The sequence below is a fragment of the Falco peregrinus genome, chromosome Z (assembly GCF_023634155.1).
Source record: "Falco peregrinus isolate bFalPer1 chromosome Z, bFalPer1.pri, whole genome shotgun sequence".
Lineage (NCBI taxonomy): Eukaryota > Metazoa > Chordata > Aves > Falconiformes > Falconidae > Falco > Falco peregrinus.
The window spans coordinates 73683704-73952262 of NC_073739.1; the positions used below are offsets into that span (position 1 = coordinate 73683704).

Below are 268559 nucleotides of genomic sequence, written 5' to 3' on the forward strand. Positions count from 1 at the left end.
GATGTGGAGACAGGTGTTTCCTGAGTACTTGGGTCTAAGCACCCAAGTCCCGCTTTTGTTCCTGTTATTGCTGCATCAGGAGGATCTGTCTGAGTGGGATGAGGGCTTAGGTCTGCAAGAAACACCCACAGTTTTCTCTGGCTTCAGGACAGCAAGTCCTGTCTTTGCTTACTCATTATTTGTATAAAGGAAAAGAAGTAATTGTGAATAAACATCTAAAACATTCTTTCAATAGGAAAAGCAAAAACAAAGTGGGTGTGCGTGTGTGTGTGTGTGTGGAAATCTGACATGCGGAACTCCCTGGCTCAACCGAGCACAGAAGTAGAGAAAATATGCAGTAGCACCTCGAGCAGAGAAATACCTTGAAGCTGGCAGTTCACAGACCACGGTGACAGAGATACTGTGCAAGTCAAGGAAAACTTCTGACAAGTCCCAGAGTTTCTCATGTAAGGGTCCATCCATCATTAGCCGCCTTCTGGGTACCGGACAACATACCAAAGGGATTAAACAGCTTAATTGTAGCCGATTCTTATATGGAGATCTGCATTATTTATTTATTTAATGATTTTGCTATTGGGGTCTTCCAGTTACAGACAGGGGAAACTGAGGCACAGAATAGTGAAATGATTTGTTCAAATGTTGCCTGTGGCAGGGCAAAAATTAGAAGGGGGTTTGCCTGAGTCTTCTTACAGCCCTTTATTACTTCTGTGCTGGTTTAATAGAGCAGTTACAGTTTGTTACTTACACATCCCTGACTTTTCTGGGTATAGTAATATAGGAGTACAATCTGTTGCTCATGTTTCCCTAATTTTTCTGGCTGTAAAAGGAGTTATACTACAGGTGAAAGTGCTAGTAAGGCTGATTTGCACACCCTCCTTTTCCTGGAGCCTTTCATATTTGTAGGAAGTTATGTGGTGACCAAAGCCAATGCTTTGGCCAAACATTTTGCAAAGGCATCATCGTTTTGCAGGTTTGTTGCCCTGGTCCCGAGCAGTTCAACAACGAAAACGGATATGGTACAGTGGGCAAGACCTGACCCACTACTTTATCAAAGTCTGTCGTTGTTAATCTCCTCTTTATGAATGGTGGGGAAGTGGCAGCCGTACACGAGGATAAACAGCCATCGCAGCAGAGATGCTTTGAACTGCTCTGCTCCTTTGGGAAAGAGATTTGAGATAAAGCCGATCTGGAAAGCATCAGTGATGGTGCACCGAGAGCCGCCGATCCCTGGGTTCGGACCTCTCCGTCACTTTCTGGCCCGCTCGCCCTGCGGCAGGCACCCCTCCTCTCCCCGGGCCGGGGGACCGGCAGGGGGCCGGGGGGCTTCGATGTCCCCTCACTCCCACCGCACATCTGCTGCGGCCCCGCCACATCTGGCCGCCGCCCCGCCTTGCCCCGCCCCGCCACGGGGCCGCATCTGCCGGCACATCTGGGCGGCCGCGGCCCCTCCCCGCGGGCACATCTGGCGGCCGCGGGGGGCGGCCCTCCGCCGGGGCGGGAGGAGCGGCGGGTCGGCGCAGCCCCGCTGCCGGCCGGGGCGGGCAGAGCCGGCGCGGCGCGCAGGGGAGAGGCGGCCCGATGGGGCGGCCGGCCGGCAGCCTGGCCCCGCTCCGGCTGCTGCTGCTGCTGGCGCTGGGGCACGCCTGGACCTACCGGGAGGAGCCACAGGACGGCGACAGGTGGGTGCCCCCCCGCCGCGGACCCCCGCGCTCCTGTTCCTGTGCGTTTCCCCCACACACCCCCATCCACTGCCGCTGCCTTCTTTTTTCTCCCTTTTTCTAATAACCCGCCCCCCCCCGCCTTGCAGGGAGGTGTGCTCCGAGAACAAAATCGCCACCACCCGGTATCCCTGCCTGAAGCCCACGGGCGAGCTCACCACCTGCTTCAGGTGAGCGCCGCGGCCGCGGGGGCGGGGGGCGGGGGGTTGGCGGCAGCGGGGGGGGGGGGGGGGGCACCAGCCGTCCCGGGAGGGGGTGCGGGGACACATGCGTGTTGGTGGCCGGCGTGCTGTGGCATCTGTTCGCCTCCCCCGTGCCCTGCGCTAAGCCACCCCGGCACGTCTGCCACCCCGCGCACTGGGGAGCGGGTAACTTGGTCACATCCCTCCGGCGTTCGGCATCTCCCTTGGCAAGTCCTGCGGTTGCCCCGGTGAAAGGTTTTAGTAACTCGCTGCAAATGTCACCTCAAAGGCATCGCTGGAGAAGGCGCATGTGGCTTTGCTTGTCGTATCCTGGCCATCGGTCACTGGTAGAGTGAGAGGGGCTTCTGCTTGACCTGGGTGTCTGGGGGTGCGTTGGAGCTATAGCTGCATCAGTTGCGGGGTGATGCCTGAGATCAGCTGGACTCATGTCGCCCGAAAGACATTTACATTTAGGTAGATGAATCATACCCTCAGTATGAGTAACTTCTTCAGCAAGCAGCTCTGGGGGAGACTTCGGCAGAGTCCGATCAAATTAAGTAAAATGAATCAGACCCTGAGTTTTCATTTTTCAGCTGTGTATTTGAGAAACATCTGTTTTTCAGAAGATTTTTTAAAGCTGTTTCAATGATGACAAATGTCTAGAACAGTCAATGGTACATGTGCTTTTGGAGAAATACATACAAAGTATGAGCACACACATATCGTTTTACTGATGTCCCCAGATTAGTCCCATCCCCACAGATGAGACGTCTCATCTGTGAAAACTGCTTCTTCTGAGAGGTTACTTTGTGGAAGTGACTGTGCTCTGCCTGCCTGTGTATGCCTGTGTATGGCAGGGAGCCACTGATGTATACCAAAAATACAATAAAGCACATTAATGCTTGTGAAAAGTTTTCACAGAGATTGTTCATTTCTTCCCTGAGTGGTTTTTTTGGGGCATAATTACCGGAGAGCTGCAGGCACATGGTGCAGCATTGTCCCTTGCTCACATGCTTGGGGCTGATGCGTGCCCTCCAGCAGCCACAGCCACCTGGGAAGCTGTCATGCCACCGCCCAGTTCTCAGCAGCATTATCCTTACAGCCCCTGGGAAGAGCTCTGGGGGGATTGGAGACCACCCTTCCCTGCTTCCCTTACATTCTCTCTCCTCTCCCTGTGAAGGTGAGGCGCAGCCTGCTTATAAGTAGCTCTGCAGCACACAGCAGCACACAGCGCTTTTTGGAGACAGTCTATAGGTTTTGCAGGGAAGGAGAGTACTTGGTTGAACCTGCAGCATTTCTCTGGTTTGGGAGCAGAGCACTAGGGTGAACAAGGTTGTGCTGAGTTACTGGAGGAAAGAGCCAGAGCGTGAGCTGCATAAAGCAGCAGACACATGACCATCCTGCTAGTTACTGCATGTTCCAAAATCGGTCTGAGCAAAGTGGGTCTGCTTTGTATGTAATGGATGAGGACTTCATAGGCTCCACAGGCTGCTGTGGGCCACTGTGCAAAGAAAGCAGGACTCTGTCTAGTTTCCAAGCCCCACTGGTACTTTCTTTCATCCTTGCTGAGGTATTTCTGACCTTTGGGCTCTGGTTGTGCTGTGCCCTCCCTCCCTCCACAGCTCTCCCCCTGCACAATCCCAAGCAGAATTCACCATCCCAAACTAGCACAGACTGTGAAACAATGCAAATTGCTGCATTGCACTCTGAGCTGTTTTGGTTCATGTTTTCAAATCTTTTTTGTATCTATGACTGCTAAGGCTGCCTTGCTTTAACAAAAAAAAGGAAAACTTGGTTTCCATGTAGTCATGTATTTTCAAGGTCTAACCTTTAAGGTTGGGTGAGGAGGGCTCCATCCTCAACCCTGCAAGCTCTCTTTGGTGATGTCCGTATGCACAAGAGCAGGGCAGCATCTCTGAAATGGAGGCGTGTGGCTCAGCAGAGCAGCTCTGCATGGAGGAGATACCTGTGCTGGTGTGCCACTGGTCTTTCCCCTCAGAGGTATGCCATGCTCTGATGTGGACCAGCATCATCGTCCACCCATGATGGTGAACCTTAGAGAAAGGGCAACGTCGCCATTGCTCCTGCTAGCAAAGTGTGCTTCCAGCAGGCACATGGGATTAACCTTGGCAGGACACATTTTAATATAAGATTCTTTAATAACAGATGACAGAAAGTGCAAGTGTTGACTAATCCTGTGGTGTCTCAAGCTGGGTTTCATTTCACAGGACATTCAGGTACTTTAGGATTCAGTTTTCACACCTGGAAAGACAGCGAACATTTTAAAAACTTCAGCTGGACAGAAACTCAGCTGTGGCTTCAGGGAACTTACTCCAGGTTTCTGAGAAATTTGAGTTTGGTATTCTAATATTTATTCTTACAAAATTTCAATTTTTATCTTCCTAGACAGCTTTTTCACATTATTTCATAATTATGAATAATATAGTAATTTATATACATTGCTGAGGTAGTTTAAAAGGGTAGTTAATATCAGCTGTTATTCACTATTAGCATACACACCTAATTTCTTTTCTAGGTCAAAGTACATTTTGTATAGAAATTTAACAAACCTACAGAAAATTTGCCTCATGTTGTAACACGTCAGATGTAAGGCAACATGCACCCTTCAAATTATCTGCTGTGCAATTAGTTAAATAAAAAAAGTACATTTAAAATCAGATGTCAACATTTCGAAGCAGAAGAATTTTTTCCAAAGCATGTGACCAAAAGCAATTTTATCCTTTTATCCCTCCTGCTAGAATTTTTCATGAAAATCAGCATGTTTGCAGAGAAGTTCAATAAAAATAGCATCTTCTAATAAAAAAAAATATTTCTTAAAAAAAAAAAATTAACCAGATTTATTCATGAATAAAGATGAGCCAAATGGAGGGCCAAGCCAAAAGTGGGGCCAAGCGCTGAAAATATATTGACATTTTTCCCTGTGGTCATAGCAACCTTGTACATAATTAGATGTATTTTTCCTTTTTGAATGTGTGCAGTCTGGCCCTTGGCTTAGTTTGATTTGTACTTTTTTAGACATTCTCTATATTTATTTTCATAAGTGTACAGAGGAACAGATGCAAAAAGCAGTGGGAGCTTGTGCAATATCTTTTCAGCGCAAATCTCTTTTAAACTCTTGTATGTAACTGCACAAAGTACCCAGTAGTAATGGCCCCATCATGTAGGTACAGAGAACAAGTTCTTCAGCTTTGTTGATAATGTAATAGTCCAATAAGACTGAATTCATACTGTATGCAAGGTTCATCAAATTAGACGAACTTTGGGCAGCATGAGAATTTGAGGCCCCATTCACGTGTTACTGTCTTCTCCAGCAATTTGAACGTGATGTTAACCTGTTTCACTCTCAGATCAGCTTTTGAACAATCTGCTGCCATGTTAAATTACATGAATGTTGCTGCGGTTTTCTTCAGTGCATTTGTCTGTTATTGTCTGCATGTGACAATTCATCTTAGCAGCAGCTCTTTTCATTAAGGTCCTTCGTTCACTGTCATTTTAAACAGTGCTACCATACATAGTTCCTGTGGTCCAGAAGGAAGAGCAGCATCTGGAATAGGCATCCCTGTGCCTTACCCTGATTATGTAGCTGTGTTCCAGTAAGGGGTTGGTAGGGGTAACGTCACTTCCAAGTTCAGGAGGCTCGCATCTAATCTGCTACAATTTATTAACTGGGGTTGCTCCTTTTTAAAAAAACCAGCAAAACTTGATCACCTAATTATTGTATATTAGGAGAGCTAAGTATTAGTTAGAATTCAGTGAGTGTAGTGAAAATCATTCGGAAAGACAATATACAGACTTAACAGAAACATCTGCTAGTAGGAAGCTGTTTGCCCATCGCCAGTTGTAGGAAGATTCAAGCATGAAACAGATGGGAAAATGTGAATATTTGTATCCCAACTGTGCAAATCTCTTTCTCTACTAGACACTTAAATACTGTTGTAAATTGACTTGAAAGGAATAGTTTTGCTCCTTTTCAGAATTTTTTGATAAAAATAAAGGGCTAAATTAAGGAAACCGGCATGTGTTGGCAGATGAAAATTTAAACCTCAATCTGCATAGCCTGGGAAGGGTGTTTTTTTTCTTTTATTCAGCTGAAATTATTAGTCAGTTCCCTCTTAACTTGCAAATAAAATTGACTAAACTAGTTGATGAAACTGATTTCTTTGAACAAATAGGCTATTGACCTGGTGAGAGTAATTATCCACCCTTCTTTGACATCATGGTGAGCACTCTCTATTTCCTGCATTTTTTGCTGAAAATGAAGTGTGCAAGTTTGTCAAGGAAACATATGATATCCTAAATCTGTGTGTGTAGCGATGGAAGCTGCGACTGCCCCTTCCTTCTGTGGGACCAGGGAGGTAGTAGGAGGTTTAGAATAAGAGTGCTTGGAAGAACAGTCCTAGCTAATGATGGTGAAACCTTTGTAAAGATGAGGCAAATCTTTATATATCTGCAAATAAGCCCCATTTTGTGGAGCTTAAATCTCAGTTTAGCACTTAATCAGTAACTTTTTCTGTAGTATTTCGCAAGCGAAGGTTTTTTAAATAGGATGAATGGTTTCAATGTAGGTTGTCAGCTTCCTCATCTGATAATTAGCAGCTACAAGTATTTTACAGAAGCCCTCCCTTCATTTCAGGTTTTAAATTTTGCTGGGAAAGACTGTGCTACGCTTCATAACAAAAAGACAATTCAGATGTGTTGCAGAAGAGAATGTGTGTATACTTAACACCCTACATAATTCTGATGGTAACCAGAGATTGCATGCCTTAAAAAGCATTTCTTTTTACTGTCTTGAATGTTGATATTGCTGGTGGAGCCTACTATTTTTATAGACTGTATCATTTTGCACGTTTTTAAAACATAAAAGTAATCACAAGTAAGTTGGATTGTACCTGTTTCATAAAGAGCAGCACTTTCGCTAATATGCCCTTGGGGACCACATGCAATTCCTGGTTCCCAGATACTCAAGGCGCATGTTACGGAGCTTTCCAACAGGAAAATAATTGCTGTGCACAATTTTGAAGCTTTCAGCTGGAGTAAGCAAGGATGACATTTTGACATCTTAGAACTGTTCTTTTTAGATATTTTTTTATTGTTGCTGTTATGTTTTCTCTCTGAAGTTTTGCTGACCATTTCAATTATAATAGAATTGAAAGAGTCCCAATTGATGTATTGATATAACAGTAAAACCAAAAAAAAAATCTGATTAGAGCAAGGTACTGCTTAATCTCCAGTTATCTTGCAGGTAAATGCAATCCATGGTGGAATATTGTTGAAAATTTAAGAAAGTGTATGATTTTGAATTTTGTTTTGGTTTTAGAAGACTAAACATACACAACGTCTGTAATTCCCCATCTGCAAGAGTTTCTTTACACTTCAGTAAACGAACAATTCTTCTTTGCACATAGTTCAGTGGTGAAGTGCCACGAGCTGCTAACTGTACATCACTCAGGGTACCATCAGCACCTGAAATATGCCCATGTATACTGTGAGCGCTACTGAAAAGAGCTGCAGCAGCGTCACTTGGTGATTGGATTGAAAATAAGGTGTGTCAGAAATTCTTATTTTACTTATTCTACAAAGAAGCCTGTGAATATGCATATGCTATTGGGGCTTTTGAACTCCGTATCAAACCATCATCATGAAAACAATGTGTTGAGCAGCTCTGCAATGTGAAGGAGTGCTGCTCTGCAAGTCTCACTAGTACTAATTCTATTAATTCATTCACTACTGTGGTGTTTGTGAAGAGATGCAACAACATTCCCCTAGTTAAAAAGCTTTTGTTGTCTGTTTTATACATAAATTTAAAAAAAATCTCCCTGGAAATTGTCACCACATGCAGACTTTTGTACGTACAAATAAATAAGATTCTGCTTCGGTACATTACTTTTTTACAAAACAGTATATGCTACAATGATGGTAAGACATTTTCCCCAGCTTTCCTAGAATTTTTTGCTTTGAAAGCAGCACTTCTGAGCATCATGGTTCTGATTGCAGTCAGTCCTTTGATTCAATTTCCTTTGCTGTGATTGCCAAGGGAACAGATTGCTCCCAGTTACTGAGACACATTGTGAGTATCTGCCTGTTAAGAGTAACACAAGTGCCATGTGTCTTAGGTTTCTGTGCTGTATTTGGGTGGCCTTGACTTTCTGGGTCACTTTGCTGTCTCAGGTGCTGAGGCTCTTAGCTCTTACCGAATTTTGGTGAGGTTAGGGACACTCGAGATCTCAGGAAATGTGGATGCTGCTGGCTGGAGCAAAGCCTCCGGCAGCAAAACATGGTGCCGCTGTGGGTTTACCATGCAGTGTCTCCTCTGTACAGCCAGTTCACTCCAAAATGAACCAATATAATTAATGATCTCTCAGAACACTGCATGATTACTGCGGGTGGTGCACTGAGGTAGGATGTGCTACAATTAAAGGATGAGATCTGGTAAATGGTTGTTCATGTAGTCCAGAAGTTTTTGAAGTTCAGATCAAAGCAGTTTGGAGAATTATAAAAATCACAAACGAAGAGCTTTATGATAAGTGCCCTCCTTGGTGGTTTGATCAATAATGAAATCCAGGTGCATTGTATTACGGTTTTCATCTACAGAATATAGGGTTAAATATGAACTGACTTTCCTGGGCACATCGTCTAGCTCAGAGACTCCAGACAAACAAAATAGTAGCCCCAGGGCCTCCCATGGCTGATACGAAATATGTAATAAAAATAGGCCACCAAAGGGAATATGACTTTTGCAATTATCCTAAGTATTGTATATGCTCCCTAAGGTCAGGCTGCTTTGTCCTTAAAAAAGTGATTGCAGTCTCTCTTGCTAACAGCAGGACATTATTAATACTTGTATTACCGCTCCCATTGTGATAGACACCCATCAAGCTGGGCTGTTCTGTACTGACTGCAGTCCAGATAGGCAAGACAGAAAAAGCTGGAATGGAAGGACAAACATATGGAGCAGCAAGGAAGAGAAAGAAAAAAAAAAAAATCCAACCCCAGGGGCATGGAGCAGGCAGAAAAAAAAAAAGAATTAATATAGACATAAAAAGAGAAAAATCACATCTTGATGGTGGTTTGTGTGACAGATATGTGTATGGTGGAAGGGAGGTAATCACTCCCCAAAGAAGTATAATTTAAATGCTTCCAGGCTTCTATTTAAGTACAACCCAGGGGAAAAAAAACACCAACCAAACATCAGCCAAAACCAAATGAAAACATACACACATGAATCCGGGGGATGATGCCTGTTCTCCCAACTAGACTTGGAGCTAAGCAACAGGAGCTGATGCACCTTCTCTTGACAGCCTGTCCCCTTCTTTCCTTCCTCAGTTTGGAAAATTTCTGTCCTGGTCTGTAAAGCTTGGGTCTGTGTGGGAGCAGGAGGAACACCTCACAGGCAGACATTTAAATTGTTCAGTCTTTGATCAGTTCAGAATGCTTTTGTTCATTGTTATTGCACAGAATTATTGTGAGGTAGTTGAACACAGAATATTTAAACTACACTTGGAAAAATAGTTTGAGCTTGCTAGACGTCCCAGATAAGATGGGATTGCCCATATTCTGCTGTGAAAGCCATTGCCTAGTACAAAGAGCACGAGGGCAACAGGTTTTCTGAGCCTTCTGCTATGCTTGCCTGGTTTTCTGTCCTTGCATGCCTGGGGGAGCACTGTGCGAGATACCTGGTGTGGCCTGTACCGCTGATTTGCAGATGTGCAGAGACACCGTACCTGGGATATACCAGATTTCAGGTTGCACTCACTCTTGTGCAATGCAGGCCATTTGGGGCCCGTGCGATTTTGGGTTTCATTGAGATTGTGCTGAATTGTCACAACTTGAAGTTTAATCTTTTATTTGTGTCTCCACGGCAGTGCCCTGAGTCCTGAGATGACTTTTCTTTCAATGTGTGAGTTGCTGCTGAGGTTCAATACCAATGTCACTTCAGCTGGAGCTGCTGGCAATGGCAGAGGGCTTGCTCTGGGCTATATCAGTGACAAGGAGAATGTCGGCCCTGGAGACCTTCGTGTGTGTGGCTTACGTCTCCTATGGACCCATATGGGGCACTCCAGGATTCCGCTGTTTAAAGTTCGTGCTTAACTAAGAGGCTGAGACTTGTGCCTACCATCCAAATATCCAGAGCTGACTTTGATCTACAGTAAAAAAACTTCTGACACATTCTACTCCAGATTTTTTTTCTCTCTGTGGCCCATTATCTGTTTGCTCAGCTTCAGTTTTCAGACTAATGGTGGCTTCTTTGGTAAACTAACAGTAGCAAATGTCACTGTACTGCTCTACTTTGCCATTTCTTCCAATTATAATTGGAATGTTGTTCCAATTATAAGCAGAAACAATGGAGAGCAGAATCCATACAGTGCTGACTCATTTTCTTCTTGGCCTCAGAAAAGAAAGCAATTTGGTTGCATCTCCTTGAGGGTAGCTCTGTTTAACGGTTGAAGAGAAAAACAATTTCAGTTGCAGACAGTAATCTCAGAGCTTAGTTGTGTTTGGAAAATGCTTCTTGCTTAAAAAGTGTTTTCCATCATGTTGTGTTGATTTCATTGTTGATCCTGGTTCAAAAAATGGAAGTACAAGACTGTAAAGTATTTTGTATACATCCAGCTATTAAAAACATGTACTTCAGGGTTTTTTTTTAAACTTAAGTTCTAACCACATCCATTGTAATTGATGGTCTGTGCTGCAATTTACATAAGGTGAAATACACAGTGATTATATTCACTATATTAATATTAGCAGCCATTCAGTACGAAATGCACATCAAACAATTTTTCTCCCTCCTTTTCAAATGGGCTGGGAGCTAAAACAGTGCATACACAATGTTTTAAGTGGGAAAGAGGCAAAATCAAAGCTATAATCTGAATTTTAAAATTGATTGCTCTTGGAGAATGAATAGGCTTATTATAAGTCAAAGGCAAATTATACTAGGGAGGGTTTGAAGAAATGTAGGACAATAATCATATGGGCTAGCAAGTGTATGACGATAGTCTTGCTATGGAGAAATCAGTGGTGCATAGCTTCTGATGTAAAACAGCAGTGCTCATGATGGCTTCACAGGCTGATTACCCTCCCTTGGGGGGGAAGGGTGACCCCCTAATTCTCCATAGCAAGTCATGTAAGTCCAAGAAGTTAGATGGTACAGTTGGCAAAATGGATGAAGAACATGTAATATTATCACAGTATTTTACAAGTAATGGGTGAATGCTGAAAATTCAGAGATTTGTGAAAACACACCAAAAAAAGTATGCTCAGAATTCCTTTTATGAGATAGAGGAAATAACTTTATTGGATGCATTATTTCGTTGTAAATAACTTCCTGCCCAGAGCTCCAGTGCCTCAGTGGAATGTTAATATCTCTGTGATCACATTCAACACATTTAATATATGTTGTGAATCTGACATCTTGCCTGTTCAACAAGATGTTATTATCATACTCAATTTTCATGATAGAGTTTATTATCATAGCTGCACCAAAAAAGCTATTTCGTTTCCTAAATACTGCTCTCTGGAATTCTGACAAAACCCCTTAGTTTAGAGATTATTGCCTTTGAGAGTTCAAATGAGTTATAACTCAGACAAAAATAGCCAAAGGGAAAATTATTTAATCTTTATAATAGCATCTGTGGGGAGAGGAAAAAAAAAAAAAGTGAAAATGGGGTTGAGGGTCTTTGGTAGATCTTAGTGGTTGAGAAGTGGGGAGTGAGAGACTTGAGGGACCAGGGGTCACCGGGGCTACTGTTTGGTAAACGCTTGATCCTCCTGAGGATGCATGCTTTTAACTGCAGCTTCCAAATGCTGGAGCGAGCAGCAGTGGCAGACAGACAACCTGGCAGTCTAGGCTGACCTCTGCCCGCTTGCTTGGAAATCTGTAGCATGATGAACCCAGACGTGGTTGGGCTGTTGGTCTGCACGATGGCCCAGACAGGCTACGGGCAGGCATTGGCTCAGACTGTGACTCTCGTGGTGCCTCAGGTGCTGGCTTCTCAATATATTACATAGTATGTCGTGTATATGGAAAATAGTATATTTGATTAGGCAGATGTAGAAGAGTTGGTTTGATGTATATTTGGATTTTTCAAGCTCCTTAGGTTGTTTTGTTTTGTTTTATTTTTCCTGAGTAAAGTGTATGTCTACTCCACTGGACTTCCTAATGCCTGGAGGCTACAAATGCATGTCCAGAGAGCAGTTGGTGAAAATGCTTTACATTTCAAAATTGAGAGATGAGGAGCCTATAGCAAACGGGTCATTGATTTCTTTTTTGGAAAAACTCTCATGTCAAGCTTTTGAAATGTTAAAACGAAGAAGCACCAAATGGAATGTGATTAAAAATGGAGAACGTGGGGTACATTTTTATTCTACCTCGTCCTGCTTGCCTCGTAGCTTGTCTAATAGCAAAACAGAAGGTACTAAAACTGTTACTTCTGAGCATGTTTCCCTGCTGCTCCCACCCTTCAGTTCCCCGCATTTCTTTCTTCCAGACAAAACCCAGTAAATTAGGGATGAGGGTGGGAAGCAGGGGACAACCTGACACTTCCCAGTTCTCAGACATTTTGGAGTCTGCTTTGGGAGTCCAGGCTCAGTCAGCTCTCTCTGTATACGGTCAACGGGGAGAAAGGGAAAGAGCTAACCTCCAGGCCAAGCTGACATGTGTTATTTCCCCTTAGTTTTAAAACTTTTTAAAGAGAAATGAAAATTTTGCTGTGGCACACCTTGAGTGAAGAACTTCACCCACAGAAGTTTTATAAAGAGAAACCTGTATTCCTGGCATCTCCTCTCTGGATTCAAGTTAGATTCAAAATCCATTCAAACCTTCTCCTTGTATCTGATCTTAAATTAGGTCCTTTTCCTGCAGAAATTTCTCTGTGTGGCACAGGAGCTCAAGAAGACTACGAGGCATACATGACTGTGTTGGCAGGACTGGTGCCTACTTGATTATTCTTAGAAGCTCACCCACATTCGAGGATGGCTTTTTTGGTCCCCTGCATAAGCACTAAAGATGCTGTATGAAAATATTTGCAGAGGGTTGCATTTCCATAGCCCTGCTGACTTCCCTGGACCTTTACCAAGTGCATCAGTTTGGGAATTATTCTTTATAATTCTTCTTAGCGTTCCATGTAAGAAAGAACGCAAAACGTTTTTTGAAGCAGATTGAATGTGTCTTACCAATGAAGCCAGTTCTCTGCTTGACTTTCCAAGCTGAGTTTATTGGCCAGAGTATTGTTTGTGCTGTTTGTTGTCCTCACATTGACCCGTATTTGAGTTGCAGTTTTATTGAGCGTGCCTGGAAGGGTCCCTGACAGTGCCCCTCCAGATTTACATCAGTGGGAGCACTGTGATCCTGGGAGGCAATGTTGTTTAACCTTAGGATGGGCTTGCCAGGAGTTGAGTTGTAGTTCTAGATCCTGGGCTTAATTTCTGTGCTCCTCAAGGAGCTGTATCATGTTAAATTCTGCCTTCAGTTACCCACTAAGGTTTACTATGGTCGTTATTGGCTTCTTCTCTAGCTATAAAGTGGAGGGAAAAGCCTAATTTATGCCTTACAGGAAAAAGAAATTGATAGCTTATGCTGAAGATGTAGTGCTCCTCTTATAGCCAAGAAGGTCGCTGTAAATCGAATCTTCAAATAACTTGCTGGGCTTTATTTACTTATGGTGGTTTGCTGTCATTCCAGTTCAACAAAATGCTACTGTACAAGATAAGAAAAAATGCGCCTTTTAAAAAATATATTTTTTCATATCCACCAAGAGATAAATTAGATTTTTGTGATGTTTTCTTATGTTGCAAAAATATCCAGAGTATTTCCACAGTGGGAGTAAGCTAATGGTACATCACTGGAACATCTCCAGTGAAAATAGCTGTGGCAGAATGAAAAGAGCAGCAGAAAACAAGTAGTCAGGAGCAAGAATGGCTAATATGTACACATATATTTATTTACACATCCTTGTTTGCAATATGGACTGCTGGGTATTTTTAAGTACCAGGAAAAAGAAACTTCAAACATTTTCATTGACCTTACAGGCATTGCGTTTATAAGTTGTTCCAATGAAAAGAAAAATGTTCCAAGAAATTTTCCTTAAGGACTTGACAAAGATTTAATGTAGGAGAAATATATCTTCAGGATGGAAATAGGAAACTTTCCTATGTTCATATTCTTAACTGCGCATTAGGGCCGAAGATCCTGGCTGTATTCTGTATTGTCCAATTTGTTGCTTTGCTCTGTAGGGCTTCTCTTTTGGAAGAAAGAACCAAACAAATATAGCAGTCCTTTAATTAAATGCCATCATGACCTTTCTTCTTGGAAACACAATAGCCCAGAGGATGAAAAATTACAGAAGTGTTTATGACTGAAATCCAGTCTCAGTTGTGAGAAGATTAACTGTTTCAAAAGATTGAGTATCCTGCCTGCTACGATGGGATACACATAGAAAAAAAGCTGCAAAGCAGCATCAGAGAACTGGAAAAGTCTATGTAAAGTCTTTCTCTCAAGGCACATGATTGGTATTTATGGGAAATGCTTGAGAACTTGAGTTTCAGAAGTGGTCCTAATCAAATGGTAACATCCCTGATTGCCCTGTTAGCTAAATGGGGCTGCTGTGGGGAAGACCTGGACCACGAATCCCTACATCATACCAAGCTACCTGGTGATAATGGCAGAGAGAAGCAGAAGCTTCCAGTGTCAAATGAGTGTTACGCAGCTGGACAGCGAAATCTAAATTAAAAGCTACTTTACTCTTTTGGGTTTTTTTGTTTGTTTGTTCGGTAGGTAGGAAAACTTTAGCTCTTAGGACCATTTATAAAGCATTAAAAAAAAGTCTGATTATGAGGAAGGCTTCTTTAGAGGAGCAGGTTCTTGATGAATACAAAAGTAGATGCTAGCTTCTGTTAGAAATAGTGCTTTATTTTTAAAATGGCTAAACTGCAGACTAAATACTTTCAAGTTTTTCTTTGTTACTGGAGGGAAAATTAAGTTGTTGAGAGTCTTTGAATATACTTTTCCATCTTTTACCTTGTAGCAGGAAGATGATCCCTCTTTGGAAGACTCCCTGAAAGCTTTCATGATATCTTTATGAAGTGTAACTGTTAGTTTCTTGGAGGGAATAACATTTTTTTTTGATCCCTTCTTACTGAAGCCTGAGTTTTACAAGTAAATGCAAGATATTTTTTTATTATTATTTGACAACATGTAAAAATAACAAGACACATACAGCATGGCGGCTTATTTGCCTGCTTTACTTGGACTAAATGCACTATCTTTAAAAGACTTTGAGAGGCACAGGCACCTACTGTTTTTTGTTTGCATTGTTTACAGTAAGCCTTTATTACTTCTGTTTACAAAATCTTTTTTTTATTATTTCCTTTTTAGAAAGTAAATTTTCCACAATATACTTTTCTGTTAAATGCTCCAAGGTAGTTCATAGGCTACAGTTGGATAGTCAGCCATTCCCTTCTTAAAGTCCATGTTTAGAAGGAGGATTAACCACAGAGCCCTTAATTTTTCCTTTTACAGCATATAGCTGAAAATCACAACAAAAGGAATTTATTTATAAACATAGCATCTTAGCTGTTGAAGTTAGGAAGGTTCTGGAAATGTCTTAGCTGTCTGTAATGGCAGAGCGTGAATTATCTTGGAATCAGTTTAGGTTGAGATATGACAGCATGTACACATAAAAATACTACATAAATTACCGTCTCATCCCAGACAGCAAGAATACCTTGTGTTTGTTTTCTTGTGAACAAAAAAGTTAGCTAGAGGCAAAACCTGTTCTGCAGCATCAGTGCAAACTGGATGTAGCACCATTGTCTCTGATTGAGCTTCTCTAGATTTATGCTGCTTTAAGTGATGATGAAAATGAGATTTAGCGCCTGGAATTCAGCTTTTGTGAAACGTCTCCCAGTTCCCTTCAGGATGAAGTAATTTGATTGTATTTTACAAAAATCCATCTAACTCAGAAGTTGTTGCACATGACCAATTAAGTTCTGGGGTTTTAGCACTTTCCTGTCTCACCATTGATTTTTTTACAGTTATTTTTGATTCTGGGTAATATAGGATTATAAAAAAACACAAACTCAACAAACAACAAAACCCAACTTGTTTATTGCATAATTTGTTTATATTGTCAGCAGTTCTTGGCTGCTTGTAAATAAATAAATAAAAGATGTACAGTTCTTTAAAATGTTGGAAATTTTCAGTGGACTGGTGTACCTTCACTAAAAACTATAAGCAGGCCTTTGTTTTTATAGGCCTGTCATGTCAAGATCAGCATAAATTTATTCTCAGCCCCGTGATGCCCTGAGAGACAGATGGTCAAACCATTTGGATGCTTCACTACATCGATTTTGATAGGAGTTAAATGCCTACATATCATCTGAGGACCTGTGCCCAAGTAGAGGGTATATGGAATAAAAGATTAATAAGGATCAATTAATTCCTGTGTGTGGTAGCACTTTGTAACTTAATGACATGAGATTACATTCTCATTTTAGAATATGAGCAAGTCTGTGTTCAGTATCTTTGACAAGGCAATTAGCCTGGTGCTCTGCATTCCCTCACCCTCAGATCACTCTCCCAGTTCTCTGAATTCTCCTGTGTTTATCAGCATCTCTGAACTGCAGAGAGCAGAAAAGACGCTTAATTTTAAGGTTATGTATGCTGCTTCCAAATGCCAATGTAGAACATACTCTCTCTTTTCCCTCGTTAATTATCCAAGAATCTCAGCAATGGTTTTGATTACAGGGCTGCATTTTTTTCCTTCCTAGATGTGTGACTTTTAACTCATGCAGTTCTGTACAGATAGCTGCAAAGTTGCCTCAAAGTTTTATTTTGTATTTGATTGCAAATAGATTAACTTTCTTAAACAGTGCTGCAAGTAAGCAGAGAGATGGAAAACACTTCAGCTTTATCAGGAGTCTGGGGAGAATGTGTAAGTCTGCCAAAGCAGGAACCGGGAATGCCTGGCAGGGAGAAGCCCCACCAACACGAGGGCATGGCAGGATTACACGGTCCTCCTCACAGCTCATCATACTGTGCTGTCTGACATGGTACCATGGGGTGAGCCTGAGAGGAAATTAAAGACATTAATCTGATCACAAATGTAAAGATGCACATATTTTGAATGGAAAATTGGAATTGGAAATGCAGAGGTGCAGGATGAGCATCCTTGAAACCCCCAATCTGCCAAGGTGGTAAAGAGCAAAAAGCTCATTAACTTGAACAAATAAGCTGAAAATGGTGTCTTTTAAACCTGTGGGCTTCTTGCTAGGATTCAGAGAGAAAGTTGAGGCAGGGTTTCCTCTGGGGCATCCAGAACCATGAGGAGTTGCTCTGAAAGGCCCCTCGTTCAGTCATCTGAGAAGAGCCAAGGGGTGTGCATCTTGGTGGAGAAAACTGCATTTTCTGTCCACTTTAGAGATGTCACTCCAGTCAGACTTGCTCCAGTGTTTTCCCAGAGGAATATGTGCATTTGCTGGAATGTTTGTGCTTTCCTAATGCCCTTGCTTGGTGGATCATCTCCTCTGGTACTTAGATGTTTGGGAATGAGAGAAAATAAATAGTGATCAAAACTTGGCAGGAATTGATCCCCAACAGGGATTACCTAAACTCTTTGCTGTTCCGTGTATTATTTAAAGAGGCAGCTTGTCACAGATAAAATAAGTTTATCTGGCCCAGTGGGAGTATTGGGGCAATTGCCTGTATCAGGAGATGATGCTGGAAGTGAGAGGCTCATCAGCTGGCCAAGGCACAGAAGGAAAGGTCTGTTTATGGGACAACCAGGAACTGGAAATGACAAAGGTTAGTGTGGTGCCACGGCATATACAGTGAAGTATTTTCAGTAAGGGTGAGAAAATTTTAATACTACTGTGCAAACCCATGGTGAGACCTCAGCTCAAATAGCCGGTGCATTTCTGGTTGTTAACTTGCAAGGACAAGGAGTCACACCTGGGACAAGGCTTTCAGAAACAGGGACAGCCCATGTGCTGGGAAGAGGGAAGCCATTTAGAGATGGAAAGAAGCAACATCCCTCTTGGAAGGGTACAAGCCAGTCCTGGTTTAAAAGTTATATAGCTATTTGAGTGATGCTAAGTACCAAGCTTTAAGACATTGGTCTTGTTAGGGTGTAGTGCCATATTAATGTGAAAATCAGCTTTTGGATTTGGAACTGGTTTGCACTGGGAATTCTGGACATGGTGATGGGCCTTGCAGGCATTCTATATGCAAGCACCTAACCAGGAGAAGTTGTCTTCCCTCTGTTGCATAGCTCAGATGCTTTCACTAGCTTGCAAAACTGTGTGCAGAGTAATTTTCTTCCTTATGTTTGTCATGTAACCAACTGTCTAGTTGGCTAAGCTGAGCCGGTTCATTCCTAGCTTGTGTGGGAGGTGCTAGTGCCACCCTCACATCTAACAAACCATCACCCCCCAGGCTGTGGTCATGTTTACTCCAGCATGGAGGTGTTTAGGGTCAGCACAGGTGGGCTGTTAGGGACACCAGCTCTACCCCTTACACTCGCAGTAGTGCCTGTGGTTTTACCACTGACGACTTCTGCAGGCTGCAAATCCTCTGTCTCACAAATCACGATCTGGTGCTGTAGCATTGGGTGCTCCTTCCTCTCCAGTGTTTTGGCTGGCCTTCTGGCTTTGTTATTGAAAGTGGTGAACGTGGGAAATCTTATCTCTTGTCTGAATGACTTCCATAGCTGTGCTCAACATCCTGTGATGGTGCTGTCTCTTTATGAATGTCTCCCTTGTCATTGTTAACATGGAACAAATAGCCCTGGAAACAAACAAACCAAGGAAATATAGAAAATATTTGCTATAAAACAGAATTGTGTTTAAATTGAAGGTCTTCCCAAGGAGCTTACTAATACACATTTAGAGCAGAGTGTGCTTTGTCTGGCCCTGAATGTTGACTTTTCCTTCTGAATCCTAGTGGGATAATGTTTTGCGGTTTTTTTAAATGTCCAGCTCTCTTTCATGGACCTAAATGATGGTAAGTCTTTTGTACAGAATAATTCAAAAACTGAAATGGACTTAGAATCTTAATGTGATGACTGTGCACGAATTCTTGAAAAATTAGATTTTTAATTAGTTAACAGTGTTTTATTGTAGTCATTTCTGAAGGTGAAATGTTTGAGTATGCTTTTCTCAGTACCTGACCACAAAACTGAGTGTCAGCCATATAGTATCCCCAGGGATACAGTTTTGGGTAATAGCCCATGATGTTGTTCAAAGAACAGAATTTCTGCCCCTTATGAAGTTGTTCCAAGTGGCAGTTTTGGGATTAAGTGTCTCAAGACACATGTAAAAAGAGAACTTTTTGTATGCATGCTGCCTGCTCAAATCTGATCCAGAGGCTGCTGGTATACAGGTTGGGATATTTCAGCTTTGCTTGCTTTCATTAGGAGAGTGAAGAGGTGGGTTGTCTCGTTTAGGTGACTTTCACAGATGCTTGTTACTGAATAGTAACAGAGCAAAGACTTGACCTGGAGGTTGACTCTCCACTGACCCTTAAAGTTGGAATAACTGAGAAAGCAGCAGTTGCCCCAATGAAAGCTTCAAAAGAGCTGAGGGCTGAGAAATGGGGGGTTGTTTCTTCTAAGAAGACCTGAACCGATGCCAGCAGAAAGCTGATACAGGAGCAACAGGAGAGATATTATCTCCCCAACAGACGTGACTGTGTTCCAGAGGCTGCAAGGTCAGACCCCGGGTTTGCTTAAGGCCACGTGAAAAGACAAAATACATCCTTTCTATACTACTGTAAACAGGGATCTGAAACAGGATAATTAGCATTATTAGAATGAGCTTTCTGCTTCATGGAACTTCTCCGTGTATTTCTCAGCCAAGAAGTACAGGCTTTGAAAAAATTATTTCCAAGTTTAAAATGACCCAACGGCCAGAAAGAGAGAGGCTATGGTTATACGTTCCGCAGTGTGTAAAAATTGCTCAGTCTAGATGATTTTTAATCTAAGCAGGATCTTACTATGGAATGAGGATTTGCAGGATGCAGTCAAAGCAAACACATCCCAGCCATCCCCTTAACTTCCAACCGAATGTTTAGAGCTGTTTTCTCTTGACCTGCTGTATTTAAGGGTCATTACCACAAATACCAAATTTATTGGGGCAGATTCTGCCCTTCTTATTATTTTTGAAGTCCTTGGGACTTGAGTGAAGGACAGCTCAACCATGAGTCATGGTGGTAGACCACCTCCAAAGGCATTGTGATCGTTTAATGGAAAGAAGCCCAAGCTTGCCAAATATTTGAGAGTTACCAACACACTTAGAGCTAGATACAGTCATAAACGGCTCTTTAGAAATAGCTGAAACACGAGCTGGTGACTAACTGCAAGGAGGGCTCCAGAGTACTGGGAGATAATTTCAGAGTAACGCAGCCACATGGGTACTCGATTTAGGCATGTATCACACCATGACAGTTCTGTGACTTTATATCTAAAACAAATAGAAAAACTAGTAAACAATGCCAATGGCTTTTTCCAGATCCTGGAAATTATTCTGTGTCAGTTTAACAACCTGACAAGTCTAAGGCCAGGAGGTAAAATGAGCTAGATGAAAAATTTTACAGAAGGGTAAACCAGTGGACTTTAGCTTGTGGGGGTTTTTTTTGTTTGCACATTTAAAAAAAAAATAAAAATGGGATGCCGGCATGATGAAGTTACTTGCTGTGGGTCAATGTGCTCCGAAATGCAGTGTCGAACTAAACCAAATCCCATGCCTAAAGTCCCTGAGTCTTGACTGGGACTGACCCTGGAGCCTGTGGGGACATGAGCCAGCAGCAGCTGACACCTCAGTGCCACTGAGGAGCCAGGCCACCTTTTCAGATGGATCAGGTGGCTGGAAACACTTCCCACAGTTGTATCCTAGCTCATCCTCCAATTTTACTTTCCCCCCACCGCCCCGCCTTGCATTCTGTTTCCCAGTACAGAAATGCATATGAGAGTCTTGGGTTTTTTGTGGCATCTACCAAAGGAAGCCAGAAATAAGCCAAATATTTTTGCTTTAACTACTTGTTGCACACTGAGAGCAGTTGCTCTGTCTAGTTCAGAATTTGAAAATATAGTTCCAGTTCTAAAGCCAGTAGCTGTTTCTCATGCATCTCATTTTGACAGGGACCTCCAGAGGGGGAACAACTCAGCAAAAATGGGTGGAGACCTCAAGAAACATTAACTTTCTTGGAAAAGTCTGAAATTACCAGATATTATGGGAGAACTGGAAGAACACAAATTAACTCTGATCTCTTGAGAGGTATCAGAAGTAAGGTTTTCTCAGGCAGTGTATGATCGCTCGTATCAACCAACTGAAATGAGAATCCAAACGTAAAATCAGGGCTGGGAAGCTCTTTGTTGAATTTGACAATCCCTGAATCCGTAATTTATACCTGGGTTACAAGGAGATGTGAAACAATATTTTAAGCTGTGACAGCTGTAAGCTTGCTGTAATTTTTAGGAAAAGACAAAGTGAGGAAAGAGCTGTAATTTTTGTGGGATTTAGGATCTCTGTTCCACTCGTCTTGAACATGATCTCAGCGCACGCAGTAGAATGCAATCAGCACAGGAAACCCTGTGCTCTAAATAGAAACTAGGTACATTTTCTTAAATCCCCAAGCAATGCAGGATTTGGAGGGAAAGAGATCACTCTGTTGCTAACTTGTATAAATATTGCTTTTTCCTCCAACAGAGATTTTTTTTACCATCTAGAATTGAGTCCATGTAAAAGATTTTTAGACATTCATATGGCATTTGTTCATGTGTTGAGTTGGTGGTTTGTTTTTTTTTTTTTCTCCAGACTAGGCTGGTATTTTTAATTTCTGTTACGTAGCGCTGTTGAAATAAAGGAAGCACCACAGGGGCCCTGAGGACACAACTGGTGTTTCTTGTTCAGGGGAAGCCAGAGGAGCTGTAAATCCTGTAAGAGGGACGCTGTGAACACAGTAACTTGTCATCTGAGGAAAGCTGTCCCGAGCCTCCCTAAATACAACCTCTGGTCTGGGCATGCAGAGCCCACCCCTCATCCCTACATCCTTCTGCATGTTTCCCATGGGAAGGTGCCATGGGCTGTTAGAGTGCGCAGTGGGGAATGGATGCATCTCGCTGAGGACGCTATTTTTTATTTCTTGGGCAAAAAGTCTAAACCATATCTATGCCTGGTAATAGCGGCCAGCTCCTGCTAGTATCAGTGTCTCCCATCAGCTGGTGTTAGAACTGGCTGGGTGGGGAAGATATGGGTAGGAGGTTGCGTTAAGTGCCGGCAAAGCCTTAACAGTGATCTGTTTTGAGGAACAACAGCGTAATATTAACTATGGGATAGGAACCTAAATTGCTTGCATTTTCACTGACATTTTGCCAGTGGTGTTTTAGAGCTCAGACCACACAAGGAAAATGGTGTTCCAGGATATATTGCCTCCTTAAACAGAGACTCTGAGACTATGACCTAATGTTTATAATTGTAAGAGTTATGGAGAGTCAATTGAAAATGCAAAATTCCCAAGTGATTGCATTTATCACTTGTGTGATTAGCATGCGTGTGGAGTATAAACAGCTGAACAAATCCAAATGGTTGATGCAGTTCATCAAAAGAAAGAAAATGAAAAATATGTCAGATATTGTTGAAAATGTAGGTATGGCATGACTTTAAACTTTGCTTAGAGAGGATGATCAAAGGACTTTTTAATGGGCTTTTCATCATTGCTGGTCCCCATAAATGTCTGGGCAAATAGGGTTTACTTGGAAACTGATAGGAATATTGATAGCATCACTGTACTCAGTGGGATTTTACACAGTCATATGTGAAAGCCTGCATTATGAATTACTCTAGAGAAGGTTTGGGTTTAGTAAAATGCTCCTAAGATGAGCTTTACTTTATAGCATAAATAGTTAATCTGTATCATATATATAATAAACAATATAATACATATATAGTCCTACATATTTCTATCTTTATATATATATATTATTTTTACATATATAAATAAAATCTCTATCATTCCCTAAGGCAGCATTTTATAGCATTGCATTTGTGTGAGTGTAGCAAACATTTCTTTAGGTGAGATTACGGTTTGAAGTCTCCAACATCTTGAAAATTATTGCTTAATTCAGATTTCAGTGCACATAGATGAAATTGTCGTAACTTGGATGACAGAAAGCCAGATATTTAGTGCTAGTCTGTAAAACCTGGAAGACCTGTTTTGTTGTAGATGAAACACAATGATTTCTGCATTCTAGTTGTATCTTATTTTTACATCTTTGTTGGCTCAAGAAAGAACATGATTTTTTTCATAATTTTTTTTTGAGCTTCCTTTCAGAAAGATTTATTCTTTTTAGGTTTTGGCTAAGGTTGAAGTTATGGATTTTTCCCAGCTTACTCCATTTTAATATGCCTCCATCCTGGAGAAAGAATCTGGGAAAGGAGAGGAGAAACCAACAGTGCAATTACAACTGAAACTTGCAGATACATTTCATTGACTTTGTAACAAATTTTGCTTTGTGCTGCTTTACCCCTTCCTGCTTATACATTATTTTTAAGGCATTACTTACATTAATGATAATTTTTTAAAAATATATTTTTGTCTCTTTTTTTTTAAAGTAATAAGTAGGTTCATGTTCTTTTTTTAAAGTGCTTATGTGAAAAAGGATGCTTAGAAATTTGGCTAATTGGTGGTAACTGCTGCCAAATTTATTATCCATACTGCTATAGTATGGGAATGTTTCACAAGCAATGCCTTACTTCTGTATCTTCGTTTGTGTGTGAATGTAAATTCTGCTGATCCAGAAACTACAGAGGTGTCTACAAGGCTTTCACTGGAAACCCAAGCTGGAAGGTGCTTGTCCAGGGGGCAGCTTCGAGACAGATTTATGCAGCTCTCTGTTTGCGTGCAGATGGAGTTTACCGAGGGGTTGGGAACACTGTTTTTATTGGGTTTGTGCTGTTTTTTCTTTTGGCTGACTTTGCCCGTCTTTGTTCACTCAGCCCCGGGAGTGTGCTGTGGTTGGGACCTTGCACTTAATTCACATCAGCAGTTTCAGTAAACACTTAGTAAATAACAGACTGCGCACTTAAAAAAAGATATATTTGAGGATGATTTTTTTTTTTTTTTTAACAGCTTTGACACCTGTATTATCGGCAATTTTTTACATGCTGTATGTCGCATGGCCATAACCCAAGATCAGTCATGCATGGATCTTGGAGAAACAAATACTCGCAGACCAAGGGGACCTTTTCTATCCGCTGTCTTCTGCCATGCATCAGATCTGCCTGTTGGCATTGCTTCAGATAACGTTGTCATAAAACCCAGGGCGATGGGGAACTGAATGTCTCATTGGCACATGGCATGGCAAATTTCTGTGGTCATGGTAGTTTGCAGCATGGGGCACTGCCTTAAAACCACCCTCTCTTCATGCCAGCCAGGTGCCTCAGCTGGGCTTTACGTGGTTTTCTCAGTAAAACCTATTACTCACATTTTCTCTGCTTAGCTTATGCTTTATTCCTCAAAATGGCCCTAACACGCATTTCTTGTAAATGGCCCATAGCCTCACGAGAGCAGCTTGGCTGCTCTGCTGTGGCTTTTGAAATCCTAATGACCATTTAATTGAGTAAATGTGAGATAAGCTGTGAGCTAGAGCTGGTTTCATGGCTCTGCTTACATTTAACGGTGTCACGGTCTTCAAACGATACGTATCCTAAAGTGTTAAACCATCCCACTCATTGATGGCATTAAGCGGTTTTCCATACCCACTGTCTAGCTGCGCATCGGCAGCTCAGCATGAATTGCCCCACAGCTGGGGAAGTCACAAATACCCATGTACGCTCTTTCGTTACACAGCTTAATGAGATTTCCGCCTCTCCTGTGAAACTGGCATGGCCTACAGATGGGTGATAACCACATTATTTTTCTCCTGCCACGACATTCCCATCGTTCTGAGATACTCTCCAAAGAAAAGGCATAGTTATGTGTAATGGACTGTAAAAAATACAAGTTCAAGCAAATGGCAATATTACAGCTTCATATTGTTAAAAACATATTTTAAACAATACAGGAAAGGGATATACTAGAAACCTTTTAAGTGTGTTTCTGTAAGAGCCTCCAGGTAATGTTGAGTCGCTGGTTTGTAATTTCTGTGCTAATGGCAGATGCCCAGCAGGAGATAATTACCTTTCAAGAGTGCCTGGCTTCTTTTTTAGGGATTTAAAGTAACTGGCCAGCAGAGAAGAAACTGTTCCAAAGTTTCATGCTTGGGAAGAGGTTTCCCAAACTGCAAACTTTTATCAGGAACAAATGAGATATTGAATGAGCGTGCAGGCAGCCACTTGAAATCTGGCTAAAGGAAAAAGCTGCTCCAAACAACAAAAGCTACAAGAATGTGTTTTGTCAAAGTCACAATTCATTGAACTAAGATTTCTCAGAGCTGACTGCTCTCCCCTTCTCATAGAGCACAAACACAGAACATATTTTTCCATTTTCAAGCCCTCTAGGTCTGGAGTCTACACAGCCATCAGAGAGAGAGGAGCTTGGTCATGTAGCTGTGATGGGGAATGTAAAAGTTCTCTTGAAAGTTTCTATTCATTTACATCTGCACTGAGATATCAAATTAGACAGAAATAGAGCATCATCCAGGTCACATAAATTGCAAGCAACTTTTATCCTCATATTTGCAAGGAGGTGCGAACAGATCCTTCGGTGGTCACCAGACTGCATTTTACTAGTCTTAACAGAGCACTTTCTACATGATTGCTTACAATGCTGATACAATATCTGGTATTAAACTGTGTATTTTATATAATCTTTTTTCAGTAATGCTGCAAAAACTTTAGTTACCAAAAAAAAACCAACCAACAGACCATCCCAAACCATAGAAAGGGGAATGTCATTAAGCATCAAAATTATGAACTCATTAAAGATGATAAAAAAATCCTGCCCGAGACTGTCATCCTTAAACCATTTTGTGTTTGCCTCTTCTTAAACACACTTTTTCATCTTTGATCAGTAAGAAAGCATAGGCTACTTAACTCCAAAATCACAATCTGAAGTTGCATAATTTCTAAGTATTTTAAAGTGAGGAAATGCTTAGGGTGATTTCCTGTTTCCATAGGATGCTGTGCCCAGAAACAGGCACTCTGCTTGTACTGTGCACATCAACAGGACATCCCCAGCCAGCCCAGCACTGTCCTGGGCTGTAAATAAAGCAGGGCTGAGAACTAGTACAGGTCTAATACATTGTGCACGTTTCAACTGTTAATGCAACACATTTTCTCCAGATTAGAAGCATGCTTTGCTACATGTGAGATTTATGGACTTGTATTTTTTTTTTTAAGGTCAGGGCCCAGTGTTTTTACAGTCTGCATGGTGTTTTGAATATAAGTGTTTACAGGGTGTGTGATTTGATTATTTATTTCTGGCTGAAGCATAGCAGGTGTTTTGTAACACCTGTTTTAGGTTTTGTGGTGGTAAATGACTGCCTGATACATATGTGCAATAGGAAGTACTGTCGTGTCCCAGAGAAGCCAGGACATCCTCTCCTCGGGCATAACCAAGAGTCTGATCTTTTCCTGGCAGTGCTGCATTAATACAGAGTTACATTCTTACTAGATTTTTGTGTGAGCAAGAACTTTGTGGCTTTAAAAATAGCCAGAGGAAATTAAGTAGTCATTAATTCATTTAGAGTAGATTACTATACAAACTGAAAACCAAAGAGGACTCCCCGCACTGAAAATGCTAGCCAGCACTGGGTAAAAAAAATATTTTGTGATTTCTTCAGTCACACTGGAAGCATGCAACATCAACTTTTGGCTGCTGTACTGTTACCCGAAGGCTTGCTAATACCACACAGTTAATTGAGGTACAAATAGATCCATAATCCTCCTGTCAGAAGTGCTGCTTTTGTTAGTCTTTCTTTAGGTAAATTATGTTAGTCTTTCCATTTTTGGATAAGATTATGTCCATTACACAGTCTACTAATACTTTTCCTACAGGAGGCAAATCCTGACACACTGGTGATCTCTTGGGTGTTATTTCCCATGCAAATTCAGATTACATGTTTAAAGACATTTCTAGCCTGTGATGCTGATGATGCTTGGTAAAATGGCACTGCAGCAAGGAATACAGCCCATTCAGTGCCTCCCCTAAGCCAACAGGGATGCCTACGAGCCATTTGCTTACATACTTTTCTCGCCTGTGCTCTGTCTTTGGTCTATGAGTTAATGGATCCAGTATTTTCTGAGATAATTATCTTAAGCTTTGACAATTTGGTTAGCAAAGCAGTTGCACCTGTAAATCCAGAATAAAACCCATATGCTTTCAGCACTCTTGCAATTAGGCAGCAGTACTATGGTTGGCTTATCAGGAACAACAGTGGAATTTTTTCCCTCTTTAGTTGAGGATGAGATTGGCGCTTGATTACTGACCTCTTGGGAGTTCAAAGCTCTAAGGGAGACCTCAGCTATCGCACGTGCTGTGGTTGTTTAGTGTTTCTCAGTGATGGTACATGAATACATTTTCACCCCTGAATTTAACAAGTTCCTCAAGGCTTTATGAGATGCTGAGAGAAAGGCTCAGTACAAAGTTCAGACCAGAACTTTAACTTGTCTGATGGGACAGCACAATGTGCTTGCCTCAGCAGAGTTTTAGTCTCTTTTTTCCTGTTGATTTACCACAGGGCTCTGTGTTTGGTGGTGTTGGTCTGGAGGTTGCAGTCTGCCTTCAGAACAGTGCTGCGGGTGCAACATCCTTGCCGCTGTGGTGTTTTTTGATGTTTCATGCTCAATTAAAAGAAAATGCATCAAAATAACAGTAAATCAATAATTGCCATCAACTAGAGGCTTTGCTTTGGTTATGGTTTAGCACTGGTATTTACACCAAAGGCTTTTATCAGACTTTAGTGGGAGTGAGGACAGCCATCAGAGTGTAATTAAACTCTATTTAGAGGTTTTAATTTGTGCTTTGGTGCTGAGGGAGTCATTCCAAAGCTTAGAATTATAAAGGGGATTTAACACAAAAGATTAAATAAATCCCAGCTACATTTGACAAGCTTTTCACTCTTCAGTAAGTCATATGATCCATAATTATTCTTCAAAAGCCTAATTAGCTCTGTTCCTTATTTAAATCATATCTCTTCCACAAGGCTCTTCTGGTGTGGCTTGATCTGCGTTGCCTTTTTGATGCATGTTTTGCTAATCAGGCTTTTCATCCAGCCAGTTAATCAGCCTTGCCTGCCGCGAAGCCACACTGCCATACTCCCCATTCAGCAAGATGCTTTAGACATCTCATAACCCGGCCTCAGAAAGCTTGTGTGGCCAAGTGCCCCAGGGCAGGCGATACCAGGAGTCAAAGGCCAGCATGATGGAAAGCAGCATGATTTAAACCTGTCTGAAGAAACCTCTGAAGAGGTTTTTGCTGGAGGCTTTCATTCCACCTATGACCTCCTCCACTGGGACAGAGACACCCTTCATCCTCTTTAAACTTTTATTTTCTTCCCTCGAAAAAATACCATTTCTCTTCAGTGTTCATGTCCTCTTTTTCAAGTGGGATTTCTAGCAGGAAAAACTTGGGGTACAATGCTCCAAGGTTAATAAAGTTCCAGTATCATGCTGGGTGCATGCCATTCTACCAAATGCACATGCTTGGCTCAGGAAAAAAATCAAATCTTTTACCTCATCAAAACTTCCTCAGCTGGAGTGCATGAACTTTTCCAAATACTTGAAATTATTAATTGAGATGCCTTCTGAAGTGTAATAGCAAACTTGCATGTTCTTTAAGCGAATATGTAATCTGTTCACATCTAATAGTGCCGGGGAACATTTGTCAAGGTTCATTTGGCTACAGTTATCCCTTGTTTTTCCCCTGTAAAACTCAGTTGCAGAATTTCCAAAGTACTTTCTGTTGAACAATAACAAAGAAATGAAGGAGCTCTCATGCATACTAATTGCTTGCACGTTTTGCCTGAAATTTTTAATGGGTGGCTGTGCTGTACAAATGCTGTTAGCTCTGCATCAAGACCTGGTTTGGAGCTGGAGGCCAGTTCTCTGGGGAAGGGTGTAGCACTGTCGCATTTTCTACAGCTAAATTCCATAAAAAGAGGCTGAAACGTGCCCATCTGGGTGTTTCTTACCCTACTTTAAGCTCAGCTAAGTGACTGCACTGCCTGGTAGCAGAGTTGTGTGAGCACTGATGTGGGTATCAGAGCAGCACTTTGCAAATACATCTCGATTCCACTAAGATTGATTTCACTGACTGGTCATGCCCCACTGATTTTTATTATTGTTTTATTCATTTTTTATTTTATGATGCTCCAAGCAGATAGCAAATAATGTAGTATTGGGGCCAGTCCTGTTTCATATCTTTATCAATGATCTAGACAAGGGGACTCAGTGCCCCCTCACCAGGTTTGCAGATGACCCCCAGCTGGGGGGAGCGTTGATCTGCGGGAGGGCAGGAGGCTCTGCAGGGGGGTCTGGGCAGGCTGGAGCGATGGGCCCAGGCCAGTTGTGTGAGGGTCAACCAGGCTCAGTGCCGGGTCCTGCCCGTGGGTCACACCAGCCCCCGCAGCGCTGCGGGCTGGGGGCAGGGGGCTGGGAACTGCCTGGGGGGAAAGGGCCTGGGGGGGCTGGTCGGCAGCCGGCTGGGCATGAGCCCCCCGTGTGCCCAGGTGGCCAAGGAGGCCAGCAGCACCCTGGCTGGTGCCGGGAACAGCGTGGCCAGCAGGGCCAGGGCAGTGCTGTCCCCCTGCACTGGGCACTGGCGAGGCCGCCCCTCGACTCCTGTGTTCAGGTTGGGCCCCTCACTGCCAGGGGGACGCAGAGGGGCTGCAGCGTGTCCAGAGACGGGCAGGGGGCTGGGGCCGGGGCTGGGGCACAGGGCTGGTGGGGAGCGGCTGGGGGAACTGGGGGGGGGTCAGCCTGGAGAGGAGGAGGCTCGGGGGCACCTTGTGGCTCCCTGCAGCTGCCTGACAGGAGGGTGTGGGCAGGGTGGTCGGTCTCTTCTCCCAGGTGACAAGTGACAGGGCAAGAGGAGACGGCCTCGGTCTGTGCCAGGGAGGTTTAGGTTGGGTGTCGGGAAAAACGTTGTCACTGACAGGGTGGTGGAGCACTGGGACAGGCTGCCTGGGAGGTGGTGGAATCACCATCCCTGAAGTGTTTAAAAAGCACATAGATGTGGGATTAGTGATGGACCTGGCAGTCCTGGGTTAATGGTTGGACCTGATGATCTCAAAGTTTTTTTCCAACCTAAATGATTCTATGATTCTGTATTGGGGCTGATACTGGACAACTTTCTTCCATTTTATTTCATAAGATCACTTGTTGAGGCCAAGTGAGAACCCAAGGGAGGTGTGCAGTCCAGCCCATGCTCACGCAGCGGTGCGGTCTGACTGTCTGCTGATGTGTGGGCTACAGAAGGGAATCAATGAGCTGTGCTTGACAGAGGTGCCAAGTTTTCAGTTCATATTGCACAGGCTGTGCACTAGAGTTTGTGAGATGTCCAACCACGGCTGCTTTTCTGGAGGTTTGTTAGACCCCCAGAGCTGGTGCCAGTGCAGACACAGGGCCTCTGACATCACTGTAGCTCTGTACTAAATCTCTGAGGGTAAGACCAATCCCCATAAGATGGCAGTCACCGTAGTTAGGACCAAGGAAGGCAAAGCTTATTAGTAAAGCCTGGGGCAGAAAGACCCCCTGGCAGCAGTGGTTTGGCAATTCAGAGATGCTGTGTGCATAGGCAGTGTTCTGCTTTGATTGTTTTTCAGGGTATCAACTCCTGATTTTTCTGTACAACTCTCCTGGCTCCCAGGTGATGTAAATTCTGCCAGCGAAAATCTCATTCAGTATACACCAAGTCATTCAGCATTGGAAAGATTCCTTAAAATTATTCTGTGCATAGAGAGATCTCCCAAAAGGTCACAGCAGATGTCAGATGTTCTCCTATGAGCATCTTGACAGTTTCACCCTTCCTTAAAACAGAGGGATACACCACGATATTTTTGCAATCCATAGGAGAGGGAAACTGTTTTGCTACATTTCTGCAATTAATTTTTTTTTTCTGTGAAGGTATGATATGAAATCTGTTATAAATTGAAAAAATAAATTTAGCAATAAGAAAGTTTGAGTCCTGAACCTGAAGCATTCAATGGCACATGGACTCAAATTCTCCTTACTCAGATTGTCTTTGTTGTCCTGTGGATATCCTGTGGATGCTGGGTCTGAAAACAACAAAGTGTATGGCCAGACCTGAAGATGAGCTTTATTATTGATGAATAAAGAGTATCAGCTGATTTATCTGAAGATAACTTGTTACAGGCTTTTCTAACAACAGCTTTAAGCATGCCAAAACTGTGTGCCAAATTTGATTTTTTGGAGGGCTGGTAAAAAAGGGAAAAGAAAAAAATTGTTCAAGGAAACACCCTGTGTTTGTAAAAAGCGACATTACTGCAAAGTGCAACTCTTGTTGTGCCAGGTTCACTTCCCTTGGCACAGATGAGGAGCAATGCCAGTGGCACTGACATTCCCCGTCTGCCTGGTGACCACGGTGCTCCTTCTGGTCTGGGTCACTCTGGCCCTGTGGACCATCCCCTTTGTTCCTCTGCACCCTGGGCTTTCGTTAGTCCCCAGTAATGAGAGTCTCTTATGCAGCCTGAATTAATGCACTCTGAGTCAAGTATGTCCTCCTCACCCCCACCATGCCGCAGCTATTTTATATGTGCCAGGATTATACAATTCAGGTGCATCCCTACAAAGAAGGATGGAGAGGAATAGGGACATAGTCCTATTATACCACTGGAAAAGTGGTGTGAAGAAGGACAGTATGGAGATAAAAGGCAGGAGAATTGGTAGCAGAAAATAGAAATTACCAGCTCAGTTAGAGGCATTCCCATAAGAGGCACTTTGCTCCCTGACACAGCATACCTTTGCAGCTGGAGTTTAGTCCCAAATCCTGGATGAAACTGTTAAGAAACTTGAAGTCTTTCCAAGATTTCGTAGCGGCTTTGTTAATGCACCAAAGCCTTTGTTTGACCTTTTCCTGTAATCCCAAGTGCAGCATTGTTTAATAAAAAATAATAATGTCATTATTTTGTGAATAATTATAATAACAATAATAATTACTACGTGATTTCTTTTTCACAATTATTAAAGCAGCAGTCATTTACCAAAAATAGTTGAAGTGTTTACATAATTGAGACCTTTTAAAAAAGATACTGTCTACCTCATTGTCCTGGTCATTTCAAGTATTGAATAAATCCTGTGCCAGAGAAATCTGTAGGACGTTTGAAGTTGGAGGGGTGGGGGATAAAAGGAGATGTGTCCTCTCAGCTTTGCTGAGGTTAAGATTTTCAAAGGCAAATGAAGTCTGTTAATTTTTGGGGTCTGAAACCCAAACCATGGAAGTCAGGACACAAAGATGTCTCAGTTCCCCAGCCAAACTCTTTGCCCAAGCAGGTGGAGAGCTGGCCAGGTGCTAGAACCCCTGAGGATCAGCTTTCCTCTGTGCTTGGGCACAGATGACAGTTTGATTGCTGGTTGTGTGGGTTCATTTTCCATCAACCATAAGGGCAGTTTAGGGTGCTTTAGGCAGACAGGGACACAGCTCCCTGGGGAGCAATGCTGGCCCTGAGCACAGCATCCAGGGGCTGTGCATTGGGCTGGAGCAAAGCCTGCTGGGGTGCCCCAAAAGTACATGTTTTGTATCTTAAAACATCTGTCCATATGGCAAAAGTAGCTGTTAGACTTCACATCGCAGATGCCACCTCCTTGTGATGCCACCTCCTTATTGCTGGAAGAGGGGAGGGATGCAGGAGGAAAACCATGTGGTGCTTGGACATTTTTAATACTCTTTCCCTAAGCTATTGCTGGAGACAGGGCTGGGATAGATGGACTTTTGTTTTGACATACCTATGGCAGTTTTCTGGTCTTATCATCACTTGTTATTTATGCTGCTCTTGTGTCTATTAATTTCCAGAGTAGTCTTGTTTTACGGTATTTCATCTTTCTGGGCATTTGGAGAACACATGCATGTACTTAGTGAGGTGACAGTCTGATCCAGTTTCCCAGTAATTTGAAAATAAAATATGCCTCTTAAAGAATCATGAAAGATTGGAAGAGCCAAAATGCTACACTTAAAAATAACAAAACACTCTGAAATTCGCTTTCACAGTTTGGATTCACTAATACATTCCTTTTATCCCTCCTAAACTTCTTGGCTTGCTTAAAAGATTCCTATCCAGATTGTCCCTAACAAATTCATCCTACAGATGGGTTGCACAATTAGAACCAATCTTCTTTTCCTTTCTTAGGCTTTCAATGTCATTATCAAATTCTGGATTGATTGTTGTTTTCCAATCTTAATTATCATGTCATTTTAAGTGCACAGAGGGGTTTTAAATGCAATTTGAGCTGGGATCATGCCGAAAGCTGCATCTGGATTCCTGGAGGATGAGAGAAGCTTTGAATCAAACAGCTGGCAAGTTTGCTGGATAGAGAAAGGCCATCACAGTACTCTCAACCTGTGCCGATATCAACAGGAACTCAGCTGCTATGGCAGTTGCTCAGCCTTGTGGTTTCACTGGGAATCTTGTGTTCGAGGCTTAGCTTAACACCTGAGCTGCCGATACCCAGCTGTCCTGTGAAGCAGCTCTGCCTGGGGGAGAAGGGGTGGATTATTTGTTGTTGCTGTTGTTAGTTACTTTGAAGCTGTTGCCTACAGAGAGACTACAGTGGAACCCAAAAGCCAAAAACATCAAGTGCAGCAACCCTGTGCTGTGCAGCATCTCTGTGCCTGCTGCAGGCTTCCTCCCTCTTTACTGTACACTGGTGGGATCCCAGTGTGCTTCTTCAGGGACTGCAGAACCCCAGAGCCACTCTCTTTGCAGAAGTCAAGGTGGTTTCGTCATTCCTTCTATGAGGGTGTGAATGAGCCCCTCTCATCCCAGATCAACGAGGATATTTAAAACCACCAGAGGAGGCTGCAAGCTCTGCTCAGTGCTCATGGATTTCTGAAGACATGTCAAACCTGTGGGGCTCTGCTGGCTTAGGTGGTACCACATCCCTGTGAGCCCAGGTCAACCCTTTTTTTTTACTTCCGTCTCTGTAGCTGTTCTTGACCTGCTTGATGCGACACACAGAAGAGCCTTGCTTGTTGCTAGGAAAAAAGGTTGGCATCATCATGAGTGTCCCATTGGAAATGCCATTTGTTGTTCTGCTTGTACAAATGGGTTTCATCTGCAGTTTCGTGACACAGAGTACTTGGTGGTACTACAAGTTTCTCATGCCTCCCCATCCCCTGGTGCTCATCCCTGCACTGCACTGTCTCAGCTCTGCCTCTGCAGCAGCTTTAGGCTGACACCAAGAACTGGGTCAGGGAACGAATCTTTTGGGCTTGGGGTTTGGGTTTCTTCCCTCTTTATTTTCCTTCAGTTTGTTTTTAAGTCAGAGAGGTCTGTAGTGTGGCTAATGGAGCGGCCTGTGTGTGGGCTGGGGAAACTCCTGCGAGCAGCAGGGCTGCCAGGGAGGTTGTGCCTGCAGTGTCATTGCTGCTGTTTACCCATGGTCATATGTTTGTGCCTTCTAAAAGGATTACGAAATTATTACTTTTTTTAGTATGTTCAAAAGCAAACATGTACTTTCAACCTCACTTGCAAGTGCAGTGTTTTTTGTTTGCAAGCAACCAGAGTGTTGCACCAAAAAATCACTGGCTACAAAAGAGTCCTGGAGTGTTGTGAATTTTCCCCTAAATGTTGCATGTCCATTTCTACCCTCCTTATCCCAGTCCTGACATGAACAGCTTGAGCCAACTGAGTTAATTCCAATTATCAGCATAAATGTGAACATTACCTTTGGGGTAGCAAAGCAACAAGTATATTTTATTGCAGGAGCTTCCAAGGTTACTAACAGGCATTTGGGGAAGACGTGTGTATATACATTTAGCACATTGTATGCTAATGCCAGAAGGCATTCTGGAAGCTCGATGAACTCGCTGCTCTTTGTGTCACTAAACTTAATACCAAGAAGTATTCTCCCTTAAACCCAAATAGCAGAAGTGCATATTTAATTCATTCATTTCTTTAATCAGAAGCATATTTCATTGCAAACTTCTGATTGTCATGCAGAAGCTGAATCTGAAGTACTTCCCAAATTTTAAAAATTGATTTAATACCTAAAAATGAGAAGAAAAATAGCTTGTCTCCAACAATGCTTATTTATAAATACTTTAAAAGTGGAAAAAGAAGAAACAATGTAGTTTTTGTGACCTGAGCCTTTGGCACCCACCCAAACCCGTTTGCATGCTGAGTCCGTCCATTATACAGTTTGTCCAATCTTTCATGTAATCCTACTGTCTCTGGTCTTAATCTTAAAAAAATAGGCCTTTGTTTGGTATTTGACTCTAGAGGATAAAGAATAGGAGACTGTCTGCAGTGCTGTCAAACCTGGGTGGGCATTTTAATGTGCCTTATACATTTTTCTATTGTGTAAGGGCATTTCCCTCCATGTGTGCGAGTCCACTGGGTGTCCATTGTTTATATCCTCCACTGGTGTTATCTCCAAATTCCTCCTCTTCTCCAAGGGAGTAGATTTCTCCACAACAACTTCTCTTCCAGGCTCAGAAAAGCTGTCTTCATGAGGCCACTGGCGAGGCACACAGCTCTGCTTGAGGGCTGCTGGGGGGTGAGTGCTCCTGCAGGGAGGAAGCCTATATTAAGCTTTTTTGGGGAAAAGGGAAAATTGCAGTACCTCAGGAGGGAGGGGGATGCCAGGCTGCTCTGCCAAGAGCAGACTTTGCACACCAGGCTGTGCAACCAGGAACCAAGTCTCTGAATACACTGAAATCCATTTCCACCATGGTTGTAGCCTATAGTTCGAGTTTTGCTGTTTTCTGTAAAGAAGCATTTTGGTTGCAATAGCACTGTGTGTGCAGCTGTTTATTGCCTTTTGTTGATGCAACTGGTGATGTCAAGTCCCAGTCTCTATCTTTGCATCTCTTGGGAGAACAAGACACATTCAGCTGTCAAAATATCACATTCTGGTGGGGAGGGAAGAAAAGGCAACATGTAGTCTTGGATTTGTCAAAACTGTTGTGTCACCTATCCCCTCCATTTTAGCTCACAGTTCAAACAGCCTCCCTCTGTTCCCTGTGGTGCTGAAAAAAATGCAAGACCTTAAATGCTCTGTTATTTTAAGATTAAAATAACAGTAAGCTGGCCCACATTATGCAACTAAGAATTGTACTTTGTAGTCTAGTAAGTTTGTATACCATTAACCTTTTTTTAGCTGGCTACATTCTTCTTGGTTTTGCCAAGTGTCCATAGCTTGAGGCTTATGATCGCTGATTCAGAACTGTGTTGAGAGTGGTATGGAAGTGAAAAAGGGATGGGTTGCTCTGTGGCAGGGTCTGTCCAGAACAGCAAAAGGTATCAGTTGTTGGCATGCCCCTTGTAAATTTATTATAGATGTTTCTTTTCTACATATTGTAATTTCTGTTCTTTTTCCCAATAATGCTATTGTCATTGTGCCAGCTGAAAATCTTTTATACCTGCAGCTGCATCTGGTCCCTGGGTTCAGTCTAGCCGTTGTTTAACCACATCTCTGTCATCTGGCTCTGCAGGGCTAGCTGTAGCCCTATATCCGTGCCTTTTCCAGGGACGCCTGCTACAGGATGATTTGGTTTCTACGAAGCAGTTGATGAAACAAAACAGAACTGCAGTGCAAGCCATTGCCAAAAAGTATGCAAATACTGAGATGCAAACCACAAAAAAGCTAAGCTTTTGCAAGTTGCAACAGTGGAGGCTTGCTGTGTTTCACTCCGGTGAGAGCAGGAGAGGTGATACCAACAAGAGTAGAAGAAACCGCTTGTGTGGACGTGGGCTTCAGTTGTGGGATCTGTGGGAACTGTGATGTTGGGTAAAGATGTTTTTATGTGTTTAACTGGAGCAGGTTCTTTGGTTCCTATACACAGAAATGATCTGTGCCTGTTTGCTGGTGAATCTTCCCTGCTCCTAGGTTAATGTGCACATGATGTGATTACTCAGGGGGCTGAGGCAAGCAGGCTGCAGCTGCTCCACAAAGCCCTGTGCAATGATAATATTTACTTACGTAGCACTTCTGGGACCGCCTGTCTGCCAAGTTGCAATGCCACATCCTAAAGCATCACCTAAAAACACCATAATCATTTAGTTGGGTGATGCTGATGATCCACCAGTTCCAATATGTCATCTTCATGAATAGATGAAGTCATTCTCCTCAATACTCTCCTGTAGATTTTCCCAATTTTCATCTCAGGAAGTCACAGAGCAGGAGGCAATTTCTATATATTTAGTCAAAATAATGGATTTATCTTCTGTGACTTTGTTAAGTTTCCCCTTTGACAAACGAAAACTTTATCATCCCTTGGCAAGTAGCTTCACAGTTCAAATAGCCATTGTGTGGGTAAAAGGTTTATTTTATTTGTACCTGGTTCTTACTAACTTCGTCTGATGCTCCCTGCTTCTTATAATGTGCCAGTGATATAATATTGGATGGTACAGTGTAGTCACGCATTTTGAGGGTTTTCAGTTTGGCAGACACCAATATGTTTTATGGACATTCATTTGGTATAATTTATTCCAGCACAAAAGTTACTCCTATAAAGTCTCTGTTTCTAATCCCTCCTATTTCTTAAATATGATTCCTGGGACAAACTTATCTTAAAAAATATATTTTCCACTAAGTAAAAAGTTTTTCATTTGTAGTCAATTAGGGAAGAAAATACTGAGGAACTTATTTCTATTCAGGAGTTTACTTGTTTGTAGAAGCAGGGAGGAATCATCGCCAGATTTAGCACAGGCAGATCTGCACCTGCAAAGCTTGGGGCCTGTTTCTGCTGGCACAGGGAAGGTTGACCATTGCTGTGACTCTCCAAAACCTCCTTAGCTGCCCACTATGGTATTGTTATGGATTTGTGGCAGATATCCAGGCTCACTCTGACCGCCTTGCATCACTGGTATGGTGCACTTCTTTCCTACAGCTAGTTCTCCAGCCTCACCGGTGTTTTCTGTGTAAGAGCTGTAACCTGTCCTTGATCTCTGAAGTTCCTCACCTGCCTTGGGCTCACATGTGAAAGACTCTAGCATGCCAACAGCCTAGCTTCAGGGCTTGATCATCAGCCCTGGAGCAGTGCTGCCTGTGTGTCACTGCTGGGCCAGCTCTCCACATGGGTCTAACTCTGAAGGCAAGCACCTCCTGGCCAGGCTCTTTTCAAAGACCCCAGAAAACTGTTTCACCACTTGGCTCATGCAACAAACTCATCTTCACCTCCCCTTTACCCAAAATGTGGCCCACTGGTAACCTGCAGGCTGCCTGGTTCTTATCTCCACTGGTTGACCTGACATTGCTGATGCCAAGGAGCAGCTCTTCAGTCATTGTTCCTTAGGCTGGTGTAGCACCATGCTGGGGCAAGCAGGGAACATGGGGGCTTCTGGCCTTTGTCAGCTTCCTGGAGAGGTGGGAACCCAGCAAAGCGGCTGCTGGTTGCTGGGCTGGGTGTGCAATGGCCTCTGCTGGGATGGATGCACATGCAGACTTGGAGAGAGGAGGCGAGCCTGCAGGTGCTATGACCTCCTTGGAGACATGGACTCTGCCACAGGCATTTTCCTTAGGTGACTTACTTACACAGAATGGGGATCATGGGATTTACTGATAAACTGTAAGGAAAGGGAGAGCTGTTGAAATGAAGGCTTCTTATCTCTGCATGATGTGGCATGCAACCCAGGATATAAATTACAGTTTTCACCAAGTACTAATGGAGAGGCTGTTCCTGAAAAGCAAAGGTAAAGCCTGAGAACACAGCCCAAAGCAGTTGTGTGCTTTTTAACCAAACTACCGGTACATGACTCCTCAGATAACTAGTTTGAGTATCTGTAATCTGCGGGTGTCATTTGGGTGGGAGACATGGGAGGCTGAGGAAGGGGCTTATTTCTGGGACATCCCTGGGGTGGCTGTGAGAGGGGACACAGGCTGGATGCTAATGAGTTCAGCAGCTGCTGGGAGTGATGCTGTTTGCCATTGTTAGCATGGATGCTGTGTTATCAGGCCGGGTGTTTTTAAGATGACTGATACCTGCAATGGATGCCAAACTCCTTCAGTCTTTGTGTTGTTTTATTTTTCTAATTTGTCCCTTCTAAGATTTAATCTAGTTCTGCTCTTACAGAGTCTGTCACTTTCTTATGAGTATTTGACGTCGTGGGCATAAACTGCATATTTTTTAAGCATTTGACAGCATCTCTTAAGTTCTGCTAATGCCTAACACTGAGCTTGCCAATGAGTTTTTTATCCCAGTCCCTGTTATCCCGAGTGCCATAGACATGGACTGGTGTGCCAACAGAGAGCTGCAGGGCAAGTCTCAACAAGTGCCCAGATATCAGGGGTCTCTCTCTCATGTGGCCATTCTCTCTTGCAATTATAAAGGATAAATATCCCTCTGCAGATCAGGTTTCCTGAAAGGTTCAGGGACAGGTGTCAGTACACACAGCTGAATAATGTTTTCCCCTAAAGAAGAGTCAGTTTTTATTATTTCTGGAGGTTCAAGCCTATTGCTAGAATATTAATGCTACTAGTTTATCTTTCTTGAGGCAATGTAATATTTTCTTGGCTATGTAACCCATCTTCCTGTGCACCGAACAGATGTTTTCACTGGATTCCTCGCATCTCTGAGGTCTCTTTCCTGGATGTTTTACATTCAGTTAGAATTTATGAATGTGTAGAAGCTCCTTCTGGGATGTACTGCATTTCTTCCCAACAAGTTTCCCAGGGTGCTGGGACATCTGTTGGCTTTCTGGTGTCTCTCAGACCTGTGTGAACATAACTTTCCAGAATGTTTTGTCAGCCGAGGGTCTTGCCACCTTAGGCAGCTGATAATTAACAGGCATTAATTGCTATTAAAAGCCAAGGCAGGTCTTTATCCTACTATTTCACTTCCTTCATGTTGGAAACCACCAGCATTTTAATTTTGTTTCCCTCTGGTTTCGAACTTCTCACCCTATAATAATAATGTAACATAACATAACATAACATAACATAACATAACATAACATAACATAACATAACATAACATAACATAACATAACATAGCATAGCATAGCATAGCATAGCATAACATAACATAACATAACATAAAACATAACACCCAGTAATAACGGTGAATCATTAATTTTTGTGTCATGGTGCATGTGAGATAATGAGGGAGGGTGGTTTGCTGGTCCTTAGTCTTTCAGCTTTTCTGTACCAAGGTCAATGGTTTTTCGCAGGTGTTAAGTGTATTGCCGTCCCTCTGGGTCAGTTTTGGCTTTCTACCCTTTACGTAAAGGTGCAGCTTTTTGAAGATGGGTGTCTGTCATCTGTATTGCAACAGGCCTGACATGCCTGCACTGCCCTGTGAGTAACTGCAAGTACAGCTAATCCATGCCATTCCTCATACGCTTTTCCAACTGAACATACGCAAACAATTTGAGCTGAAACTTCAGCTTGGCAATATTTGGGTAATAGCTCTGCATATGGGATGAAACAGTTTTCCGCTCTGGCATTACCTCATGGGAGAATTCCTTCGGTTCATTCCAGTTTGGCCTCAGAAATACGTTTTGATTTAGTTGGTGAATTTCTAAAAATGAAATTAAGACAACTAGGGCAGTGGTTTAGTCGAACGATTAATGAACACTGGTCCAGCTATAGTGCAGCTTTTTCATTAGCCTAGCTATGGAATAAAAACCAAACCCCATTCATATGTTGTTTTACAGCACATGCCCGAAACTAATTCTTAAACTTAGTCATTTAAAAATAAATGTTAAGCTTATGTGTTTACAATCAAATGTATCTTTTTTAAGTGGGGAGGTTTTGCATATCTTCTCTGTCTTTCTTTTTTCCTCTCCTCTTTCTTTTTTTAGAGGATAGTGTGATGTGTGTTATGGAGGTCATTTATCCACTAACACATAAAGCAAACTTGGCCAAGGGAGGCATGAGCTGCCTGCACTGGCTGCACACAAAGGATGTGCCTTGGTCTCTCCACTAGTCTCCATCTTTTGTCTCACCTTGTTATGCTGTGCTGTCCCCCAGCTATCAGATTGTGAGCTTTAAAGCCATCAGCCTGGGAACTTTTTTCAGACTCAGACTTTGCACTTCAGTTTTCAGAACTTCTCAGCACTCCTAAATCCTAGTTTGGAGTCAGAGATGTGCGTGCTCAGTGTGAGAAGATGGGATGCATCTGTGTCTTGTTCAGGGAAGTGCTGCCTGTGTCTTTAGAATGGAGAATATTTGATTCAGGAGTGGGTCCTTCCATCACATGTGATGATATTGGATCTTGCTTGGCTTAGCTATGTCTGCTGGGTGTCATTAGGCATATTGCTTTGGGCTAAGCCCAAAGGGATTTTGGTATTGCGGTGGCTGACTTCTAGGCACCCGGCTACCTAATGAAGTCCAGATCTCAAAGTCAGACATCCAGACACATCCAGGGAAAACAAAGGCCTGTGAGAGGGAGCACTGTGAAAGCCTGTGAGAAGGGGGGTTGCTGCATGAGCAAATCAGTGGGGATTTATGTTAAGGTGTTGCTCAGTGCAGCAGTGGCTGCTAGGAGTCCTCTCCTGGAACTGGATGCTTAAAGTATTGCAGGCACATTTTTTTTAATAGGAAAGCAGAGACCCTTGTGAGGAGCCCTGCATGACAGTGGGAGGTTTGCCGCCTCTGGTGCTGGGTGTGTGGGTGCTTGGTGATGGCAGGAGGAAGATGCTGGTGCCCTTCTGGTGCATGCGCCAGCAGAAGAGTTAGGAGCCCAGGGGCAAGCAAGAGGGTTGTCAATGTCAGAATTGGTGCTGGACTTGCATGCTCAGTCCTTAAATTTATCACAGCTTCAGGGTGGGGGGAATCGGTTCTTCTCTACAACTGCTTTGCAGAGAACTGGACTGGAGGAAAAAAGCTACACGAAAGCTAGATATCAGCAAATCAACATTCAGATACTTGGCCTGTAAAGCTGTTTTAACGGAACTGTCCATAATGTGCAATACACTCTGTCATTTCACAAGGCTGAAATACCTCTTCAAATAAAAATCAGCCATGCTGGCAAGCGGTCTTCAAAGGTAGCGAAATAATCCCTAAGGGGAGATCTGCTTTTGTGAGGAATTCCCCAGCAGACGGCTGGAAGATCTTAACAAACAAGGCCTTTTAAACAGCCATGTACTTTGAAGCCTGAGTGAGCATTCATTCATTTGGCACAAAAAGCAACAGTGAAGGGGGGGAGCAAGAGGTGGAAAGGCTTAGTCAAGGTGAAAACCAAGTTGGGTCTTTACCCAAAGCCGTTGTGGGTACAAATGAATTGCTTCAGTGGATGTAATAAAAGATATGTTAGCCCACATTTAATAAAAAGCAACAGTGAAAATACAAAGAACTCATTTCAAGCTTCAGTTATCTGATGTTTATTGCACACAGCCCTTTCTACCAAGACGGAGACCCGAGAAGCGTATTGCCCTTTGAAGTGTGGACTGTGTGGCCAATTGCCCATTTGCTGGTTTATGGCTAAATCTGCTTAGTATGGTACACTTTCATCTTTCCAGTGGCAGAGGGCTCTGCAGAGGGGAGAGAGCAGACAGGCTTCTGGATGAACCCCCAAACATGCACTGGGAACAGGACAAACCAGGGAGGTGGGGTGTGGGTAGGAGGGAGGGCATGGGGTGAAGCAGGGGCTGGGCTCAGTGAGATGCAGCTTTCAACAGAAGTGGGATGCTTGGCAGGACTGTGAGAGCCACAGGCTTTGCAGTGAAAAGCGCTGAGCAGAACTATTGTGGAGTGAGTTTCTGTTCCTTTTCAGTAGGAATAGTACAACCTAGTCATCATTTTTGCTTATCCTGCTAATATTTTCAACTCTCATTTGAAAATGTTATCTGCAGTGGTTAGATCATGGTATTTGGAAAAACAAGTTTCTTGACTGTGCATTTCCTGCTAAGACATTAAAGTCTGTGGAAGAATGCCCACTAACATCAACATGCTTTGGACTAGGGCCATAGTCCACTTCCAGGCAGAAATAAGCACTGCATATTTTTTCTATCAAAAGCAATTATTTTACAGATGAACTGTAATAAACTGGCTGAGACGTTTACCTTTGTAATGCCACATAGGAAAAAAACATCCGTGGACTTGAATCACAGTCATGTTTAAATTTTCTTATATAAAACAGTAACATACTTTTAAAGCATATCTTATAAAATATCTTTTCTTATGCTAAAGCATTTTGCACCAGCCTCACATTTGCAAACAAGCCCAAAGAAATTCAAGAAAATGGAATGGATTAAGATAGACTTTTTTCAAAGAATTGTGTTGCAAATGTTCTTAAAATAACATCTTTCTTTCCTCAAAAAGTTGATCGGTGTGCTGTGATATCATTGTGGAGTCATGACTTTGAGAAACAAACTTATTTATATTAATGAAAAATATTTCAGTTGAAAATGCTGTCAAAACAATCTCCAGGAAAGTCATTGTTGTGGACTTGAAAGAATGCTACTTCACATGTGTTTAATTATTGGGGGAAAAAAATGAATCTTGCCTTGCATCACAAAAATCAATCTGCAATAACAGGAAATCCTGAGCCATTTATGTAGAGGTTCCTCTTTCATTGTAACTGGCAATTGGTTCCAGCTTCTAAAACCTGTCTAATTCTCAACAGCTACAATAATACTACCTCAGCCGGACTGTACGCAGTAGTGCTGTGATCATGAGTCTGATTTAAAGTTGTAAATAATAAAAAAAAAATAATCCGAAACACCAACAATGGAAATGACTTGTCAGTACGCAGTGATACTCTGTTACTCTTTGGTCATGAACACAGAGGTCAGTAAAAATAGGAAAATGGCCAAATCCAAGCGCAAGGGGATGATCATTATCCTTCCTTCATCAGCCTGTGCATACCTGCACTTACATGAGTTAAGGAAATAAAAAGTCAGGTCTCAATTGCAGTTATTTAGACCACAGAATCATGGAATCATTTAGGTTGGAAAAAAACCTTGAGATCATCAGGTCCAACCATTAACCCAGGACTGCCAGGTCCATCACTAATCCCACATCTATGTGTTTTTTAAACACTCCAGGGATGGTGATTCCACCACCTCCCAGGCAGCCTGTCCCAGTGCTCCACCACCCTGTCAGTGACAACGTTTTTCCCGACACCCAACCTAAACCTCCCCGGCACAGACCGAGGCCGTCTCCTCTTGCCCTGTCACTTGTCACCTGGGAGAAGAGACCGACCCCCCTGCCCACACCCTCCTGTCAGGCAGCTGCAGGGAGCCACAAGGTGCCCCCGAGCCTCCTCCTCTCCAGGCTGACCCCCCCCAGTTCCCCCAGCCGCTCCCCACCAGCCCTGTGCCCCAGCCCCGGCACCAGCCCCCTGCCCGTCTCTGGACACGCTGCAGCCCCTCTGCGTCCCCCTGGCAGTGAGGGGCCCAACCTGAACACAGGAGTCGAGGGGCGGCCTCGCCAGTGCCCAGTGCAGGGGGACAGCACTGCCCTGGCCCTGCTGGCCACGCTGTTCCCGGCACCAGCCAGGGTGCTGCTGGCCTCCTTGGCCACCTGGGCACACGGGGGGCTCATGCCCAGCCGGCTGCCGACCAGCCCCCCCAGGCCCTTTCCCCCCAGGCAGTTCCCAGCCCCCTGCCCCCAGCCCGCAGCGCTGCGGGGGCTGGTGTGACCCACGGGCAGGGCCCGGCACTGAGCCTGGTTGACCCTCACACAACTGGCCTGGGCCCATCACTCCGGGCTGCAGTCAAGGGACTACACAGCAGCTGCTGCTTTGCAAGGGTCACAGGCAGGGATTTAAACCAAGGCTGTGCAGGGTCTTGCTGCTACTGAGTAGCATCAGCTCCCTTATCAGTGCAGGCCACTGGTGTCTATATGACACCTCATTTGATACTAATATGTGCAGTGCCTATATGACACCGTTACTGTCATCTCTGCAAATCATTTAACTAGGAAGTTATTTCACCAGCTGTTCTGTAGCGCTCAATGTTTCTCCCACATATAATGGAACTGGTCTAACGTTGCTACATGTATCTTGACACAGATGTTTTCAGTCTCATCAGTGGATATACTATGTATTTTTCACATTCTGCTTTCTGTTTCAGTTCCTTGGGTTTCACTTTCTGATCAGTTCTCTATAACGTGGATTTTTATCCTCCTCTAATCCATTTTCCCATCTGTCACACACACACTTAGAGTGCTTGTATAAAAAATACCCACAAAACTAAATTACTGGAATCTTGTCATAGGGTAAAGTTTGCACAGGGAACCAGACCTCTCAAAAAGGACAGTTGGTTGTTGCCGAGACAGTGACAGGACACACCATTGCAGGGATCCTTGCAGTGGCTTTTCAGTGGGATGAGGTAAGCCTCCCCAAACTGCTGTGCTGCTCCGTTCATGCATCCTGCTCGCCACGCTCCACTGCAGGTGTGATCCATTGCTACCAGTTATCTTAAAACTACATATGAAACATCTCCTGCCTGCCTTAAGAATATACAAAAGACTCTCCTTCATCACAATTTCTGCATCTGCAAGAGCAATTTCTACTAGCCATTTGAAGTATCTTTCCTACATTCAGCTTTGACTGCATTGGGGAGCCTCTGGGATGACCAGATTCTCCACCCTGGTATTAATTAGCACCCTGAAGCATACAAGTAGGGTCTATCAGCTGGCCTGTGCACACTGGGGACAGCCGGGACAGCCTGGGGCAATCTGGGCTGCCCGAAATCCCTGCCTGGAGCCTTTCTGCAGCAGATTCAAGTGCTGTGCTGTGAAGCCAGCCAGGAGGTGGATCAGTCCCCAGGTCTCTCTCTGCCCTCTTGCCCCACCATGCAGAAACACACTGGGGAGATCCTGGACCACCCACAAAATTAACAGCTAAGCATCGTTGGTATGCACACAGGCACAGCCCTGATGCTCAGCTGCACCACTACTGCGACTGTAAGGCAAGCTTGAATTTTATCCTTATATCACAATTATAGCTTAAATTCCATAGATCTTACCAGGTCCTTTGCTACTTCTGGATTGAAAAGCAAGTGGCTGCTCTCTTCCAGATCCAAGGCAGAGGTCTACTTTATCACTGCTTGTTTGCTACTTGGTAATTAGAAGAGCAAGCAAGGTAAGCAGCAGGCTCCTTCTGTCACTCCCATTGGTACCTAGATGGGCTCCAGAAGAGGATCATCTCTTACTACTTTATTTTGAGATTAATTATGAAAGATTTACAAACAGTGAGCCGTGTCTGCACTGTTGAGTGCTTTTCCGCAGCCTGTAAAGTTAGTGCTCTGTATCAGCTGCCATTTAGCTGATCTTGAAGGATCATTTTCCAGGCTGACATGACTCACATAAAATTTATCTTTCCTTTGCCTAACCCGGTTCCTCAAACTCAGTGTTTGCTATTAATTTCCTCTGATAATCTTTGTACTGTGTATTTAGAGAAGAATATGATTGTCTCTTCCTGCATGTGGAAGCATTCTCCTTTTGTAGGGATTTTATGAGGAGTAATCTTCTGCTTACAGGGGACATCTTCTCTTCCTACACCTTTCCAAGGAGTTCATAGGCCACTGTCCAAACACTGTCCTACAGCTTCACCATCAGAAACCACCACATCTGCAGCAGGCCAGACTAAGATAACCATCAGCCTGGATTTCTGCCATGGCTGGGCCACTCACAGCAATAACAGAGCTGGTCAGAAGTATGGAGCAGTTTCCAGATGGGAAGGGATTGAACAGCTTGAGGATTTATTTTGGAAAAGAAACAACAGAGGAGTAATAGTGGTCTCTGAAGTCAGGAGGGAATAGTGCGCTGCTTTTCATAATGCAAAATCTAGGTGCATTTTGTTAGATGTCTAATAGAATTATCAGGTGGTAGGTTCATGGATGATCAAGTATACATGGCTTCAGAAGAAAACTTAATTCAGGGAAGAAACATCCATCCTGAGGTCCAGGGCATCTTGAACATAGAGACGCCAGCTCTGCCCTGCCTGCTTTGCTACTTCTATGACTGATGACTGAGGAAAAGAGAGCTTTTGGGACCCAAATTCTGCCTTTTCAAGTAGTGGGTAAAACCGCTGCCATGTAGACTGGAGGCTATGGTTTATTAATAATAGAAGAAAACAGTATAGTGATCGTGACTGTAGGACACCAAGCCCTGTCCCTCCTCAGGGCTGGCTGGGGACTTGTTACAGGATTTGGGGCACTTGGGACTTCTGCTTTTTCGCGGGGGGGGTGGGGGGGTGGGGGGGTGCACGAAGACAACGCCCCTCCCAATATCAGCTAGGTATTTTGGTATTGTCTTACTCAGAAAAGAGGTTGTCCAACATCTGATCAAACCACTGGCTGGTGTGGTTTGAAGAGTTACACTACAGCTATAACAAGATCACAGCAGGGCTTGCCAGATGTCTTTATTCATTATTAAGTTACAGAGCCCCTTTTCTAGTATCCAGATTCTTTGCTTGGTTTATTTCCTTTGTGAGTCACTGCCCTCTGTTCGGAGAGCGAATGCACGCTGCCCTGCAGTGTGCTCGGAGCTAGACGTGGTTAGCTGTACAGTGATGGTGGGATGGCTTGCTGCTGAACTGCACCAGCAGCTGGTGGCACTGAGCTGCTGAATGCCTTTTTAATGCAAATATGCTCATAGGACTACTTAATTTCACATTTCAAATTGAACACATGGTATCTATCCATACTACATAGCATGTCCAAAAGCATGGGGTGGCCTGACCTATTGCCATATGAACTTACCAAAATTAAATTTTTGTTTCATAAACAAGATTGCAAGCTGGGTTGATGTTTTCAGTGCTGTCAATTTATCTAGTTGATGTCCACTATGAGTAACGTTTTTTGTTGATTCACTTTTGCTTGATGCACTGATGCATTGTTCTGCCACGTCTGAAAATCAAACCATAAGTGGGACCGTGGAGAAAAATGGGTGACTGCGGTGCACAAATGAAGCATTGCTAGGTCAAAAATAACCCGTGGAAACAGGACACTGTCATTTACAGCGTATGTAAAAGTAAAGCATAGCAAACTGGCCAGATTGGTGCTGGAGAATGCACGGATGGTTTCTCTGCTGAAATCAGTAGGCGTTCTCATGGATAATTACAGGCGCTGCAAGTAGCAGGAAAACAGAATTAAATGGGTAGTTTGTAGAAAACAAATGCTCACTCTATTCAGGTTATCCTTGCAAATGAAGAATACCCATTTCCAAATGGAAAGATTTGACAATCAAGCATAAATTAATCTCTTAGCCATTGCCAGCAAAGTTACCTGAGGTATTTGGGAGCACTATGAGCCTGGCTGTGGTTGGTAGCAGTTGCACATTCTCAGTGTTTTGGAGAGCAAGACTTGACATTCATCCTTTTGGGAGCAAACCCAAGGGATTTGGGGTTGGTTGTGCACCAAAAGTCAGGAGCAGAAAGTAATTATACCAAAGAGTTCACAAACAAATGTGTTGGAAAACAGGAAATAGCAATACTTGGGGCATGTTTTCCCCTGATTTAAGATATAAAATAAGAATTTAAAAATATTTTGTTCCCCAAAGCATTTCTGTGTAAGAAACTTGGAATGCTTTTCAAATTACCTGGGATTTTTTCTGTTGAAAATGTCATAAGAAATGACACAGTCATAAAAAACAATTGAATTATGATTAATCAGCATTTTCCAGTGCCAGATGGGTCTGCTTGAAGTTTTTGACCTGGCCTGTTCAGGTCAGAGACAAGCCACTTAGCAGGGAGCTCCTGAGAGGTAGTTAAAAATCTGGGATTTCATTTTCAAATGCTGTAATTTGCGTGTGATGATGTGAAGGCAGATTTCATCTGATAAGCCATTCACAATTAATCACTGAACCATTTCAATAGACACACACATACATAGATACATTTGTATGGCACGAGAACGAAATTACTTTAAAAATCAATAGCGCTGAGTTAATTTGTTTCATAATATAACGCAGCATAAATTCTTGCTTCTTTGTGGAGTACAATTACAGCAAATACTTCAAGCAACCCCATCCTCTCAGTTACTGAATGTGAGCCCTCCCATGACATGAGTGAGTGCACAGCGGTCATATTGTGGGCAACAACTGTGTTGGGATCAAGGAAGAGATTAATATGATGGTGAAGGGAGGCTTTGCAAGATGGTAGGAGAGGCTAGTTTGGAATAAAACAAGTTGCATAGCATCACTGTTAACTAGTCGGGGCAGGAGCCCCTAAACACACCCTGCCTGCCCTACGCAGTGTATTCCACGATCTCAGCATCAACAAAGCGCTATTAATAATTTTCCTGGGAGCCTGGAACACACCATTGTTCTACATAATGAAAGGAAAAGTAAATAAAATAACTCTTATTGTAGCTATTTTAAAGTACTTAATCTGTGGAATGCTGCTTTTTAAAAATACTCTGGTTTGGGTTTCTCCCCCAATGTGGACTGACTCCAGCACTTTTATAGTCAGTGCTGTTCAATCAAAAATCTGGTATTGATAATATAGAGGCATTAGGGGTAACCCCTTCCCTGCTGTAATTCCACTGGTAATAATTCAATTATGTCAAGGATAACTGTAGAATTTAACTTTCTGTTTTAATTGTTGCACAGCAAATGAGGCATTAATCAGTCCTGGAACATCCTGCTAGCTTGAGAGCTTTCAGAGTGTGTGTAAGGGTTTTGTACCCCCTTTTTAGTGATAGTACATGTTTGGAAGCAGTTGTGGGTCTGACACTTGTGTCGAGAGCTCTTCAGATGACACAGGGAGAGATATTAAAAATGCACCCCACTGTCTTTGAAAACAGAGATCATACGTGGCATCATTGGCCTGTATCACACTTCTTAGTGTTTGAGGTATATATGAAACTCTGGATGGATGGCAGCTACAGCAGGGCGAGAAAGTAGCATTTTTGGCAGCCGCCAACATGATTGAAACAGTCTGTGTGTTCACCAGAAGTCCAATCCTTTTTTATTTACTATTTTTCCTCTGTTATTTATAAAACATCACAGCAACATAAATATCCTACATTAAAAGCTCATTGCATCCTGTTTAAAATAGTTGTTTTGTTGTGTACAAGTCGTATTTCCTGGATACTTAAAACTGAATTTGTCAGCCAACTTTTCCCAGGGCTTATAGGAAGATTTATGCAGATGAACGTAGATTAATGTACATGCACGTCTCTTAAGCTCCTGTAGTGCTTGAGCCTAGAGAGTAAAGTACCTTTGCCGGTGAATTCCGCAGGGATGCTGCTGTATGGGACTTCTGATTGACATTGCTGAATTTTACAAAATCGAAGTAACTCTGTCATGAATGGTGCAAGAAAGCTGCCGTGGAGCATGTGATATTAAATGGATTACCAAAGCGCCTTCCTGCTGGCTGTGGTGCTCGCCTGCCTACCTCCTGGAAACAAGCACGAGAACATTTTTTTGCAAGGGGAAAAGAACAGTGTGTTTTCAGAGAAGTATCATAATTTGTCCCCTAAGGGTTCATTGAAGAATATTCTTTAGAGCAATTATTTTTCATTGGGATAAGAAAGCCTGTAGGATTTTAGATGTTGTGTGGGTTCTGGAAATGTCCCAGCTAGTGAACAAACTTTCTTTTCTCTTTGTGGTAAAGCTTATTCACAGCGAAGAATTCAGCCTGACAAGAAGTTCAGATCTGGCTTCCATTTTAATAGCCTTCCTCCTCCTCCTCCCCTCCACTCTCCTCCAGCAGACTTTTGTGTTTCTTGCAAAGGTTTTCATTTTACCACAAGCGGAATTCCAAGATGCAGTAACATTGTTCCCTTTATTGGGCTGGTTTTAGTTGTCGCTTAGTTGGTAATGCATGCTGGCACTCCCAGTCCATGCCGTGACTCACCTTGGAAGAATGCCCCGGGTGCAGCTTTACCCCAAGCAGGCAGTGGCTTTCCAGCCTCACCAGGGCAATGCAAGGTGTATTTTTGTCTCTTTCATCCCCTCTACTGCCAGCACTCTGCAGCTTCTCTGGGGCTTGGGGGTCACCTGGAATATCGATACTTTGGCCTTGATTGATAAAGGACAACAGGAGAAAAATACCTCCAGCACTAGAGGGACACCTAACCCTTTGGATCAGAAACTAAGATAATAATGAAGAGGACTGGAGATGGCTTTCATGTTGCATTTACGTGGTAGTGATCCAAACCAAGCTGAAGCAGGCAGGCTGGCAGTGCTGGGAATGCCGAGCACCCCGAGGGTGGGTGGCTGCCCCTGCCTTCCTGCCAGCCCAGGGCTCCCCTTTGCTCTTCCTCAGCAAAGCAGCTGTCGGCTGCCTCCTTCGTTACACAAACACACGATCTCACTGGCGTGTCATCCTCAATTACAGCCGTGCAGCTGAAAGTTTGCATTCATTAATCATCACTGGGGAGGAATGCTGGAGCGGGAGTTGTTGTGCTGTTCCCTCTCTCGTGTCTTTGCTGATACAAGGTCTTCTCACGTTCTGGTATTAAAAACATGATCCCTCTTTATCACTGTCTGCAGACAGGGTACAGCTGCGGCCAGCAGCGCCAGCCATCCAGAGGTGCAAACAGCCTCAGACTTTCACTCAGCCCCATTGCACATTTGTGGGTGCAGGGGACAGCCCCACGAGTGGTGCCACAGGTGGAGCCATGTGTCCTGCCCAGAGCAGTCACGGGTGTCACGGGCAGTGGGACAGGCAAGAGGAAAGCCGAGATGAAGGCTTCAAAGAGAAAAGCGGAGGGTGTTAACACTCAGTGTGTCTCAGAGCATTTGCAATGAAGACACACCTTTGTGTGACTTAATAAAAACAAGCAGAGGGCGAACTCTGCATGGGCCCCCAGAGATGGCTGAGCACCAGCACGTCCCTTCCATGCCATCAGGGCTGGAGACACTCAGCTCCCTGCGAGATCAGGCCCTCCAGTTAGTAAACACACAGAGTAAGGCTTGGGGTTTTTTTCTCCCCTCTAGTGTTTTTACTGCCAAAACCAAACTTTATGTCTAACAGATGTAGCCAGTCTGCAAACTCAGAGTGCCTGCTCATCTCCCAGGCTTGACCTTCGCATGTAGAAAATGGCAGGGAATTCATACTAGCTATTTTAGCCATCTCTGACAGTTTGATTGATTTTTAAGTGCTGCAAAACATGTTTTGCATTTAAAAAAGAGTTCATTAGAATCGCGGGATTTGCTCGGCATTGCGACGATGTGTTTAAAAAGAAAACTAAAGAGAAACCTAAAAGTATAGCTGGCTTTCTGGCTCTGCCAAAGATTCAAGTATGAAATTAAATAATATTCTAACACAGAGACAACTGGTAGGCTTCAAAGCAGGACATTATTTAAATTCACTTTGGAGTAGTGACTGTTTTATTGAGCTTTTAAAGCAAAAAGAAAAACTTAGTCAGCTGTTGCCTTGCAGAACACTCTACCAACATCAGAAATTACTTCCCATGGCTTATGGTTCCTGTATGTCCAACAGCATGAAAAGAAAGGAGATGGAGAGCAATGCCTGTCTGTCCTCTACATGCAAGTTATGAGGAAGAGAGGGAGGAAGAGGCACCCCTTTACCCTCCACAGTGCACCAGGAGGTACTTGGGACCACTGGTCCCACACATGATGGTGGCACAAGAAAGCCCTTTTTGGAGATGGGGGGTGGATGAGGCTATGCCAGGACACCTCTGCCCACAGCCAGTACCCAAGGAGGGGTGTCTGCCCTGGGGAGAAGACTGGGTGGAACATTATATCCTCTCTTATCACCCTCAGTATCCCACCTCCTCCTTGGCCCTCTCCTTCCCCTTCCCTCCTCTTGAGGACAAGATTGAGAAGTTTTTATCTGTACGACCCTTTGCTACTGGGAATGATGGAGGAGGACACGCAAAAATGAAGCAAGAGCTGCAGAAAGGGAAGGCTGGGGAGAGCTGGAGCTCTCCTTCCACCTCTTTGTGGTGCAGCAAAACTTTTTCTAGCCCTTTTTCTCAGGTGATGTCTGGCTGAGGACCTTGGTTTGCATTCACAGTAGTAGTGAGCACTCGCATCTGCACCCAGAATCAGTGGGAACCAGGCTTCAAACAAACACAGAATGATGCAAAACCTCTGAAACTCAGCCTCTTGTGATCACAAGTTGCTCCACAGTAAATGGAGATTTTTATTTTTTTTTTAACTTAATCTCCCTCTGTTTCAACTCCCTACCTGGCAAAGAAAGGAGGAAACTGTTCATTAACTTCACAGAAACTGCCTATTTTTGTGTGTATCTAGAAGGATGTGTACCTAGCTCACTACAGATTAGCTATGTAAAAAGAAAATCCTAGTCATTAGAAAGCAGCTCTTGGACAACTCCATCTTTCATTTCCCACTGGTAAAATCCTGATTCTGGTTGGGTAGTCATGTTTTGTCTCTGTGCTCAATGCAGTGAGTTTAATCCTGTAATCTTTCCTCTTGGCTTCAGTTGCTGATCTCCAATCCGAATCCTATAAAATGCTTTTTGGAAATGTAGGCATGTTGCTGGAAATGAATGCATGCTAGTAAATTTTATTTATCTCTCATAGCAGTAATACTTTTAAAAAATACTCTGTAGCACAGATAAGGATGTGATGCACATGAATCTGTCCTTAGCTGACATGTGGTTTCGAAGTGTTTTCTTAGCCCATCAGTAGGATCACTTCCCGTGTTCCCTTTGCATCTCTTTGTGCTTGTATTAGTCAATAATTTATTGCAAAAGGTGAAGTGTCTTTTCAAAAAATACAAACCCACATATTTCCAGTCAAATGCTACAGAGAAGTCTATAAATACCATGCAGATCATATAACTGAAAAAGTGTATGGATCATTTGAGCTCAGTGAACACATAGTCTGGTCGCTTATGGGGTCTTTCTCACCCATCCACTGTCCTGGACAGGGTGATTTTTTGTCGGCTCTTCCCACATCCTCTCTGAAGCTGTTTTTGTCACGTAGCTCTAGCAGTGAGGCAGCTGCCTGCCCGAGTACCCAGTGGTGACCGGCAGCACTCTTACCTCCCGCTTTCCTTCTGCAAGTCAATCCTGTCTTGTTTATCCTACCCTGTCTGAGCTTTAATTTCGTATCACAGGGTCGATAGCACGTTCTTGCAAAACATTTTCAATGCTGAGAAAAAAACAGGGATGCTCCTCTCCTGGCCATGTGCGGCACTCTCAGTGTGCATCGCATTGCAGTGCGGATGTTACTGTCCCTCCTGCAAGCTGTTAGGGTATCTAAAGATGCCCTACACCCTTGAAAGAAGAGAAATAATAATCACCACTGGGAATTAGAAATGTGCTAGTCATGGCACAGCTGCTACCTGCGGGGTTAGCATTTTTTATCTGTTTTTTCATCTGCATGAAGGACAGCCTCAGAGCAGCCCTGTTTTCTTTGGCTGCCATGCTATCATAGGGCTGTGCTTGTCGCCAGTGTTCTCCCACGATCCAGCCTTGTTCATGTTGTGAGTCCAATGATTTTGTTAAGTGGTTCTCCACCACTGATATTTATGTGGGGCAGAGTATGCTCAGGAGAGGCTTGCCGAGATTTATATCCTGTCATGTAAAGCATGTTTTTGGAAATAATGGCATAATTGACTAAGAAAACAACTCCCTTTTGCAACAAGCCAGCCCGTTGTGATGGTTAGCACAGTAACCAGCAGCCACTGGTGAAATTTTAGCTCTTGAAAAATGACTGCTGTATTTATGATATAGGGAAAGCTTGCCATGTGCCTCCTTTAAATTAGCAGGAGTATGCTGGGGCACAACCAGCACACAGCTAGAGAGTGGTGTCAGTACAGCCATTAGTTCCTCCAAGGTTTGAATGATTTGCTTTTGGGTGATGATTTAAGGATTATTCCTTTATTTTGCTTTCTGAGTGCGATGCTGCTAAAAATACCAGCAGTTTTCTTGGAATTTCCAGCGTGTTGTGTTCTCAAGTGAAAGCTGAAAGCTGCAAATTATTTGGGAAAAACAGCAGGGGCTTGGGTAGCTGAGCTGACTGGGGTCTGGCGTTGGGCAAGCACTGACTGCAGAGGTTTTTCAGGCGCCTTAATGTAAGCATTTGCCACACAAAGTGCTGGTCAGAGAGTGCTGTGAACTGAAGGCGCCACTGCCTCTGTCTCCATTGCACTGCTCAGCAGTGTGTGGTTACAGTCTTGCTGTGCTGTTTTGTTTCCCCAAGTACCAAGACTGGTGACCGTGGGTGTCAGGAGGGAATGGTTATGTTTGAGGGCTAAGACTTCATGCAAGCACCTGCTTTTTTTGCATGCAATGATCTGGAGTATGGGAGCTCCCTGCTGATGTGAGTGCTTTGCAGTGAGCCTCTTCATCATGCCTACCTTGTGAAAACCCATGAGAATTGTGTTGCAGGGCTGTGCAGTAGGATGCTTTACCATGGGAGTACAAGAGTCTCTTGTCTCATGAGTTTTCTTAAGGAGAACAAGGACTTGCCTGTTTTCTTACACATTTATCTATGCCACTGACTTAATGGCCTGTGTTAGCACACACTGCTGCCTCCTTTTGAAAGCTAACTGTCTAACCAGTACTTTGGTTTTGGTCTTGGTATTTTGATGCTGTCTCTTATTCCCTGTTGACATTATGCAGTGGTAGCAAAGACAATTTCCCATAATTTTTTTCAGTTGCATTGCCATCACTGGCTGGTTTTTAGACTTTCTGCCAGCCCTACATTTCCACAGGTGCCATGCCAGAGGTGAATGATGTTTTGGAGGATGCCAGCCCTGGCGTTGATTCACATTGCAGTGGCCAGAATGGATGTTCACAAGCCCCTAGGTGATACCTACTTGCTAAAGCTCTAAAGTCCTCTAAAGGTGCTACATTGAAAGCCCTGGTATAAAGGCTTGTTGCTTGTAGAAGTGCCAGATCCTGCATCTGTCTGTCCATGAGCACATACACAGGCTTATACTGGCCCACTGTAAGCTCCATCTTGCACACTCATTCTCAGCAAATCCAAACCTAGTCCATCGTTCAGCTGGAGTGAAGCACAAGCTGAAGTCCAGTCTTTGCATGGAACATCTGCTGGCAAAACAAGTACTGCAACAGCCTCCTAAATTCATATTTGCTTTCTACCTATAGGTTGAATTCTGGAAAGCAGTGAATCACATTGCACATTTCCTGTTGATGATGAAACAGTAGAAGTCGGCTGGTTTGCAAATGTTCACTTCAAGGTTTTATTCCAGGAAAATCATTTGGGTTGTTCTGTAAACTAACTGAGCTGATCCATAGCCTTTTGTCCAGCTGTGCCAGGGACATGTAACTCAATAAGGGGGGGCCTTTTCCCTTCCCCACACTTCAGAGCACTCTCCAGGTCACGTATGATCCAGGAATGCAGTTGTAATCCTCATTTGGTTAGAGGAGACCATTTAGCTTGCCGGGTGACATCGGAATTACTGCTTCTTTCACAGGAGAGAGATTACGGCCATGTGGGTTTCCTTTCAGATTTGGGTCTTGGTTTCCATTTACAAGCACTTCTTGTAAACAGAGTCTCTCTGCTTCATTTTTGCTAAAAGGCTTCTTGTCATAACACTCGGGATGCTGCTTTATCTTGCCTTCAGACTAGCCCAGGTAGCTGGGCAGGCTGAGAGCAAGCTGCTCGTGCTCGACATTCCCGTTTGCAGCAAGAGCTTTGAAGTAAAGCCGAGAAGAACGTGCAGCCTTGGGCCACCAGTGTCCACCTGACAGCAATTTCTAAGAGGCTAAGATAGCATGGTGGTGGGTGACTTAGTACAAGCTTAGACAAAATGCTGGCAGATGGCAGCACAAGGGCAGCACTGGGGAGGATTTCTGCTGTGCCCACCTCCCATCTGCAGCCTGTGGTGCTCACCCAGAGCCCATCCTCATGAATTTGTCTGAGTCCTGTGTGAATCTCCTTAATCCTCTAGCCTCCACGTCACCCCAAATATTGCAGTTTAGTGTTGCATGAAAAAGTACTTGTTATCTGGTTTATTTAAGTCTGCTGCCTCATCATTTCCTTGGGTTCTCTCTGGATTTTATGAAGTGTGACACAGCACAGCATTGCCCCTTGTCTGCCTCCTCCCCACCATTTCTGAGTTTCAGCCCTTTGTTCCACCTCCCTCTCACTGTCCCTTTTTTCTTTCCAATGAAAAGATCTTGCCTTATTTAGAAGTTTCCCTTGCAGTGCTGTTCCATGCTTTTGAACATTCCTGTCCATTTTCTCCAGACCTTTTACATCTGAAGATTCTTCCTCAGAGTGTGCACGTAGGGGTGTCCGCTGGCAAGCTCTTTAGGAGCTGGGGATGCAATTCACTTTAGGTCTACAGTTGCCTTCAAGGGTTTTGCCCAGAGCTGTAGAACCTGGGAGCCCCTTTCACTTGCCCACAATCTGGTGAGTTACAGACTGGTGAAGCCCATAATGAGTTTGGTGGCTGCAGCAGCGGGAGGGCTGCTGGAGCCTGGGGTTCCCAGGTGATGCTGGGTGCTGGGCATGCAGCAGCATCCAACCAAGGAGCGAGGAAAGGGTACCCAGACTCTGCCCCTCTCTTTGGCACCTCCACACAATGGCCCTCTGTGCTGGCTGGAAGTGGAAATGCTGGCTCCAAACATCTCAGTGGCAGGGCAAACAGGTCACAGCCAGAAGGGAGCAGCTTTGTGGTGTCACCCCAGCCACAGGGCTGCCTTCACTGCTGTCCCGCTTTTGTAAGACAGTGCTATGCATTTCTAGGTCCTTTAGGAATGCTGGAGCAAAGGAAATATGTTAGTGCCTTCTGGGACCCTTGCGCAGCAGGCAGATGTTGAATTTCCATGCAGATCAAGACCTGCTTTTTCAGCTCATCCTGTGTGTACTGCCCTGCTTTCAATTCAACAGGAAACTTAATTGTTGCTTTTATTATTATTACCTCTCCCCTTTTGTGGGAATGACATGCCAGACCTTACTTCCTCACTTTCCTTTCTGTCTGCTGGCCCACAGAGACAAATCCAGGCAGGGTGAGGTGGGGAAGGTGGACGGGACCATCCAGCACATACTCAGCTTGGTGCGGTTGCAGAGCTCTCCCTTCGCATCCAATGCACGTCGGCTAACCCAGGCTCTGTGGATGCAGGGGCAATCTGGATGCAATTCCTCATCTATTTAAATAGCCTAGCTATTTAAAGGCCCTACTGAGTCCAAGACAGGTGGGTCTCTAGGGCACTGTGTATACAGTAAAGTCCAGCACCACAGTGATGGTTTTGTTTTTAACTGCACTGATGATCCCATTGTGTGATATAAGGGGTTTGGCCATCTCTGTGTGTTTTCATGTGAAATGGTGCCATTCTCTTGGCTTACTTCTCTGAACTAGATATGCCTACATCAAAATCTGTTTGCTGAGTGAGGAGCCATTAGTTTTTCCAGAGATGATCCTCACTGTGTTGCTGGCTGATGCATTTGTTCTCTCCTCCTGTGTTTCTAAGTAGCAAAGAATTTATAATTAAATAATGATTTGGGGAGTGGGGGGGAGAAATTGGTAATGGAAAAAATAACTTGAACAAGATTTGATAAAAATGTAGTTTTGATTCAGACTCATGGGTTACAAGCATTTCCTGCAGGCCAGCGGGAATTGGAAGACTGTCTTTGTGGGACTTTGAAATCTTAGACATTTTGAAAGTGAGACAATTTCTGTGCTTCTTACAAAACATCAGACAGCCATCGAGTGGTATCTTAGCAAACAGCTATTTTAGGTAGTACAACCAGCAGAACAAAATCCAACCTTTAGCTTACAGATAGGACAGAGCAAGAGTATCTTTTCTTTTAACCTGCCATTGCTTGGAGTATGTTAATACATTTTTAACGTGAGATTTTGAACCCACAGAGGGATTACTGTGATCTTGTAATGAGCCATGTTGATGAGAGGAGATTAACCCCTATTATTGGGAGTTGATCTAAATCTCGGGTGAAGGCATTAAGCTGAACCAAAAATCTTTTGCCACTGGCAAAGTTTGTGAGTAACTCCCTAACTGGAAAAATGCTTCATCTTGCTTGGATTTAAAACAGACCTGCTCTGAGGAGGGTTGCTTATCAGACCTCTTTTCCCCTCACTGGTTGAATGATGGATCGCAGCCACCGGGTCCAGGGTCCCCCGGTGTGCTGGGAGGAGAGGGATGAGCTGGGTGATGGTGCGTGGGAGCCCCCAGCCCCAGCAGCTGAACCTAAGCCAAGCTGCAGGCTGGCTCTGGAGCTCTTGGTCCGTGCCCCGGGGGAGGCTGTGAGCATCACAGGGTGCTCCTGGCTGAGTGGTGCTGGTGCCCAGCTCTGAGCTTGTGGAGCCCAGCTGGCTGTGCCATCATCATGGGGGTGAGATGGAAGCAGGGGCAAACTGAGGTTCAAAGGCTCAACTGAAGAAACAAAAAAACAAACACCAAGCAATACAATTTAGGCTTCCTCCAAAACACTTGTATTTGGGGGTTTGGAGTCTCCTTTTTGCCTTCAAGAAGCAGTCAGTCGCTTCTGATCTGCATATAGCACTTGTCAGTGAGCAGTTGAAACACTTTGGCCTTCAGGTTCTTATGTTTTTCTTAAGATCAGTTGTTTCCTGAAACAGTGCTGTTGTTAGGTTTCTCCCCGCCGCCAGTGAACTGTTTGTCACCCAAAAAAAAGAAGAAATTCCCTAGCTCAAAGCCTGGGTGTCCTTGAGGCCAGAAGCAGAGTCACAAGGTTTGCTGTGGCTCTTCAGCCTGGAAGATGCACTTGCACATTGGCTGGGTCCAGCCTGGCGCTTCCAGGCTGCCTGTTCGGTCATGCTTAATTGCTAATTAGCTACCTCCAGCTCTTTCTCTGGGAATTATGATAATGAACATAAAGAACTGTTTATTCTAAATGAGACTTCCCAAGGGTAACAGCCTCCTCGGTGGCTGTAGAAATGGAAAGCAAGCCTGAGGAAACACCAGTGTGCTGTGGGTTTTGGCAACAGATGATAAACATTTCTTTGCGGATGGAGCAGAGCATGTCATTTACTGCCTGGCTCTAACAAGAGCGGTCTTGACCATTTTGCTGTTCTTTGCCATCGCCGTTGAAACGCAACAGCTAAATCCCAGTCAGAAACCATGCAGTTGACATTTTTGTAGGTAGCAGCATAAAATTTACTGGACTTTATTGATGGAAAATGAATTAATCATTTTTGTAAGATCTCAGATGTTTTCTTAAATCCCTCATTGCTCATGGGGGGGCACACAAGTCATGCTCATCCTTCTGTAGAGGACAATTGTGGTGGGATCAGGTAGCACTGAGACAGCTGTGGAGATGCGTTCAAAGTCAGGAGATTTCTGTTGGACTCCCTACTAGTTTTGCATTGCAGAGTTAAAAGGTGATGATCTACAGTCACTGAGCTTGCCCCTCAAGCGTAATCATCTGTTATTTTATCAGTCCCAGCAGCATTTACTCCAAAGATCATCCCCTGACAAGAACTGAGCACAGTGGTTACTTTTCTGCAATTTTGGTGACATCCCAGTGGGCAATAAAAGTCCAGTTGTCCCTGTTTTATCCCCAAAGCCATAGAACAAGGGAATATATCAACACAGAGCAATGCCTGGGCAGTGATGGATACAGGCAGCTGTCCCACTGCCAGGCCCACGCTAGCACGTTCAAGACCGGATTGGACATCTTTGAACACTACTGCATGATACTGCGTGTGACCAGTGAATTGAATTAAAATTCAGAGATTCGAGTTCTGTGCCAGCGAGGGCAGTACCTGTGCCATCTGGTAATGACTCTGGCCAGTGCTTGCAGCTTGCTGGCTGTTGGAGATACATCAGGCAAGTTGGGGTCTGTGCTCAGTGGTGGGCACCCTCAGATAATTCCTGAAGGAGGTTAAGTCATGGGCCCTGATACAGGTGTGTGAACTGCACATGGGGCTAGGAAGGATCCAGACCTAGAGACTGGAGTGCCCATTCCCATGATTTTTCACCCCAGCCTGTGTTTTAGGTAGTTGTCCTACCTTAGACATCCATCAGTGCTCCTGGATGGTGCACAGTCCCTGGGATGGCACTGAGCTGCTGCAGCACCCCACGGTTCTGTGCTATGATGCTCTGACAGCATCTTCTGCAGGACCACATCATTAAAAGGTTCTGGCAGATAACGTAGGAGTCAGACATTATATGGAAAAGTACAGGGTGACAAACATCATCTCTGATGGCTTCAAGGAGTGCTGAAAGGGAATTTGGTGGGTTGGAAACAGTGATTAAATAAAGTCACCACTGCACACAACAGTGACCTTGTGAACATGCAAAGGGTTTCATGCTCACAAATTAAGAAAAGCCAGTGTTAACCACACGCCAGCATAATTTTCGCTGGACTTCTGTGGTTCTCTGTTATGATTCAGCATTTAATTACATGATTATAGTCTGTTGGTTTTTTTCCTAGTTCCGTTTCTGGAAGGGTTTTCTGAGAGGTCCAAACGCAATGAACTTTTAGTATTGCAATCTCCCTGGTTTACAAAACAAGCTTAATCCACAGGGAAGGTCAGTAAAGCTACACAGCTGAGGGGGCGGCTGCCCTTGTCTGCAGCTCTGCAAACAGAGCTTCCCTAAGAGCTCCCTGGAGGCTGACCCCCCTCCCTAGGAGCTCTCAGTTCACCATGCTTGGCTGTCAAACCACAGGCGCACGCCCAGCCTCCCACGCAGCTGCATTTGTCGAGGAGGGGGGGATGCACGGGTTGTGTCCTTCGAGGAGGTACCTCTGCAGGGTCTCCATGCCCCGTCGCAGGAGGAGGGCTGCAGGCTGTGGCTGGAGACCGTCACCAGAGCGGGCAAGGAGGCAACCTCCTCCTCTGGGTTTTGGTGCACATTTCCCCATTTCATGTCCTTTGACCTTCTCCCATAGCAGTGAAGCTCTGAAAAAGCTTTAAAAAAAATTGAATAGTCCTTCTGAAAATTGGGACATTGAAGCCCAGTTTTTTTCTACTTGTATTTCTCACATAACCACAGCACCAGAGTTGGGAGCTGCCGCGCCACTGGCAGGCTGAGCTGCTCTGCAGGGGTGTCTGTCCCTCTCTGTTGAATACAGAGGGACCTGTGCTTAGCCAGGCTCTTCACTGTGCACACTGATGGGGTCAATTTGAGACTAAAATCAGCTACTTCACAAAAAATCATGTTTAATTATAAAAAGGGATGTGGTGGCATTGATTATCCCCCACTCACAATGCACTAATGTGGGGAACTCTGTCCTGGTTTGTGTGTCTCTGCCTCCTGCACCCTGCTGTAGCTGTGGCTTGAAAATACATTGGGTCAGGGATTATTCTGGGGGGTTTGTGTAAGGACTCGGGATTCTGGTCCATGCCAGGGACACTTTGGTGTCAGTCTAGTATAAATACTGATATTTTTCTTCTGTGAAAGCTAAAGAGTGGTGTTCATTTGGTGGTGAATCTAAGAAATTATCCGAGAAGTCTAAGAAATCTAAGTAAGGAACTATCGGTTTTCTGGAAGATCTCTTTATGTTGAACTTTGTTTCTATTTGCAGCACTCATACTCTAGTGGTTAACATCATGGAAGTAAAAACATACTATTACTACTACCAGTACTAATTAAGAGTGTGGAAAGGTCCAGAAATCCAAGTCAGAGGAAAACATGTGATACAGCACATTTCTAAATGAAGGTATACTTTTTATTTCAAGGAAAAGCAGGGGGGTTTGTGCTAGCAAATACCATGTGAGTTCTTAGCAGAAGCTGCAAGCTCTACATGCAAGCAGGAGAGCCTGGTAGTGTTTTCAGGTTATGGACAGCCCTGCACATGATGACATTCATTACTGCTGAGTGCCGGTGCTGTGGATTTTGCTGGATCCTTCAAAAAATTAACAGAAATATGGGCTTGGGGTGACCTACTGCCCTGGCACTGAATTGTTTCTCTGTGTCACTGTAACACGGATAGCTTCAGTATCTCCATGTTACTAAAAGCTGCACATTTTTCTTCCGATTGTAATGCAATCTGCAAATTTCATCTGCAATGAAGTACTGTACTTAACATCCTGCCTTGCCTTACCTTACCTTTCATTTGGTTTTTATTTTTGCACTTTAGGAGATTCATCCACAGAAATGTCTGTGTGGGCAACAATAAAAAGACCAAGATAAATTTATTCTGAGTGATTTTCTGCAGTTGTGGTAGATAATAGGTACTGGATTTTGTTGGTATTGTGATTTGTTTAAATAAAAACCATATGCCCGAAGTCAGTGCCTTGGAGATGTCAGACATCTGGCTGTGTTTCCACATTTGGGAATGTAAATGATGCAGATGGTGAGTTTATAATGTGCAGTGTGCCCATCGGGTTGTAATAGTGATGAACAAGCACTTCATTAGGTAGAAAAGGTGCAAAAAATATCCAGACTAAGAGGTGAAATTTCTCGAGGAATGCGCATGACATTGATTTCAGTTTGGAGCTTGCACAAATGGGTTTGGGGGAGTCTGCTTTATGCTGCATGCCAAACCTTTATTCCAAGTATGTTAGAGTGTGCCAGATACAATATAGCACTTTCAAACAACTTTGCAGAATCAGATTGATTTCTTAGGCTGTAAAAATGTTGCATTCTCTTCCTTGGAGTGTTTTGGAAATAAAACCCAATTTGTAAACAGAGAAGGAAAGAAAACCAACTATTTTACTTTATTCTGCATAAAATATTTCCTCCACAAAAGTTTGTGTGGACTGTGCTGTGGGTTCAAAGACAACACAAAAGTATGGCATGTCGATAAGTTGGTGGTAATGTAGAAACAGTCAAATTGATGCAAAATGCATCTTCTGAGAGGGAAGGAGTTATCAGTCCTGCATTGCTAGTCTTGTCTTTGCTGATACTGATTTAGCCTCAGATCTAAATTCAGCATTGTCTCTACAGGTTAACACAGACTGGTGCCTTGGGTATACAACGTTTTTTGGAGGGCATTTCCCAGGGAGACCTAAAACTAATTTGAGGAGAGCCAAGATGACTGTCACCCATAGCCACACCAGCCATGGCATGCCAGTCAGAAAAAATATGCTACTCCCTTATCTTCTAGAGTTTCCTAGCAGTCACTCTATATTATACTCACTTAAATACAACATCAGCTTGCAAATTTCTGTAAGTTCAGCAACACTGATCATAGCATGAAACATATTAGAGGACCATAAGTTAATAGGAAGAAATGACCCAACTTTCCCCATTTTTTTGCTTTAGATGAAGGTGTCGACTCCTGCCTATGACCAGAGTCATGGTTTGTCCTGGGCACTTGATCAGCAATGGCACCTGTCAGCAGTTCCTGCAGGTGATGGGGCCCTGCCCTGCTGCTGGCCAGGGCCACAGCTTTAACTTCGCTGCTGCAAAAAGCCCTTACTGCTGTCACTCATTTTATTTGGAAAATAGATTTTAAGAGCCCAAGGCGCATCACATTAGTTGGCATTTCTTCCATATTTAATCTCAGAGGAAGAGGTTTTTAAAACAGTAGGTGACCAGAGGATGTTGCTGGTGGAGTTGCTGTGGCCAAGGCAGATCAGACCATTGGTTAGCCCCTTGCAGTGCACCTTCAATGTTCATCTCCTTTGTACCTGCATCAGCCTGTCTTCTCTTTGCCTTGCACTGAAGGAAAGAGGTCTTTCCTTTTCAAATGATCTAGCCTGCTCCCCCCAGCACAAGAAAATGCTCCTTGTACCTGTGAGGATGTCCTGGAAGAAAATTGTCTCACAGCCGTGGGTGCTCTGACATGAAAATGCTATTTAGGTGCTGTATAGAGAATAAAACACTAGCAGAGGTGAACATGCATGTTGTAGCAGTCATTTAACCTTCATGTTAACAACGCCAGGTTTGTCAGGTTTATGGTACAGTTCCAGTGAGGGCTGTGCAGGCAGGTTGAGGTCCTTCCATAAGGACACAGCCTTCCCTGTATTTCCTAGGTATCATCAGGCACTACAGTAGTGAGATATTTATAGTGTAATACCTTAAATGTGCTAACGGTAAAGGAAGAACAAGAAACATGGTGCTGAGCACTACCAAGAAAGAACAGCCTGAGCTGTTCAGAAAGGGGTTTTACCCAGACACACCACAATTAGCCTACAAAAAAGTGACATTGCGAGAGAAATGCCAAAAGCCCATGGCAGAGTGATGGGGAGAGATGGGTTCCCACAAGCAAACAAGCACACAGCCAGCAGAAAGTGCATCTTAAAACTGACACCCAGCAGGATGCTTGCCTTCATTGCAGCTCACGGAAATAAGGCAGACAAAGCAAAATCCGATTGCCAGAAGAAAACAAACATTTTCAAGTGGGTTGGAAAGACCCTGCAGTGGCAGATGAAACCACTGAATGCTGTGACTGGGCTGGTGCACAGGACAGTTGTCCAGGATGATCTGCAGGGAGGGGAAACCTGGTGAAATGAGGCAAACTGAGGGTTGTTCGTAAAGAAAACCAGCATCTGACACAAGGAAAAGCTTTGATCCTGTACAGATGAGCTCTTACAGAGTGCCTGCAAAGGCAGGCTGGAAAAGTCTGAAGTGAATAATACTCTATGTACGCCTTTGAGGAGTAATGTTAGCCCTACATATATGTATACAGCCCTATCCGTATATATCCTACACCATCTTCTGGGTAAATCGGTCAGTAACACTGATTCTAATCTCACTCCGGTGTTATGTTGTTGGGTTTTTTGCTTCTAAGCCCAAACTTTGAGCCCATTTGGATGCTTCAAATGCCAGAGTTGCTCCCGTGGTGTCAGCTCTGAATTGCCACCTGTAACTAGAACTGTTTCACCAGCTCAGTGAAGTCATTCCTGCTTTGCATTGGTTTTATGAAGGGGTGTAGTAATATAAATTCAATGTCTGAAAATACAACTCTGTTTCAGTCACCATGCATGATTAAGACAAGGGTAATTGCACAATCCTGCAAGCCAACAGGGAAGAAACAAAATAAAAATCACATCTTTGGCTTTGCACTAATAATACCAAAAGAGCAGCTAGAAGCCTCACTTGCTATATTGCAAAGGCCTTAATAGAACAGTAAAATTAGACAAACTGTAGGAGAAAGACAAGCACCACTGAGGAACAGAACTTCTTTTTAGATTAAGTAGCCCAGAACAAAGCAATGAGCTGAGACAAATCACATGATAATGCAAAAGGTTTAAATGTGCTTTTGTATGGGCCACCTGACTGTCTGTAAAACCACCAGTTACATGTTGCTAATAGCTTCTAGATGTAAAACACCTTAATCCCAAAGTGCTTTACAAATGGACAGAATGAGTATTTTCTCAGGTGTTTGCTCACTGAGGACATGTACCCACTTCTGAAAGACAGCACAGTAGGAGGTTGGGAGCACGGCCCAACATACCCCACAGTTCAAACCACAAGAAGAATACCGGGTCTTCATGAATAATTTCTTTGCAATGGTAAATATTTCCCTCCTATTAAAAAAAAAAAAAAGTAAAATAACATTACACAGTGGGCCAAAAGCCTAAAATCAATATGGTCCATTTCTTTACAAGGAAATAATTATTTCTTGATACCTAAAGTGAGAATAAAGCTTTTCAAGCAATAAAAAGTAAGTTTTTGGGGTGAAGCACGTACCTTCCCGACCAGATATGCTCCAGGCCAAAGTCATATGTCTTAGATTCTCTGATTAAGGGGCTAAACCAGATAAAGCTGTTTTTTTCTTCCTTAGGCAGCATAGTCCTGGCAAGGTCACAGATGCTGACAGTGCAGTTTTCCTTTCTTGAGGAAGATGTGTTTTAGATGATCTAATATTTCTGAAGATGGGTAGGACTGGGTGGTTGGTGGTTGTTTTCCAGCGTCAAGCAGCGGTGTGACAAGTTGTGCAACTTTCCTGCCAGAATTCATCACACTTGAGGCTCCCCATACGTTCATCACAAGTAATCCCCAGCAGCTCAGGACCACTTCTTCACCAGCCACCTGAGGATGAAAAGGTCCAGGTTTGTGTGACCTTCTTCCTCAGCTCTGGTAAATCCTAAAGGTTTTTGCCTTCAGGTCTCCATCCCAGCAGCAGGGGCTGCTCTGCAGTGGGTCCACACTTCCTTTGGCTCATTTCACCCCTTCGCTCTCAGTGTTTCATAGCTGGCCAAAGCATAGTGCCTCTAGGTCCTCTCTCAAGCTGTCCAGACATCATGCCTGGTAGCAGAGACTCATCCCTAGTTTTGGGGCAGCAGGTTAGAGGGGGGATGGGTGTGGAGGAGAGCCTTTCTTTCAGCTGGAGCATGGTTGCAAGTGACAATCGCATACAGTGAAATGGGAGGTGAGCTGACTTGATAGCATTTCAGCATTTTGTAGAAGTCTTGCGTTCAACCTCAGTAGATTATTCAGAGCTAAAACCATCTTCCAGCAGCAGGGTGGGAAGAGAGGAGCAGCAGCCAGTGCCAGCTCCATTAAATTAGGCAATAGGAAATGGTCTCTCTGTGGGGCTAGGGCTGCGGTTTGCTTGGTTAGGGCATGGAGCTGTCAATCCTGCAATTAGTACATGGCTAACGGGCGACTGACACCAAGTTCAAGCTCTGTCTGGCTTCAAAGCTGAGCCCTCTGTGGGACATGGTGCAGTGGGGATATGGAAGGAAGTTTCTGAAAACAGCTTTGCTTCTTATTTTTATAACTGGCCTTGTGCCATCCATTTGCTCACAAATTAAAGAGTGGGATGCACTGGCTTTGGGAAGGCACCACCGGTGTGGTGCACTTCATGCTAAAATCTCCACAGCCCATTCGTCGGCTGGATGGCATTCCTGCTCCTGCCATTTTTAACAGAGGAGCTAACTGCCACATCAAAAAGTTGCTTCTTGAACTTTCCATCATCTGCTGACTGCAGTCTAAGTGGAGCAGCCTCAGCTACGCAGACAGCGCAGATACCGCTGCTGCATCCCAGATACCAAGCCTTCTAGTGACACCATATAAATAACAGCTCGTTCCAGTAATGCTTGTCTGATTAGTGAATTGTTTCAGGATTTACTCCATCCACACTGCCCTGCAACAAATAACCTGCAGATGTGTGGCTCTAAAAATAATCCTTGGCATTGGGGCCATGGTGTAGCTTCACTACATAATTCAACAAACTTTTGGACTGAGTTGTTTTAAAAATGAATCTTTTCTGCACGCTGGAAACAGTTCATGGAGATAGATGCTGTATATAGAGAGTATTTTGCTGTCATCTCTGTGGACAATAAACATGGATCTGACTTGTGAATATGTTATGTTAAGAATTATTTCTTTCCTTGTCCAATTCATTAAGTCTGTATACTTAATAAGCAGTTTCAGCTTTTACAAGGTCTTCTCTGGGATCAATAAAACAAGGGAGAAAGGAGAGAAACATCTGGATCAGTGAAACTCTTTTGAAATAATATCTTTTTTAGTGTCTTTATAGAGATTTCTAAGGGCTTACATTAAGAAGTTAATTCCATTGCTGCTATTGATGTTGAAAATAGAAGCACGATTTTAACTTGGTCTTGTTGCTTAGATAGTGATCAGAGCCAGCCAACTTTTGTTTGAAAATACTGTCAAGACAAATAGTGTTGTTTGTGTTTCATTCAAGATGTACTACTTTTTTTTCAGTTTTTCTCCTTTTAAAATTTTATAGTGAAAATGGAGAGAAGGTAAAGAAGGCAGTGGGAGAGGTCCAAAGTTGTAACTCCATTGCAATTTAGCAAATAAATTTTTTCCTTCTTTTTTTGTTGTTGTTGTTCGGGTTTTGTTTGTTTGTTTGTTTGTTTGTTTGTTTGTTTGTTTCCCATTTCCTTAATATTTTTAAAGAATATCTGCTAGTGATAATTTTTTATTAGGTTACTTACAGTTTTGTACACTTACCAACAAACTGGAGCTAAGATGCTCAGGGGCTGCAGCATACCATATTCAAGAAGAGCCCAAGGGAGCTGTGATTGCTCAGTCTGAAGAAGAGGGAGCTAAGGGGCAAATTTAACTGGTGTCTCCAACTACCTAATGAGGAGTTACAAAGCCAGAACTTCATCAGCGATGCACTGGAAAAGGACATGAGACAAGAGCCATAAGTTGTAGCAGGGGCATTTTAAGTAGGTACAAAGGGGGGAAATGCACAGTGAAGCAGTTAAGCACTGGAGAAAGGTCCCAGAGAAGTGAGGCAATCTCCATCCGTGATGAATTCAAAACTCAGCTGGGCAAGTCTCTGAACACTCTGCTGTCAGGTGCACTTGGTTCAGGTGATTTCCAAAGGTCCCTTGCAACTAAAATTATGACGTGAATCTATTTTTCTAAAATTATGGTGGTTTTTTTTCCTAAGATTTATTTCTGTTCCTTATAGGATGGCTGAAACCTTGACTTGAAAAATTCCCTTGGATACATTGAAGCAGGGTCATGCCCTGGTGACTGTAAGCCAGTACTGAAAGGATAAAAATCCTTAGGCGTAGGTGGCTGTTAAGCACCCTTACATGATTCATAACATATAAAATGAGATTGCTATGCTTTTTGCACTCTCATGAGGTGTGTGCTCTGAAGATAGGAGCCATTTCATACCCCTTGTCTGTAGATGGTATATAAAGAGTGCCCAGGTTCCCATCCATCTGGGACAATTCACATAAACATCCATACACTGTGTCGTGTCCTGTCCTTTCAATACGGGTTTTCCACACCAGAAAGGCAGAGTTTCCAAATGCTGACACCTTCCTCACACTGTCTGTTAGTTTCCATCTCAGTGCTGGAAACCAGAGTGTCACCTGGATGTTGTGGGTAGCCAGCGTAGAGAACGAGGTGCTCAGGACTACCTCTTTTTAAAATTATTTTTCCATGTTATTTAACTTTCCTAAATGCTGATGTCTTTGTGTCTGGCTCTCCCAGTTCTAGACTATTTAAATCAGAAGTGTTAGCCTGGCTGGACTTATTTGCTTGTTTTCTTCCCAGAGTTGAATTTCAAGAACCAACACAAAATATCTGTTGAATATCTGGATTAAATATCTATGTCTGTGTCTAGGGTGTAGATGGATGGTCCAGGCTATAGCTGGGTGGCATGCCCATAGGGAGTGTACAGGAGCAGGGGTACATGTGAAATCCGAAATCCATCAAAACCAGGAAGGGGTTTGCAACAGTTCCAAATGACAAATGTCAGCCAGATTGATTAAGTTTATACTGCCAGACAGCGTCTGAAACTGTTCTTCCAAGAAGTCCAGTTGTAGCACATCCTCAGAGCTGAGCACGTGCTCACCCGTCATCCTGGGTCTTGGTCCAACCTGACGTTCATGGCAAAGCATTTCTGCAGAATCAGGATCAGGCCCTTATGTGGCAGCTCACCCCTAAGGGAACATCGACTGAGCTACTAGCTTGTCTCTGAAGGTTAATTAGGATTTATACCCTGTTTGGAGAACTAGCTTTAGAAATCTGACGTCCTTGCATAGTTCCTATGATGTGTTTTTGTGTGCATGTTTGTGTAAAAGGCGCTTTTTATTGTTTATCAAAAGGAGTTTATTAGACATTGCTTATGCAGCATTTTTGTGATCGTGTTGATGAAAGATGCCATATAAACAGGGCTGGATTGGACTGGATTCAGTAAGTCTTAAGAGCTTGCCAGCAATTTATTGCTATTTGACTCCAGCGACCAAGCACCAGCACAGCAGCCAGTGAGCGAGTGCAGCTCCTTGCAAGGCTGCTCTGGCTCTGCCTGCCGTACTGAAATGGAATTTATTACTCTCTATCTCACATGGATATTTGGTAGGAAATTGGAGCTACAAAATGAAGAGTCATGGAAGTTTATAAAAATCCAAGAGACAGGACAGATGTGCTGTGATTAGTCCTGTACTCTGGCTCACCTTGGGTTAGATAAATAATTGGATGTGTGCCATCAGCAAGACATACTATTTATGGACTTGGAAGGAAATTTGGCTTGCAGTCCTTTAATTGGAAGTCAGAGGTAGTGGAAAAAAAGACTTCTGCTCACTTTTTGTACTTTAAATCTCGAAACAGTGAGTGACTTTAAAACATGGGCTCAATGTTGGATCATTTCAATTAAGATTTAGAGACTATTTGTTCTTAGAAATGACAATATGAGGACGCTTTATACTTTGCCAATTCATTAGACTATGTAGTAAATGCAAACAGTGCTATCTTTGTATAAAATTAATTTTTTTTTTCTTCCCCTCAAATTTCACACCTGTCAAACATTAATTTGATTCTGTAAAGTTCATACCAACTTCACCTGCAAAGCTAAATAAAATCATTTTCTTGGCACAATGCCAGAAAATAAAAGAAATTTGTATGAAAAGAGAGCAAGACAAGGCTGACAGCGTGTGCATAAAGCTGAGTCTAAGCAGATGAGAACAGTCAAAAGTATTTTATTTAATCATTCTGCTATTTTTGACATGCTGTCTAGTGATAAAACACATGAGCATTCCCTTGCATTAAGAACAAAAAAGAAAAAAAGAAAAAAAAAGCCGATGAATAAAAACCCAAGAAAAGGGGAAAGAAAGTACAGCTCAGTACTGAAGGAATCACATATGTGACTTTGAGTATGATGTTTGCATGCATGTAAAATACCCAAGAAATGGGGTTTACAGTGGCAGCAAGGGTAATTAGCTTTTTTTTAAGTTTTGGAATATTTCCCTTCTGAGAGTTTCCTTCTTTGCTTAGAGAACATTCACAGGCAGATTTTTACATTTTTTGAATCAGTATGCTAAGTGAGATGCAAGCACTGATGGTTACTAGTGCCACCAGTTGGTCCATGCTACAGAAAAAGATGCTGGTTAGTCCATGGTTAGTCGACGTGCCTGTAGCACCAAGGCTCTTGTTGGGCTGGGGTCCAACAAGGGTCAGCGTTAGTTCTGGGTCTGTAGCACAGTGTTACAGCTTCCCTGAAAGTGTGCGGCCCTAGTCTGTATGGTTCATGTGGAAATCCCCATATGACCTTTTCCTCTCATTACACATCAGAAGAATCACAGGAAACGTTCCTAAAAGTCTGTATTCTGCCCAGAAGAGACCCAAAAAGCTGAGTTTTAGTTGCCACTTCTTCCTGTGGTGAGCAGAAGCTCATGAGCTCGTTTTTCCTTATGGGCCTGCCTGCAGGGTTTTCATACCAACCTCTTTCTCTGCCTCCCAAGTGTCCTAAAACAGCCCAAAAGCGATGGTCTGCTGGGACCGCTGGTCTGCTGACACAGGGAAGGTGCTGGGGAAGTGGTCTGCCTGCCCAGGCTGTGTTTGAACACCTCATCACATCTCATTTACTTAAACAAAACCACAAGCCTCATCATGGCGAGACTTTGTCCTGAGCTGCGTCCGTAGAGAATGGGGGCACAAGGACTGCTACAAAAAAGGCAGACAGTTTTGGTGGCTAAATTCCCCAGACCTGTGAAGTTTCGCTTTTTGTGCATTCTCCAGCTTCATAACTCAAAGCCCCACCAATACCCACGTGAGATGGAGGGTTTCTTACACCCCTTTAAGTCTTTACTTGCTCTTTTGTAAAGGAATGAGCTTCACACATTCGCAAGTGCCACGCTCTGCAGGGGCTGCAAACCATCGTATCAGTTTGGAAGGTCTCTTCTGAGAAGAAGGAACAGTTCATACTCCAGTGCCATAGAATCCCCTTTGACCGTAAAAAGATGACACAAAACAGTACTTGTAGGAGAGGAAGAGTCAGTTAACAATACATTACAGTAAGGAGCAGCCAAAGAGCAAGTCTGGGATCTTTCAAGAGCATCAGCCAGAGCCTCGCTGGGTAGGCGCTGGCATGGTTCCCCAGAGTCAACAGAGGTATGTGGCTTTTGCCAGGGGAGGATCTGGTCCCTGACTTGTGTTCACGGAAGAAAAGCCCAGGAACTGTGAATCTTATCAAAACCTTCCCATTAGCAATAGCTGGAATGGGATTTCATTTCTGCTATCTATCTTAATAGCTAGTGCTGAGCAAAAGAGCAGATAGCAGTGCTTTTTTTCCCTAAAAGAAAGAAAACTGTTATATGTGGGTAGATTTATTTGACTTAAGTAGCTGACAAGAAATATGGCTTAGACTCCTCAGGCAACACATTAATCACTGAAAATCTGACTTTCAGAAGTTGTCAGAGGTCTGAGTTCCAGCTTTGCTGGTGAAGGGCGGTCTCTGTGGTTGTTTGGGCAAATCCTGCTTTATTCAGTCAGTTAAGAGAAATAAAGAAGCACACACATACAGTACCCATAGGTTCTGCAGCATTGGAAGCCATCACCATACTTGTGCTGTTCACTCCCAGCTGAGACGGTGATGGGAAGACTCAAGATGTCCTTGGACCTTGAGTTACACCCAACGCGAACATAAGTTATCTCTTTACAAAACTGTGAAAAAGGACTAAGTCTGAAAATCATGGCAAAGTGTATGCTGAGCAAGTGTCTGCAAGGAGGCCATCCTCTCTTACTCAAGATTTCGGTATGTATCCCACAGAAAGGCAAACAAAAATAAAGTGCATTGCTTCAGTTTTTCACCATGTTGCCATAAATCTTCTCTCCATGTGAATTACAGTGAAAATGTGCACAGCTACCAAGCTGCTTCCTTAATACACTTTGCACTGCAGATGAGCTTTGTCCGTGCATGCTTGGGCAGACAGACCTGTCCCTCATTTGAATTTTATACAGAATATGAGAAAAACAAGGGTTGAGGGGTTTTTTAAGGTACCTTGTTGGCTCGCTTTTATAGCTGTCTAATTATTTTTTGTAAGTTAATTGCTGTATTTTATATTTGCATTTTTGCTGCACTGTGTGCTTCTCAAAGTCAGGGTGATCAAAAAGAAACACCGGACAGGCACAATAAGGAGCCAGTCTAACAGAGACCCCTTTGTGCAATTAAACACAGCCGTGCCGTGGCCTTTGCTGACTCAGGTGTTCAAAACGTGATACAAGTTCTCCTGAGTTCATGTTATGACATTGTCTGAAGAAATCTGGTTAAAATTTTTTTCAAATCTTTTCCCCATGGGAAATTGGGGTTTTTATTAAATACATTTGCTGATCTGTGTTACCATTACTTTCTACCAGCACCAACCTGGGAGAACAGTGTTGACATATCTAAACCTACATAAAATGTTAAGCAGCTCTTATGCCCCCTATACTGTGACTCTTCTGACATTCGTGGGTTAGAAGCAGCATGTCGGAGAGGAGGGATGTGACCTTCCTGACCACCTATGGAGTTGCTGTGTCTTCCAGTGAAGTGACATCAGGCACCAGCTGAGCTATAGAAACTGTCCGTGCATGTGCTCCTAGTCCCAATAAATGGGAGATAAAGTGCCTGAATTACCTCTGCCTGGATGGAGCCATGCTGGAGGCTGACTGTCTGAACTCCGGCATTGTAGGGATAAAGTAAGTGTAATATGTTACCCTAGGAACTCACTTTCTGACTCAATGTAGGGATTTCTGTGTCTGCTTTGCTCCTAGGAGGAAAATATTTCCCAGAGGAGATGCTTCTGTTTCTACTTTTGACAACTTTAGCAAGACTTTCCTTAACATAATGTGTTCGTCTGAAACCAGTATAAAACCTTTCTCTTTCCCTTCCCTTTGCATTTCCCCTTTGCCTTCCCTTTTTTTCAATCACTAAATGGTGATTAGGTATCAATTAGGTATTTTCTCAACATAATTGTCATGATAGAGTTTTATGCCCCTTTGCTGAAGTTAACCAAAACCTCAACAGCATCTCCATTAAGCGTCTCCAAACCATCCGCTGTCACAACACAAGTTGCTGCCGTGGTACTGCAGACAGATGCAGGTTAATTACCGCTTTAAGTGTTTATCCTGTTATTATTTGCTTTTCCAAAGCATTTCAGCTGCTGTAGGACCCTGGATCACTCTCTCCCCTCTCACACAGAAGTATTTCCCAGGTTCAGCATACCCCAGTCTCCCTGGCACCGCCACCGGCCGCTGTGTCCCAGTGCAGAGCAGGAGGTGGGCTGGGGGTGATGGCAACTCTCCTCCAGGTGGAAACAATTATGGGAAAAAAAAGTGTGGTGCACACTGGATGACTTACTGCTGATAGCTGCCAGATAAGCTAACTTAATAAAGCCGTGGCTTAATTAAGCCACATTCCTTGCATCTTGCCTTTCCTCCCGCATGTCTGGGGCGATGCTATCAAGCAGCTACTGCTTTGCAAGATGAGGCGGGGGGTGCTGTGCTGGCGCAGAGCTGTGTGTCAGGCATGGGGGGCACCTGCAGGTGATGTGGCATGGGGGTGCTCCTGGAAAACTCAGCTTCCCTCTCAGTCTGCAAGGTGATGGGCCTCAAAAGCCTGCAAAAGCGGCAGATCCTCTGCTTGCTTAGTCACACGTGTGTTTATTGGTATAAAAGGTTTGACCTTAAATCCCACCTTCTGACATTCAGTGATTCAGGAGCACTTCAGCCTCCAGAGCAGATGGGAGTAGCTCAACATCTCCCTGCTTCTGCTGCAGCTAAAAAAAAGGGTGACTGCTTTGAGAGAGCCCCTATTGCTATGTTTTTTCTTATAGGTGACACAAAAGCTAGACACTGCAGTGATCCAAGTCATGGTGCCCAAAATGCTTTATGAGTCTGGGTGTGTGCATGTTCCTGAGTGAAGACTGCATGAGAATCAGAAGTTGATAGATTTTTAATACCTGAAGCACCCCATTAAAAGCTATGTAACAGATAAGTTTGCCAGCAGTTTCTCCTTTTGGAAACCAGACTTAAAGTTAACAAATCATTTAATTTCCATGTAGATCTGGATTTTAGTAGTTGAGCACCTTACACATCCGTGTATTAGTTAGCGTTTGGTGCATGTAGAGCTGTGTAGCAACCACCTCGCTGAAAGTTATTCAGTAGCTAAAATTATCAGTGGGGACCCCCTCTTACCTCTCATTATGTATAATGAGATTGCTGCTGTGCAGCGTTGATTAGGCACGTCAGCCTGGAGCTGGATGTCTGAAAATGAGTATTGCTATTGAAATGCCTTTGCTAATGATCAACTCATGTGTCCGTCATTTTGACAGATTTCTCTTTAAGAATGTAAAAAGCTGAAGCATGCAGGTATCCCAGGGTTGCAATGTAATGTTCAGAGAAAAGGGTATTGTCATATTATATTTCCTGTGCATTAACCCTAAAGTAGCAGTTTCCTTGGCAGAAACATGCTGATGGCTGAAGCTTGCTGTTGAGTACAAGCTGTGCTAAACAGAGATCTGTAATCTTGAACTGGGAACCAAATATCATGGGGAACTGGTTTCTGGAGTGTGATCCTGAAAGCAGGGCATCCCTCCTCCAAACCATTTTCTTGTGTGATTTAAAGCTTTCATGTTGTGGAAAAATCTTCAGGTATTTAGAGAAAATACTTCCAGATCTCCTTACCAGTAAACCCCAGAAAAATTCACCAAAAATTGAAAGGAGACTGAAAACAAGGAAATGACTTCTCAGAAACGTGTCACCCCCCTGTGGAACTCATTGCTGCAAGAAGCCGTTGAAGAGATGGATTTCAGCAGGGGCTTGGATGCCTGCCAGGGCAGCGTGATTCACCAGTTGCTTTAACTGGAGCAACCCCCGGCGAGGCTACACGAGGCTGTGCTTGCTTCAGGGTGCCAGGGCAGTATGTGCCAGGGCAGTATTTAATGGCTGTAACAGTGTGTGGTGGGTTCTCAGTGTGTGGCTGTGGGAGCGGGGTTTGATCAGGGCAAGTGGTTTGGCTATCAGGAGAATCCAGGAAGGCAGCTAAACCCACAGTTTAGCCACAAGAAAGGCAACAAGTCCAGTCAAGAGCCATTGCCAACCAAGTTGGGAGGAGAGAGGCAGCTCCTGCAAGTCCAGCAAGCAAGCCCTTACCTAGAAGCAGGCTGTGCCAGTTGAGGTTTACATCTGCTGCTATAAGCCACTCTAAGGGTGGGAGTCCTAAGGGTCCTAAGCCTGAAAATCAAGTGGGAAGTCCCAAGGAGAAGGGTAGAAATTATGAAAGCTTCTGCTGTCTGTTTCTCGTTCGTTCTGGCTGGCACAACCCCACAGGTCAGCACCTCATGGCAGGGATGCCCTCCTCTCCTCTCCCACCTCCCAGCCCTCTCTCAAGCCAGGCTGTATCTTCCCCCAAAGAGCAGCTACAAGCAAGCCATTATCATCCTTCCTTCTTCTGCAGACAGGAGGAGATGAATGTGCACTTGGAAAGCCATCAGTATGGCTTGCAGCATATGAACAGCCTCCCTGATGCACTTTGAACCCATTCCTCCTGCATTTGTTTGTCTTGCAGATAAAACTTCACAGCAGTGTTTGGAGAAAAGTCTAATGAGGGACCACTGTTTGCATAACAAAGCAAGGCTTCCTCTTCAAATGTTCAACCTTCATTAAGCATAATTTATATTCCAGCTAATCTTTGGAAGAGGGTAAAATATGGAGCCAAAGTTTGTTTTTACATAGTTTGGAGTAATGCATTGTTTGTTTTAAGTGGTCAGTTGCAATTGATAGTTGATTTAAATTCGACATAATGATGATTTGTGATGGCTGCGTGTTGTCTAGGGGAGTGTTGTGTCATTGACTGCCATGGCTTTAGCACTCTACTGCGTCAGTTATTGAATTAAAGGATAACACCAAATGGACGGTTTCCCAGTTCTGCAGATATTTCAGCACATCCACAAGGAAAGAAAAACTGTGAATTTGTAAAATAAAGGGTTTGTTTTTTTCCCTCAGACTCATGTAGGCTTGATAAAATAGTGCAGTGAACAGCAGTTTGCTTCTCCTGCACCAGTCCACCAACACGGGACCCTTTTGAAGGTCACTAGGTCCCTGCCGTGAGTAGCTTTCAGGGTGATAAGAGAACCAGCCATTTGTAAAGGTTCCTCAACACTGCTGGGAGTCCTGGTGACGTGAAGTGATTTGCTGCCTAGAAAGCAAACAGGTATAGCTGAATGCCTAAATGCCATTACAGGCCAGTGTGTAAGGCATATTAATTTCTCAGCACTCAGATTTTGTTCATATCATAGGCACAGAAAAAGTATCTGATCTTGTTGAATCTTCGCTGCAGTTTTGCCTCCCTGCCTGTGTGTAAGATACACTCCATTGCTGCAATATATTTCACTTACCACCTTCCAGGTTTATTAAAAGATGAGAAATGACTGGTAACATTTATCTTGTGTGTACTCCTTGCTGAGGCTTATCCTTTTCTGCAAGTTTACATAGTAATGACGGGTGTTTGAGAACACCCTTCACCCTATCATGAAAAGTGTGACCTAAGTTGTATGTATGGACAGCACTGGGGTGTGCTGCATCCTTTCAACTCAAGGGAGTAGGGTTTTCAGAAATCTTGTTGGGATGTTGAGTGGGTCAGCACTGGGGTGCCCAGCCTCAGGCTCCTGAGGCAGCTGGCCATGCTGTCATCTAAAACTCTAAAACGCCTCATGGACTGAGTGGTGGGTTTCCATGTTGCATTCCTTAATGCTGAGATACCTCCAACTGCAAAGCTCAGGATCCTCATCCTTTTTGGTTCATCACACCCATGATCTACCCATGATTCTTTTTAAAGGCAGCACCAACCTTTAGCATATATATTTATTTATTCATTTATTTATTTTATTGTTTTTCAGGAAAAAATGCTGTAAGGGTTATAAGTTTGTTCTCGGACAGTGCATCCCTGAAGGTATGTGATTTCACTGTTGTTACCCCCTCTTTCCCCACGCATTTGTCTTTCCCCATTTACCCTGTTCTCCACACTGCCAGTTTGGAAGAGCATGCTGATATAATCACAGGCTCATCCGTATCTCATGTGTCAGTGGAACTTGTTGGGAAAATAAAAAGATCAGCATCTTCCAAAAGTTTCACTTAGCATGCCAAGCCTTGATCCTTCCCTAAGTACACATGACTGCACAGATCTTGCACCATGACCTGCTGCAAAGGGACACATTCTGCTCTCAGCTACATACATAGGAGCACTCTGTGCACCCAGGAGCACACCCTTCCTGGCTGATGGTTTTCCCCATGTACCCCTTGGGTGTGGCACAGTCAGTTTGGCTTGTAAGTGCACAGAGGGTGGGTGACTATGTGAATTAGTCCTGCCTTTGGTTACGTATTTCACAAAGACATCAGTGAGGGGAAAGTGTCATCAAACAGTGTGTCTCTTCCACCCGCTCTGCTGGTCCTGGGTATGGCTTCATTGTCACCAGGGGCAGAAGGACACAGAGAATTTACTGAGGATAGTTCATGCAGTAGTGAAAAGGGAATAATCCTCTTGGCAGAGGGGAGCTGCCTCTACGCTTTGCAAAAGCCGTAATGGGGTCTAAATGCTCAGAGGCTGCTGCAATGAGATCTCATTTAGGAAAAGGCTGAGCTCTGCCTGCCTTAATTTTGTGGGAGGCCTCTGTTGGGTCTACCCAGACGATGGCTTCACATCAGCAGTAGCAATGTGAGTTCTTCAGTCGCTCCCATCGCTTTTTCCAATTTGGATGAAACTGGCTCTGAAGTTACAGGAGCAGAGGAACTCCCTAGCAGAAGCAAATGGTCAGAGACAGCAAGCCAAAAAACCTTGTTTACTCCAAAAAGCAGGTTAAAAAGTTGGTTTATGGTGACATCCTTCTATTTGATGACATATGGAAAGCCTTCAGTTGACCTGAGAGTGTCCCGTTTGGGCTGGTGATGTTTTGAAAAGAAAAGTGGCAAATTAACATACTGGAGGGAGTCAGCTGATTTTTGAATTACAGCCTCCAGCCGACAGGGATTATAACCCAAACTCTGCTCCTGCTGCTTTTTAAAAAATGTGCATTTTCTTTGCTGCTGGCTAGAAACAGTAGAACACTGGTTGCAAAAGAAAAAGAAGAAAAAGAAAAAAAAATAACCTACATCTTCCTGAGAGATAAATTGTGCATTTGCTACTTCTTTGTGAAGAAACAGCCCACGGTGCCAGCCCGAGCCTCGGGGAGCTGGGTAGGGTTTGAGTGAAATTGATGCTCACAAGGAGTTCCTCATCCCATGGTTTTGCAGTGAGTTTTGTCTTTGTGTCTATGGCATGAGATGACAGCTCCAGTATGAGACAGACACTTGGAGGAGGCAGATGTGCTGTGTTGTACAAGGTGGTTGTGTGCACAGGGGGCAGAAGCCCTGAATCCTTTTGGGGTGGAAAGAAGCCAGGACTCTACAGTCTGGCCTCCAGCTTTACTATGGATTGTAACAATTTTATATGCTATTTGCTAAATGTGATGGATACAGCAACAGAAGTAATAGGAGCAAAAGTAAAATTATAACCATGGCAATATATTATTTTAGGCTTCTAATTTTCATCTCCTGAGGTTTTAGGTGATTATGAAAGCAGCTTTTATTATGTACCCACTGACTTTGCTTCGCTTAACCCTGTCTATTAACTGCATCTCAGTAACCTGAGAGTTTCCGCCACTAATTGAATTTCTCTGCTGACTGTGGCTTCTCTCCCTTTGTATCTCCATTCCCCCTTTTTCAGCTCAATCTATATTTTGCCTTGAACTTCAGAGACCACAGCAATTGCTGTAACATCTGAGACAATCTGGCCACTGGTATGGGGACAAAAAATATGACTCAGAGAAGCACTCATTTCACTTTGTTACAAGACATCACTTGGCTCTTCACACATTGTTTTGGCATAATCTTGACAGAGTAGCTGTATGAAATGCATATCTTGACACAGGCACACAAATGCAATACAGATGTGAGTTCATTACAGCACATCTGCACCTTTTAATCCCGTACTGGCAAGTCAAAGCCATGAGAAGTAGTTCCAGCCCTGTCTTCTCTGTGATTTAGCAATGGCAGCAGGGAGCAGGGTTGGGAGAGGGACAGAGCGTCCCTTGTCCACCCTCAGGAGGACACCAATGTCCTTCTTGGGCAGCTGTTACTTAAAAAGATTCTTTCCCCAAGGCTTTGTGTCTTTGTCCACATCCATCTTTGGTTTCTGTCCTGTTATTTCTCATCTGCCCTTGAAAAGCAACAGAAATCAGTGCAGTCCAGTATGAGTCCATGTCCCCAGCTTCTGCATTTCATTTGCTTTGGACTCACATTCTTGCTCTGGGTTTTGGCTGCAAGGAGCTGGGAGCAAAGATCCTCAGGAAACATTGAGGGGAGTTTGCTTTTTGTGCCTGATTCCCCCCATAACATCTTTCTACTCCACCTGAGCAGTGAAGCAGGTTCTCCTGAATGATCTCCTCCTTCTTTGCTTTGGAGACTCAGCTACAACTAGGTCCTGTCTCGTGGTGTCACCGAGAGTAAAGCAGGGACAGATGTAGTCTGAAACAGCTTCTTTTGGAGAGCACTCTCCCTATCGCTGGTTTGTTACTTGAGTTTCTTGGCTGTGCATTAATCCAGAGCAAAACACTCTGTGCCAGGCAAACACTAATAAGATCTGCTGTTTCCTCACTAAGGCTGTTTCAGAAATTTCCTTAGTACATACAACTTTCCATGCTGCGTTGTCATTCCTGAGTTCACTGAAATATACATAGAGACATTTGTTATTCTGCTTCGGCTTTTTGTATTTTCCTAAAGTCTGGAACAGCCTGCTCCTCGCTGTGTGGCTTTGATTCATCATCAAACCACATTTCTTAGGCTGGGCTGGTGGACAAGGGGCTTGAACGTGGGAGGGCATGTGCATCCCTGGTTCTGCAGAGCACACGGAGGCGGTGCAGCAGCTTTTGCCCAGTCTCATCCCAGTTGTGAGGACTGTTCCTGAGGGACTCATGCTACTGGTGACCAAAGCCCTGGGGATGCGCAGCTCTGTGACATGGGACCTGCCCACAACTGTTGTGTGATTTGAGATGACTGTGTGGGAACCACTAGCAGGGAGATTTCCACCTGCTGGAGCCTTCCCTTGCTTTGTATGAAAGCAAATGAAGCAATAGTCTTGATGGAGTTCTGCTAAGGTGGATGTGAAAACCATGTTTAGAGACTAGCTACATGAAATATGGCAAAACAGAGACAATTAAAAGGAACTGGTGTTGTTTAGTCTAGGGAAAAGGAGGTTGAGGGGAGTTGTGATAATAGTTTTTAGGTATGTGAAAACTTGCTGCAAGGGGGATAGTGAAGCGTTCCTCATGACCAAGAAGAAGAGGATAAAAATAATGGGCTTAAATGGCTCTAAGGGGAGTTTGGATTAGATATGTGTAAAAAGCTTTCTGTCTGCAAGGATATTTAGTCTTGGGAATAGACTGCATGGTGGGGAATTTTCATCCCTGACGGATTTCTAGGTGCGGGTTAGATTAATGTCTATTAGGAAAGGTTTATGCAGAGCTAATCCTGCTTGTAGTAAGAGATGTTTTTTTATGATTTTATTAGGGCACATCTATTCATGGAGGCACAGGGAGGACAGAGCTTGTTTTTCCTCCACTCTGAATAGTCTAGACGTGGCACAGGCCAAATCCAGCATCTGTGTGGGCACACTGGCTAAGGAATAGGCATGGTCACATCAGTGCTGTGCATACTGGCCTGTTCTCCATCTGATTTTATTTCAGTGGAAAATGAAAATTGCAACTGTGCCCAGGAAAAACACCACTAATGCTTTATATCTGGGACTATTTAGTAGGGCCAAATGTAACAGGAGTTTACAGTCCCAGCATCACCTAAAAAGCCTGAACTAGCCCCCAGGCTGTCTATGTTCGAAGGCAAGGGCCAGGTTTTAGTTCCACGCTTGTGCAAGAAGGCTCTGTACTGTTTGACCCTGGTTACTGCTGGGAGTCCTGGCACTGCTGCTCACCACCACAGCACTGTGAGCAGACTTCAAGGCTGAAAGTCAACACAGTTGTGAAGTAAGAAGGAAAGAAAGGATGTCTGCCATTCAAAAGGTGACAAGCACAAGGGAGGAAATGCTTGGCACCATTACAATAGTATTTTTTGGTCTAAGCGGCTCTGGTGTGACATATAGCAACTTCTTAAGTCTCGTTTGGTGCTTTTCTGTACCTTTGCACACTGTCACTTTCACCCCCAGTGCTACACACGTGCTTTATATACTTTGAACAGCCAATGTGGCTTCACTTGCTTTACCATCTATTAGTTCTTTTTAATTATTTGAAAAAACCTTCATACCTAGAGATGTCTGCTAGTTATTAGTATGAGTCAGTAATGATTTTGGCGTTTAATTACTTTATTGTGTGTATATGGAAACACTGTGCATTGCTGGGAATTCAGTTGAAACATTTAGGTTTGGTTTAGATGTGTTTGGTCCGTAGCATGGACGGGATATTTCTGTTGTGGCCCCCTCCAGTACCTAATACACCAGCTGTGTGCAGGATGATGTTCCACTGAAACGATCACAGAAACTGCCACTTGCTTGGCATACAACCCAACCTTCAGGAGGGTTTGCCTAAGCTGGTTTTGAGACTAGGTGCTGCTTCAGCTCCTGTCTTCCCCTGGCGAATGTTCCCTGTGGCACTGCAAAGCCCTTGTATCCACAGCCAGGGGCTGCCCATCTCCCCCAAATCACTGCCACCAGCCTGACACCAGGGGCCAAATCCAGCCCATGGCAGGGCAGGGGTGCAGGTCAGACCCTGTTTTGGTCTGGTGTCCATTCCCTGGCCTTCGGTTTTGCTGCCACATAGCAGTGAAATCAGGAACAGATTTACCCTCCCTCAGGTTTCAGTGACTTCAGTCTTTTGGGACTTCACTGACAAGCTCGGCTAGTGACTTCCCATACCCTAATCTGCACATTGCTATCATTAAAAGTGATGATGGTTTTGTAACAATGTGTTCTTTCCTAGAAGGGTATATCTGGCTGTGAACAATTACTGTGTGATTTTAATTAACTTTTCCTTGTAATATGCCTTCTGCCTGGATTTGGCAGATAGCCTGTTCCATGATAGTCTGCAGAAGTAATGTTGCTATCAGCACATAAAAAATTTGTGAAGGAAACAGCAATTTAATATCTCTTTGAAAAGAATTCTTAAATTCTGCAAACTGGGAAAGTGACCCTTACTCAAAATCCAGGTTTAAGAAATAGTCTAACTACTGTAAAGCTGTGATTAGCAATTACAATTTTACTTACATCTCATGCATGTTTTATTCCTATGTTCCTTCCACCCTTAAAAACAATGTAACTCAACTCTACTAATAGCAGAGATGTGAAATATTTGCTGTCAAAGTTTCATCCAGCTACTGCCACTGGTATTTTTCCTAACCCCGTTTTTCCCTATCTAGACTATGATGTCTGCGCTGAAGCTCCCTGTGAACAGCAGTGCACAGATAACTTTGGGCGAGTCCTATGCACTTGCTATCCTGGGTACCGCTATGACCGGGAGAGGCACAGGAACAGAGAGAAGCCTTATTGCCTGGGTAGGTAGAAGTGTGTGTTGAGCTTATCACTGCTTAATGATGTATCCTGCTTTCTCAGGGACTCCAGGAGTCAGTTTATTTCTGAAACCTTTCTTATTCTCATTACTATTACTAAAAGAAATATGTTTTTTAACTATGTTAAGGATTAATTCCCAGATCTAAGAGATCTAAATCCCCCTGAAATTATTAGGAGGTAGTACATAAAACGAGACATACGCACCCAAACATTTCAAAGTGTTGGGATGATACAATTTTCCCTTTATTAATTCCTCCTGCAGGTTTTGAGCCATATTTGGGGTTTTGGCCTGAGATGAGGGACAGGATTCTAACAGTAACCCTCAAAGTACTATAACCAGGCCTCATTATGAAAATAAATCCTTGGGGTTTGATTCAGATGGCCAGCATCTACTTCAGGAGTCGTCATTTACATGTGGTCCTTGTGTGGCTAGTCCTGCCTTGCCCTGTCCTGGACTGTTTGCTGTGCCAGGGAGCCAGGGTTTGCAGGACTGAGCTTTGCTTGTGAGCTCTTCAAAGCAGAGAAATGGTCAAGCAATACTCACCACTAAAAGGACAGGTATGTTAATAATACTGCCGTTCGCACAGAGCTCCAGCCCGAAGCACTGGAGGTGCTGAAATGACTCATTTACTTAACCACAAAATCTCCTGGTACCTCTAAAGGAAGTCTTTTGTTGTATTTGCGGTCTGAAACCTCTGGCTTCAGAGCATTTTGAACTCTTGCTGCTCTCCAGATATCGACGAGTGTGCCATGAGCAATGGGACGCTGTGCTCTCAGATCTGTGTCAACACCATGGGCAGCTACAGGTGTGAGTGTCACGAAGGCTACACCCGGGAGGAGGATGGAAAGACGTGCACCAAAGGAGATAAAGGTATATGCTAGTGGGGGTTAATGGTCCTGGGCCAAAGGGCCACCTAAAAGGTTGATCTGTCATAAAGAGGAACTGCTCCCTGCACTGCACTTGGAGCTGGGAGTCTGAAGCTGGGGTGTAGCTGATGGTGCTGGAGAGCCCAGGTTGTTCATTGAGCACCTGAGAACCTGTGGAGCAGTCCTGCCACACACTCTTCTCCTACCCATTTCATAAGCTGCACAAACACAGCCGTAAATCAGTAGTCACATCCATAAAGAAACTGCACTAGTACATTGAAGGATGTAGAAAGCATCTTCCCAGAGAGGCACAGTGACTGAACGGTGAAACTTGCCATTACAGCATCAGTTAGACCATTTCTGCTGGATCCACCTGCTAAAAGCCATATTTTCTCCCATACCAACCTGGATTATACTTAGAGCTCAGAAGATGGGGAGGTGGGGAGGAATATTCCAGATGATGACCCTTATAAGCCTTCATTGATGTCATCTGTTAATTTAATTATTTTCAGTAACCTTAATTTGTATATATACACCCACATCTGAGATTAGCAAATGGCCCTGGGTTGGGTGGTTGTGCCTCTGGGCACTTGGAGGGTCAGAAAAGGTGTGCCTGGGAATCTGGCACACTTTTCAAGCATCACTTAAATCAATTGCTAAATTCTGCTGACCTGCAATGAGTCTGTGTGTCTCATGACTGTGGTCAGATTTTTTTCCTTTTTAAAAATGAAAATAAGATGTGATGGGAAGCAGGTAAAAGTGAGGGCTTGTTCTTGCTTTTTACTGTTGTTTTCCAAGTATGTAAGTATGTGTATAAATTCTTTTAAAGTTTTTGATCTCATCCCAGCTATTAAATTACAGCATTTACAGTACTTCAGATTAAATACTGATATGACAATTTAAAAAGAAAAGAAGAAGAGAACAACCTGGGGGGGCGGGGGGGGGGGGGGGGGGGGGGGGGGCAGGGGAACTATTTTGATGAATGGTGACTTACAATAAGTTCATCAATTAATTGCCTGAACACAGTATGATTGGGTGCACCAAATCCCACTGGATGGCAAGAACAATTTGTAATTTTCATTTTCCTCTGAAAATGTGTAACTGGAGCCACTCCATTAACTTTAATTGTTTCTTGTAGATTTCAAATTGGTTGGTTTTTTTCCCTTGTAAGTGTCCGGGGGGGTCATAAAGGAAAGAGATATAAACTATATAATCCCCTTGCAAATAGTTTTTTGGTTAACTTTTCCTCAGGCTAGTTCAAATTTCCTGACAGAGTAATGTCCAAAGCGTTCAGGATAACCAACCATTCAGAATATTCAAGGTTGTGGGAATAATTTTAATATTTGAAAGCACCAATTTTACATTGAATGTACATGGCACATAAAAATGTCAGCTCCAGTAGTTAATCTGGAATTAAATACCCACCATTGCTCATGACATTTCCCAAATCAGCTGTGTGAAGCGGAGAAGGACACTTTCTGCTCTGTGACCCTGTGGTACTCCATGTTGTTACTAATTGCCAGACTTCTGGTGCAAATGAAAGTGGAGTTAGCCATCGCAATTTCACAGAGTATTTCCTTTAAAAAATTTGTATCCGTAACCCATCCCAAGGAAAAGGATTCCGGCCGGCTGTAGCGAGGCACCACCGCGTGGTCAGCCCCAGCCCTGCACTGTCCCACACGGCACCGCATCCACGCCGGAGCGGCTTCCTAACAAACGGATTATTTGCTTTTCTTACTAGCTGGAACACTTAAATTTTATTTTAAAATTTAATGTGAGAAACATGAAAAGGCATGTATCTGTCTCCAGCCCAAAGCATGCTGTACATTTCCCGGGAGATACTATACATGTTTTCATCCTGCCGTGCCTCAAAGCTGCAGTCCAGGCACTTCTTTGCCTCTGTAAGTGGGCTTGACTGAGAGCTTCACATTTGTTAGTGGGCATAAGAACAGGGAGAATTTTTCCCACATCCACGATCATGTTGCATTTGACAGAGACAATACAGTTACCCGTGCAGAAGTAGGCAAATGAAACCTTCTCAGCAGGCTGAGCCCAGATAATACAACACAGATGATCAACTCAACTGTCTCCATGCAAAGACTGCCTGCGGCACAGCTCCCTGCAGAGCTCTCCCCCGCCAGCATCTCCTCCTCTTCCAGCATCAGCAAGACAGTCTTCCAGCACATGCAAAGAAAACACATCACTCCCCCAAGCAGATCTCTTATCGATAGGTGCCACGGGCTCACCAGTGCCTTGCCGAGATGAAAGGACCCCCGGTCAGGACAGCAACATCATGCATGAGCTAGACATCATGCTTTGGAAAACCTTCATAAAATGGGGCTGGTTTAAGCCTTCTCTGAAATAATTTTAGTTTCCTGGAAACAATGGAAGCAGGCTATATAAGTGCCTTGCTCAGCACGGGCCAAACTGACCCTGGTAGGTGACCTCTATTTCTGTACCATGCGTGGGTGGCTCCATCTAATTGCTTCCTGCCCCCTCTGGCCTGTCCTAGGTGGCTTCTGGCTTTATCCATGCTTTATTCTGGCTTTATTTGTAGTTTGGTCCTGATACAGAATCGGATGTGGGTAGAGCAAATGTTTGATGGATGACTCCTTCCCTGGGCAACTCATCACCTCTGTCTGGTATGAGTTAGGGGGATTCCACCTCTCTCCCGGGACACAGTTCATGCTTGCTTATATGACGCTGTTGGACTTCTTCCTCTGACAAGTCAATCCAAATGGATTTGCAGAAATCTCACTGGTATGATGTTTCCCAAACATTAGCTGACACCACTGCCCCCCAGCATTCATCTCCATGGATTGTTACAGCCCTGTTCTATCTATAGTTGTCAGCCCCGTGTGCCCCATCCTTCTGGAAGATAAATTGGATTTTATAATGAAACATGAGGCCAAATTCACTGCTTCTTAATCTGCATGTAATTCCACTGATTCTAGTGGGATTGCAATAGGTTTCAAATAGCAGAGGCTCTGGCAATTTCTCCCTATGACTGTATGTTGCTTTCAGCAACATTTCTTAACACAATATGAAGGAACAAAGTTGGTAAGATAGCTATTAAAAGGAATTTTGGTTAAGACTAGTACCAAGTCCAAACTCTACTGGAGTTTGGAAAAAAAGGCATTTTTTTCTAATGGCTCAATATATGTGCATCTGTACATGCTACACAGGTCCAAAAATGGACATGTCAAAACACTGATGTTTTTTAAAGGAAGCTGAAAAATTAAGGGAGCCACAATACTGGTTTGTGGTCAAAAGAAAACTTACCTTACAGAAATATCAAGAGGTGTCTTGATTACAGCGTATCAATTCCTTGTTAAGGGAAAAAAGGCCTGCATTGTGCAGTCTTTAATCTATCAGAGAAAGGTTTATGGGTAAAGAGGCTTTGCAAGGAGTCAAAGGCAAAATGAATAACATTAGAAATACAGCAGTGACAAAGGAAACCAGCAGGTGCTGTGTATTTGAGTATCTTCACACAAAGGCTGGAGTCCCTCTGGGAGGTGGTGTGGCCAGATAGCCTTGGAGCCGTAGATGCGATTTGGTGAAGATCTGTTATATGTTGTGTAGAGTTCATCAGCAAACCCCAAGTGGTACCTTCCGGCCTTAAATCTTGAGCCACCTGAACACTGTGCAGAAAGCTGTTCAGGGATTATCAAGCCATGTGCTATCAGGAAGGGCTGGAAAGCTCACACAGCAGTGTGCTTACTGCCATAAAAGCATTAAATAAATGGACTGCAGTTGTGGGAGCAGGCAGTTGATGAATGGGGTAAACTCCCAAGCTTTTGCCTCCTAATTTTCTGATCAGTTCAGTGCTAATACCAGTCTTAATGCTGCTGGTCATTCCAGAACCTTGCCCTTACCGCCCTCTCCTACCTGACCTAGGAGATAAGAGAAATAAATCTTCATCTTCTAAAAGCAAGCACACCTGATGTGGCATTATAGCCAATGGACTAAATGTACTGAAAATGTGGTTTTCCTGAATTTGTGCACTGGTGGCCCATAAATGACCATCTGATGGATGTAATATTCCTTACTGGACCCTGAAAACATTTGAAGTCAAGTACCATATAATGTCTTTAGTATTAGAAACTTCTGTTTTTATTTAAAATTATGCAGATGTTTTTAAAATCAATACAAATTTCTGAAAAGATGAAGGACTTCAAAGCTTGTGTCCAAGTAAGAAGTATAACACAATAGGTAAGCGCATTGTAGTTGATTCTTTTTGAAGATTTTTAAGATTTGCTGACTTTAACCAGGAGCACCTGCAGGGTTTTTCCATTACAGGACATGTTTTGAAAGGTCAGCGTTCAAACATGGACAATAACCCTTCCAGGTAACATTGTACAAGGCCACACCATATGCAGAGCCTCAATACACTTGATGTTTCTCAACAGCTGTATGTGGAAGGAAAAAAGCTCACCTAGAGCCAGGATGTGTCACCCTGTGTTTCAGAAACCACATTTCTCTTTAAGTGGACATGTGTTGAAACAACGCTTGTTTGTTTGTGACGCAGAAGTGCTTCACTGTGTATGGGACTGGGAAAAAGGACAAAATTAACACTTGCAATATCTCTTACAGTTTGAATTATTTAATGGATTCTTGAAAAGATCCCATTCATGCATAGTATCAACAGGTGTGACCATTTCTCTCGTGTGGATTTAAATCCCTGTCATTAATCTCAATCCCCGTCTCCGCTCAGGCTGATTCCATCACGTGGAGGAATACTCAGCAATGATAGAATGCAGTTTGTGCAAAGTGAATGAAATGACCATATTGTGAGGTACTTCACTATAATTTATAGCATATGAAAATTTGCCCTTCAGGGGACTGTAAATCAGTTCAGATCTACAGGGTTAGTCTACCCTAAACACAAAGATAAAAGAAGGGGTGTAGACTTTTCCAGGTATTAAAAATAAATAAATAAATTGCAGACTGTTAACTGGAAACAGCTGCTTTAAAAATGAGCTCAGAGCTGTCCCTGCAAAGTTTCTTAGCCTTACACAGCAATTCACAGTCAAAGTATTAACAATGGCAAGATGCTCTCCTCTTTCACAGTCTGGGGAAACATAACCTTCAAGTTGCTTTTGTAATCGCTTTATGGACTTCTTCTCTTTGTATCTTTATATCTGTATTTGAAACTGCTTTCTTTCAGCTGCACTTCCTGAGAAATCTGAAAATGTGGCAAAATCGGGGACATGCTGTGCCTCTTGTAAGGAATTTCATCAAATAAAGCAGACAGTTTTACAACTGAAGCAAAAGGTATGAACACTGATCAGCCATGTCTTTACCAGACCTGCATGTTTTGTGACAACTGAGGTTAAATTTAAGTGTTTGGAGCTGTCACTGCCGTGTGGCTCTCGTGCCCATAAAGATCATGGCAATATATTTCAAAGTCATGTTGGAATGGCATCTCTTCCATATGCTTCTGTGTTGCTTACAAGCAGATTGCTAACCAAGCTCGTGAAGCTGTGTTACCAGGCTTGTGGTAACAGTGTCTGGCAAACACCCATCCCAGTCTGAGCCTAGGTTTCTTGGCAATCTCCTCTGGCCTCAGCTTTTCATTCATTCTGAATGCACAGGATTTTGGACTTGATCCACCTTTAGTATAAGCAAGTGCAAGACATGCTGCAGATGCGGGAACATGGGAGAACATGATTTTGCATTAATGGGGTGCTGATACAGGGTTCATGCCAAGTAGGAGGTGTGTGGCTAAGGAAAAACATCACTAGCTCTGATTCTTTAGAAAAGAAAACCCCTCATCCCCAGCCTTTTTTGTTTCCACCTGTATCCTTACAAGTAAAGAATAATGCACTTAACTTCCCATGGCCTTTAATTGCTCCTTTATTTGGAGCAATTTTTTGCATTTGAGTAGGATGCAAACACTTCTGCATTTGGGTAGGATTGAAATAAGCCAGAGACTCAGCCTTGAATTTGGAGAGCTAAGTGCCAGGATGCAGGTGTAATACTTTTTCTAGTCACACCTCTGTTGAACATTCAGGTTCTTTCAAATTGAATTGCCCTGCAGGAATGTTCTCAGCAACTCATGTTTACAGGCATTAATTATTTCACCCGGAGTGCTCACTGAATTGCACTGTGCCTGAACACAATTTGGTGTATTCACTTGTTGCATTTAATGGTTTTCATGCAGTGTAATTTAGATTAGGAAGAAAGAAATCTGCTTCACTAAAATGAAATACACTGTGGATGAAGAGACTGTTTATCTCAAAAATGTCACTATGTTATGTTTTTCTTCTAAATCGGCATGAGGACAAATGTGAAAGTGACAGGATTTCATGTGTGATGGAAATTCTGCTATTCAAAAAAACAGTAGCAGACAGGTGAAAAAAGGATCCGTGCTTTTGAGTAGCTGTTGACCAGCTGCAGTCCATGATGCTGACCAGGCTCACGCTGACCTCCCAGGGAGGGATCTGGAGTCACGCTGTTGGCCATGTTGTTTGCTGCAAGAATTGATGGATACCAATAGCCTGAATTAACAGAAAGTTTTCTGGGTCTAACTTCCCCTGTTAGATGCCTGTGTTCAAAACACTCCTGGAAAACTAAGACCATCAATACCTGTCACTGTGGGCACTTGTACAGTAGCTGTGGCCATACTAAGCAGCTCACTCTTGTCTCATAGCTAATTTAGGCTGTCATGGGGCTTGTAATTGGGCTGTCAATTTTCCCCAAGTATCTTCCTACTGGGACTTGATCTACTTGGCATCCTCAGAGGGAGCCCACTGGGTTGGTTCTGCCTCACACAGGCAGAGCTGGAAGAGATGGTCCCCTGATACCCTCAGCTTTTTTTACCCCACAGAAAGGAGAACTTTTGTCCATGCTGAGAGAAGAACCGGCCTCATGCTGCTTCTCTGCCCACGGAGGCATGAACTGTTCACTCACCGCTCCCCAATGGCCAAGTTTTTCTGGGAAGGACGTATCTCAATACCTGTGGTTGAAGCTGTTCTGTTTTGTGCAGAAAAATTTGTTTCTGTCTGCCAGAGAGACAGTTTATGGGAATGAGTCTTCAGTCTTGTGGTTAAAGCTTTCAGATTTTATGAACTTTGTGCAAAACTACATTTAGTAGAAGAGCCTGTGAAGGACCCAATCCAGCAAACCCTACCACTGTGAACTGGGGTATGCTTCTGGAAGTGGGACGTATGGTTTTGTGCATCCTTACAAAAGGACAAGGATAAACTCAAGTTCTGCTACCTCTGGTGGTGGCACCAATACTTTTTTGGAGGATTGCAAGAGCCATTCCAGATCCAGGACAAAGTAGGTCTAGGATCAAGAACAGAAAGTCAGCTTGCATGGTCAGCCAGTGGAGTGCACTGTCCCAGTATACTAAGGGGTTGTGGGCAGTACTGTGTTGACGTCAGACCTTGCTGGAAAGAAGAAGACTGGAAAGCTGAAAAACTGGGGGAAAGATTTCTGATATGCTGACACACAGCCAGAATTTTTTAAAAAATCAAGTAAGCAAGATCCTATTGCACAGATGTGTTTAAACATCTTAATTAGAAAGACATGTTCCACATCACTCCTATCAAGCACTGTCAAAGTCACCTAAACCACAGATCTGCTAGAAACTACCCAAAACTCCAGACGCAGTATGCAACACAGCATATGGAAGTCTTGTTTCTAGTACTGTCTTTCTTTAGAATTCACCCTTGCTAATACTTGCATGCACATGGAAAAAAAATTGTTATCTAAGGGTCATTAAGATTTGGAGCTGCGGATGGAGAAAGCCAAGGTCACTCTGGATCATGATCCTGGTTCAGTTAAAAGGTGAAATAGAAATTGGGCTAGTGAGGATATCCAATCCCTAAGAGGATGTGAGTCAACATCAAAAACACATGGTTTGGCCCCAGTGTACATAACAACCATTTTCTGGCCAGAAGATATCAAAGAGCAGTGAGCTAGACCAGAGCCTGCGTATTTTGGCATGCCTAGTGTATGCCTCAAGTCCAGCTGACTCAGTGGGGAAGCATGTGTAGATGTTTTCACAGCAGCTATGTGATTTTTTTACTTTTTTTTTTAACTTACTAAGTTGTTACAACAGCCTTGCTGGCAGGAACAAGTCAATATTTAAGCAACAGAAAAGAACACACTTCCAGATCCTTTTCCTGATGCATCTCCACCACTAAATGCACCTTTTTACTCAAGCCTGGCCATCTGCAATATAACCAGAAGAGTATTCATGGCAGAGACAATATACTAAGTGACATCTGTTTATCAGCTGGGATAGCAATAGATCCCCAAAATAGAATCTGGTCAGAAATTTAAGTACAAACTCTAAAGAGGACATCAATTAATCTGTCACTCAACAATGGCCACCCCTAAGGAGAAACACTCACTGATGACACTGGAAATATTCTCACAAAAGCTGCTCAAAACATACAACGCTCTCAGGTAGTCACTGGATTTAACTGTGTGTCTTGGTGTTAGCGTGGCAGCGCTGGCTCTGCAGAGCCCTTGGTTGATTTGCATCACATGGTGGAAGTTCTGCAGCGTGATGGTCCTTGTAACACTCCTGTTCATGTCCAGCCAGAACGCTGCTCTGGACAAGGTGGGCGCGCCTTCAGGACACAAAACTTAGCAGTGTGCTGACCAGAGCTGGCCGGTGGACCTCCCCATGGTGGTCCCTGGCCAACATGGCTATGAAAGCCCCTAGCTATTAAATTTTCCTCTTCAGCCCCAGGGGTAAGGTGCTGTGACCCTTGGAGTAGTCCTTTATCTTCAGCAGTTCCATGCTTTTGGTCTGTGCTGCAATGGCTGGGATGTTGCCTGAGAAAGCTGCAGGGTCATTGGTAAACAAAGCAGATGTTTCTCTTTGGAAAACCAGTGACAGCCCACCCCTGAGCAGTAGGTGTGCTGGATCCCCATGTGAGCAGATTCATAGGAGTAAGCACATAAGAAACATACTCTGGGGCTTTTGTGAAGTGCTGACTGCATCCAGCCACTGATTTCTGTGGGAGCGGAGTGAAACTACCAAATTCTTGTAAGACTTACATCATGTCACTTAATTTGCCTTTCATACAGTCATCTTGTCTTTGGAACAGCAGTGCTCTCTGAAACCTGAGTCACAAATGACTGATAAATCCTTGTATTCCTGTCATCACATTTTGAATTCCAGTATGAAAAAATCAAGCTGGTGTTTTGGGACTGTCTCAGCATTTCTAACTTTTTTCTCTAACTTTTTTTTGCTTCCTTTGGAACTGTTGTGTGCACCCAACCCCAAACTGCAAGCAGCACTGGCTGCCCTTAAAGGGCAGATCTTAAGTAATATCCTGTTTGACAAAAGAAATTTGCCCAGTTATAGTATGTACTACAAGAATTACATAGCATTATTATTTTTCTGTACGTTACAAATACTAGGTTTGCACTAAAGGCAGGCAGATATAGAAGTCTTGAGAACAGTCCAGTGCAGGGAATTCCAAATAGCTGATGAAAAACATTGTCAGATAGTAGGAGTCATTATGTATTTTATTTAATGTATCTCTCCCATGCCAATGTTGCAGAATCCAGCATCGAATTATCTAGTGAGCCAAACACATTCAGGGAGCAACAAAGCTGACCCAGGGATAGATCTGCCCTGGTATTGCTGAAATAGCTCTTCAGTTCTGTTTGGCAGAGCAAAATTCCCAACTCTATGTGCAGACACACGCCGCTAATAAACTTCTTTCCTCCCTGCAGACCAGCCTCCTGGCTTGTCATCTCCCTTCAGCTGCCCCTGGAGAGACTAAACATTTGCAGAATATGTCTAAATGTGTTTAGCTGCTAAATATATTCAATCTGGGCATATAAATGTTCCATGGATAATTAAGCACCTGATGTAATGGATAATGACATTTTAAACTACAGTGTGAAATTCTCCTTATAGTCTCACTTTACCTTTGCTGTCTTTATGCAGAGCTGATCCAGATACCTGCTGGGTTAAATAATGTGTTTACAGGGCCAGATCCACAAAGGATTTGGGACTCTTATTGAAACCTATAAAAAGTTGGTGACTTGTGCAGCAATGGAGAAAATTTTCTGAACAAATGATGCCCTAAGAAAGGGCAGCAAATGAATAGAAAATAAAAACAAAAATAAAAATAAAAAAGGAAAAAGAAGTTTCCTGAGAAGATCCAAGCAGTTACGAGACTTAAGTTCTCAATAACTTGTTGCTGTATCTTTCCTGAATTTCTCCTGCTCTCCATTTGGATTGACTTGCAATATTTCGGCAGTGACTTGAGAAGTGAGCAGCCTCACATAGTAACACTTTTTTCTGATTATTTCAATGAAGGGTACGAGTAAACATTTTGTATTTATTTTCCTGAAGTATTTAAGTATGCTGTTTGTCCACGTGAAAGATTAACCAAGAATGTCATTTATCCAGATGAATGATGAAGGGCTTACAGTGATTTTTGGTTTTGGCAGGTTGCTCTGCTACCAAATAATGCTGCTGATCTTAGCAAGCAAATCACTGGTGAAAAAGTGCTTGCATCTAATGCATATATTCCTGGCCCCCCAGGCCAGCCTGGCCAACAAGGCCCTCCAGGTAAGATACAGACCAGAGGGATGCGAATGTGCAATAGTGCCATGAATTAAAATAATGAGCCTCAATCTTTCAGTGTGATAGGATTTCGTGTGGCTCATTTTGTGGTTGTTATTATTATACTTGCATTTGTGCTAAAATTAAATACTTTCTGGTCATTATGGTCAGCCTCTGCCAACCGTCTAACATCATCCATTGTGTCTTAGTCTCCATGTGTTTCTTGGCCTGCAAGCTGTGTTTGTCCTGTGTTAAATTTCTCTCTCTCCCTGGGATATCTCACCTGCTTCAGTTGTCATTTCCTGTATTTTAACTCTTACAATTTAACCCTAAAAGTCTTAAAACACTCTCCATTTCATTGCAGGAATACCTATTGCTTTAGCTCACTGTCATTAGTAGAGCAGAAAATGTGCTTTCAGGTTTTGGACGTTTGTGCCAGCTGTTTTGTTTTGTCTTGGCTGGTTTTGCAAGGATTCAGTTGTTGGTTTCATGTTGTGTTCCAGATTCAAAGGAATCTGAAAAGAAAACTCCACTCACACGTTCTTTGCTAAGGTGTAAGTTGAAACAATGAGAGAAGCAGAGTGTTCTTAAAGCTCTAACTTAAGCCAGACACCTCGCAACCAGCAGCCAATGACACCAAAAAATCTGCAGACCCTGGTGAATGCAGATCTAATTGTGGATTAGCAATAAACCCAAGAAATTTTAGCATTGCCCTGGGTTTCAGGAAGATTCTTATATTGTACTAGCAGATACTCCTTACAAGGTTTGATTTACTCCCTACTGATGTGCACACACACAGACACACCGTTTATGCCCGCTTTGCTTTGGTTTTTGAGTCTTTATCTCATTTTCTCGGGGGACGGGTACCTCCAGTCCGCAGTACACCGTACGTCCAAGGACAATATGGTGGGAGACGCAGCCGCAGGCTCTGTGCCGCTCGGTGCAGCACCGCCCGGCCGCCCCCGAGGCACCGGCCCCGCGGGTCTCCCGCCGGTTTCCCCGTGGATGAGCTGTCCGAGGTGCTGCAGCACTGCCCGTCCCTCGGGCACCGTCCCCGCTCACCTCCCCTCCGCCCCGACGGCTGCCACGGGCCTCGGAGGAGTCCGAAGGGTTCATCGCTGAGCTTGATTCTGCTCCTTTCGAAAACCCTCACTGTGCGCAGTCTGTCTGCGGAACCCTTTGTACTCTCTGCCTTTCGTTTTCTACGTCTTTCACATGTCTTCAGCATGAAGAACTGTGCTTCCCCCTCTAATTGCAAAGCAGTTCAGTTAGTGACAGTTTAATGGTCTTTATTTTGTGCAAATGTTGTTACAGGTGCCTGATTTTTTGTTTTTCACACACTTTTCACAGTGTTTCTCTTGAGCTAAACATATGTTTCCTAAAAACTAACATTCTCTGCTGAACCAGCAGCAACTGGAAAGGATATAAAGCAAAACGGAAGAAGAGAGCCTTTTTTGCCCCTAGCACTGGCTGCCATGCTGGGCAAAAGAGAGGTGCAGCCCACACTGAAAAGGGCTTGCTCCTGTGCCAGTCATGTAGATGCCTTCAACCTAATATTCCCACGAATTTTGATGATTTCTTTTTGTGAGATGTTCATAAAATGTGACTTGCTCTTCTCTTTGTGTGAAAATGACACATTTCTGCTTTTCTTTTCACTCCCAGTCTGTGTCCCTAACCACCTGGCAGTGGCAGTCTTGGCTTCTTTATATACACAAGGTTTAATTGCTTTGTGAACATCTCTTGTAGCTGCTGTGACAAGGAGTAATGTTGTCTCAGATGACTGCTGTGTTGGTTGTGTTGTGGCTTTGGGTGTGTTAAGGCAACCAGTCAATTGGGTGGTTCAAAACATGGTCACTCCCTGCTGCTTGCACTTATGAAGTGTCCCAAAGGCTTCCCCTGGCAGGTAACCTTTGCTGTCAATTGCAGGGGCACCAGGACCAAAAGGGAGTCAAGGAGTTCCTGGGTCACCTGGACCTCCCGGACAGCCAGGCCCTCGTGGATCAATGGGACCTATGGGCCCATCTCCAGACATATCTCATATTAAGCAGGGCAGACGGGGCCCAGTGGTCAGTATTCTCATCTCCAGTCATGTATTGCACAATTGGCTTTAGCTCCAGAACTTCTCACATCCTTGTGAACACTTTCTTTTCTCTTTCAGGGCCCACCAGGAGCCCCAGGGAGAGATGGTAGCAAGGTGAGGAGAGGTACTGTTTTCCATAATGTGGGCACATGTATATGTGAAGTACAGGCATGCTAGAGAGACCTTCTGCACACTTGTAGTCATACCCTTTTACCATCTCATTTCCTTTGCTAAGCTGAAAACATCTTGTTGTCCCATCCCTTCATGTTTTCCTTCTGGTGTTTTGTGCTTGTCATTCCTTAAGTCTTGCAAATAGTCCTGCCAGGCTATCTGTCAAGCAGCCTACTTTCCTTTCTCTGCAGCTCTTTTGGCTTTTCCATCAAGAAATGTTGATGCTTTAGCCTATTTCATTAGACTGCTCACTCTTTTGTAAATTTACCCTGTTAACTGGTTTGCTTGTTACTGTCTAGGAGAAATATCAGAAGTGCCCAACTCTGCTTTAACTAGAATCAGCAGCAATTGCCTTGAATTCCTCCTTCACTTTCTTTTCTTTTTCTGAGCAAGCGTAAGCTGATGCTTCTCGATCTGGGGACATTAACTAAGGGAGTCTGCAGCTGCAAACTGTGGTGTTTTTTTTTTTATTTCCATTAGTCACAGCAAACTAACTGAGGTGATATTGATTACAGGGGGAGCGAGGCGCACCAGGACCAAAGGGGATACCTGTAAGTATTGCTCACAGGAGGAATTTCCACAACAGAGTGATGTTGACTACTACACAGGTTAGCCAAAAGGATAAAAAAACTCTCCTGTGTCAAGAGCAGAGTGAAAAATACATGCACGGAAAATGTTATTGTAAAGAAAGTAATTACCTGCTTTTGTCCAAGTGTTTTTGCATGCACACCTCCTCCCCTGCTGGGTGTGACACTGAAGGCAAAGTGCACCTCTGCCCTACAACAGTGGTGGGCCATCCTCAGAAGGAAGTAGTATGAGATCTTATGCAGGGTGCTAGTTAGGACAGTTCAGCCGCCACTCCTACTTAAGAGTTTGATCCCTGGAACTTTTTAAAATCCTGCCCCTCATCTCTCTCTGGGATTTGGAAAGCTGTAGGCTTTGAGGAAGTCATCAGGTGAAAGATGAGTATTTACAGTCTGTTTTCAGGTGAAATTGTTTGAAAATTCTTTTCTTACAGTGTTTTCTTATTAGTGGAATGAATTTTTAAGAGTGTGTCCAGCAAGGTGTCCTCAGTACTGAACAGCGTACTTCACTGTTTGAAGTCAGCTAAAAAGAAATAATGATTTCCTAAAATCAGATAAAAACAGATGGATACTCTCTGCATTGTAATTTCCAAAATATTTAGTAAGTGATGGACAGCAGTGAGGTTACCCTATTGAAAAGATACCTTCCAAATACCAGCATTCTTGAGGAAAAAAATTAAATAAGTAATAATTATTGATTGATTAGTCATTCTGAGAATGTAATTTATATCAGTTTAATAAGAAGGAACAGAGGGAACCAAGATTTATCTCCTCTAGTCCCATGACATGCCAGGATACTCTCAGGAGGCAGGTATAGCAAAGGAATTAGTAAGTAACAACAGGGCTGCGCATCTTGTAAATGTAGGCTCTGTCTGCAAAAGCATTTGCCTTCTTTTGAAAATCGTTTCCTGAGCAAGTTGATTCAAAGCCAGACTGATAAATTTCAGCAACTGATATGAAGCAGTATTATACCTGCAAAGTAATTACATCCACCTGTTTGAGAACTGTAAGAGCGAAGGGGAGTATTAATAATGACCATGCCTTGTAACTGCAGGGCCCACCAGGTTCATTTGATTTCCTATTGCTGATGATGGCAGACATCAGAAACGACATCGCTGAGCTGCAAGAGAGAGTGTTTGGACACAGGACTCATTCATCAACAGAGGAGTTTCCGTTACCTCAGGAATTTACAAACTATCATGACACAGTAGATTTTGGATCTGGAGAAGACTACAAACCACGAGCATCACCCAGAGACTCCAGGATACAGAAGGCAGCCCATCCTTAGCTACACCTGCTGAAAAATAGAGTCCCTTTAGAGTTCTTCAATATAAAAATGCACTGACAATGTTAAAATACATATATATATTATTTCCCAGTTTTCTCTCCACTTTTCCCCAACCATGCTGCCTGTACTGTAGCGTTCACGGTTCATGGTAGCCTCCTTGCAGTAATTCCATACTGTCAAGCCTGCACTGTGTGTTGTACCTAAACTATCAAGAAAACCTTCTTAGTGTATACTACAATTAATGCATGCTCTAGCTAATGGTGCAGACCACAGCATTTTGTCTGCCTACCTTGCATTTTGTGTCCAAATGACCCAGTACAAAAATTTTGCCAGGGGTAGAGGGGTAGCTGAACATCATCCTTGAATGAACTAATTGTAATAATGAAAATGTTGGTCCACAGTTACTTTATACATGTAAAGATACTATACCAATGAACTCAAGACTCCAGCTACTGTCCCCAGGCTTAGGAGAGTGTTAAAAGCAGGTCCTCGTTTCACAGCAGAGGCCAGCTGTAAGTGAAATGTCTTCTATTATGCACCACCATGGCAGAAAAAGGCAAAAAAAAAATACGGTGAAGAAGCAATACAAGGTCGCTGCTTCTTGATCTGGAAATTATTTGGCTTTGTGTTGCTAAAGTATCATTCAAAGAGAGTCAAAAAGATGCATTTGTCCTAAACTAACATTATTTTTCCCTTACCACCATTCTCCCGCTGCTCAGCATGAAGTCCAGTTGCCTTCCTCAACAGGTTCATGCTGGACGCCTTACACAAAGATGAGCAAGAGAAAAGGGGATGTATAAAGCAGGAAAACCAAGAATAAGTGAATTAAGTAGGCTTATTGGTAAGCACAGTATCAGTCCCAGCCCTGCAGAGCTGGATTCTGAGCTCCTGTAGGTGCATGTTTTCCTTGGTGAAATGCTGGAGACCAAGTGAAATTGAGACCAGAGAAAGGCTTCACATTTGAAGAGAGCTACCACCTGTTTTATTCCTCTGCTGCATGAGACTGACCTAAACCTCATTCACAGGACTGTAACACAGAGTTGCAGTGTATTAGGCTGGATATATGAGGAGTATGAGTAGGTGCAGAAGTGCACATGACAAAACATTTCCACTGGTACGAGGATGGCTAAGGTGAGGTACTGCACATGGGGATCTTGTATTTGTGAAGAGGGATGAAAGGGATCACCCTTTTTTTACACTGGAAGATCGGATGCACAAGTTGGACCATACCTCATGGATGATGTATGTTACCATTTCTTTTGGATTACCACAGCTGCTGAGGACTTTGCCGTGCTTAGAAGATAAAAAGTATATCAAGCACAAAACTTCAATGTTGTATCTGTGTCGCTGCTGCTTCTACAGTATGTTTAGTGCTGGGTCACATCCATGTTACAAATGCAAAGAAAACAAACTTATTTTGCCATGTTTTTCAGGGCTTGCATGTTCTAATAGAATGAATACAGGTAAAAATATAAGCAGGCCCTTTTCAGATAACCCATAAAGGTTTGAATTCCCTTTCATATGCTCTGGGCCGAAAGATAGTTGGTATAATCCCTATACCACCAGTACAGGTCATGTTGGATAAACAGCTGGCTGTCTAAACCTTTCATATCTTTTGTATATTATCTTAAGGGGATATGTTCGTTCCTGTAATTGTTTCCCAATTCCTTCCTATCACTATGCCACAAGCAAGGGCATTAGCTCTAAGAGCATGTTCTGTATTCCTCTTCATGTTATATGTATATCAATATTTACAAAGTAATGACTAAGTCACTGGGGTAGCTTAGAAAAAATGATAGCGCTCTGATCCTGTAGTCTTTGGGCTTCTCCTCTGGGAGAATCTGTCAGGAGCTGCAGATCCAAGTAGTCTGTGGTCTTTTGAACCATGTAATAAGGAAATCAGTGAGACTTGGGGAAGAAACTTGTCACCAAAAGAGGGGTGGTCTTATATGCAACAGGCTGAAAGAAAGCTCTAAGACAGCATAAGCTGAGGCATTTACATCTTATTTTCTTAATGTCAAGCAGGCAACTAGGTATAAGTAACATTGTTCATGCATATGCAATTTTAAGTGAATTTTTTATATGTCAAATTTTATATTTCTAACTCTTGCAAATTATGTAACTCTTGCATACGTTTACCAGCACACCCCATTACCTGCTGGATCAGGTTGATTCCCACTATAGAATTAGTAGCTGCAGGGCTTTTGACCGTGAAATACTGAATAATGAATTAAAGGAGTAATTTCCTACACGCCATCTAAATTCTATTGCCCCCTGCCCACAAGATATGTTCTAAAAAAGGCACTTACTTCAGTTCTAAACTCTGCTTTCCAAATATAGACAAATACCAAATAAGAAGTTCCTACAATTTGACCATCAAATTCAGGGGTAGGTGACAATTGCCCTGCTGTGCGTAAGTATCCAGGGAAGGGAAATTCCGTGATTGGACCAGAAAATTATATAAAGGACATGCTCCACTGTTTAGTACAGAAAGATGTCCTATGGACTCATGAACATAAAATACGGCACATGTTTCCATGCCTTTCTGAATGGAAACCTTAAAAATTTCCCTTTCTGGAATCTGCATCATTTGTTTTCACAGCCTAGAGCTGGGTTTCCAACAGACAAGCTTACTCCATGAAAAAGGTGAAGGAAAGTGCTCCTTGGGTTTGTCCTTGTGCTTCACCCTCCTCTTTCCAGACTCCTTGCCCCAAAACTGTTGGCTGACTCCCAGCAACAAGGAGAGGACACTATGGTAAAGGTAAGCTCACCTGACATAACACAGTAATTCCTCCAGCAGGGAGAATGCCTCTGAGCACAGCTGGCTGGGAAGGTTCAGCCTTCTGTCTGTGTCCGGCTAAGATCTTTGCATAGACCTTTCTCATTTTATTTCTGATTAACTGTATAATAACTTTCATAACACACACATTGTATCAGAAACATTTCATTAAGATACCTGGATAAACACATAAAGACACTCAGATAGAAAAGTGACACTTTCTTCAGCACACCCAATGTCTTATAAAGCCACAGCAGAGGAATCATTTCCAATCTTAAGCTTCGTTGCTGGGTAGCCCGGGAGATCATTACCTTGTAAATTATTTATTACTCTGTGGCTCCAAAAATAACACAACATCCTCCCCCCACCCCCCCCACCCCACCCCCCCAAGAATCCAGAATAAGAATATAGAAACATCTAGACTCATGTCTAGTGTCATTACTAGGCTCATGCACATGACAACTTTGTTTCATATAAATACTATGTATAATTTTATTAGAAAGAAATACTATTTTGATGTTAAGACATCAAGTTATAAGCAGAAGGATAATAAAGAGTTTGTTATTTTATTAATGTTAGAAATATATTTAATGGAAACATTTGCAAGAGTGTGTGGTGATGGGAAAATGCTGATTGTTAGTGGGTTTAACAAAATCATGGTTTTTTTCAGCTTGGGAAACATTTTCTTTCAACACTGTGCCAAGTACATACATGATTATTCTTTCTTGAGAAGCTGGAATTCCTATACAGTCAGGCTAAATCAGGAAAAGGAGTGGAAAATTGATTGTAAATGGAATTAAGGTAGTGGCCAGAGTAACTGTTGGCAGCACAGTTTCAGTAACATTCTTCCTAGAAGTATTTCAGAGTTAATACACTAAGCCTGAGAGAAGCAACAAAAGATGGGGATGCGGTCTAAAAATTTTCTAATTTCATGTTAAAATCCGTATGTTTGTTCCTATTACACATTCCAATTACTATACTGTTCACTTTATTTATGTAAGTATATGAAATACTAAAATGTGTATAAGATGATGGTGATTTTATTATGTATTCATAATAAAAAAGATATTTTTTCTTATGCTGTTCGTAGCTGCTTTTGTTACACGTCCTTTCTCTGAAATACATAAATGTTGGCTGGAAGAAACCAATTGCAGGAAACCGCCACACACTGCCTTTGAGCATTTTTCTTGGAGCTGAGCTATATGCACAGCCAGGAGGCCCTGGGGGCTCATGAAGGGTGTGAGCTGTTGCAAAAGAGGGTGCGTTTCTGTCTTCGTGGAAAGAGGCATGTGCCCACCTCGTCTATTCGTCTATTCGGACAGAGGCTCCTGCGCCCCGTGAGGGCTATGTGAGGCGCCATCCAGCAGCCTTACCCAACGCTGCCCGGGTCTGCAGCTTCTGCACAGCTTGGGGATGCGATACGGCCGTCCGAGGCCCCCCTGGCACCCCGCCACGGGTACTGGGGAAAAAGGGGGAGTAAGGCAAACGGCCCGGCAGGCCAGGCCTTTCCTTGGCACCTGGCTGAGCCCTTCCTCCCAGCCCCGCGGCACCGTGTGAGGGCAGTATCCCGCACCCCGCCCCAGATGCCCTGAGGGGCAGCAGGGAGGGCGGCTGCTCGCCTTGCCCCCCTCAGAGGCCACCCTGCCCGCCCTCCCGGGTCAGCAGCGGGCGCTGGCGGCGGGGTGAGGCCTGCGGCGGCCCCGCCGGGACATGGAACTACAGCTCCCGGCATGCACCGCGGCCCCCAGTACGCCGGGTCTCCCGCGCCTGCGCACTGCCACGGCCCTGCCGTGTGGCCACCAGCGCCCCCCGCCCCGCCCCGCCCCGGGAGGCCGGCGGCCGGCTCCGCCTCCCTGCCCCGCTCAGACCGCTCGGTGCGCGGCTCCGGGCGCCGCTCCCCGCCGAGCCAGGCGGCGGCCCCTGCCCCGCTCCGGGCACAAGCCGTGGGCCCCGCCCGCAGGGGCGGAGGGGCGAACCACCGTTTCCGGCGTGCCGCGCGGCGCGCGGGGGCTGCCGGGAGGCGCCTCCCACAGTTCCCCGCGGCGGTGGTCGGTGGCGGCGGTGAGATGCGGCTGTCGGTGGCGGCTGCTATCTCTCACGGGCGCGTGTACCGGAAGTTTGGGCTAGGCCCGCGCTCGCGCCTCGACTTGCTGCGGAACCTGGTGACGGCGCTGGTGCGGCATGAGCGCATCGAGGCGCCCTGGGCGCGGGCCGACGAGATGCGGGGCTATGCCGAGCGGGTGAGCGGACGGGACGGGACGGGACGGGGGAGGGTCGCGGCGGGCGGCCGAGGGGCCCTGACGTCACTCCCTTCCTTCTCCCCGCAGCTCATCGAGTACGCCAAGCTGGGGGACACCAACGAGCGTGCCATGCGCATGGCAGATTTCTGGCTGACGGTAAGTGCCTCCCCACGTCCCTCCTTGCACCCCACGGCCGCGGTGCTGGAGCTGAGCATGCCACCCCGCAGGAGAAGGACCTCATCCACAAGCTGTTCAAGGTGCTGGCACCCCGGTTCCAGCCCCACCCCGGAAGCTACACCCGCCTGCTGCACATCCCCAACCGAGATGGCATAGACCGTGCCAAGATGGCAGTCATCGAGCTCAAGGGGAACCCCTTCCCGCCACTCATCCGCCCACGTCGCGACACCGAGAAGACGCTGCTCAACCAGCTACTGAAGGGCTACCGGGAGGACATGCAGCAGGCCAGAGCCCCGCAGGCCCCTGAGGGCACCCCTGTCTAGGCATCTCTCTCTGCCCTGAGGCCAGCCCCGTGTGCGCACAGGGACAGGGTTTGGCATGAGCTGCCTGTGCACCAGCCAGCTAGTTGCTGTCCTGGAGCACAGGAATGGAATTGTCCTGGGATGTCTGAAGGTTGATTGCAAACCTTCAGTTGCCACGACAGGGGCACAGTTCAGGGTTTACTTGCTTCTTCCTGTGGTTTGAATAGAGACTTAGCAAGGCAAGGAAATCAAGCTGGGAGCCTAATGGTTGATATTCTCTGTGTAAATAAACTCTGTTAAGAAAGTGAGTTTAATTTTATTGGGATTTTATCATTAAATCATAGAATCCCAGAATGGTTTGGGCTGGAAGGGACCAAGGGACCTTAAAGACCATCAAGTTCCAACCCCTCAGCCATGGGCAGGGACATCTTCCCCTAGACCAGATTGCTCAAAGCCCCATCCAGCCTGGCCTTGCCAAGGAGGGGGCATCCACAGCTTCTCTGGGCAACCTGTTCCACTGGCTCACTATCCTAAAGAATTTCTTCCTAATAGCTAGTTGAAATCTACCCTCTTTCAAACCATTACACCTTGTCCTGTTGCTACAGGCGCTACTAAAAAATCTGTCCCCATCTTTTTTATAAGACCCCTTGAAAGACTGAAAGGTTGCAATAAGGTTTCCCCAAAGTCTTCTCTTTTTCCAGGCTGAACATTCTCAACTCCCTCAGCCTTTCCTCATAGGAAAGGTGCTCCGGCCCTCTGTGGTGCTCCTCTGGACCTGCTCCAACAGGTTGGACATGCTCCTTATGTTGGAGGCCTCAGAGCTGAACACAGTACTTTAGACAGGATGTAACCAGAGGGGCACAGTCACCTCCCTGGACCTGCTGACCATGCTTTTGATGCAGCCCAGAATGCAGTTGGTTCTTGGGGCTGTGTGTGCACATTGTTAGCCCACCTTGAGCTTTTCATCCACTAGCACCACCAAGTCCTCAGGGCTTCTCTTAACCCATTCTCCACCCAGCCTGTATTGATACTGGGGGTTACCCCAACCCAGTTGCAAGGCCTTCCACTGGGCCTTGAACTTCATGAGATTCACATAGGCCCACCTCTCAAGCCTGTCAGGGTCCCCCTGCCCTGGATGTCGTCTCTTCCTTCCAGTGTATTGACTTAGCTTGGTGGTGTCAGCAAAGTTGCTGAGGGCGCATTCAATCCCGGTGTGCCATGTTACCAACAAAGGTGTTGAACAACACTGGTTCCACTTGAGACCTCTGAGGAATGCCACTCATCACTGGTCCCCACTTGGATGTAGAGCTGTTGACTGCAACTCATGAGTGTAACCATACAGCTAATTCCTTACCCACTGAGGGGTCCACCCATCAAATCCATGTCTCTCCAGTTTAGAGGCAAGGGTGTTGTGTGGGATAGTGTCACAAGCTTTGCACAGATCCAGGCAGATGATGTCAGTCACTCTTCCCTGATCTGTCAAAGTTATAACCCCATCATAGAAGTCCACCAGATTTGTCAGGCACAGCCTCCCCTTTGTGAAACCATGTTGGCTGTCACCAATCACCTCCTTATTTTTAATTGTGCTTTAACATAGTTTTCCAGGAAGATCTGCTCCATGATCTTGCTGGACACCAAGGTGAGACTGACCAGTCTATAGTTTCCCAGGTCTTCCTTATTTCCTTTTTGTCGCGGTTTAACCCCAGCTGGCAGCCAGGCACCCCACAGCTGCTCGCTCACTCACCCTCACCCAGAGGGATAGGGAGGAGAATCGGAAAGGAACGTAAAACTCAGGGGTTGAGAAAAGCAATTTAATAGGTAAAGCAAAAGCCACACACACAAGCAAAGCAAAGCAAGGAATTCATTCACCACTTCCCATGGGCAGGCAGCTGTTCAGCCACCTCCAGGAGAGCAGGGCTCCAGCACGCGTAACAGTTACTTGGGAGACAAATGCCATAATGCTGAATGTCCCCCTCTTTCTTCTTAGCTCAGCTTACATATATTCAGCACGGCATCCCACAGCATGGAATACGCCTTTAGCTAGTTCAAGTCAGCTGTCCTGGCTGTGTCCCCTCCCAAATTCCCATGACCCCTCTGGCTAGCAGGGCCCAAGAAATTGAAAAGTCCTTGATTTACAATAAGCATCACCCAGCAACAACCACAAACATCAGTGTCCTGTCAACATTATTCTCACACCAAATCCAAAACACAGCGCTGCGCCAGCTGCTAAGCAAATTTACCCAGCTGAAACCAGGACATCTTTTTAAAAATGGGGGGATTATTTCCCCTTTGCCGGTCTGTGGGAACCTCACTGGACTGCCATGACTTCTCAAATACGATGGACTGTGGCTTAACCACTTCACCAGTTCCCTCAGGACCCATGGATGCATCTCATCAGGTCCCATGGACTTACACACACGCCCCCTTCAGGTTCCTTAGGTGGTCTTAGACCTTATCTCCTACAGTGAGTGGTTCTTCATCATCCCAGTTCCTGCCTTTGTCTTCTGTGGCTTGGGCAGTGTAGCTGGAGTACTTGCTGGTGAAGACTGAGGTGAAAAAATCATGGAGTACCTCAATCCTCTCCATGTCCCAGGTAACCAGGTTCCCGTTTCCTTCCAGAGAGGGCCCACATTTTCTCACTCAATATACCTACAAAAGCTTTCCTTGTTGTGCTTGACAATCCCTGGCCAGATGTAATTCTATCGGGGCTTTAGCTTTCTTAACCTGATCCCTGACTGCTAGGACAGTTTCTCTGTGTTCTTCCCAGACTACCTGCCCTTGCTCCCACACCCCAATGCTTCCTTTTTGTGTTTTATTTTGACCCAGAGCATCTTGTTCATCCACACAGGCCTTCTGGCATTTTTGCCCAACTTTTTCTTGAGCATGCAAGAGGTGACCCTTGAATATTAACCAGCTTTCCTGGACACCCCTTTCCTCCAGGGCTCTGTCCTATGGTGCTCTATCAAACAAATCCCTGAAGAGGCCAAAGACAGCTGTCCTGAAGTCCAGGGAAGTGATCTTGTTATGCACCCTTCCTGCCGCCCTAAGGATCTTGAACTCTACCATTTCATGGTCACTGCAGCCAAGGGTGCCCTTGAGTATTCCTAGAAGCTCCTGGATTGCCTATGCCCTGCTGCATTGTCCCTCTAACAGACACTGGGGTGGTTGAAGTCCCCCATGAGGACAAGGGCTTGTGAATGTGAGGCAGCACCTATCTGCCCATAAAGGGCCTCATCTGCTTGGTCTTTCTGGTTGGGTGGCCTGTAGCAGACCCCACTATAAAGTCACCTGTCCCCGCCCTCCCTTTAATCCTGACCCATAAGCTCTTGGTCAGCTCCTTATCCATTCCCAGATGTAGCTTCATGCACTCCAGCTGGTTGCTGACATAAAGGGCAACACCCCCTCTTCTTTTCCCCTGCTTGTCCTTCCTAAAAAGCTTGCATGCTTTCATTCCAACACTCCAGTCATAGGACTCATCCCACCGTGTCTCTGTGATGCCACTAAGATCACAGCGCTGCAAATGTGCACACATCTCTACCTCCCATTGTTTATTCTGTATATTCCTGTGCACCTGTGTTAGTAACTTATTCCAGCCAAGACTGAGTTTGTTACCATTTGTGGTCCAACAGCCCTACTCTCTAGGGCAGCAAGTCCACTTCACTGTGACAGAGCTACAGTGCTATCTGGAAGTCACTGTACAGCCTTTCAGGGTGGAAAATCACTAATTTTGCTGTTTCAGAAGTGCTGAATGCAAATAGGATGGTAGCACTAGGATATGTCTTAAAAGAGGTAGTACCAAAGGGACTTGTGTTATAATGAGGAAATATGGGCAGGAATATTAGTGGTCTCTAACAAGAACTCAGTAGATAGCCCAGCCTCAGGTGTAGGGTTGCAAGAAATCTCTGTATCGCCCTATTAGAACAGAAAGGATAGTAGCAGAACATTTTCAGAGCGATACAGCTACCACGAAATAAGAAACTTAAATTGCTAGCTTTGTTGCTGATTTCAAGTACAGCTAGTACCTGAAAGGCCTAGCTATACCTTTGGGGGGGGGGGTGGGCACGGAGCAGGGCGGGGAACAACAACAAACATGTTGGGTTCCTTCCTCTCTCCCAGGTTTCACAACCTTAAGACCAGTGGTCCTATGTAGTGAGTTAGCTGCATGGAAAGACACCAAAAAAAGAAAAATCAAGTTACGTTACAGAACTTAAAATTTGGTAAGTCTTTTCAGGACACTTACCTCACACAGTACCACTTCTGCTTTAACAAATTCCAGTGAGAAATTAAAGATGTGTGGTACTATTCAAGGAAGTAGGAAAAAAAAGTCCAAGTCAAACTACTAAAAAGACAGACCTTAATCTTTATGTTTCTAATGACCTTGAAATTGTCCTCTTTGCAGTTGACCTAGCATCTCATTCAAACAGATATTTTCCCTCTCAGTAAAAGACATTAATCATAGTGCTATTGCTGCAGAGCTTCCACATTTAAAGTCTGTGTTGAGGCTTTAATAAAATACTTAAGTATAATACCTTATCTGTATTTCTTTCTTAAATTGGTCTTTCATCCTAGTAAACTGAACCCTAGCACTTTACCAGTGATGACCCAGAATGCTGACTGTAGCCCTCTGAAGATTTTACTGTGCGTGAGGAGCACAGGTGCTGCCCAAGCTTTTCACTGTAGCATTTCAAAACAATAAGGCTACTGCATACCTTGAAGGCAAAGGTGAGTGCTGTTTGATCTGCATAATCTCTTTGGATTCACATTAGAAATGTGAATGCTGTTCGATAAGCATAAGCCTATGTTACCTCCCAATTTATTTTGGATAGTTCAGCAGATAAACTTTTCTGTGGGATTGATGAGAAAAGGAGAGGGGTAGGATTTTAACCACTGAATCATTTTCCCTTGATCTGCCCACCTGTCACAGAGGAGGAGGGACAATAACTGTCAAAGTATTTTGGTAGAAAACTCAAGGTTATGAATGATAAAAATATATCAAGGGAGGAAGATGACTATGGCCCTGCAGCACTAGCTGAAAACACAGCATTATAGCTATGCTACCATTATCCAAAACATCTGTTTTGATCAAAGGACACAGAAGTAAGAGCAGGGAGACATATATATAAACAATATAAAGATGATCGGATAAAAACATTTAATGGGGGAAAGCAAATCAGGCTCTCTTCTGCTTGTCCTTAAATTAATAACGGGGGGTGGAGAGTGTAGAAAAAGCTAGAAGTTTCTAAGCTAAGTTGAGGAAAAGTCTTGATACAGATTTTTTTATATACAAGTCTTTAGTGTGCATACTATCACAATATCTGTATTAAGATCAAAACACCTGACAAAACATTCATAACCTCACAAAACACAGTGTGTAGTCCCTCTAAATGCTATTCTCCTACTATACATCCTCACACATTTCCTAAGATTGTGTAGGCTTCTACGAAGAAGAGTGGTTGTCCTACCAGTCTGTCTTGTACTCAGATGGGTCAGGCTTTCAGCTGCCTGTAGAGGAAAACAAAGGGGAAGTTCACTGTTAGTACATGCTTAGTATTCCCTTGTACCCTGGCTGCCAGAGTCAGGTCTTCTCTATCAGCCTTAGGACCATATATAATATGGACCATATATAATACATATATAATACACAGGTTCATATGACCATTTTTATGTTCTGCCCCCTCCCTTTCAGCCTCTTCCACCTCTAAAAAATAGAGGCCTACCTGACGGCAGCTGTGAGGCTCCGATACCAGTCATTGATATCTTCCTGGTCGCTGGCCATCAACAACAGTGTCTTGTGTGGAAAGGAAAGCTAAAAAGCAAACAAAATCTGGTGCCACTCTATGGCATTCCTTGCCAAGGCAGCAACTCTAAGAAAAGGAGAGCCATCACTACTGAACTCAGCTCAGCCCTGCATGCTGATTTCAACAATTTTCCTTCCCAGACAGAAAAATTTGGCATTGGTACTGGGAGAAACCAGAGGCTGGACAACGTAGAGCAAGCACTAGTCATGACCATGCCTTCCAGCCACAGATGACAGCTCACTTTGACTTAGCAGGGTATTTGAAAGTAGGCAATTAGAGCTCTCAGCAGCTCTTCATCCAGTTTTCTCCCATACGCCGAGCTACCCCTAGCGGTCCTTCCACCACCACCACCACCACCTACAGATCGCAGCCTGCCCGGAGTCTTCCTTACCACAGCTTACAAGGAACGAGCTAACACAGACCCCAGGTGCTGCACCCGAGGAAGACCTAACTTGAAACCCGTACTAAGGCATCAGTCCTATCGAAGACCCTGCAGCTCTCAGGGAGTTAGAAGCACAAGCAGTATCTGTTGTGATAATACCCACATCTTTTCAGTCTCTGTTTTTCAGGGGTTTCTGTAAGCTTAGTACACAGTCAATGCAATGCTATGCGTTCACTGTCATGCTATGCATTCTTTGTCACATGAATCTGTGGCTGTCTTCCCAAAATATGTGGCTCTGGTGAGGACATGTCAGAGTCTTAATAGACCCTCTTCACCTGAGCTAAATGAATCAACCAGCTACCTGTACCCCAGAGTGCTGTGGAGGGCCTCCACCATGAAGGGAAAAGGACCTACCTCACTCACAAAGAGACGGGTTGCCCTATCTCAAGACTAGTTCGTTGCATTTACCATTGTCACCCTAATCACCTCAGTCCTGCTGCTGCTGAAACAGCTAGAGACCTGCATCGCAAGTGTGAATCCACTGATGCTTCTGCCAGGCAGAAACAGGAAGACAAAACTGGCAGCAGTGGCTGAGACCCCACGGCTGCACTGCCGTTCAGAGAGACCTGGACAGGCTGGAGAGTCGGGCAGAGGAACCTCATGAAGTTCAACAGGGGCAAGTGGAGGGTCCTGCCCCTGGGGAGGGACAGCCCCAGGCACCAGCACAGGCTGGGGTGACCTGCTGGGGGGCAGCTCTGCGGAGAAGGACCTGGGAGTGCTGCTGGGCAGCCAGTTGCCCGTGGGCCAGCTGTGTGCCCCGGTGGGCAGCCAGTTGCCCGTGGGCCAGCTGTGTGCCCCGGTGGCCAAGCAGGCCAGTGGGACCCTGGGGGGCATGAGGAGGAGCGGGGCCAGCAGGTCGAGGGGGGATCCTCCCCCTCTGCTCTGCCCTGGTGAGGTCCCACCTGCAGTGCTGTGCCCAGTGCTGGGCTCCCCAGTTCAGGGGGGACTGGGAACTGCTGGGGAGGGTCCGGTGGGGGCTGCAAAGACCATCAGGGGACTGGAGCATCTGCCTGGTGAGGAAAGGCTGAGGGAGCTGGGCCTCTTTAGCCTGGGAAGGCTGAGAGGTGATCTTACCAATGTCTACAAGTACCTTAAGGACAAATGTCCAGAGGACGGGGCCAGGCTCTTCTCAGTGGTGCCCAGCGACAGGACAAGGGGCACTGGGCACAAACTGCAGCACAGGAAGCTCCATCTGAATCTGGGGAAGAACTTCTTCACCTTGAGGGTGACAGAGCCCTGGAACACGCTGCCCAGAGTGGTTGTGGCATCTCCTGCTCTGGAGATAATTGAAACCTGCCTGGATGCGACTCTGTGCAACCTGCGCTAGGAGACCCTGCTTTAGCAGGGGGTTGGGCTAGATGATCTCCAGAGGTGCCCTCCAACCCTGACCGTGCTGTGATTCTGTGACTTACACTGAGGAGCCCTCCCTGGCTCTGCGTGTGGCCAAACACTTTATCCACTGTGCACTGGTGAAGCGGGTAGACAGTCTGGCATACCAATTTGTTAGAGTTCAGCAGGTGCAGTGGGTGGCAGGGCTTTGTTGCAATAAAGATGTCAGAAAAAAGGAAGAACATCCTGCGCTTCAGTTCTTCTCCCTTTGAAGGCACCACCACAAGCCAGCCCTCTCGGATATACTGGCGCCCTAGGCACACAAGGGAAACAGAACAGTTATCAGATCATTGCCGGGGGCAGGGTGGGGGGGCAGCGGCAGAAAAGGGGTGTAATGAGACAAACAGGAATACAGTGAGCCTCCGTTGAAGGTTACCAGGTTCTACATCAATTCCAGCCATGAGAAGGCACCGAGCATCACCTGAGGCCAGCTCATCACCAGCTGATAGCACCCATGCAGAAGCAGTAATCAGCCCAAAAATTTTAGCATACAAGGAGCAAACTGAATCTGTTATCAATCTACTATGTTAATTAAGAGGATATGATGATTTGCAAGTCTGTTTAAAGAGACCAGAACAAAAACATGGTTTGAAAATGATATGCACACATTTAAATTAACATAAACCTTCCGAAATCCAGAAAACATACGATGAACTCTTAAATTGTGTTGACCAATTGTTTGTCATTAGTGGTGAAACAGAAGTTAGCCTAAGTTTTGAACGTTTATTATTTTTCCCTTGTTCTATTTTCTTGTGCATGCCAATTGAAAAAAAAGCATGTTTCACAGGTCATCTAACTATACACAGACCTCCAGTAGTTCACAAACTACACAACACAGATTACTGTTCTAATGAGAAGACAGCAAAGGGGATACAAAACAACTATTAAAAGGAAGATCTGAATAGGCAACCTTATCAACCTTCTCTTAGAGTAGGGTCCAGTGTCATCTGCCCATAAAATGAATTAAATAAAGCAAAAGGCAGAGAAATTAGCAGGAAAGAATTAAAACTATTTGATAAACCTAGCTGTAAGCAGCAATTAAAAAAAAATGGCATCTACACAAAATGGAATACAAAGCAGTAGCTCTAACTAGAAGGATTATTGTACAAGATGGCCTTCAACTTACGGGAATTATGAAGATACCTGCCAGTAAGATTATTTATTAAAAGGTAAAGCCATAGTAAGGTATTATCATCTGGCCTGGAAACACCTGCCAGAGAATTTCAGCCACTGTCTTTCACGGCTTAGCTTCTGGCTGAGCTAGTAAGTACCTTTTAGAAAACAAGACAATTGTGCTTTGATTATGGATTGTGTCTTACTTAGCATGCTATAGTTACAAAACAGAGGCAAGTGAATCCCTACTTAGCTTACTCTACGGGAATCCACTCCTCTTACATGAAAGTAACTAAGGAAAAGGTGAGGTGCAAGAATCAGTCCAAGTTTAAAAAAACGAATGGAAGGAAGGTGTCAGGACCATAAGGCTGGACTGGGAACTGTTTCCTTCAGGCTAAGCTGTGATCAGATACACTGGCATGCAGTCTGAGCTGGACAGTGCTGGAAGTATTGGGATATAGATCTGTGTTCAGGGTTCCCAGGGGCATGTCATTTAGGAAATTCTTGTGAAAGAATTCTGAAAGGAAGGCAAGGAAATATCCCTAGGGAAGCTAGGGATGGCAGAATGGTTGCTACCTTAGGGAAGCAGTTCTGGCAAAGATATATTTACCTATATATGGAAAGCAGGGTCTCTCTGAGACACTGCCAAATGAGAGACATCTAACTCCAAAGCTGCTCCTTTTCTCTTAATCTATAGCATTATCTTTTCTCACCTCTCCCCTCCTAGCAACAGGATGCAATCTTAACGGTTCTGCAAACGCTAGCTTGTTTCTGGAAAGCTGGCCCAAAACTAGCAAGCCCCAGTTGTCTCTTACTTTTCTGCTTCTTGCATCCAATAGTGCCTATTTCACTCCAGCTAATGGAAAACACAACCAACACAATTTTCCATCCTAGATAATGGAAATGTGTCTGCAGACACTCAACACTTGTCCTACTACATGTCTCAGAATATTCAGAGAAAAAAATAAGTGGGCCCAATGCTTTCAAATGATGGCCATCTCTGGTCTAGCTATACTGTTTTGTGGTTGATTTCTTTTTTTTTAATGTCACAGGCTTATCTTATTAGTGCTGTCATTCAGAACAACTGATTTAGCTTTTCACTCATGCACTACCCCAATGCACCCAGGTTCCCCCACAACTGTTCAATGCTCAGGATAAGCAGAGCACACCTGTGTTAGCTCGCTTTCAGCTAGCGCCACCAAAAGGATTCTAAGAAGAATGGGGAAGAGAACTCTAATTTAATCTGTCCATTGACTGAGCATCTTCCAGAATAACCTCTCATAAATAACCCTTTTTTCTACCTGTGCTGGTTTGGCTGGTCTGGAGTTAATTTTGTTCGGAGTAGCTGGTATGGGGCTGCATTTTGGATTTGTGCTGAAAGCAACATTGACAGTACAGGGATGTTTTGGTTATTGTTGTGTAAGCACTGCTCAGCACAGAGATCTTTTCTGCTCCTTACACCACCCCACCAGCAAGCAGGCTGGGAGTGCACAATAAGCTGGGAGGGGACACAGCCAGGACAGCTGACCCCAACTGGCCACAGGGATATTCTGTACCATATGACATCATGCTCAGCATATGAAGTTGGAAGAATAAGAAGGAAGAGGCGGGACATTCAGAGTGATGTCATTTGTCTTCCCAAGTAACCATTACACGTCATGGAGCCCTGCTTTCCTGAAGATGTCTGGACACCTGCCTGCCAGCAGGAAGTGGTAAATTAATTCCTTGCTTTGCTTTGTTTGCATGTGAAGCTTTTGCTTTACTTATTAAGCTGTCTTTATCTCAGCCCACAAGTTCTCACTTCTTTTACCTTTCTGATTCTGTCCTCCATTCCACTGGGGGGTGGTTTTTCCCCCCAGAAAAATCCACATATAGAATTACAACCACCTTCACAAGTACCTGGAGGTGTGCCTTAGAGACCTTTATACACAGTGACTTCAACACTGCTCTCCAGCTGCAGCACTGTTTCTAGATGATCTCTGCAATAACAGTGTTAAGTGAGGGCACAGGGGGCTTCACCTGTGTTCAGGTGAACCTTCACAAGGGGTTCACAGGTGACCTTTTCATAATTGCCCAGACTGGACACATTTCTCACTGTTTTTCACATGTAACTTGGAGTGTGCTCTGGGCATGGAAAGCACAGTCACACAAGAGGTCATAAAGAAACCTGTTATCCAATTAGGTGATCTCACACACCATTGACTGTGACTTTATTAACACAAATAAATGTTTTTATTTTGGCACAATTTAACCATGCATTCTTCATGTGAAGTGTGTGAGCAGAAGTCCAGGAAGCTTGTAGCTTAAGGTAAAAAACACCACAGTCCTTGGGCCCTTGACACTCTGAAATCTATGGTTCCTGTGATGGAGTAGGGACAATACCACTACTTACACTCTTCCAAAATTATTCAATGTCTGTCTGTCATTGTCACCCAGAACTTATACTCCCAAAACCTCCTGGCTGTTGGAACGAACAGGTTCCTGTTACTAACTTTCTAACTACATGTCATCAGCCTCTCCTATCTGAATGCCAGGCCATTAAGCTGCTTCTTATCCTTACTAAAAACACAACAAAAACCTTTAAAAAATTAAGTGTATGAATTACTAATTATATTCCTTCACCACTTATCTATGGAATTTGAGCAGAAGGGGAAAACTCATTAATGTGAGTCGAGTCAGAGATGAAGGTGAGAATCTCCAGTTACCTCAGCTTGGCAGAAGAAAAACTCACCTGGACTCAAAACCTGAGTCTGCTGTCCTTTGAGCAGTTTCTGAACCCGAAGTAGTTGCAATGAGTTCTCTCTCTTATGAATGATGTCTTGGACCCATCGAGACACCTCAGAAACAGATTTCACAGCCTCTGAAATTATAGCAGCATATTCTGAAGCTTTCACAAGTGAGTACATATTACACCTTATCTAACTTGCTGTAAAAAGAAAATGAAATTAAGCAGCAAATGTTTTAAATCAGGTATCAACAACAGATTTATGTGGTAATTTCAGCAAGAGATTGGACTAGATGGCTTCCAGAGGTCTCTCCCCAAGCAACACTTCCACAGTTCTAGAAAACATTTATTTCCCAATGAAACATTAGACACAAGTATTATTTCCTGGATTTGGAAGCAAACCCAGGAAAAACGCCCTACAAGTGGTGTTAACTACTAGTAAATAGGGCAAGAAGGACACGAATTATCCTAGAAAATTGAGGCACATGACCAGTAGAGTCATAGAATAGTTTAGATTGGAAGGAACCTTTAAAGATCATCTAGTCCAACTCCCCTGCCCTGGGCAGAAAAATTTTTCAAGGTTGCTCAAAGCCCCATCCAACCTGACTTTAAATACTTCCAGTGATGAGGCATCAACCACTTCCCTGGGTAATCTGTTTTGATGTCCATTTGGCCAATCTAACCCCTAGGCCAACTTCCCAGTCAACTACTCCATATTTTATGCCCAGTGTGTTCTCAGAGATATCTTGGAGACAGGGAAAAGATGGAGAAGGCAAATAGTAATCCACTAGAACCCCAGTAAGAGGAAGATTTTCTTCCTGTGGAAGTAGACAGAAGACAAGAATCAAAATATCATTAGCAAGAAGGCTAACACTGATCAAAGCCAGCATCTACAGGTAGAATTATACCTGCAAGCCCCTGGTGCTCAGCACTGTCTGGGTTGGTGTTCTCCAGCAGGTCTCTGAGGAAATGCTTGTACCTTAATAGAGAGAGCAGGTTTATTTCACAGAAAGATACTGGGAACAACAGCATCTCCTACTAGTGACAGAATAACAAGCAACACTCCACCAGGAGATTGGGTACACAGCTCCAAGCCTAACCAAGCATCTTTTGGTCACAATTCTTCAATCACATTCATTTTATCTTCAAATTTATCAACTAAATTAACCCAAGTGTTTTATACCTTTGCAAGGCTTTGTTATTTCCTGGGGATGTGATAAAAGCAACCTTGCATATTACTTAACTTCATGAGATTCTCTTCGCATTCACATAAAAATGCCTTCAATAACAGATGAATTTCTCTTTGAACCATTTTTTTTTTTTAATGTCTGAATGGCAGCATTCATATTTTATGTTTCCTGCCCACACAAGACAAAGGCATTTCTATAAGAACTGGGAGCTTCCTTTTTCTTTTTTCCTCTCCAGTCTTTACCAGAAAGCATCAGATCTCAGCAAATGCTTTCTCTCAATAAAGTTGAACTATTTTCAGTCTGAAATGACAGAATAAATACCACATTGAATTGATTCATGAACTGGCAGAAGTCATATGACATGCAGTAGATGTAAAGCTTCAAAGAAACTTAAACTTGAAAGAGCTGATTAAGGAAAAAGTTAGACCTTCTGTTAAAAAGCCACCAATTTTCCAAACAGTTGGACACCAATAAATGTACTGCTATTTTACAAATTTAATGGAATGATCAAAAAAACTACAGCAAAAAGAAAGCTTATATCTGTCAAGCTGATTAAAAAGGTTACATAAAGCTACCCAAAAGGCTGCGGTATGCTCATTCCAAGTTATTTTCAAAGAAATTGGGCTCTCAATCTCTCAAATTTGCTTTATAATTTATATCAATATATTAACTGTGGATAAGACCACAGCTGAAGAGCAGTGACCTGATCTGTAGCAGCAGCATCTGGGTTCCCAGCAGACTACCTCTGCTCTGTATTACACACATACCCACCCCAAGAAAAGGCTGCCTTTGAGCGCATGCAGCACAGACCTCGCACAGTCAGTTTGCCTCTTCAAAGGGGAGGTGAAACTTCAATGGGGGAACACAGCAATCCAGACTGGACCTGCCCAGGCTCAGATAACTGCAATAGCCACCGAATCTAAGAAAAGCATATGGCCCTGATGAACACAGGGGAACTTTCCTCCTGTATCTGGTTATTAATCTTGTCTCTCTCCAGAAGCAACAACCTACAAAACAGGACTCAAAATACTCCAAGGTCAGCAACCCACGCAAAAGCAAAGCAAGACCATCTCTGGCAGAGAGCACCACTTCAGACAGCTTGCTTTTGTTCAGGGCCTAGCTTCAGTAATTTACCAAGATGATAGAAAGCCTCCACTTCAATTCTACCCAAAAGGTAGATGAAGGGCTTAGGAGTCAGGGCTAAACATAGCTACCTCTCTTCATCGTCTCCCATCCACATATACCAATTCCACCTTACAGGCATGTCTTCAGGTCTGTTTCATTGCTGCCCATACACTCAGATTTTGAGACACATTAAGCAACTTTACCTCCCATAGCAACCAAGACACTGCTATGTTCCTTTTTTCCTTCTCATACTAACACCTTGAAGACTCAGAATTGCTTCTTACTGGTGCAGCCTCTGCAGGGGCAAGGGAAGCAGATCTTCTAGACTCCTCCCTTGAAACTGAGGTCGAGTCTCCTGGAGCTTCTTAAACCGTCGGAATGATTTATTTTTCTTCAACTGCTCCTGCATGCAGTAGAAAAGACATAAGCTTTGAGATTACAAAAAGAAATATGTGCTCTAGTTTGCACCAGAGCTTGGAACTCTAACTTACAGTTTAGGACTCAGTCCTAACAGCAAGCATCAACAGCTTATTTCGTGGCCACAGGGAAGCCATTGCCTTTCTCCTGACCACCATTTCCAACAGGTAATGGAAGCAATATTCCCCCTTCATACATGCACAGAAGTGTAAAGCTAGTATACGCAGCAAATGGAAATAAGGCAAAAAGGAATGTTGACTGAGATAGGAAAACAAGGAGTCCACCTGTGGCTTTTTGCTACTTTGGTGCAGGCCCACATTCCCATCACCTCAAGGCAAGTGTCCAAAACAGCTCTTTCTCTTGGGAAATCAGAAGTATGATCATATGCATGCCAATAAAACAGAAGGGAAACATCCCAGTACATCCTGCAGCTGGGAACAAGCACAGTCAAAAACTGGAAGTCAGGTGGTTTGAATTCCAGATACAGCTGTCAGGACTTCAAAATAAAAATATATCCTTCTGGAAATTCTTGGAAGACAGTTGTGTTTGGAGAGGTAAGCGAGAAGGAAAAAAAATCTCTTCTACGATAGGAAAAAAGTTGGGAAGCAAAAGGAATTCCCACTGTTAAGATACAGTTACTGGTAGTGGGAAAGACTAGGAAAACTGATAATTCTCCAAAAAGAGATCATTGTCACCTAGCATTCCCACTGCAAACTCTCCAGACTTGCCAGCCAAGGAGGTGTGGGAGTAAATACAGAACTCTGAGAAAGCTGTGCTCAATGTATGCAAATACATACACAAACATCTGAAACAAGCTTCAAAAATTTGAACCTCTAAGTAAGTTGAGAAGTTTTCAGCATTATGTTATGGAAGGAAGACTGAGAAAATAGAAGCAGCCCAGAAGAAGGAAGAAAACTGATCACTCCAGAAACAGAATAAAAAGGGGAAGGATGTAGCTGTTTCACAGAATGGATGAAAAGAGGGAAGAAAGAACATGAAGAATAAAGCGGATATTTACCTTCAAGGTTTTGTTTGCCTGCTCCAAGTTCTCTGCATAGTGGCCATAAAGCTCCAGATTCTGACAGAAATTTTCCAATCCTGGTCCCAAATTCCCTCTTCCCAGGTGAAGCAACAGAACTCTGTGCACAAGGAACAAAAATAACTCACGAGAGGTTCATTACTGATGACATTTTCTTAGCTCCCTCTAGTTCACTCCTATGCTGACCTTCCCCTATCAGTCTCCACCTCACACTCAGTTTCTGTGCCAAATACAGGCTTGGCGGTCACAGCATAAGCTACAGAACACATCCCTTAAAAATACTGTGGAGCAGACTTACTGCTAGAAGTGAATGCCTGTTTCACAAGGCGTTAGCTTTATTTCCTGAAATCTTACTTTCTCACCAGTGTAGGATCCTTCCCATACAATTACAGGAAGGATATCAGTGTGTTCACTTACTGGCTCGCTGAATATATAGATTCCAGGGGTCCAAATATGATTTCCAACACAGTAGGTTTCAGTGTCCCTTTGGCCTTTAAAATTGTCACAAAGAACTAAGTATGAAAAAAAAGAGAGAATTTCCAACAAGTAAAATTCATAGGTCACTTGAAGGTTTTGTGCCACACAACAGAAGCAAGAAGTTGCAGCCAGCATACTCTAGCTCAAAAGGATATCAGATATTGTGAATGCCTAACTAATACACCTATCATCAAATATAAACCTTCATGGTAACTTTGACCACAACTGTAAACACGTGGAATAGCATTACAGCACTGATACAGTTCAGTATTTCTAGATGCATCTGTTCTTCAGTACCTTGTTCACAATCTATCTTTGATTTGTCTGTGCATTTACTTTTCATACATCTTAGACATCTTAAAGCAAGTCCTCTATACAATCAAAGGTTAAAGATTCATGTCTGTATACAGGCCAAAACCAAGCGATCAAACCCACAAGCTATTGGATATTACAGAGAAGGTAAAAGGAAAAAAAAAAAAATATCAACAAAACCAACAAAACCCCAAACCTTCCCGCCCCAGTAGTTCCCATGCAGCAGGGATATATCAAGGCTTTGCTTCTGACCCTTTCCCATGACAACACAAATAAGACACATGCTGTCTAAAGGTACCCACATATACAAAGGGGCTGAAATACTCACTGTGACCACCAAATCCAGCTGCTCAAGGTATTTATGTTCAGTTTCCAGAAGCTCCTTGGCTGTCCGGCTGCGCTTTCTCTCCCAGCGAGCCCTCTGCTCTTCCACAGTGTTTGTTCCAGCCATAAAGAGCAGGGACAAGTCACCCATGGCAGCCTCGGGGCTGATACGCTGAAAGGTAACTGATCCTGAAGAGCCAAGAGAGATGGACACACAACAAAAAGAGTAACCTATGCTTTACTATGAAAGAAGGGAAGTCAATTACCAACAGCTGTTAATAACAGTTTCCTTCTGTGTTCCTTCCCACAGGTACCAGAGCCCTGTATCAACCAGAGGAACAGTTTTAGACAGACCAGACTGAGAAAATAAAAGCAGTACATTATGATACATCTGTAAGCAAATCTGAGGTACACAGCCCCGCTCACAAACCACTGCTTCCTGTGCTTTGCCCCATTCTTTGGGCAGAATTCTCAAAAACTCATGGAAGTCAGTGGGTGGAAGAGGTACCGTGGGTAGAAGCCAGCCATAAGATTTGTCTTGGAGGAGGGGGAGGTGGGGGGGGCAGGGGGGGAGCAGAGAGACAGAGAAAGAGAGAGCGCATGCACTCTTTCTTGTTTTCCCCTCGAGGTTCCCAAGAAGCAAGTGGTTTGCATTATCATTTTCTAACAGTAGTTTGTGGTTTCAGTTGAGAGAGACTAAGCAACAGCTGTGAATCCTGCTATCCACTTACTAACCAGCTCTGCTGCTGCTCTTCTCTTCTGCAAGAGCACCGTGGTTTCGTAACAGGGAAAAAAACTCCCTTTCTCTGACAACGGATGATAAAAGGCATGTGTTAGCAGAGCAACAGTTAAGTATTGCTCTGCCTTTTGATCAAAAGGCAGTGCAGGCTTGTGTGCACTTGCCATGGCATGAAGTCTGCTGTTTCACTGGAAGCTGAGCTACCGCTGCAAAAGTTCTAGCTCCCATATGGACAAGCTACACCAATACAGAAAGATGCGTCATTGCAGAAAAGAGACTTTGTCAGTCTTTCAGAGACATTCCAGATAATCTAAATCAATGTCTGAAACAAAAGTTTCTTGAGTACCAAGACTCATTTAACGAGTTAGTGAAAGTCTAGAGAGCTGAGGGACACACGAGGTATTTTATAGCGGTAGGAGTTTCTCGGAGTTTATCCTCATACTCACAGGACCAGCCGAGGCCACAGCTTGGTCAAGCAGGGCAGACCTGGCACGCCTGTGGATGGGGAGGCAGCGCTGCAGGGAACAGCACGCAGGAGCTGACCTCGGCGTTAGCGTGCAGCCGCAAGGTACTCACCAGGAACAGACTGAAACGTGCCTTTAGCCCGGGTAGGCTGCAGCCGTGATTTTAACGTTGTCGTTTGTAACAGCTAGTAATTAAAAGAGACAAGAAAAGTTAAACCAGGCTTGTTCGACCATCTCCCACTCCCAGGAAGCGGTGCAAACACTCCCGTTATTCCGAAGTACACCGCGTCCTGGCCGCGTCGGGTGGGAGCTGCCCGGAGCCCACGGGCACGCTGGAGAGCACTTCACCCGCAGGCAGGCAGGAGCGCCCCAGCTCGCATGCCTGAGGCTCAGGGCAGGGACCACCGCGCACCCGCCTGCCCCACGATGCCCCACCGGCAGAACTCCCTGCCGCGCTGCTACATCTCCCTGTTTTGAATACCCTTCAAAACCCCCCTCCGTTCCGGCAGCACTGGCGCTCCCAGCGCCCCAGCGGCGCTCACCGCCTCCGGGCCCGGGACGGCCCCACGGCCTCCTCGGGCAGACGGTGGCCGCGGCGGCAGCAGCCGCAGGAAGGCTCAGCCCCAGCCCCGGAGACCTCAGGGCGGCCCCCCAGGACACCAGGCCCGAGACAGGACCGCCAGGAGAGCGGCGGACAGCCCCAGCCGCCCTGCCCGCTCCCCTCGGCTACCGGGCCCACGCAAGGCCTCACCACCCATTACCTGCCCGGGCCCGCCGCCGCCCCGCGTTCAAACGGAGGCTCCGCCCCGGCGGGCGGCCCCAGGGCGGGGCGGAGCGGAAACGGGGCGGGGCGGGGCGGGGCGGGGCGGGGCGGGGCGGGGCGGGCGGGCGGGGCTGCACCGCCTAGGTCTCGGCGGTGGCGCGGGCAGCGGGAGCAGTGCGGGATGGTGTCGGTGGGGGAGCTTCGTCGGCCGGGCGGGAACCTGGCGGAGCTGCCGGAGCTGGACGAGGTGGCGCTGCTGGCCGGGCTGCAGCAGCGGTTTCTGCGGCAGCAGATCTACGTGAGTGCCGGGGGCTGCGGCGGGGGGCGGTGGCGGGCGCTCGGCTGACGGGCTCTCCCCTCTCCGCTAGACTGACATCGGGGACATCCTCGTCGCCATGAACCCCTTCCAGCCCCTGTCGCTGTACGGGAGAGAGGTGAGCCCCGTGGCCCCCGCCGGCCGGCTCCGGCGCCCTCCCCGCCCGTTCACCAACTCTGTGCCGCCGCTTGCCCGCAGGTGTCCGAGCGGTACCAGAACTACGGGACCGGCACGCTGCCGCCCCACATCTTCGCCGTGGCCAGCCGCGCCTACCACGCCATGCTGGGCCGCGGGGGCGGCAGCCCGCGGGGCCAGTCTATCGTCATCAGGTGAGGGGGCCGGGCCGGGGGCTCGCCGGAGCCGGGTGGGGCGGGGGCCGGGCGGCGGCCGGGGGCTCCCTCGGGGCTCTGCCCGGCCAGGCGCCTGGCGCAGCTCGCCCGCGGGGCTGCCGGCGAGTCGGGACGCGGCGGCGCTTGCCCCAGCTGCCCGCCTGCCCGGCGGGGGGTGCCGGGCTCGTTGCGGGGGGCAGGTGGCACCAGGATGTTTAACCAGCCCTGGGGAAGCCACAAGGTGCTCTGCTTCGGCGAAACAGCTCCCGCCGTAACTGCTGTAACGAGGGCTATAACGTAACGAAGGGAACCTGTTTGCCTGAAGTGGAGCTGCCCGTGGTTAACCAAAGAGCATGGCAAAGAAAAAGCTTTTTCGCGCTATAAGACCTTTGGGAGTCTGGTTAGGAAAAATCTTAGTCGTGGACAGTCCTGTCCACTAGAAGGGGTGGGTGGGGGTGGAAATAGGTTCTTGTAACCAAAAAGCAACCTGATGTCACAGGCGTTTCACTCCCTGAAGTCACTATTGTTCCGCTGAAACTGTGCAGGGCAGCAGGCAGCATCAATGAGCAGAGGCGGCCTCAAACAGCAGCAGCTGGCAGAGAAAGCATCAAACAGCATAAAGGAGAAAGCCTCAGAATGCTAACTGCCTGCTCTGGGTATTGCAGAGAACAGTGTAAATGTCATCTTGGTTACAATGTTAATTGGCAGCTTGTTTGATCTAATATTCTCATCTTTATATTGGCCTTCTGATCATTTTATTCATATTTTCAGTCTGTATGGTGTGGACATGCTTTGCTGAATCTCGGTGGGACTGGGAACTGACCTTGAGGATCCCTTGAGTAAGGACTCATTTCTCCAGCCTGCAGGCCATCAGTGCCTGTGCTTTACATGAAGTGCACACACAGAGTGGTGGTCATGAATTCGGTGGATGATGTTCTGCTGGTAGGGCTCTTAGGGATGCAAAACAGTCAGAGTGTTTGTCTTGGGAAGTGGAAGACAAGAAAGAGTAACCTGTGGATGTTTGCTAAGAAGTGAGTGGTCTGATGGTTTTCTGCCAGCAGTTCGTGGTCTCAGGGACCAGAGTCTGAGCTACTCCTGTGCATCATGTAACCCTGTTAACTAGCCTGTGCATTGCTGTCATAGGAGGGTCATGGTTTTGCTCTCTGCTAGTGGTGAAACACTCTTTACTAAGATTACCTGGCATGAGCAAAGGTAACCTCATTGGGGCAGAGGGGCAGGAGGAAGTCACTCCTGTTACACCACAGTTTCTGAGAACAGCATGGAGACTTGTCAGGCTCTACTATTCTTTGTGGTCACTTCGTTCTCTCTAGCTGTCTGGGAGGTCTGAGTGGCACATCTCAGAGGTTGATGCTGAACGCAGCAGCTGCCCCCAGGTGACAAATGCTCATTGCAATCAAGTGGTCCTGCGCTGGCTCCTCGTGCCTTCCCAGTCATGGAATGTTAGTCACAGCCTGGGTGTGCTGTGGTACAGCACTTAGGTCTCCTGGAGATTACTCTGCTTTTCTTCACAGCCTGGGGCAGTTACACACCTGCAGCTAGACAGTGTTTGCAGGACCTTGTGAAGCTGCTATGCTTGTCAGAGGGTACAAGGACAGGCTTGAACCGTGGGAATGCTGACTGGCAGTGCTTTTGGGGGGGAAGGAAGTCACTGAAAACAAGAATATGTCTTGTATACTGTGCAGGAGTGCTGTTGGATGGCATGTTCTCAACTGTCAGAATGGTCTTATTTTGTTTGTGCATATTTGGATGGTGATGGCCTGATCTGTGCTTGAGATCAGGTATCTTGTAGTATTTGCTGTGATACATACTTGATCCCAAGTGCAGAGCCACTGGGAGCTACAAAGCAATAAAGCCACACTGCTCAAAGGTCAGGTATGGAAACTGAGACCTGCCCTCAAGTATACCTTCAGCATTTCCTGCATTCGTTTTTTTTCTATACATGCACTGAAGTTCTCTGCCAGTATGATGTTGTCGGTCAAAGACACGTCTCACTGATGGTACGTTCTCCCTCCCAGGACATGGGAAACTGTGCTTTCCAAGTGCTGCTTGTTTGACTTGGAGGTGGAGGTGCTGGGTACGTGTGATGACAGAGCGATACACACCGCTGCAAGTGTGCAGGCAGCCCTGTGGCAGTGTGCCCACATTCTCAACCAGCTGATGAATGTGAATGTGTGAAGCACCTGAGGTTTGAGATTGTCACATCATCTCAAGATCAGTACTCAGTTGTGGATATGAGATGATGGGGCAAATCTCTTTGGAAGAAGAGGAAGCCGTCAACTCCAGCATGTGTGGGGGAGTCAATGTATCAGATCCCATTTGGAGGAGATTGTTTTCCAGAAGTTGGATACATTTTTTCTGAAGAAGCAGAGCAAATGGTCTGTCTGGTGCACCTTGCCCAGAAATGACAGCACAGAGTACTCCCTTTGCAGATGGCGAAAAATTCCCCTGGGGAAGGGTCAGGACCTTGTGGGACCCACTGTGTAAAGCTGCTCACATATGTGGTTTAGCTGAAAAAGCTGTGAAATTCTTGGACAGGAGAACACTCTTAAATTATGCGGCACTAAGATGTAAGGGGCAGAACAACGATACTTTACAGCTGCTGGAATTTCCTTTGCTTTTTCTTGGCAGTGGAGAGAGCGGCGCGGGGAAAACAGAGAGCACAAAGCTATTGTTGCAGCACATAATGAACCTTAGCAAAGGCAACTTGCAGCTGGAGCAGCAGATCCTTCAGGTAGGTCATTACAGGATGGTGCTTGAAGATGCAGAAGTAACATTGCCGCAAAACAACTTGCATTAGACTCCAGAGGCCTGCTGATGAATCACCACTGAAAGTCAGGGAGCAAAACGTAAGACACATAAGAAAACAGTGCATAAGGGTGGTGAAATAGCTCACCACAAATTAGAAGGGCTTGTAGGGCAGTAATTCTGCTTGCTGGTAATGTTGCGATATCTTAAATGATAGAAAATTATTGCAGTTGTTTATCATGTTCTTTAAGGGATTAGGGACATTTTTCCAAATAATTTCCTGATTGAGGTAGAACAAGGGCTTTTATTTGAAAAATGAACTCTTGATTTAATGGTACACAGGGATAGAGAATCCACACAGCCCTTAGTCAGCTTTCTTTGGCTACTTACACTTACTGTCAGGCACATACCTGCTACCTGGCCAACTTCATCTTTGCTGTTTTCATATACTTTTGGTAGCTGATTCTGAAACGTATTTATCTCTTTGGTCTGAAGTATTTCCACTTGAATTGCTCCCCAGGTAGTTGTGAGGGTTTTGGGGCAAATCATACTTTAACCTTCCATGTGATAGATTAAGCAGAGTGAGTTCTTGGAATCTTGGAACTTCATTTTAAAGTCTCTGTTTTCAGAGATCTTTTTCTGTGGTGTCGGTTAACATTGGCTGGACAACATATGCCCACTGAAGCTGCTCCATCACTCCGCCTCCTCAGCTGGACAGGAGGAGAAAAATGTAACAAAAGGCTCCTGGGTCCAGATATAGATAGGGAGATCACTCAGCAATTACTGTCACAGGACAAACAGACTCAACTTGGGGAAAATTAATTTAATTTATTGCCAGTTAACATCAGAGTAGAATAATGAAGAATAAGAGCAAATCTTAAAACACCTCCCCCCCGGCCCCCCTTCTTCCCAGGCTCAGGTTCACTCCCAATTTCTATACCTCTTCTCAACACCACCACCCCACCCCATCCCGAGCAAGCGGTGCAGGGGCATGAGGAGGCTGGGTCAGTCCCTCACCCATTGTCCCTGCCGCTCCTTCCCCCTCGGGGACGGGGCTGCTCACTCTGCCCCCGCTCCAGCCCGGGCTCCAGCCCACGGCAGCAGTTCCACGACCTTCTCCGCCGTGGGTCCTTCCCACGGGCTGCGGCTCTTCACGCCCGGCCCGGCCCGGCCCCCGCGGGGGCACCGGCCCTGCCCCAGCCCGGCCCGGCCCGGGCTCCTCTCCCCGCGGGGCCACGGGCCCTGCCCGGAGCTGCTCCAGCGCCGCTGCCCGCGGGTCACAGCCCCCTGCGGGCACCCCCTGCCCCGGGGGGGGCCCTGCCCGGGCTGCGGGGGGGGAGCTGCTCCCCCGGGGGCTCCGCGGGCTGGGGGCACGGCCCGCCCCGCCGGGGGCCGCCCCGCGGGCTGGGGGAGCCGCTGCTGCGGCGCCTGGAGCCTCCCCCTGCCCCGGCCCGGGGGCCGCGGGGCTGCTGGGCTCGCTCGCACTTAAATACACGATCTGAAATACACGGTCCCTGCGGCTGCCACCGGCACCGACGGGCTCGGCCTTGCCCAGCACCGGGCCCAGCTCGGAGCCGGCTGGCACGGGCTGCACCGGGCACGGGGGCAGCTTCTGGAAGCTTCTCACAGAGGCCGCCCCTGTGCCCCCCGCCACCAAAACCTTGCCCTGCAAACACACTGCACTGTGCTGTGCTTTGGGCTCAAATGGCACATTATTTCAGTGTGGTATCATCTATGGTGGATCTGAGGTGAACACCTGTGCTCCTTTGTGGGAGTGTGGCACTGACATACCTGCTGGCTCCACTTAGAGCTGGCTTGGGCCACACTGCCAAACTGCTTTTGAGCTGAGTAGGTTCAGGAAGCAGGACAGCTGTGTTTGCCCAGCATAGTGCCTGGACCCAGTCTGCAATTCCTCCACTGAAAACAAAACTTCACCTCAATCCAGCTGAGCTGTCTGGAAAAATCCTTGGAAAGCCTAGAGGTGACAGTGAAGAAATAATAGGCATCTTATTTGGTTCCTGTAGATACAGTTGAGGACTGAGTTAGCCCTTTTGGGATTACAGTGTCATGCTTTAAAGCTGTGTTCAGCAGGCTGCCCAGTACGTATCCTAAGGCACCTTTCTTGCAGTCAGTAGGTATTCTTGGCTGAAAAAAACCCAACACCTGTCATTTCACCTTGTTTGCATCCAGTTTACCAAAGTGGTCTGATTGTTCTGTTAGGTTTTTCTATAATTCGCTGTCCTGAGTCTTATGCTATCAACAAACTTCAGTAGCTAAGTTATCGTGCTTACATTTGCGGAGTGCCATGTTTACCTTGTTTATTGTTGTAGTATAGCAGTCAAATTATCTAGTGATGCCATGTCAGATGCTTTGTGGAAATCTGTTATACCAATCTATCTTTTAACAGATGAGTTGGTGAACTTACTGAGGTCAAATCAGTTTAATTGTGCTTATTTTCAGTAGTCTCATGCTGCTTAGTCTTTGTTATATTTGCTTCTTTCAGTTCCTTTATCCAGGGTATGATAAAATGGGTGCTCTTGGGTACTCGTGGAGTGGTTCCTGTTCCAAGTGAATGCTGAATTGGAAATGCTAGAAATAAAGTTTTGCAAGTAAGTTAGATTGAATCACTTAGTTTGAAGAAAGTTTGTTCTGCTTCCTCACTTCTTCTAGGTAAATCTGTTGCTTGAAGCTTTTGGCAATGCCCAGACTGTGATGAATGACAACAGTAGCCGCTTTGGAAAATACATAGAGCTGCATTTCCAGAAGAACACAGGTAAATTCCAGGGCAGTCTGGGGGATGGTTAGATGCCGGAGGGAGAGGGCTGAGCAGCCAGAACTTGTGGAGGGTGAAATTTTGACACCTGACTGCCTGTACGAATGGTGTGCAATTCAGTAAAATCTTACAGCAGCCACAGCTATAGGATAAGGGCTGGGTTTGGCCATTGTGGGAGTGCAGGAGGGATATGGAGGTGACAGTGCAGGGGAAGTATCTGTAATACTTTATGGTGCCAGAAGCCTAAGTTGCTGCTAAAGGAGGTGAGCAGGCATCTCTAAGATGACGGGAAACATGGAGAAGCCCATTTGCAGAGCACTGGGCAGTCTAGAGGGTATTGCACATAAGAAAGTTATTTTAGGCAACCCTATGCTTCTATCACCAAGTAAGAGATGTGGGACAACTCAGCTTCATGTCCCCAAGTGCAAAGTTTACCCTGTCACCTTCTTGTGTGCAGTGCGAGGTGCAAAGCTGAGTGAGTACCTATTAGAGAAGTCACGGGTGGTGCATCAGGATACTGGGGAGAGGAATTTCCATATCTTCTACTACATGTTTGCTGGACTCTCTTCAGAGGAAAAGGAGATGTATGGGCTGTTGGATCCTTCACTTTACAGGTATTTCAAAGGCAGACCCTAGTTTAGTCTCCATGATGGGGGGTGGAAGGGAAAGCAGCATAGTGGAGCCTATGTCTCTTCCCTGTGGTTCTGTCTGTGGAGCCTGGTACAGGTAAATGAATGGAAGCTGGAGTGGGATCTGAATGGTGCTACATAATGGGCCATCATGGAAGCTGGGAGGTCTGGAGTCTCTGCTATATTACCTTTGAAAAGTTTCTTTCCCTTTCATGTCTCCACCACTGCTGATCTGCTTTGTTCCTTTGGGGTAGGACTGACCTGCTGTGCTGATTGTATAACAGTTTTGTATGGGATATACATTTTCTCAGGTACATAGGTGGACAGTTTTGTACATGGGATGTAGCTCAGCGCTGGAAACACAAATACCAAGAGGTGTGCAATGCCCTTGACAGGGTGGGCTTCCAAGAACAGGTTAGTTCTGGGGTTGTTTAATTTCCATCTGTGCTGCTTGCAGGCATAGGGTTTCTTTCTGGCTGCTGTTTTGAGGCTCAGTCCTGTTTCTCTCCTCTCTGGATTTTCCATGGTGCTTCCATACCTGAATCTGTCAGTCTTCATGTAGTGCCTTTTCCCACAGGCTGCCTATGCTTTTCCCTCACCCCACCAACTTCTAGGCCCTCCCATGTTGTCTGTTACATGCTGATAGGTTTTCAGTCACCTTTCTGTTGTGTTTTAGGAGCAAGTGGACATGCAGGCAATCTTGGCTGGTGTGTTGTCTCTGGGCAATGTGACCTTTCAACCTGAGGAGAGCAATGGGTCTGTAAAAGTGAGTGAAGCCTCACGAGGATGGCTGAAGGCTGCAGCGGTAAGTCACAAGAAGAGCTGACAGAAACCTTATGAATATGGTGCTGGTTCCCACTGCCAGTGTGACTGCAGGAGCTGCTCCTGCCAGAGATGGCAGAGGACACTTCTGCCTCGGAGTGTGAAGGCTCCTGAAGAACAAGGAGTTTTCTCAAGAAATGCACAGTATGACCCCACAACTGCATTTGTGTTCACTGCTATTCATGCCCAAAGAGACACTTTACTATTTCTTTTTTCACTTTTCTATTTCTTGTATGTCTAGAACCAGCCTCTTGCATATGGCAATATCATATGTGCCTTGTTGACTTCATACAATACAAGCTGTTTAAAATTAAATGGTTACACATTTCTAAGTGTGGTGATGCCTTGGAGAAATTCAGGTATGCAGTATCTGAACACTAGTTCTGTGTTTTCAACAGATCTTGTCCAAGGATACTGCTTCAACTGCCATCAACTTTTATTGGTTATCCAGAGTTAAAGTTTCTGCTATTTCACATGAAATTATCACGGATTAAGATGTATATATTCCCCAGGACAATCTCATTTTTATTATATGGGATGGATACATTATCCTGCTTTGTTAACAACACAGAACAGAATGTATTTCTGCCCTTTCTATGTCTGTTTTGATCTCTTTGAAATCTTATCACTCTTCAGTTTTAGTTTTACTCCCATCTCTTTGCCTGTTTCTTTCCTACACCATAGCTGAAACAATGACCTACATCTGTTCAGTAGCCAGCTTCTTTTTGTCTGTCTTCTTAAGTCTGCTCCTTGGTTTTTGCCCATGGGAGGGGAATTCCTGTTAAAGCAATCGCTGAGGGGTTCGGTTCTGTCTGCGTTCCCTTTGTTTCCTGTCTCTTGGGTTTGTGTGACTCTGAAGTCTGCTGAAGCTCAGACATCTCAGCACTTAACATAGTGACCTCTGAATGGTGCTGTTCAATAAGTCATTAAAGCACTTAGCAGGGACTGTCGTGTCTCCCAAAGAAAGTGAAAGGTGGCAGCAGAAGGAAAGCAAAATGGAAAGTATTTCAGAGAGAGCGCAAGAGTGAGCTTGGTCGCTGCAGGGATAATGCAGATCTGAAAGCCCATATCTGACTCCACTGCTGAGAGATGTTAGCAGTAATACTTACCTTACAGTGGAGATCAAAGGCCTGAATCTGAATCATGATCCCATTACACTGGGTGTCGCACAGACACAAGGAGATACAATCCCCCCAAGAAGAATAAAGGTTCACTATTGACTCATCTATTTCCTCTCTCCCAGGGTCAGTTTGGAGTCCAAGAAGATGAACTGTTAAAATGCCTTATTTGTACGACGTCAGTGACCCGAGGTGAGCAGATTCAGCGTTTTCACACCCAGCAGCAGGCACAAGGTAAGAAACATAATGAATTGCAGATGTGCTGGCTAGAAAGACTGACCCATATTTGACAGAAGGGTATCCCCACACATGTGCAACTTGTTGGAAACAAAAATGTCTGTCTGTGCCCCTTCATTCCTCTTGCACAGTGGCGAGTATATCAATGTTTATCTGTTTAGTCTTTTACTGAATGTACTGACTATTAATGCTACTTTTGTTTGACCTCTGGGAAACAGCAGAGATTAAATGAGAAACCAAGGAATTAGCTTTGCGTTCTTTCTCAGTCCAGCCTAGATATAAACTGTAGGTATTTGTATAAAGGAGGGCAAAGCTCCTGCTTCAGAGTTCTGGCAGTGTGCAGAGCTCTAGGTAGTAGGTGGAGAATTAACTAAGAGTCAAAGAGATAGCACAGTGTCAGGGAAGGAATGAGGTGAAAGGGAAGAGTGTTAAAGTAGCAAGCACAAAGTGTTGTTTTCCTGTTCAGTAAGAAAATAACCCAAGGTAACCTGCACAAAAGGGTTCAGTTAAAATAAAAGATTTAAAAAATAAAAAAGAAATCCCAGGATTTCTAGATTATTGCTTGACTAATCCAGAAATAATTATGAAATTATGAAAGAAAAAACTGAAAATGGGGAATTAGCTAGTTCTGTTTTCCAGATATCTTCTCTTGCATCTCTCCAGACAATAAAGTATATATCTCCCATCATGCAATACATCATGTTGATTTGTTTACATTCTTCTTAGAATGTCAGCACGTTTTCCATGAATTGCATCCTCCTCTTGCCCGTAGTGCTTAAACACTTGACAGCTGTGGTCTAGGAGGAACAGAACCATTCAGTTTTCCAAGTACAGGTCAGAGTCTCTCACTTGGTTTAGCAGTGCAGGGATCCATACTTATTAGACCTGCAGAGGGGAAAGCAGGTTTCTGGTTATTCTAAAAAGTGGCTGGACTTCTTTGGAAGGAAAATTCTCTATTTTAGAGTGTCTCACAAGTGCCCTAATATGCCAAATCTGACCCTGTAGCAAGATTTCAAAGATTTTTGAATGAAAGAGCTCCTTTTGAGCTTACAGAGGGCAGGGGAAATCAGATGGATATTTCATGTTTGTTTGATCATTAATAATCATTAATAAAATAGCTTAATAAACCACCAAACATTGTTGTGAGAAGTGAATGTATTGAGCCAGCTTGTGTGCTTTGTTCCCTGCTCTCCTTTGACCCCTTCATTGAGCTGCTGTTGTTCCATTTGTGCAGATGCTCGGGACTCCATTGCAAAGGAGGCATATAGCCGAGTATTTGGCTGGATCATTTGCAAGGTCAATGAGCTGCTGGCTGAGAACGTGGATCCTGAGGTGGAACTGAGGGAGATAGGTGAGTTCTGCCTGCCTTGCTCCTGTTCTGTCCTCAGCTGTGCATCCCCCAGCCACAATGAAGGAAAGGCACAATATGAAGTTTCACAGAGATTGTGTGCAGGGATCCCTTAGCAAATACATGATCGTGTTGGAGATACTGGTCAACTGCATGAAGTCATAGAATAGAACCATAGAACCTTTTAGGTTGGAAAAGACATTTAAGATCATCGAGTCCAACCATTAACCTAACACTGTCAAGTCCATCATTAAACCATGTCCCTAAGTGCCACTTCTACACGACTTTTAAATACCTCCAGGGATGGGACTCCACCACCTCCCTGGGCAGCCTGTTCCAATGCTTGACAACCCTTTTGGAGAAAAAAAAAAATCCTAATATCCAACCTAAACCTTCCCTCATGCAACTTGAAGCCATTTCCTCTTGTCCTGTCAGATGTTACCTGGCAGAGACCAACATCCACCTCACTACACCCTCCTTTCAGACAGTTGTAATCAGCGATGGGGGCTCCACTGAGCCTCCTTTCCTCCAGGCTAAACAAGCCCAGTTCCCTCAGCAGTGCCCCATCAGACTTGTGCTCCAGACCCTGTACCAGCTTTGTTGCCCTTCTCTGGACACGCTCCAGCAGCTCAGTGACTTTCTTACAGTGAAGGGCCGAGAACTGAACACAAGTCTGTAGGGCCTTGGCCAGCTCTGAGCAGATGGTTGGTCTGAAGCAGCTGTGAGGCTGTAGTTCTGGGCACCAGCTTTGCAGAGGAGATGGGGCTGGGAGTCGGCTTCTCCTAACTAGGTTTCCAGGAGGAGTTATGGGAGAGGTACTCCTGGTAACTTGGCTGGGGTTTCCCTGTGCCACAAGAGCTGGGTGATGGGAGATTTAGTTGTGTATTGGGGTATGTAGCTATCTGCAGGAATGATTTGCAGGCTCCATGATGCACTCATCTTCCCTCTTTTAGGTATCTTGGATATTTTTGGGTTTGAAAACTTTGCAGTGAATAGTTTTGAACAGCTTTGCATAAACTTGGCCAATGAACAGCTGCAGCACTTCTTCAACCATGTAAGTCTGCTGTGAGTGATCTCACCTTGTGTGGCAGAGAAAGTAGAGCACCTGACATATGAAGGACATCTTGGGTAAAAACAGGGCTATTACCTGGAAGGACAGAAATGGTGATTAGTGAAGCAGGGTAGAGAGCACCAACCTTCTCTGCTGTGACAGGGGAGCCACTAGGGCAGGGAAGAAAAAAAGCAGAAGGAAGGGTCAAGCAGTGACCAAAGCTGGCGGAGGAGGGGACACTTACACTCTGAGAACTGTTCCAGCTTTATGCACCAGCATCAGTGAGTGACATGCTTACAGATGAGCATGCAGAACAGCAGTTTCATCTTAGACCTCTTGTGCCTAAGGTGACAGAGCCACCCTTTGTCCTCTGTTCAGCATGGGAAGAGAGGTGTTCAGGATTGTCTAGCCAAGTCTGCTGGGTGCTCCAAACTCTTTTTTTTTTTTTTTTTTTTTTTTTGATTCCTCTTTCTCAGCACATTTTCCAGCTGGAGCAGGCTGCCTATAAGGAAGAAGAGCTGCCTTGGGAGAATATCACATTCAGCAATAATGAACCTATTCTGGTGAGTGAAAGGACTGACAGAAGAGAATTGCTCCATCAAGGTAAGAGAGGAATCTTTCTCTTTCTGGCATGGGTAGGAGATGCACCTGGGAAGAACCTCTTCAAAGGGTGGTATAGGTGAGAGTGGGTGCCCTGTACTGCTTTAGGTATGTGTAATGTGTCTCCTTTCCTGCAGAATCTGCTCCTGGCCAAGCCACTTGGACTGCTATCTCTTCTGGATGAACAGAGTGCATTCCCTCAGGTATGCATGAGAAAGGGGGCAGAATATAGCAATAAATATCCAGGCTGCAGAGAGAGCTCTTATGTTGGAGTGTGACTTTCAAAGGCAGGATGAACGGAGGTGTCCCAATGTGTGATTGTTGAAACAAGACAGCCAGATCAGGGACAGTGTAATGATATTATTATCCTTGTGAAGAGTCAGAGGGAGAGTACGGTATGAAACTGTTGCACATCCAAGGACACTTCCAACACTTTTTTTTTTTTTTTTATGCTTCCATGTGCCCTGATGAAGTCTTTGTTATGGCCTCATGATTTGATTATGAAATCTGCTTTCCTGCAGGCAACTGATAAGACATTTGTGGATAAACTAAACAACAGCTTCAAGGGGAACGTACACTTCCAGCCAAGCCGAGGCCGTGTTTTGGGCTTCAGCATTATTCACTATGCTGGGAAAGTATGTACTGTTTGCATGAAGAATGCTGTTGTATGTAGGAGGGGGAAAATGTGTTGTTTTTTAGTGAAGCAGGGTAGAGAGCACCAACCTTCTCTGCTGTGGCAGGGGAGCCACCAGGGCAGGGAAGAAAAAAGAAGAAGGAAGGGTCAAGCAGTGACCAAAGCTGGCAGAGGAGGGGACGCTTACACCTAAGTATAAGACAAATAAGGCTTTGATGTTAAGGAGTAATGGTCCAACAGTACTAATAACAGAAGTGATGTGTTCCCAGGGAGTTGCCTTCTATTATTCCCTTGGATTTCTGTAGAAGGTATGGGAAGAGAGGATCCCTGCTAAAAGTGGGGCTACCTCTGGGAAGCTTAGGGTATTAGCAGAATCTCTGTACTCATCATCATTCTATTGGAGCTGTAAAATAGTTCTTTATAAAATAAAAGCCCTGCATCCACTGTGCAGCACCAAATGACAGTGTAAAGGCTTTACCTTTACCTATTGGGTTCCAGAGCACAGCAGTCACTATTTTATTACCAGCACTGAGGAGCACAGTGAGAGCAGCCAGGTAGTTAATGTTTTCAAAGTGTACGCCCTTATTTATATTTTCAGTGGAACCTAAGCAGCTTGAAGTTTAGTACTACTGCACGTAACCTTGCTGCCACCAATTTTGAAAGCATTCGCCCAAATATGTTGAATTTATTGGAGACAATTTTTTAAGCAGGAGCAGATATGATGATTCAGGATAAAATTTAGTAATCTAATCTTGCCATTGTTGACTGAGTTGTTATTTGTGACATTCTTTATTAGAAAAATCACCTAACACAGAAAGGAGAGTGGCAGGCTGGGTGTGAGAAAGGAAGGGAGCAAAAGAAACAAAGTGGTCTGTGACAAAGGATGAAAGCCTGTTCAAAGGGAAGAGGTGGGGAAAGAAAAGAGTGAAGCATAGACCAAAAGTAAATGAAACTTCATAATCAACAATAGGAGAACAAAAAAAGGGCGATGTCTCAGTGTTAAGGTGCACTGCTGTGGTTCCAGTTGCCATCATTGGGGTTTTGTTCCTCATGATTTGCATCTGAATGGGGTGCATATGTATTTACAAAATTCATGTGAGAGCTGGTGTACAGAAATCACCTGCAAGCCAGTGTATATTCAGTTTAACTGTTGCTCCTGGCAAGCTGTGGAAGTGGCTTTCACAGCAAGCCTGTGATCACTGCTGGCCTTAGTGACTTGCTGCCGTTTCCCCTAGGTACAGTATACTGCTGGGGGGTTTCTAGAGAAGAACAGAGACACCTTGCCAGCCAACATCCATGGGCTCTTCATCAACAGTGTCACTCCCTTGGTCACTGTGCTATTCGCAGGCAAGTCCCTCTGCTATGATAGGACATCCCACATGAATCAAGGCCCACCCTGGCAAGAGTTAAGTGGGGAGATGAGGCACATATACTATGAACATGTTTCACAGCTAGCAGCCCCAGGGAGACTTTGGGAATACTGCAGCCTGGAGGGGGGCTGCTGGCATGTACCATGCTGCTGGAGGTGTTCATTCCCCCCTGGGAAGCAAGGCAGGTTGTATCCTCTTCCAGAGAATTAGCCACTGCTCAGGTGTCTTCCTTTAGATCAGATAGCCCATATTCTCCACGGCCAGTGCATGACTGTCTCCACTGCACCATTCCATATGCTCTGTTCTCATCTAGAAATGAAGCTGTACAAAGTCATAGCTCCTAGCTGTTCACACTGAAAATAGATTGCTGTAAAGCCACAAACAATGAGTGTAGAGATTATGCTTTTCAAACACATTTTTGTTTTCAGTTTTAAACAAGTTTAAAATCACTGAGGTTATGCATTATTTTTGTCCCACCACTATACTCCCTTTTTGCAGTTATTGATAAACCCTCAGAGCCTTCAAGGCTTCTATCAAAGCAAAGATTTAAAGACAAATCAGGTGGATATTTCCTTGGATTCTGGCTGAGCATAGAGCTTCTAGTGCAGATATTTATTTATTTTTCCTGCTCAGTCCGTGCCACTTTCTTCAGCCCTTCCCTTGTATTTCCACATGGTGGAACCTAATGCCCTGTCTGTGATTCAGTATTTATAGAGAGACTTGTGTGTGAAGTGAGGTTTGAATGTTTAGACATAGTTGATTGTGAGCAAAGGTACAAAATTAATTGTTGTCTCTGTTCTTCCAGCCACTGTCTCGAGGACAGGGACACTGATGCCTCATGTGAAAGCCAAGGTATTGCACTTCGGGTCCACAGGGCAATGGATAAATGAGGCATAGTTACCCATAGTTACCTGATATTTGTTATTTGAGAAACTGGCTGAAAATGGGAGCAGGCAGAAATTGGTTGAAAAATAAGAGCAGGCAGCAATCTGCTTGCAACAAACAATTTCTCCTTTGCTTTTTCCTAGGTTTTCTGCTTGCTTCTGCTGATATGTTTAACTTGCCTTCCGTCCCTTGAAATCCATTGTCTCTCTTTTTTGCCATCTGCCTTCCAGCAGAGCTCTTTGGATGGCAATCAAGTACTTCTTTCAGGAATGATCTTTTGTTTGGGATTGGTTTCAGGTCATACCAGGAGCTGATGACAAGTTCAACAGCACACGAAAACAGTCTGCTGGAGCTCAGTTCCGGGTAAGTATTGCTGCTTTATGGTGCCCTTTGAGATGGGTGCAGTGATATTTTCATAGGGGCTTCCAGGCCGCTAAGCACAGTTAAAGCATCCAGCATGCAGACAGGGGTTTCTCTGGGTGCCAAGCACAGCTGATCATGGTGGGAGTGACCTGTTTGCTGTCAGAGCCTGGGAAGTTGCTTTGGGGTGGGAAGACAGTTCACGCTGCAGGAAATTGCACACCGGGCTCTGGCAGTGCTGTGGCTTGCTGGACTGTTGACCTTTCTCTGCCCTCACCAGCATTCCCTGATGGTACTCATGGAGAGGCTGTATTCTGCCAACCCACACTTTGTGCGCTGCATAAAGCCAAACAGCCGCAAGGAGCCAGGTGTGGTGGACAGCCAGATGGTGCTGCTGCAGGTGAGGAAAAGCAGTGTCCTTTACAGGTACTTCTGCCACGTCTCGGTGGGGAGAGCAGACCCCACCAAAAGGCTGTGGAGATAGCAGGAAGTCAACTGGTCTTCCTTTGCAAGAGAAAGCATAGACACACTTTTTATGCATGTAAAGGTTCTGGGTACTTGGTTGTTTTTGTGACAGAGACTGCTAGGTCCAGCTTTTGCGGTCTTAGTTCTCTCCCATTATCTTTTTCATGAATGCAATGAGATCTGCTTGTCAGGCACTAGGATTCATCTTTGCATCTCCTGGATGGGAACTGGTACAGACAGTACTCCAGAAAAACTGATGCTTCCCGGAGGAGACTGCTCTCACCCATCAGCCAGGGCAATTCTGAATAGGAGCCAAGTTGGGATCACTTTGATAGGAGCTGAAATGTGCTGATATGACTATCCTTGGATATTGAGTCAGGTCTGACATCCAGGCGCTTTGAAGAATACCGAAAATGATTAGAAGAGTTCAGAAAGCTCTGTGGTCTGCTTAATGTATATAAGAAAGGATAGGATTAAGAGGGAAGTTCATCCGTGCCTCAGAGTATTTCTGTGTCCAGATTTGGAAGTAAAAGGCTGCCCTCTAAGGGACAGAGCCAAAGCAGTACCCATGGCTGGAAGGTGAAGTTATTTCAGTCATTGGTTTCTATGTTTCCAATCTTTAACTGAGAGTGGTTAATCATCAGAGTTACAGGATGTGGTAAATCCAGTCTCTAACCAGGGATACATTTCCAGAAAGGAACTTATTCATTTTGAACTAGAGAAGTTTAGGGCTGAATTAAGGTGTTTCTGGCTGCAGAGGAGCAAACTGATGTCCCAATGACCTGCTTCTGTTTGTTTCTCTGGTCTTCTTTGTGGTGCTGCTTCAGCTTCGGTACAACGGACTGCTGGAGACAATCCATATCCGAAGACGTGGTTTCTCCTGGAGACCCTCATTTGAGGAATTTGCTGAAAGGTTTGTTAAAACCTCCAAGTGTTCCTTCTTAGGTATTGTTAGGGAACCAACCCTGGTAACCAGGTACGGGCAAGGAGTGAAACAGCCTCTGTAAAGTTCATGGGCCTGAGGTCATGGGGTTGTTTGCTGTGGGAGGCTGAGTGGGAAAGACAGTGATTTATTGTCGCCTTGTGAGGGTGACATGGATCAGCTCAGCACATCAAGGATGTGGCTCTTACCTTGCTGTATTGGTTTGTTTTTCACAGATATAGAATTCTTCTAGTTAAACCGGATGTTTCCCTCACCAAAGAAAGGTAGGAACCCTTCCTTTGTTACCTGCAATCCAGTTTTTTCTTCAGAGGCTTTTGCTCAGAGTAGCTTAGCAAACTGAGTAAAAGGAACAAAGTGAGAATGGGTTTTTGTGATACTGGGGAACACAGATCACTAGGCAAGGGCAGTTAGTGTTTTAAAAGCATTTGGTACAGTGATAAATGAAATCTTTCTTGAATTGCTATGTAGCAATTCAATTACTCTAAAGCCTTGCTATCCTGTGGAATAAGAACTAGCTAATGTACTCAATTAAGGAAGTCACAATAATGGTCAAGGGTATCCACTGAACTCAGTATGGCAGGGGCTCATCACATTTGCCAGGTGCCTCTCCAGGCTTTTTCCTGATGGTCTCATGGGAGAATAAGAAGATGAGCAAGCAAGAAGAGTTTTCTGAGCAAGCAGCCAGCACTGAATGTCTCCCAGGCTAGAAAGGATGTTTCTGATCCAAGAATTTTTTATGTGTACAGACGTAATGCCCTCAGTGCTTTCAGAACCTGACTGTTCCTTACACATGTAAATGTCCCTCCAGCTCTGCAGTCTTACCCTGTCAGCTTTTTCCTTTCTGCATCTAGGGCAGCAACTCCCCTCTTCCTCTTCTCCGCTTTCCCAGTCCTTCCTTCCTGCCACAGTCAATTGTGACTGATAGCAAGAACGAAGCATGTCAGGCAGCCAGCTGACGGGTTTTTTTAGTCTTTGAAGAAAAGGACTTGAATGTTCTCCTGGAACAGTTCTGGCAGTAGCTCCTCTGGCCTTCCCTGAAGTTACTGACAGTTCTGAATTAAGAATTGCAAGCCCAAGTGAGGTCAAGAGGGAATCTCATAGGTAAGAGATGATGGTAAACAGGCAGCATGGTGTGCTTTCAGGCACAAAAATTATAGGATGCATTGGAGGAAAGAATTACCGTGGATATGGATTGTGGCACAGTGGAAGTTTGCTGAGATAGAAGGAAAACCACTTCTGCTTTTCTAAGCAAGATGTTAGCAAAAAGTGCTACTACAATTTCACAGCCTGGTTTTGCAGGCAGAGGGAGGAAGCTGTCTGTGTGGTACTGCTTTCAGTTCCAAGTGTTGGGGAATCTTTCCAAGTGACCCAAATTTTATCACTAGAGTCTGCAAAATGAAACTGGAATCGGAGAACAGGCTTTCTCCGGGAAGCCTTGCTGTGCCGACCTTGCAACTTGTAAGCTCCAGAACGCTTGGAAATGAAATAAGGAAAAGCAGTTCTGAGAACAAAATAGGCTCTGCAGACTTGCCTTCCAGGGAGTTGAAGGAAATCTGCCTCTGGGAACCCCTTTGCTGATGTTCCTGAAATGTTATCCTAGCTGTACCTCAAGGAGCACTACAGACTGACAGCCAGTTAGTTACTGAATGTGATCGGGTGATAGGGTATGTGATGCAGAATTGTTGAGATGCTTTCTCTTCCTTTATGCACCTAAATCCACTGGCTGCATGGTGTTCTCTTTGGGTGGAAAATTTTTTATTTCACTTTTTTTCTTCTCTTTCAGCTGCTTGGAGATACTGCAAAGTACAGAGCTAGCACACTGGATGTGTGGGTAGGTGTGAATCACTGTTACTGGGAATGGGGGGCCTGAACTGCAGAGACTTATACATGTAGGCTTACTGGTTCCCTTTGGGGAGAACTTTATGGCTGTAGGAAAGGCCTGTCCTGTGGATGATGGATGCAAGTGTAGACAGTGTTTCTTACTGTTTCTTTCTCTCCTTGACTTCACAGAAAGTCACGACTTTTCTTTAAATATTGGCACCAGGAACAGCTGGCAAAGTATGTGGAGCGGCTGGAAAGAGCAGCAGTTGTCATACAGAAAGGTGAGCACGGGGCAGGAGAGTCCCTTAATTCTGATCTCAGACCAGCTCAAGGGAAAACTTTTCTCCAGTCCCTGCTCCACCGTTGCATCTTTGCAGGTGTTGTAAAAGTGGGCCAGGCACTATCTTCATATCGGGGCCCTGTGGAGTCAGTGCATATTGCAGATACCCACCTCCTCAGTGCTCATCCTCTGGGTGTGAGGATGTGAGGGTGTGAGCCTTGGAAAGGGAAAGGACAACTGAGCTGAGCAGGCAAGCATATGATTTGGCTGTGTCCTGGGATATGGTTAACTGTCCTCTGGATGAGTGACATTAAGCTGAGGAGAGGGAAGAGGGAAGCAGACCTCATTCCTGCTTTCAGAGACAGGCAGAAGGGGGTGAAGGTTTGGTTTGGTTTGCTTTGCTTTTTTCCTTTCCCTTCCATATAGCTTCTGCTCTGGCAACTGGTTTTCCAGAGCAGGCACTGTGGGCAGTTTGGTACTTCCATGTGTACAGGCTTCATGAGGATTGTGCAGCCAGGAGGAGGAGGCTGCCACCCTGCCTGATCCCTCTCTGTTGTACTTCTGTACTGGTTGTCGCACTGCTGAAGCATCTGAGCAGCTTCTGGCTATGCACTGCACAGTATGACGAATGTCAGACTGTCACATGCTGCACCTTGTTCTCATCGATGGGGAAGGTGTGTGGGCAGTGGGAAATGAGAGGTGTGGCTTTTAGTTCATGTGCTTTGGTACCTGGTAGAGCAGGCGGGATAATGCAATGTCTGTAATGCTCCCAGTGGACCCTGTGATGGCTGCTTATGGAAAAGGTTTTCCTGTAGGCTGACACCAAGGAAGTCCTCTCTTCTTCACAGTGTCTGAAGGGTACAGGGAGATAGATGACTAACAGAGGCTCTTCTGTGAGACTTTAAGTGCCTTGGCATTAGACATGGGAGCTTAGATCTGTAATGTGATTTTTTTTTTTTTTAAAAATCTGTGATCTGGCTGCTTAGAGAGTATAAGGCAAGTCTCATGTGGTTTTGACTGCCTGCTCACAGTAGCATTTGCATTGCTTTTTATTAACGTGATTTGAGTGTTGAGGGCTTTGCACTGGGTGAAGGAATATCACTGTGGGCTTCACCCAGGGAGTGCCAAAGGCATGTCCAGCGGTTTTTTTCTAACTACAGCTTTTCTCTGAACAGTTTTCAGGGGATTCAGATGCAGGAAGAGTTATCTAACACTGGTGGCTGAGCTGAGAGCTCAGGCACAGCGGCTACAGGAGGCAGAGCGAGAAAGAAGGCAGCAGCTCGCCATAGAAGCAGAGGCCCAGAGTGAGTTGCTCCCCCTCCCACTGCCCCCATGCATGGCTACTCATGCGATGCTAACCCTGAAGTGCTGTAAGCTCCAGGTGATGATGGCCTCCCTCTGGCTTTCCTGGGGTGAGGGCTCCATCGATGGGGTGGGCAGCGAGGTGCCTGTGTTTCTGCCACTTGAAAATGTGGCTTTCTCTCTGGGGGGCAGAAACAGTACAGTGAAGGTTGTTTGCCTGACTCTGCTGGGTGGAGTGCTAAGCTGTGTCTTACCCCCATACTCCATGCAGCAGAGCCTGTCCCTATCCTGGACATGTGAAGGATGGACCTCAGGGAGCTGAGATGCTAGATTTCATCTACTTCTTCCCTCTTGTTGCAGAAAGAATCTCCTGTCCAGTCCCCATGCCACGGAAGAGGCACCCTCTGCCTTGTCCTGAAAAGCCAGTGCAGTCACCAGTGCCACGGCCACGCAGCAAGCTAACAGAGGTAGCAATATTGGCTCTCCTTGGAGCCCCTTAGCCAGGTGTGCTGGTTCCCTGCTCCTTCCACCTTCTGTATGCACATGTTCTCCAGCATGTGGTCCCAGGAGAACAGTTGACATTCTTATTATGGAAAGTCAGAGAGTCCTTTCCTACTGTGGTTAGTTAAAAAGTGTGGTCAGGATCTTTGAGGAACTGAAAACAGGTTTGATGGTTTGCAACTGATCTTATCTTCAAGAACTCAGGAATGGGATCACTACCAAAGTGATCCCGGTCCCCTGCCTTTGACCTTGCTTTCCTGTCCACTTTCCCTCTCTCTCCACTTTCAGTCCACTCCTTTTGATAACTTCTTGAACCCTTCTGCACCTCGTCCTGCTCTGGGCAGAGAAGAGCAAACTCAAGAAAAGGCAAAAAGGAGAAATATCAAGAGAGGAGCAAGTCTCTGCTGGTTCAAAGAGATGCAGGCCGAGAAGGTCATACAGGATGATGAGGCCTTTCCAAGCTGGCTGTATGGGATAATCAGCCGGAGGTGAGTGCACTGGTCACAGTGGCCACAGCGGACAATGGCAGGCAGGCAGAAGCTGCTGTGTCCTTAGGAGGACTGCACAGGCTGGATTTGCCAGGGTTTGTCTCCTGAAGGAATGAGAGTGATCTGCATAACCTTTCACTTTTAGGCTGTGAGTTTCAAACCCTTAGGGGGAGGCTTGGAGCTTCCTGTCACAGGATGCAGATGCTGAAATTTACATAGGTCCAGGGATCGACTATGGAAACTCAGAGGAAATAAGTCCACTGTGGGTTCCAAAATACCAATCCTGTGCAGGGAAAGGAGGCTTGGAACATACCTGGAGAGGAAATACACACACGCGTTTACCCTGTTGCGGACTGTTTGCAGAGACATGACACGGAATGAAGATGGACTTTTGGTCTGACTCATTATGACTGTTCTTGTATTTTGTAGGTCAGGAGGAGACCTCAGTTTACAGCAGGAGAATACAGAATTCAGTGTACATTTATTTAAAAAACTATTAAGGGGGACTTTAATGATTACCCAATAGCAATATTCCCCCAAAGCCACCAGATAATGGAAAAAGAAAGGGGTTTTGTTGGTATCTTTGCCCATTTGAGGAGGGTGCAACATAGGTGCAATTTACATCCCTTTAAGCTGAGAGACATCCACAAAGCTCTACTTTCTTATGCAGTTGTTTACGAGACTGTAAACTCTCAAGCTTTTTTGGGAAAACTATTTTTTTTTTCTACTGGTTGTGCCTTATACTTCAGTCTCTTGGCTGAGCCAAGTACTGCTTTCAAAGCAGTGTGGTAAGCAGAGAAAGGCTGATTATGCCAGTGATCAGATAGGAGTAAGACAGTGGGGCTAGCAGGTAGATGTCAGAATTTCTGGCTGTAGTCTCCCCTGTCTGCAAACTAACCTATGGTGCTGCATGCTTGCTAACTGCCAGCGTCCCTTATTTGCTGGGACTTGTGTGTGGGCATTGCTGCCAAGTGTACCTGTTATTTGAACACCCTTACCATCTTCCTTCCAGTTTGTAACTTTTTTCTGTTAAAGCTGCAAGTCTTCTTCAGTCTTACTAGATAACAAGTTCCCAGATTTTGTCAGTTTATCGCTCTGATCACAATTTAAGAGACATTATACAGCAGGTTAGCTTAGTAAAGGACACTAGAGTAGCTGTCAGCTCCCCGGTAGCTGCATTTTTTTTCTATTTTTAAGATAATTATCAAGGCACCCGCCTGCATTAATGCTTTTGTCCACAGATCCAGGAATGCAGGAGAGGAACTAGCACCTGGAAGACAAAACTGTCTGAATAGGCTAGCCATGAACACTTCACAATGAAAGACATAGCAGATCCTTCCCAAAGACACTGAAGATCAGACACCTTTTAAGTGGTGCTTCCTGTTGCTGGATTTAAGTCTCCATGCAGCAGTGTAAGCTCAGCCTCATGTAACAGAGCAGCCAGAGCAATCCCAAATTGCACTGGTGATGCGCTGGAGCAAGGCACATGACAAGCACAAAGCGGTGCTTTGTCTGTTGGGCAGAGACCGGGAAGACCTCCTTCCAGCAGGAAGTTTAGAGAGCCCGAGTGGTGTAATCCAAGCTGGTGTTTTTGCAAGGCAGTGGGCTTAAATTGTGCCGAACACCACTACCCCACAGTGTCCCGACTTCTTCCAACAGCCCTGGAGTGTAGGAAAGGCACATGTGTACAGCCTTTTCATCTCAGCAATACTTTGTAATGTGCTCTGAGCTGGAAGACAGTGGTTGCTATTGCACCAGTCAGACCACAGGGACAGGTTTGGAGCAGCCCTGCTTGGAGAGGCTTTGGCTGAGAGTATTGTACCTCCTCAGCCTGCTAATGCCTCCCTGCACCACCAAGCCTGAGTTGGGAAACTTGTAACTAGGAGCACATGGGGCAGATGCTGTCCTCCCTGTGGACTGGGAGCACTACTATGGTAGCACATGAGATAGGATGGGAATCCCTGCACAGAGGCAACTGCTCACTGTCCACTTAAAAACTTTTTTCTGCTTCCAGGGAAGCTGAAAACTTGTTGAATGACAAGCCTTTGGGTTGCTTCCTTGTTCGTATGAGCCAGAGCCAACCAGGCTACATCTTGACATACAGGTAGGTAACGAGCCTTGCCAAGAAGGCTGAGGTGAGACCTTATTGCTCTCTACAATTACCTGAAAGGAGGTTGTAGCAAGACGGATGTTGGTCTTTCCTCCCAAGTACAAAGCAAGAAGACAAGAGGAAATGGCTTCAAGTTGCATGAGGGGAGGTTTAGACTGGATATTAGGAAAAATTTCTTCTCCAAAAGAGTCGTCAAGCATTGCAACAGGCTACCCAGGCAGGTGGTGGAGTTCCATTCCTGGAGGTATTTAAAAGACGTGTAGATATGGCACTTAAGGACATGGTTTAGTGGTGGACTTGACAGTATTAGGTTAACGGTTGGACTCGATGATCTTAAAGGTCTTTTCCAACCTAAATGATTCTCTGATTCTATGAAACTGAGCTATGCATGGCTGGAGGAGTTAACCTCCTCCACAGAAGTGTCCAGTGAGGATGATGCTCATCCTCCTCTGTTGTGAGTGCCTCAGACAGTTTGAAGTAGCAGGCAGGACACTGCAGAGTCTGTCTCTTGCCAGAAACTAGATGTTTGTGGGTGGAAGGATGCAGCTTGAAGACTGCAGGTCCCTTTTAGGCTGTGCTGTGTGGCTAAGTGGGCAAACCATGTTGGAAGGAGCATTGACTGAAGCAGAGCAGATGAGTCTAGAGGAGGGTCTGAGGAGAGGCAATCAGAGTGCTGCAAGGGCATGGTTTTTGCACAGCCTCAGGCAAGGGGTAGGACAGAGTTTTGATGTGGACAACAGGCATTGGGAGGCAGTACAGTCTGCTGGGGTTTGGATCCAGCTGCCGGGGTTCTCCTGTCACTGTCTTTGGGGAAATTGCAGCTCCTCCAGGACCTACTAGTACAGCGTGTGACACTCCAGCATAGTGCATCTCCTGCATCTTTGTGATATTTGTTACTGTGACTCCTGATCACATCTGACCTCTTGAGATGAGTGCAAAGAGCAGTGACTGGGTCCTGGAGAGACACTGTGACCCCATGCCATGCCTATTTCTGTCTGTCCATCTCCTCAGGGGTGAAGGCCACTGCAGACACTACCTGATCCAGATCCAGCCCAGGGCACACTATGTCGTCCTGGGAGAAGACCGGGCTCATGCCTCACTCACCGAACTGGTTCGGTATCACCAGACTGTGGGCATCAAGCCCTTCATGGAAATACTGACTGTTCCCTGTGAGCAGGTGAATGTCAAGGATCTGCAGCCAGACAAGGGGATGGGGCATGGACTCTGCCCTGCGCAGACAGAGTCACTGCAGCAGCATCTGTCTTTGTGTTCCCGTTGGGGGTGTCCCATTCTGGTCGGGCAGCTTGGCCTCTTCTGCATGCACTGGGAAATGCTACTAGCTAGTCACTGGAGAAACCTGGCATGGGAAAGAGGTCCTGGCAGGTGGATGACAGCCCCTGCCCCCTGAATGTCAGCAGTGGGCACAGCTGACATTGTGCTTGTTTGTGCTGTTTGAAGTGTGTGGATGGTCTGCAAACCACTGCTGAATCCATTCTTCCTTCCCTCAGGAAAGTAGTGAGAGTTTGGATTACAAAGATCTGGAGTGCCTTACGCTGGGTTCACCAGCAGCTGAGTGGAAGACCGCTGCAGAGGAGCAGCCCTGCCCCTCCAGGCCTTCCACTGGCACACCTGCTGTGCAGTCAGGAACAGCTGCAGTTTTCAGACGGTTCAGGAGGACCATGGATTGCCAAAAACAACAGAGCCCGGACAACAGCAGGACAAAGCCAAGCTCAGGCAAGAAGGGAGGCAGCCAACAAGCCTTCCTTCGCCTCCACTCTTCCATACGTCTGGCGATGCAGGAAATCCAGCAGGTGAGCTGGGGCATATTCTCTGCCGAGCCTTGCCACCCGTGGCTGTGCTGGGACATGTGGAGCTGCCCTACCCAGGGGCAGGAGAGAGAAGCACTCTTCTTTCACAAGCAGCACTCTTGTTTCCTAGCTCCTGGGTCTGTTTTTATTTGGTGGTCTTGGGATCAAGACTGTGTTCACTGGAAGTGCCAGGCTCGGGGAGACCCTGGGAGAGGCTCACTGAGATGCCCAAAGAATAGTCCACAACAGAGGGGGCTGTGACGTGGCTGGCATCCCAGTCACTGCTCCCCTAATCCTGTCTCTCTGCTTCTCACTGCAGTTCTCTTCCTTGAAGACCTCTGTACAGAGATGCTGTCAGGCTCTCAACGTTGAGGATGTAGAGCCCAAGTGATATGGTAAGAAGACAGATAATCATGCAAGAGGGCAGATAGCAATTGCAGCTTCTCCAGGAAATGGAGGAGCAAAGGGGCTCTTCCCTTCCTGCTCCACCTGGAGCATCTCTTGGCCACCGACTGCCTTGATATAGAGCAGAAAAAACAGAGGGCAGTGGCCAGCTTCCATTCCAGGACTGCAAAGAGACCAGAAGGATTGGGAAAAAAGTGTAAGGTTGGGTTCCCAGCACCTGTGGTCAGAGTGTGCTTGCAGTACAGTAACAAGGCTGCTGGAGGGAGCTCACGGTTTGTTAGATGCCTGGGGCTGGAAGGACAAGTACTATCAGAAAGCTTATCTGCGTGCTACAATAGTCCCATGTATCAGAAGTGGGTGCTGGGCAGAGAGCCTTGGGGGGTAGCAGAGGCAATGTGCTGAAGGCCAGGCTGAGAACATAAGAAAAGGCAGCAGTCTGTGAGGACTTTTCAAGGTCTCAGCAACTAGAAGCAGCTGGTTACTGAGGCTGTAATGTACTGGGTGGCTCACAGGAGTAGATGAAGTGGGCCAGGAAGGGCCTTCAGACACAGCTGGCTGCACCCCATGCATTAATTGTCTGAAGCATCTAGTGGGTGTGCAGCTCTGTTGTGCAGCCAGTGTGGGTGAATCCCTGTCCCATTCAATTGCTGAAGGCAGGAGGAAGCAGTAGTGGTGCTGCTGTACACCTCTAGAAAAATCTGGATTTGTGTCAGCTGAGAGTGGAGAGGGATCAGAACACCATGCTGTTAGCTGCCGACCCGCTGTGAGGCTTGCAGCTTTGCACCAGAATTGCTGATTTCCCTGCGTGGTTCTGCTCCCAGGAATTTGTGTTGGAGAAAAGCTTTTTATCTGGGGCCTGTCTTGTCTTCCTCTTGATGGCTGAGAAAATCCTCTCCCTGAAGTGTTTGGCTTAATTGCTTCGTTCCTGTACATGGGTATTAATGTACCCAGGGGATGCTCCTTGTGTCTGAGGTTAGGCAAAAGAAAGAAAAAAACATGTGGGATCTGCCTAGGTAACTGCAAGCATGTCACACTGGGATTGCTGAATGGAGCCCTCCTTCTGTGTCCACCATGGAGTTGTGTTTCTTGTTTGAAGGTCAGAGTGGCTCAGCCCTGTACTCTTCAGGTGTTGCTGGGCCATGCCTAACAAGGTGAACATACCCAGACATACAGCAGTCTTTTTTTTTTTTTTTTTGTCTTTTTTTCTTTCTGTTTTTACTGCATACAGCTAGCCCTGTGCCTTTAGAGAGCCCTGCTGCAGCAACTAACTTTCATCAGCACGCAGCTAATCTCAGAAGCTGAGACTGCAGCGTCTGGACCAGTCTCAGCCTGGCAGAGGGGAAAAGGACAGGAACAGTCACACTCTGCACAGACCCACGGTGCCCAACAGTCTGCATGTCGATACTTTAGTGTGCCTGGAGACCCCTGGCCTCGCACATTTAATAGTCACAAACTGAATGTCTGATGACAGCTTGTTTTCTCACAGATACCTGTACTGATTTCCTACCTCTTCATGTCTTCTGTCACTGTTTTGGTTCTATGTGTTCACCGATCTGGGTACTAAGGGAAACTGGGCTTGGGAAGTAAGAAATGAAACTGGTATATCCTTTTTGTTGAGTGCAGGAGCACTTGAACGGGAGCTGAGAAAAGGGGCAAGAAGATATTTCTGCAGAGGGAACTTCCTGCCCTTGCATCAGTGTGCTGGCATGCTGCTTCCCAGTCATTAGCCACAGCTCAAGTCAGGGGATCACTGGGGAAGCTGGAGAAACCCTCCTGTTCATCCAGATTGGAATCACTACCAGTCCGGACTGAACAACATGCTGCTTTACACTGAAGATAGCGGAATATGCTACTTGTAATAAATTTTCAACTTTTTGAAATAAAATTTATTTCTGCAAGGAGAAGCTCAGTGTTTTCTTTGTTTCTATTACCTCAGTCAGTTCAGCCAGGGACTGCAAATGGAGGAGAATGGCTAACACCTCTGAGGGTAGGCACAGGATCATATGGAGTGTCTCAGTGGAGAAGCTGAAGGCTCCTGGTATACAACTGCTGTTTCTAACAGTGCTCTCCTGTTGGAAGAAGGGTTCGCCGGAGTGAAGAAGTCGCTCAATATGAGTTATGCATCTTGCTCAACTTTATTAGTTTCTAACACTACTTACATAGAACCGATACACATGCATATTCGTAAAGCAGAAATAAAATTGGTTAGTAGTCTCTAAACGCGCGCGGTTCTCACACCCCTAATTATCATGACTAAAATAAGCATTCTATCCATGTAGCTAATTGAGTTGCTGTGCTTCAGCCTTGTAGTTTGTTACTCCCTATTTTCCCATACGGGTCCCCATCTTTCTTGGCCCTGCACCTGCTTTCCCAGCAGCTGCAGCTTGTTACAGCCACGGCCTGTTGGCACAACATAATTACTTGGTCTCAGGATTCAAGAATAGCTCAAGGCTACCTTCTTGTTAACTTCAGCACAGCAACTTCAGCACAATTCTGATTACAGGCCTATTCTAATACCAGGCCTGGATTGTGCAGATCTTCAGAGATTCTAAAGCCATGCTTCTGCAGCCATTCTTCTGCGCTCTCCTCCCATGCCAGCCTCATGTCCCTGTGTATGCCGTTGGTGAGCCCTCCCTTCTGCAGCCTGTGCTGAGCTCCCTTTGGTTCAGTGCTTCTCTGGCAGCTCCGTCTGCAACGGAGGACAGCCATGCTGCCTACCCCACTTCACCGATCTCTGGAAGGCATGAGTGCAGCCGAGTCCAGGTTGCAAAGGCTAGTGCTGTGGTCAGAGAAGCTTAAAATGTGATACAGGATGCTTGTGGCCGCGTCTTAGCAGCGCCTTTAACCTGGGGCTATTTCTCTGCCCTCCCCTGTGTTCTCAGGGGCGTAGTGCTGAGCTGCACTGGATCACAAGGCAGCACTGCTGGAGACCAGACAGGGGAGCAGTGGCTGTTTCAGCCTGGCGTCCTGGCTCTCCCCAGCGCTGCCTTGCAGCATTAACACACCTTTTCTCTTCCTCGTGCTGGGTTCTGGCAGCTGCTTTGAGGCTGCTCAGGACAGAACCAGTACAGGCAGCCAAAGGCTGCTCTTGCAGAGTCTTCCTGGCTAAACCCAGGGGCGTTTTGCTGGACAGCCTTGGCCTCTGTGCCAATGTTCTCTTTGCTTTCTCCACCACTGGGCAGCTAGAAAGCGTGCCCCTCTGGGTAGCACATAGAGCCACTTCATGGCCAAAACATTTCTAGGAACTCACTAATGCACAGAACTGAGACACATATGAGAAATGCATTTCAGTAGTGGAGCTCTCTGTAACTCTTTCCTAGTTCCTGTGCCACAGAGTATGGTGTAAACTGCAAAACACTGTTCACTCCTGCAGCCTGACATAAGATAATGCTGAAGTAGGGAAGGTGGTGAAGAGCTTTCCCCCAGCAGCTGCCTCCAGTACCTCCTGGGTGCTGCAGCACTGGAGGCATTGGCGTGATTTCTGCAAGTCTCTGGTTTGCAGGAGCATTAGCAATTACTCAATGCTCTGCCTATATGCAAGGTCTAGCCAAGCTTCTGGAGAGCAGTCTGGCTAGTGGTGGGCTGTCGTGGGGAGAAATATGTGCCAGCAGTGGGGGAAAGCTGAGAGAAAAGCTGGGAATACAATAAGCTGCTGAAGAATAAAATGCAGATTTGACACCTCTAGCGTGGTCTTTGCCTTCATGCTTCCAGCTCATGGCCAAAGTCAGGCACTGGAGCTTCAGCTCTGAGTGAGAGCATGAATTATGCTAAGGATTTATTTCATCTTCCCCCTGAAGATGATCTCCATTGAAGAGGAGGAGCTACATGAGCAGCCTGATCTCATCTCTTACAGCAGCAGCTTGCCTTGTGGCACTCAGAAAGTTAAGTCTTAGAAAAAGCAAAGAGCAAACTGCATAAGCCAAAGGGGGAAGGCCATTCATGTTATATCATGTTATAGTTCAGCTGGCATGTGATGAACTGAATGGGATGTACTCACATAAAAGGTAAATACCAAGCTGTATCAGGTTGCATGAGCCGGGGCAGTACCCAGAAGAGGACCAGGCAGCCCACAGGTCCTCTGAGCACTGCATTTCATGCCACATGGGACTTCAGCTCAGCTCAGAGAGGAAGGCCAGGAAGAGAAGCCCAGGCATGGGAAGCTGGGCAGAGCTGGCACCCAGGAAGGTAGAAAGAGCAGAGAGAAGGATCTGCAATCCACAGGAGCAAGAACTGGAAGTTCTAGAGGGACTTCTGAGCTTTTATTTCATAATCTGTGACGTTCTAGTCACTCCCTACCATCACCTCCATCCCTAAAACTGGTGGTTCAGTGTATCCTTTAGAAGGCTTCCCTAAGCTGCTTCCCTGTTTTTGCAGAAGGGTTTTGTGTCCCTTTTTTGTCTCCCTCCATGCTTTACACCTGAACAATCTCGGCTGCAAACATTTTAGCTCATCACTTCTAGGCTAAAACATAGTCCAGATCAGTCTTATTCCATCCAAACTAAAGCTGTGGCTTGCCTTTGGCCATTGAGGTATCTGATCAGCAGCTCCCCATCAAGCTAGCTAAAACAGAAATTTTTGTTCCTCTTGCCCTCCCTTCTCAACCCTTCTTGTTCCCCTGTCTTCTGGCTCTGCTTTTTCCTCTCCTCAGTTTGGCCATCATCTTTGATGTAGACAAGGTTTAGGAAAATGAACCTGTGATCCAAGGGCTAGTATGGCTCTTAATCTCTTTTCACAAAACTGGCAGCCCTCATGCTTACTTTCTTCTGGGGCAATGCTATGGTGTATATTGACATGTTTCCTTCTCCACAGGTGTTTTAAAGACCTATTTGGACCTCAGCCCAGACAAGGCTCTCTACACTGCTCTTAGCCTCACTCCAGCCTATGTCAAGTGACTGTGGAGTGTCGCAACAGCATCTCTGAGATATGGTCTTTCCTATCTCCTAGTTAACTTTGTTGTCCACACCGAATACTTGCCTGGTGTGCCATTGCTTTGCAGCAACATTTAGGACAGTCTACTTGACCAGGGCTTTGCTTATCAATTTGCTCCTCCTGGTGCATCATAAGACCACAGAAACTACTGTGTGAGACGTAGGGGTCAAACCAGCACAGGATCCTGGCCATGAAGGTGGCCAGTGGGGTGTGCTTACAGCAGATTGAAGACCAGTGTAGGCATAATGCTATGCTGCCTCTGCTACATGTCTCAAGCAATATTCACTTTAATCTTATTCTGACCAAAATGTCCTTCTGTCTAGCGAGCCTTGCTAGGTTGCTCTTCCATAAAAGCATCTGATTGCTTTTGATCCATTCTAGATTATTTTACCTCAATAGCAACTCTAGGCAATTAATTCCTCAGACTTAAGATGCATAATGAAGAAGTACTGATGTGTCATTATTTAATCACTATGCCCTTCTTTCTATACTATAAAACATCACAAGTAATCGTTTCTAAAACACCTCAGTCACTGCACATGATTTTATATACATCAATTGCTCTCAAAGCACCACAGCATCACCAGGGTTGGAAGGCACCTCTGGAGATCATCTAGCCCAACCCCCTGCTAAAGCAGGGTCTCATAGCGCAGGTTGCACAGAGTCGCATCCAGGTGGGTTTCGAATGTCTCCAGAGCAGGAGATGCCACAACCTCTCTGGGCAGCGTGTTCCAGGGCTCTGTCACCCTCAAGGTGAAGAAGTTCTTCCCCAGATTCAGATGGAGCTTCCTGTGCTGCAGTTTGTGCCCAATGCCCCTTGTCCTGTCGCTGGGCACCACTGAGAAGAGCCTGGCCCCGTCCTCTGGACATTTGTCCTTAAGATACTTGTAGACATTGGTAAGATCCCCTCTCAGCCTTCCCAGGCTAAAGAGGCCCAGCTCCCTCAGCCTTTCCTCACCAGGCAGATGCTCCAGTCCCCTGATGGTCTTTGCAGCCCCCACCGGACCCTCCCCAGCAGTTCCCAGTCCCCCCTGAACTGGGGAGCCCAGCACTGGGCACAGCACTGCAGGTGGGACCTCACCAGGGCAGAGCAGAGGGGGAGGATCCCCCCTCGACCTGCTGGCCCCGCTCCTTCTCATGCCCCCCAGGGTCCCACTGGCCTGCTTGGCCACCGGGGCACACAGCTGGCCCACGGGCAACTGGCTGCCCACCGGGGCACACAGCTGGCCCGTGGGCAAATGGCTGCCCAGCAGCACTCCCAGGTCCTTCTCCACAGAGCTGCCCCCCAGCAGGTCACCCCAGCCTGTGCTGGTGCCTGGGGCTGTCCCTCCCCAGGGGCAGGGCCCTCCACTTGCCCCTGTTGAACTTCATGAGGTTCCTCTGCCCGACTCTCCAGCCCGTCCAGGTCTCTCTGAACGGCAGCGCAGCCTCCTGGTGTGTCAGCCGCTCCTCCCAGTTCTGCATCATCAGCAAACTTGCTGAGGGTGCGCTCAGTCCCTTCGTCCAGGTCAATGGTGAATGAGTTGAATGGGACCGGACCCAGCACCGACCCCTGGGAGCACCGTGAGCTACAGGCCTCCAGCTGGACTCTGCGCCGCTGATCACAACCCCTGAGCCCTGCTGTTCCGCCAGCTCTCGATCCACCTCACTGTCCACTCATCTAGTCCACACTGCCTGAGCTTATGTGTCAGGATCTTACGGGAGACAGTGTCAAAAGCCTTGCTGAGATCAAGGCAGACAACATCCACCACCACTCTCTCCTCATCTACCCAGCCAGTCATTCCATCAGAGAAGGCTATCGGGTTGGTCAGGCATGATTTCCCCGTGGTGGATCTGTGTTGACTTCCTGATGACCCCTTTTCCTGCACAGGCTTTGAGATGACCACCAGGATGAGCTGTTCCATCACCTCTCCAGGGATGGAGGCAAGGATGACCAGCCTGTAGTTTCCTGGATCCTCCTTCTTGCCCTTTTTGAAGGCTGGAGTGGCCCTGGCTTTCCTTCTGTCCTCAGGCACCTCTCCTGTCCTCCATGGCCTTTCAAAGATGGTGGGGAGTGGCTTGGCAATAACATCTACCAGCTCCCTCAGCACTTGGGGGTGCATCCCATCAGGACCTACAGATCTGTGGGTGTCAAGTTTGCTCAAGTGATCTCTAACGTGATCCTCCTTGACTTTTCTTTCTTCCTTTCTCCAGACTTCTTCTCTTGGGTCGTCCAGGGTCTGGGAAACCGGAGGGCCGGCCTTGGAAGTAAAGACTGAAGGAAAGGCAGCATTCAGTAACTCCGCCTTCTCTGTATCCTTCATCACCAGGACACCCACCTCATTCAGCAGTGGGCCCACATTTTCGCTGGGTCATCCTTCTCCTCCTGATATACTTGAAGAAGCCCATCTTGTTGTCCCTTAGCCTTCCTCATTGTTTCCCTGCATGTCCTGACAGCATTCCTATATTCCTCCCAAGTGGCCTGTCCCTTTTTCCACATCCCTTAAACTTCCTTCTTCTCTTTGAGTTGTGCCAGAAGCTCCATGCTCTTCCATGCAGGTCTCCTGCCCCCTTTGCTTGTTTCCTTACTCTTGGGGGTGTACTTATGTTGAGCTTGAAGGAAGTGATGTTTGAATATTAGCCAGCTCTCTTGGATCCCTGACCTTCTAGAGCCCTAACCCATGGGATTTCTCCAAGTAGGTCCTTGAAGAAGCCAAGTTAGGTCTCCTGAGGTCCAGGCTTGCAGTCCTAATCGTTGCCCTGCTTCCTCCATGCAGGATCCTGGACTCCACCATCTCATGGTCACTGCAGCCAAGGCTGCCCCCAACCTTCACATCCTTAACTAGTTCTCTGTGTTTGTGGACAATGAGGTTTTGAGATATGACAAAAAATGTGTCATCTCTTCCCCTGTGTCTCATTTATCCTTTTGCATGTTAATTTGGTTCTTCAGAATTTGGAGTTCCTTGAAAACCCACTAGATTAACCACCATTCTATCACTCACAGCCAACTTTACACAAGAGCTTACACACTTCTTAAGTTTTCACCAGTTTCACCTTGAGCTCCTTTAGAGTCACTTTGGAGGAAGTCAGGACGTGAAGCATCCAAAGGAGGTGCAGGAGTAAAGCCCAGAGCAGCACTGTGGACCTGAGCCCAGCAGCAAAGCTGTGGCCAGTCTTCAGCCCCTTCTACAGTACATTCACACTTGGATGAGGCTCTGGCCAGTTACTGACCCAACTCTTACCGCGTTTTGGCTTGCTGCTGACTACAGGGGCATGTTTGCAGCAGGTTCCCTGGAGGAAGCACAGGGTTTCTGAGGCTCACAGCCACTCTGGGCAGGGCAGGCCAGGCTGGAGGGTTTTCAGCTTGCATTTTGGTCTGTGTATCAAGCTTGTCATTTCTGGGGTCAGCTCTTAACATCACAAATCCTGACAGTTAACAGCCAGGGGAAGCCCTGGTAAAACACAGATTTTGTTCCCAAAGCTGTGCTTGGCTTCCAGTCAAGGAAAAACATTTGGCAAATTAGGATGTTGAACAATTAAGAATTAAAACCACTTCACAGTGTCAGGAGACCTGGGAGAACACTTCAAAGGATCTCTCCTGCAGCTTTTGTGCCTTGGAGGTGTCTGCCAGCAACTGAGCCCTGCTGTGGCTGGTGCAGTGGGCATCAGCACAGCTGCTGGGGCTCTGCCAAAGGCATCATCTCACCCAAATATTGTCTGGACTGGAATGACAGTAACCACACAGCCGCAGCTGTGCCAGCCTCACCCTGCTGCGTACACTGTGCTGGGAGGAGAGCAGGGGGAGAGTGGCAGGTACCACAGGGGCTCTGCACAGCCCAAGGACAGTATGGTGGATGCCTGGAGGAGCTAAGGCCATGACACCACTCAGATCCCATTTAGGAGTAGGCAATTATCACTATTTTAAGGCTGTAAGAGATAATTTATGTATTTGCATGCCTGTGAGTTTGCCGTTACACCATACCAAGAGTGAGGGGGAACAGACTGCGATCCCAGTGCGTTAGGTAATGGCAAGTATGTGCCAGTGCAACGACACAGAAACGCTTCTGCAGAATCCAGACTGCATCCAGCATGGTCATCCCTGACCCAGGTCTACTAGGCCTGACACCAGCTGTTACCTGCAGAGCTGTTTTTATGTGCACACTGCTCTTCCTCATGGCAAAGCCGGCGGCTGGGAGCGGTTAGCATGGCTGCTGCTCCAGCCCCATGCCAGCTCTGCATCATGCTGCCTGCATCAGCCAGGAGCCTGGGGCAGCACATGGCCTCTGCACAGAGCTGCACCAGTGTCTTGGTGCACAATCCAGTCCCCAGTGTTTTGAGATTGAATTACATAGATATTTGCTTCAGCTCCTGTGAAAAAGCGGCTGAGCTTTTTCTAGCCTGGAAAGCAAACTATAAAGGTGTTTACTATGTCTTGGCTAAGGATGGAGCCACCTCTGCATCTTCACAGAATGGTTAATTTACAAACTGTCCTCAAACAAGGGAGAGTTGAGTTTCGGAGGGGACTTTGTATTTGAGATAGTGCTGCAAAACATGACCCTGTGCCATAGCCAACAACACTCAGTAATATTTGCCTTTGGCTTTCAGTTACTGTTCTGTTCTGTTTTCATCCAAACTGAGGTGCTTCTGTTCTGGTTTTCAGTATCTAAACGCAGGCCTTTTAGCTCTATTTCCACTTTTCCATAAATCAGTTTTTCATTCCTCTGCAACCTGTACTAGAGAAAGAAGAAAGGAAGCTTCTCTAGGAGCATCTGATTTCTCTGAAGAAGCCTTTCAGGACATGAGGAGTGGCACGTTTGTATCAAGGGCTCCAAAAGAGGTGGCATTTCTTCTCAGTATCGGTGCCATCAGCCGGTCTACTGCATGCACACTCTGGCTTTGTAGTGCCAGTGACCTGCTGCAAACCCAGGCCATTCCCCCGGTTCTGGGGTGAAGGGAACTTGGCCACTTTACAGCCAGATGGCTAACGGCTGGGGCAGGGGACGGCGGCGCTAACCCTGCATGAAAGGCTTAACGAATTCCAAAATCATGTGCTCCACGTGACAGAACTAATGCTCCCCTTCAGCAGCTCATTTGGGATTCAGTTAAAAACACATTTGTCTGACAAGTTCCCAGAGCTCGTTACTGCTCTTTTGATCCTGTTATCCCCTCGTGGTTCTGCGGCAGCAAGAGTGAGAGGCCAGGGCTGGGTCTCCGCTGGGCTGAGCGCTGGATGGGCCCCACGGCTGTCCCCTGGCATTAGCCTGGCAGCGGGCAGCAGAGCAAGGAAAGCAGCACCACCGGGGCTGCCGGGCTGGCAGGCAGCTCGCCCGGGGCACGGGGCTCCTGACGCTGCGGTGGGGCTTCCTCCTTGTTTGCCTGGGGGTTGCTGACTCCAGGTTTTCTCAGACAGGTTTTTATCCTCTGTAGAAGATACAGTTTAAGAAAGAGGCTGGTCTGCAGTCAGTAGTAAATGGCCTAGGCTTCTCTGCAGTGTGTGCAGATGACTTTGTGGCTACCCAGGTTGTGTACTTAAGACCTGGTGCATGCCACCCACACTGGCCAACCCCAGTTTGATGTGTTTTACAGAGCCTTTCTGCTTCCTTTTCTCATATATGTACACATATATGTACATATGTAAAACACTCATGTAGTTCTGTGTTCTTTCAAAGTTTCAGTGACTCACATCTTTTTTCAATTTTACCTTCCCACTGCATTCACAGTGGTTTGTTATACTGTGTACAAGAGCAATGAGCACTTGGATGAGTCCCCCCCTGCCTTTCCCCAGTCCCAAACAGCCCAGTTGCTCTTCCTTTGCCCCCTTTGTGTAAACTGTATCCCTCTCTGCATGGAGTGCCGCCACAGGAGATGGTTGATAGCCGGACTTGAGTAGGAGCAGGGAATCTACTGCTTGCAGAGGGTTTTTCTTTGGCAGCTGGGTTTTTTGCCATTATGCCATACTGAGAGTGAGAGGGAACAGACTGCGATCCCAGTGTGTTAGGTAATGGCAAGTATGTGCCAGTGCAACAGTACATTTCAGCCCAAGAGACATAAAGAAACTCTTTAGGTTTCAATTTGTAGCATGGGCTTTGGCTTGGCAGAGTCCTACCTCTGCTGTCCTGGTGGGAGCTGAAAGGTCTGGAGCTTCTTGGAAGGGACAATGTCAGCCCAGATCAAATGCAAAGGGTCTTCATTGCTTTCAAGTCTTGGATGCAGGTGTCCACCAGCAACAACGGGTGGGTATAGCACTGAGATGCTCTTCTGTAGGAGGAGCTGGATAAATTAGGGCAGTAAGTCTCAGCTGTGTGATCGCCTGCCTTAATGACGCTTAACTTGTTTTTGGTGTTTTGCTAACTCTTCCTCTCTAAGAAAACGGGATCTGATGTGTCAGACAAATAAAATGCTGGAAGACTCATTGTGGGAGAAGGGAATTACCGGCATTTGCTAGAACTAAACCTGTACTCCCTGCATTCCTGCTGTAATTATACCTGCTAGAGAAGAGTCTCTGCGTAACAAGAAGGTCTATTTAAACTGTCACCAGGACAGGACTTGTCAGTTCATGGTGTATTAATCCCACAAAGGACCACAGGATCACCTGGCCAAACCTCTCAGAAGCCCAGGGGAAGACTTTTGTGCATTCCTCACCACATCAGGCAAGGCGTCCTCCCAGGGCCCGGGAGGACCCAGGGTGCATGCCAGCTTTGCTCTTAACAGGTGGCTGATGCCAGCTCATTTTTTTGTCTTCTCAGACTGCCTACCTGAGGCTTTGGTGGTGCAGCAGCCTATGCCAAGTGCCCTGGGCAACCTCCCCACTGAGGGGCAGTCCCCTGGCTCGGTAGCTCTGGGCTGTTCTGGCATCACTTGTGCAGCAGTGGGAACTGGTTGCTCTTGTCTGCACTCTGCAGAGCTTGTGCCCTACTTCTGCTCCCTGGGCAGCTGTGTTCCTACCAGCTGTGGCTACCAGCTGATGCACTCAGGCACCTCTGTCTCCTGGGAGCATATTGCTACAGCGTCTGCACAGACTTGTAGCCTGCCGTTTTGGGCTTTTCCACTTTCCTGGCAGGTCAGGGCAGATGGACACCAGCATTGTGCAGGCTGTGGGTCTCTTCTCATGCTGCACCTGATTCCCTCCATCTTGCATTCCTGCCTGGGGCAGCAGCATTGGTTACACTTAGCACAGTATGTTGCAGCATGCTGTGGGCCCCAACCCACACCAAGTCCACAGGAGTTCCTGTTGTCCTTGTCTGCAAGGAGATGCAGTCCTTCCAGCACTGACAAAGGATCCCAGAGGAGCCTGGTGCCTTCTGTTAGCATTTGAAGCAAGGGATGCCTGGTCTGGAGCACGTCGGCAGCAGAACTGATGTTAAAAAAAGCCACAAGAGGTTTTTAAGGGTTTCAGGTAAGAAAGTACTGGGAGAACACTGCGCAGTGAGCTGCATGGAGTCAGGTCCCCAGGTGCTATATGAGCATCCTGGGAGCACTCCTGCTGGATTTTGCCAGCAGCATCAGCTTCCTCAGGCATCGCATGTGCCAGGAGTCAACGTGACTGAAAAGGAAATCCAGGCACAACTGGGTCAGAGATCTGCAAGGGCCAGCTTTGTTGATAATACTGGTTTGGTGAGCTAAAGAGGCTGTAGGAGGATTCGTTAGGGAGTTCTCTGATTCTGCAGGAGGCAGAAATGTTGGCTGGTCTCTAACACCACAGTGGGGTATAGGTAGATGACCCCAAAAGTGAGCTGTGTGGCCCTGGGACACCCCAAAGCCCCTGCACTCTGGCAGTGCTTCCTGCAGCTCAGGGTCAGTGCTGCTGCATAACATCACTTCTGCCTTGCGCTGCTGCCAGCCAAAAGGCACGGATTAGGATAGCAAAGGAACCTGGTGCATGTGATACCAAGGTCCTGCCAAGAAACCTGGGAAACAAAATGATTTTGCCAGAGCACCTTGTTCGGGCAATGCTTCCTGTGTATGCCAGCACTAAATGCAGAGCCTAAGCTCAGCAAAATCAGGAGGAAGGCAGGCAGAGAAGGGCAGACCCAGCTAGGGAAAAACAGCCATTTACTAATAGATGCTGTTGTGAATTGAGACATCCTCACCTCCTCTTCCCAGTGTCCTCCCAGGAGTCATCAGTGCCATTACTGTCGCATGGCTGTGAGTAGGAGTGACACAAGGCATGGCTAGGTCATGCACGTCACCACTGCCTTGTACCCCATCTCCTGCTCCAGCTGTCATCCAAATTCTGGGTGGCGGGCCCCTCCGCCCTCTTTCAGGAAGGAGCTATTCAGAGGTTATGCAAGGACCAACCCAGGAGCCGCTGCTGCCTTTGCCAGCAGCAGCACATTTCTATAGGCTTCCAGGCTTCCTCCCCTCCTCCCCAGCCTCTTCGCCATGTCAGCTCATACTGTGCTGCTGAGCACGTCCACCCCAACACCCTGCTGGCATAGTTATCTATGGGTTTTATCGCCCAACAATGCATGCAATGTTATTGTGTGAAAAAGAAAACAAAGCCTAATCCATTTTAAATTAAAACAGTGCCCCAGTGTCATGCAACTGATGCAGGCATGGTCTGGCTGTGCACTCCTGCCAGCTTCCCAAGGGCTTCACCCCAGAGGTGCTGGGCTGTCTGCTCTGCTCCCAGCAGACATCAGCCACAGCCTGCAGGCTGCAGGAGCTGGTTTGGGCAGGCCCCTCTGGACCAAAGGCTCTGGGCTCTCCTGTCTCCTAAAGGGCTGCATCACTTCAGGTGAAGGGTGAAGCACTGTCATGTGCCAGCAGTTAGCAGCAGACCAAAATCAGAAAAGAAAAACATCTGGGACCTTTCCATGGTGGTATAAGGCTGCCATAGAGCCTTGGCCAGGTCTGGCCTGGGGTTTATGAAGTCTCAATCCATCTGAAGAGGAGGTGAGCAAGAGCATGGTGTTTGCAGAGCAGGGCACTGGTCTTTTCAGCCCAAGAGACCATATTTTGGCTATACTGCTTGTATTCTAAGAAATTAGTGTCTATGATGGCTCCTTAAGTGACGTTACAGAACCCAACAGGAGGCGAGGCTGGCCCAGGGGGTGCTGCCAGGGAGCTCTTTCCCAGCCCTTTTCCAGGGTGACTCTGTTTCCAGCTGATGTGTGCATGGGCAGTGACCACCGGTGTGCAGGCCAAACCCCTGGTGCCCACACCGGGTTGCACGTAGAAAGTAATGCTTTGTGGTTGTGATGAGCAGGCTTACCTCCCCCTTCTCTCCACCCCCGATTCCAGCAAGATGAATAAAGTTTCATCCCATTGTGACGGGGATCATGCTGTGCCCGGCAGCATCACTGTGCTGGGCAGAGCTGTTTGGCTTGTTTGATCTATAGCTCTTTCATGTTTGCAGTGTTGTGCAGCAGTTGTGGGTGTGTAGCTCCAGTCAGCCTGGCTAGTGGCTGCAGATCCCTTCTGAGGTCCCTGCCTGCCTTCTCTTCTGCTGCTTGCCACCACATGCAGGAGGGCCTATCCCCCAGGCACGGGCTGCAGAGCATCCAGGCTAGCATGTGCTGACGGGACTTAAGACCGTTAGTTTTTTATAAGCCTGACTCAGGAAATTAAGCCAGGTAGCCATGACTAAAATCTCTTTTGTTTGTGTGCTGCATCCCTCTGCATCTGACCCAGTGCCTTTCTGTGAAAGATGCAGCCTCCGTCCTGTGGCTGTGAATCTGCAGCTGGCACTGAGGCATGGGGAGGATGGGTGCTGGCAGGCTGGAGCCCAGCACCCCGGGGGGCAAGCGCTGGGCTGTGCTGGGGTGCACTGCCTTGGGGAAGCCTGTTTGGCATATGCCAGAGCCTCGTGATTTCTGTGTGGCTTCCTGACGGCGCTCTTAGCTCCCCTCTCCTGTGTCACAACTCTGCAGGCGTCATTTGTGAAACTGACTTCCTTTTCTTCAGCTTACTTTGCCAACTCGTTTCTGAAGAGGATGATGATTAAGAACAGGGATGAAAGAGTGCACTGGATCTCCCTTGACCCTGCAGTACCCTGACCTGCTACATGTTAAAGAGACCTTTTATTTTCGGCCTGCTAGCTTCCACACAAGCAGCACCAGAGATGCTCAGGGCACCAAAGCTCCAGAGCTCAGCTTCTGGAGATGTCTGAGAGCCAAACAGTTCCCTTCCCTTGTGAAATGTCCTGCTGGGATGGCTGACTATCAGGAGTTCTGCAGAAACTGTGTCTAGGTGGGGGTAATCTCTGTTTTGAGGTTAACACAAGGGCCCTCTGGTAAAACCTCAGCTCCGCTTAGAGGCTGGAAAAGCGAGGATTTACCGTGAGGCCTGAGTGCCCTGGATCTCTTTGAAAGCATGGCCCTTGAAAGCCAAGCATGAGGGCAGGGAGCAGGGCAGGCTTAGGAAATGAAGCTGTTCGTTCTGCCTGGAAATCCATATGCTAGAAAATGGTCTTGAGTCCTAGAGGCAGAATGGCGTGAATTCCTACCCAGATACTGTGCCAGGAGGAACTAATGCTTTTTCAGCCAAGGATCTTGGACCAGCGAGTGAGAAAATTGGAGAGGGCACAGGAAAAAATCACAGATTGCTCTAGGGCTGGGAAAGTGCCCTCCAGAGGGAAACTTAAAGGGCTTCATTTGACTAGTTCTTCAAGGTAGGTATTGGGAGGTTCAAGTAGGATATGGGAAAATGCACACGGACTGCTCAGAATCCTGTACTAGCAGCACAGCAGGACGAGAACCAGCATGTGATGTTATGATCAGACTAATGAAAAACTGATACAAAGTGTATCATTTCAACATCCATGGGAGCAGATTCCTAAGGGAAATCCTAAGTGTCCCTAAATTCTTGGAGCTCCATCATTCAAATATTTCGGATCAAACCATGTGTTTCCCAGAAGTGGGGGTTGAATCACAAACAAGCTGCTGGGCTCAGTGCCACGGGTGACTGGATAAGGTGATGCATAGCCAGGCAGAATGGTCTAGTAAGCCTTTTCCCAGCTGCTAAGTCTATAACCACAAACTCCTCTGCGTGTTCTGCCATGGGGGTATCGTACCCCCATCCTCCCTCCCCAATACTTTCCATTTTAACTGCTTTAGGTCAATAAGACACTGTCACAGGAATTCAGAGTGGTCGTTCTGCAGTCTCACAAATTCCCCTTCCTCTAGATATCTGGCTTGTGGTCCTGTGGCCCCAACAGAGGCTTTGTTAGTCCATTTCCCCTTCTGGAGAAGTTCTTAAAGAGAAAGTCACCACACAGTACACCACGCAGTCATTCCTGATGCCAGCGAACTGCCTAAGTAGTTCTAACCAGCACCAAGTAACTTCTAAGTAGTGAAATATGTTTGGTTTCTAGGGTTATGAAGTTTGCAGTTACAGGGCAATTTTCACCAGAAAGCATTTCACAACTTTCTGTAAATTACAGGCAAGATCCTCAACTCTACTCATTTCTTATTCATTGAGACGTCGTTTCTCTTTCCTTAATGCCTCTTCACACTACAGCAACAGATGGGGGAGCAGCTTGGTAGTTTCCTGTGACTGTAACACAATTCAGAGTTTGCTAGTGGCTCCTACCAGAAGCCACTTCCACTAGCCACTGCTTGCTCAATTAGAACACCCAAGGCAGCTAGCCTGAGTTGATGGTCATTAACATCATTTCCTAGATGTGGGGAAATTACTGTATACAAGCTGGTTACAGAAAATAACTTTATATTGCGTGATAAAAGTTTAATTACATGAAGTAGAAGGTTAAAAATCATTACAATCACGATTCTTAATTTCAAGGACAGCAGTTAGAGAAATAAATTACAGAAGCTAGTTAATGATGTCACCTGGATTGGCATGGAACAGAGTGCCATGGAATTTTTTGTTCCCTCAGTAAAAAAGCCGTCTGAAACTTGTGTCCTGAATAATGTGTAAATATTTCAAGAGGCGACTCCAGCTCTCAGTAGTTGTGTAACTATGGTGAATGATAACCAAGAATGAACAAGGAATCTGTTAGCAGCAGTAAAAGCAGTCAATCAGCAAAGGATGCTGTGGCTTGGAGGAGAAGATGCAGAAGGAGAATCAGAGAGTTGTTCCCAGCTGAGACCCTGCAGAGGAAACTCTCATACTCCACAAGAGGGTCTTTAGTAGTATTTGAAGGAGACTGGGAGAACAGAAGGGAAGCGGGGCCCTATGTTGATTAAAAATTAAACATTAGGCGTGACTTCACAACTGAACAAGTATCTGCCTCCATGTTGCTAGATGTGGGAACAGAAGGAGAGGACCCAACAAAAAGCAAGTATTAATGACAGGCCACCCCCTCCAGAGTAAAGCTCAGAGATTAAGGTATTCAAACAGCTTGGACTTCACAGCCTGAGAGCTCCAAGAGACAACAACCAGCTTGCAGGTCTGGTGTCCAGCTGGAGGTGGTACCACACGAGAGACTAGTAAATGTACCTGACTTTCAGTGAAGGAAAGGGATCTGGATATCTTTAGCAGGGAAGTTATAGAATAAGCAGGAAGAAGGATAAAATGGAATATATATTTGCTATGGTGATTTTGTACCAAACTAATCTAGTATCTCTCTGGACAAAATAAGTGTTCTGGGTTACTTCACCAGGATTTCAGTAAGTTACTTGAAGTAATGTCAGGTGTGAGTATTAATTGAAGTGAAGAGGATAAGGACTGTAAAGTAAAGATTCAATAAAACAGGGAAAAATAATAGGTCATCTCAGTGAAAGAGGCACTGAGCAGTAAAGATATTACTGAAACCCACTGAAGTGGGTTTTAGGACCCACTTTCATAAATATTGTCATTAGGAACCTTCATAAAGTACAAGAATGTGCCAATTACAGGAAGCTCGGAAACACTGCTGCCGCAGTTGAAAATCAAGCTCTTGCAGCAGGGTTGTGAAGACTGTAGTAGCACAAAACCTTGTATTCCTGAGTGCTGATGAGCTGCTAATGAGAACTCCTGGTACAAACTACTGTAGGAAAATCAAAAAGAAGAGTGGCCAAACCACCTGAATGTGTGCTTGCTATGAGCCATTTCACATGTAGCAGGAAAAGTATTTTCCATATAAGGTCAAAGTATAATTTAGCATGTGTACATTCAGAAAAGGTTAATTAAAAGTTGAAGAGATGCAGAGGGTTAATGCCATCAGTAGAAGAAGAGGCATTTATTTCCTGATAAGCTAAGTTCTTTTGGCCTTCTGTCTAACCTTTCAAAACACAGTCTGAAAAAGGATAGAGTTGCTGCCTATAAATACATCAGGGAACAAATGCTACCAAAAGGGCAGCCTTTGCATAGGAACAAATAAATACATTTTAATGGAAAAATCAAAGAAGATTCATAAACACTGAGATTTTATAATAAACCCAGGGAAGCACAGGACATGAGGAGGACCACTGCTATCCACATATACCTTGATCAAGTCATGTGAGTCCACATAGTTGTTTTTTAACAAAGGGGTATCAGACTCAGTGCCCAGGCAAGTACTGTCAGTCCTAATTTGCACACAGCTACAGATAATATCTTCGTTTGTTTGCTGTAATTAAAAAAATTGACTTATTAACTGCTTGAGAAAGATCGTAGCACAGCTTAGCACTCTTGGAAGTGTTTGCCAGCTCTGTGTCTCCACATTTTTATCCTGCTGGGACAACACTATAGCTGGTATTTGCCAGCAGCTGCTGGGGCGGTTGCTTGACTACCTGGAACCGACTGACACAGGGATCCAGAAGCTCCTATGAACATCTTGCCTGAAGTCAGACTTTCTCATTTCCAGAATTTTTTATATTTTGAAACTGAGCTGTGGACACAAATCTCTTAAAATTAAAATAAAATTCTATTTCTCATTACTCAAGATTTTTTTCTTAAGTTTTTACCAATAGGCAACAATGGATGTGTAAATATTGTACATTATAATTGCATATAGAAACACGAAGGTGTGTATTTTAAAACTACCCCTATCAGAGCTGCTGGAATTCATAGCTCAAAAGCAGCTGCCACACCATAGGGGTGGCCCTGGTCCAGGAGCCACCAGGCCAACTGGCTCCTCTGGCTACCTGCTTCCTACAGTTTGGCTACAGAGGAGGGAAGACCGGGATCTGGCCAGACTGGTTCTAGAGCCCCATAACACAGGTGCTGGGGTTACTCTGAAATTAGGAACTATTATCCTAGAAAATCAAGGGACAACAACAAGCTAGTTAACACTCGCATCAAAATATTCCTTGCCATCCTATCCTTAGGCACTGCAAGCTGGTTATTTGCTGGAGATAAGCTATGCACTTTGGTGGTGGAGGGCTTGGGTGGCTGATAGAACCAGCACAACAAATGTACAGCTATAGAGATAAAAACAAAAGCAATTGGTAGGAAGCATTTTATGCAACTTTTGCCATTGCAAAGCAGAGCCTAGTATCACTGAAGAAATTATATTATTTAGACAATTCTAACCAAATCTCAGTAACAAAATACGAACTGCAGGTGCCAGTGTCTGGGATTCACTTTGGTGAATGGCATAGATCAGCCTGGTTTCATTTGGAAGTCATCCAGGGAACTTCTAAATTGTGAATAGGCACAACAACAGTACTGACAAACTAATGCCCGCTACTGTAACATTAAAAGTAATGGACAATAAGCCTGCAAAAGAGCTCAGGAATTCATTAGTTTATCCCATGGGAAAGGATTACTGGTACAAATCTGAATCAAGCCTGAAGTTCTTCTAGATGTCCAAGTCTTTCCTCAGCGTGAGTTAATTTTCCTAGGAATGACGTCTTTTTCCTAAGAATAAATCCTTTTACAAGCATTTAGAGGTCATCCCTCCCCACAACACTGAAGCTAAAACAAGAACAGCCAGTGTTTCCAGAAGTACATCCACTCTAGCTCAGCCCAGTGCATCTTACACTGGTACGTTGGTGCTTTGTGCCTCAGGCTGGATCCGAGCTGAGCTGAGCAGAGATTTGATGCTGTGCGTTTCGAGATACCTCATAGCAAAGGGCACACAGCTGGGCTGCTTACAGGGGCCTGAATCCAGCTGACCAGATCTCCTCTGACATAAGTCTGCCAGAGAAGCCCAGGGGACACCTTTCAGTGAGGATATTACTTTGGTGTGAACCTTGTACATGAGGACAAATGTGCTCTTCCAGTTGGTCTGCAAGGCTTATGGGATGGGGCTGTGGTCCTCAACCCCTGGCGTTCCCAGAAGGCACATCCAGACAAAATTCCCTCATGATGGAGTCACCCTTCATTCTAGCAGTGCCCCCAGCTGCCAAGTATCATCTCTACAGAAAAGGTGACAAAGCGTAAGAGATCATAGATGGAAAGAAGACACATGTGATCACAGCTTCTGTGATACGATACACTCAGCCTCCAAGAGCAATGAAGAGGCAGGATGATGAAACCTAAGAAAGACAGGGCAGCAAAGGTGACAGCTCCATGATTACTCCACTTGCACAGAGTCAAAGCAGGCAATGCAGGGTAAACTCTCTGGGGAAGTGAACAGAAGGGACATACTCAGGTGCAAGGTGGGAATCACGTGGGGTTTGTCCTGAAAAAGGGATTGATTGAGCCTGTCCTTTGTCTGCCACATCCAGCTGCCTTCTTCCTTTTCATTCAGGATAAAGACCGTTAATAAGGTAAACCACAGGAACATGAGAAGGAAAGAGCATTGGAGTTATATTTTGTGATTTGTTTTCCCCCCACAGTCCTGTTTCCTTAAGCCTTGATAAACTAATGTTGTCTTATCTGATGGTTCAGTTTGTCTGGTGTTGGATGGAACAAATCAGGATGAACTCTGTAGTTTGGGAGTGCTTGGATCCTACCTGCAGGTCCCCACCGGAGTCAGGGCTCTCCAGAGAGGCCAGGTGTGAAGGAACACCTCTAGCACAATGGAGGGCAGGAGCCCGTGGTGCCAGGTTGCCAAGGGTTAGTGGCTCGTGTTCCCAGCTGTCAACTTTTTGGGAGAGGTTCCTTCTGCTTGGCACAAAATACAGGCCCAGTCCAGCAGGATCTTCTGTACCACTTGATGGGTCTCGAGCCCTCTTGCAGTGATGGCAGGTCTGTGAATGCGGATGTATTCACACAGGCTATGCTGATCACATTCATAAAGGAAGAAGCTGGGAGACAAGTCATTTGGGCTAGGAAACAGCTGGGCAAACTGGTTTAGCAGAGGTGTGGAGCCCATATGGCACAGCACAGTGCTGGGACTGTGGCATCGCTGTGGAGCAAGGAGTCTATTAACTTGTCTGAGATCTTCTGGCATGTGCACAAATTGTATGTTTGGGAAAACGTATTCTGCTGTTCCCTTCTATACCACACGAAAAAATATTTTTCTGTTCCAAGTATTTGGACTCAACTTGAGTTCATTTGACAACATTTGAGGACATCTTAAACTTCCTGCTTGGTGATTTTGGTTGATTGTACTGTAAATCTGCTATCCTGAGAGGGTAAGTACTCATTCCCTGCTCCCTGATCCCGTGTGAGCTGGGACACTATGGGCACAGACTTCAGTCCACCAGGCTGGGCAGCCGTGTTTGCTTTGCTCCTTCCTTGTGTGGAAACCACCCCTACCCCTGAACAGCCCTGGGGCCCCAGGCATGCTGTTTCTGATTCTGATGCTTTTGTGATGGGAGAAACAGAAGTGTGGGCAATAACTGAGAGGAGGTTTCACCCGAGATTTATACCACAGCAGGATGGGGTTTGGATTTTTTTTTCTTTGTTTCTTTCTTGATAATCCCGGATGCTTACTTCACTTTTTTCTTGACAAGCGGTGAGCTGACATCACCACGACTCTCTGATCTCTGCTGCAAGTTGCATTAGCTAATTTAAGTCCACCCTCGTGCCATGCATCCTTGACTACACCACCTGTGCACCACTTTGCATCTGCCAACACGGACTGCAATCTGCTGTTGATGTGCCCAGTCACTCAGCACCATTATTGCCTCCCTGAACTCTTCAAGGCAGCTTCAGTCCTTTACTACCCTAAATTAGCGTTGCAGCTAATTCTGTTCCATCACTGCTCATGTGCTTTTTCAGATGATTTATGAAGATGCTGAAAAGCACAAGCTTTGGTGCAGCTCCCAAGGAAGGCATCTCTGGTACCTCCCTCCCACTAGAAGACTGACATGCCATCCTACCTTCCGTTGCCTGTCTGCTTAACCATGGAGACCAGCATCTTATAGCATGAGATGGACTAAGGACATTTGATGCAGGACCATGTTCAGAGCTTTTTGGGATCCAGGTATATGATGTATGTACACACTGAGCTGCACCCACAAGCCACCTCTGAGGATCAGCAGAAAGGCAAGACTGCTGCCCGGAGCAGAGTTGTGTCATCCTCTAGCCTCAATGGAAAGAAGTGCTTTGCTTAACGGTACATCACTTAGAAGAGGGGATACCCATCACTGAGGGGTCCCTCACCCACTGCTGAGAGTCCCTCACCCACCACTGAGGGGAAACCCACGGCTGAGGGGGTCCTTCACCCACTGCTGCAGAGAGGGGATACCCACAGCTGAGGGGGTCCCTCACCCCCCACTGAGGGGAAACCCACCACTGAGGGGGTCCCTCACCCACTGCTGCGGAGAGGGGACACCCACTGAGGTGTCCGAGGAACCGACAGGGCTCCCCCGCCCGCCGTGCAGGGGCCCCAGGCTTGTGCCGGCGGGGGGTGGGGTAGGGGGAGCCCCCGGGATGTCACCGGTTCGAGTCCCGGCTCCGGTGGATCACCTGGCCGGGCCGGGCAGCTCGGCGGCAGACTTTGCCTCCAGCCTCTATAAAAGGTAACGGCGGCGTGCGTGAGTCAGAGCCGCCGCCTCCTCCCCGCCCGCTCTCACGTACGCGGGGCCGGGCGGGCAGGCACGGAGCCGCCGCCGGCCGTCCCGCACCCGCGCACTTGCTGGAGATGAGCCGCACCGCGCTGCGGGTCTGCCTCCTGCTCCTGGCCGCCCTGGGCCGCGCCGGCAGCGAGCACGACCAGGACCAGGAGCACGGCGACGAGGACGTTCCGCACTCCTCGGAGAAAGGTGAGCAGGGGGTCCCCCCGTGCGCGCGGCGCCCCGATGCATGGGGCACTCCGCTGCTGGGTTTGGGGTCCCCTGAGCACGGAGCGCCCTGATGCACGGTGCACCCCGGTGCTGGGCTTGGGGTCCCTGGCGCCTGGGCACCCTGATGCATGGAGCACCCCAATACTGAGTTTGGGGTGCCTGATGCGTACGGTGCCCTGATGCGTGGGGTTCCCCCTCGCTGAGTTTGTGATCCTTGATGTGTAAGGCACCCCAGTGTATGGGGTGCTGGATTTGGGATGCCTAATGCTTTGGGGGGGTCCCAATGCTGGGGAACTCGCCCCTGCCTTGCTTTGGGGGGGCTGCTGTACCTCCTGCTGCGCCCCTGTTAGGGGCTCAGGTATACCTCAGCGTGGGGTACCCCTGTGGGGCTGTGCCCCGCCAGCATTGCCCAGCTGCAGGAGCTGCCCCCCCCTCCAACACGTCACTGCCTTTGTCCCTGCTCCCGCCAACTCTAGTGCAGCCCGACCCCTGCCCAGGGGCTGGGGGCTCCCACCTTGTGTGCAGTCTTTTCCTCCCACTAAGTCCTTTTTCCATCAGATTAGGGGGCTCACGGCAGCTAGTATGAAGGCAGCCGGGGCTGTGCAGCAATTAGTGCCTTGCTGGGACTGCACGGAGTGTCCAGTCCCAGACCCTGGCGTGGTGGGATGGTGGCCGGTCCCCTTTGTCCTGCAGCATGGCTTCTCCCCAGCAGGGCCCACTGTGCCTGGCCCTGCATCCACATTGACACCCCCCCCCCCCCCGCAGCCCAATGAGGATGGGGTCTGGTCCTGCTTCAGAGTTGGGGAGGGGTGGGGGTTGTCAGGCCCATGGCTGATGACGGGGAATGGGGGAAGTGCCTGAACTCAGGGCTGGGTGGTGGTGTGTGCCGCACCTCCCCCGCCCCCCCCCCCCCCCCCCCCCCCCCCCCAAGAGCTGTGGGGGCTTTGAGATTTCAGGGTCACTATTTTGGGGTAAAAGTTCTGGGTCTTTGGTGTTGGTCCGTTTTCTGACTGGAGGCTGTGGCACTGCCAGTGCCTAGCAGGGATGTTGGGGCAGTGCCATGCATTTGCTCGTGTGGGGCTGAGCACTGCGCTGGGTTGTCCCTGTCCCTGGCAATGCTGTTCATCCCAGCTTTGCCCACAGGTTTGTTTCTCGGGCTCCGCATCATAGCATGTCCTTGGTTTTGCGTCTGGTAGGATCTGCCCTGACCTGTGCTAGAACAGCTGCCCTGTGGTACAGACCAGCAATTGTTTGGTGCCAGGAGCCGCTTTTGTTATTGCAATGAATCACATTTCTTACCAGAGCTGCTCTTGCTGGGCTGAGCACTGGACAGAGATGGGGATGTAGATGGTCCTTGCCACAGAGATGAAGTAACCCAGGCCACACGGTGGGAGGGTGTCAGGCATACAGCATACCAGTGTGGTGTGCTGGCAGCAAGCATTTGGGCACTGCGAGGGGTTTGGTGTGAGTGGGTGAGGAGACTGGGATGAAGATGGGAAAAGGAGGTGAGGGGTGGGAGGTGGCAAGGAGGTAGGTAGGGAATGGGCAGTCTGGCCCATGCTGTACTGGTGTTAGAGGCTGAAGATCTGGCTGGAGTCCCATGAGGGAGCAGGTCTTGGCTGGCATGCACCAAGGCTTCTGCCAGGCACTTGAAGCTGCGTGTCTCAGCACCGCTGCCGGCTGATGTGCTGGTTACCTTTTCCTCGAGGCTTGTGCATGAGGTAGGGCTGGTGGCCCTCCAGCCCTGGGCACTCAGCACAAGCTGGGGCATTGTCACTGAGGCTTTGCATGGGGTTGCTCTCTGAGGACCCTCTGGCTTGCCCAGAGACCCAATTCCTGTGTTACTTTTTTCCAAGGACAGCCACAACGTTCCCACAACAGCTTGTTTCTTCTCTCCCTCCTATTCAAACCTGTCCTGCTCCCCATGTCCTCTTCTTGTTCATTTCCCAATGCCCTTTTCCTCCAGCTGAGCCCATTTCTCTTGCTTGATACCACCAGCTCCAAGCACTGATCTGTCCTCTGGGATTTCCCCATTTTTATCCCTTCTGCTGGGATGGCACTTTCTCTACAGCACTCTGCAACTGTTTCCTCTTTCCCTTAGCACTTGCTTTGGCAGTTCAGTTCACAGGGAGCAGGAATGTGCCCTCGATAAAGCCTGCCTTATGCCTTCCTCTACCCAAACCCTTGCCCCTCTTGGGGGAAGCTGGCCCAGTCTTGGGCCCCACAGCCAGAGCAGTCCTCACCCAGGAGCACAAAGAACAATTCCTGTGGCGACTTGTGTCACCAGTGGCAGATTAAAGGCTGATCCCAAAGGCTTGCAATGGGTCATAGTTTACAAACACAAAGGGGTTTTAATGCAGCTGGGCTTGGGAGGGATCAGTGCCCCTGTGAGCAAAGCATGAGGTGGTTGTCCTGGGCTGAAAGGACATGGGTGCTGCAGAAGGTGTCTGGATGGATCGAGAAACCAGGGCTATGCTGGAAGAGGTATGGCTGGGATGGCACAGTCTTCCCACAGAGAGGCTCGTCATGAGACTTGGTAGAAAGATGCTTGGGTTGTGCACCCTGCCGCCCAGACTCCACGCCTGTGCTGTGCTTGGCACAGACTGGCCTGGGGAGCAGGCTGTGGGCAGTGTGAGCACAGTGGCACAGCCTGGATACTGTGATGAAGTTATTGCTTTCAAGCAATGTGGTGCTTGGATGTGTTTTGTGGGCTGGGACGTGGCTGCTGTGCCTGGTCCCTGCTTTGGGACCTGTGCTCTGTGCATTTCTGCCTGTGCCAGTAACTCCTGGCTTACTGAGCATCCTGATTTCCCTCTCATCTGGGCTATGAGCTCCACTGGTCCCCACAGCCTGGGACTGGAGCAGACAGGGGCTTCTCCCTTAGGGGCACAGCAAGATGGTCTTGCCCTGGCTTCCCCTGTGAACTGGCCTCATCCCACAGAGCTCTGAGCTGGGTCTGGCCCAGGGCTAGGTCCCAGCAGAGACAGGAGGCTCTGGCAGGATCCCAGTGCTCCCTGTGGCTGAGCCCAGGGCATCGTGTGCCCAACCGATGAGTGACCAGGATGTCCAAGCCCACTGCCCTGCCCACCACATACTAGCCATCCAATTTCTGCTGGAGTTCACAGAATCACATTACTTCCTAGTAGATCAGCAATACATTGTATTCTGCTGTTTGGCCCTATTCTACCCTAAAATTCTCCAGTAAAATACCCATCATTTCAGTTAAATGCACTAAGTTTATATTCACCTGTACCTCCTGATTGCCCTTTGGAACCTACAATATATTGCAACAGTGCTAGATATTCTGAAACATTTTTTGTAAAGATTTCAAGGCAAGCAGGCAGCACCAATGGCCACATTGCTGCCAGGCAGCATCCACATCCACGCTGTAAACAGCACATGTGTTTCAGTGTTGTCAGGTGCCCTGCAGCAGCTTCAGGCTGTGTACTCCCTAAAATGTGAAAAGCTGAGGATGGAGGGGGCAGACACACAGGGCAGATGCTTTGGTGTCCCTCATTGCCTGGTTCTGCTGAGGGGTGCCTCTTGCTCTGTGCAAATGATCCTGAGTCCCTCAGATCCGTGGTCCATCCCTGTGTCCCTGTGGTGAGGTCTCCTGGGAGCAGCTTGCTGTATCGGTATCTTTCCTATGAGGGATTAGCAGCAGCCCACGGTTGTGCTGGCTCCTCACCCTGCCAAGAGCTGCCCCTACCCTTCCTCCCAGGCTGCAGGACATGCCGAGGAGCACGCTGGTAATGGCAGCATCTGCCTGAACTCGGCAGGAAAGTGTTGTTGGATGGTGTTGTATGTCAAGGAGGGAAGGGAGCTGGCGCTTGCGGCAGCGCCAGAATCCCAAAATGGGAGGGCCGAGGAGGGAGCAACAGGGGGAGAAGGCACGAAGGGGGGAGTGAGTCAAAGAGGGAAACTCGGCTGGATCGCAGGCTGCTGGGGGAAGGGGGGCGGCGGCCAGCGCTCGGCTGGACCCGGGGGGCTCTGGTGGCTTGAGCACAGAGACTTTCTTGCCTGCAAGGGCAGGCAGCTCCTGTTGGTTCCCTGCAACATTTTCCTGCTGGGACCCCTGAAACGAGTCCTCTTCTTGCACGTTTTCTCCCAGTGGGCTTATCGCAGCAGCAAGGCTGTTTTCTCCCCATTTTTGGAAGCGCTTTGCAGTCTTTGATGAGGCCGTGGGTGCTCAGAGGTATAGGTCAGGGCGTGCAAAGAGCTGTGGCACCCACTGCCGAGGTGCGGCCACCTCTGTTGTGGGGAGCGGCAGGAGTTCAGCAGAGGGGAGACCTGGCACCGCGCAGCTTTCCGAAGGAGAAGACGTGCTCCGGCGGGGAGTGTGGGTGGCAGCCTGAAATTATGCAAATCAACATTTGGGCAAGGCAGCGGGTTAATGGTCGTGGCAGAGGGCTGCGGGATTGCGAATGCCCCCCTGTGGAAGGGAGCGGAGTATCGCAGAGCTCCTGCGAGGCACGCCGAGACGGGGCCGGTGCCGGGAGCCAGACCCAGTGCCGGGGCTGGGCTCGCCGCGATGCTCCCTCACTGAGCCTGGTGCGTTGACAAGGGCGACCAACCCTGGACAGCTGGGCTCGTGAGGTGCCTTGCCCGAGTGGGTGGCCCGGCTGTGCCGTAGCTGCACCCAGATCCACGGGATGGGGAAACACACTCGGGTGGGTTCAGTGCTCGGGGGTCCTCATGGCTTTGCTGCCAAGAGACCCCGGGGAAGCCTGTTCTGTTGGGATGGATAGGACTGATTGCTGGGTGCAGCTGCAGCCCTCGGGGTGTTCAGAGGCGCTGAGCTGAGCTGTCCGGGAGGCTCTGAGGAGGGTCCGGAGCCCCCTTGGCTGTGGGAACGGATGGGCGTGGGGGGACGTGGGAGCCTGGAGTGGGTGGCACAGCGCTGACAAAGCAGGGCAGGTGCCAGCACAGTGCTGTTGCTCAATCTACAACATGATGTTTGAGTTGCTCTCTGTCGAGGCAGAGTCCCTGGAGGTGAGCAGAAAGCAGGGTGCTGGGGTGGGGTGGGGGCATGCCAGTTGAGGCATGCGCAGCAAGCCAAGGCACTGCCTGCCAACCCCGGGCTGCTGTGCTTTACCTGTGCCAGGACCGTCCCAGTGCAAGTGCCCCTTGGGGGATGCTCCCCATGTTGATAAGCTCCCCCCTGCTGCAGGAGGGGAATCCCACCCAGGAGGCAGCAAATGTGGCTTCTGTGTGCAAGCCTTGACTGCCTTATGCAGATAGTGCCAGGCGGGGCAGGAGAAGGGGGACAGGGTAGGGGGAAGATATGGGATATTTCCAGAAGAGGGTTAGTGTGCTCTGGATTTTGGTGCATAATCAGTGTCGGGAGAGCAGGTAACCTTTGTGTGGGCAGGATGAATCTCAGCTTTCTGCAGCACAGCTGGTTGCATCCCAGGGCAGTGCCATGCAAGCAGGCATGGAGAGGGCACTACAGCCTGTCTCAGGGCACATGTGTTTCTGCCTGATGCAGGCAGCCATAGCTTGCCCAGACCTCTGCTTGCTGCCCCTTCTTCATGTGCCTTTGGGAGTACCCCATGCCTGGGCAAGTAACTTCAGAGCATCGCTTCAGAGCATCAGCAGTGTTGCAGAGATGAATCACTGGCAATACTGAAGGGAGCCCCAAGGGTTGTCGCCATCTCTTCAGCTCCCAGAGCCCCTAAGCATATTCCAGCCCTTCCCAGCCCTGTTTTGCCATGGCAGTCTGCTCTCCAGGACAGCAGCTGCACCAAAGGCCCCCAGCAGCGCTCATGCCTGGATCCTCACTGAGTGGAGGGCAGGATCCCGCTGGGCTTGGGGCCTTGAACAGGACATCTGGGCCTGGGAAAGTGTGCCTTTTCCTTTCTCACCCCTGAGCTGGAATCTGCTCCTATTAATAGCAAATGGCTGTCAATAGCTGTTGTCAGCGGCAGGGATGGGGACTGGAGCAGCGCCTGCTGAGCCCCTCCTGCGTCCTGGGCAGGCTGGCTGGCAGTTGTTTGGCTCTGCCAAGGGACAGAGGTGGTATTGGGGTGGACTGCACATGCTAAATGCTATTCCATGTCCTTGCACCTTGGGGAGGTAATGGAAGCAGCTGTAGATGCTGCCCCTTGCTGGTGGGTGCATGCGCCCCATCACCCCACACCTGTTCCAAGTTGGCATCCTCTGCTCTGTGGGGTTAGATGTGCCAACAGCTTGTCTGTAATGACGAGCATGTGGGTAAGGGCAAGCTAGAGGAAGAGTCCATGAATTGCCGTTGTGCCAGTCCTGGCAAGGTCATATCCTTATGGGCCATGTCCCTCTGCTTGGGGCAAATCCAAGCCCCACATCCCTTTGCCTGGAGCTGGTTGCATGCAGAAGGGCTGGTGGCAGCCAAGGTGTTTGGTTGGAGGCATCTGAAGAGAGGCTCTGGGACACCTCTAAGGCCAGCTCCAGTGACATGCCAGGAGCCCAGGCTTTGCTGGCAGCTCTAGAGGACAGTGATGGTGCAAGGGCCAGTATGCAGGATGCTCATACCTTCAGGACCTGCCCCAGGAGGGCTTTGCTCCTTCTGCCTCTGCACACTGGGGATACCCCTAGCTGTGAGAGGCTCAGGACACACCAGGGCACATCCTACCCTGCCATGGCCACTGTGTGCCCCATGGGTGACACAGGACGTGCAGGGGTCCTGGCACAGGCTTCTCCATTCTCCCTCCTGCTTTTCCTAAGGAAAGGCTTTGCACAGGGCAGCACCCTTACACAGCCCTGCATGGGTGGTCGGGTGAGCTGGGGCAGGGGTCTGCCAGGACGGGAGCTGGGTGTTTGGGCTGTCATACTTTCCTGTGGCAGTCTGCCACCATGGTAGCGGCACTTGCTAATGGGGAAGACAAGATTTTTGGTGCTCGTTTGCCTCCTCTGCTGTGAGTCCCAGGACTGCTTTCCCCAATGGGAGGAGGGTGCATGCACAGTGCAATGCAGCTTGCTGCCCAAACTGCTCCTGGTGTGGGAGCTGCTCTTCCCCATATCCCCTCCAGCACTTCAGGATGGTAGGAGGGCCACCAGGACAGGTGCTTCTCTGGCTGCTCTTGCTTACAGAGCCTGAACAGGTAAGCTGCAGGCCTTCCTCGTTATGTGGTTTGTCTTGGGACAGTGGGAAGTCTTGGAGGCTCCAGAGTAGCTGCAAGACCACTGGTACACTGCTCAGTGACAGAAGCCAGTATCTCCGATTTTTCCATTATAAGGATGATAAAGTGTCAAGCCCTGGGGTTTTTGCTTTGGCTAGCAACTGCAGGAGACCTGGTTTTGCTCAGAGGAGGCGGTGCCCTCTGGGAGCATCCCCCTCACTTTGTGGAAGCACAAAGGCAGGGAGGAGGATTGAAGGCAGTGGGAGCCCAGAGACCTGCTGCCAAGGCTGGGAGCGCTGCCTTGCAGAGGTGTGTTTGCTGCCAACCTTTCCCTTCCATTCATGTGTTTTTTTCTCTCTCTCTCTTCCCCCTGCTCCTTCTCAAGGTCCTGGCCACAGTCACTGGAGCTATGAAGGTAAATACCCTGCAGTTACTCCTGCTTTTTTCCTACCACCCAGCAGAGCCTGGGCCTGAGCCAGCTGCGGTTAATGATTACAGGGCTCCTGTGCGCACTCCACAGCTCACACTTCCCTCCTGCCTGACCCTAATGCTTCAGCAGTGCCCAAACCTGGGCACGGATGGCCTGAAGAGCCAGGGGTTGCTCTGATTTGAGTAGAAAGCAGTGCCCTGCTGAGGGTGTCCCCAGCCCCCTGGGTGTGGGGGATTGCCCCCTGGGGCAGGGCTCCTCCCTGAGCAGGAGTCCCCTGAACCTGTGCCAAGCAGAGAAGCAGGCTGGGCTTTCCAGGCTGGACTTGCAGCCCGTGCTGGGACTTCGACCTGCCCAGGGATTACCTTATGTCCTCACCTCTGTCCTCTGTCACCCTCCCTCCCCATCCTGCCTGGCCCTGCCCTCCCATCATGGTTTGGGGGGCTTCTCCACAGCACCTGTGATAGGCATCACTGCAGTGCTAGCACAAATGCAGCCCTTCCTGCTGTGGTGCTGGGCCTGGCCCCAGCACCATCACTGCTCAGGACCAGGGGCTGCCTTGGACCTGCTAATTCCCAGTTCCATCTTTATGGGGGTCCTGCAAGGGGCTGGGCTGGGGATGAGCGTGGGTTTGCACTGACCCAAGATGTACTAGAAGCAGCCCACAGCAGTAGAAGGGGAGGTTTCTAGGGTGTTATCTCAGCTATGGATCTGGGGAAAGGTGGCGGTTTAAGCAGCCACCCCAGCCATGTGAGCTGTCCCTTTGCAGGGCTGTACTGATGCAATTGGCAGCCAGGAACCCTCCAGACCTGTGGCTGTGGGCTCATGATCCCAGCAGCACCGTGGTCCCTCACCCAAGTACCAAGGCAGGCAGAGTGGTAGGTCAATACCTGCCAGAGGCCAGGCTGTGCAAGTTTATGAAGAGCTGCAGAGCAGCAGCTCCTCAGCTTGCCAACTCCACTTGTAAATGATCTTCTTGCACTCTTCCCAAACACCCCAAAAATAGACCTCCCTGGCAGCTCACCACACTCTAAGACCTTTCCTGATACAGCTGCATGCAGTCACATGGTGACACAGAGCTGCTCCCAAGCTAACTTGATGGAAACTAAACTTACATGTGTGGCTTATTGCCTGTCCAGTGCATGTCCCTTTCCCTACCACCTACCAGACTCCCTTCTGGTGGGCTACTTACCCAGGAGGCCTCACTGGCACTCCCTCCCTTCCTCCTCATACCAGACCCGGAGCACTGGGGTGTGGGCTACCCAGACTGTGCAGGCACCATGCAGTCACCCATCAACATTGACACGGCCAAGACCATCTTCAGCCCTCAGCTGCGGCCAATCCAGCTCTCTGGCTACAGCCTGCCCGCCAGCGAGAAGCTCAAGCTGAGGAACAACGGGCACACAGGTGAGTGCAAAGGCAGAGGTGGTGGCTGGAGCACAAGCAGAGCCTGCCCAGCTTCTCCTGGCAGGACCAAGCTTCTCTGACAGCTTTTCCCTGGGCTCTGGGAAGGGGATTCTCTTGCAGGCTGCCACCACGTTGCCTTCAATGCCAAAATGGAAGCATCAGGCTGCTGAGTCTTTACAGGTCCATGCACTTTCCTGGCTGGAGGGCAGAAACAAGGAGATGGAGAATTCGCCACTCACTGCCTTTGGGGCTGGCTCCAGTAATTTGTTAAAACCCATGTTTCCTTTGAAAATGTGTCTCTGATATTTCTGATGTGGGTTTGCAGCCACTGGTTCCTCCTCTGCATTTCACTTTCAAAGGACTAGTCAGTCTCTGGTGTGACTTAACCTTTAAGGTACCTACCTCTCAGTCTTTTAGGACACAATTTTGGCCAGCTTCTTTAAGTCTGTGCTTTAGGATGCTATCTCAAGATCTTAAGAAATTTTTAGAGGTCTTTTGTTTCTCTTCTCCAATTTTAGAATGTATTTTGGAAAGTCTGGACGCAACATATTCATGTTATTTTAGTTTCGGTCTCACCATGCCAGCTATGGAGGAAAAACACAACTCCTTCCTGCTCACCACCCCACAGCTGGGGATGGTGGGTCCTGGCTGCTACCAGCTTTTTCTGGCAGCAGGCTGAGTTTTTAGTGCATGCTGGTGTCTGCCAGTCCCCAACCTAAGAAAAAGAGGCAGAGAAAGGGACTTAAAAACCCACTGATGGTGTGATAAGGCACCTCCTTGCCCTGGTAGCTAGCAAGATGGAGCTGACCTGTGTATACAGCAAACTCAACAGGTCAGACTCGCTGTGCATGGTCAGATCAGCCGCACAGTGCATGCACAGAGCTTTATATTATGGCCTCTTGCCCTAGCATGCCTGCAGAGTTAAACTAGTTGAGCTCAGTAGCTGCTATTTTAGACACCCTGGCATCTGGTGTTGCTTGGTGTTTAGAAAAGCAGTCAGTGCTTTTTCATTTGGGTAGGAGGGGGGAAGCAGTTTCTCACATGCTTGTTAGATGCCTTTTTTTTATTCTGCCAACTACTGGTCTGCTTGATGAAAAGCCATAAATAAATAAAAAGTTGCAAGTCCAGTAAGATATTTGTACAGGTACTCCTTTTTGTAATATGAAGTGTATGCTGTGTAAGCTTTTTCAGGAGCCTGAAAGTGACTCAGGTAGCTGACAGAAGGAATGCAGTGATTTAGATATACAAAAGAAGTGTAAAAGCAGATAAATTCCCAGGGAGCAGTCTCCCACTTCCCTTGTTTGAGTTTTGTATCTCTGAACCCAGTGGCAGGGAACACAGGAGAGGACAAATGACTCATCACAGCCCTGTTATGTGGTTAATCCTGAGTCTGTGCCCTAGCTTGGTGATGTGACTATGGGACACTTCACCTATAAAGAAGGAGGAAGAAAAAGAGTCAATATGAAAAATGAGGAAAAGGTGCTCAGAAAGATAGGACAACCTTTCTCAGGGTCCAGGGATGCTCATGATATTTTTGCCACATGTCCAGGTAACTCAGCTTTTAGATTTGTCATACTGCTGCATGAGTCCAAGCTAGCTGGCTAAACCATGTTAAACAAGTACGTATTCACCATACCCAAAGAGGCAAAATTTTAGCTGTAAATGCTATCAAAAGATTTAACGCTTCTGTGCCACCAGCTCCAGTGCTGTCAGACACTCACAGGCTGCTTTATTTGAAGGGTCCCAGCTCACCAAGCGCTGTAGCTCTCTCTGTCCAACTGCCTGGCTCTTGTAGGTGTCCTCCACTCTGCCAGTATCTTTCTCCATGAATTTTATCTATGATCACTTTATATTATTGTCACTGAATAAATTGTTGGATAACATTTGGCTTGGAGCTGGCCCCCAGAAGTCTCTGCAGAGGAGCTCTTCACCTTCCGGCATTTTCTTAGTAGCTATTTCTGAAGTTGATGTAGTTACTGGAGTGTCCTACAACCTGAAGTCGAAAGTTGTACCATGCTGCATTGGCACAGCTCTGAGTATTGACTTGTCCCTAGCCTCTTGAAAGACGGAAAGCAAGTTTGTTCATTTTGACCAATGTCCAGAAGCCCAGGGTGACTCTTTCCCTTGAGATGTCTCCTCTGCATACCTGTGGGATGGACTGAGCTTTATGTTTTACCGGGTCACCTTTTCCTTCTGCCACTGCAGTTCTCCTTGAGCTGCCTGAGACACTGGCCATCACTGGTGGCTATGCCCAGCAGTACCGAGCTGTGCAACTGCACCTGCACTGGGGCTCCCCATCAGGACCTGGCTCAGAGCACACCGTCAACGGGCACCGCTTTGCTGCGGAGGTAAGGAGTCCTCATGGCAGTGGATGCATCTTCTCCTGGTACTGTGCAGGGAAGGTGTTGGAGTGCTGTCTTGCTCATAGCCCATGGCCCTGTTGCCACTGGATGAATGCTGTAACCCCTGGCCCAGCTCCCTGCTCTCCGGGCAGCTTTGCAGCTTTGGTGCTGAGGCAGACACACTGCAGCCTGTGGTGCAGAGGCAAGGGGGACGACAACCCCCCATGACACTGTGCCTGCAGGTGGGCTCAGGCTGGCTGCGTGGGGCTTGGGCTGGCTGCGTGCAGGTGGCGCAACCTGTGCCCGTGCTGCAGCCTGATCCTGGGCTGATGGAGCAGGAGCTGTGGCAGACCCTGGGCTGGGGCAGCCAGCTCCCCAGGAGGCAGTGAGCAGCCTGCTTCAGGAGCTGCAGGGACTGTTTACCCTGTACACACTGTCCTCTTGCTCTGCCAGCTCCCATCTGGTTTTACCCCTCCTTCTCTAGCTGCAGTCCTCCAGCTGAGCCTGGCTCTGCAGTATGACCCCCTGGTATCTGGGGCAGGGTGCTGGTTTGCTGTCCCTGACCAGGGAAGTTGCTGTGGGCAGACCTTCACACTTGCTGCTTAGCAGCAGCACATTTTCTCAGTCCCACCAGCACATTCCCCTCCTCAGAGGGGTGGTCATTATGGGTGCGCGTCTCTCCTGGCCCTTGCTCTGGCAGGCTGGAGCCCTGTGGGGGTGAGCACCTCTCGGTGGTGCCCATCCTGCATCAAGATTGCATGTTTCCCTTCCAGATCCATGTGGTCCACTACAACACCAAGTATGACAGCGTTACAGAGGCAATGGTCTACCCAGATGGCCTGGCCGTACTGGGAGCCTTCCTGGAGGCGAGTCACATAGATGAGGCCTGGGCAAGAAGGGGTGGGAGCAGGGGGAGAGTGGGACTGGTGTGGGCAGTCAGGCACAGCTGTGGGGACTAGCAAAGGTGCAAATGCTCCTGGGGAGGGAGAGGGCAGTCCAGGGGGCAGAGCAGCTCTGATGGGAGGAAGGGGTCACCTGGATACGGTGCTTGTCGCAGGGAGCAATACCTCCTTGCTGGCACTGCCATCACTGGCTGGTCTCCGTTCGGCCCCTGCCCTTGTCATTACTCTGGTGTCTCTGTGTTGCAGGTTGGGCCAAGGGAGAACCCATACTATCAGGAAATACTTCAGCATCTGCACAAAATCCAAACAGAAGGTAAGGCCCTGTCCCACCTAGTACTTGTCTTGGGGGCTGCAGCCCAGCAGAGAAACCCGCCGCGCAGCAGAGAGAGGCTGCAGCAGGCGTTTGCTGTACGTCTGTGAGAAGGGGAGCACTGCGCAGCTTGTACAGAAGCACCTCTCCAAGGTGTCGTCTGCTTGCATGTGCTTTCCCCTGCCTCCAGGGCAAACCCACCACTCTTTCTCCAGTGGCCTGGTGGCAACAGTGTGGACCCTGGCACATGTAGTCCTAGGTTGGCCATGATTTCTATGTTGGTCCTGCCTGTTGTTCTCCAAGGGGTTGCCCTGGTCTCGCTCCAATGGTTTCTTCTCCCAGGCAAGGAAGTCTTGGTGCCCGGATTCAATATTGCAGGTCTGCTGCCTGCCAACATGAAATTCTACTTCCACTACAATGGCTCCCTGACCACCCCTCCCTGCTACCAGACAGTGAAGTGGACAGTCTTCAACCAGACCATGCAGCTCTCTCATAGCCAGGTCTGTCAGTGCGATGAGCTCCATGCTGGGTCTTGCCCAGCCTCTCCCTGCAAACACGCACTGTCCATGCCAGTCCCCTGGGGCTTGCCTGCCTCCTGAAGGTGGGATGCACCCTGCTCCGCTTACACTGTTCTCCTTCCAGATGTCAACGCTGGTGATGAACCTGAGAAATGATGATGGCAAACCTCTGCAGAACAATTACCGGCTGGTGCAGGACCTGCACAGGCGACAGGTGCTGGCGAGTTTCCAGACCACCCTCCTTTCACCAAAGCAGACGCCTTCTGGTAAGGAGCCATGTGAGCATGCTCAGGCTGCACCCAGCCACAGGGATGCAGAGACGGGATGAGGGGCAGGAGTCAGGGCTTTGTGTCTCTTACAAAAATGCAGCATTTGCATGGGTTAGCCTGACCTGGCAGGGGACTTACGCCAGCACTGGTCTTGGGGCCCTGCTGTCCCCCATTTTTGTGCTTGTCACCCTGCCTGGGGAAGACTTTTTAGGAACTATTTTATCCTTGGTCTTGTGGAAATAACAGTAGTGGGACGAGGGGATGCATGGTCAAGGGCAAACAGCCAGGTCCTAACATCCTAGCTAGCCTCTTCATCCCCAAACGTAATAGCTGAATTCAGTAGGAGGTGCAGAGATACGGGCTTGCAGCAAGCACCCCACCACCAAACCCCACCTACGGGCAGGGCAGGAGACCCCTCCTGACTGCTGTGTGCCAGCAGGGCCAGGCAGCCATCCTGGCTGGGCACATGGACCCCTGCCTGCCTGAGGCACTGCTGTCTGCCCATCCTCAACACATCCTTGAGGACCTTTCTTGGATTGGTGGTTTCCAGCTATAAGTAGAAATTCCTGTCAATCCTCCGGTGTGACTATCGCTCTGCATCACTGAATTCTTGCCCATTGCTGCTCTCAGAGGTCACTGGGGGTTTTCTGTCCAACATCCTGTTCCTCTTCTGTTTTGATGGCATTTCCTACACCTTGTGTCAAGGTGACTAATAGAAACAGCACACAGGCTTGGTCCCAAGCCTTTGGGCAATGCCTCGCCTCAGTAACCACACACCGTGGTGCAAGGCACTTCCCTTCACCATCCCACCTTCAGCCAGCTTGCTAACGGCTGCAGGATTTTAATCACTGTGGTCTTCAGCCTGGCTAGCTGTTTCCCATGTGGCACCGCATCAAATGCTTCACTGAAGTCGGCAGAGATAAAATCTACCGCATTTTCTTTGTCTAGAATATCACTTATCAAAGAAGGATATCGGGTTAGGCTGGCATGCTCTATCTTTGGTAAACCTGTTAGGTACTTTATCATATTTTCCATTTACCTCCAAGCCTTTCTTTTACTACTTTCATGCAGAAGCTGTTCCAAAGCCTCCAGCCACCAATGCGGGGGTGAGGGGGGGAGTTGCCCAGCTCACCTTGGGTTTTTTTCCTTTCCTTATTCGCTGTTTCTATCCAACAACCCCCACTTTCACAAAGCCACAAAGCCCTTGTTCCTGGAGTGCCAGGACACTGTTCCAGTACTCCCGGATGAGGTTACTGGTCCCCCGCCTTACGTGCACAGGGTTGTCAGGCTTTTCTCCCCACCTCAGTGCTGATAACTGCCTGCTTTAGCCCTGCGGCCACTGAGCACCAAGATGGAGTGCCATGGGGTCATGCCTCGCTTTGCTTGCAGCCGCACCTCCTGCGCCCACACTTGTTGATCTTTCCCCAGTCACCCCTAGTTCAGGAGAACCGCTCCTGCCCCTGGCTGCTGGGTGAAGATGGGAGCAGCCTCCCTGCAGCAGTCGCGCAGCTGGATATGGCCCGCGATAGTGCCACCCTGCACGCGATACCTGAGCTGTGTACAGACGATAATGCAACTCTTTAAAAGCCATGCTGTCATGCTAAGCAAATATTTGCCTGGCACCGCTCCCACCCAGCACGTAGGGCCACCAAGCCATCTCATGTGGGGTGCCCTGCCAGCAGCAGCCAGCTGCCTCGCCGCAGGGAGCTAGCTGCTCACCATCTTGCTGCAGGCAACTGTCCCCACGGTCACTGCCCACTGGGCTCACCCCATGCCCCTCTCTGGGGTCTCCTGCGGGGTTTGGTGCAGTTGTGGCGTGCTGCAGTGCTCAGCACCCTGCCTGCCTGCTCCTCAGGGGGTGGCAGGAGCCATGGAGTTTCTGGCTGGGCTCAGCAAGGTTTGTGCATGGGCTGTGGTTCAGGGATCCTTCTGTTTTCCCACTTCCATCAATGATTCTGGTGGGGTGTCAGGGCTAGGCTTCCTGCAGCACGATGCTGTGAGCTGCTGGAGATCCAGCAGACAGCTCTCCCTTGCCTGATCATGGGTGATGGGGAGTCTTGCAAGCAGCCCTGCTTTGGCAGTGCAGCTTGAAGCCCCGCAGCCTTGACACTTGCCTCCCCAAACACCTCGGGCAGCCTCTTGACTGAACTGTCTCTTCCAGGTAGCGACGCCTCAGAAGCAGCAGGTAGGTGAAGGGCTGGTCTGAAGGAGGGGAAGGTGTCTGGGAGGTGTACCTACCTGGGAAAGGGGGGTCCCGGCAGCCATGGTGGGTTTGCAGGGCTGCCCTAGCATCTGTGCAGCCAGCTCTCATCCTCTTGTCTTTGTCGCCTTTGCAGAAGGACACTCTGGCTCTTCATTTCATGCAGGTAAGTGTGTTCAGCTGAGGCTGCTGCCTTTGTGCCCCTTCTGCTTTTGGGCTACCAGCCTTTTCCAGTTTTGCCCCAACTCCCTTGGCCACTAGCTGCAGGGACCATCCCCAGTGTAATGTGCCTGTGCTCGGATTACAGGGGATGTGCTGGCTGTGCTCTTTGGGGTGCTCTTTGCTGTCACGGCACTGGCATTCCTGCTGTACATCTACAAGCACCGCAGCCAGAACACACGGTGAGTGACAGGGAGCTGCAGGAGGTGGGAGCCCGGGGGTAGCATGGGTCTGGGGCATGAGAAGGAGGGGTTAAGGGTGGTCTCCCGTGCCTGCTCTAACACTCCCCACCTTGCTCCCCCACCAGGCTGGATTCGCCCACCAAATCCAAGGTCATCTACACAGCAGCCTCCACTGAGAACACCGCGTGAGCCTCGCACACCTGTGGTGGTCCCAACCCCACCAGTTCAGCCTGCCACCCCACATCCCCTCACTCTTGCCTGGGTCGAGGGAGGGCCAGCACTCCAGCATCACCTCAGCTGCATCGGCTGCCCACAAGGACTGTCTGGCTGGGGCAGCACCTTGCCCCAGCAGATATTTTTGTTATAAAAAAAGGTAAAAAACATACCCAAAAAAAAAAAAGTAAAAGCCTCCCATGATCCTAGCCCTGTCCACTGTCCTTGTGCGCAGCTGTGGGGCAGAAAAGGACACCAGTGGAGCTGGACCCACAGCAGAGAGGGGTGTGCAGGGACCCCTTCCTGAGCAGCAGAGACAGCATCAGCCTCAGTGCCCCGGGCAGAGCTCCAGAGAAAGCAACACAGGGCTCCTTGCACAGCCTGGCCCTGCCCTCCATCGCTCTGGGACTTCTTCCTCCTCTTATTTGTGCAAAGTATTGGAAAAACATAGCCATGGCTTGGTAGGGCTGGAGAAAGGCAGAGCTGAAGGTGACAGAACCACCACTTCCTCACTGGACAACCCCCACCCAGCACAGCTCCAGCTCTACCACAGCTGGAGTGATCCCAGACCCATGGCTGTCTCCCACCTTTCCTGGTGGCTCCAGTGCAGCTGGAGCCAAGCCTCAAGGGAGCTCTACAGCCATGCCAAAATCAAGAGAAACAGGCCAGGTCCAGGGGAGGGGAGGAACCTGCAGGTACCCAGCGCTTAGCAGCCTCTGTCCCAAAGCAGTAAAACTAAAACCCACCCCTGCTAAGATGGACAGAGCAGGAGCAAGACCTCCAGGCAACTGGGGTCTGCAACTGCCAGACTTCCCCCACCCAGTCACACCAGCAGAAGCCACTGCCACCACTGCTGCAGGGTGCTTGCACCCTGCCCACAACGGCAGCACTGCTAGCCACACACAACCCTTGTCTGTGGTATCTTTTTATTGGTATAAAAGCCCACTGTGGACAGAACTGCCTTCTCAGCCCTGAGCCTGATGGCAGTTTCTCCTTCCCAGCCCTGTAGCACAGCATCAGGGCTTATGCTTGCCTGAAAATGCCTCCCCAGGAGCAGGAGAGGGCACTGACCCACTGGAATGGCCCCTTGAACCCCCTCCCCAAGCTGCATGGGCAGCAGCTGCAGGGTTGCATCTCCTCCTCAGCCCTCCACCACCCTCCACAACCACTGGGCTCTTATGGTACTGGCTTTTCCCCATCCTCCTCCCACCCTGGGTGTTGTCTATCCCCTTTCACCCAGCAACATCCTCCCTGCACCAGGATGCTGGCTTACTGCTGCTACTGCAGTCCAGTGCCAGGACCATGACTCCCAGGGCAGTGAGGCTGGGCAGAGGTGGAGAAAGTAGCACCACAGCAATTATCCCCAGCCCAGAGCATAGCAGCACTTTACAAAGCTGTTTCCTCCATCCTGCAGTGAGGAGGTGATGTGGGGCAGCACCCCTTCCTGCCTCGCATCCCCCCTCCCCGCCTCCCCCCAGCACAGGGGATGGCACATCTGCAGAGGGGGGAGAAGCAATGGGTTTCTTTGGGCTCAGGCCTCTCCAGCAGTCCAAGGTAGCATCCCTCCCAGGCAGGCTAACCGGGGCTCTGCTTGTGGCGGGCCAGCAAAGCTGGGTCCCCCAAAACAGCTGTTCTCTGGGGGCTCCCTAAGGTGCATCAGAGCAAGCCAGCCCCAGCCACACCGGTCAGCTGGCTGCCACAGCCAGACCCCAGCACCTGCCTCGCTGGGACTGGCCAGGGTCCCTCAGTCCAGGAGAAAAGATATTGCAGAGAAGGTGACGGCTGCTATTGCTGCCAGAATGGAGGGGAGGGCAGGGGTGGCTGGGGACAGGAATGTCCTGTGGGGCCTCAGGATCCTGGCTGGGGACTGGCTCCACTCTGTAGACCTGCAGGAACCAAGAGGAGAAGGGGTCAGTGTTCAACAGACTCTTTACCCCATCTGCTTCCCCAAGGAGAGGCAACAACACGACCATGGCCCCGAGCCCCAGCTTCTCCTTCAGTCTGCCAGCCAAAGGGACAACACCCTTGTTCCTGCCCCAGGGGACACCCTCTCCCCATCCCAGCACTGGTCCTGGTACCCAGAGGGGCCAATAGCATCCCCCATCCACTTTATGCAGCTGGACTTACAAAGCAGGAAGCGCTGCAGGTTCTGGGCAGATCCCCCCGAAAGTAGGTAAGCCCAGGCAGCAGCAGTGGCCATCAGCAGGTAGGAGGGCACCAGGCTTCCCACGTACAGGGGGTTGCAAAATGTCTGCGGAGAGAGGTAGGAGAGGGGTGAACAGGGACAGGATGGGTGGCAGCATCACTGCCTCAGCAAGTGAAGTGGGACAGCAGACACCAGCTCCAGAATTTGGTTTGTGAAGGGCCAGATGCAAGTCCCCCAAACCCAACTGCTTCACTAGTGTGACAGGCTGTTGCCCCTGCCCTGGCACAGCGACCAGCACATACCGCAGCCACCCCTGAAAACCGGTCTTGGCACAGAGCTCTGCTCCCAGCTACTCACCGACCCCGAAACAGCAAGGTGCATGGCAATGACCGCTGTGATCTCCCACCAGCGCTGATGCTCACAGCCGTGGAAGAAGAGGATCCCCCAGAAGGTGTGAAGGAAAATCAGCACCATGGTCATAAAAGCTGCAAGGAGTGGCAGAGAGGTGTCACCAGGGAACCACCCGCCCTGACACAGCCTGCAGGCTTGGGGAGGGATGGAGAGGAGCCAGGAAAGGGGAGTAGGGGCACTTCCGGGATGGACTGGGAGGTGCTGTGGCAGATACCAAGTGTGAGAGGGATGGGGGAGAGGAGGAAGGAGGGCCACAGGTGACAGAAAGAAGGGTTTGGCAAGCAGAGATGTAAGAGGGGACAGTAAGGGGTTCAGATGGGTAGAGGATGCAGCGTGGAGGGGACAGGATGGAAGGGAGAATCCAGACCCCCCCATGTTGCTGCCTCTGCGGCGAGGCAGAGACATGAGCGAAGGGTGCTGGTCACTCACCTGAGGTCAGGAAGTAAAGCTGTGAATCCCCATGGATGCCCACTGTGCCGGGCCCTAACGCGTCTGCCAGCAGATTGATCATGGAGAAGGCGCCACTCATGAGCCCGAAGCCCACGCCAGCCACTGCCAGGACAGGACAGGGACACCATCAGGCCTTGAGCCTCCCAGGGCCACCCCAGGCACCTCCCAGACAGTTTCAGTGTGAGAAACCTCCTGTTCCCCCCAGCACCATGTGCAGCCATGCCAGGGCTCACCCCTGGCTCTGTGGTCTGGGTGCCCCGCTCTGTGCAGCACTCACCATATGCCATTTGCTGGATGGAAATGGGGGAGCAGCCGTCCTCACTGAGGGCCATCAATCCCTCGATGGCCTTCCTGTGGGGTGAGAGCATGCTGGAGCCCGGTACAGCCACCAGGATGGAGCAGATGGGACTGGGGTCTCAATCTGCACTATCCCACGCTCCTGGTAACCTCCCCACCCCCAAACTGCAACACCTACCACGGAAAGCACTCACATGATCACTTTAAACCACCAGACAAATGACGCATGTGAAATCCATGTGAAGCCACATAGAAAGATTTTCCAGAGAGGAATGTGAGTTCCAGCCTGCAGGGCTGGGGCGAGCGGGCACTGGGTGCAAAGCAAGCAGCGTCCCCACATGGGAAGCAGCACCAGTGCAGGCGTGGGAGGCACATACCAGGAAGGTGCACCTGATCTCCACATTTATACCCTTAGAAGGCGTGGGGAAAAAATGGAGAGGGTGCAGGGCTCAAAGAGCTAGAAACATTCTTTGGGGAGAGAAACTGGGAGAGTGGGCTTCATAATTTTTATCAGGTAGAGGTGCAGTGGGTGAGGAGAACACCAGACAGCTTCTCAGCCCAGGGAGAACAGCAGTGCTTGCAACCAGAGATCCGCAGGGCAAAGGAAAGGCAGTGCTTGCGTTAGAGGCTGCTCCACTGAGCTCTGCTACCCTCTGCCTGCCCGGCTCCGGCAGCGCCCTGCCACAGGGAGCGGTACAAGCCCCTGTGTCCGGCCCCCTGGCCTTCCCCCAGTCCCTCACCAGTGTCCAGCCCGAAAGGCGGGGGACTATGAGGGCTGCTGACCCCGGCGTCACGTCCCCTTGTGCAGCCCCAAGCCCTGGGCCGGCAGCACGAGAGGGGCTGGGGGCTCCTGAGATCCTGCGAGACTTTGCCCCAGGCTGGCCAGGGCAGAGAGCACAGGGATGGGGGCAATGTGCTGCCCCACAGATCCCCAAAACCACCTTCAGGCTGTCCCTGCCACACAAAACCGTCCCTAAGAAAGGAACAAGAGTTGTCACGAGATGAGGGCAGATCCCTAACCCTTCTCTGTCTCCCACGCAGCAAAGTGGGCATTTCCCAGTGACTGGTGTCCCCCTAAGCCTCAGAAGCACTGCTGGTGCTAGCCACCATGTCCTGTGGCAGCCCAAACCCACAGCCTACCTGTCCCAAATTCAGGGAGACGTTACCAGCCACATCAGCCTAGGGTCCTCCAGGCCCTAGGGCTGCTCTGCTCCACCACCTGAAACCCACTCGAGGTCAACATACCGCCACTGGTGCCACCCATGTGCTGTCAGCGAGGGCTGAGGTGGCTTGGTGCCATGCTTGGCACCCCCCCAGCCCAGGAGCTCCCAGCTGAAACCTGGCACCTGCCAGTGGCTGGGAGGATGGGAGGACCACTGGGCAGCGCTGGAGCAGGGTGGGAGATGCTCTTACCTGAGAAGCTTGTAGTAGAGGAAGCGGAAGGCCTCCTGCAGCAGCACGGAGAACATCACCCCAAATATCAGAAGCCCCTTCTGCAACAGCTCATCCCGGGGGTCGCTGGCTTTAACTGCGATAAACCAGATGAGGGAGGACAGCAGCAGTGACACCAGCCAGAAGAAAGCCCTGCAAGAAAGCGAGCACACCTGCTGGCACCAGTGCTGTGTCAGGACAAGGGCCAGCACTGGTGCCACACCAGTGCCCACTGCCACTATGCCTGCACCCCTCTGTGGCGGTACCGGCACCATGACGGCAGCTGTGTTCCAGCCTCACTCACCCTTCTACCAGTGTCACTGCCATTCTGGTACCAGTGCAGTGCAGGTGGTGTCTGTACTGGTACTGCTGCTGTGCCTACTTTCCTTGTTTGCTGGTAACCAGAACTGGCACCAGCGCCCCCTTTGTGCTCACACCAGTATCAGCTCCAGGCTCACATCCAAGCCCATACCAGTTCCAGTACCAGATTCCACAGCAATACTGGTACAGTGCTCTGGCTGCACGCATGCACCAGCACCACAACCAAACCTGCACTGGTACTGGTACCACCGCTCCACCAATACCATGTCATTACTGATACCAGTGCCCTCCCCATTATGCCCACACCATGTGGTGACCACAATGGTACCAGTACAAGTACCAATAGTGGTGCCCCTGTCACGCCCACAACTGTACCAGCACAAGTACTGGTGCTCCTGCTGTGCCTGCAATGGTAGCAGCACAAGTACGGATACTGGTGCCCCATCACACTCACAAGGGTATGAGCACCAGTACTGGTGCTCCTCTCATGACCACAACCACCAGCATGAGGACTGGTGTCCCTAACATGTCCATGATACCAGTAAGAGAAACAATATTGGTGCCCCTGTCATGCAACCAACAGCACCAGCATGAGTACTGCTACTGGTGCCCTTGCTGTGCCCACAACAGCAGCGGTACTGGTCACCCTGTTGTGCCTCTGCCAGTACCAGTGACATCCCTGTCACACCTATATTGGTACCAGCGCCCCTGTGATGCCCATACTGGTTGGTACCAGCACCCCACCGCACCCATACTGGTACCAGAACAAGCACTGGTACCAGCACCCCAAAACACCCATACTGGAACCAGTACCAGCACTGGTAACAGCACCCCAAAATACTCATACTGGTACCGGTACCAGGACCAGCACTGGTAACAGCTCCCCCATGATGCCCATACTGGTACTAATGCCCCATCATACCCATACTAGTAACAGAACCAGCACTGGTAGCAGCACCCCAAAACACCCACACTGGAACCAGTGCCCCAAAACACCCATACTGGAACCAGTACCAGTACCCCAAAATACTCATACTGGTACCAGTACCAGCACTGGCACTGGTACCAGCAGACCAAAACACCCATACTGGAACCAGTACCAGCACTGGTAACAGCACCCCAAAAGACTCACACTGGTACCGGTACCAGGTCCAGCATTGGTACTAGCACCCCAAAACACCCATACTGGTACCAGCACCCCATTGCACCCATACTGGTACCAGCACCAGCACTGGTAGCAGTGCCCTATTGCACCCACACTGATACCAGCACTGGCACTGGTACCAGTGCCCCACAACCCGCATACTGATACCAGCACCCCAAAACATACACAATGGTACCAGCACTGGCTCTGGTACCAGCACCCCATCATACCCATACTGGTACCAGAACCAGCACTGGTGCTAGCGCCTCAAAACACCCACGCTGGTACTAGCACCCCAGAACACCCATACTGGAACCAGCCTCCATCGCACCCATACCGGTACCAGCGCCGGCGCTGGTACCAGCACCCCATCACACCCATACCGGTACCAGCGCCGGCGCTGGTACCAGCACCCCATCGCACCCATACCGGTACCAGCGCCGGCGCTGGTACCAGCACCCCATCGCACCCATACCGGTACCAGCGCCGGCGCTGGTACCAGCACCCCATCGCACCCATACCGGTACCAGCGCCGGCGCTGGTACCAGCACCCCATCGCACCCATACCGGTACCAGCGCCGGCGCTGGTACCAGCACCCCATCGCACCCATACCGGTACCAGCGCCGGCGCTGGTACCAGCACCCCATCGCACCCATACCGGTACCAGCGCCGGCGCTGGTACCAGCACCCCATCGCACCCATACCGGTACCAGCGCCGGCGCTGGTACCAGCACCCCATCGCACCCATACCGGTACCAGCGCCGGCGCTGGTACCAGCACCCCATCGCACCCATACCGGTACCAGCGCCGGCGCTGGTACCAGCACCCCATCGCACCCATACCGGTACCAGCGCCGGCGCTGGTACCAGCACCCCATCGCGCCCATACCGGTACCAGCGCCGGCGCTGGTACCAGCACCCCATCGCGCCCATACCGGTACCAGCGCCGGCGCTGGTACCAGCACCCCATCGCACCCATACCGGTACCAGCGCCGGCGCTGGTACCAGCACCCCATCGCACCCATACCGGTACCAGCGCCGGCGCTGGTACCAGCACCCCATCGCACCCATACCGGTACCAGCGCCGGCGCTGGTACCAGCACCCCATCGCACCCATACCGGTACCAGCGCCGGCGCTGGTACCAGCACCCCATCGCGCCCATACCGGTACCAGCGCCGGCGCTGGTACCAGCACCCCATCGCACCCATACCGGTACCAGCGCCGGCGCTGGTACCAGCACCCCATCGCACCCATACCGGTACCAGCGCCGGCGCTGGTACCAGCACCCCATCGCACCCATACCGGTACCAGCGCCGGCGCTGGTACCAGCACCCCATCGCACCCATACCGGTACCAGCGCCGGCGCTGGTACCAGCACCCCATCACACCCATACCGGTACCAGTACCGGCGCTGGTACCAGCACCCCATCACACCCATACCGGTACCAGCGCCGGCGCTGGTACCAGCACCCCATCACGCCCATACTGGTACCAGCACCAGCACTAGTACCAGCACCCCATCGCACCCACACTGGTACTAGCACCGGCACTGGTACCAGTGCCCCCATCACGCCCACACCGGTATGCACGGCGGCACCGGGTGCCCCTCCGGTGACGGTGACGGTGACGGTGCCGGACTGACCCGGCGATGAGGATGATGATGCGGAGCGGGTCGTGGGCGATGGTGAAGAGGAAGAGGCCGAGCGCCGGCCCGAAGGCGATGAAGGTGCACCCGAAGAACACGGCGAGCGTCATGGCGGCGGGACCCGGGACGCAGGACCGGGCTCAGACCCGAGGTCGGACCGGACCGGAACGGCCCCGCGGCCCCTTCCCCCTCCCCCGCCCTTCCGGGGCCACCTGATGTCACGCGCCGGCTGCGCGCGCCGCCTCCGCCGGAAGTGGCGCGCGGGGCTGGGGCGGGGCCGAGCGGGGGCGGGGCGGGGCCGCGGGCTATGATGGCGGGGCACGGCCGGCCGCGGGCCTGTCACGGGGTGGGCCTGGGCCTGCGGCGGGGGGCACAGGCGGGTGAGCGGGTACAGCCTGACACCAGCGCTCGGTCTTGCGGTGGGGGGGTACGGCCTGCCCCAGGGGAGCAGCCTGCAGGAGGGGGACACCGCCCGGTCGTGGAGTGACACGGCCTGTACCCAAGGGGCCTTGGCCTTGCCGCCAGTGCCTTGGCAGCGGGCCCCCAGTGAGGTGACCCCTATGCTGCCCCCCAGCACCTGGGCTGCCACGTGAGCTGCCTGTCCCCAAAGATCCCTAGCAGCCTGTCATCCTGTTACCAAAATCTCGGAATGAAAAACTTATCGACACCAATGTGATGTAGATAAGCAGACACTTCTTTATTAACGGCCGGGTGTGTGAGCGAGTCCTCTCACGATCAACGCACGCCAGGTCTCAAAATCAAACACCATATATAGAACTTACTCATACATATTCATTAAGTATTCATGCATAACCATGATATTTCCCGTAAATCATTAACATATTCTCCTCCTATATCCGATTCTGCGCAGTAGAGCTTAGAAACGTCTAGAAATGGGTCTGGGGTACGATTTGGGTAGGTGGTATATGAGTCGGTGGTCGCGATCTCCCCCTGCCGGAATTACCTTTTACTAAAGTTCGCGATTTCTTGGCAGGTAACCACAAGCTGTTCCAGTCGACTCTCCCCGGTTTCCATTAATCTCATATTCTGACATTTTCAATACACTTTCTATATACAGAAGACTGGTCAAATACAAAGAAACCTTTCAAACCCTAAAGTTATTACCTAAGTTTTAACAATGGTTCCAGCCCCTTCTTCTAGCCTTGGTACAGGATGTACAGAAGATCTCATAGCAGCTTTTACTGTGCAACTATAAGTTTCATTAAAAATATTTCTTATCCTTCTATTTTTCAATGTTATAAAATGATTTTATAAAATCAATTAATCAGTCAAATAAAGTCGATCAATCTTAACTTATTAACAAATCGATAACATCTCCCCCCTTTGAAAGTGTTGAAAATCATTATTTCAATACTTTCACATTATTCATATATCTTTTGTTTCAACATATTTTGGTGATGGATCAAGTCTTGATAAAATAGTTGGTACTTCTCTCATAATCATACGATTGACTGCAATTCTATTGGTAAATTGTTTTTTCAAACATGCATATACTAGCATGCTCATCAAAAAGACAATTAGTAACAGAAACAGAGTTTTAATTATAGATTGTATCCAAGAGCTCAAATTCCATCCCAGTTTGTTAAAAATTTTCCCAAGCCAATCTTCTGACATATCCTTTTGAATTGTTTCAGTTTCTTTTTCAATTTTTACTAATAGGTCTAGATCATGTTCCACATCCTGAGTGACATTTGGAATGTGGATACAACAGTGGTCCAATTTATCCTTGAGATATCCATATACTCCATGTTCTTTAAGTAGGAGCATATCTAGTGCCATTCTATTTTGTAGAATTGGAAGTCGCCTGAAATTATATATTCAATTCCTTAAACCCCTTTTTGTTAATGTTTGCTAATTTTTCCACTTGACCAGTTAACTGATAGAGCCATGCTCTGTTTCTATATGAAGCTATAGGATTTAAAAGTGATTCAAGTGCCCAACCAGTTTTCACTCCTGTAAATGGTTCGTTCCAAATATCATCATTTATCTCAGATCTCTTTATTCGTTTCAATTCTAAATTCTCTAAGGATCCTTTAAATGGTGATTTCTTCCAAATTGGACACAATGTTGGCATGTCTAAAGTAATTTGTTTCACCTTACCATCTACTGGTAAATGTGTGGTCCAGGTTCCATCACTTAATGCCCAAACTAAATGTCCTGGACTTCAAATAGTAGTGTTACTACAACTAAACAAAGTTCCTTTTCTAACTGTAAAAGTGCCGGTTAAATTGAGAGTGTTCTTAAGACCTCGACAAAAACAACCATATTTTAAAACAGTGGCCTACGGAGGAATTCTTTGGATTACTAAGTCTGCATTACTGCAATCATACACTTTTTCACATTTCCACCACAGCACTATTTTATTTTCCTTCTCTCCCGATGAAATTGATCTATCATTGACCCAGGGTAATACTGAAACAAACTTTTCCATCCCAGGTAAAACACCAGGAAGTTCTTGCCATATACTGAAAATGGGAAAATATGGACATAGACCATATAGAGTCCCATTGTTCTACTAATTGGGTACCTTGGCCAGTTTTGTTACACTTCCATTTCATGATACTTCTGCTCACATTGGTTTTAAGTTGTTCATCATAAGAACACCATCCTAACTGGGGATTTGGACCCCCAGGAAGAAGAACTCAAGCTATGGCACTAGGTCAGGATCCTGTTATAAAATCATAATTCAATAGGGTTTTTTTACAATCTGTTTCTTTACCTGGCGACTTCCACTCTTTTCTAATAACCTTTACTTGTTCATACCGTTGAGTTACTGGCCTTTGTTCACAATAGGTGGTCTCATTTTTATATTCCAGATTGGTCAGATTCATGGTTAAAATTCCTCATGGAATAGATTCACCTGCTGCCCTCGGTATTGGCAAACAAGCAGTGATCTGCGTGACATTTTATAAATTGGCAAATTCTTTAATCAATCCTACCATCAAATTTTCCTCAGCCATTTGTTTGGGAATGTCAATTACTTGTTCTGTTTCTATTTGTCTTTTGTTCCTGTCCACCAAGTCAGCCCATGATCCCACCAACGCTACCGACCAAAATAAAATCCAAAGAACAATCATAACCTGATATGAAAAATTAGACATGTTTCAAAGTCAATTTTAAAGTCTCTGGGTCACGATTCACAATCTTCCACGGAGTAGGTGCTTTCTTCACTCGAGTATAATGTATCCAAGCATCCGATTCTGCAATTTTGATAGCTGTAAAAGTGGTTAACAGTATCTGGAAAGGTCCTCTCCAGTGCTCCTGCAAAGGTTCGGAGGTCCAGGTCTTCACATAGACATAGTCTCCTGGTTGGAAATCATGCACTGAATTTTCCTGGAATAAAGGTCTATTCCAAATTACTGCACTCCAAATTGCAGCCAAAGTTTTCCTTAGAAAAAGCAAATAGTTAAACACATCTTGTTTTCCTTTTGCATGTATGTTTAGATTTGGTTCTGGAGACTCCTATGTTTTTCCATGTAATAATTCATAAGGACTGACTGAGGTTCCACTCTTTGGCTGTACCCTGATTCATAATAATGCCAATGGAAGCGCCTGAGGCCACTTTAGACTGGTTTCTGACAAATTTTACTTATTTGTCGTTTCAAAGTTTGATTCATCCTTTCCACTTTCCCACTAGATTGTGGTCTCCAAGACGCGTGCAAATCCCAATTAATACCCAATACTTTGCTAACAGTTTGGACTACTTCAGCAACAAAGTGTGGACCTCTGTCAGAGGAAATTCCAATAGGAACTCCAAATCTTGGAATTATTTCTTGTAATAACCACTTTACAACATTTTTGCTTGGGTGGTACGACAGGGAAGGGCTTCTGGCCATCCTGTAAAAGTATCAACACCTACCAAGATGTACCAGTACCCATTTTGTCTAGGCAGCTCTGAAAAATCTACTTGCCAATAATCTCCAGGTTCTGTACCAGACTTCAGCCTACCCATTTGAACCTTTTTCTTAATCGTTGGATTATTTTTCAAACATACCTCACATTTTGCAGTTACTATTTTAGCTATTCCCAAAATTTTAACTGATATTACTTGCTTTCGTAAAGATGTTACTAAGGCTTCTGCCCCCCAGTGACTTTCTTGGTGTCTCATTTGAATTATCTCTCTCATCACAAGAGGTGGAATTACTACTTGTCCGTTAGGAGTTACCCACCATCCCGCTAAGTTTTTCTTAGCATTTAATAACTGACCCAATTTGTCATCTTCCTCTGAATATCTCGGGTTTTCCCTAGGAAGGGTTACTGTTTTAGAAGGAATTATTGCCATTTGTAAAGCTTGTTTCTTTGCTACCTTTTTTTGCTGTTCTATCAGCTAAATTATTCCCAGCTATTATTTTTGTATTCCCAATGTGGTGTGCCTTACAGTGCATGATTGCTACTTGATCTGGTTTTTGAACTGCTTGCAATAATCATAAAATTTCTGTTTGATGCTTAATGTTTGATCCTTGAGAGGACAATAACCCCCTCCCTTTCCACAAAGCTCCATGGACATGCACTACCCCAAAGGCATATTTTGAATCAGTCCAGATATTTACTCTCTTGTCTTTGCTTAGTTCTAAGGCTCGAATTAAAGCGATGAGTTCTGCCTTTTGGGCTGATGTGGTACTCACCAATGCTCCTGCTTCTATAACTGTAGTCTCCGTTGTTACCGTATCCGGCATATCAAACTCCTTGTTCCATAAAGCTGCTTCCGTCAGTATACAATTCCCAGTCTGGTCGCTCCAATGGCACATCCTTCAGATCTTCACGACTGGAATAAACATACTCGATGGTAGCCAAGCAATCATGTTCCAGTCGTCCTTCTTCCTGTATGGAACTTAAAAACACTGCAGGATTTACCAGGTTAGTTGTCTTTAGAATCACATCATCTTGTTCAGTCAATACCACCTGGTATTTCATCATTCGGCTGGGGGACAGCCAATGTCCCCCCTTCTGTTCTAGGACAGTTATCACCATGTGTGGAACATAGACTGTTATTGTTCTTCCCAAAGTCAATTTCCGAGTTTCTTGTATGAGCATCACTGTTGCGGCCACTGCTCGAAGGCAGTTTGGCCACCCTTTACTCACTGCGTCCAGTTGTTTAGAGAAATATCCAACTGGTCGTTTCCAGCTTCCTATCCTCTGGGTTAACACGCCCAGTGCAAGGTGTTGTCTTTCATGTACAAACAGCTGGAAATCTTTGGTTAGATCCGGCAGTCCCAAGGCAGGTGCAGACATTAAGGCACGTTTCAACTCTACAAAAGCCTTTTGTTGTTGTGGGCCCCATACAAAGGGAGAATTCTTTTGGGCCTCGTACAGCGGTTTAGCTATTAGCCCATAGTTCATGATCCAAAGGCGACACCACCCAGTCATTCCCAAAAATGCTCTGAGTTCATGAATATTTCTCGGCTCAGGTATACCACAAATAGCTTCTTTGCGATTTTTTCCTAATTGTCGTTGTCCTTTTGAAATCTCAAAGCCGAGATATATCACAGTCTGGCAGGCTATTTGGGCTTTCTTCCTGGATACCTTATACCCATTTAGTCCCAGGAAATTCAAAAGGTCAATAGTCACCTGTATACAAATAAATCTTTCTTCTGTAGCAATCAATATATCATCCACATATTGTAAAAGTAAATGCCCAGGTCTTGATTTATCCTGTTTCCAGATTTCAAGTTCCTTTGCTAACTGATTTCCAAAAATAGTTGGACTGTTTTTAAATCCTTGGGGTAATCTAGTCCATGTCAACTGCTTCTTTCGCCCAGTTTGAGGATTTTCCCATTCAAAAGCAAACAGTTTTCTGCTTTCCTTTTCCAAAGGTATACAAAAGAAAGCATCTTTTAAATCAAGCACTGTAAACCACTGATAATTCTCCCTCAATGCTGTTAACAGTGTGTAAGGGTTTGCTACTACAGGATAAATATCCTTAACTATTTGATTTACTGCTCTCAAGTCTTGTACCAGTCTATGTTCACCCGAAGGTTTTCTGACTGGTAAAATAGGAGTATTATACTCAGATTCACACCCTTCCAAAATTTTATACTCCAAAAATTTATCAATCAATTTCTTCAATTCCTGTCTCACTTCCGGTTTGATTGGATATTGTTTAATTCTCACTGTTCCTGCGCCTTCCTTCATATCTATTTTAACAGGTTCTGCTAGTTTTGATTTACCAGGAATATTTGTTTCACATACAGTAGGGATCACTGCCAAACCCACCTCCGGTGGAATTTCTTGTTCCTTTACTTTTTCTTATATCATCAGGATTTCTCCCGTTTTTGACTCAGGTATTTTCAAGAAAAGTTCTCCTTCGTCAAAAACAATTTGTGCATTTAATTTGGATAACAAATCTCTTCCTAAGAAGGGTATCAGACATTCTGGTACATACAAAAATTCATTTGTAAATATCTTATTTCCAAATTTCAATTCCAGGGGTTGCAGGAATGGCCTGTTTTTGTTCCAATTTTTCCTTTACAGGTATTTAATAAAAAAATGTCGCTCCTGTATCCACTCCCAATCTCACAATTTGAACAACATTTTTTTCCACTTTCTTATTATCAGAAGTTATAGCCATTACCAAATTATCTCTAATAGTTAGCTTACATTCATCCTGCCAATCCTTTCTTTGTCTTAAGTAAAAGAACAAATCCACATCTGGCATTTTATTCCATTTCCCTTCTCTTTTACAATACAGCATTAACTGCAAAATAGTGTTATAATTCAGTGTCCCATTCGTGGGCCACTTTTCCTGATCATCCAATATATACAAAGGCCACCAATTATTACAGTACTCAAATGATTACAATACTCAATCATCTGGCTCTTTTGCAGATCATCCTGTAAATTTCCCCAATGCGCCAATAAACATCCCAAGGAAGAATTTTTCGGGATTTTGTCATTTACAGCAAGATTACCCATGCTTTTACTTTTAAACAACCGAGTTAACTTAGTTGCCATGGTGTAATTACTCACAGTACAATACACAATTATTCAACTCTGTCACTCCGATCCGCGGATCCACACTCCACACTCGCTTCCGTTCTCAATTGCACGTCTCACCCTTACAGCCACACTCACACTTTCCCACAGTTACTTTAAACAAACATATAACACAATATTGTACCTCTTAATTTTCTTCTTAATACACAAACTCACAAAAACAACAAAAAAACCAAAAACATCTTCTAACTTCTTGTTAGAGGCACTACCTTAGAGAACACTATAGCGTATAGTTTCTCTTGTCTCCACTTTTGTCCAACCCTGCAATAGCTTTCACTTATGTCTTACGGGCAGACTCCTAGTCCTACCCTGTGCAGCTCTTTCACCGCGTCTGACAGGCAGACTTAGTCAGTGGGACTCCAACCCACTGCTGGGACCCCATCCCACTCCTTACCATACACTTATTATAGTGGGACTCCTACCCACTTCCTCTAGTGCACTTACTTACTTACTTTAGTGGGACTCCAACCCACTTCTACAATTAAAAAAAAGAAGTGTCTTACGAAAAATCCAGGGAATGTCGCAAAGAGCCTTACGGATCGGGGATCGATGGGTATCCCCGAGAAATCCTCGGTGCCGGCTGGAACCGATCAGGTCCCCGACTCCTCCGGTCTCCTTCAGTGAGGTCCCATCTGGGTCGCCAAAACTGTTACCAAAATATCGGAGTGAAGAACTTATCGACACCAATGTGATGTAGATAAGCAGACACTTCTTTATTAACGGCCGGGTGTGTGAGCGAGTCCTCTCACGATCAACGCACGCCAGGTCTCAAAATCAAACACCATATATAGAACTTACTCATACATATTCATTAAGTATTCATGCATAACCATGATATTTCCCGTAAATCATTAACATATTCTCCTCCTATATCTGATTCTGCGCAGTAGAGCTTAGAAACGTCTAGAAATGGGTCTGGGGTACGATTTGGGTAGGTGGTATATGAGTCGGTGGTCGCGATCTCCCCCTGCCGGAATTACCTTTTACTAAAGTTCACGATTTCTTGGCAGGTAACCACAAGCTGTTCCAGTCGACTCTCCCCGGTTTCCATTAATCTCATATTCTGACATTTCAATACACTTCTACATACAGAAGACTGGCCAAATACAAAGAAACCTTTCAAAACCTAAGTTTTAACAATGGTTCCAGCCCCTTCTTCTAGCCTTGGTACAGGATGTACAGAAGATCTCATAGCAGCTTTTACTGTGCAGCTATGTTTCATTAAAAATATTTCTTATCCTTCTATTTTTCAATGTTATAAAATGATTTTATAAAATCAATTAATCAATCAAATAAAGTCAATCAATCTTAACTTATTAACAAATCGATAACAATCCCACCACAGGCCTGCCTCACTGCAGGGCTCTCCAGGGCTGCTCCTGTACCCCCTGCAGCCTCTGAGTGTGTGGGGCAGGGCCCGTGCGCTCCTCTTGTGCTGCCCGCTGCACGCTCGCAGCTCGGGCAAGCACAGCCACAGTGTAGGGTGCCGCACCAAGCACTGCATATGGTGCGTACCTAACTTGCACAGAGAAGAGATGGCACCATGTGGTTACAGCTGTCTACGTTTTCCTCCAGCTACCTTGTCCTCTTCTGGGATTGACAAATTAATAACACCAGTTTGGAGCCTGGGAGTTTTGTGCCTAAAGCACTTGGTTTTAGGCAGCCTGACCTGTTCCGAAATCACCCAGAGCCCTGCAAAACCCACACAGCTTGGCAACACAGCTCTTTCTGCCCTCACCCAAATGTCTCAGGCTGTAAATGCAGTGAGGGACTGTGAGGTGGCGGTGGTCTGTGTTCAGCTCTGCATGGCCCAGCCTGTGTCATCAAAATGCCTCTGTGATGCTCTTGAACGGGAAAAGTTCAGAGAGAAGATGAGGCACCAGAGCAATGAGAAAACTGGGGAAGGGAGTGGAAGTGAGAGACTGCCAGAGGTTAATGTGGTAGTTTATCAATGGAGTGGCAGCCCACGCCAGGGCTGAAAGTTCTTCAGGGAGATCTTCTCTCTGTCCAGCCAAGATAAACAAATCCAAAGGTTGAAATCCAATGGAAGGGGTGCAAGGGAAGGGAAGGAGGAGGGTACAGGCACTGTGGTCCTCAGTATGGGTCTGAGTGATGCATGTGGGGAGACATGCCTCCAGGTCAAGCTCCGTTGCCAGCAGTTCCCAGAGCTTCCCCTGGCCTGCATCTTTCTGCAGGGCCATGTGGGGAAGGAGATGGGTGGAAAGATGGAGAAAATGCAAAGCTTCACTTGAACCATGGCTCATGGGGCAGAGCATCACATGGGAACAGCAGCCAGGATCTCACTGCCAAACCACAGAAAGTCCAGAGGAAAAAAAGACCCTTGCAGCAGGTTATAAACAGTTAAGCTAAATGGACTGTCCAAACCGGGAGGCAACAGCAGCTAACGGGGAAAAACATTGGGTGTGAAAGGGCTCTTTGTCCCAGCAGGAAGGCAAAGGGCACCCAGACACCGGGTGCTGGGGACGCACCCTGATAGGAACGCAGGGCAGGCTTGTTTGCAGTGCAGAGTGCAGGCTTCCAGAGAAGACGTGGTTTTACACTCTTGTTCCTTTCTCAGCCAGACAAGCCCCTGCCTGGAAGATGCTTTGACCAAACAATGGAATGGCTCAGCTGGTGTGCTGCAGAAAAGCACAGCAGACCCAAGAAGAAGCTCCAGCCCTTATGCAGGGCCAGCTTGGTAGGCCAGGAAACCGTACACTGTTCTTCCCTCCAAGTTCAGGTCCAGGGTGGGAGGCTGCAGCTCATGGCAGATCTTGCACCCTGGGAGGACAACCAGAAAATGAGCATCCCATGCAAGGGGAGCCCTTTTCCCTGTAGGAGAAGGTCTGAGAGCCACAAACTAGAGGTACCAGGCTAGGGGGAGGGCAGGAGGCCAGCAGCACCTGGGCAGGAAAGTCATGCAATCTCACCACCCTCCTTTCCTGAGCTGAGAGGCGCAGCAAGTAAAGGAAAGCAGATAATGAAAGCTATCCGATCGGCCACTCACTGGGGCAATGGCCCAGCTCAGCAAGGGGTCAGCATGAATTATGTTTCCTGGCAGCCTGAGGCTGTGCTTTTAGAGGGATATCCGCTGGGTAGCGTGGGACAACAGGGCTCGGTGCATGTCACAGCAGGGCCTGAAGTCGAGGGCAGGACTAGATCATGACTTTGGGCATCCCCAGGAAATCCAGCCCGTTTCGGTCATGGCAATGAGACACATCGTGCTGCTCTTTTCTTTGTGTTGGAGAAAACACAGCAACCCAGGAGGAAACTTCCTGAATGCTTTGGGAAGTAGTTGCCTACTGCATTAATATTTGCTAGTTTATACAGCTGTCCCTCAGGCAGGCATTCAGCAACAGTAATAGAAAATGCAACTAGTACACAGGGTAAACAGCTTAACCTGGAGAAGACCCTGATAACTAATAAAGTGCATGCATGGTCACACGCTTGTATGCATTCTCAGATGGCATCATGAACATGAACCATGAAGTAGACTCCAGGGAGGGGTCAAAGACCTTGTGGATTCCCCAGGTGCCAAGCAGGGAACATGCTGGCTGTGGAAGGGGACATGCCACTGACATTTGTCTATCACTGTGCACTTGAAGAGGATGGCGAGTTTGAACTGAGCTTGAGACGCTGAAGTTTCCTGTGCATCTGAAGGAAGTGATGGAGATGAAGGAACGCAGCCCAAACTATGTGTGTTGCCACTGCCAGCCCTCCAAGGCTACAGAGGACATCCCCAGGCTGGCCATACCCGCCCTGCACCCAAGCCCCTGCAGAGCCACCTTGTGTGAACTGGGCAAGGAGATGCCCACCACCTCTCCCAGTGCCTACACCTGCCCACAAGGACCAAACACACCCATCCATCTTGTCAAACAGCTTTAATATTTGGACATGAAGACAGGACAGAGCCAGTCAGGCTGTGCACAGACAAGATGCCCCCGACACACGGTGTAAGGCTGCAGGGCTTCCCTTCTCAATGGATGTGTGGATTTGGCCAAGAGGAAGTTCAGCTGATGACATCCTGAGCATGCCAGTAGGGTGCATGTGTTGGGTAGGGAAAAGGGATGGGGGCTTCCCAAGGAGGCTTAGAGGTTGTTTAGCTCCAGCAAGGTCTGATCCAGGACCTGGTGGATGCCCACATTCTCCTCTTTGGCACTGGCCAGACTCTCTGTGAATACAAGGGGGACACAGCCACACACACACAGACACAGCCCAAGTATATCCAGGTGCAGCCAGACCCACCCACACCACACCAAGCACAGACACACACACACAAATGGACATTTCAGTACAGCAACAGCCTCCAGCTGAGTGGGGGCCCCCTGTGGAGCAGGGTCCATGCAAGCAGCCCCATCACCAGCAGTGATCAGTCCAGCCACTCCAGGACCTGCTGGGGCGGCCAGACCACCCAGGCTGATCACTAGGGACAGGCAGTCCCCACTCTTCAGCTTTTCCATCCTCCCATGGTGCCCCACTGCCCGTGGCCAGTCCCTCTGCAATGCAGTTGCTGCAGACAGGTACCATTCCTTGGCCAGCCACTAGCGCATCCAGCCCCAGGGCATCACCACTACATGCTGTGTATGCCCTTAGCCAGTGAAAGAGAAGAACCAGCGCCTGCTGCATGATCCAGTGGTGCTCCATGAAGGAGTGAGGCAGCCCCAGAGGGCAGGCAGAGAGAACAGCAGAGAGAGAAGGAGCAGAGCTAACAGACTTCAGGGAGGAGCTCTGCCAGGCAGCCCACTGCTGAGGCAGCTTCCAGGGTTCACTTTCAAATGGCATCCTCTTTCCCTCTAGAGACAGGGATTGTATAAGAGCTCTGCCCACCCAGCCCCATCTTCCATTACTGGGCTCTTCCCTGTCCCCTGCCCCAGACTTGAGGCAGGAAGTGCTGTCAAGTCCCCAGGTCCTATCCCAGCCCTCCCAGCACCATGCAGGGACCCCACTCCAAGGGGATCCTCCCTGCACAGTTTGGGGTGACCACAGTGAGGAGGAAGAGGCTGCTGGCTCCTGGGACAAGGGGATGAAGGCAGCAACAGAAATCACTGTGTCCCTCCCCCAGCAGGGCCAGCCTGATGATGGGGGACAGCCATCACCACATGAGTGTCCCAGGACATCACAAAAACCCTCATTCCTCTCCCAGGAAAAACCGATCAGCTCCAGAGGGGCTCCCTGTCCCCCTCAAGCAGGGTGGCTACACCCACGGGGACAAGCCAAGGCTCCACATGCCACGTAACCCTGGCAGGGAGCAAGTAAGGGCTCCCAGCCCAGAGCCAGCCTGGCCAGAACAAGGCAGGGAGGCTGGGCTGGGGTCAGGAGTTCTGGGCAGCTCAGTTGTTAAGTTCGGTAAGGATGACCCGCAGCTCATTAGTGAGAACGCGGTTTTTCTCAGCCTCCTGCTGGGACCGGTCTAGAGAACAAAGAGACATCAGCGCAGCAGAGGGAAAAAGAGAGAGAAAGGCAAGTTAGTGAAAAGAGACAGCATTCCCCAAAACCGTTGCTGGAGATCCCACAGCCAGCAGCAGAGACAAGCTGGAGTGGCAGGAGGAGGCAGGCAGTCCTGACACAGGGACAGGGTTGTGGGTCCATCAGTTTGGGAACAGGGTTCTGGGGCAGGGTACGATGCTGAGAAAGGAGGAGGAGGAGGACCAGGGACCCAATTAGGGAATCACTGCTGAAGGGAAGGGTCAGCCCCTTCCTACGGGAAAGGCGATACAGGGGAGATGCCAGGGCTGATGTAGCTGCTTGCAGGCAATGTCTGGGAGTGAGGACAAGGGCTGTTTCAGGCCAAAAGAGTCATAGAGAAGATGGCACAAAATGAGAAAAGATGTGTATGAGAGCCAGGGGATGGCAGAGGTCACTTCCCTGGCTGAGGCATGAAAAGCCCCGTCCCACTCACCCTGGCAGTGCAGGAACTGCTCAGGGCTTAGCCACAGCCATCCTGGGGGTCCCATGGCCGCGAGCCGTCTGCAGCCACCTGCTACCACCCCACTGCAAGCGGCTGCATGAGACAAACAGGAAATGAGGGACAGAGTAGTATGAAGAAAACAAAGGAGAAACCAAGGAAAGAAAATGCTTTATTGAGACCAACTCGTAATCCAGAAGGACAGAACATAAAAGAAGTCATGAGATGCAAACTGAAGAGTGATGCGCAAAGGACAGAAGGGAGGAGGTCAGGGTTTGAGGACTGCCTGCCCGCCTGCCTGCCTGGGAAATGTCTGCCTCCACAGCTAGACCCAAACTTTCACTCCCCAGCCCTGAGCTTTGGCAGCGGAGGTGGTATCAGAGGTGCTGCTTTCCCCTGTGTCGGTCCTTCCCACCCTGGAACCAGCAAGCAACACTAGGGCCTTTGCTAGGGGTTTGAGGCAAGTGACCCCCCAGCCCTGCAGCTGCAGAGTCTCTGATGCTCCTGCTGCTCAGCAGCCAAGGCAAGGAGCTGTCGGAGCACAGCCCTGTTCCCCACTGCCAACACTGTAGCACAGACCTGTAACCACATGGGCACATGGGGGTCCCAGAGGCTGTTCCCCTGTACTGCAGACATGCCTAAGCACCTAAATTTTGTCTTCCCACAGACGGGGGTATTGCAGCAACACCTCAGACTGGTTCCTGTTCCAAAGGAGCCAATGAACAGGCACAGGCCTGGAAGAACAGAGCAGGACAGAGTGGGCTGGGAGAGCAGTGGGATGGCCAGGCAGGCAAGTGGCTGAGCTGGGAAGGGGACAGACAGTGAGGGGGATGCAGTGCTGGTGCCTGGTGAGGGGCTTAGAGGGAGGTGATGTCATTAAGTGCATTGTCGAGCTCCTCACTGATGGCTTTGTACTTCATCTTCTGCGCATATACTTCATCTGCAGGCAGGGGGCAAGCAGGGGCAGATGGTGGAGCAGGGTCGGCAGTAGGCAGCAGAGAGAGAGAGTGACTGTGAGCAGGGAGCCGAGGCAGCAGGAGTGTGGGTGCACAGGCAGCGTGCATACAGCCCTATTGCCCACCCGAGAGCAGAACCCAGACCCCAGCAGCTCTGCACTCCCACAGCAGACACGATGTCATCCAGCCTCCCCATTGCTGGGATCCCTGCTCACCTCCTCACCTTGCACAAGCCACCCTGTGGCCAGTGCTCCCCAGGAAGGAGGGTCAGGGTCAGCAGGGACATTTTACCTTCTAGATCATCGATGGTTTTCTCCAGCTTCGCAACAGACCTCTCTGCAAACTCTGCCCGTGTCTCAGCCTGGGGGAGCAAAGCAGGTAGAGGGTGAGCTGTGGGGCTCGACAGGGACAGTGTAGGTTGCACCAGACCCCATATCTGCCCCGTGTGCACCTCTGGTACCCTTCTCCATGAGCCCTCCCCTAGGAAAGGCAAGGAACAAGGGCCCCATGAACCCTCACACCCTAAACCAGAGCAGACTGATGGGGGGCATCCTAGACCCAGGCACCCGACATGCTTGCTGCAGGGCTGCAGTTTGGCGAATGATGAGAGGATGCAGGCACAACAGGGTCAAAACCCACATGGGATGGCAAACTTGTGCCAGCGCTGAGGCAGTACCAGCCTCGCATGCCTTACCTCCTTCAGTTTTTCCCCTAGAAGCTTGATTTCCTCCTCGTACTTGTCCTCCTTGGTGGAATACTGCAGAGACAGAGACAGGCACCCATGAGCCCCATGGAATGCCTCTGGCTATACTTCACCCCAGCAGGAGACCCCAGGACCCCCAGACCCCATGCAGTCTGTCCAGCCCCAGCAGCCCTGCCGGGTCCTACCTTGTCAGCCTGGGCCTCCAGGGACTTCAAGTTGTTGGTGACAATTTTCAGCTCCTCCTCCAGGTCACCACATTTACTACATCCCAAGCAGGGTCACCAGGAGGGGAAGCGGGGGCGGGCAGGAGATGGGGGCAGGAGGGGGCAGCAGAAACAGCGGGTGGGGGGAAGAAGGAAAGAAAGAGAGAAAACAAGTTGAGAGAGGAGAAAACTCAGCACATAGGGAGAAGGAGCAGAGCTGCCATGAGCAGGAGCTGCCAGGACACATCCGTTCATCCGTTCCTCACGCTTCCTTGCATGGACATCCCGTGTATCACCACTGGCCAGGCTCCTGCTGGCCCCACTGAGGAGAGCAGGCATGGAGGGATGGAAGAGTGTGCCCAGCCTGCACCTGCCAAAGGGGGAGGTGAGGAAAGGTCGGCGGTGGAGGCAGTGGTGCAGAGAGGAAAGAGGGTTTGCACGTTTCGAAAGATAGCGACAGAGAGGGGGGCTACTGCGTGTCACCCCGCGCCCCTGCCCCAGTACCTCTTCCTCTGAGGCAATGAGGGATTTGAGAGTCTGGTCCATGGTCCGCAGCTCTTCTTCCAACTGTCTCACGCGGCTGGGGTGAAAGGGGGGCACCCCGGTGGGGGACAGCAGAGAACAGGGTCAAGGATGTGCTGCTGGAAGGCCAGCATTGCCCTGCCCCAGCCTGCAAGCCCAGGGACCACCCTGATAGCAGACCCTGCCACTCCCAGGGAGGGACATGCCTGTTCCCATGCAGACGTCCCCATCCTCATGGCTGCCATTGATCTGGGGCAAGGGCTGTGGGGGACCCCCGCGCGCTGCCCACCAGGAGCCCTGCTCACCTCTCTGCCACCTCTGCTCTCTCCTCTGAGCGCTCCAGCTCTCCCTCAAGTACAACCAGCTTGCGGGCAACCTGTCAACAGCAACAAGAGGCACACATCAGCCTCATGCCTGCGCCAGCTGGGGGCACAGGGCTGTGAGGAGGTGGCCCTGAGTGCTGCTGGGGGGTCAGGACTTGGGGAAGGGGGCCCACACCTCCTCATATTTGCGGTCAGCCTCCTCTGCAATGTGCTTTGCCTCCTTCAGCTGCATTTCCTGGAGCTCCATCTTCTCTTCATCTTTCATGGCCCTGTTTTCGATGACCTTCATGCCTCTGAGGAAAGCCCAAGCCAGAAGACGTTATTGCCATGAGTAGAGGTGGCACTTGCACCTCCTGCCTGCTGTGCCTGAACCCAGCATCCTCAGCTCTAGAAACATGGGACATCACCCAGGGATGCTGGCACTTGCTGGCCACCTCACACAGCAGCATCACACCAGCAGTACCCCAAAGATGCTCCTGTGCACAATTACAGCAGCAGAGCTGGCCCCTGGGCCATACTACAGAGTGAGGAGATGTGGCTATGGGGCCTCTCAAGCAGGCAGGTCCTGAACCCACCATTTGTGGGGAAAAATGTATGCAGTGCAGGATGAGCCAGCTGCAACCTGCACAAAAGCAGCCTGACAGGCCAGCAGCCTTCAGGAAATGCTAGAAGACATCCCGTGGCAACATCTTTTCTCATTCAGGGGTGATGCGCACAAGCAGAGAATCACCAAACCCCTATGAACCTCCACAGTAAGGAGTCCTGCAGACTCTTCCCCTCTCATTTGGATGCTGTTGTTCAAACTGATCTTTGCCAATGGAGGGAAAAGCTCATGTAACTGTCAGGAATGCTGTGACATGTCCAGGTACTTTCATCAACCTGAGTGTCCTTGCTTGAGTGGTTCCTGCCTGGGAAATCTGCTTGCCACACTTTACAGGACTGTTTTTTTTTGAATGAGAACGGTTTGTTCTCAAAAGCTGACCCTGGTTTCCACACACAGATACCCCTTCCTGGGCTGCTGTTCAGCCTTGGAGCATAGGAAGCTGCTGTCGGGCACAACACAGGCTCCCGTAGCTCTGGCTTCAGTTACAGCCTGATATTTGTATAAACTGCAAATGAAATATTTCAAGGATTTATGAGTTCCCTTGAAATTTCAAAGCCTTTTTAAGAATGCCTGGATACTGGGGACTTCTCCGCATTGTGGCTTCCTTTGGGGTCTTCAGGAAAAACAACACAAACCCCCAAGGTCACTTCAGAGGGACCCCACTGTGAAACAATTAATGGTCACCTGAAGCCACCCCTGCTGTCCCTTCCTATCCCACCTCTCGCTTTCATCAGCTGCCTTCTCAGCCTCCTCCAGCTTCTGCAGGGCAGTGGCCAGGCGCTCCTGGGCTCGGTCCAGCTCCTCCTCCACCAGCTGGATACGGCGGTTCAGAGAAGCCACTTCAGCCTCAGCCTGGGAAAGCAGAAACCCATCAATAACCATATGTTTCATACATCTATAATTTAAAAAGCATTTTCAGTGGTTACTTCTTCATTTGATATCCCAAACACCCCTTGGCACTGTGCAACAAGCCAGTCAATGCTCACTGGAATGGGATGCCCAACCATGCATCCCTTCATCCTTCTACAAGGACAATGGGGTTTCCTCCATCCCTAGCACCCTGTTTGACACTGACTCCTCCCCGCCACGCACCCCAGCCACACACATGCAGCCCCTTCACTGCATCCTCGCACCTCCAGCTCCCACCCTGGATATAGATGATGTGTGTTCACGGGGGTAGAGTGGCCATAAGCAGCCGTGCTGTAATGAGGATGGTATTTGGGGTTTGCAGAGCAGTGAGTAAAGGGGGAGGAATGCCCTGAAAAGAAGAGTAGAGACGCTTGTGGATTTCCTGTTTACGGAGGCAGTGGAGTGAGCCGGGAGCCTCTCCTGCAGGACATACCCGCCCCCCCCCCCCGACCTGCACAATGGGGCAACCTGAAGCCAAATGTAGCCCCCCCTCCAGCTGATGCACAGCACAGCACAGGGGGCAATGGAGCAAGTGGCCCTCCGTGGGCTGGTGCCTGGCCAAGCTGCAGCTGCCAGGGCCCACTAAACTGGGACCCACTGCTTTCCCAGGCTCCCTGCGCACAGGACCAGGAGCTGGGGCTGGCCAGAAGTGGTGGCCCTTGCCCCCCCAGCCAGCCCCTCGATGCCTGGCCTTGCGCTCTTTCCATTTGTGAAGCCCTGCTCCATCACCGCTGCCGGGAAACACTGCCTTAGCAGCTCCCAGCCCCATTCCCCATGGAGCAGGGGCAGGCGGGCTGTGGGGAAGACAAACCCGGGGTGCAAAGGGATGGGTGGCAGTAAGACCTCACCCACAGGGAGCAGCCTAGTGCACCAAGATACAGGGAGGCATGCACCAACCCAGGCTATAATGTCTCCTGTTTATTCACAGGCTGGAGCAGGCTTGGCCAGCTGCAGCGCCCAGCCCAGCCCTGGCCAGCCTTGTGCTCCAGCACTAGGAATGCCCCAGGGGACATTGGCCAAGCAAGGGGACTGTGGGAGCAGTGAGGGGCTGTCACTCTGCATGGCCCCGCTGAGCACCCACAGTCCCCCACGGTGAGCTGGCAGGGTGGGGGCAGGCACAGCCAACACCTTTCTGAGTGGGACAGCCCAGCAGCATGCCGGGAGGGCGGCCAGCCCCACAGCTGGCACAACGGCCACCTCTACCCCACGAACAACCCTTTTTCCAGGCTCACCGAGAGCTCATCCCCAGCCAGACCACCCAATGAGGAGCTGGGACAGGCCCTCGTGAGGAGATGCTCTGCCTGTGGCATCTGCCTCACCTCATCAAGAGCTCTTTTCCCAGGGAATCACCCCCAATATGGGTCAGAGCTGCCCAGATGGATACTTGGGAATGTGAGCTCTCCAGCAGCTCCCAGTGACCGGGGAACCCGATCTGCGGCTGCAGGAAGGGGCCATTTCCTCCGCACACAGCCCAAGTGACAACAGCCCGGTACCGCACCCAGCTCTGCCGTGCCTGATATGGTGAGAATGTTAAAGGAGTGGGCATAGGAAAAAGAAAGAAGAAAACCACCAGTCCCAACAACAATAAAAAAGCCAATCCAGGAACAAGCTGCAGCTTGGAAATGCCCGAGTGGAAATTTTGCTCGGTGGCAGCACGAAGGGGTGGCTTGTCCCCACAAAGGGACACGCCGGAGAGCTGAATCCTCTGTGACTGCTGTGGCCGGGACCGCTGAACCCACTGGAAGCCAGACAAGAGCCTGGGCACGGGATTTTTAGCTGTGTATGCTGCCGGTCTCCAAGTGAGCGGATCCTTTCCCACGATCTGGCTGGCCCCAAGCAGAGCCAAGGCAGAGCTGGCCGCTGACTGCTCCCCGCTGCCCCGGGAGCCCCACGGCACGGAGCATCCCTCGCAAGACCCACGGAGGAAGCAGCTGGAGGAGGCAGCCCGGAGGCAGGGATGCTGCCCCGAGCCCCCCGCCCCAGGGGCTCTCGCCAGATGCCACCGCACCCGCGCGGCAGCGCCCTCCAGCTCCCCCGGGACCCCCCGGCTGCCGGGGCGGGGGGCGGGCGGTTGCGGTCACCCTATGGAGAAGGGCACCGGCGGAGGGGCCTCCGCCGGGGGGCCTATCCCGGGAGGCTGCCGGGGCGCCCCACGGCCCCCACCCCCCACCCCCCCCCGCCCCGGCGGCCCTTACCCGCTCCCGGGCCTGCCGCTCGGCATCGGCCTCCCGCTGCAGGTGCTCGGCGCGCTCCTCCGCCTCGTCGGCCACCTGCTGCAGGCTCTGGATCTTCTTCTTGACGGCGTCGATGGAGCTGATGCCGGCCATGGCGGGGGCTGCCGGCGGTGAGGCCGCGCCGCCGAGCCCTTTGTGGGATCCGCCCGGCTCGGGCAGGAAGCGCTCAGGCAGCGGCCGCTCCCGCCGCCCGCCCTGCCTCCATCCCTTCCTGCTCCTCCTCCCGCTGCTGCTGCTGCCACCGGCCGACCTGGGCCGCCGCTAGCGCACGGAGACCTCCGGGCGGGGTGCACGGCGCCCACCCCCGGCAGGGGACAGCTCCCACATCGGCAGGGATGCGCAGTGCCCCCCCCCCCCCCCCCAACAGGACATAGGGTGCCCCACTGGGCAGGACACATGGTCCTCCCCAGGCAGGGGTCACTGTCCCTACTCACCCAAGGCAAGGCGCACACTGGCTTCTGGGCTGGGCACACTGTCCCCCCCACCTGCGACAAGGGTGCATGGTGTCACCCCAGGCAAATGCAGAGTCCGCATTGGCAGGGCACATGGTACCCCCAGACAGGGCTCACAGTAAACGCCAAGACGTGGGACACAGCCACTCCAGCCCACCACCAAGGCAGGGCACACAGTTCCCTCCCTGGGCAAGGTGCATAGTGCCCGCCAGCAGGGGTACACAGGCCCAGCGACATCCCCCAGAGCAATGGAAAGGAGCCCAGAGAGTCCCCGCCCTGGGGGGAAAAAGGGGGCCCAGGGTGCCTGGGTGTGCCAGAGCCTGGCCTCTGCAAGCCTCCTTGGGTGCAGGAGCAGTATACCCATGGATGCTCCCCAGGCTCTGCTCTCCACCACCTCTGCTGTAGAGCTGAGGGGAGTCAAGGACTTTTTCCCCCCATAGGGACCATAGGTATGTCTATGAGAGGCATGGGGCAAAGCCCACTCCCAGGCATCCTCCCAGGGTACCTGTGGCTGGAGCCTTGGAGCACAGCCAGGTTCAACACCTTGGCTTCTGCTCCCTCCAGTGAGGACCTGGCCAGCATGCCCACAGAGACCCACAGGGTCTACCATGGAGCTACCCCAGGGGCTCTGTCCTATGGGTGAATGCCAGTCCCCCAGCTCCTAGCCTTGCATCCTGGCCAGGGCACATGCCTGGATCCATCAGAAGCTGACACTGGTGGCACTCAATCCTCCTTTAAGGAGCTCTGACAGTTCCCAGGCAGCCCCAGCTGCACTTCACACCTGCCTCCAGGGACTCCAGTTCCCAAGCTGACACCACCTGCTGCCCTCAGCTCCAGGGCCAGGGGTCCTGGGGGGACCCAGCCACACTGCTGGCAGTGCCCTGCAGCCCTGCGGCCCCCGGCCAAGCGGCCATGGAAGAGGCAGAGCTGCAGGTCCCCCAGGGAGGACATAGCCTTGGGCTTGGCCTCAGTCCTGTCCGATCCTGCCCCACTGCCACTCTGACACCTGGGTGGCAACAGTGCCCCCAAGCCGGCACACGGGGCCCAGGGAAGAACCGGGGGTCCCCAGCAGCAATAGGCTGGGGGTGAGCTGGCTGCAGGGAGATGGGGGCATGCTGGGGGGCAGCCACGCTGGTCCTGCAGCGCCAGGCTGGGTGCCTCCTGCGCTGGCCCCACCCAGGGATGCAGTCACTTCCCAGCAGAGCCCCGTTCCCTCCCACCGGCTCGGGGAATGGCCAAATAAGAGCAAAGCCTCGGACAGGGAGAGCAACTGGGGCGGGAACTTGGGTGAAGCTTTTGGGATCATGGCCTGGGAACAGTGGAGTTTCCCCGAGTCCCGCTGAGGTGGCCGGGGATAGGCCACCGGCTGGGGACACCTGGGGCTGGAGGGGTCTGCTCTGGCTAAACCCGCCCTCTGCACTGCACCATGTCCAGCAGTCCCCACCCGCATCCTGCCCTAGGTACTGCAGGCTGCTCCTCCTGGGTACAGGGGGTGGTGGGGCCACGGTGGCCCCCCAGAGCTGCTGGGAAGAGGCTGCCAGCACCGCGGAGCTGCTGATCAGGGGTCAGGTGCTCCCCGGTCCGCGCCACCATCTGACCCCCCTCCAGGTGCCTGGGGCAGGTTGCACTTCCATCCCTTAGTGCCATCCCTGTGTGCTTCGTGCACTGCTATCCAGTGCAAGAGGCAGGGCACTACCGAAGCAGAGGGAGATTTATTCTTGTGAGCCCTTTGTTGACATTTTTGCCAAGAGCAGGAGCCCACCTGAATCACTGTGGTGGGCTTCGACCTGGCCAAGGCTTGGGGACATTCCGTGCTCACAGGCACATGGTGTCCTGGCAGCCAAGAGGGGCATGAGGATCCCTGGGGAAGTGGGTGGGTGGGCTCTGGGGGTCTACCCTGTGCTTCCTCCACTGGAGCTGTGAGCTGTGCTGCACCTCACTGCAGGGAGGAGATGACAGAGCCCTGGCAGTTAGTGCTGTCAGCACATACAAGTCCCTGGCATGGGAACTTGGTGACTCTCAGAGCCCTACGCATGGTGCAGCCTCTCCAGGCTTTGGGAAGGACCTGAGATAGCCATGCTGGTGGTGGGCACCCAGCCCTGCCCATGCGCTCCACCTGCTGCAGCCAGTCTGCCCTCCCTGAGGCTGCTCCTTCCCCGTGCCTCCTCCACCGGCCCTTCCCTAGAGAGGTCAGCGGCTCTTGCTCACCGTAGCTGCTGTGATGGGACTCCGTGCTGAAGCCCACGGACCTGCCGAGCCACGGTGGACCGAGAGCAGGCCAGCACACTCTGCCTGCTCAGGATGGCATCGCGCAGCCCGCTGCCAGCAGCAAACCACTCTGCACCTCATGGCCGATGTCTGCCCAGTGCTGTCACTAACCCCTTCCTCTGCGCCCCTGACTGGGGACATCTCATCCACGCTCAGCCAGAACCCACACTGAGTTTGCCCTGTCCCACACCAGCATGGATCCAGTCAGGCCAGTGTGAGCCCCACTACACAGAGCAGTGATCCTGCCTAGATTGACGTGCTTGCCCCATGCTGGGATAAATGTGCCCTTCCAGAGGATTTTCAGTATTTTAACTACTTGGTTTAGTATCTAACTAAACTGAGGCAGGTCTATAGGGCCAGCAAACAAGGCTGGGGAGCCACCCCGGCCACTCCCTGGGCTGCCCCAGGTACTTGTGCTGCTACTGCTTGCCCTTGTCTGCTCACCCGTCCTTGGCGGCCACCTCAGAGATTTGACGCATCTCCCCCATTTAGCTCCATAAACCAGCTGAGATTGAATATTCTCAATCCTAAAAAGCCTGGCTGTGCCCTGCTGGCTGTGCTCCAGCCGGCTCCCCTTTAGCTTCTCCTCCAGTTTCCAGGGTTGGTTTTCATGAAAGAAGGACTGGCTATCAAAAGGAGGATTTATTTATAGGGTGTCAAATACCCTGTGTGGCACCACAGGTCGTTATACCCCATCCCTGAGTGGCTCTGTGGCCACACACAGCTGTTCCACCCTTCATCCTGGCTGGGCACCAGCCAATTTCAACACCTTCCTAACATCTCCCCAGTGGTATCCATTTCCCAGGAGAAACATCAGTAACGGCACTAAATAAAACTCTTCCTGGCCTTGCCCTTCCCAGGGTACAGGGTGGCACAGTGGACCCCAAAATGATCGAGTCCCCAACATGCACCCCGAGCATCCTTCTTTGCAGCCAGCACTCAGCAGCAGGCCATGGGCAAGAGCTTTTTCCATTGCTCTACTCTTTTTGTTTTCCTGCCACATTTTAGTGCGTGCCAGAGATTTTTTCCTACAAGCATTGCTGAGGTGCGTGCCTGGGGACCAGTGACACAGCTTGGGACACTCGTCGCCATTAGGGCTGGGGAGCTGGACAGGTGGATGCCCACAAAGCTCCAAGCAGGACCTGAGTGGTGCCCGCCACAGTTGGCGTGGTGCCCCCGCACCCCAAATAGGATCCGTCCGATTCCCTGCCCTGCATCTCAGCCTGGTTTAGAGTCAACGTCGCAGGAATGGGATCCTGACAGTCTTCCCCACAGATGCTTTCCATATAAGGCCCCCCTCTTCCTTCACAACTGCACGCCCCCCCCCTCCCCCATGGTCAAGGTCCAGCACCCGTGTAGGGGAGGGGCTGCTGTCATGCCTACATACGTCTGTAGCTTTCTTCTCCGCCTGCTCCAGCTTCTCCTGGGCCTCCTTGACTGACTCAGAATACTTCTCCACTTCATCCTCTGTGCCCTTCAGTTTCTTCTGCAGACCCTGCTGTTCCTCCTCCAACTGGGGAACGGACAGAGAGCAGAGGTCAGGGGTGATGGTGGTGCCAACAAGGCTAAGGGGGAAAGTGGGGCGGCAATCCTTCTCCTGGGGACACCCAGGTTGGGGACACTGCAGAAGCACCAGGACACACTCCTTCTGTCAGTTTTGAGTCTACATGTCCTCAGGGAGCCCTTGCTCCCCAGGACCAGAGTAGTCCCCAGGATCCCTGAGCCTGGCAGGGGTAAGGGAGGGTGGGGTCCCTCCTTGTGTAGGGGACTGGAGTGGTCCAGACTGGGAGACATAGCTCTGGGGGGCACCAAGTAGGTCCCCATCAATATGTGGCTGGGGTAGGAGTATGCTGTTCCCAACAGTCTCCCTGGCAGAGGCATAAGCAGGTGGCACCGGAGTGTCCCACGGAGATAAGGCATGTTTGAGAAAACCAGTGCGAGTGGTGAAGGGTAACAGGCTGGTCCCCTGGGACAGGCACTCAGTGGGGCAGGGTCTCAAGGGCTGGGCATCCCTACACCTTAGATCCACAGGCAGGACACCCAGTGGGGCAAGGTCCCCAGGGCTGGGCACCCCTAGGACAGGGTGTCCCATGGGTGGAAGCTCAGCAAGGGAAGGTCACCAGACTGCACACCCCTAGGACGGGTCCCAGGCTGGAAACTCAGTGTGGGGAGTCTGCTGGGGCTGGGCAACCCTAGGACAGGGGTCTCTGAGGCTGGAAACCGCATGGGAAGGTCCCCAGGGCTGAGCACCCCTAGGACAGGAGTTGCTGGGCCTGAAACTCAGTGAGAATAGATGTCTGGGGCTGGGTACCCCCAGGACAGGAGTCTCCAAGGCTGGTCACCCGGGTCCTCGGTCCCCAGGGATAGGGGTCCCCGGACTTGAAACTCAGTGAGGGGAGGTCTCTGGGGCTGGGCACCCCTAGGACAGGGGACCCCGGGCTGGAAACAGAATGGGAAGGTCTCCGGCACTGGGCACCCACTGGGACAGGGTCCCCAGGGCTACACTTCCCAAGGGCGGAGGGTGTCCCAGCTGGACACCCAGCAGGACAGAGTCCCTGGGGCTCAAGATTTCTAAGGCAGCAGTTACCGGGCAATGCCACTGGAATCGGTGGGACACTCACCTGCTTGCAGCGGTCCTCCGCCTGCTTCTTGTCGGCCTCCGCTTGCTCGGCGCGGTCGATGGCGTTCTCCTTGTCCAGTTTCAGCATCTGCATCTTCTTCTTGATGGCTTCCATGGTTGCGGCGGGGCGGCGGCGGGGCGCGGACCGGCGGGAGCACGGGGCGTGGAGGGCCGAGGGGCAAGCGGGAGCAGCGGGGCACGGAGGCCGGGGAAGGAGCTCGGGGGAGGCGGTGGGAGCACTGGTACTACGCTCACGCGCCTCGCGCTGCTTAAGAGCCGGGGAGGAGCCGGGCCGGGCAGGCCCCGCCCCCTCGCCGGGCAGACCCCGCCCCGGTCACGCCCCCTCGCCCGCCAGCACCTTTTAGGGACTGGTCGCCACTGGCCCCCTCACCGAGCGGGACGCGGGGGGGTGTCCCCGCCCGGCGCCGGGGCCGTGGCGCTGTGAGAGGGACACTGCAGAGCACAGCACCAAGGGTACCCCGGTGGCACTGGGGATACCCTGGTGGCAGCAGGAGAGGGACACCTTTGTGTGAGGGGCGCCCCAGGCACTGCAGTAGGGGTATCCCAGTGGCACTGGGTGAGTGACACCCCAGTGTACCCATGGCACAGTTCCAGGGACACCTCGGTGGCACCAGTCAAGGGACACCCCAGGCCAATGTGCTAGGGGCCTGGGGGCACTGTGCTATGGTCACCCCAGGTCACTTTGGTAGGGCCATTTCTGGTGGCACTTCCTCGGTGGCACTGGGTTGGGGGGAACCCCATATGGCCTCTCATCATGGTGGGGAACATGCCACGTCTGCCCCAGCACCTTGGGGACTGCATGGGCTGGCATTGTTCTATTACTGAGTTCCAGAAACACCACCAGCCAGCCCCCCCGGGGCTTGGGACCTGCTTCTGCTCTAGCCAGAGCTGTCCCCATGCTAAAGGACATTGCAGGGCTGGCACTGTCCTCGACAAACCCCATTCCCTGTGACTGCACCTTGAGGCCTGAGGGACCCTGTTTGCTGGCACTGGCGTAGGGGCATCTCAGGGGCTGGCATGGCACTTGGGCATACCCACAGGCTGGCAGTGAAGTCTTGGGGGACACTCTCAGGCTGTGATTGCACTCAGGGACATCCATCGGCTGTGACTGCACTTGGGGACACTGTGAGATGGCACTGCCCACATGCGGAAAAAAAAACAGGAGAGAAGCAAGTGGAGCCCCTGACCTTCCCGTCACTGTGTCACGATGGGGCAGGAGGGCCCCAGCTCTGTGCAGGCTCCCTGGCATCCACGTCCCTGCTGTCTTGCACCCAGGTGCCAACATCCCCTGTACCCACAGGGACACCTGGCATGTGCACAGCCCGTAGGGTGGCATTTCATGGAAACACAGGGCACACAGACAACTCGTCACCCTTCTCCGTCTTTCTGCTCTAAGTAAACTGTGTTCCACAGGCAAAAAAATGCAAACCCTTCAGATCCTGGCTCCTCCAAAAATAACCCATGCTTTAATAACACTTGTAAATGCTTCTGGTGCATTCCCAGCTGCAGGGTGGGCTCTTGGCTGGGGGGGCTGAGAGAAGCTGGCAGAGGGGCCGCAGGAGCCGTGCAACATGTGGGGACACTGGGATGGGACAAGAACAGGGGGGGTGTATGGGCTCCCCCAGCCCATTGCCCCAGGGCTGCATCCAGTCCTTGCCTGCCGCAACTTTTCAGCACCAGTTCTCCAAGGTGAGAGGAGCAAAAAGTTTTTGAGAGCTGGAGAGAGTGGCTTTCTAGGACCCCTCGGCCCTGGGCCGTTGGGGACATAGGAGGGATGGGAGCAGCCAAGGACTGAGGGGCTGCTGGCACCATGGGGAAAGCAGCAGAAAGAGTTGCCGCTGGACTCTGGAGAGCAGCTATTAATACTGACAAATTAGGCACATATTTGGACAAGGAGAGTCAGTAACCGCCAGCACGCAGCTTCCAAGGGGAGGGGGAAGATCTATATTCCACCATTCCTGGGTGAGGATGGATGATTTTCTGTGGGATGCTTTGGCCCAGAGCAACTTCATAGGCTCTGCACACAGGGGAAAGATTATGATGTGTATGGTGTGAGCAGCCAGGCAATTGCTCTGGATCTAGGCAGGGCTTCAGCCTGCAGGTGTCCCCGCAAAGGATGCAGCTTTCCCTTGCTGCCCGCTCCCCTTTGCTCCAAGCATCATGACCACATCTGACTGGCACAGCTGGGGCCATCCAAGTGCCCAGGCCCACGAGTCTACCCTCAAGGCCATACTCTGGGGTGACCTCTGAGACATGGGGATGCACAGGCATGTTGGGTGTGCATCCCTCCCATTGCTGCCCCATCCTGGGCTAAGGTCTCCAAGGATGGGGACCCCCTTCTGTGCCCCATTCGAGGGTCTGACTGCACCCCCAGGGAAAAGCTTGTCTTGCCGTCTAATGGGAACTTTCAGGATGCAAGCCATGCCACAGCCTCTTGTGCTGTCCCTGGGCTGCCCCAGAAGCTGGGCTGTGGCTGCACTGCCTGCCTCCCACATACCCAGATTTGGGTCCCTGCAGAGGCACAGGCACAGGCACCTCATGACTGTGGTGTCCCAGCTCCAAGCCTCTGTGTGTGCTCGCACAAACCTGCCTACTGAAGCAACACCTTGCTCCAGTGGGCAACATTTAGAGGACCATTTGCACCCCATGTCCCTCCCCTGGTGTTTGGACCACCACCCCTTGCAGCTTTCGAAGTTCATTTATTCCCCTTCCCAGCTCTTGCCCTGCCCGCTAACGCCCAGCTCTTGCTGGGGTCCCTTGTACCCCAGCCCAGAGGACACAGCAGCAGATGTGCTTGCAGCCCTCTGCTGGGGGTGTTGGAGCTCCTTTGGCCCCAGGATGCCAGAATGAGGCCCGGGCCGCTGCCACACTGTGCCCAGTCACTGTCCTTGCTGGTGACTCAAAGGGACTCCATGCACCGCTGGTACCTGGGTGACAGCCTGGTGCCGGGTCAGGTCAGCGCAGATTGTCAGGAGACAGCTGGGAGGACTGGGATGCCTGCGAGAGCCACAAATCCACCCTGGAGCCTGGCCACAGGCAAACGTCCCAGGGGGGACAGCCCCTCCGCACCCCCAGTGACATGCCCGCAAGGTGACAGGGGTCGCAGACTGGGATGCAGTGGGATGCTGCCCTCACCACGATGCTTGTAGCTCACGTTGACAGGTATGGGTCCTGGAGGCAGAGGACACGTCCCCGCTCCACCCTGCAGCATCCCTGCCTGTCCCCCTGCCACTTGGTCCCCCCGAATCCCCACTGAGTGACAGGGTGGGAACAGGTGGGGACATGCTCAGGGCAGCTGCTGCCCGCGCAGGTCAGCCCCAGGGGGCTATTTCGGGGCGTGAGCTCAGCACAGGGAGCCAGGAGGGCTCAAGCCACATTCCCGGACCCACAGCAATCCAAGGGCTGCTGCTTTCACACCAGTGGGCCACCAGGTGGTCCCCTACCTGCACCCCTGTAGCACCCTACCCAGGGATATCTTCAGCTGGCAGCAGGAACGTCGCCAGGAGCCCTGCTGCCCCTCTCCTCCCCAAAGCCCCCAGCAACAAAACCCCCAGGCCCCCCTCCCGTGGTGGTGGCCCCCCAGCAGCACCTGCGAGGGATAGCACATGGCTGGCAGCAGGGGTCGAGCCTGCTGGGTGCCTGGGGCTGAACATGCCTCAAATATTTTCCATGCTGTATAAGCACCCTTGCTACACATCCCCCTGCCTCTGCCAGGAGAGCAGGCGCCCGTGTCCCCCCTGCCCATCAGCCCTCCCTTTCTGCTGGGGGGTCGAGCTGATACACAGGTGGCGAGAAAGCAGGAAAACCAGATTTTATTGATGAGCATGTCTTTCCAAGGAGACATTGGCATCCCCTACTCCACTCCAAGCTGGTTTCCTTCAATTTTTAATATGGGATGCTTGAAGTATCAAAATAGTGAGAGAAGCCTCAGCAAGTGCAAAGGGGGAGGGGGGGTCCCAGAGCCAAGGAGGGGTGGGATGCTGGGCTGCAGGACCCCAGCAAGAGCTGGGTGTTAGTGGGCAGGGCATGAGCTGGGAAGGGGAATAAATGAACTTCGAAAGCTGCAGGCTCAATACTAGAGAAATTGAAAAGTTACAAAAATACTGCAGATCTTGGAAAACAATGCAGGCACTTGGAAAGGAGGAGGAAGGCAGAGCTGGCTGGGGCTGTGGGCAGGGGGAAGGCAAAGAGCAGCTCTGGGGATGAACCCATCACATCCCCCCAGTCCTGAGCGGAGGCACTGTGGCTTCCAGTCCTGCTCGAGAGGCCCAGGCTGAGGGGGGGGGAGGCGCTCAGTGCCTCCCAGGGAAGCTACGGAGCAAAAGGAAGAGGAGGAGGAGGAAAAAGATTCAGCCAGCAATAAGGCATTGGAGGTAAAAGGCAGCTCCGTGTGACAGCTCAGCAGAAGACCATGCTGCTCCCTGTGCACCATTGCACAGGAGAGGGCAAGCCGCCCGCCTCTTCCCCCTCCTGCACGGAGAAGCGGGAAGAAAGGAGCACGAGTAGGAATAAAGAAGGCACACGGAAAAATCCCCTGTAATGGAGGGCTCTCTGGCCCCGCACCCTGAGGCTGGGGGGTGAGCCCTGAGCCGGTGCAGCACCAGCTCCCACCCCAGCCAGGTCCCTCCGGACGCTCTGGCCGTGCCCTGGGTGTGCGTGGGAAGGTGGGCTGGGCAGCGAAGCGGAGTTGCTGGTGCGGCACCGGCTTGGAGCAGTGGCTGGGTTAGTCCCGGTGCTCTGGGTGCGGGCAGAGCTCTGGTCTAGCCCAGGCAGCCCTTCGCTTGAGGCTGATCGTCTTAAATAGGAGCTGGCAGGCGGCAGTCTGTGCGGCGTATAGTGGGAGGGCGTGGGGCTCAGTTCTGCTCCTCGTCCCGCAGCTCTGAGGGCAGGAACTTGTACTGCTGCTGCCGGATCATGGCCAGCTTCTTCCGTGCCTCCTCCAGCTCCCGCTCCTTGCGCAGCATCTCCTCCTGGGCGGCGATGATCTGCCAGTAGAGAGCCCTAGAGTCACAGCTGTCTCTGACAGGGATGGCTGAAGCCTCTGCTGTGGTCAATGCCGACCCCAGAGCCCGGCTCTCTGGCTGCTGCTTCCTCCCCCCGTCACAGCCACAGCCTCCCTGCACTGGCGCGGCCCCAGACACGAGGGCTGTTGTCCTTGTGGTGGGACCAGAGTCCTCTGGACACAATGGGGAGCAGCACAGCTCCCGGGTCTCAGCCCCACGGGCCCCGCAGAGGCTCTCAGCTGCGAGCCTGTAGCTGGGGGGCAGCGCTGGGACCAGTGACACCCCATGCCAAGCAGCTCTTACCCCTTACCCAACACTGTGCCCTTCATACACACGTCATGGACACCGGGATGGTGTGGGCACTGCACCAAGGAGAAGCTAGGGCGTTAACACTCCTGGGAGCGTGCACCACCACCAGCTACACCACTGCTACATGTCACAGGATGAGGGTGAACACACTGGGTGGGATGGGTGCACCTGCAGCATGTTGTTGATGCTCTCCAAAGACATGCCCCATGCTAGTGGGTGGTTGGACGTGCTCCTGAGACAGGCACACACTGGTTGTGGTGGCAGCCAGAGCTGCCCCTGACCCATGAGAGCAGCCTCGCTACTCACCTGTGCAATTCCCCCAACCATCTTCTCCTTCACCACCACCGTTTCATCATGGTCCTGGAAAGCAGCTGCCTTCTGCGCTGCCTTCACCAGATTGTCTGAGGCTCTCTTTACTGCATTGCCAGCAGCCTGCAGCGGAGAAGAGGGGGAGTGGAAACGTAAGTCATAACCCCGGGGTACAACTGCTGCCGGGGGTGGTGAACGAACCCCTGCCCCAGGCCAGGCTGGCAGACAGGGCAGGCAGCCGGGTGTGCGAGGGATTCCTTTACATGGCTTTGCTGCCCGCTCATGACCATTTCAGGCGCTGCTGCTCCTCTCAGCTGGGCTCTGGCTTCTGTCTGAGCTGTGGGGCAGGGACTGGGGGCTAGCCCTGCTGACCCTCCCCAGCCCTTGGCCCCGAGGGACCAGCGCTGGGACCCCACGTTAACCCCCCAGTGCAAGGACATTAACCCCTCGTGTGCCATGGCCTCTGAGGATTAAGGGTGCTACAAAACATGCCCCCCAAACATTAACTTCTCGAATGCCAGCGATGCAGTGCATGCCTTTCAGGCATTCCTGTGCCAGTTCAACATCGTTGAACGTCACCCAGCTCAGCAGCCCAGCATCACACACCTAGCACACAGAGAGCAGTGAAGTCCAAGCAACCTGGAGCCTGTGCTCCAGTGAGCTCCCTGCTGATGGGACACAGGCAGGGAGCGTGATCCCTGGAGAGCACCCATATGCTTACCCCATTCCCACAGACCCCTTGGGCAGGAGGAAGCTGGGGCTGGAGGGGCAGCCTGGGACTCACCTGGAGCCGCTTCATGGCCTCTGAGTCGTGGTCAGCCTTCACCTTGCATGCCACCAGGAGCTGTGCTGTGGAGGCAGCCACTTGCTTGGCAGAAGAGATGAGCTTCTCTTCACTGGCGTGGCCCTGCACTGCTGCATTGGCGGCTTCACATAGGTTGTTGGTGGCAGCAGCCACCATGCGTGCCTATGGCAAGACAAGCTGTCAGGAGGGGTACAAGAGCCTCCCCTGGGGAGGGTATGCCCTGCCTGGCACCAAGAAGGTTGCAGGACATGGGATGGAGCCAACCCCATCCACATGTGGTGGGAGAGGGAACAAGAAGCATGGCTGCTTCTTCCACCAAGAAGTGCAACGGCAGAACATCCTCATCTTTGCAGCAGGGGCCAAGAGGAGGGTGCCCCCTGTCCCCTGAGCATGACTTTGATACTCACGGCTGAAATGAGTCCCTGGGACCACTGTCCATCATCTACTGCGTTCGCAGGGATGGCGCCCACCTACAAGGAAGAAAAGGAAGAGTGAGGTTCACTGGCCCATGCACCTGTTGCCATGGGGCGTGAGGGTTACAAGCAGCCCCATAAGGGAGAACCTATCACAGTCCTACATTTTTTCTTTCCCTCTTCCAACCCTACCTTTCCTTGGGCCACTAATTCTCGTTGGGCCGCTGAGGCTGCCTTCACCAGGGCACTCGTGGCTGCAGCAATGGATTTGGCAGCTTCCAGGATCTGCTCCTCAAAGTTTAGGCTCTCATCTGCTTGCTGCAGGCAAAAACAGGGTGTGAGTCCAGGCAGGGGTGCTGGGACAGACGGAGAAGAGCAGGATGATGGCTGCAGGGGGCTGAGGGGGCACATATAAAGCTGGATTATGGGCTGTGGGGTGCAGGAGGGAGCAGGCTGCCCGAGGAAAGTCAAGCTGGGGATGTGGAAGGCAGCAGGAACGCAGGAAGAGGGATGAGCTGTCGGATGGGTCTTCACACCTGACTGAAGCACAAGCAGGGAAGCCCCAGCCCAGCCCCACTACCTTGGGCTTGGCTCTTGGTTTCAGCTGCTCCAGTTTCTTGGCTGCAGCCTCAATGGCAGCTGCTGCCCCCAGCAGCTCATTCTCAGCGATGACAGTGGGGTCTTCTGGGTCAACCCACTCTGTCCCTAGAAAACAGGAAACAAGGCATGTTACACCTGTGTGCGGCCTCATTTCTGATTCACCCTACATCTCTATCAGCTGCTAAACCCTCCACCCTAATCCCAGCCCTTGGTGCTGCCCCTTTGAGCAGGACATTTCCTTACCTTTCATGGCCTCAGCTGCCTGGATGAGCTCAGTGACAGAGCTGGCCACTCGCTTGGAATACCCTGCCAGCTGCTGCTTCAGCTCGTGAGTGGGCTTCTGCAGGATCTGTGGGGAAGGAGCACATGTAAGCACCTGGAAAAGGGGAGCCTCACAGGTCTGTTCTGGGTGCACTCCCCAAGGAAGGAAGGTGGGAACTCCCAGCTCCCCCTCACATGTGTACACTCAGGCACTGTCTGTGATGCTTTCAGAGTGACTCTGGCTGGTCTTGTGCCCGAGGAGGGGATGAGCTTCCCCTTAACCCTTCTGCAGCCTCAGTGCAAGCCTTCCTGCACTCGGCAGCTACCACCTCCAAGACTTTTTCCCCCTCTCAAAGCATTTCAAGCTCCTGAAAGATTTCCCCCTTGCTGTCCCCATTTCAAAGATTCGTCTGCAAACTCAAGCTGGGCAAAGGCAGGGGGCACTCTGGAGCCATGTACCAGCCCAGGAGGGCTGGCCCTGCTGGGACAAGATAGAAGGCAGAGCCATGAGCGTCCTTTACTGGAGTGGGGGAACAACACATGCACACACCACAGCACACGTGTGCATACACATAGGGTCCATATGCACAAGCAGAGCTCACTGCCGGCCTGACTCGCACCGCACAGGATGCAGCTGTCCCTCAGCTACAGTGCGTGTGAGTATGCACACAAACACATGGCCCTGGGGTCCTGCAGACACACGCAAGTGCCACCCCAGCACTGGGCTGGGCACACAGACACGCCGTGAGCAAGGCTCATGCTGAGGTTAGACACAGCAGGCACCCCAATGTCGCCTTACTCACCGGCTGACAGGAAGGGAGGGAGAAGAGAGAGAAGAAAGCAGTGAATGCCCCAGCCGGGACACAGAGGTATTGGGGATGGGGTGCATGGGGAGGGTAAGGGAAGGTGGGTGCTCTCTGGTGAGGGATGAAGGGCAGCCAAGAGGTGCGAATGAAGGATAAGCAGTCCCAGGTTGGGAGCTGTGCTGCCATCATTAGCTTATTTCAGCATCACAGGGCCAGGTGAGCCAGGGCACCTGGACAAGGCTCCCATGGCCAGAGGAGCCATCTACATCCAGAGCAGCCATGCAGCTGCTATCCTCCTCACACCTTACTTCTCCACACCCTGAATTGCTTCACTGCTTTCAGTCACCAGATCTCTCTGCTTTTGGAGGGAAGAGACCCACTGTTACCAAATACCAAGTCCCTGTGCAGGCTGAAATTCCATCCCCTTCCCAGTGAAATATGCAGGCTTTCCTGCTCCTTTGCTGGGAGCCATGTTTTCCAGCCCCAGTCAAAAAACCCTCTGTCTTGAACCCTAACCATGCTTGTTCACACTTCATGCAAGACACTGGTTCTCATGGGGACCCAGCGTACAGCAATGGACTTGCTGCTGCCAGGGAGTGAGGCAGTACAACACCCACCATGTCCCCTTCCATTCCCCTACATCCTTCCTGCTCACGGCTTTCCAGGAACCTGCTGCCCTCTGATAAATGGGACCCATGAGCTTCACTCCTGCCTTCACAGACCAGAGGGCTGCAGAGGCTGGGGAAGGTCATGGCTTTATCCTGGACTTCTGTGGGGCCATCACAGCAATGCCACTGGAGCTGCATGTGGCTCAGCGTCCCCAAGCTGAAGACACACAGCAACGGCTGGCTTGCCCTCATAAGCACATCCAAACTGGATGCCACATGAGTAAGTCTGCTCTCTGCTCTGACAACGTGATCAAAACTGCTAAATGGTCTCTTGTCTGGAGCTGAAGGCACCCTGGGGGCTATGAGCTTACTAAGATGCATCTCCAGAGAACATATCATGCCATGTACCAATGTATGATATTCAAGAGACGCTGCATGGCAGCTGGATGATTTCACCCAAAATACAGCAGAATAGCATGTTCCTGCATGCAGGCTGACTTTGGGTACTGCCACACTAAGTCATTAGCCCAATCATCTGTTAACGACAGGTCAGCCAGATAATTTCTCCTCAGCATGCCAGCCTTGGGTGCCACAGTTTACATGTAGCTAAAGCATCATCCAGACAGATACTTGATCTAGATGTAGAGGACTGAAAACTCACTGCTTCCCTTGGAACGGTATCCCAGTGGTTACCTCCTTCAGATGAAACCACCCTTCGACTTCCCCTATGCCCAGCTTCAACTTCTAGCCACTGATTCTGATTCCTGCCCAGCTCCTCTTTGTGCTGCTAGTGCTGGTTACCTTTTGCCTAAAGGGTCTTTCCCTGCAGGAAACCACTGGCTGAGCTCCAGTGCCCTCTCTCTGACCTGAACGGACTCTCACCAAGCCCTTCTAACCAGCTTAGTGAAACCCTGCCACAGAGCCGACTTGCTCTCAGTCTTTGTCTTGACCCTGGTTTGAGAGTCCTTGCAGCTCTCAAAGTGCCCTTGATTCCATCTCTGTGATCTTGCCAAGGCACAAACAACTGAAAGGACATCACTGGATGCTTTCCACTGCTTTCCACTCCGAATTTGCTTTTGTAAACTATACTTATCTTCTAGGACAGAAAATTAAAGCAGTCCCCTGAAGCCTCTGGGAGTAACTCACGGGAGGAAGGTCAGATCAAAAGGGTGCAGTGGGTGCTTGATGTCATCACTTCTGCTATCAAGAGTACTGCCTGTCTCCCATTTATTTGTGAGCTTAACAAGGTCTGTTTTCACACTGCCTGAAATTTTTTTACTCCCCTCACTCTTACTGGAAGCTGCTTTAGGATTTTTCTCCCATGTTGTTGAATTTCCAGCCTCCATCTGTTTATGGCTAGTTAACCTCCATTGTTGTTAGACAAATAACTTTCTTCAGGGCCTGTTTGTCTCTCCAACATCTGCTCCCGTGGCAGAGGCTCAGCTGTGTGCTGTGCCAGCACGGGCAGTGAAGAGGGCCATGCAAAGACCTCAGTGGAAGGAGGTGCAGAGCTCAGAGGACCTCAGGGATTTGGGGAGCGCCCCGGCTACCATGGGCAGCCTCTTCCCACCCCGAGAACTGGAGTGGGGACACTCACCACAAGCACGTGCTCCAGCAACTCCAGGTAGCCATCAGCACACTCCTTCCCAAAGCGCAGGGCCCGCTGCCGCACATCACTGCTCACCTCTGGGTGGTAGGCAGCTTCCTGAAACCCATAGACAAGGAAATTCACCCACGGGATGATTCACATCCAGCACCATCCCTGCGAGCACAAACAGCCACCCACAAATCCATGCTAGACGCACATCCCCTGCCCACCCACCTTGCAGGCACGAAGCATATCCGCAATGGCACGGCGGCTCAGGTTGGCTGTGGCGATGACATCCTCCTGCCGACATGAATTGCCAGCAGCCACTGCTTTGGCCGTGGCCATCGTGATGCCTTTCGTCATACGGATGAAGTCCTCAGGGGTGGAGACCTTGGCAGGAGGCACAAGGGAGGAGAAGACCTGCGAGGCAAGAGGTAGTGGTGACACACAGGGCCGCTGGCAAGTGGGACAACAGCCACAGCACCGCAGATGTACTCACTGCCAGCTCTTGGCGTATGTGCTCTATTGTGGCCTCCAGTGCCCGTGTCCCCTTCGTGGCCTCGTCCTCAACAGCTTTCACTGTCTTCAGCAAGGAAGTGACGTTTGTCACCATCACCTTAGAAGGGACAAGAGAGCCATGAAGCCCCATGCAAGCTCTGGACTGCTGCTGGTGCCTGTCCCTCCCTTGCGGTTTGGGTCCAAAATGGCCCCACCCCCATATTCCACTCATATCACCTCATCTTATTCTCCCACCAATGCCTCCTCTGCATGCTGTGACCCACCTTTTATGTGGCCCTTCCTCTCCTCTTGCCCTGACTACCCCCCAGTTGTCCTCCTGCCCCCAGACAGGCAAAGAAGCCCCCCTGCTGTTTCTCCAGCCCCCCTCTGCCCCACCACCTCCTTCCCATCACACCTAACTCAGACCTTGGCAGAGTTCTTCAGCTGGTAGACAGCAGGGTCATCTCCAGCTTTTCCAGCAGCTGCCTTGGTGGCACCGATCAGGTCTCCAAGTGCCTTGGCCACATCCTTCACAGCATTGATCAGGACCACCTGGGGAAAGCAAGACCAAGGCAACAGCTTGGCTATGGTCACACTCAAGCTGGGTGTGGTGTGGCCCAACAGTAAGAAATCTGGGGCACCCCACAGCATACAGGGAGCCCAGCTCCATCAGCACCAGCCAAAGTCCAACCAACCCTTAACACGCAGAATCCAGCCCAGAGCGCCACACAACAGCTGTAACCCTCAACCCCTTCAAGCAAGCTACAAGCAGCCTCTGTTCACCCTACACACCCCATCTCACCTGAGTCTCTGGGTCTTCAGATCCCAGGCTGGCAGCACCCAGCTTCACCACCTCCGCCAGGCGGGTTATGGTGGACACAGAGGACTGGGCAGCCTGGGCTAGCTTTTCCTGACTAGCCGTGGCATTCTGCACTAACACCTTGGTGTCCTCCACCAGTGCCTTAGCTGTCTTCAAGATGCCCTCCCTGGGGAGAAGAAGAGAGTCAGTGAGGACACAGCCCTCTACGTGCACACATGGTCCTCACAGGGTAGAGAGACTGTGGACCGTGCCTTCTGTACACACAAGATGGAGAGGAAGGGAAACAGAGTCAGCATGACCTGAACTTGGCAAGTCTCCCTGGGCTGGTACACAGCTCAAAGACAGGAGACCATGGTCTCCTGGCATTGGACAGAGCCTGACCCTCCACCCCTGGCTGAGCAGAGGCTGGATTAGATGCCTGGGTACCTGTGGTCAGCGAAGGTCTCGGAATTCTCCCGGTTGAGGGTTCCTGCTGTGGCAAACATGATGGTGGTATCCAGGTCAGCAATGATGCCAGAGACAGCACTGGCTGCTGTGATGCAGGCTTGCGTCCCGCGGTTCCCAGCCTGAAGAGCTGCTAGCACATGAGACACCTGTGGGGTATAAGTAGGGTGACCAGGGGAGCAGAGTAGGTTCAGGCCATCCCACCACACACACCTTCTCCAGCACCTCCCAGAACAGAGCCACTCCATACTAAGGAGAGCAACTGGGAATTGTGTGGTCTGGACACCCCTTCTTAGCTTCTGGTTATTTTTACCTTCTCCCTATCCTATTCAGGGGTCCAGAAGATATTGGACTCTGGTAGTTTACAAATTAATAAGGTTTGCAGGATGGGCATCAGACCATCACTTGTTCCTTCTTTAGCTGCTAAACTTCATTTCTGTACTTGGGCAAGCACTCACAGAAGAACAAGTTTTGTGACAGAAAGCAGTCTTGGAAAGGCAGGACCTGCAGGAGGTCCTGAGTATGCAGGCACATGCCAGGCATGATGAACAAGCATTTGTTTTGCTTTTGTGATTTTGCTTACAAGCACTGCTGCTCTACCTCTATCAACTAGAGTTTCCAAGCTGCGTTTTCACCTGTTAGTCAGAAGTGTACTCTTAAGACCGACTGTCCACTATGCCAGCAAAAGGTGAGGGGGAGATCAATCACCCAGCATGAGCTGCAAGCTTGGCTGGAGACACAGCAAATGCTACGCCCACCACTGCAAGACCTGATTTGGAGAGCCCCAGGCTGCCACCAGTGTGTAGATCTGTCCCCCCCGGCAAGCCATCATCAGGACATCAGCAGGCAGCACCTGGACATCACACTCGGCCATCACAGCACCTGCTGCTGTTAGGGTGCCTGGAGGAGGATCCACCCTCCACCCTTTCAGCTGCGCAAGGCGAGTGTAGTTGAGAGAGCCAGCAGAGCCCAACACAAGCAGGGGAGAACCTAGTATCATGGCTCCAAGGGCAGGTACGTGGCACAATCCAGCATCCCATTCACCTTGCCACACCGTCACCCCTCTCTGTGTACAACTTACCTTCTCAGAAACCTTGCGCGCACTCTCTATCAGCTCCTTCTTGGTGTAGGCATCGCTGGGGCTGCACTGCAGGGCTCCAGCCTTGGTGACCAGGGCAGCACAGCCATGACCCAGCTCCTGCACCCGACGCTTGATGTGGGAGCCAATCTGGAGAGGAACACGTGCATGAGAGAGCCAGCAGGGAACTAAGCCCCACATCCACAACACCCGCTGGTGAACACCAGCCACCCCCACCCAGCTACTCTCTCCCAGTCTTTCCACTCAGGACAGGGAAAAAAGGAAACATGGCTTTGCACCACATTTCCACACCGTGTTGCAGGGAAGGTGTGAATGCTTCCTGCCCCCAGTTCCGCTGGGATGTTTGAATGTCCCTGTCCTCTGCTCTCACACCCCAGCAGACCCTGCTCTGCCTCATGGCATGCTCCCGCACTCCCCCATGCTTGCACCTCCTCGTTCTCAGCAGTGAGGGCAGCCGGCTTGGCCTCTTGTGCCAGCTGCCCATAGTCGTTGGTGAGCTGGTTGGCCAGTATGCCCAGTTCATCCGGGTTGGTGGTGGATTTGGTGACCTGCCAATGGAAGAAGAGCAGGAGTTGGAGCAGCCCTACACTGGGACAGACAAGCACAGAGGGTGACCGCCTGCCTCGGTGGCAGGCAGTGCTTTCTACAGTGGCAGGCTTGATCGCACCCACCATCTCCTGAACAGTTACTGCGATGGCCTTGGCTGTCTTCACCATCGTGGTCTGGTAGTCCACAAAGGTCCCCTCTGGCTCGCCCATCGGCCCCTCGTCCAGCTGCAAGAGACCATCAGGAAGCTCTGGCTCCAGCTCCAGCCCCAAAGACCTTTTAGCGTTTGACCTTGACTCCTCTCCCACCCCCAGCCCTCACCAGGTCCTCTCCACACTCCTCTCACCTGGTTGATGGCCTGGGTGATGGAGTCCACCATACCCCCCACAACACCTGCAGCACTGGCTGCCTCATTCAGGGTTGTGGTCAGGTCCTCCACTGCTTCCTTCATCATCTGCACGGCCTCCTCCAGGGCCTCCTGAGTGTGGGCAGCTTGCTGCAAGGATGAACCAGAGTGACGGAAGGCAGGCTGTGGCTCCCCTCCTAACAGGGATGCTGCACACTTATCCCAGATTTCCATGTCTGGCACACGCATGTGGCACCATGCAGCACCCACGCACAAAGGGGAGCACACCACTGACACGTGTCCCTCCGGCTCACCTTGGGGTTCCCACCAGCCTCCTTGGCTGTGTACAGCATCTGTAAAGCGGACTCGGCCAGTGTTTTGGTCTGGTCCAGGAGGTTCATCTGCTGCTGGTGGTTGGGTGTTTTGGAGGCAGCACCGACAGCTGCCATAATAAGCGGCTCAAAGTACTGAGCCATCTGGGACACCTAGGGAAGAACATCATCAGCACCAGCAGCTTCCATTCCCAGCTGCCTTGTGCCTCTCCTCCCACCATAAGCTTCTCCACACACAGTGAGCGCCTTGTCAGCAGCTCCCCATCCCCATGTTACCTTGTGCCCCAGCTGTGAGGCCTCGGCCCGTGCTGCGCTGGCTACAGGCTCAATCAGGTTGCTGATCTCCTGGACAGCTGTGATCATCTGGTTGTGCAAAGCCTGTTGCAACGAGAAGGTGTTGCATGAGGCTGCAGCAGGGCTGGAGTCACTGCATGCAGCTGGAGGGAAGGACACCTGTCCCTGTTAGGCTTGCAGCAGCACATCCCTGACCCACCTCCTGGGAGATATCTTCTCGGGGGGCCAGCTGCTGGCTGATGGCAGCAAGGGAGGCCTGGTCCACCTCCCGCATGCATCTGTTCAGGACCTCAATGGCCTCGTCACATTCCCGCTGTCCTGGAGCTTTGTCCCTGTGTGAAGATGGATCAGCCCAGCGCTGGCAAGTGCTATGCCATCCTTTCACCCTCACCCTCACCTGGTGCCAGTGAGGGACAGGAGCCATCTTCCTGGGCTTTGTGACCAACCCAGCATCATAGAGCCCAGGCACACTGGCATGCATTCCCATCAACCCATGCCAGGGCTGGGGGAGCAGCTCTTGCACAGGACAAGAGGGACGGCATCTTCCATCCCATCCCTTGCCTCCCCTGACCAGCAGCAGCCAAGGACATGATGAGCCGAAACGTGCCCAGGGATGCTTGCTCATAGCAAGGGTACCTGCCAGCAGGGCCAGGGCCACAGTCAAGTTGGCAGGACTCTCCTCACCTCATGTTGGTGATCAGCTTCTTGATGGAGTCCGAGACAGTGCGAGAGTGGCCAGCCAGCACTGACCACTGTGGTGGGTCCTTGGGGTTGACAGCCAGAGAGCGGGCAGTCTGGATGAGGCCAGCAGAGCTCTCCAGCATGGTCTTGGCTGAAGAGACAATGGGCTCCATGGCTCTGCGCCCCTGCACAGGGAGACGATGGGCAGGTGAGGTGAGGGACTGTGCATGGGAAATTACTCCCTCTCCTGTGACCCTCACTCTGGAGCAGCCCCTTGAAGCCCAAGGCTTGCTACCATAACCCCATCGCAACCCCACAAGGCACTAGCCCCACAATGGGACTCTATCCCAAGCTCAGGCAGTGGCACAGCTCCTCCCCACCCTGCAGCAGCCCCTGTCACAGCTGGGCCACATCCCCCCTGCCTCTGCAGCATCCCACCTCCGGGCTGATCTGGGCAGGAACGGTGGCAAACTCTGGGTTGGAGGCGAAGGCCGTCAGGTTATCCACAGCCTCTATGAGAGGGGCAGTGGCAGCACGGCACCGCTCCCGGTTCTCCTCGTTGAACTCACCATCCAGGGCCTGATGTGGAGAGACCAGAGCAGTTATCCAACCCCCGTCATGCCCCAAATCCCATCCCTACCACTGTGCCCCAGCAGGCACACCGCACCTTGATGGTTTTCACCAGGTTAGCTGTGCTGTTGGCCACCTCCTTGGCTGACTGGACAAACTGGCGCTTGGCCACAGGGTTGGCGGTGCGGGAGGAGGCCAGGCGGCAAGTGTTGCACAGGGCTGAGGTGTGTTTCGCTACAATGGTGGCTGCTGACAGCACCTGCAGGGAACAGCAGGGTAAGGCAGGATCCACCCTGACTCCCCACCCCTGCAGCTCTCCCTTCCCACCATCCCCACATGAGGCACCAGTGACCACAGCAGTCCCTCCTGGGACCCAAAAAGAATCACCAAAGTCCTGCACGCCCATAGAGCCCCCCATCTGGACTGTCACCATTGCACCAAAGCTGCAAACCGGTTCCTAGTACAGCTGATGGGGCCTGATGAGATACTAGCCATAATCTTGGCCAGCTCGTGGGATGCTGGTCTTCCAACTAGCTTCACACTCCCTTTTGAGCAACAAGATGCCTGTAACAGTGCCCCCACCTCACACTCACCTGGGACTGGGTGCAGGCAGGGTCCACCAAGTTCTGGCAGGCCATCTGGATGGCTTGGTTAGCTCTGGCAAACTGAGTGGGGTCTACCAAGCCCTGCTGTCCAGCCTGGCTGTTGGGGTCCGACACCCCCACAAGGTAGGCAGCCTAGGAGCACAAGAGAGGCAGTGAGAGTCTGCGCACAGTGGTGAGGCTCAGACCAGGCACAGGCTGTGGAGGAGGCTGGCAGCGCTGTCCCACACAGCCAGGCTTGGAGGGGCAGGGGAGGGGTGCACACAGCACCTATGCACCAGGAGTGATGCTCAGAGCTGGAGCTGAGTGCATCTCACCTGGGCAGCTGCCTCCGTCAGCCCGCAGAGGGCTTTAGAGGCCGCACTGATGGAGTCACCGAACTCAGGCAGTTTGCTGTTCTTGGCATTCTGGGAGATGCCAGCCATGGATTCGCCCAGCACCTGCAGGACATACCATGCACTTGTTAGGAAGATCACTTCCCACTCAGGCAGTGCTCCCAGGCTCAGAGCTCACTGTGTGTCATCAGCAGGGGAGGAACCACCTTTCCCTTTGCTCCTACATCCTTCCCAAACCCTCCCTCTGTCCTTCCCCAAACCTCTCCTGCCAGCTCAGGACTCACCTTGGAGTTCTCCATGACACTGTCAAGGCAATTGAAGTAGGACATGTCGTTGACCGTCTGGGTGGGGTTCTCCAACAGCTCCTTCACAGTCTGCAGGGACACAGGTGTCACATCCAGGCAAAGGGTCTGTGCCCTCCACTTGCACCTCCTCTTTGCTCCCTCCTGCCCCTCGCCATGAGTGCAGCTCCCCACTCCCCACCACCTCAGCCTCTCCACTGCCTCAAGATGGGGCTTCTCACCTCCAGCTCCCGCAGGGCATTGTCACACTCCTTCTGGCCTGGCGCCTGCTGGGTGCACATGGTGATCAGCTGGTTAATGCTGTCAGTCACAGCCCTGCAGGGGACAAGGGAGAAAGAACCACGGCTCAGCGCCAGCCCTGCAACGTGACCCCACTGCTACAGCAATCTCACAGCGTTCCTCATACCGTGCTGCTGCCGCCAGCTGATTCTTGAGGTTGGGAGCTGCAGGGTCAGCAGAGAGCGCCTTTGCAGCCAGCAGCAGCTTGCTGGAAGACATGGAGATGCTCTTCAAGTTCGACACCACCTGTGCCTGGTCTTCCTTACTCTGCAAGAAACCAAGAAGAGTTACCTGCAGCAGATTTCCAAGCTCCACACCCACCCTGGGTCTTCTCCAGTGGTTTTCAGGCTGAACCAGTTCCTTTCATCCAACTCACCTGCCAACAGCAAGGATACGGTGGCAACACTTGCTGAACTAACCCAAGCCACCTTCTCCCTGCTGCTGTGGTTTTGCACAGCTCCAGGACCCCATCTCACCAGCTGCACTGGTCACAGCCACCCTAACCACCGCTGCCAAGCCACCTTCTCAGGCATCCCAAACCTCTCACAATACCCAGGATCGCCCAATGGGCATCTGCTCTCACCGGGGACTGGCTGGCCATCTCCACTCCCGCTTGCAGGAACTCATTGAAGTCCTGCCCAAATTTGCCGGAGGACTTGGCCAGGTCTTGAGGGGTGCCACGCGATGCCTGCACCAGCTCGTTCGCAGACTGGTTGAGCCCTGCGGCTGCCTGGTTCAGCTGGCTCTGTGCCTCCTGGAAGCTCTTGGTGCTGGGAGGGAACTGGAGGCAGGGAGATGGGTTAGATGAGGCAGTGAGGAGGATGGGGATGAAGGATGAAGGTCTAGCACATGCTTGTGATATGCTAGAGGAAGCCAGTGCAGACTGACTGGCTTGCATCCCTAGAAGGCTTCCCCCTCCCCCTCCTGCCCCAGCTCAGCTCACCGAATCTGCAAGCAGCCTCTTGCTGGACTCTCCTACCATGCGGATGGCAGCATCCACGTCTCGCTGCCCCGGCAGGCAGTTGACACAGCGGCTCAGGGCCTGCGACACTGCCTTGGCCACCTGCAGAAAAGCAAAGAGCTGTCACCATCCCCCAGCCAACCTCGTGCCCTTCCCGCAGGCAGGCAGGTCACACCGAGGTACCCATTCTCCCCACCTGGGCCAGGCGCTGCTGGCTCTCTGGGTCACCAGGCTTGGCCACCGCTTTCCGCGCCTCCTCGATGAGGTTGTTGGCTTTATCCATGACGTCGCTAGCGCACTCCAGCATGGCGCTCTGTGCCTGTGGGTCAGGGGTGGTGGCCGCCACACCGCGGGCGGCCTGGCTGAGCGAGCGCAGGGCCTGGGCCACCTCCCGGGCAGCAATCCCTGTGGGGGATGGAGAGGTCAGTGGCTGCCAGCATGGCCCCCTCCCCACTCCCAGCCATGGCACAGAGGCGATACCTGTGTAGTTCTCATTGCCCTGGGCTACCTCTCCTAGGAGATGTGCGATGGCAGAGCTGACTGCTTTCGTACTGTTCCCTAGGTCCTGGGCACACTTCTCCATCTGCGGTGGGATGAATGGGGACATGCTGGTGGGCTGCACTTCCTGGCAGCTTCCTTGCCCCAGCAGCCACGCTGCATTACCCTGTGCCACCCTTCCCCACACGCTCACCGTCTCTCCTGGCAAAGGCTTGAGCTTGCCATCGCGGGCGGCTGCCTTGGCTTCCTGCAAGTCCCTCTCCAGGCTCTGTACCAGACCCAGTGCTGAGTCTATCTCAAGAGGTCCACATGCCTCCTGAGCCTGTGATGGGAAAGAAGGGAAGGTGAGTGGGATGACCTCTGAGCCCACCCTGCTGTAGCAGAGACCATGACCTGTTACCAGGCTATCCCCACTGTTCCCTCCTGCTCTAACAGCTGGGGTCCAATCCCTCTCACCTTCTGAGCGGCTGTGCGGAGCTCAGCCAGAGCTGCAGCCAAGTTCTTGGCACACTGGCTGAGCTGCATCGCGGAAGCTTGGTCTGTGATGGTAGGGACAGTGGCCTTAGCTGCAGCTACCATCTTCCCACCAGGCTGCCAGGCCAAAAGAAAAAACAGTGAGAAGGGGATGAACACGTAACATCTCTCCGCTGCCCATGTGCAGCAAGTTTCCCAGTATCTTAGTAGGACCACACACAGCAGGAAGGTTGTTAGTGCCAGAGCTCGTATGGGAGACTCCGGGCAGCACGCGTACCTGCAGGAAGTTCTGGCTGGCAGCAATGAGAGCCAGCTGGGCACTGGGGCTGTCCGGCTGCGACTGGCTTCCTCGCACGCCCTGCACCAGCATCGGGATCTGCTCTGCCACCACCTGCCAGAGAGGAGGGTCACTGGAAAGGCTTAGCCAGCAGATGTACCTAATCCAGGATCAGTGGCTGAAAGATCAGCTCCTGGGGGAGCTGCATGAGGACCCCAAGGTCCTGTCTGCCCACTGCCACTAAGCATGAAGCCCTATGGCTGATGGGAGAAGGGATGGGGAGAGGCAGCACAGGAGATGCCAGGATCAGGCCTGGGCCCTTACCTTGCAGCTCTGCACCAGTTGCTGCTGTGCAGCAGGGTTCTTGTTGGAGGAGGCAGCGTGCTGCGCAGCGGCGATGGTCTGGGTGGCAGAGGCTGCAGCTTGTTTGGCTGCATGCTAGCAGAGGGAGGCACGTGTTAGCACTGGCAGCAGGGCAGCCTGCCACACACCAGCACCCAGCTCCCCCTAAACTTCTCCTGTGCCTCCACCTGTGACACCAGAGCATTCCCAGCACCCTCAGTGCTCAGTGTCCCAAAGCAACATGGTGGACACAAGGAAAGGGAAGAGAGCAGTGGGAAGGTCCCTGCAGGATGCAACACAGACACTATACATGAAAAGGACTTTATCCCTCCAGGAAGTGCATGGATGAGGGGGCTCCTGGTCAGGTCTTGCTCACTGACCACACCTGCTTGTCCTCCATGGCCCCTTTCCCAGTGTCTCACCTCCAGCTTGTGCACAAGCTTCTTCTTGATGGCATTCTGGGCTGCTGCGTTGGTCGCCATGCGGAGCCCCTCTGCTGCCTCACGCAGCCGCTGCTGCTGCTCCTCACTGTCTGGGTGGGCTGCGGCTCCCTGGAGAAAGCAGGAAACCCATTCAAAGCTCGCAGGGACCACAGGGTCCCTTGTCTTCCTGACACAGCAGCTGTGCTCTGGCCCACAAGGCAGCTCAGCTGCTTACGAAGCTGGGGAGATGCCCAAAGCCTCTTGGGGAAAGCTCAGCAGCAGAAGAGCTCCAGGAAAAGCCTCACTCCACCACACCTGGCCTGGTGCAGGACCTTGCTCTGGGAACTGCTCCCCCACCTAGGGGCTGCTTGTCCCCATCCTTGCAGTGAGCCAACCGTGTCAGGCAAGGCTGGAGGCCAAAGCCAGTGTCTATCCTCCCCCATGCCACTGACCTTTGCAGCCTCCACCATCTTGGCAGTGGCATCAGCCAGGATCTTGGCTGCGCTCAGCAGCTTGCGCGAGTTCTCCAGGTCTGTCTCTCCCTCTGCATCAGCTTTGATGGCATTGACGAGGTCAGAGGTGGCCTGGGCCAGAATACGAGCCTGACGCACCATTTCCCCTGGGACAGAAAGGAAGGGTGGCCCATTAGCAAGTCCCATGGGCTTCCTGGTATCTCCCCATCCACCAGGTTCTACCCCAGGTGACATAAGCTGCTCTCACCAGCATCGCCCATGGAGCTGAAGATGTTCTCAGTGACATTGAGGATGGTGTCGGTGGCCTGGTCGTAGCGCCCAATGGGCTGCCCACCCAAGGCGTGCTGCTTGATGTGCTGCAGCAGGTCATTCAGGGCCTGGGTGACGGCTGTGGCTGCCACCCCCACCTGCTTCAGGAGCTGGTCATCATTGGTGGCTGCTTTGGAGGCTTCCACACAGCCCTCCGCCGACTTGGCCACCAACTTGCCAGCCTCGATTAGCTGCTCCTGGCAGACTGGGGAGCTGATTGTAGGAGCCACTACCTGGAGGGGAAGAGAAAGCACGGTGGGCTTCTAGCAGGACCTGTACAGGGACAGCTGTCTGCAGTTTCTGCTGCTCCAAAGATAATATTCAGTGCTTGGGCACAGTGGCATGGACCCTAGCCTGAGGCAGCCCACGCTTCTGGTGCCAGACCCCTGATCTCCCACCGGAGGACATGTGGTCCTGGCACACCTACGACCCCACCATGGAGCTGCCACCAGCCAGATGATGCTTGCAGCCATGCTGAGGCAAGGGTTAACCTTGCTGCTTACCTTGGTGCAGGCCACCAGCTGGGAAGTGGAGAGGGCACACTGGGTGGCAGCAGCGATCACCTGCGTCTGCAGTGCAGCATCCTCTGTTTTCTGAGCCACGTTCTTGGCTTTGAGCACCAGTGCAGCGGCAGCGCTGGCCACTGCCTTTGCCAGATGCATGAGCATGTCCTGGGGAGGACACAGAGGGTCAGTTTGTGGAGGCACAACAGCAGGAGCACCGGCAGCCACCAGAAGGGCTCTCATGAAATATTCAGTGGGGAAACATGAGCTCTCGGGGCCTTTCATCCACTCTGTCCCAACACCAGCAGCACTGAACACCTGGAGTGGCTGGCAACACCTTGACCCCATGTCTATTGTGTGCCTCAGCCAGTGGTGAGGCTGTAACCTGCCCTTGAGCTGCAGCCTGCACCATGGCACCACCACAAACACCATCCAAAGCAGCTTGGGCAACACTCACCATCACCGCAACACCCATGACCTGCTCTATGCCCACTCTCCAGGCAACAACCTGTGCCGAGTCCCTGATTGTAATATAGCAACAACCTTCTGCAAGGCACTGCCAGCACTGCTTGGCAAATGGCAAAACAATGATGGACTGCTCCGTGAAAATGGCAGGCACAAGCTGGCTGCAGTACAGCCACACCAGGGTAGCTGCCTGTCCACAGGCTCACCCTACCAGCAAGAGGCAACTGGGGATGCTGCCCACACTGGTCACCTGTACTGCAGGCATACCAGCTGTTTTCTAGCTCATTAGCAACCGACTACGTCTCTGCTGTCATTCCCAGGGCTAAGGGAGAGGTATGACCCAGCAGCCAGCCTCCTCTCCCCAGGGGTGGCAGGGAAGGCATTGGGCCACCTTGGCAGCATGTAACAGGCAGCAACCAGCCCATGGCAAACTGCTTTCCTGCAGGGCATCAGGCAGAAAAGCACACTGCAGCCTTCAGGATTAGCTCCCATGGCACACTGCTGGTGAAAACTGACAGCACCAGTACTAGACAGCAAACACTTGGGGCAAAGACCTTGGTATGCAGGGCAGCACTCTCTGCCTGCTGCGCCTGCAGTCCTCCTGCCATGTGTGTGCTCACAGCAAGCGGCCCCACACCCCATGACACCTAAGCCTCTGGCCACCAAGCCAGAAGTATCACAGCATCCCCTCACCCCCTGCAAGCCAAAACTACTCCTGCTGCAATCCGCCACCTTTCCAGACAGGAAGAGAGACCGCAGAGCACATGCACCCAGCTCCAAAGTCCCCAGACCACCGCATCCAAGCCCAAATGAGGGAAGCAGATACACTCGGGTCTGGCAGCTGCAAGGCAGAGCATCCCACTGCACGTGTGCAAATCATCTTCCAGGTTCTAAGGCTGCCCCTTGGGGCTGCCCTGTCCTGGCACTGCCACCCGGCTAAGCATGGCTTCCTGTCCCGGCACTAGCTTTTCTACTCCCCTTGGCTATCTGTCAAGGCTTTTCTGCTCATGTTGAGGCTGTGTGGCTGCCACAAACAGAAAATCCTTTCCGGAGTCTGTTTTGTCTATACTACAGCTGGATCCTCCCTGCAGCACGGTGTACTCTTCTCCCTTGTGCTGGAAGGAACAGTTGTGGGAAAGTAAGCCAGCTAAGAGTCAGCTCAGCCAAAACAAACCACCCCGCCAGGCTCCAGCTGCCCTGGGTATCTGATGGGAGCAGGCAAACAACTCCCATTGGCAAGGAGTGGCAGGCAGGAGCTGAGGCAGCTACAAGGATGGACTCCCAGGGCAGCGCCTGCCCAAGCAGTGACCCGAGTGCATGGACTTCTGAGAGCCAACCACCAGAAAAGCAGATTTTTATAAGAGCCCTTCTCCCAAGAGTTCAGCTGATAGTCCCCAGAGGAGCACCCCTCACAGTGGAGGGGGCAGGGTCCACCAGGCCATCCATGCCTACAGCCCCCCCTTTTACCGTCTTTGGGTCAGAGGCAGGTAGGATCCAAGCACGCCGGCTTTCTGGGATCTACATGGGAATCCACAAGATAAGATGCGTTACATCACAGCGGCTCTAGGGACAGAGGTGGGCAATGGCCTGTCCCCTCCCTCAGCAAAGTCACTGCTGGGCACCGGCCACACTTCAGTTTGGAGCCCCTCCTGCCATGTCCTGTGCAAAGGCTGATAGTTTTAAGGAGTGGGTGTCCCTGGTTGCCACCGAGTGTGCTCACCTGGAACCGGGGGTCGGTGTCACTCTCCCCAATCTGCTGCAGCAGCTCCCCACTGGTCTGGCCCACAAGGCCAGCAGCCTGCAGGAGATTCTGGCGGGGCTGCAAGGAACAAGGTAAAATCAACAGCAGGCTCATGAGCCAGCCCTGAAACCTCATCACCTGATACTACCTGAACCACCCTCGGCTTCCACCCTCCTCAGCCCCACAGCCCCTCTGGCCCCCCACCTCAGCGCTGGCAGGCTGTGCTGTTTTCAGCAGGTCTGACACTGCGCTCGCCAGGTTCTTGGCTGCCTGCAGAAGCTGCCGCCCGTTCCCTCCCTCATCCTCCATCAGTGCGGCCAGCAGCTTCACGCCCTTGGACATCTCCGTCAAGTTGGAAGAGATGGTGGTGACGGCACAGCCCACAGCAGTGTAGTCCGTGTCCGCTGGATCCCCTGCACAGGGAGAAGACGAGTCACGATGAGATACACTTCAAGTGATGCTCCAAGAGTATCCCTGTGCCCGTCACTGATATGGTTCTCATTCCTGGGAGCCTGGGGAAAGACTCTCTGGCTCCTAAGCCTGGAAGGTTGTCACATCAAGTGAGTTTGGGCAGGAGGGCCTGGGGAAAGAGAGCTGCACTGTGTCATGGCTGTGCCTGGAGCTATGGCAGGGGACTGGACAACATGCTCCTGGTCCAGAGGATGGCTGGTCAGCCAAGGACTGGGAGGAAAGGTCTGGGCTGGATACAGGCAGGGATCTAAAGGCAGGGTGAGCCCATGGGGGCATGGCCAGCTCTACAGGCATGTTAGCAGCAGTCGGGGTTGATTTAGCTCTAGCTGGGGCAGGCTGGCTCCTTCAGTCTTTTAATGGAGGGCAGAAGCCATGACCGTCAGCCAGACAAGAGACCAAGCCTTCCCCAGAGATGGGGCACCCCTCTTCTCCAACCCTTCATATACCTGCAGTGAGGTTGACCACTGAGGCTGTGCCAGCAGTGATAGCATCCACTTGGGAGTGGATCTCATGCTTCGACTCATCCATCTTGTTTTTGCGCCAAGCTTTGGATGCCTGAAATGGGGAGAACAGAGTCGGGAGATGGTGGTGGAGGTAGTGTGTAGCTGCACCCATGCTCACACAGAGAGATGCAAGGAAGAAGAGACAAAAAGGGAAGGAAGAGCTGTGACCACCCAAAACTCCCCAGCCCAACCTGACCGCGCAAGTCCCCTCCACTCCTGCCCCCAGAGTCAGATACAACCCCACTCTTTGCAGGCAGATCTTCCCAGGAGCTGCTGACAGCTCTCCTAGGAAAGAGGCCAGCCTCACCCAGCCCAGCCAACAACCTCCAACAAGGTCCCCCCCTCAGCATCCTGCCTTCAGCCAGCACTCACAGCATCCTGCCCAAGGGGCGGCAAGGTCTCAAAGTCGTCCAGTGTGGCCTGGGCTGCATGCACAGCCTGCATGCTGGAGTTGATGGTGCCAGTCAGGGCTTGCTGGGCTGAAGTCTGCAACACAGAGACAGACTGAGGTACAAGGGAGGCTCAAAATCTAGGCTTAAATATGTGGTTCACATGCCCCTCTGCAACGTGGTGTAATGTGCTGTTGATGACAGTGCTCTAGGTAGGCGTCTCCACAAAGGGGGTGCACCTAGCAAAAAGGGGATCTTCCTCTCTGCCCCTCCCACTAGGAAACGGTCCATCCCACCATGGGTACAAGTAAGATCTCGCAGTTAACCAGCTCTCAGGGAGTGGGGAGCAGTGCAGTGGGACCCCACAATGCTTTTACAGCAAGGCCCATAGCAGGCTAAGTGAGGCCAAAGAAAACAGCTTCCTTGTGACCTTTTCCAAGCACTTCTCCAGCTGCAGAGAACATGGAGGGCACCAAAGCCAGGCAGAGGGCTCTGCTGCAAAACACAGCACTGGTGGGGCTGGCCAAACACTGCAGCCTGGGGCAGCTTAACCTGAAGGAGAGGCTGTGGCCACCAGCCAGGGGAAAATGCCAGGGCGTCGCTCAAGTTTGCAGAGCAGGAGTGGGAGGACACCAGCTCAGCCAGCCAGCAGCACAGAGGCCCTGCTCTTCACAGCAAGCCAACACCGGGCCACGGATGCAGATGGATGGGTCTAAATGAGCCCGATGGGCACCTTTCGGAGTTTGCATGCTATGGTGGGCACAGGGAGTGCTTACCAGAGGAGGCATGTGCCCTCGGTGCATCTGGCCACTGGTGATTTGCAGTTGAGGCTGCGGCATCGTGCCCACCTGGAAGTTTTCTGGCCCTCCAGCTCCGGTTCGCATGATGGCTGGCAGGGCCACTGAGCCCAGCTCTGCCTTGCCTACACGGTTGAACTGCTGCTGCAAGACAGTGGACCTGAAACAGGGAGAAATACCAGGTCAAGGGATGCCCACAGTCCCAGCAAGAGGCTCTGCACGAGTGCCAGTAGCACTTCCTCCAGACGCGCTGTGTTGCAAACTTGGCTGGAGCCCACTTTCCTTTCAAATTCCACTTGGCAGCTAACTTGCTCCTGGAGGACTTACTTCTTTGGAGACACGGAGTCTTCCAGCATGGTGGACTCCTCATCCCCCTCCAGTCCAAAGTGGTCTTTGCTCTTTTTCTGCAGAGGGAAAGAGAAAACATGTCAGCCAGCAAATTCCTCCCAGCCTTCCCCTCCCTCTGCAGCTCAGGCACTGTACTGGAGCCACAGAATCCCCCTGCCCTGTCTCCAGTTTCCCCAGTGGCACAGTGTGCCAACAGCTGTCTGGAGGCAGCTGCAAGAGGCACCCTGCATCCCTCTCCAGAGACAAGTCTGTTATTGGTGCCCTCCCCAGCACAGCCTCACCTTTTTGAGGATGATATCGATGTAGCCAGCAATCAGCTGGGCGATTTGCTCCCCCTCCGTCGTCTGCACTGAGTAGTAACCGTCCTGGTAATCTCCAAAATCCTGCAATGGCAGGGCACAGGGTAGCACTGGAGCAGGGCACTGGCAGCCATCCTGAGCCCCTCTGGTATGTACTAAGCACCCAAGCACCAGCCTCCAAAACATGAGCCGGGACAGAAACCAGAGGAGGGCAAGGCTATCCTACCATGGGGCAATACCCAAGAGAGGCGCTGGCATGACAGCAGCACCCCACAGGGGCACCACCAGAGAGGGGAGGTGGGGGACAAGGGCTGGTCCCTACCAGGGTGAAGCTCTTGGGCGACGCTGCCCAACGCTTGATGTTGGTCAGGCTCCACTCCTGAATTACTTCCTTGGTCTTCTCGTCCACACGCATCACACACTCCTTGGTGATACCCAGCAGCCGTGGCACCAGCTTGTTCTTCCCCTTCATCTTCTCCTGTGGGCCACAACAGAATGGTTGTGAGCTGTCCCCAGGACAGATCCACCCAGGCATAGACCTTTGAGGCCTGCTGGATACCAAACACCCCCAAGGCCACACTTTCTGGTGGTGACAACCATGGCATGGGGCTTGAAGATGAGAAAAGGTATGAACCATGTGGTGGGAAGTGGGAAGGGTGTGAAGGCAGTGCACGGGGAGAGGCAAGAAGGAGAGGTGGCGAGTGGAGACCCAGGAAAAACTGGAGTAATGTGGTTGGAGGGGTAGCAGCTGGAGGCATGACAGACAGGGGGATGCTGGCATAATTTTTGTCAGTCAGAGGTGGGACCAGAGGGCCTGCTGCTCTACCTTGACCAAGAAGAAGGAGACCCCATAGGTCTTGAGGGAACGGGCAAGTTTCACGTAGCGAACTTTGGCCTCGATCTCACTCATGTTCCCGCAGTTCTTGTGGGCCTGCAACAGCAAAGACAGTACATCATGCTAGCTCCACAGTCTCCTGGTTGTGCCACCATCACCCTGTCAGTCTTTCCAGGCTCTCCATGCCCCACCGGCATCCTCTACCCCTGCTACAGCATCCTTCTGACCTCTGGGACTTCAGGAGCTGCTTTGTCTGTCCACCTACAGCTTCCTGCTCCTGTTTCTCACCCACCAAACTGCTATGTGTTGCCTCCAGAAAAAACCAGCCTCAGCCTTTGGAGAGGAGGAACAAGAAGCCCAGGTCTCAACACTCCCCCTGCACGTACCATGAAGATCTTGCGCTCCCCTTTCTGCTTGATGTACTCCTTGGGCAGGAAATCCTTGAGTCTGCCAAGAGACAGCCAAGCCAGCTGTTAGCAGCAAAGCCTGAAGCCAGTGTTTGTCTTCAACTACAAAGAGGCCCAACCCAGAGCCTCGGACACATCCCTGCCAGGGCACAGGCTGGGACTTTCTGGGAGCAGGAAGGATGTGGGAGAGGTTGCTGCAGTAATGAAAGCTCCTCCAGGAGCTGCCCTGCTGAGAGTGAGGTGGAGGTGCTGAGGATGCAGCCCCTCATGCAGTGTCAGGGGAGGCCAAACAGTGGGCTGGGGTTCCCACCATCAGACCTGGCTGCATGTCCCTGGGGGGTGCCAGAAGGAATATAAGGGGGAGCTGACACTCCTTACAGCTGGTGTGGACCACCATGCTTGGGCACTGCAGGGAGGAGAGGGGTTGCATCAGAGGCAACTGCATCCCCAGAATCCCATGCGCTGGCACGGTGCTGGGGGCTGCCAAGCTCCTTGAGCCACCTCAAGACAAGCCCAGGAGGTTCCATGGGACACTCACTCCAGAAAGCCTGGCTTGTGCTTCTGCTCATTGTGTGGACCAAACTGGATCTGGCACTGGTAGCCAGCAAACTCGCAGGCTTTGTCAAAGGAGACAGGGTGGGAACCGTTCAGGATGTCGTCACGAGCCTGCATGGGAAAGGAAGACATCACCGTGGGTTGGGCAGCCATGCAGCCCTGCCACTGCTCCCCTCCACACCAAGCCAGAGCTATTTTCCAGTCTTAAAAAAAAGCAGCCCTGAAAAAGAGGATCTAGGGCCCAGCTGTCCCCCACAGGGACCATCACCAAGCCTGGGAGAGGAACAGCAGCAGGACTTCAGGACGGTTCCTATCAGACAGAGGAGACATGGGATCCCCTGGGGAGCTTAGGAGTACACAGAGGGCAGGACTGAGATTGCCACTGTTGGCTCTTACCCGAGAGATCACTGGGCATCCCTGAAGAGCCCACAGTGGCTCCTGGCCAAAACCCTCAGCCAACACCCCTGGCAGGGGGCTGGCATGAGGCAGTGGAGCCAGGCACTCCAGAAAGCTGTAGTACCTGCACATAGAGCAAGTTGAGCTGCACAGGATCTCGTGAGTCCACGTTCTGGTCAGAGTAGAAGAACTTGCGCCGCAGCAGCAGCGTTTCATTGTCATCGATGCCTTGCTCACGCAGGGTCCGGCCATGGTCCAGCCAATTCACTGCAGGCAACACCAACACATGAGCAGGGACAGGCACCAAGGCAGGGCCAGTCCCCACCCCGGGGCTGCTCACAGAGCAAGAAAGGGATGTCTGTTTGGTGCATCCCGGCTCTCACCCCTCTGCCCTGGGCTTCCTGGCAGGAATGCTCCAGGGAGTGTGAGCACATGTTCCCTCACCACAGTCCCTTCCACTCCCCTGTACTGGCTCTTCCCCTTGCAGGAGTCCCTGCTCCCCTCCCTGGCGCCCTCAGCAGTGGCTGACCCCGTCCGCAGCATGTGCAGGCACCTACACTCGTCATCCGTGTGCAACTTCTGCTTGAGCTTCTCCATCTTCTTCTCATCTCGCAGCAGGGTCTTGTCCTTCTTAAGCGTACCAGTAACCTCCTCCTTCTTCTCTTCCATAATCTCCCGAACAAGTGAGTACTCATCGTAGTTGGTGATGCCTGCAGGAAAGCAGAGGACCGGGCTCAGCATGACTTTGCTGCAAAATACAGAGCCTGCAGCAATGCAGGGGTGCAGAGCAATGTACCCTCTTCAGCATCACACTGTCCACCCTTTGGACATCCCTGCTGCCAGGTCATCCACCACAGAGCTGCTCCTGCTCCTCCAGCACCCCCAACAGACACTGCCATCTCTTCACACCTCCCTTCCGCCCCACTGTTGCTGTCCCCTCCTCTCACCAATCCGGGCACAGATTGTCATAAGCATGTCCGTGACTGTTTTGGAGTCATCCACCATCACTGTTTTCACTGTCCCATCCAGCATACGGATCTTCAAGGGCCGCTGCTTCTTCTTGTACTCCATGGTGTCCTGTGGGCAGAGCGGTGCACAGTTCCTAGCAGTGGCACTGGCACAGTGTGCCCACATCCCACCATCACACCAACAGCTCCCATCTACCTGGTGCAACTGGAGGGGGTCATAGTGTGCTGCAAGGCACGATGCAAGGCAGCAGGGCAGGCACCCACACCACCTTCACAGTGCAGGCACATCCAACCATGGAGCCAAGGTGGGTAACCAGCTGGAAGGATGTGGGATGGATGCTTATGCTTACCCCATTGCGAAGCATGTAGTAGTCCAGAGCCTTCCCAGCCTCCAGCCAGATCCCTTTCTTTGGGTCTTCATCCGAGAGGAACAGCCCAAAATCATTGGCTGAAAAACAGGTAAAGCCTCTGCCAGGGTAATCCTGAGCAGGAGAGGGCCACCAAGATGCCAGCCTGTGCCCAGGGATGTGCGTTGGGGCAGCCCAGCATGTGAAGCAGTGTCAATGCTGGAGCCTAAACCTAATGAGCGGGCAACAAAGCTGGCAAGCAAGCTTCAAGGTACATGTTTTACCATAGTTATCTATGGAAAATATCATCTGAAGCATGCCTACACAATGCTGAACTTGGAACTGATAGTCACAACAGAATGAAGAGCTTGGAGATGTGGTTGACAGCTCTCTGAAATCTTGGGTGCACGATGCACCAGCAGTAAAAGCAAGGTAATAAAATGCTGAGGATCATCAGGAAGGGTGTTGGGAACTGGTCTGTAAAACCTAGGCACACCATGTTTTCAGTACTCTGTGGTGGCATGGCCTGAGCCTTGTCCAGGACACAGCAGAGTCTGAAAACAGAGATAATTTAAACAATGCAGCCTTGGTTTGAAGGACAGAAGAGCCGAGACTCTTCTGTTTGGGGCATAGGCTGAAGGACAGGATAAAGGCTTAGAAGGTCTCAGACATAGTTAAGTGCTGTTCACCAAACCGTGCTCCCTCGGGGCTGGGATACCTGGTGAAAGTGCTGCTGCCAGAGCCTGGGCCGTGGCACCCCAGCTCAGACCCACAGACCCCATTTTCATGCTGCAAGAGGCCAGGGCCACGCCTGGCTTTGCCCTGGGAAAGGTCCTTCTCCACCTCTGCAACAACCCTGAGCTGCAGGCTATCTTGGCTTGCTACGTTCATAACGCGTCATCTTGTTGGCAGCTCTCTGCGGGGAGGGACAAATTCCTGAGCTGCCCCACGCCTGCCTGGCTAACGCTGCTGTTAGGATCCTGCTGAACAGGGAGCAGAAAAATCACAGAGGCTTGCCATTTTATTTTTAAATATTTTTTAAAAAAGCTATTTTCAAAGCAAATTCCAAGAGGATGATTCTAAAGCACTGAAAACTGAGCAGCTTGCCCCAGTTCCATATCTTGCGCAGGGAGAGGCACTTCCCGAGACAAAGCAAGAGCAGAGCAGGAAACCTTCACCTAAGCTCCCTCCGTCCAAAGGTGTCAAAAAACCAGGGCAGCTCAGAAAGGGACCCTCGAGTGCCACTGGCTAAGGAGAGCAAAAAGAAACAAAAGCTGCAAGGAACTGATAGGAAAAGAAAAGCTGTGAGCAATTGAAAAGGAACTCGGGAATAAGCAGTTCCCTTTAAGGCTTTCCCCTTGCCTGCCTTTTTTTTTTTTTTTAATAAGCAGGCTGGCCCACACCCAGGAGCAGGAAATGTGGTGCTCCTTCCAACACCACTACAGCCCTGCATCCACACAAACATCCAGACCCTCTCCAAAACTGAAAGCTGTGGTCCACTGGACTGCTGGCCAGCTGGGCACGACTTGAGAAGGCATTTCCTTCCATCCTCAAGGAATTTGCTGCTCCCAGATGTCACTGCACTCCCTCTCCTCTTCCCACGACTCCTGACCTCCTGTTTGCTGCCTCTGCCCCGTGCCACAGCCGCTTTCAGGGGCAGCAGAGACCCAGGAGAGACCCCAAAATCATGTCCCAGAGCTCCAGCCCCCGCATCCACAACGGCCACAAGCTATGTCCACGTGGGCGTGAGTCACATCATGAGCTCATCAGCCGTAAGCTTAATTTTGAGCCTAGCGGTAGCAGGAAAGTATTAGAGTTGAGAAGGCTTAGCAAGGTAATGGAGCACCAGCACAGGTCTAGCAGAGAGCTGCTGGTGGGGGACAGACCCAGTGGAGGACTACATATCCCCAAAGAAAGGGAAAATTAACTTCTGTGATCTACTAAAGCTCACTACGATCCCTACAATGGTTTAAACTTACCTAGTCCTGGCTTGTGGTGATAGATGCAAGTAGGAGAGAGGAACAGAGACAGAAAGGGTTCAAATTGCTCAACGAGTATTTCACTTCCAAATGTGGTTTCCTACCTTCCAAACCCACAAATTTCTTCTGGGGTGTTGAGAAGGGAGCCCAAGGAGCTCAGCCCTTTGCCTCAAGTGGGCAGGAGGACTTAGAACCTTGCTTCCCTCACCCCCTCACTACCCTGGGAAGAGGGGCAGAGAGACAGGAGAGGAAAGGGAGACCAGCAAAACGCCAGGAGGTAAGCTGGTGTGGCCCTGGCAGAGCAGCCAGCCCCACCGTGGACTTACGCTGTCCCATCTGAGCCTCGGGCACCCGCTCGCGGATCATCCGGCAGGCATCGTACACCATGGTGGAGGGCTCGAACTGCATTGTCTTCACCACATTGCCAATGCTGATCTTCAGTGAGAGGGCAACCATGGTGGCGGCTGGGCTGTCCCCACTCCTGCGTCACCTGCCGGAGGAAACAAATGGGTTAGCTCTGACTGCTGGCCCGTCTGGTGTGCAGGGTCCTTCCTCCTCCTCCCCTCTGGCAGCACTGATGCTCCCCAAAAGCCAGGACCCTGCTTCTACTAGCAAGCAAGGGCTGTACCCTACTCTGGTGAGCCTGCGAGGGGGTCCCACTTCCCAGCCTCGTGCTGACTCTGGGGTCTCCACCCAGTGTTGGGACCCTTGTTTCCTCATCCCAGGCTCCCAAAAACGATTTTACTTGCCTGTGGGAGTGAGAGCAGCTGGTACCCAGCAGAGTTGCTGCCAGTGAAGAGGAAGCAAGCACATGGGAACATGCAAGATAAGTCCGGAGAGTGAAACGCAACAGGTTATAATTAAACTTGCCATGACACAGAAGCCACAAGAGGAAAACCAAGCTTTGACCCGGAGATGGCAGGGCCCTGCCCCAGCTATCAGGGCCCTCCACATAGCCAGTGGATGGTGCTGAGTTGGCAGCCTGAGCACAGAGGGAACCAGAGGGATGGAAAAGCCCAGAGACGCTCGGAGAGGCAAGATAAGGGCACCAGACACTGAACTTGCCTGTTAAAAATATTCACCTGGGGAAAGCACCACTCACACCAAGTGAAGCGCTCAGAGACCGGGGTCTATGGCAGCAGCTACTGCACAAACCCACAAAGGAACCTGTGCACAAGATGATGAGCCGAAGGGCAAGGGAACAGCCTCTGCAGGTCTCACTGAGAGGGCACCAGAGCCACATGATACCACCTGGACCAGACCCCAAGCTGGGTCCAGCTTGAAGGACTGCGTAGAGCAGCTTCAGAATAAGCATCCCTCAACTGGGCTCCAAAACACCAGGTTTCCTAACACCTAATTAGAACTCCAATATTCTTATAGCACAGTAAAATTGGAAAGAAATAGCAGAAGTAAAAGGAGGCTGTAAATAAGCCCCCACTTGCCTGATGCAGCTTGTAGGGCTTGTAAGAGCCATTTCCTTTGGGTTTAACTGCTGTGCAGGAATTTTCAGTGCTTTCCCAGGTTGCCACGTACCTCTGGGTTCCCTGCGCCAGGTCCTTTGCCCTGCCCCACTGCTCCCTGCCCTTCTCAGCATTCCCAGTCCCTAGCCAGCCCCAACCCAATGCTCTCCAGCAATAACATGCCTTTTCCCCTCCCTGAGAGCGTGTTCATAGGGAAAAAGTCCCCTGCTCTGACGACTAAGGCTGCCTTATCCTCAAACCCCAGCTGGTGGGAAGATGCAAGAGCACTGGTGGGACGCACCACATCTGCTTCTTCTCTTTTAGACTGATCTCATACCAGGCTTCCTATTATGGCTGTCAGGGAAAGGTTACCAGCCACATGCATCCTCAGCCTGGCCCAGGAAGGTTCTTGGGCAAGACTCGCTGGCAGCCTCCCTCGCAACCCAGCGGCATGTAGTGAGCCTGTGCATCCCTGCCTGGTGCTGCCAGCTCCAGTCCCCCACGGAATGGAGTGCACTGGTGCAGGCTGCTCCCAGCCACAGACCCAAGTGGGCTACGGGCTGGATCGGCTATAGATAAAAAGCTCCTGCATCCAATTTTGGCCCGGACTGAATGAGAGGGCAGGGGTCCTGCTGCTGCAAAGCCATAAAGCCATGCTGGCAATGCCGGGTGGGAGGCAGGGACAGAGGAGCGTGCCGCCTCCACCAGCACATGGAGCAGCTCCAGCTCCGCATTCCTGAGCTGTTCAGCAATGTTTCTGTGGAGGCCCGCAGCCCCCACAGGCTCCGCTGATGAGGAATGAAATGCATTTTGGGTCCAAAGTGAGGGAGCCTGGCGGCAGCGGGAAAGAGGCAGCAGTGGCACCCGCCTGTGCCATTGCCATCTATCCGGAAGCACCAGCAAAGCTGCGGAGCCAAAGGGACGAGGAACACCCTACCCTAGAAATGGCTTTCCAAATATTTCCTATTCAAGGCAGGCTGCTGTGATCACAAGCCATATTCTCTATATCTAAAAATATTCTTGGGTTGAGCATAAAGCTGCTTTCCATCCCTCTGCAGGAAAAGGAGAACATGCCACTTCCAGGACAAGGTCAGAAACCATGGGGGAAGGGGAGGGGAGGACGCTAGACAGCAGAGAGGAACTGGGAGCCAGGCCATTTCTACAGCCTCCTCTTGCCTGCCCAAAGCCACTCAAAATCAGGTGCTGTGCCAGAGGCAGCCCTTAGCACACCCCACATGGGGGCCATCGGGCTTTCCAAGACCCTGCAGGAACATGACTGATCAAGCCTTCTGGCTCCTGAGCTCTTAGGAATTGACAGAGCTCAGCAGGGAAGGTGCTCACGACACCAAGGAAACCCTCAGAGGAAAGGGAGATGGTTCGTTTTAATTCTCATATTCTACACAAACAGCTCAGGCTCCAACAGCTGAACTCTGCTGACATCGATGTCTAAAGCAGAAATGTTTTCTGCCGCATAAGACGTATACCTCTTCAAATCCTGGAGAGACTTGTCAGCAAACAGGGCAATTAATCACGCAGGGTTTGCAAATCTGCTGCCTCCTGTAAGGGCACCAACATAGGGCCTGGCAAAACTCTCCCCTCCGGGTGTCACTTGGGAAAGGAAAAGCCAGACTAGACACAACAAATAAGACAATGTGGGAGCCTGGCACTGCAAACCATAAAAATAAAGCAGCAGGACAGTGAAATTCAAACTGTCCTGGAAAGAACAAAACCCCCAAACTGAAAGTCTCAATAAACATACACCAAATTTCTGTGCTGGCTCACCTCCAGAGGAAGCAAACCCATTCTCAATCGGTTATCAGTATGCAAAGGCGGATAAGGCACCAGAGCTGCAAGTCACCAGGCTGTCCGCGAGCCAGCCACATTAACACACTTCTGCATTTTATAGCAAGCTGCGTGCAACCCTCTGCATCACGAGTGTGCTCCTGAGCTGACCCCAGAATGTGGTGGGGTGGCGGTGGTTCTTGATGGGGTCCCACCCCGGCAGAAGCCATCCCAGCTGCCTCCATCTCACCCCATACTAGGTGAGCAAAACCATGCTAGTGGAGATTCCCGGGCTCTGCTTAAAGGCAGGGGCAGTGCAGGCAGGGACAGCTGTGGGCAAGAAACTACCACATCATTGCCAGGACCACTGACAGCGAGTTTTCCATCACGTGACGTAACTGCTATATTTGCATCGGCTGAGTTTAGTGCTGCAACAATGGTTACAGAGAAGGAGTTGTATCTTTAAAAAAAAACCCACACAACCAAAATTCAATAGCAGCCTGCTGGCACACTTACAGCAAGCTTCCAGAACAAGCTGCAAATCTTCAAACACAACAATTTTGCCATTTTAACATGGTCTTTCTACAGGAGACTCCGGATGAGGTTTGGGTTTGCAGTTTGTTGGTTTTTTTCCTAATGGCAGTGCCAAATTTCACTTGGGAAAGGCCCCACTCTGGACCACCCCCAGACGGGAAGATAGCTGCAGGAAGCTCTAGACCAGCTGCAAACCACCCCACTGCTGGGGTTTTCTACAGGCACAGGGCTGCTGGCCTGGCCAGTGCAGCTGCTGGTACAGCCAGGCTGGTACCAGGCCACTGCGATGCCTGCCAGCAGTGGCTTTGCTGGCACATCGGTGTCTGCACAACGGCACAATGAACCAGGTCAAAAATTAACCTGATAAAAAGCCAGACCAGGCTGTGGCTGGGTTCTGCAGTATGGGGCCAGTATATGCAGGCACGGCAGGCACTGGGGCTTGGATTGCTTAGCCCCGTGCTGATGGGAAAGCTGAGCTGGCAGCTCTGCCTGGTGACCGCGCTGCATGCTGCTGAGCCCCTTCAGGCCAGTTCCTCTTTCCCAGCTGCACGTCCACACTGGACAGGAAAATGGTTTCTTCCAGCTGAGGTTCAGCTTACTCCCGGGGACTGTGAGCAGCCTGCAAGACCAGACCCAACCCCACAGCACCCCAGTGACCACTCAGCTACTGCCCATGGCTGAGGCAGGAGCATCCTCTCACCCCTGCAGGGAGGACAGCCCTGCTTCCCCTGGGAAATGGGCAGGGGAAGAGCAGCAGGGCCGGAGGATCACGGCCTCAGCCTGCCTGCCTGCACGCTCACCAGCACTGAGGTGAAGCGGCTTTGGCCAATAACTGCCAGTGCTTCCTACCATCCCCTACCCTCCAAAGGCAGAGGGCACAAATGGTGGCAGCCCCCGGCTGCCCACCACCGAGGCAGGCACAAGGCTGAGCAAGGGCAGGACCTCACCCACAACCCCCCCTGCGTCCTCACCAAGCCAGTTCTCAGGCACAGCACCGCAAATGCAGCGCTTTGGGCTGCAGAGAGCACTCTCACAGCACCTAAAGACCACCAGGTGCCCCGATCCAGGCATCCACGCTTGCTAGGGCAAGTGACTCGCCCATCACTGTGCCACTGGCCAGGCAGAAAGGGAAAAGAAGAGGAGAGTGTGGCTGCATTTTGGGGGGCATTTCTCCACCCAGCAGCCAGCAGAGCTCAGCTCTAGAAAGGAGGGTGCTCCACAGGTCCCTGCTCCCTTTTCCTCATGCTTCCTGCTCCCCATCCCCAAATCTGCTGGGACGTGCCACTTCAGGATGCACCGAACTCCTGCCACTGCCCCTTGGCGAACAAACTGCAGGCTTGGCTGGTACTCACTGCACACCATCACCTGCTCATTTAGCACCGGGCGGGTTTCACCCCATGGTTGGGGCAGGGGGGCTGGGGTGGCAGTATCAGACCCTTTACCAGGCGACTCGCCGCCTCTGGCAAAGCTAAAGATCCCAAAAATATTTCCCCTCCCCTTCTCAGCAGTGAGGCTCGGGGAGAGAGAAGAAGGGAGTAAACAATTATTGCTACCAAATATGGGTCTAACAGCCAGCGATGAAGCCAGAGCAGAAGCATGTAGACATCCTGCCGGCACATTCAAAGGGCCGGGCAGCTCGCAGGGGCGCGGGCAGGATCCGGAGCGAGTGGGGCCGAGCAGGGAGGAGGCAGTATGGGGCAGGGTTTCCCCTGCCTGGCTAGCCGCTCCAGCGGGGCACGGCGGGACCCAGGCTTCTCCCCGGCGGCCGCCAGCCCTGCCCCGCAGCACCCCCGCCAGCGGCCTGTCGCGGGGGCCAAGGCCAGCTCCGTGTCCCGGGAGGCTCGGCAGGGGCGGCCGGGCGCCCCCCCGCTGCGGGGGGCCCGTCCGCCGGCGTCCCCACCCAGAGCCGCGCCGCAGGCCGGAGACACCCTTCCCGGCTGGCTTCCCCCGCGCACCGGCAGGGTGGGCAGGAAAGGCAAGGCCACAGCTCGCCGACGTACCCCGGCGGCACCGAAGCCGCCTCCCCGGTTCGGGGGCCGCGACCGCGGGCAGGCTTCGGCCGTCTGGTGCCCAGAGACCCCCGAGGCAGGGTGCCGGGCCGGGCCTGGCTCAGGCCGCGGCCTGCAGCGGCGGCCGCCGTTCTGGGGCAGGGCAAAGGCAGAGCCGGGATTAACGGAGCCGGGCCCAGCCCGCTCGTCTCGCCGGTGCTGTCCCGGGACGCCGGCGGGCGCCAGTGCCGGGGTGCCGCCAGCCCCGGGGCGGCGGGGCGCACCCCAACGACAGGCCAAGGCGTGACCAACCCCCGGAAGCCCCTGGGTCACCGCACCCGGGGGAGAAGCCTCGGTGGAAGCAGGGCCCCCGGTAACCGGGACGCTACTTCCCCCCCCGCCCCGGTATGCGGGGGGGGGGGGGGGAGGGGTGGGTGTGTGTGTGTGTGCTCCCCAGAGGACATCCGTTTCCGGCAGCCCCCCGTGAGGCAAAGTGCTGCTGGTCACCGGGACCCCTCCCCCGTTACTGTGACCCCACGTCTCCCTCGTCCCCGTACCTGTGTGCGGCCAGGAACAGCGCAGCGGCCCCGCCGAGGCTGTGCGGAGCGGGGCGGCACCGCCCGCTTCCCGCCCCACCGCCCCCCGCCACGCATGCGCCGAGGCACGACGCGCCGCCGAGCGGCTCGGCACGGCACGGCCCCGCGGGGCTGCGCTCCGCCCGGTGCCCCCCGGCATCCCGGCCGCACGGCCGGGGCTGCGCGCTGCTCCGTACCCGCGCGCCTAGGCCCTGCGCCCCGCGGCTGGGCACGGCCCAGCGCCCGCGCCCCGGGGCCGCACTCCGCCGCCCGATCGCAGCCCAGGGCCTGCGCCCAGGCCCGCCGCACCCCAGGGGCCCGCGCACCCCGGTCACCCCGCGGGCGCCCACGGACGCGCCCAGCCCCCCCCCTCCCCCCCGCCGCCGCTGCCGCCACCGCCGCCACCGCGCGCTCCCGTGGCCCACGTGTCACTGGCCAATGGGCGCCCGCGCCGCCGCGCATGGGGCCTGCTGGGAGGCGGTCGGCGGCCGCCGGGGCGCTGGAGGCGGGGGGGGGGGGGGGGGGCACCGGTCCCTCCCCTCATCCCGGCCGCCCCACACCTACACCCCCGCCGGCCTCTCCACCCCGACCCACGCCGGCGGCCTTCGGCAGGACACGGCCCACGGCAAGGCCGCAGCCCCCGCCAGGGAGGCCGGAAGGTCTGGCGCGGCGCTGTCAGCCCGGCTGTGCCCTCCCGCGGCTGCGGCGCTGTCGGGATGCGCCCCCCTTGGCCGCGGTGCTGTGAGCCCGGCGCTGTCAGCCCGACCCCAGCACGCCGTGCTGGCCCGGGGGCCGGCCCCACCGCTGCGGCCGCGGAAGGCTGCCTGGCTCCCCTCGGAGCGATGGGCACGGTCCCTGCCCCAGGCGGCTCCAGCGTACCCCACTTCTGCCTATGCTCTCGCCCACCCCTTGCTGCCCACCCAGCACAACCTTTTCCGGGCAGCCAGCCCTCGGTGTCCAGCAGCCAGGGCCCAGCGCTCCCAGTGCTGCCCAGTGCCCCCGACCCGCTGGCCAGACCCCACTGGCCATGCAGGGCTGCCCCACACACCAGCAGTCTGCTCCCCGGCAGCCCGTGGCTGGGGTCTGCCCTGGTCTTCTGGTTTGGGATGGGATTTTTTTGCCGTTTGATGGTTTTGCTGGGTTTTCTGTTTCTGTTTTTGGTTTGGTTGTGGGTGGTTTTTTTTTTACTGTGACACCTGCCAGCTATATACAGATGTTTCTCTAATAGGGAGGTATTATTGCTGCCCTCCTATTCTGACTGCATGAGCCATGCTTTGGTTCAAGCATCACCAACAAGGAGGCCTTGTTGATTACAGCCCTGCTGTGTAAACCATGAGAACCACACGAGGCCACATCATCTCAGGGACCGAAGAGTCTAGGGTACATCTTATCAGGAGATAACGGCTCCAGCCTGAGCTGGGACAAGACAAAACTAAAACTGCTGCAGCTGCAGAAACACCAAGGGGGGTTTGACTACCAGTCTATCGCTTCACATATAAATGCCTGTAGCCTCCACCACCAGCCCATTGAGCTCTGCAGCACAGCAGCGGGCGGCACTGCAGTGAGCTCCCACTCGAGCCGGGACACCTCTCAGAGCTGGTCCTCAAGGCTGAAAGACTCTTCACCCAGCATCTGATACCTACAGCAAGGTAAGTGGCATCTTACATTCAGCCTGAATCTATGTTGTATGCTGGTGACACAGATATATACATATATAGAGAGATATATTTCTAGCTATAGCTTAATTATTAGAAGTGTAATAAGTGTACAGTGTTTGACTGCTGTCTAAATTGTTGTTTAAATCAAGTCATTGCCAAATAACTGTTTTAATTACCATTCAATGACTGGTTAATCACCATTTGATTACTATTTTGTTTCCATTCAATTGTTGATTAATTATCGTTTAGTCATTACTAGAACTCTTTTAGTTAACCCCACAATGATGACTTCTCTTAGTAATTTGCCTGCAACAGGAGGCTGGCCCTGCTGGCTGCATACCAGTGGTGTGCACCTTCAGGCTTCAGTGGAACAGCTGGATCATACACAATTTCTGCAGCAGAAAGTCTGTCGCCCTTCCAAGTAGCCTTTGCTTCCAGAGGCTTTTACATTCTGGCCAGATTATGGCTGCTGTGGGTGGATCACAGTTGTCTGGTGGGGAAACTGGTGTGGTGGGGCCACCACTGCTGGTCTAATAGCCTTGTTGGGAAGTACTCATGGGCTGGTCATTACTGCAGGGCTGTTGCTGTTGCACGGGGAGACTTTGTTTGTAGGGTCTGAGGGACATCTCAAAGGACTGCTGCTGTCTCTCCCTGTGCCTGTGCTCACTTTGGATGTCCTGCTCAGATGTGGCCAGAGGAACTGCCTCTCCTGACAGATGAGGATCTGCTTGACTTCCTCCTGAAAGATGATGGTCCCTACGCTGAAATCCCAGGGGAGGAGAAAGGTCTCCTGCCTGGGGAGGAGAAAGATCTCCTGGAAGGCTGTAACCTGCTAGACTCTGAGGTGAGTTCTTTGGGAGGAATTGATGCTGTGTTGTAATTCAGGAGCTTTGGCTCCCTCTTGAGTTAAACCTTTTTTTCTGCAGCTTCGGGACAAGGAATTTGATGACTTTGTCAACTCCCTGCTGAGGACCTTCGAGGATGGACCAGACTTGCTGCAGGGTTGTTCACCTAGCAGCAGTGACAGCAGCATTTCTGAAGATCAGCATCTGTCCCATAGCCTTGACAGCAATTTGGCCAGCATTTCTCAGAACTTGTACACTGCGCACAATGATCACAACTATTCCTTCCATCAGGACTGGTCTATGCCGGAAAGCGTGATGTCTGACATAGCAGAAAGAGATGTTTCCATTGACCTTGGTAAGTTGTTTTGCATGGGCTTTTTCTGTCCTGGCTACGGGCAGAAAAGCAGTCCCACACTGGGGCTTTTTGAGTGGGTGCCAGGCAGCAATGGAGGTAAGTTTAGTGGCTTTCTGTTGCCATAAAATTGTGTTTTCACATTACTCAAAGCTGGTTGATCAGGTGCTGCCTCACTGAGGCCCAGTGCTTGACTCTTACTCCCTTCTCCAGGGACACAGAGGGGTTTGACGGGCAGAAGGCGGGCACGGAAACGGAAGTCCAGTTTCCCCACTGCTGTTGCTGTAGGTGCCGGACAGCAGCCTGGATGTGGAGTCATCACGCAGGTACTGACTATCATGTGTGTGGGCCTTTGCTTCTGCTCACATCTCCCCTTCTCTCATGGCTTGGCTCCTGTGAGCAGTATCTCTGAGGAAATCATGATGCTGCTTTAAGAGAGCTGATCCTGGTTCTGTGTGATTTCTGCATGCCCTCTCTGCCCTGATATGGTCGCCTTTTATTTTGCATTCTCAGCGGGTGTATTTTTGCTGTTTTCCAGTCTGACTTCCCAGAGCTGGTCCTGACAGTGGAGGAGAGTCAGCTACTGAAGAAAGAAGGTGTTTCATTACCACTCCGTCTGCCCCTGACTAAAGTGAGTCCTTGCTACATACAGCCTGTCACTCCCAAACAAACTTGGACCACTTGAATGCTTCAGCCAGAGTAGGGGTTTGAAAATGCAGGATGACACCTTGGCAAGAGCACTGGTGCCCAGGCGCTGTGTTCAGGGCAGCATGCAGCAGCAGGGCTTTGTGTCCTTTTCCTCCTTTTGAGGCCTGGGGGCTGTCCACATGCACAGAAGCCTCTGCTTTGCTAATCAGGCAGATACAAAAAGCAATGAGACCTGGCCACTGTCAGACTTCCCACGTATGACTGCTTGCAGGAGGGAGTTACGCCTCCAGCCTATTTTTTCCTGCTTGCCTAGTGCCTTGTGAGCTTCGTGCTTTTCATCGCCTTTAGGTATGCCTCACTTTTGCTCTACTGGAAGCTGGTGGCCTCATCAGCAGGCCAGAGTTTGCCTTGCAGCTCATTCAGTGGCGTGGGGGGGACAGAGGACAAAAGCATGGAGCTGTGCACTGAGATGTATGCGGGGTTTGTGAGGGTTGGATTGCCAGTGCCCTGGGGTTGCTGCTAACAAGAAATTACCCCGTAGGCTGAAGAGCAGGTTCTGAAGAAAGTGCGTCGGAAGATCCGGAACAAGCAGTTAGCCCGGGATAGTCGTCACAGAAGGAAGATCTACATAGACGTCCTGGAACGGAGGTATGGGCACACAGCAGTGTCACCTGACACTGAGGGGACAGACAGTTCTTTTAGAGATCCTTGGCAGAATGATGATGGCACTACATCGTAGTTTCAATTAAACCTTTGTTTTCTTAACATATTGTGATTAGTATAGCACAGAATTTATAATTAGAATAGCACAGGATTTCTACAAGCAGAATCAATGTAGTACAACCTATAAGCAGCATAATACAGAATTTATAATAAAACTTTACTTAAAATGTGAAGTTGCCGAGATCCTAATACAGCTTAACTTATGATTTCTAATCACCTGAACTCTCTGCAGATCAGGTCAGCTCTTAATACATGGTTTGCTGTATCAATATAATGATCATAATCTAGACTCAAAAAATGATACAAAGGAATACAAATTACTTCCCCAGGCATGGGAGAAAGCAAATGATGGTGGGTGTCCCTGGTCTGAGGTGGTCCTGGCTCTCACTGTCCAGTGGCAGCTCCAGTCCAAGTTCCTCCTTAGGACTTAACTGCTTGATTTTTATGCATAGTTCTCTGTGTGCTGTTACGATTCCCTGCTCTGTGACAGGGTCATCAACAGCTCTGGGCTGGCCGGGTGCCCGAGACCTTCAAGACCAGTAGAGAAGGGAGTAACCAGCCTGGTGCCCAGGGACCTTGAGGCCACTAAGGGGGGGAGAAAAAATCAGTTTGGCTTGTCTGTTTGGTACACAAGACCTTCAAGGCCTGATAGCGAGGAGACTGAAACAACTATGTCACCTACAGTCACAGAGAATGGCTGCCCAGCTCATAAAATGGAATTAATTGTGCTAACAACATTGCCAAGGACATGGAGCAGGGGGCACCAGTCACAAGCAGCTGTGCTGTGCCACTGCTGGGGTCTTGCTACCCTAGGCAGAAAGTGAGGCTGACCCTGTGGAACAGCAGCTCCTCAGGGGGCTCAGAAGCTTGGGGCATACTGTTCCCTGCTCTCTTACACTTGAAGATGGCCCAGACCTTGCTTTGTTCAAGCCAGGTGCTGGCCTGCCAGATCCAGCACGTTTCCCAGGTCAGGCTAGTTTGCCATACAGCCTGACATCACAGATCTGCAGGGCTGCTGTTCTGCTAGGAGCAAGCATCCTTAGGGATTAGTCTGGTCTTCTCTGCAGGACTGGCCAGGGCTCACCTCTCCCCGAATGTGGCAAGGGGACTCTCTGGGCTTTGCTCTGGAACACGCCAAAAGCAATTTTATCTGCCCCAGCCACTCAGAGGTGATGGCTGCTTACCTGAGGAGAGACTCTGGTGAAGTTCCTGCTGTCAACTAAAAAAAACCTCTCTGTTTTTCCCCTGTACTGCTTATCTTTCCTGGGAAGGGTGGCAGCCCACACAGCTCAGAAGAAGGAGCTGGAGAGGAAGGTGGAGGTGCTGCAGAAGGAGAACATGTGAGTCCTTGTTGGTCATGGCAGGAGATGTGGAGGGAAGGCTTTTCCTCTTGGGACTGTGGCCTGTCCATGGCTGCAAAGAGGGGAGACAGGAGTGTGCAGCTCTTAGTTCAGCCACTGTATTAACCTACGCTGCTGGCTCTCCTGCAGGTCACTGCTCGAGCAGTTGCAGAAACTGCAGGCCTTGGTCGCAATGTCTACCACCAAAAGTACCATCAGAAGAACCTGCACCATGGTGAGTGGCTTCAGCCCTGGTGTTTCTGAAGGGTTGTCTGCTATCCCTGTGAGTTTGGGAGAGGCATTTTTTGCAGCCATGTTGCCTATTCATGTCCTTTGCCGAGGTCTGTGCTGTTCTTTGTTTCCAGGTCATCATTTTGTCTTGCCTTATTATCTCCCCTAACATCTGCTGGATTCAAAGCAGAGACCCAGAGCTGAAGCTCAGAGGTGAGTGCCCAGGGGCTGAGGCTTGTCTCCCAGTGGAGCACTGCCTCCCATGGCATAGCACCTTCCTCAGAGACAGCCTGAACTTCGGGGTGCCACCAACGCAGCAGCCTCTTTCCAGGGGTGACTGCTAGGTTTGGCTTTGCTGACTCTCCTCAACTCCATTGCAGCCAGGGGCAGTACAAGAGCTGGAGGAATCCAGTCCCTCTTGGAGCACAAGCTTCGCAGCTGTGCTGCATCCTCTCCCCATCTCCCCTGGGAGAAGGCAGCTCTAGTTGAACAGTTTGTTCCTGTCTTGTGGACTCTGTGGTGGCTTGTGCTCAGAGCAGGACAGTAGAGAGGCTGGGAATGACAGGGCTGGCTCTCCCTCTCTTGCAGTGCTGTCCCAGAAGATCCAGCAGTTCCCAAACGAGGTAGAAACTGTTGTGTGTGAGGATGCTATGCTGGAGGATTTCAGCCCGGAGCCCGAGGACCCCTTGCTATCTGGCAGCCTCAGTCAATCACGAGAAGAAGGGTATTATCCACCCAGCACTGACCCTGCATGTTCATGCAGCAGCAGCACATTTTCTGATCCTCCAGCAGCAGCAGGCTTTGAGCTGGGCTTTCTCCACCAGCTTCAGGAGCCGGACTTCCAGTGCGACCCTTCGCAGGCAGCGGTGCTGGCGGTGTTAAAAGGCAAGAGGCAGGAACGGGTGGAATATGCTGCTGGAATTGTCGTTGTTTAGCAGCACTTGCCAATGAGATGTGACCACTGCTGCTTCATGCTTCTTGGGGTGATGCAGGGCACCCTGCTGGGCAGGGACAAGCAGCTGCATTAACATGTAATCTGTCAAAACAGATTATTTGGAATACCGTCCTGAGTCCTGGCAGCTCAGAGGTTTTACCAGGGAGTCATTCTGATGCTCTACTCCATATATCTATAGGAGCCCTCTATCTGATGGGGTGGGAAACTCTGGGAAATTTGCTATAGCTGCTGATGTGACCTGCAGCCCTGGCTGTGTCCCATGGCTCGCAGGGATGGACTGTGGCAGGGAGGGTGAAGGTGGTTGGGTCTGAGGTGCCCATACTTGGTCTGACTGGGTGCAGTTGGTGATGGAGGCTGCTGCTCTGTTTTTCCCTGCCCAGGCAGAGGTGAATAGGCCGAGTCCTGTACTTCTTACTGTATCTAGTGGCATCTGTTTCTTGTCCCTTCCCCTTAATCGTGTCGTTTTGCCTGATTTCTAGCTGTGAGAGAGTTAGTTGACCTTCAATGTCCTCTGAGGGAGTGGTGCTACCATTGCAACAGACCTTGCATGTTGCCTGTTCCTGCTAGCTTTTGAGCCACAGGCGCAGCTGCTGTCCTGGATAGAGAAGGTAATATGAAGTCCCTCACAAGCCATGTGTGCTGTTTCCCTTCCACAGAGGCTGAGCCTTTTATCTGTAGCTGTTCGAGTGGAGATCCCGAGCCTCAGGGAGAAGACACATCTCGAACCTGAGGAATGGAGGTGCATAGAGCAGAGAGCAACAGCGCTGCTTGCTGTTCTGAAGGCTTTCCTCACCACAGGATGGTTTCAGAGCTATGTCCTGGTGTGAGAGCTTTGCTGTGCTGGCTGATGATGTAGTTTCCCAATTCTGGTTGCTCATCAGGGCTGAGTAGAAATCCTTTTAGCTGATGAGTAGTGTCTTTTCTGGAGTGCAACTTAGTGGTACCTCCTGAGCATCTCTCCTTATTCTGCTTCATAGAATCATATCAGATGGTTTGGGCTGGAAGGGGCCTTTAAATGTCATCTAGGTCAACAGCTCTACAACAATAGATTTAGGAATATGTTCAAGTAGATTAGAATAATAATAATTCTCTTACTAACAACACGTAAATAAATACTAATGATGCATGACTGTGTCTTCTATGGTCATTTTGGTGAGGGGCTGGGCTGCACAGTGGAGGCTAGAGGCTGTGCCAGAGGCTGGGAGCCTCGTGGGGGGGTAGGAACCCGAGGAAGGCTGAGGGATGATGGCTCTTGCAGCCTAATGAAAGGGAATGTGGGCTGCCATCCTTTCCCAAGGCTGCAGCCGTGTGGAGGGGCTTGTTGCAAACTTGCAGCATGCTTCAGGGTGGTTGCTCTGCTCTCACCCCCCTTCAAGGGTGCCAAAACCACTCTTGAACCACTTTTGGAGACAAGTGGCTGTTGTGAGCACCCAACACCCACGTGTGACCAAGCAGATAACGGAAGCAAGAGGCTTCCCCAGAAGGAAGTGTGAGGGGCTGGTGTCTGCCCCCATCGCTGCCGTTGTAACGGGGAGCTGCACAATTGCAGGAAGCGGAGCAGAGCCAGTGTAGTGCAACAGCCCCCTCGGCCGGGAGCCACGGGGGGGCCCTGGGTGCTGGGGGGCTGCTAAATCAGGGCTGGGCCCTGGGTTTGGTTGTGGTCACTGGGTCCCCTAGGGAGGCACTAGCAGACCCTGAGCTCAGCCTGCGGAGCCCAGCATGGGGTTTGGGGACCTTCAGCGAGGCGATAGGTGCAGGCAGCACCACGTTTGCAACCCACCCTGGAAGCAAAAGGTGCTTCTGCAGGTGAACAAGATATAAAATTGAACATTGTGTCTCTGCACCAGGAGGAGAGACAGCCAAGGGGTGGCTCACCCACAGCCCCTGTCTCAGGACAGGCAGCAGCATGCTTTTAACAGGATCAAGTCACAGCTCTGCCCTGGCCAGGGCAGGCAGCCCACTGGCATCCCCAGAGAACCTCTGGGCCTTTTTCCCCAGGAGGTGCGTGCAGTGGCAAGAAGGTCTATGACCCCGTCTTGATTTTCAGGGGGTTTTGTGCAATTCAGGGCTAGGGTGTGTCATTCCACTGATGTCACCTGGCATCCCTGGCCCAGCACTAATCAATACTATACCAGTCATCCAAAATAAGACATGGTGGTGTTACCAGTAAAGCAGGGAGCAGCCACTGGAGCTGGTGTTTGGCTGGGGGTGATGGGCTCAGCACTGTGCTCTGCAGCGGTCTGGCTTGCTTGGCCAAAGGTCAGGAGTGGAGACAGCTCAGACAGAGCAGGCAGGGAGCCAGGCAAACACAGTGGGATCCTCATCAAACGCAGCTGAACATGCTCCAGCTGCCAGATGCTGCGGGCACCAGCCAGCTCAGCCTTTCCACACAGAAAACTTGTGGCAGAGGCTGGGATATGACAGAGCCCAGAGCTGGTGCTGGTACCGCCCTGCGGACCTGTCTGCACTGGGAGCTTTAGGGTTGGTTGCTCCATGGTCTCAGCCCATGCTGGCCCAAGGCTGCTATTTTTCATGGCTTTCTGTGCTCTCATGCTGGTCCCACAGAAGGTGGCTCTAAGCCAGTGCAAGGAAGGA

General features: G+C 49.3%; 10 protein-coding genes across 35 annotated transcripts; 6 read left to right on the forward strand and 4 right to left on the reverse strand.

Annotated features, from left to right (window-relative positions):
* Positions 1–1460: 1460 nt before the first annotated feature.
* On the forward strand, positions 1461–103390 carry CCBE1 (collagen and calcium binding EGF domains 1). 2 transcript variants are annotated; one of them, XM_055790346.1, is made up of 11 exons: positions 1461–1679; positions 1808–1888; positions 78293–78345; positions 83850–83984; positions 84734–84871; positions 90035–90141; positions 95296–95416; positions 97337–97476; positions 97569–97614; positions 98177–98212; positions 99300–99454. In XM_055790346.1, exons 1-11 carry the CDS (start codon positions 1579–1581, stop codon positions 99317–99319), a joined length of 978 nt encoding a protein of 325 aa, XP_055646321.1. In that variant the 5' UTR covers positions 1461–1578; the 3' UTR covers positions 99320–99454. The 2 variants fall into 2 exon arrangements, with proteins under 2 accessions (XP_055646321.1, XP_055646320.1); XM_055790345.1 differs by having other exon boundaries at positions 1463–1679; positions 97569–97604; positions 99300–103390.
* An 825-nt stretch (positions 103391–104215) lies between these two features.
* MRPL17 (mitochondrial ribosomal protein L17) lies at positions 104216–105339 on the forward strand. Its single transcript, XM_027778451.2, has 3 exons — positions 104216–104552; positions 104640–104708; positions 104780–105339. Exons 1-3 carry the CDS (start codon positions 104379–104381, stop codon positions 105050–105052), a joined length of 516 nt encoding a protein of 171 aa, XP_027634252.2. The 5' UTR covers positions 104216–104378; the 3' UTR covers positions 105053–105339.
* A 1491-nt stretch (positions 105340–106830) lies between these two features.
* Positions 106831–123410, reverse strand: ARHGEF39 (Rho guanine nucleotide exchange factor 39). 9 transcript variants are annotated; one of them, XM_055790354.1, is made up of 12 exons: positions 123347–123410; positions 122698–122770; positions 122564–122616; positions 121387–121571; positions 120687–120781; positions 120249–120369; positions 119098–119216; positions 117407–117477; positions 116505–116633; positions 112684–112913; positions 110749–110837; positions 106831–110533 (listed from the first exon to the last, which is right to left on the reverse strand). In XM_055790354.1, exons 4-12 carry the CDS (start codon positions 121531–121533, stop codon positions 110518–110520), a joined length of 1017 nt encoding a protein of 338 aa, XP_055646329.1. In that variant the 5' UTR covers positions 121534–121571; positions 122564–122616; positions 122698–122770; positions 123347–123410; the 3' UTR covers positions 106831–110517. The 9 variants fall into 9 exon arrangements, with proteins under 9 accessions (XP_055646329.1, XP_055646326.1, XP_055646325.1 ...); XM_055790351.1 differs by lacking the exon at positions 123347–123410 and adding an exon at positions 123128–123323 and having other exon boundaries at positions 122568–122616; XM_055790350.1 differs by lacking the exon at positions 123347–123410 and adding an exon at positions 123128–123323.
* Positions 123411–123513: 103 nt separating this feature from the next.
* LOC129782790 (unconventional myosin-VIIa-like) lies at positions 123514–137616 on the forward strand. The gene is made up of 15 exons (XM_055791584.1): positions 123514–123646; positions 123717–123782; positions 123863–123993; positions 126643–126745; positions 129430–129532; positions 129990–130146; positions 130473–130575; positions 130838–130966; positions 132227–132335; positions 133573–133689; positions 134640–134740; positions 135214–135300; positions 135475–135540; positions 135859–135972; positions 137207–137616. The coding sequence occupies exons 1-15, from the start codon at positions 123530–123532 to the stop codon at positions 137549–137551; spliced, it is 1848 nt and encodes a 615-aa protein (XP_055647559.1). The 5' UTR covers positions 123514–123529; the 3' UTR covers positions 137552–137616.
* Positions 137617–138146: 530 nt separating this feature from the next.
* LOC106112089 (SH2 domain-containing protein 4B-like) lies at positions 138147–150604 on the forward strand. Of its 2 annotated transcripts, none has more exons than XM_027778453.2 (15): positions 138147–138193; positions 138524–138589; positions 138867–138986; positions 139879–139964; positions 140210–140257; positions 141778–141825; positions 142005–142096; positions 143271–143399; positions 143758–143864; positions 144187–144386; positions 146401–146490; positions 147508–147673; positions 148005–148307; positions 148624–148699; positions 149938–150604. In XM_027778453.2, the coding sequence occupies exons 1-14, from the start codon at positions 138173–138175 to the stop codon at positions 148693–148695; spliced, it is 1548 nt and encodes a 515-aa protein (XP_027634254.2). In that variant the 5' UTR covers positions 138147–138172; the 3' UTR covers positions 148696–148699; positions 149938–150604. The 2 variants fall into 2 exon arrangements, with proteins under 2 accessions (XP_027634254.2, XP_055647560.1); XM_055791585.1 differs by having other exon boundaries at positions 150333–150604.
* A 20750-nt stretch (positions 150605–171354) lies between these two features.
* CA9 (carbonic anhydrase 9) lies at positions 171355–187893 on the forward strand. Of its 3 annotated transcripts, none has more exons than XM_055791578.1 (12): positions 171355–171577; positions 179081–179110; positions 180359–180529; positions 182735–182877; positions 183645–183737; positions 184020–184086; positions 184426–184583; positions 184726–184867; positions 187032–187055; positions 187207–187236; positions 187378–187471; positions 187597–187893. In XM_055791578.1, exons 1-12 carry the CDS (start codon positions 171457–171459, stop codon positions 187658–187660), a joined length of 1137 nt encoding a protein of 378 aa, XP_055647553.1. In that variant the 5' UTR covers positions 171355–171456; the 3' UTR covers positions 187661–187893. The 3 variants fall into 3 exon arrangements, with proteins under 3 accessions (XP_055647553.1, XP_055647551.1, XP_055647552.1); XM_055791576.1 differs by lacking the exon at positions 171355–171577 and adding an exon at positions 175986–176149; XM_055791577.1 differs by lacking the exons at positions 171355–171577; positions 187032–187055 and adding an exon at positions 175986–176149.
* A 700-nt stretch (positions 187894–188593) lies between these two features.
* On the reverse strand, positions 188594–195745 carry LOC101913130 (gamma-secretase subunit Aph-1b-like). The gene is made up of 7 exons (XM_005231508.4): positions 195528–195745; positions 192402–192572; positions 190969–191042; positions 190671–190793; positions 190188–190315; positions 189812–189935; positions 188594–189570 (listed from the first exon to the last, which is right to left on the reverse strand). The coding sequence occupies exons 1-7, from the start codon at positions 195638–195640 to the stop codon at positions 189533–189535; spliced, it is 771 nt and encodes a 256-aa protein (XP_005231565.1). The 5' UTR covers positions 195641–195745; the 3' UTR covers positions 188594–189532.
* A 10665-nt stretch (positions 195746–206410) lies between these two features.
* TPM2 (tropomyosin 2) lies at positions 206411–220483 on the reverse strand. Of its 12 annotated transcripts, none has more exons than XM_027778454.2 (9): positions 220245–220483; positions 219011–219136; positions 212479–212612; positions 211332–211449; positions 211139–211209; positions 210294–210369; positions 210100–210162; positions 209697–209766; positions 206411–206715 (listed from the first exon to the last, which is right to left on the reverse strand). In XM_027778454.2, the coding sequence occupies exons 1-9, from the start codon at positions 220356–220358 to the stop codon at positions 206633–206635; spliced, it is 855 nt and encodes a 284-aa protein (XP_027634255.2). In that variant the 5' UTR covers positions 220359–220483; the 3' UTR covers positions 206411–206632. The 12 variants fall into 12 exon arrangements, with proteins under 12 accessions (XP_027634255.2, XP_005231568.2, XP_055647078.1 ...); XM_005231511.4 differs by lacking the exon at positions 210294–210369 and adding an exon at positions 210816–210891; XM_027778457.2 differs by lacking the exon at positions 206411–206715 and adding an exon at positions 206722–207954.
* A 3580-nt stretch (positions 220484–224063) lies between these two features.
* TLN1 (talin 1) lies at positions 224064–259521 on the reverse strand. Of its 3 annotated transcripts, none has more exons than XM_055790757.1 (58): positions 259195–259521; positions 253200–253363; positions 250898–250995; positions 250527–250656; positions 250137–250289; positions 249704–249846; positions 249167–249294; positions 248608–248668; positions 248213–248317; positions 247709–247864; positions 247369–247470; positions 247067–247143; positions 246719–246899; positions 245926–246039; positions 245497–245605; positions 244784–244992; positions 244559–244657; positions 244306–244356; positions 242374–242541; positions 241809–242103; positions 241541–241707; positions 241089–241217; positions 240649–240762; positions 240325–240438; positions 240030–240164; positions 239767–239895; positions 239556–239658; positions 239272–239480; positions 239058–239177; positions 238698–238895; positions 238242–238381; positions 238057–238150; positions 237818–237907; positions 237516–237638; positions 237190–237333; positions 236694–236855; positions 236465–236605; positions 236030–236211; positions 235545–235677; positions 235328–235429; positions 235034–235204; positions 234720–234869; positions 234499–234600; positions 234256–234375; positions 233810–233956; positions 232711–232877; positions 232267–232450; positions 231891–232016; positions 231466–231582; positions 231201–231386; positions 230976–231083; positions 227947–228052; positions 227684–227808; positions 227296–227421; positions 227098–227160; positions 226670–226852; positions 225883–226008; positions 224064–225249 (listed from the first exon to the last, which is right to left on the reverse strand). In XM_055790757.1, the coding sequence occupies exons 2-58, from the start codon at positions 253327–253329 to the stop codon at positions 225118–225120; spliced, it is 7677 nt and encodes a 2558-aa protein (XP_055646732.1). In that variant the 5' UTR covers positions 253330–253363; positions 259195–259521; the 3' UTR covers positions 224064–225117. The 3 variants fall into 3 exon arrangements, with proteins under 3 accessions (XP_055646732.1, XP_055646733.1, XP_055646734.1); XM_055790758.1 differs by lacking the exon at positions 259195–259521 and adding an exon at positions 253623–255111; XM_055790759.1 differs by lacking the exon at positions 244306–244356 and having other exon boundaries at positions 259195–259520.
* Positions 259522–261663: 2142 nt separating this feature from the next.
* Positions 261664–267057, forward strand: CREB3 (cAMP responsive element binding protein 3; the record flags this gene model as incomplete). The annotated part of the gene is made up of 9 exons (XM_005231525.3): positions 261664–261714; positions 261797–262070; positions 262281–262393; positions 262606–262698; positions 263257–263363; positions 264710–264778; positions 264929–265013; positions 265144–265222; positions 265598–267057. Coding segments are annotated over 9 exons (1218 nt in total), but the record flags the coding sequence as incomplete, so codon positions are not given.
* Positions 267058–268559: the final 1502 nt, after the last annotated feature.

What these genes read in the sequence shown, in the direction of transcription:
- LOC101913130 (XM_005231508.4), bottom strand. Translation starts at nt 195,640, where the DNA reads ATGACGCTCGCCGTGTTCTTCGGGTGCACCTTCATCGCCTTCGGGCCG. An exon ending in GCTTTACTTCCTGACCTCAG is followed by an intron (nt 190,316 to 190,670) that starts GTGAGTGACCAG and finishes CACTCCTTGCAG; the next exon opens with CTTTTATGACCATGGTGCTG. An exon ending in CCTGCAGCGCTTCCTGCTTT is followed by an intron (nt 189,571 to 189,811) that starts GTAAGTCCAGCT and finishes TGGTTCCTGCAG; the next exon opens with GTCTACAGAGTGGAGCCAGT.
- MRPL17 (XM_027778451.2), top strand. Translation starts at nt 104,379, where the DNA reads ATGCGGCTGTCGGTGGCGGCTGCTATCTCTCACGGGCGCGTGTACCGG. An exon ending in TGCGGGGCTATGCCGAGCGG is followed by an intron (nt 104,553 to 104,639) that starts GTGAGCGGACGG and finishes TTCTCCCCGCAG; the next exon opens with CTCATCGAGTACGCCAAGCT. An exon ending in TGGCAGATTTCTGGCTGACG is followed by an intron (nt 104,709 to 104,779) that starts GTAAGTGCCTCC and finishes GCCACCCCGCAG; the next exon opens with GAGAAGGACCTCATCCACAA.
- LOC129782790 (XM_055791584.1), top strand. Translation starts at nt 123,530, where the DNA reads ATGGTGTCGGTGGGGGAGCTTCGTCGGCCGGGCGGGAACCTGGCGGAG. An exon ending in TGTCGCTGTACGGGAGAGAG is followed by an intron (nt 123,783 to 123,862) that starts GTGAGCCCCGTG and finishes GCTTGCCCGCAG; the next exon opens with GTGTCCGAGCGGTACCAGAA. An exon ending in CACCCAGCAGCAGGCACAAG is followed by an intron (nt 132,336 to 133,572) that starts GTAAGAAACATA and finishes CCATTTGTGCAG; the next exon opens with ATGCTCGGGACTCCATTGCA.
- ARHGEF39 (XM_055790349.1), bottom strand. Translation starts at nt 121,533, where the DNA reads ATGGGTGACTTGTCCCTGCTCTTTATGGCTGGAACAAACACTGTGGAA. An exon ending in TGAGCACCAGGGGCTTGCAG is followed by an intron (nt 116,634 to 117,406) that starts GTATAATTCTAC and finishes CTATAATTTCAG; the next exon opens with AGGCTGTGAAATCTGTTTCT. An exon ending in GCCAGGGAGGGCTCCTCAGT is followed by an intron (nt 110,838 to 112,683) that starts GTAAGTCACAGA and finishes TTTGCTTTTTAG; the next exon opens with CTTTCCTTTCCACACAAGAC.
- CA9 (XM_055791576.1), top strand. Translation starts at nt 176,023, where the DNA reads ATGCCCCCCTGTGGAAGGGAGCGGAGTATCGCAGAGCTCCTGCGAGGC. An exon ending in TACTGGGAGCCTTCCTGGAG is followed by an intron (nt 183,738 to 184,019) that starts GCGAGTCACATA and finishes TCTGTGTTGCAG; the next exon opens with GTTGGGCCAAGGGAGAACCC. An exon ending in GCACAAAATCCAAACAGAAG is followed by an intron (nt 184,087 to 184,425) that starts GTAAGGCCCTGT and finishes TTCTTCTCCCAG; the next exon opens with GCAAGGAAGTCTTGGTGCCC.
- TPM2 (XM_027778454.2), bottom strand. Translation starts at nt 220,358, where the DNA reads ATGGAAGCCATCAAGAAGAAGATGCAGATGCTGAAACTGGACAAGGAG. An exon ending in CGGAGAAGAAAGCTACAGAC is followed by an intron (nt 212,613 to 219,010) that starts GTATGTAGGCAT and finishes CTGCTTTCCCAG; the next exon opens with GCTGAGGCTGAAGTGGCTTC. An exon ending in TAGGGGAAAAACTGAAGGAG is followed by an intron (nt 209,767 to 210,099) that starts GTAAGGCATGCG and finishes TTGCTCCCCCAG; the next exon opens with GCTGAGACACGGGCAGAGTT.
- TLN1 (XM_055790757.1), bottom strand. Translation starts at nt 253,329, where the DNA reads ATGGTTGCCCTCTCACTGAAGATCAGCATTGGCAATGTGGTGAAGACA. An exon ending in TGACGGAGGCAGCTGCCCAG is followed by an intron (nt 237,334 to 237,515) that starts GTGAGATGCACT and finishes TTGTGCTCCTAG; the next exon opens with GCTGCCTACCTTGTGGGGGT. An exon ending in ACATACGCCAAGAGCTGGCA is followed by an intron (nt 231,387 to 231,465) that starts GTGAGTACATCT and finishes CTTGCCTCGCAG; the next exon opens with GTCTTCTCCTCCCTTGTGCC.
- LOC106112089 (XM_027778453.2), top strand. Translation starts at nt 138,173, where the DNA reads ATGCCTCATGTGAAAGCCAAG. An exon ending in CTAGCACACTGGATGTGTGG is followed by an intron (nt 141,826 to 142,004) that starts GTAGGTGTGAAT and finishes TTGACTTCACAG; the next exon opens with AAAGTCACGACTTTTCTTTA. An exon ending in CGATGCAGGAAATCCAGCAG is followed by an intron (nt 148,308 to 148,623) that starts GTGAGCTGGGGC and finishes TTCTCACTGCAG; the next exon opens with TTCTCTTCCTTGAAGACCTC.
- CCBE1 (XM_055790345.1), top strand. Translation starts at nt 1,579, where the DNA reads ATGGGGCGGCCGGCCGGCAGCCTGGCCCCGCTCCGGCTGCTGCTGCTG. An exon ending in GAGCTCACCACCTGCTTCAG is followed by an intron (nt 1,889 to 78,292) that starts GTGAGCGCCGCG and finishes ATTGTTTTTCAG; the next exon opens with GAAAAAATGCTGTAAGGGTT. An exon ending in CAGGGAGAGATGGTAGCAAG is followed by an intron (nt 97,605 to 98,176) that starts GTGAGGAGAGGT and finishes TATTGATTACAG; the next exon opens with GGGGAGCGAGGCGCACCAGG.